The sequence below is a fragment of the Uloborus diversus genome, chromosome 2 (genome assembly GCF_026930045.1).
Source record: "Uloborus diversus isolate 005 chromosome 2, Udiv.v.3.1, whole genome shotgun sequence".
Classification (NCBI taxonomy): domain Eukaryota; kingdom Metazoa; phylum Arthropoda; class Arachnida; order Araneae; family Uloboridae; genus Uloborus; species Uloborus diversus.
In genome coordinates, this window is record NC_072732.1 from 99,354,298 (window position 1) to 99,642,655 (window position 288,358).

The 288,358-nt window shown below is 33.8% G+C and overlaps 5 protein-coding genes across 10 annotated transcripts; 3 read left to right on the forward strand and 2 right to left on the reverse strand.

Annotated features, from left to right (window-relative positions):
* The first annotated feature begins 78,795 nt into the window (after positions 1-78,795).
* LOC129235303 (signal-induced proliferation-associated 1-like protein 1) lies at positions 78,796-135,446 on the forward strand. The gene is made up of 25 exons (XM_054869032.1): positions 78,796-79,043; positions 80,138-81,618; positions 99,610-99,767; positions 101,410-101,598; positions 102,178-102,253; positions 102,722-102,820; positions 103,020-103,123; positions 104,697-104,854; positions 112,373-112,479; positions 113,028-113,162; positions 115,507-115,601; positions 115,949-116,094; positions 116,187-116,301; positions 119,365-119,502; positions 119,732-119,847; positions 121,483-121,629; positions 122,152-122,224; positions 122,309-122,900; positions 123,950-124,034; positions 125,271-125,475; positions 126,434-126,627; positions 128,083-128,234; positions 129,694-129,757; positions 130,414-130,486; positions 131,698-135,446. The coding sequence occupies exons 2-25, from the start codon at positions 80,262-80,264 to the stop codon at positions 131,842-131,844; spliced, it is 4,725 nt and encodes a 1,574-aa protein (XP_054725007.1). The 5' UTR covers positions 78,796-79,043; positions 80,138-80,261; the 3' UTR covers positions 131,845-135,446.
* A 7,054-nt stretch (positions 135,447-142,500) lies between these two features.
* Positions 142,501-213,148, reverse strand: LOC129217194 (histidine protein methyltransferase 1 homolog). Of its 3 annotated transcripts, none has more exons than XM_054851457.1 (9): positions 212,851-213,148; positions 207,394-207,544; positions 186,042-186,130; positions 158,700-158,796; positions 158,406-158,473; positions 155,501-155,652; positions 147,584-147,682; positions 143,721-143,836; positions 142,501-142,613 (listed from the first exon to the last, which is right to left on the reverse strand). In XM_054851457.1, exons 1-9 carry the CDS (start codon positions 213,007-213,009, stop codon positions 142,570-142,572), a joined length of 975 nt encoding a protein of 324 aa, XP_054707432.1. In that variant the 5' UTR covers positions 213,010-213,148; the 3' UTR covers positions 142,501-142,569. The 3 variants fall into 3 exon arrangements, with proteins under 3 accessions (XP_054707432.1, XP_054707434.1, XP_054707433.1); XM_054851459.1 differs by lacking the exon at positions 212,851-213,148 and adding an exon at positions 212,591-212,837; XM_054851458.1 differs by lacking the exon at positions 158,700-158,796 and having other exon boundaries at positions 158,406-158,477.
* Positions 213,149-213,398: 250 nt separating this feature from the next.
* On the forward strand, positions 213,399-215,543 carry LOC129217195 (la-related protein 1B-like). The gene has a single exon (XM_054851460.1). It carries the CDS (start codon positions 213,565-213,567, stop codon positions 214,657-214,659), a length of 1,095 nt encoding a protein of 364 aa, XP_054707435.1. The 5' UTR covers positions 213,399-213,564; the 3' UTR covers positions 214,660-215,543.
* An 11,040-nt stretch (positions 215,544-226,583) lies between these two features.
* Positions 226,584-269,393, reverse strand: LOC129217196 (serine/threonine-protein kinase RIO3-like). 4 transcript variants are annotated; one of them, XM_054851462.1, is made up of 12 exons: positions 269,260-269,352; positions 267,986-268,029; positions 263,824-264,041; positions 251,724-251,869; positions 249,252-249,490; positions 238,534-238,677; positions 237,133-237,260; positions 232,843-233,025; positions 231,627-231,786; positions 231,235-231,405; positions 229,664-229,795; positions 226,584-226,707 (listed from the first exon to the last, which is right to left on the reverse strand). In XM_054851462.1, the coding sequence occupies exons 3-11, from the start codon at positions 264,036-264,038 to the stop codon at positions 229,664-229,666; spliced, it is 1,518 nt and encodes a 505-aa protein (XP_054707437.1). In that variant the 5' UTR covers positions 264,039-264,041; positions 267,986-268,029; positions 269,260-269,352; the 3' UTR covers positions 226,584-226,707. The 4 variants fall into 4 exon arrangements, with proteins under 4 accessions (XP_054707437.1, XP_054707436.1, XP_054707439.1 ...); XM_054851461.1 differs by lacking the exon at positions 267,986-268,029 and having other exon boundaries at positions 269,260-269,393; XM_054851464.1 differs by lacking the exon at positions 267,986-268,029 and having other exon boundaries at positions 269,333-269,350.
* A 207-nt stretch (positions 269,394-269,600) lies between these two features.
* LOC129217197 (60S ribosomal protein L30-like) lies at positions 269,601-283,419 on the forward strand. Its single transcript, XM_054851465.1, has 4 exons — positions 269,601-269,734; positions 272,359-272,504; positions 276,922-277,052; positions 283,189-283,419. The coding sequence occupies exons 1-4, from the start codon at positions 269,714-269,716 to the stop codon at positions 283,230-283,232; spliced, it is 342 nt and encodes a 113-aa protein (XP_054707440.1). The 5' UTR covers positions 269,601-269,713; the 3' UTR covers positions 283,233-283,419.
* The last annotated feature ends 4,939 nt before the right edge of the window (positions 283,420-288,358 follow it).

Consider the following 288,358-nt stretch of genomic DNA (forward strand, 5'->3'; position numbering starts at 1 on the left):
GGATTACGAAATAGCTTAATTTAATTTTCCTTTTTTTAATTTTTTTTTCATTTTAATGTAACTTTTTATGCTACTTAATGGCTTTTTTTTTAAATTTGATCTTTAACAAATAATTTAAAAATTTGTGGAACTTTTCATGTTTTTTTGTGCAATAATGTATTTATGTGGCGTAGTTTCTCCCCTTTAAATTTCCTCACAATGCGTAAACATTGGAATACCGTTTACCTTTTTAACAGGCTTGTTTTTATTTTTTTAACTGTTATTATTATTTTTATTTCTTTATTTTTTTCAACAAACAAAAGTTTTGTTCAAGGGGAAAAAAAAAAAAAAGGAATTTTTATTATTATTTTTTTAAAGGCTGGAATGTATAGGTTTATAAAAATCTTAGAATGAAAGCTGCCATGTTTTCCCTTTTTGAAATTTTTATTGGAATGTTTTTCCGGGTGAATTCATTATTGTTTCAATGTACTTTAAATGATTTAAATTTCTTGTTTTTCAACATACAACGTAATCCTTTATGATATAAATTGTAATTTATAATGATCGATACTAACGATCAGTTTTATGGCAAAATTTTTATTTGATATGTTTTCTACTCACTTTTCTTAAGAAAAATTGTATCTCTATGCATTTTTTGTGCATTTTAATAGTTCTTATTATAAAAAAACTAAAGATATCAAATTGAGCTATTCACCATTTTCAGAATATGTTTTTAAAAAATAACTAATTTTGAATTAAACTCTAAAGTATAAGAAAAAAAATACTAAAAGCTCTTTGAATGTTTCCATATATATATTTTATCAACTAAAAAAAATATCCGGCGTTACCTGGGTTAATAATAATTATGAGTAATAATCGCTACTTTCATTTGTTTTCTGTTTTAACTGATAAATATATTTATCAGTTGTGCTTGATGAAGCATATGTAATTAATTTTTGCATAATAAAACCAAAAAAAATACTTTTTCTTGATACAAATTATTTAGCATTGTTCATACGTTTAATAGACAGTGTGGTTTCGTCCATAAGATGTAATGTTTAATTATATAATATTACGCATTATTTCATTCAGAGCCAAATTTCCAATGTTTGTTTTTTATTAATTGGAAGCAAAAATTACCCCCCCCCCCCCCCCGCCCCAAAAAGAGAAAAAATAACATTATTTCTGAAACATTTATTCACATACGTTTTCGAACAGAAAACTTCTTTTTAAGCTCGTTTCAAATTGTTATTCTATGTATAAATTGCAATAAATGCTCACTCCTATTTATATTTATTGAAGGTTTGCAGTTATATACTCAAAAAATTTTGAAAATGCTTATTGCGAAAAGTTGGAATAATTAATCACAACATTTTTCATACACGGAATTTACATTGATTTGTCTTCCTCAGCTTATATTCATCTGATTTTGTTTCCAAACTTAATTTTTCTTGAAAACGAAGCTTCATATTTTTTTTACTTTTTGCCTAAAATATCTTTTCAAACACTTTTCCTCAGGAAGAAAAAAACCGCTTTTAAATTAACTCAAATACTTTTGAACTCAATTTTGAATAACTATTCTCTTTAAGAATAATCTTATCTGTTGTTTATATAGTTAAAAGTTGCCACAAAATCCACCAGATGTCACTGGAGTCTGACCAGGTTTTTTGTTTGATTGATTGGTTTCATACTACAACTTTTATTGAAATGACTGAGCCTTATAAGACGCGTATCAAGTGAAGCCTTGGTTTTACTAACAAGAAAAGGTTTTTTGACAAAATTCAGTACAGTTGAGGCAAATATTTAAAGAAAATACCATAAAGTATTACTGCAACTGACGGTAGGAGCAAATTATTCTTAGAACAAAAAAAACTCGAAATTAACTATCACAAAAGTGAAAGTGAGTGATCAGGGAAATAGAAAAAATAAAAACGTGGTGCACAAAACTGCGATTCATCTCACCATCTCGTAATGAAAGTATCATTTTTCAATCTTTCCGCTACTTTTGTTGTATGTTATTCTAATAGTTCGTGACTTTGAAGCCATTTTTTTACATCAATAGATTGATTTTGGTTCTGTATCATATAAAAAGAAATATACATTTAAAATATGAGTAGCTATTTAAAAAGGTAAATTGAAAATTCTTTAATTAAAACTATTTATTATTTTCATCTAATACCGAAAATACCGGTATTTTACCTCAGCAAATACCGGTATTTTGAAATTGCAAAATTGCTCGAAATACCGGTATTGCAATCATCAAGTGTTACCTATTGTTTATCCTTGCAGACTAATTGGGGGAAAAATGTCAGATTTTAAAGATAAGATGTTTTTGTCAATTAAAGATGCAGCGCTTTTTTTAAATTTTTGAAAAAAATTGAATGTTTGTTTTATAATAAGTGGAGGCAATTGTGGATCCGAGAGATATTGACACCAGCTTACCTCAAATAGGCTTAAATTCGCAATTTTTCCCGTGGTAGTACCCTCCCTATTTCATCAACTGTTACATCATTTATAACCCGCCCCCTCCCGATTTGTGTTTGGTCATATTTTAGTTATGATTCTATTCGAAACCAGTAGCTAATTCCACCCTTTGGTATGGGACTACCGACCCCTTCTCGCTATCGCTCACCGGGCTCACCATCCCTGGAAACTGCAAGCAGCCACTCGAAAATTAAAACTCACCTAAAAAACTTAAATTATTGTGCTGTTTACCCTCATTCTTTGAAATTTTCATTAGGGAACAGGATCCAGTTTTTCGTTTACGATTTTCTAAGAAATTAAACTCCCTGCAATTTACAAGTGGGATACTTGACTTCGTTTGCATCGTAAATTGCTCTGGACTTCTAGAAATATAAGCTGCTCTCTCTCTCCTTTTTCACCCGACTGCGCGTGCGCGACGCAAAGGAGAGTAATGTAGTCTCTGTATGTATGTCTGTTCCTATGTGGCGTTCTACAGACTAAACGCCTTGGCCAATTTTGGTAATTTTTACGTCAATCGATTTGTCTTAACCTTGGGAGTGTCACTAAATACATGACAGTAACCAAAAGTACCATTTCAAAAACCAGTTGCCATTTTGTCAGTTTAGGATCGGCGCACGCTGGGTGTCGCACGCTACCTGCGTGAGACAAATGCGGGTAGTTTTCGCTGCCTGAATTTTTTACACGACTGCGCGTGCGCGACGCAAAGGAGGGTAATGTTTTTTTTTTTTTTTATCAGTCTATGTATGTATATTTGTTCCTATGTGGCGCTCTAGAGGCTTAACGCCTTGACCAATTTTGATAATTCTTACGTCAATCGATTTGTCTTAACCTTGGGAGTGCCACTAAACACATGACAGTAATCAAAATTCACCATATCAACAACTTGTTGCCATTTTGTCAGTTCGGGATCGGCGCACGCTGGGTGTTGCACGCTACCTGCGTGTGACAAATGCAGGTAGTTTTCACTGCCTGAATTTTTTGTTCACTAAGTCTACTAATTGGGGTTGCAGTGGCCGAGTGGTCTAAGCAATTGCTTCTCCCACTTGAGGCGGTGGGTCAAGACACCCTCGCTCCGGGTGTACTTTCCCCTCTTTCTGGTGTAAATTCTTTCATGTGTTCTTTATATGAATTCTGTACTGTAATAAAAAATATATGATGCGTAACGAAGGCAAGACACTCAGATTGTAGTCCTCATCAAAATAAACCCGTGCAATAACCACCAAAAGAAAAAAAGTCTACTAATTCGATTTTCATCTCTAACATGTTGCATTTGTTTTTGCCTTGATTCAAGGGACTGAGTTTCGCGACGTTTACTTTCTTGACAGGCCGTTTTAGTTTTTCGAGAAAGATTTGACTGACGGGGGGGGGGGGGGCTCAGTGGCCGAGTGGTCTGAGTGACTGCTTGACATTGGTACACTTGAGACGGTGGGTTCAATTCCCACCCTCGCTCCAGTTGTACCTTCCCTTCTTTGTGATGTAAATTCTTTCATGTGTTGTTTATATGTGTAATAAATATATATATATATATCATGCGTAAGCAGGCAAGGCACACAGATTGTACACTGTAACAAATTTCGGAAACGTTTCTGGATATATCGGAAACGTTTCCGAAATAGTAGGAATCCTTCATCCAATAGCGAACTCCTCAATATTCAGAAAGCTTTTTGTTATTTCAAGATATCTAGAAGCGGAAGTGATGACGCAACGCTTCGAAACCTTTTTCATCCTTCCAACACAGGCGCCAATGAGTCGGAAATAACGAGAACATCTTTTTTTCTTATCTATGGTTGCTGCAGTCAGCAACTGTTAAGCATTGGATTGCTTGTTATTTCATGTCTAGAGAGTAGTAAAATGTGTCGAAACTAATTTTACGCCTTTCCATTTTGGACTGCCCTTGATTTTTTAGACGATGTACGCAGCTATTAAGTTAGTTAATAACCATTTGCTTCTTTACAATTTCCAATGCGACCATAATTAGATATATATTGTTTGTTCAAGCGTGAATAGTTTCAACACCCGTGTTTATACTTAATGAAACGAAACCCTTTGGATTACTTATTCAGTTGTAATGGAGGTACTTAGATTTTCTTCCGCTCATGTTCACTTGTAAGTATTAATGAATATTTTAAAACATGTTGTTATATACATTTATATTTTTGTTGATTTGCATTTGATGAGGCTCCAATTGTAACTGTTTTTGGGTTTATCGAATTAATTTAAAGTTATCCTACATACCTATGTGCGCGGTGTACTATTTGTTGTAACCAACTGAAACTGATTAATTACGCAAAAGAAGTAAGATTTATATTTGAGAAGCAATCACAGAAAAGTTATTTCGAAATACTTGGATGTACATACATTTTGGTTCAAAAAGAAAAAAAAAATCAATTGTTTAATTCATTAGAAATATGGTAATGCAAATATTTTCTAGTATTGTAATATGCTTCACAAAAAATGTGCCGGTATAATTTATCTTTTTTTATTATAATTTATTCATTCATTTAAAAATATTTATACCATTAGAAAATGACCATGTTATATATTAGTAAGAACATAGTTATGAAATTAATTCATCTGCTTATTCATTTTGTTAAATGTGGTTAACAATAAAAAAAATTCCTTGACATTAGTTCCGAAAATAACATTTCCTTCGTGGATATACTAGTTTAATGTAGGACAGTCAGGAGAAATGAGTCAGTGGCAAAAATGGAACAGCTGCATTTACATGCTGAAATAAAAAGTAATATTATTTCATGTCATCGTTTTAAAAGTAATCAGTTTTTAAATACTATGTTATTAATATGCAATGCACATATGGTGAGAAGACGAGGGGCGTTCACCACGCAGACTGTGCCATTGACATTTTCAAGGGGTTGCTTTTTTTTAAGGTGGGGGGCGCTTTATATCATTTTATGGGTGCACCATCACTCTTATGGTGTGGGGGGGGGGGGAACTCTCGTATGTATGAAATGGAATAATCATGTAATAGAGTTCAATGTTTTAATAAATAAAATATATAATGCATTTTGCGCACACTCTAAATCAGTAACCTATTTTGATTAAGTATCTATATTTGTGATAAACTGGAAAAGGGCAAGAACAGAGGAATAAACCCGAATGGTTCCAGCAGTGGGACTTTGGTGTCATATTTAAATTCATCATTTTCTCTGTTGGTACTTTTCGGTACACTTTGTTCGTCAAAGAAATTGACTTGACGTGAACGAATTTCGGAACGCAAAGTGTAGGTAAGTTCTGTCAAATTTTATCCGAAAATAAAAGCTATCAAGTTTGATACAAGATATGTTTTTAAGTTCTGCATTAAAAATGCAATATGTTGATAATTTTGTCTTGAAAATATTGAGAGAAAAACTGAAGTTTAATATTGTTTAACAAACAATCCCACTTTTGAGAAAGTACTCCCCTTCCCTCCTTCTACGATTTTGTGATTATGAATGAAACTACTATATTATTTCATAAATTTTCAAAAATTTATAACTGTGCATATGTTATGCTGTTAACCATGCTATTTGTCATTAGAAATTCAGAAAAAAAAAAAATCCACGAATGATTCTAAAATTGCTTGTTTCATTGCTCTTAGATATGAAAGAATTGAAACTGATATGGCATGCAATACTATTAAAAAATAATTATTTTTTAGAAAAAATCACGGAAAAAGGATTCCGAAATTCTCAGAAACGTTTTTGAAAATTGTTTGGAGAATTCCGAAATACTCGGAAACGTTTTCGAAACTTTCATGAACCACAGCTGCACGGAATACTCAGAAACATTTCTGGAAATTACGGAAAGAGGATTCCGAAATACTCAGAAACGTTTCTGAAAATTACAGAAAGAGGATTCCAAAATACTCAGAAACATTTCTGGAAATTATAGAAAGAGGATTCCGAAATACTCAGACACGTTTCTGGACATTACAGAAAGAGGATTCCGAAATACTCAGACACGTTTCCGGACATTACAGAAAGAGAATTCCGAAATACTCAGAAACGTTTTTGAAAATTTCATGAACCGCAGCTGCACGATATACTCAGAAACGTTTCCGAATTTTTTTTACAGTGTAGTCCTCATCAAAATAGAAGTGTTCAATTTAGCACCAAAAGAAAGAAAAGATTTGACTGACGACATTTCCGATTTCGCGTCTTCATGACAGGCTGTTTATATAGCTGTGTTGTGATTGACTTAAGTTCGTACATTTTTGCCGAAGGTGAACCACATGTAGCTTTAAGCCGAGTTAGGTCCCTAGAGGGATTAATTATCTGTAGTTTAGACTTTGTATCTGTAGTTTTTTTGTACAAAAACAAATATAAAATTGTAAAAAAGACTCTGGCTGCTTCACCTGATATTTAGCTGAACCTCGCGGGCTAAAACATATATAAAATTTGAATGTAGATACATTTTTTTCTCGATAACATGAAAACATGGAAAACGAAAGATAACCACTGCAGCGTACTAAGTTTTGCTTGTCACAAAAGCAGAATCAAGAGGGAATAAAATTGAAAATCGTTTCAAAAGCTTTTCTCAGTAAAAACCAATTACAGATATTTTCTTCGTTAAATATACATATATTGGCATCAGATAAAATTTTAAATCACTAAGCTGGGAGACTGCTTCCAAACCTGTTCACCTACTCGAGTAAGCCTACTATTAAAACATTTGATGCAATGCTCGGAAAAGCTTAGAAGCGTTTTTTTAAGAATCAGCTACTAGTACTGCATAGGCACTGTCTATATAAATGTCATACTTTTTTTCAACAAATTTGACCCAACCCGTTCCTTTTGTCACATTTCAGGCTGTCTTTCATAAGTGTATTTGCTGTGAAAAAACGTGTTATTTCACACTGCTAGTTATCCTCTCCCTCCTCCTTGTTTTACAATTTCTCAACCCTATCTCCTCCCGCCCTCAAAGTATTACATCCTTTGTGAACAACCCCATTGTGCGCATTCTTACTTTGACAATAGATGATTTTTTTTTAATGGTCACCCATTGAACACTTGCTCTAAAATCATTATTGCAAATCCTAGAATCAGTGGCGGATACAAGGGGTCCCCCCCCCCCCTAAACTATCGGCAATAGTATCCGTCCACAATTTGCTCAAACATGTACATGAATAAAATGCTAACGATTTTAGTGATTATTTTTAAAGTAAATATTTGAAATATTACTTCTTTTCATTGCTTATGACTTTAGTTTGCAACATTTATCGCTTATTACACACATTATTCCTTGCCGATTTCGTGCTTTTTATTGACACCCAAATAGTTGCAGAAATTTTTCGTACCCAAAACCGTAGGTTCGTTCTTGCAGGGGTGCCCACTTAGGCGGGGTCATGGCGCAGACTGTGCCTTGAAATTTTTAGGAAAGGGGGGGGGGGGTAATTTTCTCTTTTTTTGGAGGGAGGTCGTGTTTCTAGGGGGGTCTGCGCGAGATTTAGGAGGGGTGCGCACCCCTGATTCTTCAGGGGGGTCATTCTTCCACGTGACCCTCCTAAAATGGACTCCCTAAATGGACCACCTCAAGTTACTTAATAAACCTCACGATACAAACAAACTTTCTAAATGAAATGACAAGATTGCGAGATATAGCGTCTCATAATCATAATAACTAAACTAACTAGTATGTTGTGGCCATCACGAAACTTTCTTCTATATTTTTCTTTTTCTTTTTTTTTTTTTCTGATCCCTCCCCATGCTTGACGAGGAAGCAATATTCCCAACAAAAACAAAATTACACATGCAAAAACTTGACCCAATGTCTGAATTATTGCAAAAGCAAAGCAAAGAGCGAAAATTGAAAGTTATTTTAAAAGCCTTGCTTGAATGAATTACAAATATTTTATTTGTTAACAAACATAAGATGGCAACAGTTAAAAATTTTAAATCATTGAGATAATATTTCCTATCATTTCCATACAATTAAAATCACGAGAAATACGCAGACGACAATCTATTACGATTTATCTTTCTTATTGTTGCATTAATAAAAATATTTTTATTCGCAAAAAAAAAAAAAAAAAATCAACACCTCTTGGAGCGATCGGCGTCAAAATAGAACCAAAGCCTGTTTACATATGGATTCACTTATATTCCAAATTTCAACCAGAACGTAGCATTACTTCTTGAGATAGGGCACTCAAAATGGAAAAAAAGAACGGGTGATTGCGCTACCCCCTTTTTAGCTGTTGACACAAAAATAAAATCAGTTCTTATACCCACTAAGGGCTGCTTGCCGATAAATTTTTCTTTCATTCCGTTCATTATTTCTTGAGATACAGCAGTCACAATTGACGACAAAAAACGTTCTATAGCTCAACCCCCGTTTGAGTTATTGACACCAAAATTGAATCAGCACCTGTTCCTGTTAATACCAACATATGGACCAAATTTTGTTTGATTCCGCCAGTAACTTCCTGAGGAATAGCAAGCACGCGTAACTCGAAAAACGTCCCATTGCTCCACCCCCCTTAAAGGAATTCGCGCCAAAAACTAATGGGCACAAGTTCACATAGGGGCACATATGTGTACTAAATTTCGTTCGATTTCATGCGGTAGTTTTTGTTGTAGAGCGGCCACAAAAAACTGGTCACACACAGACGTGACACACATACATACACACACACATACATACATACACACACACACATACACACACACACACAGACAGACAGACATTTTCCAAAAATGGTCGAAATGGACTCAGCACACCTCAAAACGTTCGAATCCGTCAAAATTCGAAATTCGAAAATTTGCACGAATCCAATACTTTCTTCTATATATTAGATATAGAAGAAAGTAAAAAGAAAAATGTATAAGCCCCAGTAATTTAGACTGTTATTACTACTGAATAACAACACCGTTGAAATAGTTTCATAACCGTACACAGATAAGACAAGTCATAAATTCAAAAGCAGAATAGAAGGATCAACAGTCGGGACCCATTTATATATTTTTCTTTCTTTTTTTTTTGGTTTTTACGCAGTCGGGTTTTTTGTTTTTATTTAATAATTTTTTATTTTATAAACGAATAAAAAAATAATTTTGTAACGTAATATTTCATAGCATAGTGGTGTCGCTACGGGGGTCGGAGGGAGGGAGGGGGCGGTCCGCCCCGGGTGTCACACGTCCGGGGATTGACACCCTAAGTGGAATTGCAAGTTTTTGAAGGATATGAATCTAAAATGCATTTCTAAGACTACAAATTTGAATTTTTTTTTCGGGAGGGGGGGGGGGGGGTGGACACCACAAATTACTATCCATTGTGTGACTCAAGCTAGGTACGCCAGTGCATAGTAAACGAAGCGTGATAAAACAAAATTTTTCAAAGATATTGTCGCTAAACCCACCCATGGTTGACAACAAATTCTTCAGTTCTGAAAATAACTAAATTGTTTCTCAGTACACATTTCCATTGACAGTTATATTAGTGTGTGCTCTCCAATATAATGTCTCAAAATTCACCTAATTGCTGTCATAACGCTGACACCAGTTAGAAATCTTGATTCCATGTACCTATGTCTTCCAGTTCTGAACTAAGTATGCAATGAGATGCATGAACTTTCTTTGTTTCTTTGTAGAGGACACGCCCCCAATGAAGCATGGCCTGTCCCACCCCCCGTTTTTTGTTTTTTTATTTTATCGCTCTACCTACACAGAAACACGTCGCTGATTGTTGTTAGGCGGCAAGAAGAAAACCCGGGCCTGAATGAAATAAACAAGTAAACGAGTGGTAGCAGGATACTGGCATGACTGCTCAGCGAGACAGGTACCCTGTTGAATAGAGGCGATCTTTTACCAGCAGTTGCGTGACTCAAAAACCCAAACTCCACCCTTTCCTTGCGCTTTTTTACACAAACCTTTTTTTCTCTGCATTTGACCATGATATGCCGATGGGATATCCCGCTTTGATTATTGTTTTTCTTTTTAAAAATGGTTACTCTATTCTTGTGGTGTTCTTCGTTTGGAAGTAGGTTACTACGTATTTCGACGTCAGTGCAGGCGTCAACGTAAAAGTGAGAGTTAGTGATACAGGGTGATTCAAAACAAAGTCTGCAAAATGACATGGCAGATCAGTCATACAATAAGAATTAAAATTCACTTGGGAGCAGAACAGGGGCGGATTCAGAAATTTTTGTAAAGGGGGGGGGTAAGGTTTCACTGACCTGCGTTACATTAAAAAAAGTATCAGTAAAACATGAGTGTTCATCCCCAAGAAAACGCTCAAAATAGCAATAGCCCAGAAAACGAACCCAGCCAATTCTTCGAATTATGACGCCCTGAGATTTTTGTAAGGGCTTTTCTGTAAGGTATTTCTCTAGAAATTGAAGTTTAAAAATATTAATAATAAAATTCATGCCACAGAGGGGTCAGTTTGCCGTTTGACCGTCCCCTTAATCCGCCCTTGGAGCAGAAAGTCACAAATTCAGTTCTTGCGCGCCATATGCACACAAAGGCAGACACTGTCGAATGCACAAAATATCATACGTATCACCCACAGACGATTCAGCACAACATTTTAGTTTTTAAGAAAAGCCCTCTCCGAGAAAATTTCAAGAATAGTTAAAATCCCCTTTTTTGAGCAAAAATGCAAAAAATTTCCCTTATAATACATATAAAGTCTAACAATAAGAAAAACAATGAGAGGGGGGGGGGGGGGCATATGGCAATTGGAAAAGCGTTATTTTTGAGATATTGTTATATTAATGAAAAATCAGATGTTCTTGTCACTAATTTGCCCATAACGGCTAAAGCTCACTTAGTAGAAGAGTCGTCACTTAGTAGAAGGTTAGTAGAAGTATGGTCATTCCAGACCCATACGGCATAGATTAAAGCAATTTCCAGCTTTCCACGAATTACTTCCGTATTCAACTACCCAACCACTGGGCTAATTGCTGTAGTTGGGGGGAAATATTTACAGGAACACACTTTTGTTATATGGTAGATGTCACAGTAGCCGGATTTTTATGAAGCCACAAAAAGATTAGTTTAGATTGCTTATTATTAGTCAGCTGTAATTAAAAAAGCAATTTTTTTTTTTTTTTTTTGATGCGGTTTGAAAATAATTTACAGTACGTTCGCATCATTTTTGCAATGTCAAATTACATATTTAGAGGAACGATCCCCCCCCCCTCTCTACCCACAGCTACAACACTTACATTTTGAGTTGAGAACAATAACCTTCTATAGAAACATGACCTAGATTTCGTTAATTTCCCTTATCGGTAATTATTTTTTTGTGTGCTTTAATAAGTAACTTCCGTAATTGATGATGTTATCTTAGTAAGTGACAATTTATATTGCACAATAACTTTATTGTTCTATATTAAGTAGGTTGACAGCTTTACAGTCAACATTTGAGCGAAACAGATCTCTTTGCGTACATGTGTCGAACTTTCTTCTATCAAGTGTGCGACGCTCCACTGCTAATTCGACATCAGCACGAGATATTGCGTGCACTCAAAAAACTCGTGCATTTTCTGTTTGAACTTTATTGAAAAATTGAGTCCAGTTTGCCATATAGTACGGCAGGAAATGACCTTCGGGTGCTATTGATTGGATTGAAATTCGATAAGTTCGAAGTTGTTGCATGTGGTGCTGCAGAGTACGATATTCAATTCCAGTACATATTTTTCAAATCAGCTTTTCCTAAACTATTGTCGTGGTCCACCTCTGATAAATGGTTAGTGACATGCTTAGAAAATGATTTTGCAACTTTGGGGCCCAATGTTTTATAAAATAAAAATAATTTGAATCTAGTCCCAAATTTAGTTTTTGACGTCAGGAAATTTCAACATACGCTCAAAATGAACACTATTTCGAAAAAAAGGTTTCCTCTTTGCTTTCCAGAAAAACATTTTTTTAACCAACCAACGTTTTGTCGTATTCAGCACCAGGAGACTGCAAAAATTACACTTCTTTTACGTGCAATAATGGTTGTCTTCGTCTTACTCTTCTCGTTTGAGCTTTAAAAATTTATTTAATGTGGTCTCAACTTAAAAAACTGAATGAAGTAAATGTTCCATGCTATAAATGAGATCTGCAGCAGAAATTTTCGGTACACGTTTGTATCTATGTGTTGAAGTGACTAGCTTAATCAGTAGAACCTTGGGGGGGGGGGGGGGGTACCATCCCCATTCGAAAAAAAGGGATGGAAAATCGGTAGCATTCTGCTTTGGATTTGCGCCGTAACCCCCCTCCCTCAAACCGTCTCCGGTTGATGAATTTCTGTGCAGAGACGGTTTTAGGGAGGAGTTATAACGTCAGTTCGAAGTGGAATGAATGCTACAAATATTTTTCTGGAATATGGGCCCATTTTTGGATTGGCAATTTCAATTGAAACTAAAGGTTTCTGAGTTGGTTTGACATACCCCAATGGACGCCCACATTGGGGGGGGGGGGGTGCAAGCGGGAGCCCGTTTGGGGTTTACCCAAGCGGACCCAGTCCGGGTTTTTTCGGTGGGCCCATTTTCTTGGAAAAGTGGGTTTTTCAAAATTCACAGCATATTGAAAACATTTTAAGGGCGCCAATATGGGGGAGCAAATGGGGACTCAAGCCCCCCCACCCTTAAAATTAGAACTTCCTTGTTTTTAGTACTTGTTTCTTTGCAAAAATGTAAAAACATTTCTTCTCCAGCCATTAATAAAAAAGTTATTAAAAATGCCAAACTTTCATTAATGCGTACTGAAATCGGTTTCCATGGGGAAAATATACTGCTAAACCATGGGGAAAATATCTGAGTCGCCTCCCCCTCCTTAAAATTTCACATATGGGCGCCCATACCCATTCCTCCGGCCCTGGTTGAAGTCAAATGTAGTCAGTTTTAGGTCTGTTCGCAGGGGCTGATACAGACTACCACTGTAGGGGAGGAGGCGATCATGCTGAGGAATATAAGGTTTTGGGTACGGAAAATTTCTGAAACTGCTTGAATAAAAAAAAAAAAAAAAACTCTAAATCGGCCAGGAATATGGCACTAATAGAAAACATAAACAGTACTATTAATTTCATTAGCAATGAAAGGAAGTAGTATTTTTTCACTATTTATTTCTTTATCTTTACTAATAATAAAGCTGAAAGTCTCTCTGTCCGGAAGATGTCTGGATGTCTGTGACGCGCATAGCGCCTAGACCCAGGGTTCGTACGGGTCATGGAAATCCTGGAAAGTCATGGAAAAAAAAATAAGCAAATTTCAGACCTGGAAAAGTCATGGAAAATTGAAATTTTCATTGAAAGTCATGGAAATTTATTTCAAGTCATGGAAAAATGTCCTGGACAAAGAGAAAGTAACAGTAACTAAAAGAGCATTAGAAATCTTAAGTGATTTAACACTGTAGCGCATAAAAACTATTAAAAGTGGAAAACTGAACGATCCCAAAATCATATCTGAATTTTAAAATCTCATTGCATCCACTTCTGTCGCAGCCGCTTGCCTTTTTTTGAGATGTGATTTTTCTGCTTGGACATCACTGATTTCGAATAAATTGTTATTTTCAACACTTCTTATGTTTCATATTCTGTAGTAGCGAACTCGCACGTTCTTGGTTTTGCCACGCCCAGTCAAAAAAGGCAATTTAATTGCATCTGAGTTAGGTTCCATCACTTGTAAGAACTTTATTATTAAATTTATCAGAGTTGATCTTGATTTATTGAAGATTTTAGAAAATAAAGAACTTTAGTCAGGCGATAGAATACAGAAAAAGAGGAATTCTAATACTCGAAAAGAGTAGTGCCCAACATACGGCCCGCAAAACTAATCTATTCAACCCACTGCTACGCTCAATGTCAGGAATCTAACTTGTTCTGGAATTTCTGAACCTATTAATTTATATGCATTTGAAAATGTGCAAATAAGTAAACAAAACAAGTATACTTTTAAATGAGAAGATTGAAAAAACCATTCAGTAATGAATAAAAAAAATCTGGTTTAGAAACTTAAGGAACTAAACTATGCGGCTTTATTTTAAAGAAGCAAAATACTGTCAAGTTACGTGGATGATTAAATGTTCTGTTGACACTAAAAGGCAACTTATGAAGCAAATTTATTGAAACTTAGTGATGACTCACTCATTCAACCTTTGTCGCATTCAATATCATTCTGCCTGTTTATATAAAAAAAAGTTACATATTTAAGCATCATCATATTCGTTTCACTGTATTTTTACGTTACTTAAATTTATATCATGAAGACAAATAAGAATAGTTTTTTAATTGCACACTTATATTTTTTCCATTACAAGTAAGTGCTTCAATGAGGCTGTGGCATTCATGTAGACGTTTTGTTAATGCTCATTTCCAAAAATTAGTAAGTTTGAGATTAAATAGTGCTATTCTCTCCGTGTAACAAGGTCATGAAAACTTTCATTGAAGTCATGAAAAAGTCTTGGAAAAGTCAGGGAATTCTTTCATCCAAATAGAGTATGAACCCTGTACCGTTCGGCCGATTTTCATGAAATTTGGCACAAAGTTAGTTTGTACCATGGGGATGTGCACCTCGAAGCGATTTTTCGAAAATTCGATGTGATTCTTTTTCTATTCCAATTTTAAGAACAAAAATATCATAAGATGGACGAGTAAATTACGAAATTATCATAACGTGGAACCGTAACATGGGTACAAGCCAATTAGCGAGAAAATTCACCATACATTATTTGTAAGTATGCAGGCGAACCAAATTTTTCTGTTACGTGCAAAGCCGTGCGGGTATCATTAGTAGTAAATAAAAGTAAGCTTTCAAAGAAATTCTGGAAGGAAGTCTGTGGCGGCCCTACGTCCAGGAGACCCCATAGCACCTACAGCCTTGAAATTTTGTACAAAATTACTTAGAGCCCCGGGGGTGTGCACCTGGGGTTTTATTTTTTTTAAATTCGAATTAGTTTTTTTAATTAATGTTTTAAGCTCAAATTTTGCGTAAATTGCCTATTATTACCTATCAAAGGGGTGAAAAATTACTTGCACATACTAATCTTATATATCATTGGAATGGGTAGAATTTTCCGCGTTCTATGCAATTTATTTCGAAGCTCTAACCTAAATACGGCGGGAGTTATTTGCATTTTTAGCTCGAACTTTTTTAGGCTTAGCTAAAATTTAGGCACTACTTTCTTCATTAAATCTATATATATTATGGTGACGGTGTTTCTTTGTTTGTACCCGATGGCTAGAAGACCCCATAGCGCCTACAGCCTTGAAACTTGGCACAAAAATTCGAACGTACTCCGGGCCCGTGCACCTCGAACCCGAAATTCTAAATTTTGAATTAACTAATTAAGCTAAATTTCGGCTAATTAGGAGGTAAAAAATCCCCCGCCCCCAAACATTATATATCATTGGAAAGGGTTTTCCTTCCCAAACAAGATGATGTTTGTTCCATTTTTCTCAATTTATTAGAACAGGAAACATAAGCAATTCTAATTGAGCCAATTTTCAAGGCTTCTCTTTCGAGAAATTGCTATAACACTAGGTTCACTTTCCAGACAATTTTCAACTATAACACTAGGTCCATTTTCCAGACAATTTTTCAATTACTTTCTTTTTAAACATTTTGGAGGAAGTTGCCTTTGTTGCTTATGAATATTTTACTGGTATTACTTTATTTTAAATTCATTGTGGGTATGTTAATTAATTTTCTTTTTAATTAGAAAGTCGCTTCTCGAATTTGGCGATGAATTATGGAGTTTTTTACATTTGAAAGCTACTGCAAATGTAATTTGTTTTCCCTTAATTCAACGGATTTTCTTTAAATTTTTAGCACAGGCATCGCTGTGCGGGTACTGCTAGTCTATCAATAAAAAGCGAAGGGATTGTCCCACAGTTTTCTTTCTGACACCACTGGAAAGAGCGGCTTTTTTTACTCCAGATCTAACTCGACCTATGGTCGAAAAAATAAGCTATCTCCAAAGGAAAAAAAAGTTACAAGCCGTTAAAAATCATTTTCGAATATTCTCATCTCCATTAAAATTATTGATGTTTTACTTGGCGTTGCCATAGTTACGTCTTTTCGATTCGCTTTTTTTTTCTTTCTTTTTCACAAACTTTAAGGATTTCGATTTTAGCGGAAAATCTTAGGCTCAACTCGATTCAAGCCTCGAGCTAAAGAGCAAAATATATTACTAGAGACCACGAATATGAAAGCGACTTTTCAAACGTGCAAAACTGCAGTTTTGCAATGCTCAGGAGCCTCTTAGCCTTACGGCTCTGCAAGTTGGTACAAGTTGTATTGAAACCCGGGGAAGGGGAGTTTTTTGTTCCAAAGGAGCTCATAATGAGTTTTAAATTTGTTTATTTTTAATTGACAATTTAAATTTTTGGCGAATCAAATAAGATAAGTTTTATAAATAATTGAAAAGAGTACTGCAATCGTTTGTATTTTATCCATAAAGTATTTTAACACTGTGGATGGGTAACAATGTCGGCGGTATTTTTTGGTCATGATCCCATGACCCTCACCAAGTATTCGCCTTTGTCTGTACGCTCGACGTATTTGTACCCGTTTGACGCTGTAACTATATGTTATTTAACTAATCGGAAATGGTTTAGATTTGTTTTTGTTTTTTGGTTTTTCTTTTTCGTTTCAAGGTTTGGTTAAAATTTTTTGAACAATTATTAGGATTTTTTTTTGTCACCTTATGAAATAGAGCGGCGTTTTTTCTTGGAAGATCTGAAATAAAACAAAAAGAGATTTAATGGTGGAGTTTTTTTATGGAAGAAAAACGAGTCCCTGGATAACATAGCCGAAATAATTACTGTAATCTTATGTCAACTGAGCTCTCTCTCCAGCTGGTTTCTCGTTCCCCATACTTCACCGGTATTCGAGTGATTCAACAGTGTCGCGTTCTGACTGGATTCACTCCGCGGGTCCTTCCTACTGGGTGTGAGGACCCTCGGAATGCGTCGCTCGTCTTGCTTCGGGGGCAGAAAAACTCTTGTTCTTTCCAATGCGTGCTGGAATTCCTTTCTGCTGCACGTTACGGCTCCTCGCCCCAGAAGGTCATTATGCCGATTTCGAATTCATATTTCTTGTGCGGTTTTGGCGGAGAGTTTCCGTCAGGTTTCTACCTGTGACTGCAATAAAGCTGTTCTGTTTATAGAACGTTTTGTAGCCTCAAAGCTATTTCTCTTGTTCGTGTTAGTGATTTTTAATAAGCTAGGGGGCTGTCGCCCCCTGCTCGCTAACGCTCGCCAACCCCCGGAACTGCTTACGCAGTTCCTTCGGATCGCTACGCTTTCCGAGCTCGCTACGCTCGCTCACCGGTCACCAAATATTGGTCTAGCTTTATCTGTATCAAAAAGAAGTAGTTTTTCTTTTCTTAATATGAATATCATAACACTTATGATTTTCATACATTTAAAAGGGGACAATTACTTTGACATGCAACTCGTGCATTGGATTATTATAAAGCAAAAGTTTGCAATACCATTATCTTTTGAGAGAAGTATGCAAAGGAACATTTTTGTACTAAAATTACAAACATAATATAATCTTTCTTTCCTTCATTTACTGAATGCAAAAGAAATTGCAGCGAAAAAAACCCCCACAATGTTAACACACTTAAAAACATTTCATAGTCATTAACTATACTATGTTCAGTGTCAAAATATGTGTATATATATGTTTCAAAATGTCTAACAGTTGCAAAGAGCAAGCAACTTCTGACATTCTCTGAAAGCAGTGATTTTGTAAAAAAAAATGTTAGAATGAGTGTTTTAAAAGTCAAGAAACCAAATCCAGTGGCACGACAGCTTATGAGGGCCAAAGCCTACTGTACCCATCTCACTCCTTCTAACCAAGGGCTCTGGGGTAGGTAGATGTTCCGATTAAGAGGTCAGCCTAATGCAGAACCCCCGGTGTTTAGTTCCCAAGCATACTTGGAACTTATTTTATCGACCCACTGAAGGAATGAACAGCTGAATCAATCATGCCCAATCCGGAGATCGAACCCGGACCTGCAGTGTGGAAGGGTTACCACTGAGCCTCTGGAATTCAGAGCACTTGAATATAATTTACGAAGAAGAGAGCAGTGGGCTACGGAGTCTTTAGATGAAAGATCTGAACGCAGATTGGTCAGAAATGCTGCCGATATGTTAAGGTGCACAAATTTATACCGTCTTCAAATCGAGAGAATTTTGCAAGTGTTTCCGAATACATTTACGGACTAATCATGCACTTTACTGGAGGAAAAGGGTTGACCTAAGACTGATAATTATAAAACTGCAGAAAAATATTATTGTAGCAAAAAAAAAAAAAAATTATATAACGCTAATATTTCTCATACCTCGGATACTTTTTATTTCATTCGATAGCAATATGCCTTTTAAATTCAAACATAAACAATTTCCTGTTAGATTAGCACTTCCTAATGACTATAAATAAAGCAGATGGTCAGAATGATTTTGTGAAAACATATTAGCAGTAAAATCAGGTTTCCAAATTTGTTGCTTTACTTTGCCACTGTGGCTCAGTTCTTAACATCAATGCCATTGCAAAAGTATGTGAAATGTTTCGCTCTTCAGGTCTTCACGATTCAATTTGTTGCTTTACTTTGTCATTGTTGTTCAGTTCTTAACTTCAATGCATTGCAAAACTAAGTGACATGTTTTGCAATGAGAATTGTCCAATAAATTCATTTAGTCTATGTGGAATAGCATAATACAGTGAAGCACGGTTTATACGTTTCTCTTCTATTCGTTTATCAATTATACGTTTTTTAAATTGTCCCTGGAGGGTCTAATATACATTTTCTTTACAAATTATACATTTTTTCATCTGTACGCTTTTTTCATAGTCCCTTTAAAAACGTATAAGCGGTACTTCACTGTATATAAAAAAAATGTGGTTGAAAAAAAAAAATCAGTATTTACAGGTTGCAGTTAGTTAAGCTTGACCACGAAAAGAAGGCGGATGACCTTGAAGGGAAACATCATTTGTCATAGGTAGAATCTTCCAGAAAGCACCAAATAGTTAGAGGCATGGTCTCGCTAATCCTATCTATTCCAAAATAATAACAAACAACCTATTACAAATGATGTTTTTGCATTAAGGTCATCCACCTTCTTTTTGTGGTAAGCTATAGCAGGGCTGTGGAGTCGGACTGGTTTTATGGTAAAGGAGTCAGAGTCGAAGGTTTAAAATTTCAAGAGACGGAGTCAGTAATTTTCTCTCAAAATTCGCAGCTCTCCCAATATTTGAGGAGTCACAGCCAGAGTGGGACTAATTTTGGGTAAAGGAGTCGTAGTCTCTAAAAATTCTGTAGTCAGAGTAAGACATTTTTCCTCCGACTCTGCAGCTCTCGTAAGCAGGGAACTTTAATTTTTGTAAGCACTATAATTAAGGGAAAACCTTTCGACATCAAGATTAACTTTGCAAAGGATTTCAAAAAAAAAAAAGAGAAGAAAATCATAATTCTTCTCTGCATACACGATAGAAAATTTCTGGGTTTTCAGATACTATGACTCTTGAATGCCTTACATATCTGTCATTTGCCTTACATATAATCTTGAAAAGTGGTTTTGTCAAATCTAAAAACTTTTTATCAAAAGTTTGACTCTGTGCGTTATTTATAGTTATTAGGGGAAGGCTAATCTAACAGGAAATTGTTCACGTTTGAATTTAAAAGTTACGTTACTATCGGATAAAATAAGTGGCATTCGAAGATAAGTATCAGTGCTATTATTAGCATTTTTTTAAAAATAAAATAATATTTTTCTCCGGTTTCATTACTATCACTGTCATTTCTACTCTATTCACCGGTAAAGAGCATGATTATACTGGAAATATGTTTGATAACACTTACAGAACTCACTCGATTTGCAATTCGCGGTTCACGGCGTGCGTTTGCGCGCCTAATCCTATCGGCAGCATTTCTTACCGATCAGCGTTTAAATCTTTCATCTAAAGACTCCCAAGCACACTGCTCTTTTCTTTTTAAATTATATTCAAGTGATCGAAAACACTCATTCAAAAATCGAAATTCTAACGCTAGACATCTAACGCTAGAAGCGAGTCTGCAGCACTTGTAAACAGGGATCGTAAACAAAGCGGATCGTTGCCAACGGAGAGAAAGAAATAAAGGCTCGTTTTGCGCCACGCATAAGCGTTTTATATATATAGATTGGAATCAGAGGCTCCCCGAACTCAGATATTTGGGAGGGAGAAAATCCTCTATTTACCGCATAAAGGTCTGAATTTTACCAAATGATAAAATAGAATCATGCACACATACCTGCATCTAATGAGAAGCCAAATCATCATTTTTAAAAAATGTAATGTTGCAATTTCTAATTTGCCGAATTGTCAGACAAAATTTGCCGAGTGAGGAAACTGTTGGGAGGTCACAGTGACCTCCCATCAGGGCTGCCGACAGCCAAAGCGGGCCCTTTGTTAGTTAGGTCGTCGGGCACCTTCTCCCCGTAAAACTTGACAAATGTATACTGCTCCGATTCCGAGGCGGGCCCCCACAAGGCTCGAGCCCCTAGTTTCCAGTTAGGCTGACATGGCCTCTCGTCGGGTCTGCTTCCCATCAAGGTCTGACTGGAATTGAAAAGATTTTAGGAATTGGTCGGTCACCAATGTCACTCTAGCAAAAACAGATCTTTAAATGCCTCAAATTGTTATTAGTTTTATACAGTTCTTGACTTTTGTTGGTCTAAATGTTTTTCTGTATTTGGAATTTCAAGTTCTGTATTTTGTACAAAAACAAATATAAAATTGTAAAAAAGACTCTGGCTGCTTCACCTGATATTTAACTGAACCTCGCGGGCTAAAACACATATAAAATTTGAATGTAGATACATTTTTTTCTCGATAACATGAAAACATGGAAAACGAAAGATAACCACTGCTGCGTACTAAGTTTTGCTTGTCACAAAAGCAGAATCAAGAGGGAATAAAATTGAAAATCGTTTCAAAAGCTTTTCTCAGTAAAAACCAATTACAGATATTTTCTTCGTTAAATATACATATATTGGCATCAGATAAAATTTTAAATCACTAAGCTGGGAGACTGCTTCCAAACCTGTTCACCTACTCGAGTAAGCCTACTATTAAAACATTTGATGCAATGCTCGGAAAAGCTTAGAAGCGTTTTTTTAAGAATCAGCTACCAGTACTGCATAGGCACTGTCTATATAAATGTCATACTTTTTTTCAACAAATTTGACCCAACCCGTTCCTCTTGTCACATTTCAGGCTGTCTTTCATAAGTGTATTTGCTGTGAAAAAACGTGTTTTTTCACACTGCTAGTTATCCTCTCCCTCCTCCTTGTTACAATTTCTCAACCCTATCTCCTCCCGCCCTCAAAGTATTACATCCTTTGTGGACAACCCCATTGTGCGCATTCTTACTTAGACTATCGATGATTTTTTTTTATGGTCACCCATTGAACACTTGCTCTAAAATCATTATTGCAAATCCTAGAATCAGTGGCGGATACAAGGGGTCCCCCAGTGGCGTAGCTAGACCCGACTTTCGGGGGGGGGGGTTACTTCTTTTATATATATATATATATATATATATATATATATATATATATATATATATATATATATATATATATATATATATATATATATATATATATACGTATATATATATATATATATATATATATATGTGTGTGTGTGTGTGTGTAATCGCTTGGAATTTTTTCCTTTCTCTTCTCTCTTCTTTTTCTCTTTTTTTTTTGAGACTAACTTTTCGGGGGGGGGGGGGTTTTGTCCCCAAAACCCCCCCCTTAGCTACGCCCCTGGGGTCCCCCCCCCCTAAATTATCGGCAATAGTATCCGTCCACAATTTGCTCAAACATGTTCATGAATAAAATGCCAACGATTTTAGTGATTATTTTTAAAGTAAATATTTCAGATATTACTTCTTTTCATTGCTTATGACTTTAGTTTGCAACATTTATTGCTTATTACACACATTATTCCTTGCCGATTTCGTGCTTTTTATTAACACCCAAGTAGTTGCAGAAATTTTTCGTACCCAAAGCCGTAGGTTCGTTCTTGCAGGGGTGCCCACTTAGGCGGGGTCATGGCGCAGACTGTGCCTTGAAATTTTTAGGAAAGGGGGGGGGGGGGAGGTAATTTTCTTTTTTTTTTGGAGGGAGGTCGTGTTTCTAGGGGGGTCTGCGCGAGATTTAGGAGGGGTGCGCACCCTTGATTCTTCAGGGGGGTCATTCTTCCACGTGACCCTCCTAAAATGGACTGTTATGAATCCCTTCCCCCTCCCTCCCTGCAAGGGAAAAAAAAGTTCTTGTAGGGGAGTAATATCCTTTATAAAGTCGCATCCCGAAGTCAAGTTCCTGCTTTTAGAGGATTTCAATTCGAAATTTTTGCCATTTCTTTGTGCAACGATATAATCAGCAAGCCTTGCTTAACTGAATCAAGCCATACTGATCCACCGCAGTGAGAGGCAACGTTAACTGATCGTCATTGGTGGCCATATGACGGCATGCTCGACAGCCCGCGGAACGGAATGGGTTGGTGATTGTCATGGGATACAGTTGGGTCATCATCTTCAGGGACCCGCTGTTGCATAGCTTCTTATGATGCTTCACTCATGGAATGTTCCGGTTATTGATTTTTTCGATAGTGAGGACTTGCTAAATCTTTCTAGGTCTTTGAACTCTTACGTTGGAGCTTAAACCTTAAAGTGATGCATCTTGATTAATTGTTGTCAGCCAGTGCACTTGACATGCAGATCTACGATATATTTAGATTGCATGTTCAATTCCGCGTTAGGTACATCGATGTGCCCATTGGACTTGAGGAAAAGTTCTCTCAAAATGTTATATTATTTTCCCCCCATCGAGAGCTGGCGATGCCTGTTATTTTGTGACAGGATAAGCAGCATTTATTTATTTATTTATTTTACAAGTTCCACGTGAATGATTTGTCGAATCATGAACATTTATCCAGCGGAATGGTTCACATTCTGTTCGTTGTTTATTGTATAAAGTTTTCCCTTTTACCCACAAGGGTACCTAGAATTTTCTCTTGGTATTACCTCTTTTCAGTATTTAACACTTTCGGTCTCTTATTCCGTGCCATGCGGTGCCACCCCATCCTTGGGTGTCATGATAAAAGGTAGGGAATGGTGGGGAAAACAGCTTTGTTTTTAGGTTGAGATTTTCAATCACCTTTTCACTCACACGCACGGTGGTGTGATTGATAAAGCGTTCCGTTTCTACAATAAGTTCTTACAGAGATCAGACTTTGATAACATAAATTTATGAGTTCAAAAAATGACTAAAGCTATATGACCTCGTTGGCCAGTTCGGGTCACCATTGCATATTAGGACTAGAAATGGTGAAAAGCTTGCTACGTAGGATCTTCCTATCCCTTGCCATGCGGGGACATCTCCATGGTAATCCTAAGGCGAGTCGTCATGCTAAAAAAGTAGGGAATAGTGAAGAAAAGTACTTAGCACTTAGGGTAAGATTTTCTATCACCTTTCCACACTACACACATCGATGTGATCGATAAAGCGCTCCGATTCTGCAATAAATAACTTACATTGATCAGACTTTAAAGTTTTAATTTCAAATAAGGGCTAAAGCCACACGACTTTGTTGGCCAGTTCTAGTCACCATTGCGAGTGAAGACTCCTAATGATGACAGGACGTGTCTAAGAAAAACCAGCACCACAAAACTAGTTTCGTAGAGTCAAACGTGGCAATCTTACATCAGTAAATTTAACCATTGTAATGATGTAAAAAATATTAGGTATTGTGTATTTATATAGTAAGGTTGAAGAAAATCTGAAAGGAAGTCTGTGGCGCGCCTGCGTCCAGAAGATTCCATAGCACCTACAGCCTTGAAATTTTGTACAAAATTACTTTGAGCCCTACGGTAGTTTGCACCTGGGGTTTTGTTTTTTAAATTTTGAATTAGTTTTTTTTTAAATTATTTTTTAGGCTCAAATTTCGCGTAAATTGCCTATTAAAGGGGTGAAAATTACTTGCACATATTAATATTACATAACGTGGAGAAACAAAAAATAAACCAGCCTAAATATATCCCCAGCAAAAGACTATATTAGAATGGAATTTTGAAAATTTTTTGAATTCCAATCAACTCAAGCGAGCGATTTCATTGAAAAATTTTCCTAATCTGAGAATTCCCCGTCGCTTCGTCCGTTATACGTGACTTGTCATAATAGGTAGCCACAGACTTGATTTGCCGATTTTATAGGTCAATGGCATGAACAAGCTTTTGTATTGTTAAATTTGCTTTCTGTCACTAGAATAAAATTTGATTCAGTTTTTTGTTGGTGATTCTTGGGGTGTGTAATCTGGCTCCCTTATGCATAGCTTGTACGTACTTGTCTTTTCGACTACGACCTGGTTTCGGAGACTCCGGTTTTATGAACTGATTCTCCGAGCGTCTTTTTTTTTCTATATCCAGGAATTAGCAATATTATTTAATAATCGATTTTTTTCCTTTTTTTCAACGACATACTATCCCAATAGTGTTTACGTCAGAGGAAGATCTTATGCAGCGAAAAATTTCTAGAGCGCAGAGAGAAATAAAATATGAATGGGCTGGATAAAAGTAAAATTTTACACAAAGTTAAATTGTCAAAAAAAAAAAAAAAAAAAAATCAGAAGCTGAATTAAAATGGTGACAGAAAAAACTTGAAACATTTTAATTTTCTACAGCATTTTTTCATGAGTGACTATTTTATTTTTCGTTTTTGAGTATTCTTTATCTTTATCGTTTCTTTACTAATAATAAAGCTGAAAGTCTCTCTGTCCTGATCTCTCTCTCTCTGTCTGTCAGGATATCTGTGATGCGCATAGCGCCTAGACCGTTCGGCCGATTTTCATGAAATTTGGCACAAAGTTAGTTTGTAGCATGGGGGTGTGCACCTCGAAGCGATTTTTCGAAAATCCGATGTGATTCTTTTTCTAATCTAATTTTAAGAACATTTTCCCGAGCAAAATTATCATAAGATGGATGAGTAAATTACGAAATTATCATAACGTGGAACCGTACCATGGGAACAAGCCAATTGGCGAGAAAATTCACCATACTGTTACAAATTCTGTAAATAGTAATTATTGTAGTAACGTAACCTGTAAATAGTTTCCAGTAATGAACATACAGCCCCTATACATTCGGCTGAAGTATACGATCCCCCTATTTCTTTTTTGTTCATTGATAAAATTCGATAACGGTCTACTATTTTCGAGAAGCGTTTGGAATCTTGTGGAATATTTGAGAGATTTCTTTCGATGTTTATAAAAGCGTCCCTCGTGATAAAAAGTGAGTTTCGATTGAGAATTCGAACTGAGAGTGTATTAGCTCTGTTTATTGCGAGGCATTTCGCTGTGTTGTTTTTCGTATTTGGAAGTAAATACGTGTGTAACCATTGAGTTTACGGTGTGGTGTGATATTTGTTTAATTGCTGATGATTAATTTAGCAGTTGTTGACGATCTTTCATGTACATAGTGTAAATAAATTCTCTGTGTTTTTAATCAAGAACTCGGTCGTCCTTTCAAGAAAGTTGGAAATCGCGCCGGATCCGTTACAATTGGCGCCCAACGTGGGGCCACTTCAGGACTTTCTTGGAGTAAGTGTGACTTTGGAAATTTTTTCATAAAAACTTTTTGAATTTGGACTTTATTTTTATGGTGATTACTCGCCCAATGGATGAACAATTAAAACAACTTCTTGACGCAATCAACTCTGTGAAAAATGAATTGGCGACTAACCAGGAACAGTTAAATAGTGATTTAACTGCTAAAATTACTACAAGTCAAGATGAAATAAAAAGTGACCTAACGTTGATGAAAACCATGATGGAGAATCAACTAACCGCCATGGGAGATAAAGTTGATGCTCTGGAAGAAAAATTTGATACTGTGGAAGAGCGCATGGCCAATGTGGAAAATAAGTTGGAAGAAGAAGACAAGAAGTTTACTTCATTTAAGGAAGAAATAATTAAGGACATAGAAAGGAGATTGGCGACCGTAGAAAGCAGCTCTGTACAGTTTGACGCTCCCACATCGGTTGCTCGACCGTCCATGAAACTTGCCACATTCGATGGGAAAACTTCGTGGCAGGTTTACAAAACTCAATTCATGATAGTGGCGGAAGCGAACGGATGGGACTCTGCTACCAAGGCCTGCCATCTTGCAGCATCCCTGAGAGGTGACGCAGCGGACATTCTTCAGACCCTTCCGGACGGCCAGCGCCTGGATTTCGCCTGCAAGAGCTAGCGGCGGACGTCGAGAGACTGTCGCATCTTGCTTTTTGCGACTGTCCTGCGGATGTTCGAGACAACCTGGCACTCAACTACTATATCGACGGGGTTCGAGGTCCGGAAATCCAGAAAGCTCTACGGATGGCGGATGTCAAAGACCTGAATTCTGCTGTTGTGTATGCTATGAAGTTGGATGCCGTCCAGCAAGCAACCCGTGTGGATCGCCATTCCATCCGGACTCTGGAAGCTGATGAGTCTGATTCCAGGTCGTCCCATCTCGCTGAACTTGAGAGACAACTCGGTGACTTGGCAAGACATCTGAACAGCATAACAGCCCAAAAGAAAGCTGGAAATGCGGTAGTGAAGAGCACCTGCGAAGGAGTTGTCCGGCTCGCCAAGCTACGCGAGGGAAAGAAATCACCTCCACCAAAGTTCTGCAGATTTCCTCTACTAGTAGTGGCAGAGTGATGGACTTTTCATTTACGCACATGTAAATGGGAATCCTTGCAAACTGATTGTCGACACTGAAGCCAATGTGACAATCGTTAGGACAGATGTGGCTCGTGAATTTGGATTGAAACTGTTGTGGACATCGCCACGCGTAAGTCTCCAGACTGTGACAGGTGACAAAATGAAGATTGAGGGTAAAGTGGACTTGGAAATAGTGTTTGGGAATGCCACCTACCATCATACGGCATTCGTTGCTGATATCACGGACCCCTTCATTCTTGGATTGGACTTTTTGAAGAAATACGACTTCACCCTTGACTTCAAGACTAATGAACTGCACTCGATGAGAGAAGACATAGCCGTTTTCCCCAGCAGAAAGTGATGTAAAATCCGCTCATCAAATAATAGCCTAAACAGATTTATCGATTCCCTCAAGGTCAGAATCATTAATACCTGACCCCATTGAAAAAAGCAATAGTTTTCGATTTGGACTCATTGAATACCCTAACCTAAGCAATAGCCTAAAAGGAGTGCTGGTAGCATCCACGCTTGTGGACCTTTCTAAGGATGTAATTCCTGTGAGAGTGGCCAACGTGAGTGAAAGGCCAAGGAATATCCGGAAAGGTGAAGTGTTAGCAACTTGTACTCCAGTAAACTGCATCATTAGAAGAATCAATTCTCCCGAGACTGTGTCTTCTGAGTACTTGACATCGAAGTTAATTGGGAGTGCTCCATTATCGAAAGATCAAAGAACTGCTGCGGAACAATTGGTGGACGACTTCAAGCATCTGTTTTCATCTACATCGGAGGATGTTGGCCGTACGAATTTAACGCAGCATAGGATTTACACTGGAGAACACACCCCTATTAAACAGCATCCAAGACGACTACCGTTCGCCAAGAAGGAAGAGATTGAGACCCTCCTGAATGAGATGAAGGAGAATGATGTAATCGAACCGTCGTCCAGTCCTTGGGTCTCTCCCATCGTCTTGGTCCGAAAGAAAGATGGCTCCACCAGATTTTGTGTCGATTACCGATGGCTGAATGAAATCACCAAGAAAGACAGTTACCCTCTTCCACGGATAGACGACACCTTAGACACTCTTTCCGGACACAAGTGGTTTTCGACCCTGGACTTGAAGAGCGGCTACTGGCAGGTTGAGAGACACCCTGATGACCGCGAGAAGACAGCGTTTACAACTGGACAAGGTTTATGGCAGTTTAAAGTGATGCCCTTCGGCCTCTGCAATGCACCAGCTACGTTCGAGCGTCTTATGGAGACAGTGTTAAGAGGACTTTCCTACGAATCCTGTCTGGTCTACTTAGACGATATCATCATCGTGGGACGCAGTTTCGAAGAACATCTGGCAAATCTTAGGAAGGTGCTGCAAAAGCTTAAGGTAGCCAATCTGATGTTAAGCCCGTCCAAATGTAATTTGTTCCGCCGGGAAGTGAACTACCTTGGTCACATCATCTCTTCTGAAGGTGTACAAACCGATCCAGAAAAGGTATCTGCGGTCAAGAGTTGGAGTCGTCCCAAAAACATTCATCAGCTGCGAAGTTTCCTGGGGCTCTGCATGTACTACAGGAAGTTTGTAAAGGGTTTTTCCAACATTGCACGACCTTTGCATAAGCTGATGGAGAGCAAGCAGAAGTTTGAATGGTCCAAAGAATGCGAAGATGCATTTCTACGACTGAAGGAGGCTTTAACATCAACGCCTATCCTCGCCTATCGTCAGCCTGAAAAATCCTTCATCCTGGACACTGATGCAAGCAACGAGGGCATCGGAGCTGTTTTATCCCAAGAAATTGACGGCAATGAACATGTCATCGCTTACTGGAGCAAATGCTTATCAAAGTCGGAGCGAAATTACTGCGTCACCAGAAAGGAGTTACTGGCCATAGTGAAAGCTGTAGAACACTTCCATAATTACCTCTACGGCCGAAAATTTCTGCTTCGGGCAGATCATGCCTCGTTAACTTGGCTTTTGAACTTCAAGAATCCAGAAGGCCAGATAGCCAGGTGAATACAGCGGCTCCAGGAATATGACATGGAGATCAAGCACCGAAAAGGGTTGTCTCACGGTAATGCAGACGCTTTATAAAGGAGACCCTGTCCTGAGAACTGCAATTATTGTTCCCGAATCGAGAAACAGTATGGAACGACTAATCCTACTGCCTATCAGGTGACAGTGACTTCAACATCATCAGAACCTGATCCATGGAGTGACGACCAAGTTCGAAAAGATCAACTTGAAGACCCCGACATAAAACCAATTTTGGAGTTCATGGAGAGTGACAGTCGGCGACCTAGCTGGCAGGACGTTTCCATCTTCAGTTCTGCAACAAAAAGATACTGGGCTTTATGGAACTCGCTCCATTTTCGGAACGGCGTGCTACACCGAAAATGGGAATCTGACGACGGCAAAACATCTAGGTGGCAGTTACTACTTCCCCGATCAAGGATTTCAGATATTCTGAAAGAAATACATTGTAGTGCGACTGGAGGACATTTTGGTGTTTTGAAAACCCTCAATAAAGTTCGGGAGCGCTTCTTCTGGAGCAAGGCGAAGGATGACGTGGAGAAGTGGTGCCATTCTTGTGACACCTGTGCTGCTCGTAAAGGACCGAAGAAAAGAAGCAGAGTGATGCTACATCTGTACAACGTTGGAGCTCCTTTCGAACGAATTGGGATCGACATCCTGGGTCCTCTACCAAGAACTGCTGATAGGAACAAATACATTCTTTTGTTTCCATCGACTATTTCACCAGATGGCCCGAAGCGTATCCCATTCCAGATCAAGAAGCTACCACCGTAGCAGAGACTCTAGTCCAACATTGGATCTCGAGATACGGAACACCTTTGCAGATTTATTCCGATCAAGGGAGGAATTTCATCTCTGCTGTGTTTAAGGGCCTATGTCAAATTTTCGGAATTGAGAAAACTAGGACAACACCACTACACCCACAATCGGACGGCAATGTGGAGAGATTTAACCGCACAATCCTGAATAATCACTCGCTTATGGTATCCAGAAATCAACAGGATCAGGACAAGAAGCTACCTTTGTTCCTGCTGGCCTACCGCAGTGCTGTCCACGAGACTACCGGATATGCTCCATCTCAGATGCTCTTCGGACGAGAGCTTCGGCTACCTTGTGTTCTCGTCTTCGGTCGTCCTCCGGATGCGCCTTCATCGCCTGAGGAGTACATCCAGGATCTCCAGGCCCGGTTGGAAGATGTTCATAACTTCGCACGAGAGCGAATCAACATCGCGGCGGAGAAGATGAAGACCCGATACGACACAAGGTCTACTGGACATGAATTCAACGAAGGCGACAGGGTTTGGTTATGGAATTCCATCCGACGGAAAGGTCTTTCACCCAAATTGCAGTCGCATTGGGATGGACCCTACAAAGTCCTTAACCGACTGAATGACGTCGTAGTGAGGATCCAAAAATCACCTAATGCAAAACCTAGGGTTGTACATTATGATCGGTTAGCCCCATATTATGGCCATAGTTCATGAGTATTACGTAAACAACCATGGTTGATAACATAAAAGTTGTAGATAGTTTTTTTTGCTTTTAATTTTTAGTAATATTTCTTGTTATTATTGTGTTTCCTATGCATTATTGGTTATCATTTAATGTGTGTATTTGTGAACTTGTGATAGAAGTTTGGCACCCTTCTGGGGATTGTACTGCCCGGGACGTGTGGTCCTTGGGAAGGGGGCAATGTTACAAATTCTGTAAATAGTAATTACTGTAGTAACGTAACCTGTAAATAGTTTCCTGTAATGAATATACAGCCCCTATACATTCGGCTGAAGTATACGATCCCCTATTTCTTTTTTGTTCATTGATAAAATTTGATAACGGTCTACTATTTTCGAGAAGCGTTTGGAATCTTGTGGAATATTTGTCGATGTTTATAAAAGCGTCCCGCGTGAAAAAAAGTGAGTTTCGATTGAGAATTCGAACTGAAAGTGTATTAGCTCTGTTTATTGCGATGCATTTCGCTGTGTTGTTTTTCGTATTTGGAAGTAAATACGTGTGTTACCGTTGAGTTTACGGTGTGGTGTGATATTTGCTTAATTGCTGATGATTAATTTAGCAGTTGTTGACGATCTTTCATGTACATAGTGTAAATAAATTCTCTGTGTTTTTAATCAAGAACTGTGTCGTCCTTTCAAGAAAGTTGGAAGTCGCGCCGGATCCGTTACAATATATTATTTGTAAATATACAGGCGAACCAAAAGACCTTTTAATTTTCTATTACGTGCAAAGCCGTGCGGGTACCTCTAGTTATATCTATAGTACTCAAACTTTTCTCCTCCTGCCTCATACTTTCATTCACATGACAACAAATATTTTCCCAGGCAGCAGCACTAAAACTAAAAGAAAATATGGGAGTTTATTGGATATTATCGATGAATTCACATCTGCCAAGCGGTTCCTTTCAGAGTAAACTAAACTACAGGATGCTAGGAAAAATGAATAGAAAATGCTCATTTAGGTGTACCCCATAGAGGCCGTACTAAATGTATCGATCAAAGAATAATACTCCTAGTTAGATCTCTTTAGTATGTCTGGTACCCACTCAAAAATTAGTGCATTTGTTTGTTGACTGTTTTTACCGCTAAAACTGAATGAACCTGCTTAAGTATCGCTAGCTCAGAAAAGTTCTGTGATTTTGGCACTGCCCTGGTGTTACCATATTCCCTCATAAAATTCTCCCCACGTTGAATTTGAATTGAATTTAATGCTATAACAACCGCCACTTTCATTTATCGATTTTGATTTTTAATATTCTTTGTGCGAAAAACACGTGTAAGATAAGTTAACTAAAACTAGATTTTGACGACCGATCTTGTCGATGAAGTATATTCTGTAACTTTTGCACTTTGACAAGTTTTAGGAGCAATGGAACCTTGCTATCAATTGGCTTCTATCGCTATTGTTTTTGCATTCTTTTCTGTTACTTTGTTTCTGCTGCTTCCTTTGAATCACACTTTTTATTTTCTCCATAAAGAAATTTCGTTACTCGAAGTCATTTGCGGTACGTACTTTTTTCCTCTGTTTTTAATGAGGAGATACTACAAAAGAGCTTGAAAATAATCCGGTCTTTCTCAATAGCCAAGGCAAGTGCGAAGGCAAGAAATTCATTTCGCCAATGCTATTACGTTAGCGAAAAACAAAGGATTTTTTTCCTTCTGTTTGGTTCAGGAGGAATTGGTTAGGCGCTGCTTCCATCTTATACACTCGGAGACGACTGATTTGAGAAGGTCAACAGCCATGAGTCACGTGTGTCCTCTGTTCTTTTCGTCTTGTTTATTATTATTATTTTTTTATCCTGATGAGGCAACTAATCAGCTTTCATTTGTGTGGAGAATATCAAAAGCGTTATTTAGCTACTCTTTGTAGATAGCGTTTTCTTTTCTTCTGTCTTATACTGATTATTTTTTTTATTTTATTACTTTCTTGGGGAGCTACCGCCCCCTGAACTGCTTTCACAATTTCCGTCTTTCCGTCTAACGTTTTTTGATTCCAGCTTGCTTGTCTTGCTAACCCACTTGTATAAGTACTCCGGACACGAAAAAAAAAAAAAAAATATTTAGTCTTGCTTTATCAGTAACATCTGTATAGTAGGCTTCACCTGAGGCCGTGGTCTCATCGGTTAGACATCGGACTCGTAACTCAGGGGTCCCCACCTAGGGCGGGAGTGGGGGGGGGGAGGCTTCGCGTCTTGTAGGGGTGCGCCCTTGCTCTCAGGGGGGTGAGCACCCCTGAGTAACTGGAGGGTCCCGGGCTCGATGAAAGCCAGTCAAAGATCTTCCGTGTTCGTCAACGGCACTTTAAATATGTTCGTGATCACAAAATCCGCCTAGTTCCCAATCCAAATCAATGCTAGATCAGGGGTTGCTCGGCTCCTGTACTGAATCAAAAAAAAAAAAAAAAAGCTGTTTTGAAGGCCCCATCCAACCGGTTAAACCACGTACTCTGGAATGTGTGTGGAGTGTGAAGTCGCTTCACTTGTTGTTGTCGTCGCTTCACGCATAACGTCACTTCAGAGCAACAGTACGATATATAATTCCAGGAATAGCAGTAAGATGTCCTGAAGTTGCTTTGAGGCTACGATTTAATTAGCTATCTATGTAATCAATTTGCACCCTCTTCCTGCGCTCGGAATCTTTTAAAAATTTGCTTTGCGACCTTATACTTGGTGACAAATTATTGTTATTTAATCAAATTAATTAATTACCATATCTGTATCAGAGCCAGACTACGTAAGTCAGTCACGCAATCGCTACTTTACAGGAGACCAGGAAAATGGTCGCTTGGTGCATACAAAGGATTGGACACGCGCCTTTTAACACTAGTAAATTATTACAAAGGATTTTTTTAAAAGGATTACATTCATACGGTATTCTACATACAATGCACTAATTAACGGAAAACCGCAATTTTGAGATTCCGTTAGTTTGGCTCTGAGAGACATAATAGTTAGTTGATTCCAATTTTAAGCAAACTTTTCACACAAACATTCTCCATGTGGGTGGAAAAATACTCATACATATTAATATTATACATCAATAGGAAGCCCTAATTTTTCTGCATGAGATGACATTTGTTCGAACTTTACGATGTAATTCGAAAGTTACTTGTCATTTTTTCTAACAAATTTCAAGCTAAAATGTATGAACCTTCAATTACAAACAGCGGTGGTTATTAAACAATATCTTTACTATACGCCATGACAATCATCGATTTCATTGGCTGCTGCGACACGCTTATTAAATTTTAACTAGTGTTCTCCCAGTGGTCGAAATTCGACCGTATTCATAAATGAAAATTTGAGAAAAACTTGTATGAATTTAACTATTTCCAAAATTTTTATTTCTACTCTTACTCATGTTTACTGCATATCTGAAAACATACAATTTTTATACGGGCACACAATACCAGAGTAATAATTTATTCCAATTTTGCTTTTTATCTGCTAATCTCAAAATAAATGGATGAAAGCGGATATTTTGGTAATGGGGTCGTTTCCGAAATTTTCAAAGTATTTTTTACATGTTTTAAAACAAAGGTTTTAACCATTTTTTAAATAATTTGAAACAAATTAATATTTTTTAACAACTATTTTAATTGGTGCACATATTGAAATTAATTTTTTGGCATCAAAAGTGATAAAATGCCACTCATTGATGCAATTGGCGCACAGCGCAATTATCATAACCCGAAACCGCGGTTGAGAGCAAACCGTAAATATTTAGCGGGGCAATGGAATCGTGCGCATCACTTACACACCATAGTACATCACTTATCTTCTATCTATATATATAAAAATGGAGTTTGGTAAATTTGTTCCCTAAGATCTCAGAAACTACCCGGCAGATTTGGCTGAAACTTTCACCGTTTGTTCAGTTTGGTACTAGGAAAGTTTATAGACCAGTTCAAAAAAAATCCGATTGATAGTTCCCTTTTTATTCCAATTTTAGTCCACATTTTCGCATAAATGCCTCACTATGACGGTGAAAAAATACGAGCACATATTAAAATTATGTGTCCATCGAAAGCGCTTATTTTTCTGCTGAAGATGGCATCTGTTAGAAAGTTCTAAGTTGTATAAAAAACGAGTTATGAGCTTTTTTTGTTCCATGTTCGAAGGCTTTCCTCAACCCAATTCATTATTTAGTGTATCATCTCAACTCCCAGCTCATAGCTAGAATTGTTGAATATTTTTGTGTTTCGTCTGACTGTTTGAGGCTTTTCTCAAATCAAATCTCAAAGTAACGTTTTTTCCCCAAGATTGGCTAATAATAACTAGATTTGGCTAATTATTTTCCATTTAAACGGAACTTTAGTGTAATTAATGTTTTTTTTTTTTATTATTTGTGCTGATTGGACACTTAATCATTATCCAATCTAACAGCAGAAACTTCGCCAAAATTTATGCAGAAAAATTTCAGTAGCGGATGCATTTGGCAGTTTTTTCAACTGTCGCGGTTTTTGAAGTCAAAGACTACGTAATAATGTTTGTCAGCTTTCACCATGTACACAAAATATCGCCAATCAAAGAATCTTTAAAAACTTTTTTTACTGTAAAATAATCCAGCAACTAAATTAGGCAAATCCATAAACATCACAAAAACTTCCATTAATGTGACTTTGTGCACAAATTCAAACCATCGCCAAATGTTACTACTTATTTTGGAAACATTTCGGATGAAATTATTTAGCGTCATTTTGTGGTGACCAAAAGTATCTCAGCATCTGGCGACAATATCTCTTTAACAAAAATTAGTAACATGCCGTTTTACAAAGTAAGGAGCGGGAGCATTATCCAAGGTATTCCAAAATGATTCCCGCAAATTCGGTACCATTTTAAATCGCACCAAGACCCACAATAATTGAAATTTTAAAAAATAACTAAAGCAAGGTTAAGGGGATTACGGGCGCGCAGCTACATTTTTTTAAACAGTTTCACACTTCAATAGACATACAAAGAAGATAAGACTCCGTGTAAAAAAAAATAAGTATTAACTGATAAATCATTTTAAACATGTGAAGTTTAATTTCATATTTCTGAAATTCTTCAAATTTGTATATGGTTAAATTTCGTGTTTTCGTTTCTAAATGAATACTATTTTGCTCTTTTTTCTTACTTCTACTTTAGTTTTATGAGTAAGAAAGAAGTTAGATTTTAAATCACGTCAAAAAGGTGTGTTTTAAATTCTTTCACTTAAAACAGAAAACAAATGCAAATAACGATTGTTTCTCACAATTGCTAATCCAGGCAACGCCGGGTATTTTTGCTAGTAATATATAAAAATCTATGTCCTGAGATAACATATATATCAACGCACAGCCAATACCGCTGAAGCCTCGGACTTGAAATTTGGCAGGCATGTCCACATGATTATGAAAATATCCACTAAGAAAGGATTTTTCGAAATATCAATTAGTTCAGGAGAAATTAATTAAAACCCCTTAATTTTTGTGAAATTAAAACCTGTCATTGAAAATCAAATTCCTTATTTTTGGAGGCTTTCCTCCATTCAAATCATTATTCAGTACTTCTTCTCAACTTTTGCTCGATAGTGAATTTTAAATTTGATATTGTTTTTGTTTCTCACGTGATTCTCGAGGCTTTTCTCAAGTCAAATAATAATGTTTCTGTCTTTTGCTTTCATTTTTTCAAAACTAGAAACGAAGTTTTTAAGAACATCATCACATGTGGACTATCCTTTTGAATTTATAAGAGTGCAGTTTCCTGTACAGTTTGCTTTGCACAATAACCGTTAATAAGTCACAAGGACAGACATTAAAAGTAGCAGGGATCGATTTAAGAGAGGACTTTTTTTTCTCACGACCAATTTTATGTAGCTTGCTCGAAAGTCAGTTCATCAAGCAGCTTAATAATTTTAGCACCAGAAAAAAAAACTAAATATGTTGTATACAAAGAAGTTCTTGCTTAAACATAGGTATAACAATAAAATGTGGATGGCCTGTGTTTGCAAAGATAATCAATACTTTAAAAGGATCTTTAATAACAGTTAAAGATCGGTAAGGACAAGGGCATATATATAAGGAGTTCAGGGGCCCCGGGATCCTCCCAAAATTAGAAAAAATTATAGGTAATAAGTAATTATTATAGGGGATTTTCAAAACTAGGTGCACCAAGCACTGTTAACCCTGCTAATTCCATTACCCGAGCAATGCCGGGTACGGGAATGCTAGTAACGTCATAAAGACCTCGCCTTATTTCCAAAATCGGACATTCAAAAAAGTTTTAAAAAAACAACTGTTGAAAAAACAAAAGTTTTTTCTGGCTCAACATTTTTTTCCCGCTTATTCTACTATTTCAGTGACTAAAAGTAGTACTTTTGATCGAAGGAAACAACCCCATTGAGAATTTGGTGTGGTCGACAAATTGCTAGCTTGAATAATTTGATTTTGGATATCATGTTGCTTTGTGCTAACCCTATGTAAATAAATGTTTCCCTACTCTTTGTTTACGTATGCAAAGGAAAAACATTTTTCGCGCTGGCATTGGAAAAGAAAAAAAAAATGACGCCAATGGATAAAAACCACCAATTATCCAATTTTCGAAATTTTCCCATATGAAATGAAGCATCAAAACTCAATTTATACGTAAAACTTCTGTGTGAACAATGTTACTTGCAAAACGTCATACTCCATTAAAACGTCCATTCAAAAACACTGGGCGTCGTAATAATAGTACAATTTTTTAAAAAAAAGGTCGACTTTGTGATTTGTTTATGGTTAAGGGCGGTGCATAACTGATGTCACACTTTTCAACATTTTCGACCCTCTCCCACCTTTGTCACAATGTTTTGCACTTCACTATACCCCCTCTTCCCTTTGTCACATGTCGCACTGTTTTTCATAAACGTTCCTATCATAAAAAGGCTTGTTGTCACGTTCTCCCCATTGTATGCCCCTCCTGTCATGACTTTCCTCTCCCTTGTCACAAACTGTTACTATTTCGTGAACCCCACCCTAAAGCGGGACTTCATTCGTGGACAGCTCCTATTTTGTGGCAACCGTATGCAAATATACATTTCCCTACTCTTTGTTTTCGTATGCAAAGTAAAACCATTTCTCGAGCTGCATTGGTGCCAAAAATTTGACGCTAATAGATGAAAAGCGCCCGCCAATTTAACAATTATCGAAATCTTCCCGAATGAAATGATCCTGTGGAACTCAGATTATACGTAAAACTCCTGCCTGAACAATACCTCTTTCAATAAGATTAATATTATTGAGTAAATTTCCTTGATCTCTGACTTTAGAATTATAAAATTTTAAACAGTCAAATGAAGGAATCCTACTTGCTACATTAAAAATTGTCCATTCAAAAACACTGAACGTCACAATAATAGTGCAATTTTTAAAAAAATCGTGTTTTTGATTTGTTTACGGTTTACGGGAAAACTGCACTTTCCAAAATTTTTTATCTCTCTTCCCTTTGTCGCAGAGTTTCTCATTTCACCATAACCACTCTTGCCTTTGCCACATAGTTATATAGTATACATAAGTATACATAAGTATATTTTATAGTTTGATATACATATTTATATATCACACTGTTTTTCAAAAACGTTCTTATCAAGAAAAAAAAAAAAAAAGCTTGATGTCCCATTCTCCCCATTGTATGTTCCTCTTGTCATTTATTTCCTCCGCCTTGTCACGAACGGTTACAATTTAATGAACCCAACCTTAAAGAGGGACTTCATTCGTAGTCAGTTCCTTGCAAATAGACATTTCTGTACTCGTTTTTTACGAAAGCCAAAGAAAAATATTTCTCGTCCTGGCATTGGTGCCAAAATGTATAAAGTTCGCCAATTTCACAATTATGGAAGTCGTTCTGAATGAAATGATGCCACAAAACTCCCTTAATACGTAAAACTTCTGTACAAACAATATTTTTTGTAAAAGTAGGCATGGTCTTGCCGTTAAATATAAAATTTTCAACAGTCAAATGAACGAACTCTACTCACGGCAACATATAAATTGTCCATGCGAAAGCAATGGACAAATTTTATCACAAGTTTCACCTTGACATCTGTTTGTAGTGATAGCAAATGCAGGTATTATTGGGAGCTGGAACTGAAAGTCGTCCCTCACTCCGTAAAATAATTTATTTAAGTATTAAAATCGCGAAAACATAATCAAAATGAAAATATTTTAAATGCCCGTAGTTACCCAAAAAGCCTCAATATTAAAAACAAATGCAAGTACATATTTCATTTCTTTATGCTCAAGTGAGAATTGGCAACACCACAATATTATCCAGCAATTTCTTCACGCTATGTCGCGTGAAAAAGCAAATAAAAATGAATTTTCACTAACTTTTAATTGCTTCTATCGCTGTTTCTAGCCAACATAGCGGGTTTCGATTTTCGTGCGATAAACCGGGTAGAACGTGTTTTAAAGCATTTTTCGCGGGCTTTCCAACCATACCAAGCTCGAAGCATTAAAATGCATTTTTCGTGTAGAAAAAGCGGTTTAAAAAATGAATTAAAACTTAATGTTTCACGCTTCCAACAATGAATTCCAACAATGAAAAAAAGATACAATTAAAATTTTTGAGTTTCGCTAACTAAAAAATGCTTATAACTTTTTTTCTAGTGGATTTAGGTTATTGGGCCTTGGGCGCCCTGACAATTTTTTCATTAGGAGTGTTTTTTAAAAACCTTTCCAACCATATCAAATTCGAAAAAATTGGACCATCCGTACGTGTATAAAGAGCAATTTAGTTCGAAAATGCGTTTTTTATTAATATCTCCGTTAATTAGCGTTCGATTTCAGAAATTTTTATTGATGACACTAAAACTCGGCAATAGCTACCGAACAAAAAAAGAATGAAGGAATCGGTTCACAAACAGAGGAGAAATCGGTACCGAAAGGAAACGGCTTGCCTATTAATATATAAAGATACTATGGTAAAATAAATAGGGAGCAGAAGCCACCTGCCCTAGGACGGATCCAGCTTCTGGCTTTAGAGGGGCTTAATATTAAAATTTAAGCACAAAAATCGGAAAAGAGGGGTCACAAGTCTAATATTGAGACACAAACTGCTGTAGCAGAGAAAAAGTGTTTGTGGCAACACACCTTTTGACTCACCAAAAAGTAAACGTAGTTTGAAAACTATTTCCCATGCTTAGCTGGAAAAGAGAAACACCTAAAATTTTTAACTAAAAAAAAATAAATAAAAAATCTCAGAGAACAAAGATTTGTACCGTATTTCCTAGGATCTAATCCACATGCAGGATAGATATACTTGCAGTTTTTGAGTGTGTTAAAACATCTTATCTTTAAGTAAGTCTCGAAGCAGATCTAGATTTTGAGATCAGTTTGATGTCAGATTATCTCGCAGGCTGTTTTTGGATTTCTCTTCTCCGTTGCAAACTGTTGAAAAAACTTGTGCTGCCGAGCGTAATGAATAAATAATACTATTATTTTCGTTTTAGGTGATGATCATTTTGCTACTATTTCTCCATTAGCTTTTTAGGTGTTTTAATTAACTGAAAATGTGAAAAAAGCGTTTGCTTTAGACAGTGCTTTCTTCTAAGCAAGGGGTGGGGGTAGAGAAAGGGCACCTGTTGGGCCGGGCCCGAGATTTTAAAATGAGGGGTGAAATATATTTGGGACTTAGGAGTAAACAATATGAAGGAAAGGGGGGCGTAAAAGTCATTTGTGACGGGCCCCAACATTTCTGTGCACGCCCCTGAATGCCCTCCACCCAAAGAGCAAGGGCGCACTCCCTAAATATCGCGAAGACCCCCCAAAAATTGGCAAATGCCCCTCAAAATATACCCTTAAAAATTTCAATGGCACAATCTGCGACATGACCCTTCCTATATGGGCACCCCAGCTTCTAAGTTTTGGTAACTTTTCACACTTAATGCACCAATGGGCAGGAATCTTATCAAAGGCAGAGACGACTCCGAAGACGACTAGTTGTAGCTAAAAATAAATCATTTGTAATTAACAGATAACGGAGAGTATCCATAAATAAGCTGGTTTAACTTATTTATGAGCTTCGCATTCTGGAAGTACACCGCACCCGCGGATTCACGGAATGAAAGAAACTTTGAATAGCGAGTCGTCCATGCGGAGCTGTGTTGATTGTTGTTTCTGTTCTATCGAACGTGTTTTCATTTAATTGATTGATGAAGCATGGTTTGGCATCTGCTTTTGCAACTTGTAAGAAAACTCGGTTAATCTCAAAGTGGCATCTTCAGCTCGTTTCTCGCCTCGCTGATCTTTTGTTTGCTCTCCACGGAACGTTTTGTGTTGTGGAGAGCACTCGTCTTTAATTGCTCTCCGCTATGTGTACATAGATCTTAAAATAGAACAATTCAAATTGCTCCTTCATTCGTGGGGTTATTGAAGGGCAGACATTAACTTCATTTTTGTACCAGAATCTGGCTCATTGTGAAGCGTAGCTTTGATTTATGACTTGGTAGTTGAATGGTTTTTAATTTAACGAGGACACTTTCATTTGAACAAATTCTCTTGCTTGGGACTTCGTTTTCAAAATATCTACTAACTCCGCTTTAGAAATTCCGGAATCTGTTCAGAAAAGCGCAATCCTAATTTTATTCCAATGCTCGAATTGTTTTGCTCAATCTATTGTTGCGGATGTGACATTTGCACGTATGTACTCGCACTTGAATCCAAGAATTTTAATCTTTGGCTTTTTATTTTTGTATATCCTCATATGTATAATAGCGAATTCACTGATCGAGTAACGCTATGACGTCATCAACAATGAAACTCGCGCTATAGCGTGATAATTCGATAATGTTTTTTGGTTATGTTTGACATGCAGGGAAGTGTTTTATTTTGGCAAAGCTGAACTGTATCAGTTAACTGTTTTACTGGTAAGACACATTTTAGGAGAGTGAAGAAACGAGAAAGTAGTCAACAATGAACACTGTCTACTGTATCTACTGGAGTTTAGGGCTAATCCACTGGAGTTTGGGTTAAAATTTCAACTATCAAAATATCACCAAATAAGCAGTTGCTTCTTTGAAATGTAGAAGCAATTTCACCCGTCATACCTCGACGGGCGATTTTCTAGTTTGAATGTAAGTAACATTAAGTCTACTTACTCTTTGTTAGTAAGAAACAATTTGAATTAGTTTAGTTCTATGGTGCTTTATTATAACTTTTATTCATTGCGCGAAAACACACAATGTTTGTTTTCCAATTGTCGAGCATTTAAATTTATTTTCTATTTGATTGCCGCACATCAAATATTTAGCTGAAAACTAATATTTGGTTTCTTTGCCGAATAGGTAAGAATAGATAGTATACCGCATATCAACTGAATTAAATATTCGGTACATCCCTAATCTATCTCTAATCATTGCTTTAAAATTTTGTTTGCAATTTGCTCAGAGCGAAATTTAATTTCTTCTGTTTTGTGAATTCATGTTTAAAGCGGGGTAAAATATTCGATCAAATTGAACTGTGTTTTAAATTATATTTGAAATGTATTTAGAACTTTCTTTTCCCTAATTAATTCATCTTGAAGCAGAATTTGGTCGTGATGTAGTATTTTAACATTTTGTTGGTTAATTTTAAAACAAAAGATAGTATTACTTTTAATCTCTCGACTAATCTAAAGAAGCAAAGAAGGCCTATGTTTTCCTAGATTATAATAAATTTGGGTTCTTAGTTTTGTAATTTTAAAAGCCTAATTTTTTAGTTTTTATTTATTTATACTTTAAAAGGCGAAAAGCATCAATCCCTGAAAGAAATTCCTGGTTGATTGCTTATCCTGACTGAAACGAAATTTACAGGGATCGCTCCACTTCCGCCGAACATCTAAATGAGTAAACTTTCTTATTATTCTGAGCTTTGTTTTCCGTATTTTTCTTCATGATTCTGAAGAATTTGGGATCCCAGCTTATTTATTTTATGTCTCTTTTTTATTTGATTGTTTTGATAGGTAGAAAATGTCGTTACTTATTTAAATTCAATGAATTTATGTGCATTTTTTTTTTTGTTACTGCTTGACAATGTTTAAAATACAAATCGCATTTCGGGTCTTCCGAACATATTTTGGGCCACCAATGAATTATTTATTCAGAAGTGTTTTTTTTTTTTTTTTTTTTTTTTTTTTGTTTTGGTTTTTCAGATTCGAAAAATTAAAGTAGAGTGCAGATAGATGTGTAACTTTGGTTTGTTGGTCATGTATTCCGAAAAGCTTGCATTAACTCAAGGATTGGAAGCTTATAAATTCAAGTTTGAGAAAAAAAAATAAATATTTGAAGATGATATTATATAAAATTTAAATTAAAAACATGATAATATTAAAAGCTAATCCATTAGATATTTTCGAGTTCTGAATATTATTTGAAAATGCGAAAAGATTTTATTTTTCCTTGAAAAAAACATTCGTTTATTGAAGTGTTCCAATAAAGATTTCCGACTGACTTGTGAATACAACAGCCAGCTGTTCCCCACAGGATGCTTGCACGTGTTTGCCGGAATGGTGGAAGGAAAGTATCCGGATATCCGGAGGGTGCGGAGGTCCCTTTTTCTGTCGCCGTCGTGAGGACTTGCCGAAATGTTGCTTTTAACAAAACTGAGTTTGATCTTGAATGTGCGGATTTTCGTCGAACATGACTGAAGTTTAAAAACCCAGTTCACACCTCAGTTTTTGTGTTTCCTCAAGCTATCACGTCGTTGCTATAAATTATTTGAATGAGTTATCGATGTCAAGATGAAAACACTTAAATTTTTATGGGGAAGGGAGAGAAATCAGTGTTACGAACTCCAAAATGCCGAATTCTGTAAAATAAATGAAACATCTTATAATGCACATGGAGAGCATGGCTCTTGGCTCTCGCGAACATGGTGTACCTTTAAACACATAAGTTGTTCATTAATAGATGGGTCATTCCGTGCGAAATCAGCAAAATTCGCAAAAAAGTGGTGGCCGCATGGTAACAGATTTTTATGAAATTTGGTACACAGGTTCCTTTTATGCCTATATAAAAATATCTAAAATATTTTTGCTTAAAATGTTTTGTTTAAATAGTTACATGCGATTGAAAATTGGTCAAATTGAACAGCATTCTCATAAATGCTAAATGTTGCACTTTTGAAGGCTTGTATCTTATTAACTATTTAATGAAAACATAAAAGTTATATGTTTTTGCAATCTATGGAGTAGGGTAATCAATCTGATATCAGTAAAATTTTCAAAGTTATTATAGTTAACTTTTAACCGTGTCTCAAAAACTGAAAATATTTCAATTTTCTCATAATTAAGCATTTTATTTTTAATCTCAATCTTTAAGAAATGCATTAGCTTTGATGAAATTAATACCCAATAATGTGCTAAGTATCATAAAAGAAATCCCTTACTTTTGAAGTTGTATTTTAACTCATTTGTCTTCAAAATCAGTTTTAAACTTAGTGACATTTTGTAAAATGATGATTTTTCCCTTCACGTACACACAAAAATTCAAATGAGGGAAAATTCTGTCAACTTTAAAATTTTTCAAGAATATAGAGCTCTGTTTCTACTATTTGCTTGAAGAAACTCGAAATTGGTTTTTGATTTCCAAATGTAAAATAAAATTCAGAAAAATAGCATTTTCTTTCTGTTTTATGGGTCAATCCATACAGGTTCGACGGATGGTTGCGCTCGACCATTTTTAATTTTTTTGAAATTCATATCCCTAAAAGCTGCATATGAAAGATGTTTAAAACCTCTTTTATTTTTTCTCTCAACTTTGATTTTTTGGAGGTCATCAAAAGTGATTTTCGTAGTCAAAAATGGGACTTTTAGACCTTTGCATTTTGGCCAAAATCTATTTGAATTACATTTATGACAATTAATTTAACGCTTTGATGTTAAAGTGCATAAGTTGATAGTCTTACATGCTGAGTTACGTAGCTGTACGTTAATAATTAAAATAATGGCAACAGGTTAAAGTTCAAGACCAAATGTAAAAATTTTACTCATTTCAAAGGGGGATAACTCACGTAGGGGACGGAAACACAAAATGAAATACGGCAGAAACTAATCACTGGAACCACGCTAAAAAGAGTATATAACTGTTGCTGTGTGTTTGTGCCCTTTATAGATTACAGCCCCTCAAAATTAGGAAAAATGACAAAAATGACATTTTTAGACCCCTATAAACCAAAACAGGATTGAATTAAAAATAAAATTTCCTGGCCAATCAGAGTTGGCAGGTTTCTGCCGAGGCGGTAAAAACCACTGGTAGAAACCGGTTAAAACCGGCATGGCAAAAACCCCTTTCTGCCACATTTATGGCAGAAACTCAAAAAGTGACATAAATACAATCCCTGACATACAATAGAAAATGTATTAGAAAAATAATTAAATATTAACCCAAATACAATTTATTTACAACACTATCACCATTCAAAATCAAATTTTACATTGTTTTCACACTGCAGCAGCCTGTAACAAAATAAAAGTTTTGACGCTGTTTCTAAACCTAACCAATTTCCCAATTTGTTGTGCACAACGGAGAAATTTGAGAAGATTCTTTCAATCCCAGCAGAACTAGCTGGCATTATCCTCAAAGAACAAGCAAGATTCACAAAACTTTCATCTATAGCACATTTTTTCAAACTGGACCACCATGCGGTATTTAGAGCCCAGTGGCAGAAAGTTTTTTAGCTGTCTGCGACAAGCTTTTAGAACTTCATAATCTGTCTGCAAAATTTCGGGCGCGGTTTTAATAAAAAATTAGTCTTTTTTTTTTTTTTGAACAATTGTTTTTGAAATAAGGCAGGAGGTGCCCCCACCTCCAAACTGAGACCAAAATCTTTCTCAAATTACCTCCTCCCAAAAGTTTCAATTGTGCAATCTGATAACCCCCCACCTCCGTGTCCTTGGTGGGCACCTGGCATTTGCAAACACAGAGGCGTAGCTAGACCCGACTTTCGGGGGGGGGGGGGAGGGTTTCATATATATATATATATATATATATATATATATATATATATATATATATATATATATATATATATATGTGTGTGTGTGTGTGTGTGTAAATTTTTTTAGTATTAAAATAAAATAAGAGGGAGGTGAATCTTACATACTTTGGAATGGGGTACCCCAATTCCGATACTTGTGTCAAACGAAACAAAAGCAAATAATTTTTTAATTTTTTTAATGTTATGGAAAATTCAACTTTTTTTTCTTTTCCCTCCATTTAATTTAAAGTGAAATTTTCTAGCAACGTCTTGTCAAAACCAGTCTATCCAAATCAGGGGGAAATCAAATATTTGATGAGCGTGTTTCGTTCATTTCAGTGTGACTGCTTGATTTAGAGGCTAACACACATCTACAAAAGCTGGCATCCCTGAAAGCTAATAGATATTTCCATTTCCGCCTGTAAACTGGATGTTTGACTTTCAATCTAATCGGTGGTCAGACTATAAAGATATTATATTTATAAAGATATATCTATAAAGATATTTATTTTTAATTTTATTATCTGCTTTAGAATTTACATAAATACAGTAAAACCTGTAAAGTTGACTACCTTTATAAGTTGACCACCTGTCTATGTTGACCGCTTTTGTCAGGAACGGAATTAGTCCTATGTTATATAATGAAAGAAAACCTGTGTAACTTGACCACCTCTCTATCTTGACCACCTGTCTATCTTGACCACTAATGAACACCAAATTTGGTTTGGATTATTGTAAAAAACCCTTTGTAAGTTGACCACTTGGTTTATTTTTGAAATTTTACTTAGCAAATCATTTTATTTTTTTATAGCTTTCCAAGAATATTTTTGATACCAGACCAGCATTTTACTAACTAAATGAAGCAGCAGCATAACTGAACCTCCTTTTGAGCTTAACCACATGGGAAAACTGCTGAGAACCCTATAGAAAAGTACAAAGTATTTTTTTCCAGTTGCAATATTTTGTGGCAACAAGGGAATTATGCTAAAGAGTCAAGTTACATTTTCATTTTCAACTGCTTTTTTGAACTATGAGTTTCCAACTTGTTGCTCTTTGTGTTATAGTTTTACATAAAATGGCTTCAAAAAGAAAGTTAGTTGAACTTGAGATTGATAAAAGGTATGAAATATTAAAATTAATTGAAAAGGGAGAAATCCAGAGAAAAATAGCTGACACATATGGATCTTATAAAACTAGTGTCTAATAAGTGCGCCAACTTCAATCAGGAGTTATTTTGTTGAAAAGTAGATCATCATGGGGTTATAAATGTGTAAAAAATTTGTAATTTTTGAGAAGCAATGAATTTTTAGGAACTATTAATATCAAATGAGTAACTTTTCTTAATTTTTACTTTCTTCTATATCTAATATATAGAAGAAAGTATTGGATTCGTGCAAATTTTCGAATTTCGAATTTTGACGGATTCGAACGTTTTGAGGTGTGCTGAGTCCATTTCGACTATTTTTGGAAAATGTCTGTCTGTCTGTGTGTGTGTGTGTGTGTCACGTCTGTGTGTGACCAGTTTTTTGTGGCCGCTCTACAGCAAAAACTATCTCATGAAATCGAACGAAATTTGGTACACATATGTGACCCTATGTGAACTTGTGCCCATTGGTTTTTGGCGCGAATTCCTCCAAGGGGGGTGGAGCAATGGGACGTTTTTTGAGTTACGCGTGATTGCTATTCCTCAGGAAGTAACTGTCGGAATCAAACAAAATTTGGTCCATATGTTGCCATTAACAGGAACAGGAGCTGATTCAATTTTGGTGTCAATAATTCAAACGGGGGTTGAGCTATAGAACGTTTTTTGTCGTCAATTGTGACTGCTGTATCTCAAGAAATAATGAACGGAATGAAAGAAAAATTTATCGGCAAGTAGCCCTTAGTGGGTATAAGAGCTGATTTCATTTTGGCGTCAACAGGTGAAAAGGGGGTAGTGCAATCGCCCGTTCTTTTTTTCCATTGTGAGTGCCCTATCTCAAGAAGTAATGCTACGTTCTGGTTGAAATTTGGAATATATGTGAATCCATATGTAAACAGGCTTTGGTTCAATTTTGACGCCAATCGCTCCAAGAGGTGTTTTTTTTTTTTTTTTTTGCGAATAAAAATAGCTATTAATGCAACAATAAGAAAGATAAATCGTAATAGATTGTCGTCTGCGTATTTCTCGAGATTTTAATTGTATGGAAAGGATCGGAAATATTATCTCAATGATTTAAAATTTTTAACTGTTGCCATCTTATGTTTGTTAACAAATAAAATATTTGTAATTAATTCAAGCAAGGCTTTTAAAATAACTTTCAATTTTCGCTCTTTGCTTCGCTTTTGCAATAATTCAGACATCGGGAGGGTCGTCAAGTTTTTGCATGTGTCATTTTGTTTTTGTTGGGAATATTGCTTCCTCGTCAAGCATGGGGAGGGATCAGAAAAAGGAAAAATATAGAAGAAAGTTTCGTGATGGCCACAACATACTAGTTTTTTTTGGATCAATTTACTGAAATTTTAAATTTGCATGGCACATTATGCGTCATGCCGGGAAAATAATCTTTAAAAATATTTGAATAACATTTAAAATTAATGTTTCAAAGTAATGCCAAACAATGAAAGTGAGTTGAACAGAAAGAGTAAGTGTCAATCAATCAAAAAATGAATACATGGTGCAAGAAATGACAAAAAAAAAATCATTACCCCCTTTATAAGTTGACCACCAAAGTACTGCATCGCAAGTGGTCAACTTACACAGGTTTCACTGTATCTATTTGAGAGAGCAACAGCAATTTTCGGGTATTATAAACAGAAGTCTTTTTATTTTCTACTTTTTAATCTGAACCAAGCTAATAAAAATAATCTAGATTCATCTCGTTTTTAAACATTTTATTCATGTAATGCTATGCAGTTTTTCTTTTGAATTAAAATAAAATTACCTTCAGAAGGGTCCGATGGGACTAACGCTGCTTTGCAGACTGTACTTCGTTTTCTTCAGACGAAGTTAACTTTCTCTTTTTAGAGCAATCCTTTTCGTCATTTTAATTTTTTTCTTTGAGTTGAAAAAAGCTTGTTATCGGTCTTGTTCGTTTCATTATGCAACAACTTTCACTTAGAATGTACTACTTTAAACAGACTGTACGTTTCCAAAAGAATACGCAGTAAATACTGGTTGAAGAATCAATGTGATTGCAATGGATACTCTGGTTAGCAAAGGTAGTTTTGACTATGACCTATGACACACGCGAGACCAGACCAACAAAAACCTCTCTCGTCTCGAATTCCGGTTATGCTATCATTTTCGGATTCGAAGCCCAGTTATCTTCAAAGCAGCAAACAAAAACATTTTCTTCAACTCAGAAACAGAGGAATTGTCTTCAAGAGCTGAGGAGGCAGTAAATGCGTTCCACGAATAGACTTTCCAGGAAGATTAACCAAAGGACAGTCGTTTCGCGCACTTTCTTGGAAGAAGAGTTAAGGGGTGAAATTTACAGGTTTGGCATGTTAAGATGAACATTAAAATTCATGGTTAAAGGTCATTCAAGTTAAAAGCCATTTCGCTCTGTTATCTGGATTAGTACTGTTCTTTGGTTGCTCTCTTTCTTAAAATTGTGATTCCTTAGAAAACCGAAATGATAGGAGGGAAAAAAAGTATAAGTTTTTTTTTTTTTAAGTGAAAAAAGGAAAATCGTAGACTACTGGCCAAGTTAGATTTGCTGCAATTGCTAACCTCAAGAGGATAGATAATGAATCCAAAAAAAAAAAAAAAAAAAATCAGGGACCAAAAAGCAATAAAAGACTTTTTCTTGAAAAAGATATGCTTAAAGTTTCTTTTACTGTCAAAATGATTCCTTAAACTGACAATAAAGCACTTAATAATGTAATAATAGAATAAATACCTAACAAAACTAATAAAGAGGAATTTTAATCAAGAGCCCATATTGTCTTTAGTATCGATTTCAAATTTTCACCATCATATTTCAAATTTCTATAAAAAGTTTCTTAAAGCCTCCGTAATTCAAAACCTCTCTATCTCGATTTTTTTATGTGAAATTTGAAATATACAGATTCGACTGTATGCAATATTCCCACTGCACGACTCATAAATTAAACATATTTAACAATTTGCAGAATCTATGACAAAGAAAGGCTGCCTATACGTGGATTTAACAAACAATCTCATTTCTAAAACGAAGTGTCAAATTTCACTCAATTATCAAAAAATTGTCGCAGCAGAGGGAGGCATCTTTATACTTGAGGGTCACTCATGGAGCAGATTTTCAATGGCATTGGGGGGGGGGTTGGGGAGCGAAGTGAATTTTTGACCTTTGTTACACAGAAAAAAGTCATAGTGATTTTTTTTTCTTTTTCTTTTTTTCTTTCTCTTCCCTCTTCTTTTTTTTTCTTTTTTTTTTTGAGACTAACGTTTCGGGGGGGGGGGGGTTGTCCCCAACCCCCCCCCCTAGCTACGCCCCTGTGCAAACATGCGTTGGCTATTGAACAGGGGTCTGTCCAGAATGTTTCACAGGGTGCATTTTATTTGTGAAAAATCAACTCATTTTGTGAAAAATCTAATAATTTTGCGTTAAAGGGGGAGTGGTTGTAAAACGAAATTTCATAGTTGGTGTTTTTGTGACATTTTTTCTTTTTTCCGTTAATAATATTAATTTCCGTTTTATAATTGAAACAAAAAAATAAAATTCAAGCAGTGGTTGAGAATTTAATACTTTGAAACTCTAAATCTCAGAATTTCGTTTAAAACTTCTAAATTTTGTGATTTCAATAAAAATAAGAGGAGAATTTATTTGTTTACCCTACTCTTAACAAAACGTACTATACATCAAATATTCGGAAAATTTGGTTTTCAAAGCGAAGGCAAAGACAAAGTGAAGGCTTCAAATGTATAAAAACGGCTAATAAAAGAATTAATTTTTAAAAAATTATTTTAGAATTGCACTTTAGAAGCCCATCATAAACCGATCATTAATATCTATCGACTCAATTGTAGCAAAACTAAATTTAAACTAGCTATTCAGCATTTTAAGTTTTTGACTCAAACAAAAACGGAATTTCGTTTTACAATCTTGAAATGATGGTTTTAATAGACTTTTCATTTATTTGCCTTTATATAAAGCGAAGTTAGTTTGCAAAAAAAGAGTAAAAATTCGATTCATATATCGGATGCAATCAGATTGCATTTTTCAAAATGAAAGCACTAAAAGTATAAAAACGGCAAACAAAAAAGTTTATTAAAGTAAAATAATTTTTGAATTACCATTTAACAGGTCTGCATGATGAATTTTATTAATATCACTGACATATTCACCGAAAATTCGGAGTCTTGAAAAAAAAAGGGGGGGGGGATGAGTAAAGGTTTAACACCAGAACCAGATACTAAATGGCGATAATTTATAAGCTGGTAACCCTATTTGAAGCGATCGCATTTCAATGCGCTGATTAGCGAGAAGAAAAAGTTCTTACTCTGCATTTTTAGAGAACTTTATAACAACATCACTGCTAAGGATATGATAAAACAAACAAGCAAAATTATTCACTGTGTTAGTTATTTATCGCTTGCATCAAATTTGAAAAAGATCGCTTTGTTTTGGTTTATGTTTTGTTTTGGTTTATAAGTGCGGCAGGCAGGCTAATAAGAACAATCACGTGTGCAATCATTCTCTCTTTGCATCAGCAGTGTCCCTGTCCGACAGTTGCAGACAGCTTTTTTTTTTTTTTTTTCATTTTTTTTTTCTGCGGACAACTTTTTTTGCAAACAACTTTTATTATTTTTTATTTTTTATTTTATTTGTTTTATTTATTTATTTTTTTTTTTTTTAGCGCGGACAGAACTGTCCGCGATAGGGGTTCGTTGTCCGCGACATCGTCGCCATGTCGCGGCTTTTCCGCCACTGGGATTTGGAGTATTTGTTACAACGTGATTGGAAAAATAGGTTTTGGGAAAAGGGGTCGATTTGTTTTGTAAAGCAATGGTATAAGGTACATAATCCGGGTTAATATTTGTGAGTAAAGTGCGGGCACTTTCTTCTTGTTACATGATAAATTTACTCCCAATACTTTGGATGGAGCATATAGACGAGTAAATGATTATCAGTAACTGCTTGATTAAGCTCTTTGAAAATAGCTTTATTCAGTTATATTAAGTGTAAAATGACAAGTTCTTGTATTTTAGAGTTTAATGAAATAAATCTGTATTTATTTAAATATTTGATCGATGTATTACACTTTATATTAAACGCAAACAAAATAATTATAAACAACAAACTGAAAAATTTGTTACTTACAACATTACAAGGCTAAAATTTCTAACACATAGCAATTTCAACTATGATAAATTTTACTTTGCTTTGGAAATGTCAGTCTTGTTATTTAACATATTTTTACACTAATTATTAAATAACTATTATATTAAGTTTTTGCAATGACGAAATGGAGTTATATTTTTCATTTTACTTAATTGCCTGTCATTAAGTAATTACTAGAGCTATTAAAAACGTTTTCTAGTTTTTGCCAGTTTCTACCAGTTTCTGCCGGTTTTTACCGGTTATAACCAGTTTCTGCCACTGGCAGGGCAAAAACCCGTTTCTGCCGGCAAAAAGCCAACCCTGTAGCCAATTGAATATTCCATTCAAGTACTATACATGTTATACATATTGTTTTTTTTTATTTGGTTTGTAAAAAAGATACAGGTCTTTGAAATTAAGCAATTTCGCTAGTCAATTCACACACTAAAACAGAAATAAAAAGTGTAAAAACTTTATGGCACCTTCTTAAATTACGTATATTGTGCCCTATATAATACCTTATACTGAAAAAACATATTGTAATTTTCAAAATAATTATTTTAATTTGATAACTTAGAAATATTTGGACATGAGTGAGAAGTTTATACTGTGTGGAACCTGTATGGATTGACCCTTATGTGAAATAACGAGAATTCAAAGAACTTGATAAACGACTAAATGATACAAAAGCAAGTAAAATTGACATTTATTTCAATTAAAAAAAATGTACATTTCAGCATGTACTTCATAAACATACTTTTGAGAAAATGAAACACGAAAAAAATGGTTAGTTTTGCTAAACTTACAAAATAAAAAGAAATAACTAATGAAATTTTACCTTAGTTCAAGTTACTCTAGTAACAAAAATACGCTGATACCAATGATTAAAATTTAGTAGCATCTAAAAGACACTTCGATATATTATGTTTAAAAAAATGAGCAAATTTAGAGCATTCCCTCATTTTCAAAAAAACATCTGAAATAGAGGAAAAAATGAAATTTTTGGAAATTTTCGATTTTTTTAAGTACAATTTCGTCACCAAGAAATTCATAAACAGTTACTAAATTAGAGCAGATAGTTACTTATAGATAGTTTTTCAATCTGAATCTTTTTTACTGTTATTTTTTCATAAAAAGAGCTAGAAGAGTGATTTGAAATCTGAAGTAAATTGGCAAAATTTCAATCTTTGTTAATATCTCAGATTCAAAAAAAGATCCGAGTAAATTTTACTTTGCTCTTTCTCAATAGAGATTTGTTTATAGAATGCGGAAATATTTGTTTTTTAAGTGTACGTTTATAACTTATGGAGTTATTGATTCACAAACTGGCAGCAATGAACTCTGAAAATTTAGTCTTAGCGTAAGCATCAACTTCTAATTTCAATAACAAAGCAACTAACAGTTTTTTAACTTCCATACTTTGCAATCCCTCAGATGTGCATGGTTTACCTAAATAAAAATTTTCATTGAAATCTGTGACCTGTCAGCCACAGCTGATTTGCTCATTTCGCATGGAATGACCCAGATGAGAAAATATAATGAGTATTTGTCATGGCCTTCCGAAGAGGGGAGTGAGCGGGGTGATCACCCCGAGAACAACGATATGAAGGGGAGCACAGCTTTATTGCCACAATTCTTAATGGAGAAAGTTTGCCTCCAGTTGTGCCCCCATAAAATTGAAGTGATTATTTTAAAATATGAATTAAAATTTAATCTTAAAAAAAAAACACCTCTGATATCACATTTAAGATAATTGAGTTCTTTTCGTAACTCTTCCTCTCCTCTGAGAGAGGGGAGAGGGGGAGGGGGGGAGAAAGAAAAGAAAACTCTTGCGGACAGGCACATGGGTGCTGATAAACTCAGTTACTTATGGCCAATATTTTCAAAGGATCTTAGTACGTAGAAAATTCAATTATCTGCTTTTGACTTGTATAGTCACAAATTTTTTTTCTATGCGCCGCTAGCTAGTGCAGCTAGATTTGACTTACGGGGTGGACAGGGTCGAATTTAGCTCCATGCCGCCCCTAAGCAGATTTGAAATCTGCCGCCCTCCCCCCCCCCCCCAAAAAAAAAAAGAAGCAAAAACTCAAAAACACTCAAAAAAGTGTTCCCGAAATTTAAACTGTTAAGCTTATGAAGAAATGATGACGTTTCATATTCAGGAGAGCCCCGATAGGAGATCACAGCAATCTCCCAAAAAACTCCTTATTCGGTAAATTTTGCTGACGATTCAAAAAATTTAGAGATTACATTGCAACATATTCTTTTCTCTTTTTTTTTTAAATTTTAAAAATTGTTTTTTAATGATACCTAATGTTCCTTCTCATTAGATGTTATGTATACTTATGTATGATATGCGTGTAAGCTTGTGTTTTATCGTTCGGTACAATTAGAATTTTCCTCCCACCAAAAATTTTAGTTCGATGCTCCTCTGTTTATATTATTTAATTTTTTACATCGGGGGGGGGGGGGGGTTCATGGCTCAAGTACTGCTCACTGCATCAAGCGATTCACTGTATATTTATTTGCAATTATCAATTAATAGAGCATGGTTAGGTTTTTTTTTCATGGCCCCATAGTTTTATAAAACATGTTCTCTTTCATTCTTTGAAGTTTGAAAACATTTCCTTGTAATGGCAACCTAGATGAATTACCGAAAAAGATTTAGACTTCAGATAAGGGAAAATATAATGATAGAAAATGGGGAGACAGAGTAACGAAGATTTTTTTGGATTGTATGTTTCACATAAGACAGCATCTTGATTTTCAAAAAAGAAAAAAAACTAACTTCATTGTTTTTTCATTATTTGTTATCGTTTGCTCAAAAAGACATTTTGGATTTAGGAAAAAAAAAAAAAAACTCGATTACATTCCGAATGCATTCTGTAACTTTTGATTTTTTTTATTAGTGCTCTTTTTGATCAAAACTGTTTTGAAATCAAACCTAGCTTAATTATTTAATATCTATGACGCTGAATCTTTGATGAGCACTGAACTTTAATGTCTTGTGCATTAACCATTTTAAATCAGTTGTCATCTTTATTTATAGCAGCAACTTTATCCCGTTATTTTTATTTTTTCATCTACGAATCAACGATTTGAATAATTTCCTCTGTTATTACGTTCACTCGCTTATGTTCTTACCACTCCTCACTGTTCAATGGTATTTCATTAGTAAATTGTAACTGGATTATTTTGGAAAGAGTTCAAAGTTTCCGCTTTTGAAAAACTGCCCATTTGAAAAAAAAAAAAAAAAAAAAAAAACTTATGTTAAAAAAATGTTGGATGATTCTTTTTTGTTCTTCGGTTTTTAATTTAACATGTTTCCTTTATTTACAATCATTCATCCTTTTACGCTCGCTACTCATTTTTATGAGACTTAATATTAACAGAAAACAATTTTTAAACATTAATAATGTAAAAAAGAAAATACACGCAATCACTCAAGAAACCAGTATTGAATAAACACTAGTATAGCACTAAAATATTAGTCAAACTCCAATCTTGTTGCTACTTCTGGATAAACGCAACGACACTTTCTGAAATTGACACCCTCTTTTCGTTTTCATTTGCTATTTTACGCTGATGAATTACCATGATTGAAAAACATTTGATTTTCATAAGATGTGTGAAAGTAATCAATATTAAATGACAAGAAAAAATTGTATCTGTGAAAAATGAAAGAATGCTAATATTTTACTTTCAAAAAAAAAAATTAATTTAAAAAATGTGTGGTTGAAGTAAAATTTGCCGCCCTAGGCAACTGCCTACTCTGCCTATTGGGGGTTTGGGCCCTGGGAGTGGGGGGTCGCGCCCCCTCCCTTGTTGCGCCACTACCGCCGCTCTATAGTAACCGTAACTTTATTACTAAATTACTCCCTCCTACCCTCGCTTGCTCAAAAAAAAAAAAAAAAAAAAAATTGAAAATAGTCTCTCTTTTTTTTTTCTAAACAGAATGACATAAAAAGTTTTTCAGCTTCAAAATCTCAATTTTTCTAAAACAGTATTCAGAGGTACCAGTTATAGACATGGGGGAGGCGGGGAAGGGGGTTGATCCCCCAAATCAGCCCCTTCGCCACTGTGCTGCCACTCTGTATAAACGTAACTTTATTACTAAATTGACCTCCTTACCGCCGCTTTTTTCCAAAAGAAAGAAAATACAGAAAGAAAGGAGGAAAACGGTAATTTTTAAATTTTTCTCGAACATCGACAAAAAACGACGTTTTTTTCCCCTTGAAAATTTGATAACGTACACTTACGGGGTTTACGTCTGGGGCTTTAGTTGTTTTTAAAAAAACTCTCCATTCGTTCATTCTCACACATTTTATATACATTTTAAAGGAATTGAAAAAAAAAAAAAATATTCTAGCGCTTCATGAAATGCAGGAAAACACCTGTGTGTAGAGACATCGGAACATTACGTCCTTGTCGAGTTCTTCTCTGCTGAAGTAGGTCAGTGTCGCCTAATATGAGCAATGCTATCTACGACGGAACCACAATGAAAACTCAATAACTTACTGATTAAAGACGTTCCTTGTTTGTCGTTGCATCCATTCTTTTCCCTCTCCTCTGCCCTTGTTTCATCATTTTCCTATTGTTCATTCAGTTTGTTCGGTGGTTATCCTCATCATTCCGATTCGCATTCCGTGATGCTCTATAATTGGTAGGAAGCAGAAAATTTAGTCCACTTATTAAAAGACGACCTTCTGTAGTACCTGATCGAATTTTAATGAGCTATGATTGAGTGTGCCGTGTTACTATTCCACGCAGTGTTAGACATGAGAATTAATACCTAAGAGTCATGAAAAATCGAAATGAAAAATCTATGTGTCATTTTTGATGAATTAAACATGTTTGAGACTACAAAAAAAAAAAAAAAAAAGAAAAGAAAGAAAGAAAGAAAGAAAAGAGAATCAACTCTCATTTAGTAGAAGTAATACACGCGTGTTTAAAATATGTTGAAATTGAAGATGTTTTTTTTTTCTTTTTTCTTTTCCGTTCATGCCAATTAATTGTTTGTGATCGCAATGAATCGGGGAAGAAAAGTTTCGATGCGTTACAAAATTTTCTCATTAAATTCGGTGCCTAAGATCAGAAATCTGGACGTAAAAAAATTTTGGCCACAAAATGCGTATAACGAGCCGCTTGTTTCTGACTTCGATTCCAGGGCAAATGAATTTGCGTGTTATAAAAAATCCTTTTCCCTAAATTGGTAGAAGTTCGAACATTTTCGTTATATAGTGTAACGAAAGTATTTTATACCGATATAAGGTGAAACCCCGATTTTACGTTTCTCAAGGGGCTGGGTTGAAAACCCGTAAAATGCGGGAAAACGTAAAATACGGAAAGTACATAGAAAACAAAAGTCAAATAGAAAAAAAAAAAGAAAAAAAAACGAAGAGGAGTAAAGATGAAAAAGCATTACGAGAAGTACATTTTCATAGAACATTATTTTTCAGAAGAACTTGCTTTAGCAATTAGGAAAAATTCCGCACAATTAAAAACTTTTCGAAATCTGGGCCCAATCAAGCCAAAATGATGCCCAAGTCCTAGTAGAAGTTGGTACTCCTTCACAAAAGAATCCGTATGTAAAGGGAGTCCCAAAATTAACGCAAGATTTGAATTTGCCGCCATTTTTGCAATAAATTGTGGGCAATCTTGAAAAAAGAACAATTTGGCAGCTGGGTGTCTAGGGTTATTACAAATGGAGCGTTTTCGATTCTATAATGCGTTTTCATTATCGAACAATTATTTGAAAAATAATGAAAGTTTGGGCGGGTCAAGCAGTTTACTGTTATTGGCGCTCGATATCGCAATTAGGTAATGCGCAGGTGGTTGTGGGATTGCTGACATAGACGTTTGACTTCAAATAACCCCATAGGGAGAAGTCTAATGATGTAAAATCACAAGATATAGGGTACAATTCATATCACCTAAACGAGAGAGTACACGAACAGGAAATTACTTATGCAGTGATTGAATTGTTTCGCTGGCTGTATAATAGCATAACACTCCATTTTTACTAACCCCAAACTCCCAGCTGTCAAATTGTTCTTTTTCCGTGGCTGCCAACAATTCACAGCAAAAATTGTAGCAAATTCAAATCTTGCGTTAATTTTGGGACACCCTTTATTTCAAGTAGTTGTGTACTTACTTCATACCTATATATTGTACATTAATACTACTAAATTGTACACAATGATTTAGGTAATGTGAGGTGTGCAAAAAAAAGTGCGTCACGGTACGCTTGGCAGAAGTGATAACTTTCATAGGATTAAATTGTTATCATTATTTAATCCTATGAAAGTAACAATTGGCTTACAGTAGCTAAAATAAGCAACATTTTATGTTATCTAAAAATCTTGCAAAGACTGCATCAAGTACATTTCCGTGACTTGTAGTGGCTTCTTCTGGCTTATTAATCATTTCTAATGGCTTCTTCTGGCTTATTAATCATTTGTAATTGTAATTTGGATTGTAGAAATGATACTGAATTTTTAGCTCGATCAGAAGCAAAATTAACATTAAAATCTCCGGTTAAAATTAAAGGAATTGTATAATAATCTTCATTAACTAAAGCAGAACCTTCTTGTGCATAACTTAAAAGCTGTTTATGAATCAATTGAGTAATACTTGAAATACTTTTGTTTGGAGATATATATATGTTGGCAATAATTTGTTGCTTTGCTTCATTGAGACATTTCGCTATACACATTTCACCAACATCGTTTTGTGTAGCCGTATTAAGGTTTGTAGCATTATCAACATGTAATCCTATATTTGGAGTGACAATATTTATGCAATCAAGATCATTCTGATAAACTGCTACGTCTCCTGCTCTTATATTTTGACGCTTTAATTGCACAATACGTTTAAAAGATGGCTCGAAAATGATGATACTAAAATTATTCCATGTTTCACACAATAAACAGCGTTGAGAGACCGAATCAATAAGATCGAGACTATGAGCATTAAGGCTTTGACAATTAATTGAAAAAAGTGATATTCCTCTTTTATTTGAAATGAACTCAACGATAATTTGATCAATAGTTATTATTGCGTTTAGAGATAATCTTTGAAATTCTTCTCGTAATACTGTTAATGAGGTATCGTTTCTTTTTCCATGGTAGAAAGTGAAATCATTATTCGGCGTAGTAATGAAGATACTCGAGATAAAGCAACATAATGTAATTGTTGTTGGTGTGATTTTTCATATTCATAAACAATTTCACTAAAAGTTCCACCTTGCGATTTATGAAAAGTCATTGCGCTCGCTGACACTAGAGAAAAGTGAGCGACTTCAAAATTGCTCTAAATGAAAAATAATTTTATTCTTCGTTCACCATTCAGACTACTTTTAAACATAAGTTTTGATGTCGGCGCAAAAACAATAGATTAAATGACGCGTCGTTTCTAAATATTTCGTTTATCAGAAAAAATACTCAAATTTACGAAACATTTTAGATTTTACTCTGTGATGAACAAATTAAATGTTTATTTATTATTTTTGTTTTCTCGGCCGTCCCCCCCCCCCCCCCCGTTGCGGAGTTTGCGGGGATGAAGTTCGTTTGAAATATGTACACTTTATCACCTTAGGGTTCAGTTCAAAACCCTAAATGAAGCGAGATATTTTTAGTATAACTAATCGCAAAAATATTTTTGTTTTGAAAATAAATTTAAAGATTAAATGCTGTTTTGAATATGTATTGTTTACAATGTTATTGGCATTATATTGTATTATTACTCACCTTTCGTCAGGAGATGGCGTTATGTTGCGACGATCATTCATCTTCTGTTAGTTTCATTACTTTTTCTACTATCACATAACGCTTAAAGCTGACCCAAAGGGTAAAGAAACAAAATTTCCAAGGCCATGCGCGCTTCTGTCGTATGCGCGAACGAAAGGAATGCCAGACGAAAGTTGCGCCGTTACGCGAGTTATGTCACAAATCGGTGTACCCTCCCATAAGAAGTTATCACTTCAAAAAGGAGGGAGGGTGGAGGATGAAGAAATTTACGCTATTTTGGTGACCCTAAAATAATGGTGTCCGGGTTCCACGAACCAGCACATTACTGTGCGTTAGTCCTGTAGCAGAAGCTAGATTTTTCAGGCAATTTTTATATCATACTTCATATAGCTGCCTTAAAAGGTGCTTTTACAATAATTGTTGATCGAAAAAAGTTTGAGTCATTTCAACCCTGCTGCCGATTTCATTTGCAATAAGGGACCCAATGCAGTGACATAATAATCGTTCGAGCCGACCGATGCTTGTATAATTTATTCTCAAAGAATGGGCAAGATCTTCCATCTCTGTGTCTAGGTTCATTCTTGTGACCTTATCACCTGTTCTATCCAGTTGCTCCAGGCGAAGATAGAAATTCTGGATATGAACCTGATGGTGGTGCGGTCATTGCTCCAGTAACGAGTGAGCTGCTTGCCACCTATTTATCTCGACGACTGTCTCTTTTGTTTGGAGACAGTCTCAAAACAAGACGCGGTTGCTTGTTATCTGCGTGCTCTGCCGTCTGTTGAATTTGTAGGAGCGATGAAAATGGGTGGCGTGTCGATTTGCTCTCTAGATTTCAATCGTAATGTAACTTTAAGTCTGATTTCATTGCAAGAAGAGGAAAAACAAGTATTTTGTTTAAAAAAAAAACATTAAGTCAATGGGGATCGTTTCCAAAATTTTAAAAGTTTTTTTCTGAAAGAGCATGTTTAAAAACATAGGACTTAACCATTTTTTAAACAGTTTGACCAAGTTTAATGTTTTTAAAAAAATTCTTTAATCGGTGCGCTTTCATTGTTTACGCTTCTGCCCATGACATCCCAAAAGATGAACTTTGCCATTAGCAGAGAGCAATATTTAATTCGCATCTTTACTCACGTGTACTGGCAACGATATGGTTGAAAGCAAGCGTAGAGCGCAATATTTAATTCGCTTCTTGATTATCATAACGTAGAAACGCGGTAGACAGATGCGCCAAAGTCCATCATTTGTGACGTCATAAAGACCATGACTTATTTTCAAAGTAGAACACTTTGAAAAATTAATTAAAAATTAAGCTTTGGGAAAATGAAAGTTTTTTCTCGCTCCATGTTATTATTATTATTATTATTTTGCTTATTCTATCAATTTCAGTCACTGAAAGTAGTACTTTTGACTGAAAGAAAGGACCCCATTCTTACTTCTATCAAGTTTGCCCCGTGTGCCGTATGTGAAAACCATATTTGTATTGCTTTAAACGTTAAATACATTTTAATAAAAGTATTGTTAGTTATTTTCGGTAACAAGTTGTCAGTAGCCAAACATTCCATGTAGTTAAAAAATTTATCGATTGTACAGCAAGTTTGAAAAAACTTTTCGCACAAACACACACACACACATACACAAAAAAAAAAAAAAAAAAGACGAAGAAGCATATGAGTGAGCTGTCCTGGCCGAGTTATTTCAAAGATTCGAAGAATAACATGTTAAATTCGAAAGGGATTATTGGTCTGTAGTTAAACATATTATGGGGGAAGAGGGGGTGCTGAAAGACAGCACCCCCCTCCTCACATTTCCCAATCTCAAAAACCTTGTGTTATTGTTTTTAATTTTTCAACATTTATTAAATTAATATTTAACTTTTTTATTTTTGCTGTAATTTTTAATGTGTTGAACCTTTTATCGTTTTATTTGTTTATTTAGTTTTACGGTAAAGTGGAGGAAAATTGGCAAGCTGTCTATAAAATCTTTTAAATTAGTTATTGAATGTAATAATTAATCAGATCCATATAGGTAACGGAAAAGGTTTTCATTAGGAAAAAAATTTTGACTTATATTTAGACTTATTGAGCTTTTCCTTCTAATTAATTTTCATTTGGGAGTTTGTTAGGTAATGAATTTTATTTACTATGAATGATAGTTCAGTTAATTTTTACTTTCTTCTATATCTAATATATAGAAGAAAGTATTGGATTCGTGCAAATTTTCGAATTTCGAATTTTGACGGATTCGAACGTTTTGAGGTGTGCTGAGTCCATTTCGACCATTTTTGGAAAATGCGTGTGTGTGTAACCAGTTTTTTTGTGGCCGCTCTACAGCAAAAACTACCGCATGAAATCGAACGAAATTTGGTACACATATGTGCCGCTGTGTGAACTTGTGCCCATTGGTTTTTGGGGTGAATTCCTCCAAGGGGATGGAGCAATTGGACGTTTCTTGAGTTATGCGTGCCTGCTATTCCCCCAGGAAGTAACTCAAACAAAATTTGGTCCATATGTTGCCCTAAACAGGTACAGGTGCTGATTCAATTTTGGTGTCAATAGCTCAAAGAGGTGTTGAACTATAGAACATTTTTTGTCGTTAATTGTGGCTGCAGTATCTCAAGAAATAATGAAAGGAATCAAGCAAAAATTTATCGACAAGTAGCCCTTAGAGAGTATTAGAGCTGATTCTATTTTGACGTCATCAGCTGAAAAGGGGGTAGCGCAATCGAACGTTCTTTTTTTTCCCATTGGTACCATTTCTCAAGAAGTAATGCTACGTTCTAGATGAAATTTGAAATAAATGTGAATCCATGTGTAAACAAGCGTTAGTTCAATTTTGGCGCCAAACGTTCCTTGGGAGGTTGATTTTTTGTAAATAAAAATAGCTTTATAATTGCAACAATAAGAAAGATAAATCGTAATAGACTGTCGTCTGCGTATTTCGCGTGATTTTAACTGTCGGAAGATAACCAGAAAATCGCGATGATTCATAGACTAATACAGCAAACTCCCGATTATCCGCGGATTAGGGTGGCACGGTAACCACGGATAAGTGAAACCGCAGATAATCCGAATTATAGGTAAAAAACGATACTGGTGTATACAATAGTTGAAAAATAGGAATAAAGCTCACACATACAGAAGAGTTTTAGCTAAAAACAATAACATTGATTGTAAAAAACATATGAAAAAGCTAAAAACAAACAATAACATAGTCATGGGTAACCACCGTTGAAGAAAAAAAAATTTTAAAAGACCCGCGGATAGTCCGAACCGCGGATAATCTGACCGCCGATAATCGGGAGTTTACTGTAATAAGAATAGACCGAGCTTTCCGAGACTTGCTGATGAAAAAATTGGTTCATGGATGATACATCATGTGACTGGTGGGAGGCTTGGCGAAAACTTTGGCAGCATAGTTTGGCAATCGACATGTATTTTAAGACGTAATGTGTTTTCATTATAATTTTTTTCCAGGTGCAGAGATTGAACTGTTTTTCTTTTAGTTATGCATCATTTTGACATTAGTAATTAGTTTTTGATCACAGTTTTCAATAACTTTTATTTCATTTGAAACTGTTACGTCAGCGTTGGCCTGAACGTAATGGCGTAAACGTTTTGCGTTAACGCAAAAATGTACTAATCGGTATCTTAAATTGAAATTGTAGGTAAAAATCTTACCGTTTGCCGATACTTTTTGAGCGCTTGCATCTTTAATTGCTTAGGGAGTTATTGAAATTGACTAAAGAAAATGCACAGTACTATCTAAACGAAAAACTCACTATATTAACAAAATATTTACAACTTAGAATAACAAATTTACAAATCGGACTCCATAAAAGATCATTCTTCCGTGTTCCGTCAATTATTGAGCAATCACAATTGCTTATTGTTCTCACTTGACTGTTTTTGACGTTCCTTTGATTTTTCCCACCGCCACTCTCCGCACCATCACCGTCGACGTGCTCCTCACGATGCTGCACCTATAGCGAAAGTCGTCTCCAATTTGCATCCATGTCCTACACACACGCGCATACATACACAACTACACACACACGCACACAAAAACATACACATACACACATGCAAACACTTACACACACACGTATACATACAGACACCCACACATACACACACAAAAACATACACACACATACACAACTACCCACACATTCATGCATGCACACAGACACAAATACATATGCCTACACACACATACACATACCCCCCCACACACACATTCATACACACACATACACATAACCCGTACACACAAACACATACCCCCACACACAAACACACACGCCTACATACACACACTCGTGATTGCGGAAAACATAATTTGAATTCAAGATGTCAAAATTCAAATTAATTTTTTATTTATTTTATTCTTGATCGTCTGCTACGATCAATGCCCGCTGTTGCTAGGATATCCACCAGTCACATGGTTTGGTTTATGAGCAGCAAAAGGGTTGCCATAGCTCGGTCTAAGACCGAGAACCCTTGATCGTAGCAGACGATCAACGCCCGCGAGAAAAAAAAAAAAAAAAAAAAAATTGATAGAACAAACGGAAGAATGATCTTTTATGGAGTCCGATTTGTTAATTTGTTATTCTAAGCTGTAAATATTTTGTTAATATAGTGAGTTTAGACCGTATTGTGCATTTTCTTTAGTCAACTTGAATAACTCTCTAAGCAAATAAAGATGCAAGCGCCCAAAAAGAATTGGCAATAAGACAAGGCGGCCAAAAGAATCGACCAAAAAGAATCGGTAAGAGTTTTACCTACAATTTCAATTTAAGATACCGATTAGTACATTTTTGCGTAAACGCAAAACGTTTATGCCATTACGTTTACACCAACGTTGACGTAGCAGTTCCAAATGAAATAAAAGTTACTGAAAACTGTGATCAAAAACTAATTACTAATGTCAAAATAATGCATAACTTAAAGAAAAACAGTTCAATCTCTGCACCTGGAAAAAAATTATTATGAAAACACATTACGTCTTAAAATACATGTCGAGTGCCAAACTATAGATAATGTTGCCATCTAGCAACCATGCTGCCAAAGTTTTCACCAAGCCTTCCACCAGTCACATGATGTGTCCATGAACCAATTTTTTCATCAGCAAGTCTGGGAAAGCTCGGTCTACTCTTATTCGGAACTCCAGCGCTCGAATACGCTACCTTGCGGTGATTTACAAAACTGCCGATGAAACTAAAACATTGCCACGTTGCGTTCCACATGTGTCTGTTGACGTAAACACAGGCAGTTTGTTCTGAGTATTTATTAACGCAATCGATGAGTCTTAGTTTGCTTTCAGCTACAGAAATTAATTCGTCCCTTAGTAGTATTCTCGAGCTTCTCAAAATAATGTTAGTTTTCTTTATTTCCTTCTAAAATATGAGTTGATTGAAAATGGTGAAAGCGAAAACTGGATTAACAAACTTGGATAACGTTATACAAGGTAAAAATTTTTTATTGTTTTGTATGAATTTGTAAGAATATGAGTTTTTTGAATCTTAAATTAATTTAACTAACCATCTTTTACAGCAGCATTTAGTTGAAATGGACGGTACGCAAAATATATGCAAAATATTTTCTTGAATATATTATCGTAGAACAAAATGAAAAATGTTTCACCGAGAAAGAATTTACTTTATTCCTTTTATTCTTAGCTGAAAGGTTTCGCCAAATTTGTTTAGGGTTATAGTTTTAGTATTGTGCGAGCAAAGTAGCCTTGGCGAGATTTCGCATTTTTAGTTAAACCATTTTTAATTTTTATCATGAGTGGAATAAAATGGTAGTAAGATTACAGAATTCGATAAGTAAAAAGAAATAATGGTCAATCAACTGAAAATAAAACTACCACCATATATCCGTAAGAATTCTGTAGATGATTTGCATAACTTGACAAAATTAAATCGTAACTCAGAAATTAGAAAAATCGAAACAGAAAATTTTTAAATTAACCGATTCGGGAATTCGAGAGAAATAACTCAGCAACAAATGCAAAACAATAAGCGCTAGCCAAGCAAGGCAAAGAAGTATCATCTTCTTTCAATAATAATTTGTAATGTCATATTGAATTTTCTAGCATTAATTGTTGTTCTTGTCAGGTCACAATTATTATTTAGTTTTATCAAGAATTGATAAATATCGAATTCAACATTGTGGAAATAGCTGCTTAGAACTACGAACTACGTAGTTTGCATTAATCTTTGACGTTTAGTAATGCTTCTTGAATTCTCATTTCTTTCTACGTGGGCCAGAATATCCACAAGACTTTGAAAATTAATTTAAAAAGAATAAAGCGAAAAATATCATACATACGAACAAAAATCACAAACTTTTAGCATTTTCTTCGTTACCACATGCGTTTGTTTTAGTTTTTAAGTCGGCCATTAGACAGTGACTGCAGTGCCCCCTATAGTTCGTTGGAGTTGCGAATTATTAGTCTATGATGCGATGATTTAAACTTTTTAACTGTTGACATCTTGTGTTGCGAATGTTTGTAATCATTTTAATCAAGGCTTTTAAAGTAATTTTCAATTTTCATTCCTTGCTTTGCCGTTGAGATAAGTCGGGAATTGGGATGGTCGTCAAGTTTTCGGCTTGTGTAATTTTGTTTTTGTTGGGAATATTGTTTCCTCGTCAAGCATGGGGTGGGATCAGAATTATAAGAAAGATAGAGAGGAAACTTTCGTGATGGCCACAACATACTAGTTATTTATTGATTGATTTATTGTTGTTGTTATTACACAGGCTTGGTTCCCTTGTTGGGAGAAAACATGCTCTAAAATTTTCAAACAGAGGAGCTGCACCTTCCTCAATGAATCAGTGAAAGCACAGTTCCTCTCGAAACCCCTCTCTTTGACCTAAAGTCACAACTTAGAATTGTCAAAGCTAAGTATATTTATTCTTCTTATTTACGAAATTTGTGATATTGAGGTTCACTTAGGGCCGAATTCAGTTTCATGCCGCCCATAGGTTGACCTGAATCTCCCGCCCCCTTCCACTCAAAGAACCAAACCTGCCTTGACCCCCCCCTTCAATCTTGTTTGAAGACTCAACTTCAACCGGCGTGCCTTCTTCAGATAGCTTTATATATTTTTTTTTATACTTTTGCGACACCTCTTCGACTAATTTGAACTACATATGAGGCAGTGAGAAGCATGGGCGCCCATATAGGGGACAAGGGGGGGGGGCTAGAGCCCCCCCCCTTAGAAATTAGTACTTCCTTGCTGTTACTACTTTTTTGTTTTTAAAAATATTAAAACATTTCTTCTCCAGTCATTAATGAATAAGTTATTAAAAATTTCAAATTTTAATGACTCTAATCTGTCCTGAAATCGATATCCTTGGGGAAAATACCCAGCTAAACCATGAAGAAAATATCTGAGCCCCCCCCCCCCCCCTTTCAATTCTGCATATGGGCGCCCTTGGTGAGAAGCGAAGAGATGTAAGTGGACACTTTCAAGTTTTGAGTAAAATTCGTTTAAAGATAACGTCCTAGGTATTCTTTCATTGATTTTTTTAAATAAATCATGCTGTATAGCAGCAACTACCAAGGCTATTAGTACCATCTCTTGCCCCAAGACAGAGGAGAGTTTCTCCTATTATTTGTACTGGTTATCTCCAAATTTTTAATTTTGCCACTGACATCCCTTTGCTTCTCACTGCCTCATATATGCTTAGGAAACATTTTATTTCGTGTGATTTTGAAGGCAAATCGCCACCTGCCAACGCAAGTGACACTACTGAAAAATCATGCATTCCTAAAAATCGACAAATACACATCTCATGAATTTTGAATTTGAATTGTTCTTGTCAGAATTTCGGCTCTGAACTTAAATTTTTGGGCAGGAGGAAATTCTCAATTTGTCGAATGGAAATCCATATTTTGTAGAATAATCACAATTGTGCCGAATCTAGAGACAAAATTTGCCGAATAAAGAAATTTTTTCAAGGTCACGGTGACCTTCTGTGACCTCCCATCAGGGCGCCCCTGGCTCTGAGTTCAGTTGATTTGCCAACCTTCTTCTTGTCAAAAAAGTAAAAATAATGTGCAATTTACAAAGAATCAAATCACTGTGTTATCACACCTTCTCCTTTTACTTTGTTATTTTCTCTTCTTTCTTTCCCTCTCTCTCTCTCTCTCTTTTTTTTTTTTTTTTTTGTTGAAAATACTGAACGAAAAGGTGGACTATCTTTTCTGTCAATATCCAAAACGTGAGTGAAAGATACAAGTGAATAAATATATTTAGATCAATATAATGAGTAAGCCATTTGTGCATTAGTTTGAAGCTACATGGAATTTAAAGGAATTTAGATCAACATCTATGTGCATGTGTCGTTAGTGCAAAAGTTGAAAACTACGGGAAATGTAGCCTCTTTCAGCAGTCATACATTGTTGACTTGCTTCATGCTGGTACCTAGAACAGCTGGGTTAGATGGCGAGTAGCTCTTCACATCTTGTTTCTTCTCTCTTTTTTTATTCACTTGAACTTGGCCCTGTGCACTTTAGATAACAGGTACCGCAACTCGGCAGTAACGGGGATAAAAAAAAAAAAATGAATAAATAAATGGAGGGATTGTGAACGGGAGTGAATTAGCAAGCAGGTTTTGTTCCTTTCCAGCCGCGGTTTTTTAAAGAAATGGTTTACAGCTGAAAATCTTGCTTGGAGATATTATTTTTCATGGTTTTTGCGGTTTACACAAAAGAGCCAACACTTCCGGTCCGCTAGTGTGTTTGAAAAAGTCCCATTGTATCTGAATTGAAATATAATCATCTCCTTTAAAATTCATATGCCTTTTATGAATCTGTACATAGAAATTGAGTATTTTGAAGTAGTTTGGTTTCTCGTTCACTTGATGCGATTGCGCTGCGTTAGAACCACCATTGTTTAGAACTAATTCGCGTTTAGTGGAATACTAAACGATCTACGATATTTCACATGCTGACGCAAGGGCCTGTTCACTTGATGTGATTGCATTGCGACATTCCAAATCGCTGCACTGCAGTTGCTCTGACGCTGCGTTGAAATCAGGTCTGCCAAAACTTGAGTGTTTCCCCAAGATCTTGGGTTTTTAATAATCTTAGGTTCTTCGGATTTTGTTTTAAATTCTTGGGGTTAAAAACTTTATTGATGAAAAATATGCATTTATTTAATATTCGAACTATAATCATTCATTTTTTACTAAAATATCTATCTTTTTCCCTCGTAAGCAATCTAGAAAGGAAAAAACTGAAAGAAAAGCTTCTCCGCTCTAAGCTATGGATGCAACTTCTCTCTTTTTATGTCCTAAATCTGCTCTTTATGTCCTAAAGCTACTTATTTGTCTTTTACTATATGTTTGGTATATCCACATGCAAGGACGGATACAAGGGACGATGAGGGCGATCGCCCCTCCCTTGAGGGATACTACGTTGGCAATGTTTTACAGTTGAAGATCCAAAACGTAAGCGCATGCTATCTTTGACGACATTAAGGGAAGGAATGGGGTTTGGATATTCCTTCCGGAACTTTTTTGGAATTGAAGTTTCAAAAGGGCTATTTCAGACGATCTTTGATGATACTAGGAGGACGAGTTTGGGGGCTTACCCCGGGTATTTTGCAAAATTTAAGTCTTTATGACGCGATTGTAGATATCAGGTAGTGTTAATAGAAGAAATGGGTTCAGTGACTTTCCACCGGTACCCGTAATTTTTGAAACTGAAGTTCCATAAAAGGGTAATTTTAGACGACCTTCGGAATTACTACGAAATTGAAGTTCTAAAACGCAATTTTGGAATAACTCTTTCAAGCAACGGACTATGTTTGGGGACCTTCTTGGATAGATCTCGAAATCCCCCCCCCCCCTCCCAAGAATGTGTAAATTAGATACGTAGCAGAGGTAAACTAAACAATCAACCGCCTCCTCCTTGAAAAGTTTCTGGATCAGTCCATGTCCGCATGCACAGGGGCGGCAAATAGGGGGGTCAAGAGGGGGCGGTTGCACCCCCAAATCTTTTGAGCATAATGTTAGAAAGTATGTGAATTTAATTTATTTAAGTCGGAAATCCATGTTCATTAAAAAAAAGTCTCGCTGGTTCTCAGTAGCTATTTGATGAAATTCGACACATTCCTTGACTAGAAAAAGTGTTTTTCGTTATTGGGATGATGACTTAGAAATTCATGAAATATTTTCCGGCCTTTTCTGAACATAAAAAATTGATAGAGAATCATTGTTAATTTTAACTGAAGAAGACATTTCTTCAAATAGGCTAAATATTTCATACTTGTGTGCCCAGTGTAACGATGGTATGTCCAATATGAGAGGCTCGTGCAAAGTGGTGTTGCTGCATGATTTTCAGAAGAAAATTCTTTGATATTTTACAATCACTTTTACGCTCATTTTTTAAGTGTATATTTATTTAATGAGTGTTCATCGCTTTCTTCTGCTAGAAACACGTTTCAGCTGCTCAATACATTATATGTTTTCATAGAACCTTATTAAAAATGCATGTGATTATTGAATTAAAAAAAACATATCAACAAATACCTTTTTTGGGGCTCTATAATTATGCAAACTCGGAGTGACACAAGTTGGTCTTCAAAAGTTAAAACCATAAATACATTTCTCTATAACTTCAAAGCAGCAATTTGACGACTGGAAGAATTATTGCAGAACAATTATTTCATTGGTGAAAAAGCTCATGCCCTTTAGTATGTTTGACTTCGTTTGAATTTTTATTCAATTTTTTTTGTACTGAGGAAAGTTTTTGAAAAATACTTTACTCTATTAAAACATCTTCAATCCGTTACCCTTAATTTTCGGACTATTCAAGTCACAGTTCAATCTAACAATTAAGCTGTGCACCATACTACCATACTTCAATCGACAATTGAAACTGAAAATAAGATTTTACATATAGATATATATTTCAACCAAGCGTGAAACTTTTCAAAAATTCTTCCTCCGAGAAGGTGAAAAAAAAAAAAAAAAAAAATCCACATGATGATGTCAAGTCAAACATTGATTTTTTAATATTTTGTATGAAGTAATAGATTCAGTTTCGAATGAAATTAACACAAGATTTGACGATAATTATTTTTCTGTATGGTTGTCTCTATATTATCTGGATTGGATTTTGAAGACGAAAAAAAAAAATTTTTAAATAATGAGTATTCGATTTTTAGCATAAGGCAAGAAAAATTACAAGCACTATACCGACAGATCGGTTATCACATCCAGAGACTGCAGTTTGGTCCTTGTTATGAACTCATCATTCTGGAATAGTGAATAACAGAGCTGGAGGCAGATGACATCTCCTTGAAGCTGAGAGCGCCGATGAGACTAGATTATTCAATGATGAAAAATTAAGCCCCTTACAATTTTTGAAGTTGCCTGGGTGGTTTTGAAGAGCTAGATGTAAAAAATGTTTTCATAAATAACTTTGTTACTTCAATTATTTTTTAACTATTCCTATCAGCTCAGCCAGTGGAGAAAGATTTTTTTTTTAATCTCTCAGGAGGTTAGAGAATTATTTTCGAAGCATAATGGGCAAAAAATTCAAGCGAAGTCATATATGCTAAAAGGCATGAGCTTTTTCACCATCTTTTCTATTTAGCTGTACTGGCAAAACAGCACGACACTGGGCACTGATTAGTAACACGATTCCCTATTCTTCTGAATTTCAAAAATCATACATTGAAACTTTTCCAAAAGGTATAAAAACTTTAGTATCGAGATGTTTTGTATGATAACTTATTAGAAAGTTAATCAAAATTTTTAATAGTTTCTAAACACTAATTTTTATTCATATTAAACCGATTTTATGACCACTTCCTGTTAGCTAATTTGCGTTTGGGACCGCACTGTGGTAATACCTATTTAAGAAACTCGACCCCCAAATGAAATGCTAAAATGCCGCCCCTGCGCATGCATGCAGCATGTCCCCGTTTAACCTACGAGACCTTTATTTTCGCAACCGTAATTCATAGATAAATACTTGCAATTGCAAAAATTGTTCGAACTTCGATGCAGAGTTAAGTTATGAAACGTTGGAAGCGAAAAAACTGTGAAAGAAAAATACGAAAGCTTCCTTTTTGTATGGATTCCAAGGTCCTTGCATTGCATTTAGTGGGGAAAAAACATTTAAAAATAGAGTGAGAGAGAAAGCCGATGGGTCTGATACATTTTTTATTCAACAATCTGAAGTCTTGTTGAATTGTATGTTCTTCTCTCCTTTCTTTAAAATCCATTTTAATTTTGTTCAGTGGGTAAAACAAAATGTATGAGTGAGGGTAGGAACAAAAAACTCGTTGTTAAGCGTTTATTATTAAAAAAGAAAAACGAAAGTAGTTAATAAAAACCAAAAATATCAAATTCTAGCTGCATATTCGTCAGAGGTACCCCTCCCCCCCCCCCAAGAAATATGGCGCGCCTCCTCCCCAATATCATGAACCCTCCTCCAAACAAGAGCCCCCTAAAATAAGAAAATACCCCTTTAAAATTTCAATTCCGCACCCCCCACTCTCCCCAGTACGGCTCTCAGTCTCTACATTCTTTCGCTTTAATGATGATGATGGATCTTCAATGTAATTTTTTATCATGAGCAAAAATTCGTGTGAACACCGTTTGAGTTGCTCATTTGATGTGAATTTTTGTGAGAGTGTCCCGTAACTTTATGAAGCTGGCTGGATTTTCCGAAATTATTAGGAAAAATACTAGTTTTGTGAAACTAATAGACTCTCAACTATAGCTATGATAGACTCTGGCTCTGAACTACAAGCTAATTGGGAAATAAAAGACTTTTTAAAAAGTCTGGAAAGCTGACTGTTTGCATTGAAAAATAACACTGAATCTCGTACTGACTTTTCAGATTTATGTTAAAAAAGAAATTACTTTTGTTTAAATTAATATGATCTTGATAATTTCTTCTCATATTCTAAGTCCTTTGAATATAATATATGCCAGCACAAAGAACGAAATATAGTAAGCCTATCTGAAGAGACCACCCACTGGGATCAATTAAAAAGCTTTTTCCCACCAACCCACCCAACCCTAAGACAAAGAAAGTATTAAATAAAGGCTTTATAAAACGGTATTGACAGAAGGTAGGAGAGAGTAGTTCTGCCAGATTTTTCTTCCACATTCCGTTCCACTTCACGACCGAAAATTAGAGCTCTATTCTGTAATTTTTGCAGAATCTGCATGCTCATTGATATTATACAAATTTACTATCATTTTTTGGCCGTACATTTATTTTTTTGATTTGAGTCTTTTATTTTTAAAATGTAAATTATTCCTTTTTGCGCTTACCGTTATTTTCGTGACCAACAACTATTCAAGGTATCTCTGAATGCCGTGTAGAAACTTAGATTGGAGGTAGCTACAAGTTGCTTGTTTGTAGAATAAAAGGGCTATTAATTTATAAATAGTAGTATTTAAAAAATAATGGGGTCGTTTCCAAAATTTTAAAAGTATTTTTTTCTGAAAAGAGCATGCTTAAAAACATAGGATCTATCCAGTAGATCTCACCATTTTTTAAATAATTTGTTTAAGTTTAATATTTTTAAAAAATTACTTAAATCGGCGCCTTTCATTATTTACATTTCTTGCCGATGACATCACAAATGATGAAATGCCATTCTGTATTGCCATTCACAGATCAAAATATTTAATTCGCATCTTTTCTCACGTGTATTGGCAACGATATGGTTGATAGCAAGCGTAGAGCGCAATTTTAATTCGCTGCTTGATTATCATAACGTGGGAACGCGGTACAAAATGCGCCAAAGAGCATCATTTGTGACGTCATCAAGACCACGCCTTGTTTGCAAAATCGGACATTTTAAAAAATCAATTAAAAAAATAATTGTTGGTAAAATGAAAGAATTTTCTGGGTCCTTGTCATTTTCTTTGCTTATTTTATCAATTTCAGTGACTTAAAGTAGTACTTTTGACTGAAAGAAACGACCTCATAAAAAAGAAAATATACTACATCTTTAGTGAACATTTATTTATTATATTTAATCCCATTCTAAATCTTTTTTCCCCTCAAGCATGTGATAACACAATTCCAGATTTGAAGCTTTTTGTACTCAGAGTTAATTTCTAAGGTTGAAATGGTCAATCCATATGTGGAGAAAATCAGCTCAATTTATTCTGAAATACGTGAGCTATATTGGTTCTTCTAAAACCTTTCCACCATACGTTTGCTGAGATATCCAGATTTAAATTCACAAGTTATTAGAAACTGTAATGAATTTGGTCGTTTCAGGCAAATATTAGCTTATTTATGAACAAAGAATATTTATATTAATTTAAAGGAAAAAAGAAATTTCAAAAGAAAAAACTACTGTCATCAAATATATTTAGAAAATTTATAATTAATCATTGAATACTACTGATCAACGTACTTTCACTTTTATTCAAATGAAAAAAAAAGAAACATATAAATTATGACATAGAAAGAATTTTAAATTGATAAAATAATTGTAACTAATTGTTTGTTATTTTAAAAAAATTAAACAGAACAACTTAGAAACCAGATTGAACAGTTTTAATATCCCTTCTATTTTCGCAGCATTACAAATTAATCCAAGGGAACATTTATAAATATTTTTAAAATAATTTTCAATATGAGGAAATCTTATGACTGCATAAAAATGTCAATAATGACTATATTTATAAAAATACGAAATACATTATTAATTTTATGAATGACATCAATGAGAATATTTCTGGTAGCATGAATTGTTTTGCTGATGATGTAAAAGTTATGGGGATTGTAAAAAATGAAGAACAGGTGAAACAGCTTCAAGAGGATTTAGATTATACTACTAAGTGGGCAGATAAGTGGGGGATGGCAGTTATTAATGTAGGGAAATGTCAAGTGCTACACTTAGATCATTTAAAAAAGCGTACGAGTTATCGTTTACAGGGTTCAATAATTAGTCAGGCAGAAAATGTTATTGATCTGGGTACAGGACTTCATGTTTAGTCAACAGTGCAGCATTGCAAGTAACAAAGCCAACAGAATGCTTGGGTTTATCAATAGATCTGTTTCAAAAAAATCTAAGAAGGTTCTTCTGCCTCTATATAGGAGTTTAGTAAGACCCCATTTTTGGATTATGCTGTGCAGTTTTGGTCGCTTTATCTGAGGAAAGATATTTGTGTATTGGAAAGGATTCAAAGAAAAGTAACTAGACTTTAATAAAGGGACTTTCAGATTTAGATTATGATACCAGACTTAATAGGCTTAACGTGTATAGCCTGGAGCAATGGAGAGTCAGATGGGACATGATTCAGTTATTTAAATTTATCAAAATTAAAGATGTTAATGGATTAAATTTTTGCACGGAAAGAGTACGAGTGGTCATTGTTTTAAGCTATTCAAATCTCAGGCTAACCTGGAAATAAGGAAAAACTACTACTTTAGTAGGGTTGTGGGCACTTGAAACAACTTGAGGTGGTAATGAGCAAGGTGGTGAATAGCTTTAACAGGCCCATTGATCTTCATTAAGGACTAATAAATTCAATTTAATTGACTAGGTCCAGTCTAGCTGGGCCAGGAGCCTATTGCTGGTCGTCACATTTGTATTTGTGGTCATTAATCTCCCTAGGTTTCCCTAAAAAAGATTTGTGTAGCCCTGTTGTTGTGGTTGTTGCATGCCCCCATGGTCAGCAGAGCTAGACCAGGTCCATGAGTTTGTTTATCCTCAAGAAATCCAGCACCGTCTCTGTATCTTCAGTCGAATCCCTCCTGGAGAGCCCCAGGCACGACAGTATATGGTCAGGCGAGGCCTGCTCAACCGAACACTTGGAACAAGTCTGAAAGGTCTTCGACCCCTCCAAAAAATTTAAGGTTTTAAGATGTCCACTACGAAAACGGGCAAGAGTTGTTTGTTCCTGTCTGTTAAACCCAGGGGTCAGGGAGCCACCAGGTCGTGAACATCTGTACCAATGGTGCTCTGGCTGGATAATCCAAGTGATATTATCCCTGGTTTTAATTTTTGAGTGGATCTCCTGAAAGGTGAGTGATGCCGTTGGCTCTGAGACCTCAGCAGCACCAGCTTTCGCCAAGGTATCCGCGATCTTATTACCTTCTCTTTCTACATGGGAAGGGATCCACTGCATGTGAATTTGATGAGAGACGGAAAGTTGTTTTAGTTTGTTGAGTATTGAAACTCCTACACTATCTCTCACACTTTGCCATCTGGTCAGGTGCTGTATTGCACTTCTGCTATCGGATAGAATCCAAATTTCGGTTCCGTGGGGGAGAAGCTCCAGAGAGTCTAGGGCTTCATCAATGGCTATTAGCTCACTACGGAACACAGAGCAGTAATTAGGATTTCTCCTCTGAATCCTCAAGTCAAGATTTTGCGATTTGATGTAAATTCCACTACCAGATTGGTTATTATCGTCTCTACTGCCATCCGTGTAGACTCGGATAGCGTCAATTGGAATCTCTCCAATTCTCTCTAGAGCTACTTGTCTTAAATAGGCTGGAAGATCTGTTTGTTTATTCACTTGAACCGGTAAGTCAGGATGGGAAAAGACGCCGTCAAGATCATCCGCTGGGTCTAGACATTGTATCAGATGATGTGATTCCACGGTATTATCGATTATATTAAGAGAGGCTAATTGACTAAAGGGACTGTTCCTTCTGAGCCTTTGATTATTACGCCAATTTTCGAAGTAAATAGAGGTACGATTTTGTGTACCAAGAGCTCTGAGCTTGTTGTAATATTTTGTTAGGTATGCTCGTCTCCTAAGACTTAGCGGCTGAAGGTTTGCCTCGTAAAGCACAATATCACTAGGACAAGTGTTTCTCAGCCCGGTAATAATCCGGGCAGCACTGAGCTGGACCTTTTCGAGTTTTTGCAGATTTGTAGCAGAGGCAGAGCAATAAATTGGGATGCCATACTCTAAGATTGGTCTGATTAGTGAGATATACGTGTTTCTGATTGTTCCAGCATCAGACCCCCAATCACGCCCAGAGATGTACCTCAAGATTTTTAGTCTCTTTCTAGCGTTAAGCACAAGATGATCAATATGACTGTTTCCCAGTATTTCAGGGTCCAACACAAATCCTAAATATTTTGGATGTTTATCCACATTCAGCAATTGACTATTCAGTAAAATATTGGGATGGTAATTAAAGATCCTTCTGTTAGTAGTAAAGAAGGCTACCACAGATTTAGTTGGATTAAAACATAGTTTGTGATCATCAGAGAAATTCCAAATGTCTTCTAAGACTTGGTTAATGACACTCTCCAAGCTCTTCACGTCAGAATCGGACTTCCAGAGGACAATGTCGTCTGCGAAAACGCCAACTTCACATTTTTCCTTAATAATTCTTTCAATGCCTGATAAGTAAAGTGAGAACAGAGTTGGGCTCAGCACTGACCCTTGAGGTACCCCTTGAGAGATCCTTAAACTCCTGGAGAAGGAATTGTTATACTTCACTTTGATAAATCTATTTCTCAAGAAATCGTATATCCAGGGAAGAGCTTTACCACCAATTCCAAATTTTTAGATAGTTTTATAATTAGTAAATTATTCCAGAATCTGTCGAAAGCTTTTGACAAGTCCAGGAAGACTGCGATTGTATGATTAGTCGGTTTCCTGTTTTGGGCATCTCTAATCCCCTGACACAAGTAAAGTAATTGGTCAGTAGTGCAATGTCCCTCTCTGAAGCCGTACTACTCCTCTGGGAAAAGATTATGCGAATGTAGGTGAAAGGTGAGTCTTCTCAGAACCATTTTCTCCATGACTTTGCATGCAATACTGGTTAGGGCTATAGGTCGATAGCTCTCCGGGGAGCTGTCGGTTTTGCCAGGTTTCTTAATAGGTATGACTGTCGCTCTCCTCCAGTCCTTAGGAAGATGTCCCTTATTCCAGGAACAATTAATAATATCCAGGAACCTTTGCCTTCCAAATTCACTAAGATGATCTAACATTTCACCTTGAATGCTGTCAGGTCCAGGTGATTTATTCAGGCTAGTTTCTCTAACCGCAGCCTTGAGTTCACTCATGCCAAAATCTTTACTGAAAATGTTGTTTTGACTATGGTTATTGCTGCGGCAGCCATGTACAATATCTCTTGCCTTGATTTTGACTTTTATGTCTTTGTCAGTAAAGTTCAGTTTACTTATTCATTGGTAATGTAAACCTAACAGGTTGGCAGCTTGTTCATCGTTCTCGGCCATATCACCACTGTCACTCTGGATTGTGTTACTCTGCTCTACCTGTGGTTGTTCTTTGCTAATATTTTTAACCAGTTTCCATAGTTTTCCATTATCTGTTCTTGAGTCGAGTCTCGAGCACAATTCGTTCCATTTGTCACGTTTAATTTGAGCATATAGTCTTTTAATTTTTGCGTTGATTTTATTCAATTCAGTTCTTGCGAGATTACCGTTGTCCGAGCCCTTAGATTCAAGGACCCTTTTACGTTTTTCCAATAGTGGTTGTAGTAAGGGTGATTTTCAAAGTTGGGGGGGGGGGGGGGGTGAAAAGAAACCTAAAATGACGGGTCTGTTTTACTTCACTAAATGCAGTCCAAAATGCATCATGCATCGGAGAGGGTCATAGCAGTCCTTTTATTCTTCTAAATTACCATATTAGGAGTGGCCATGATGTGGAAACTAAGGATTCTGTGGGTCGACCCCCCCCCCCCGCCCGCCATACTGCGCTTCTGCTTGTAATTATTTTTCTAGTGCTGGGATGGGGTTGGGGGAGGGGGTAATATTGCGTATGCAATACTAATCTGAAAGAAATGCATGAAACGAATTAATTCTATTGCTGTTCGAATTGTGAAACTGTGTTTAAGTCACTTTCAAATAATTGATTCGAAGGTTTACGCGTATATGATACGTGCTAGTTGGTATTATGCTTTCTTTTTGCGAGTGATGCGCAACGTCATCAGGTAACAACATCCTGCGTTTTGTGTTCCTCGCTCACCCATCCTCCGTGAATTCCTTCTCCCGTGCGGCGGTAGACGCGTTTTCTAAGACCGGTTTTTCTCTGTGTTGAAAAGATAGCATCACGTGACCGGAAACTTTACCGGATGCGCTTAGTAACGCAGGTTTATCCTCTCTCAAATGTAGGTGTGTGTGAGGCGCTCTCTTGAGATTTTGCGAAGATTTTTCATTCACATACCTTTCGTGCCGTTATTTTGTTTACTACGTCTGACAGTACACAGTTCCATGCTTCCGTATCATCCGATTTCTTGATTCAATACTGTTGAGAGACAACGCGATACTGGTGAAGCGCTCTTTGTTTCTGTTGTCTGCCAGGAACGCATTTTGCAGTTGCTTGTTTGGGTTCGAGTTTTCATTTAAAAGACTATGAAGTCAGTCTTACAGGTTTTCGAAGTAAGTGTCGCAATTTGTGTCTTGCTTAAATGTGATTTTTATTTATGTGCGAGTTCTGTTCTCACCCCTCTCTTGTAAAAATTAATTTGACTTTGCTTATAAACGCGAATCAATAGATTATCGGATGCTGTCATATCCTTTATTTATGGTCTCTACTCGCACTGTTCGCTACTTTTCATAATGAGGGAGGAGAAAATGTTACCGATTTTCGCGAGCAATAGATTGTCTGGTGTAATGTTGGTTTTATGAAGTCTTTTTTATTCATTATTTTTTAATCATTTTTGTTTTATTTTTGATTCGTTTATGATTTTCTGCAAATTACTCCTTTTTTGCAATTACTGAAAAATTAATTGTTTTTTTAATGTAATTTCCCTTGTTTTCTAAACCTTCAATAAATGGCAGACAATACATTCTTTTAAATAATAATTCAAACCGATACTTACTTTTGTAGTAAAAATCATGATCAAACTAAATCTCCTTACGGAACTTGAAACAAAAAGGTAGTATGGAAGTATATGAGTTCTTGAATGAAATATCAACCAGGGTTACCCCCCCCCCCCCACACACACAGAGGTAGGGTGCATCAACTTCAAATACCTGGAAGACACCCCCAGAGCAAGAACCTCCCCTCCCAAAATAGTAAAATCTGCTCATAGCACCCTCCCCCCTAGAAATTTCATTTCCTAGTTTACACCTTGCTCCCCCCCCCCCTTAAGTGGGCAGGCACTTGTTTATTAACAGCATAAACTAGAAAAGCATGATATCGTGTTTGTGATTGTTTCTGCTAATTTGATTGTAAAGGATTGGATTTTTTCATTTAGAAAATCTGGCTGTGAGAAGACGGGCATCTTAGGTAGTCCCTGAATGGAGGGAACGCTATCATTTTTTATGGGGGTATGGAATTATATTCCGTAAAATTTAAATCATTTGGAGAAGTGGTCGGTTGGAGAAGGTTCACTTTAATTAGTTACCATTATTTTCAAAAAGATGTGAGACATATCATTTATAAGTTTTAGCACTTGAAATTAGGAATCCTTCATTTGCATTCCTTGCTTGATCTTAATATATATATATATTTATTTTTTTTTTTTCAGATTATGACTGAAGATAGACTGCATTGGATATGTTTTTTTCAGAGAGAATGTTTGTAAGGATTGCAATGTGCTTTATAAGAAGCTCCTACCATGTGTGCCAGAGGTAGGACATGTGTGCAGCAGTATGGATACGGCAGACAAAGTTCGACCATCTGATAGCATTGGTGGTTCTGTTATTGGAAATGGTCTGACTTCGGATATTTTGAGGGCCCGGGCAATACAGTATTACAACAATTGCCATCCCCATGTGCAGAGGGCTACTTTTCAGAATAATGCAATTCAGAAAAGTGGTAGCATGACCCAGATTAATGGTTTTGTGAATGGAGTGAAAACAAATCTGAAGGTAGATCAAAGTCCTTGTCATAACGCAAACCGTCCACCTCTTCATCGGTATCGAAACGACCGTCCACATCGCACACATAGTGAGAGATCGAACAAATCTCCTGTTGTTAGTACTAATCTTAACCACATGGTGGTAAACAATGGCATATCATCATCAAAGCTTGGGCTTTACAGGAGTAATAGCAGCTTGGATTTGGATCATAGTGGTGATACATTTGATGATCATTCTGGAGTTCTGAGAAGAGATTACGGCAGTGCCTCTTCCCTTGACATAATTAGTACTACTGGAGAAAGCTTCTTTGCCATGCTAAGAGAATTTCGAAGAGAGAACTTTGATCAGAGAAGTCCTGGCCCTGCCAAAATTCATGAATATTTGAAAGGGAAAATTGACCCTACTCCGTCCACGCAGAATGCTTCCAATACTTTGGCCAACGGACCTGATTCTTTTGAAGAATCAAATAGTCCAAAAATTAAAACAAAGTTTCATAAACTGTGGGATATAAAAGATAAAAGCAAAATGAGAAGTAAAATGCTTAATAGTGAACCATCTATTTTTAAAAAGTTACGAGGAAATAAATCTGATGTAGCCGATTGCACGGGGAAAGGTTCCGATAACTCCCTTGATGCAGAAGCAAGAATTGAAGACAAGTTGAGGAAAAAAGCATTTGCCCATTATGACTGTCAAAGTGTGATAGCTAATCTCAGTTATGCATCACGACTGAGGAGTTTACTAAGCAAGAGACGTAATACAACAACTGGTGCATCTGCTGCATCTATGTTGAATCGTACTCCTGCTAATAGTACAGAAAATTTAAATCCTGAAGATTCCGATCCTGGTGATGGTAGAAGTAGTGAACTGCTGTTGAGTTGTCCTTTCTTCCGAAATGAGCTTGGTGGTGAGGAGGAAAGGATTATTAGTTTGAATAGAATGACATGTAGAAAACAAAAAATTCCGGAGGATGCATTTGGTGTTTTGCCGACAGTTCACAAACCCAATATGGCTTATGGTGTTTCTGTGCTTGAAAAGGGCTCCTCTTCAAAATGGAGTCATAAGTTTTGCCCCTATCAGCGTCAACCACTTCAAATGGAAAGAGTTGGTACAGGTGCCTTGTACTACAGGAATTTTTTCCACACACAAGGTAAGCGTGATATAAGATTTTTTGTGTAAGATATTCAAAATTTTTGTTTTAAAATGTTATTCAAGAAGACATTATCTTGTACCTGCACTTTGTCTAAAACAATTTAGTAATTTGTAACATTAATAGTTTTTTAAGGGGGGGGGGCTTTTACAATTAAAGTCGCTTCCTTTGAGTTTATTGTTGGGGGAAGTTCTTTGCTCTGGAAGTTGTCCTCTGGTGTGATTGTTTGCTCCATCTTAATTCAAGCTTTTTAGGCAAGATAGACAAGCATGGGGTGAAAGTACCTATCATTGAAAATATTATTTCTAATTTTTTACTCTTAGCTCCTCCCACTCACTTAATGTATTGTAATCTGAAGTTCCGTTTTATAATCATCTGGATTTACATCATTTGTCATTGAAAAAAAAACTAAGTGCTGAAAAAGAAGTGCCTTGCAAAAAAAAATTTGAGACAAGAAGACATAATTCCCTCAGATGTTGCTTGTATGCAGGTCCAGATCTACATACTCCCAGATCCCGCAAAGGGCCCACCACCCAAGAAACCAAAGACCTATACTTCAATTTTAAAAGTTCTAAATATTTTTGTGTTTTAGCGAACATTTGAAGAAAAAAGACTGTACAGAAAGCATTAAAAAAATCCTTAAAGTTTTAAAATAGGATCTTAATCTATCTCAAAATTTTTGAATTGTAACTGGTTCAAAGTACTACTCACAAAATTAAACAGAAATGCCGTGAAAACTGTTCAAAGCATTTTTCGAATAAATGTTGCATTTTTTTCTTTTTTACTTGAATTGAATTGAAAGATAAAATAAATTTTAAGTCTGTAAAGTCTGGAGAAACTTGTTTACTTGCTGACATAACTTTGAAATAAGTATCCAAAAATCAGTATTAAAAGACCAACATAACTGCTCAAAATTTTAAAATAATAAATAATCCTCAAATAAAAAGATTTAAGGAAATGAATTCAGAGTTCAAGTACAGTAACCCTTCGTTATATCATCCCCCGGTATATCGCTCATTCGGATATATCGCTCCTCTCTTCTGTTTCTCAAAATATTAAAACCTGAAAAAAAAACTTGCTTTAAGCTTGAAAACCATTCATGAAAACAAATGATGTATTACTCAGAAAAGGTCTTTATCTTCTTTATTTTGTCAATGAACAAAACGAAGATTCTCCTATTCTTCTGAATTCGCTTGAAAAACAGCAGCAACTCCTGCCATCCAAATGTACATACATGCAGTCTATTTTAGTTTAAGATATAGTTTGGAAATTACTTGATGTTTTCTTTTGTATTGATACTAAGACCTTTACAATGAGTGAGAGACAGCAGGCAGGTGTCATACTGGTCCAAGTAGAAGAGAACATATGCCCTCTCTGACTACCTGTTGCCACAAAAAAGATTTGTACTTGGTTGCACAAATCAGGATTTGCATCAAAGAAAGAAAGAATGCTCTGGACTGGCGAAATTTTTAAACAATCTGGTTACTTTCACTTTTCACATCCTTTCTACTGCAAATTGAAGGGATTAGAAAGTCTACTGGGAAAAAGATTGTTATTGGAATGCTCACTCTTATCATGCTGTAGCTAATGATGATCATCTTTATTCGCCATTTCATATTGACGCTGAAAATTTACTTAGATTTAAATCTTGTATAAGTTTCAATACGTGTGATGGTAAATTCATGAACTATATTGAAACCATTTGAATATCATGTCAAAAAGAGTGACTGCTAATTTACTTGTATGTGTTGGATGGATAATTATTTTTAATGACCTCGGTTACATTGCGCTTTTTCTTTGTCCCCCGAAAAGCACAATATAACGAGGGGTTACTGTACATTAATTGAAGCAGAACTTTTTTCTAGGGGGACTCAAAATTTATTGATCTGAGCCTGCTTGTAGGCTTGTTTAAATTTCAAAAAAAAATAAATGTTTGTGATTTTTCAGTATTTTTTGAGAGAGCAAAATACTGTATGCAGAAAAATAGAAGGGCATTGGAAGTTAAATTCAACATGTTCAAGTTAATTTCATGCATCCAATTAAAATAGTCTGCTATATAGGTACAAAAATACATAGGAGAGCTTTCAGTTGTAGTAAAATATACTTACAGTGTTGTATTAGTTCACACAACCAAGCAATTTCAGTATTTTTCATCCTGTTTGGGTAACATGTCTGATTCAGTTATTCAATTAAGGTCTTTGTCTTATGGTTATCCAGTGTCACCATTGATCTAAAGAGAACTTAGAATAACTGCTTCCAATTCCCCCGTGTTAACACGGTGAGCCAGTTTTGAAACTGGTTCTGAGCGGTTGACAGAAGCCTGGACATCAAAAGCATGAAATCTTCCGTACTAGAAACATACAAACTATCAATCTTTTCCATCAGAATAAATTTTAAGTAATGATGCTAATGTAAGATTTTTTCAAGCAAAGGTCCACCTAACATTTTATTTTTATCCTCATCATCAACTTATTGGTACCTGCCAACTTAACTATTTAATGTTCCATATGCTTTTAGAGAAATCCGTTGAAAGGTTGGTGAACAAATATTTAATGGATTTTTTTCTTTTTTTTTAGAATAAGAATTTGAAGGAATGGAACAATGCTCTGTTTCGTTTTTGGTTGCATAATTTTATGTTTTATTTTTACTTGCAAAAGACTTGGATTCTTATTGGAAATACATGATGGGTTAGGGGCTGTTCCCTAATTACTTAGGGTCCCAAGGGGGAGGGAGGATTACAAAAATCTCAACATGCCCTTACTTTGGGGTGGGGAAGGGGGGGGGGGCTCAAACCTATTCTTACGTAATATTTTCCAAGTTGATATTTTAATCAGAAATAGAGCGGTCAAGTGGTTTGGAAGAGATCATATTTCATTTGCTTGTGGAAGGTAAACAACATATTAGGATAAGCTGTTTTTTACTTGTTTTACAAAGGATGAATAGTATAATTTAAAAATTGCACTATTCATGGCATGCTTTTTAAAATTAAATTATTATCGTATCTAGTGATGTGGATCGATAAATACCCAGTGGGTAGGTAAATATTTTTTGGGTATTTACCCAAGGCCTGGCTAAATACCCAAAAACTGGGTATTTTACAAAAAAATGCAAAAAATGGGTCTGAAATTTTTTATTAAATCTTAAGTATGAAATAATTGGTAAAACTGAAAAACTCTTGCCAAAAGTGGCAAGAAGCTTGTTGAATTGGCCCCTGGCAAGTTCTACAATTTTTTTTTTGTAATTTTTTAAAAAATCTATTTATTATTCAATTTTACAATTTTTAAGTTTAAATACTGGCCGATTTTAAGGCTATTTTTGGTATCATCTTCACAAAAATTCGACTAGCAAAATTGGTAGATTCACATAAATAAAATGTAATAGAAATGGTGCCTTCACAAAAAAGGGAAATTAATTGCTCTGCTTTTGAATCCATTTTGACCCCTTGCTACTACTGTTTACAAATCCGAAAGTGAAAAGATAAGTTTCAAAAGATTCAATCTAAACTATCTCATTAGACATATTTGTGTACCAAAGCTAGAGCAGAAGTTATATTGTGGAGTTACATCAAGCTACAAATACATCGCAACATTAAGTTTGCATTTTTATGATTTGATATACCCCCTCCCCCCAAGTGGCCCTCAAACTACTCAGTTCTCGTCTTTGTGGCCAGCTGTCTCAAGAAGGTTGTGCATGCCTGCTTTTCTCAATGCAAATGTAATGAAGATTTAAACTTCTAACGCTTGTCCTATAAAATTTCATTTTCTCGAATTGTGGTTCTCTTCTTTCAAATGAGCGATATGTATATTTTTTTACATTTAATTAGTGATGTGGATCGGGTAAATACGCAGTGAGTAGGTAAATATTTTTTGGGTATTTACCCAAGGTCTGGCTAAATACCCAAAAGCTGGGTATTTTACAAAAAAATGCAAAAAGTGAGTCTGAATTTTTTTTAAACATCTAAATATGAAATAATTGGTAAAACTGATACATAAATTTTGTATTACACAGTTTATAATATTTTTTATTGGAAGACTTGATGAAATTATGAAAGAAACATATCGTGAACCAAAGAATCTTTCTTTTCAATGTCATAATTGGACAAGTATAAGCAATTCAATGATGAACTTCAGGATTTCAAAATCACAATCTACGTTAGTCATATCCAAAATGAAAAAAAAAAAAGAAGCATGAGGGATACTTGGAAGAATTTACTGAGAAGTTATTAAGACTATGATGTTATTTATTTATTTTATTGCTGTTTAAATGATAACCTGGCAAATATAGAAACAGTTTTCACATTAATAAGCAAAAAAAAAAAATTGTTTTCTGTTGCCTTGCTCATTTGAATTTGCTCCCCGGTACTTCATGATGAAAATGTATTCGAACTATTTTTAATACACGCAATTAATGATGTTGGGTGGGAAGGTAAATATTTTTTTGGGTATTTATCAGAAGGCAGGGTAAATCCCTTAGTAATTGCGAGTTCTGCCAAAAAATAACTTTAGGTGGTATCAAAAGGTGATGATTTTCTTTATAAAACATTAACTGTAAACTGAAAATTTAAAAATATAAAAATTTATATATCATAATTTATTTAATTAAAGGGGTAATGAAATCTTATCAAAAAAACTGACAGAATTTAGAATGAACTCTTCTAAAACTTAAATAGGATGGCAGGATAATTTAATTTTTTATGGGGTAAAGCAAAGGAATATAAGTTTAATTTTGTCACACAGATAGCGCATGGCGCTAGCACAACTTTTCATCTTTGATTTTTCATAATCATGCTACTAGTTAGTTTTGGCTCTGAGTTATAATCAGTTTGTCCAAAGCCTCCTAAATACTAAATGCCTATCACATTTGTTTAAAGGTGTTCCTCCGCCAGGACACAAACAACTCTACTACCTGACAACAATACATAAATGGTGTTGCTTTGACAATGGATCCAAACAATTCAAATCAAATCGTTAATTGATTAATTTTAAAATTTAAATTTAGAAGTTAACCAATTGTTTTTTCCACTTTTATTTTCTAATGCTTTCGACCTTCGATAGTTGGCAGTAGCCAGAACTCCGAAAATATGCTTACTGGGATCTTTTTGCTCTATGTTAAAAGGGAGAACGCAATAGGCATTTAGTATTTATGAGGCGTTAGTTTGTCACTCACTTTGTATTTGTACTGGTAAAACTTAAAATTTTGCTTTGAAAAGTGAAAAACAAAAAAGAAAGATGGGGACATTGATTAGACATATACAACACATTTAATGTGAATATCATATTAGATTGCTAAGTTGTTTCACACAATGATTCTTTAAATATGTGATCAAAATACAATTTTGGGGCAAAAATTTATTGTTTTGTATATAGTTGGTTATATATATATACAAATACAAATACAAATGTGACGACCAGCAACAGGCTCTGGGCCCAGCTAGGCTGGTCCTAGTCAATTAATTAGTCCCCAATGAAGATCAATGGCCCTCTTAAAGCTATCCACTCCCTTGCTCATTACCGCCTCTTCCGGTAAGCTATTCCAAGTGCCCACGACCCTGCTAAAGTAGTAGTTTTTCCTGATTTCCAAGTTAGCCTGAGATTTAAATAGCTTAAAACAATGACCCCTTATTCTGCTTTTCCCGCAAAAATTTAATCCATTTACATCTTTCATTTTGATAAATTTAAATAACTGAATCATGTCCCCTCTGACTCTCCTTTGCTCCAGGCTGTACATGTTAAGCCTATTAAGTCTGGTATCATAATCTAAATCTGAGAGTCCCCTTACTAATTTAGTTACCCTTCTTTGAACCCTTTCCAATACAAAAATATCTTTCTTCAGATAAGGCGACCAAAACTGAACAGCATACTCCAAATGAGGTCTTACTAAACTCCTATATAAAGGCAGAAGAACTTTCTTAGATTTGTTTGAAATAGATCTATTGATGAACCCAAGCATTTTGTTGGCTTTGTTACTAGCAATACTGCACTGTTGACTAAACTTGAAGTCCTGATTTATAAAGACACCCAGATCCATAACATTTTCTGCCTGATTTATGACTGAACCCTGTAAACGATATCTCATACGCTTATTTCCATGACCTAAGTGTAGCACTTGACATTTCCCTACATTAACTGCCATACCCCATTTATCTGCCCACTTAGTAATATGATCTAAATCCTCTTGCAGCTGTTTTACTTGTTCTTCATTTTCGACAATCCCCATAACTTTTACATCGTCAGCAAAACAATTCATGCTTCCAGAAATATTTTCATTGATGTCATTCATAAATATAATAAACAAAAGAGGCCCTAAAACTGATCCCTGAGGAACCCCACTTAAAACATCACTCCAATTAGAATGATTTCCTCTCACAACTACTCTTTGCTTCCTACCAGTAAGCCAATTTCTAACCCAAAGTAAAGTTTTTCCTCCTATTCCAATGTCAGCTAACTTGCTGAGAAGAGCAACATGCGGTACCTTGTCAAAAGCTTTTTGAAAATCAATATAAACAACATCCACACATTTTTTGTTATCTAAAGCTGAGGTAACCTTGTCGTAGAAATGCAATAAATTAGTAGTACAGGATTTACCTTTCCTGAAACCATACTGCAAACTAGTCAACAGACTATTAGTCTCTAAGAACATCATGATCTTAATTTTGATCAAAGTTTCGAAAATCTTACAAATCACCGAAATCAAACTTACAGGTCTATAATTCCCAGCAATACATTTAGACCCCTTCTTGAAGAGTGGCGTTATGTTAGCCAGCTTCCAGTCCTCTGGCACCATCCCCGAGTTATAAGAAGCATTGAAAATATTCAAAACATCTGCTAATTCCTCTGCACATTCAACTAAAATTTTTGGATAAATATTATGTGGTCCCGGAGCTTTAGTTGCTTTAATCTTTTTCAAATGAAATAAACCTCCTCCCTGGAAAATACCAAATCCTCAAGCTGTATAATAGCTTGTGTCTTGTTAGTGTCAACTGTTGAGATACAGTTATCGTTAAACACACTGGAAAAAAAGTTATTTAGAACATTTGCAATATCCCTATCGTTTTGGATTAAATTTCCATACTCATCAACCAAAGGCCCAATTTGACTGTTTCGAGCTTTCCCAGAATTAGCGTAAGCAAAAAACCTCTTAGGGTTCCCATCAATGTCATCTGCCAGCCTTTGCTCCAATTCCCTTTTCTGAATCCGTACCAAATACTTAAAATTTCGCCTTGCCTTACCATACTGGAGCCTCCCCGCACTCTGACCAGTTTCTTTAAACTTACGAAAAGTGGCTTGCTTATAATTAAGAGCTTCTTTAGTCTCCCTGGAGAACCACATGGGCCAAATTTTGGTAGTAACACCTTTTCTCCTAAATGGAACATAGTCCCCAACGGTTTTAGCAAGTTTATCCTTAAATTCCGTCCACTGCTGATCTACGTCGCTATTTTCCAACCCTGACAAAAAAACCTCTTTCAAGCTCTGCCTAAGTGCAACAAAATCAGTGTTTCTGAAATTGGGCACAAACCTAAAATTATCATCTTTGCACACTTCAAATTTAACCCGGAACCTAATGCTGTTATGATCACTATCTCCAATATGCTCCCCTACACTCAACCCCTGAACAAAACTACCTATGTCACAAAAAACTAGATCCAAAATCGCCTCCTCTCGAGTTCCCTGAGTTACAACTTGATCTAAGAAACAGTCACCAATTACTTTTAAAAATTCCTCTTCTTTGCCATTACCAGGGTAAAAATTATTCCAATCAATACCCGGAAAATTGAAATCCCCCATTATGATAACGGATCCCTTACTGGACATGTCACTAATAATACGGTACATCTGTTCATCTTGTCCCTGGTTTGAATTAGGTGGCCTATAAATGTTTCCAAAGCGTAGCTTTTTGCCCTTACTGCTCATCAACTCCAGCCAAACCATATCAATATCAGTAGGCTTATCATTTATGACCAATTCATTGCAAATAAAATTGTCTCTAACATAAAATAAAACCCCACCACCTCTTTTACCTACTCTATCCTGTCTGAACAAATTATACCCAGCAATATGTAATAACTCTGCATCAGATAATGAATGGTCCCTTAATGTATCACATTTTAAACTATATGCTATGCATGAAATACACCGCCAGCTCAGTCAATTCCAGCCGAGGACTGCAGTTTCGTACTTATTAGCACTCATCAGCCCGGCATAGGACTAACTGAGCTGGAGGTGGAAAACCTCTTAAGGAAGCCAAGATGGAAGCCAGATATATATGCTATGACATATATATTTTTTATAGCTTGCTAATAAAAGCAAATAAGTTTGTTATTCCACTAAAATTATTTAAAACTCTAAATTTATCAAGCCTAAACTGAATACTTATCTCGATTATAAATATTTTCTTAACTAAAAAAACATAATTTGTTTTGCAAATAATCTATTTAGTTTTACTTAACTATCTTTTGAAATTATTTTCTGTTGATTCTTCCTTTCAAGGTTTCTGAACAGTTGTTGAGTCGTTTTTTGACAAACTCATTCAGTATTTAAGTACTCAAGATTTAAAAGGAAGGACTTCATATCGAAAAAGCTTTATTAAGCAATAGCAGCAATTGGAGCTTATGAGGGGATGGGGGGGGGCAAAAAAAAAAAAAAAAAAAGCCACAGCAGCAAAAATTGAAAAAAAAAAAAAAAAAAAAAAAGGAAAAAGGTACAAAATTGTGTTAGGGCTGGTTTTGATTATATTGAAGCAGATAAGTGGAAATTGATGTAATAATTACTTAACTCAAGTTTTTCTTAAGATTTTGATGAATTTCGTACAAAATAACTTTCCCCGAAAAAACTCTTAGACATGAATTCGACTTCTATAACTCTCCTCGAAGTATTTTGAGCTGTCACCAACTCTTGTGAATAATTTTATCAAAGTATGGCTTGTTTAAGTAAAACAATCAATTTACAATATCTATGAACAACAAATTCAAACTAAAAGTTATTGCTTGTGCTAAATAATGTCTTGTAACCAACCATACAAGGTGAAAACAAATAATTATGTTCTTAAAGTTTTGACATTTTTGCTTTTTTTAAAAATAATTGCAAGCTTTAGTTCCTAAATTGGAAAATAAAATAAATAAGCCATAAAAAGTAGGGAGCCGTTGCCTGTCTCCCTTTGCATGAATTGCCGCCACTGTTATTAAGCTTCTTATATTGCTATTGTTTATTTAAACAATTTAATTAAAGACATGACAGGAAAGCTGTACAAATCTAGAATTTTTGCCCTCAGAAGTCATTCCCATAATAAGATTAAGGTATAAATTACAGTGAAATATACGTTTTACATGAAAACACTTAACATGAAAAATCGGATACCAGGAAGTGATATATTGGTCTGTATTTTAACATGAAATATTTATTTGGTCACTTCAGTTACGTGTCAAACTACGCACATAGCTCAACTATCTGCAGGAATGAAAATCCTGCAGTGGCTAGTTAAAATTTTTAGAAGGAAAATGCCTTTTGTTTTCAATCACGTATTCGTGAAAGCAATAATGAAAATTTTTCCTTAATTTATCTTCAAACTTTGAAAATAATCAGTTTTTAATATGGATATTATTAACAATTTTCAGTCAATGCACATATCTACAGCAAATGTAACTGCACAGCATTAACTGTATCCGTGTACGGCATGCATATGTGTGTCTCTTATTATTATCTACCTTTGGTCATTCCATCTTCCCTTTCGTTCAGTTGTTTCCTAAGACTGATTTCTCTGCAGTATTAAGTATAAGTTAGCTCATTTTATTTTTATGTTTCTGTTTATAGTGACCAGACATTATACAACCCAAAGCCATTTAACTCTAATCCACCGGTTTCCAAACTTTTTATACCTGTGCCCCCCCCCCCTACAACAAAGATTTTACTGTCATCCTTTGAAGCTATCCCAGTTGCAATTTATGTAATGAAGTTAGAAAAATCAACATATTTTATATAATTAAAGTAGTTTTTCTGCATCAAACTTAAATTGTGACTTACAATCTTACATTGTGTTGAGTATACAGATAAGTTTTACTTCATTTAACAATTGCGCAAAAGTACAGTAAAAAAGAACATTTTGTAAAATATCAAAATGAAATGAATAAATTTATTTTTAGAGGTTAAATTTTAACGAACCAAGTTGTCATTGAAAAGATATTGCTGTTCTTTGGTTCAAGTTACTCAAACTTGAATAACAAAACGATGTTGTTGATTTTGTTAAGAGTTATACTTGTCCCCTTACAATGCCTCCCTAGTTTGATGCTCCTCACAGATGAGGAACCACTGGTCTAATCATTTAAATATCTAAAGGACCATTCCATAGAAATGTCAGACCAAACTTAGATAAAATGAAAAGCTTTCTGCGAACACAAATCCTAACTGGAAAATTTTCTGCAAATAATTATATTGCCTAACTCACCCTTGAATAAAAAATTAAATTTATATTCAAATATGAAAGAAACAAAGAAAAAAAAGTGCTTATTTTTTTTTTTTGCAGTAACATATAGTTTGCTTATTTTTCACCAACTGAAGAAAACTGCCAAAACCATTATCGTTTTTTTACACATGTGCTTTAAAAGGCTTTTGGAGAAAGGCTTTAACAGAAATAAGCTCTGAGATTTTCTTAAAATCAACGTTAACAGTTTGAAAAAAAAAAATTCTGCAGAGCCAAAAATTTTCTGCGAACGGCGTTCGGGCGTTCATCTATATTATGCAAGACTTTGTCAGATGCAGTAACAGGAGAATAAATTTAAATCACAAAGCATTACCTATCATTTTATTAAGCATACTTTCTGATACAGAAATGTAGTAACAGTTAAGAAAAATTCCTTTTGGTGTTTTTGTTCTAGCTCAATAAGTGCATGATTGTTGATGAAAAGGCAAAAGGCCTATGCAAAAAACATAGGGACACATTTTTCTTGTATAATGTTGAAAGGGTTTTAAATTTTTGAAAAAACTATGTTTATAATGTAATTCCAGATCTAGGTTCAACAGAATTGGCTCATGTTTTCACACAATTTATAAGATGAGCATTTTAATTAACTCAGTTAATTTCATTGTTTTAACTGTGTTCCGTCTCGTCGTCATTTAGTCACAAAAATGCACTGTTTTCTAATTCGAAACCAAACTAAAATTTACAGTTAAATTTTTTATTTTCTTATACAGTCAAACCTGTCTATAACGATACCCTGGGGACCTAGAAAAAATATCGTTATGGACAGATTATCGTCGTAGACAGTTTGAATTTAAAAAATTTCAAATTCAAAAAAAGTTTTATAGCCTTACATAGAACTTAAAATAAAAGTTTTGCCAAGTAAAAGGTATAAAACTGTGTATCAAAGATATTATGAAAATAAGTTTATTTCGTAAGAAATTTACAGATTTTTTTTTTTTTTTTTCAAAAAAAAAAGTGTTGATTAATTTTTTTTATGCTTTTTTTAATGCAAATCATGCCAAAAACGAATTTCACTTAAAACATCGTCTTTCCAAATCACGTGGAATCTGTCCTCTACAAACCAAAAATGATTCGAAAATCAGGTTCTTCAATGAGCATACTAGAGAGAAAAAAATATCCTTGTAGACAGGTTTTGTTAGAAAATGATTATCGTTGTATGCAGGTTTAAAATGCATTAAATAAATAGGAAATTCGCAGGGACCAAACGAAAATGGAAATACCGTTTTAGGCAGGTTTATCGTAATAGACAGTATATCATTATGCACAGGTTTTACTGTATCTGTTTCATGGCAACTAATATTTATTTTAAATATAGTAGACATAAAAAATTAATGTGATCAACATTCATTACAGTTTAAATGTGACTATCAATTTTAAAATTATTGTTATTATTTAAAACTTAATTGATTTGATGCTCAATGCTCATTTTCATTTAAAACTTTGAACAAATAAAAAAATTTTTTAGTGTTAAGTTTTTTTTTTCAAGATGTTTGATATAAACCCAAAGAAAAATAAATAACAGATCTCTACCTGATTTCCAAAAAAAAAAAAAAAACCCTCTATCTTTCTGTTTTTATAACCTGTTATTATTTTCATTTTAAGTGTTTTTTCTCTTTTACATGTTTTGTCAGCAATTAAGGCCTGTGATTTAAAATTATAAGATAGTTTTGGAATATGAACCTGATATGATGAGACTATTGCACCTTTGGTTACAATTTATTTATATATTTTTAGAAAGCATTTTTTTAATGTAAAGAGTCTCTCCTTTTTGCACTATTATTCTTACACTTGATGTGTTTTTTGGAAATTTAAATATTTAACAATTCTAGAGAAGGGTAGGGCCAAAAAAGAAAAAAAAAATCACGCTCTATTATACCCTAGATCATAAAAGTCTTGTAGGGTCATGTGGGGTAAAATGGGTAGTCAAAAAAATGGTTAAAAAACAAATTATTTTTAATTAAATTTGTATTTTTTCTTTTTTTTTTTTTGAGTTGCTACCAATTTCTCTAATGTACCTTTAAATTGTCGGAGCACGGAACACATCCTCGTTTCAATCCGAAAAGTATACATCACTAAGCATGATTTCGTCACCTCATAAAGATTTGAAAAGTGCAATATTGTCAGCAATTTCAACAAGAACTTCAGATTCAACAACCACCTGCATGAGTTATTTAAAACAACAACTTAAACATGTGCTGTGGCAAATACAGGAAGTATTGACAAAGATGTTTTAGAAAGGCTAAGAATTGAAAGTGAAAAAAAAGAATTAAAAAGCAAGAAAATAAAAAATAGAGGAAAAAGAAAGTTCATTCAGAGGAAGTATCTGCAATAGAAACTGCTAAAAATATGCTTAAAAAAAAGAAGAGGAGAATTTTTAAGAAAGAATTTATTGGCAAATATATAACTGTTTGTGGGAAATATGAGATGAAAAGGTGAAGTATTTTTAGAAAATCCGAAAAGATTTTTTTTTTTTCCTGGTGTAGACGAAATAGATTTCATTGAAGAACATCAAATAATAAAAAATATTAACAAGCCACAAATTGACAATAGAGGCCATTACTTTTTTTAAAGAATGACAAGTATGGATATCATGCGTTGAAAGAAACCTTATTAATATTTTGTCAAATGGTCATGAACACTCCTTTCAAAAATAAATTTGTATCAAATTATGTGTGAAAATCATTTAATTATACTCTCAGCATATGTAATGTATACAAAAAAAAAAAAAAAATAGAAACAAAATATTTTGACAAAAATACTTGAGTGAAAATCCAAAAGTATGCTATTTTATACCCATTTTACCCCACCTAACCCTACCTATATAAAGTAGCAGTAGAGATGCACAGATAAGCAAATTGGCAGATGACAATTAATGGCTGCCAATTTGTTATAATGATAATTTCACTACTACTATTTCTCCATAAATTTTCATTATATTACGATCAATTAACAGTTTATTTCTGTGAACAATGGTTATTTTTCTTGAAAATGTTACAAAATTGTGTTTAAATTTAATAATTGCAAACTATTTTTTCTTATTGTTTAAAAATTATATTCCATATCTATAGAATATGCATCAAGTATCAATATATTTTCATTATCTATATTTATTTATTGTGTTGGCTGGGAAGGATATTGGTCTAGAACAGGATGTTAAACCATTGATTTAAGTTTGTGTTTTTACAATGAAATGAGCCAGGTCTTTATGGCAAAATATTAATTGGAAAATGAGCAGTAGGGTGGATCGAAAAAAATGAAATTTCGAACCTAAATTTGGAATACCTACCAAAAGCTGTGCATGTGTAAGAACAATGCACATGTAAAATATTATCGAGTTTGAACAACTCCTTGAGGGTCCTACCAAGGTTTGAATTTCTTCAAAAATAGGGAAAAAGGTCAATTTTCCAAAATTTTTATCAAAATAACTAGGTTCAAAATTTTTGTTCTCATACCATTAAAATGGTTCCTTTTAACACTCTTTTCATGTATCTTCAAAATTATTTACATTCTTTGCAGTATTAGGTTCGCACACAAGTTCCTAAAATTTTGTCAAGTTTCCAAAAACTGACTTTTTTCAAGCTTTTTTGCACATAGCAACATTTTTTCTCTTAAAGTCCATTTCTTTCTTTTTTTTTGCAATGACTGTGCAGACTGCAGTTTTAAATGGAAATGAAATTATACTTCATTACATTAACAGCCCAGCACTACGACGAGGAGCGTAATTGCTTCAAACTGAACCAGTGGTAAATTGTCGCACTTGTCTAGCAATTTACCTATTGGTCCTGCGAAACCTCACATGGACCAGCAGTTTCACCATCAAGTAATGTGAACAGGTGACGCAAAGGCTGCTTGCTTGCAGTTAGCAGATTAACCATGGGACAGGATGTCCAATTTTATTCTCTATGGCCGCAATTGCACCGTTGTTTTTTCTGGTATTCGTGGCCGTGCCATCACAGCTAAAAGATCCTTAAGGCTTAAACAAATTTTCAGTTCAAAAATCATCATGTTGCTGTCGCGACATGTTTTCCAGTTTTAGAAGTTGCCGTCACATGACCCAAATAAAGATAATTGGATTTTTCAACTATGGATTCCTCGCTTATTGTTCTTCTACAGTATCTGTTTCCAACCATTTCTTTTTGTCATAGTTTTGTCTTTTTGGCTATCGAAAAATGTACTTTTCAAACCCTTTCACTTCTAGTTTGCAGATTTTGAAGAGAAGCACTTACTTCGTCTGTGACACCTGTGACACTTCTTTCGCTGTCTTTGAATTTTATTCCTATCAACGACTTTAGAGCAATAATTATTTGACACAGTACCAAAATCCTGTAATGTTTCTGAAGCAATTGCTGCAGCATATCGCACATCTGTCAGAAATGCAATACTGGTAGCACACTGTTGATAGCGTTAGCAGAGAAAGCCTCATTTGTTCCACTTTTGAAGTGACATCAATACCAAAAGATGTTCATGGCTCTGGTGGCGGGAGTATAGCCGTTGCAAATTTTTCTTCTTCTGGAATTGAAAGAAAACTTTGCTGTTCCTCATCAGTGTTATTACAGCATTTCGTTACGTAAGTGAAAATCTGAAAACATCATTGATCCTGTCATTCAACGAAATTCCTATTTTTGCCAACCAGAAAAAATTCTCTTAACAGTGATCACTGATGAACGAAAGTACATCAGAGAACTGGGTTTGCGAAGATTTTGAAGGCTATACAGGTGGCTTCTGTTCTTGAAGAAATAAGAGAATTTTATAATTCAAAGATTAACTTTAATGGATCAGACTACTATGATGTTATCAACCGGCAAGAATGTGCAATAACTGCCACCCCTCTCCTATTTTAGCTAGCATATCTAATTAAAATATTCAACAGTAGATTAAAAACACCAACGCTGATTTTGCGTTCGTTTAGTTGCCCTGTCACACGCAGGTGGTGGAACGCTGTGCTAATATGGCCACAGAAGCTTCTTTGTTTGTGATTAGTCAATCGGCAAAAGATGGCTTCATATGAGCAAAAATCAAACCTCGAAGTATCATGTCATCGTTTGAATCAAAAAATGATTTCAAAGAGGTTTCATGAATGGATGTGACAAACTGACTATTTTATGTATCTTTAACTAACTGATACTTTTCAAGTCCCTCATTTTGTGAAATATTGATGTTTATATGTCAGAGTGACTGTGTGTGAGTAAATGTACATTCTTTGTAACCAATGCACTTCTCTCTATGTTTTTTTAGTTAATACAACTAAATCATTTTGATAGTTTACTTCTAATGTAAAATGAATAATACATTTATACTTAATACATGTGGCTCGACAGATGGAAAAGGTAGAATGGTAGAACTCGAAATGCAGCCAGTTCTTTTTATTGGATTCTGGGCTGTTAATGTAATAAAGTTTAACTTCACTTCCGTTTAAAACTGCATTCAGTACAGGTGTTGTAATAAAGAAAACTGGACTTTAAAAGAAGAAATATTGCAATGTGCAAAAAAGCTTTAAAAAAGTCAGTTTTTGGTTAATTTCGCGAAACTTTACGACTTATGTGCAAACTTAACGGTGTAAAGACTGTAAATAATTGGGAAGATACATGAAAAGAGTGTTCAAAGGAAGCATTTTAACCGTATTATAACAAAAATTTTAAACACTAGTATTTTCATAAAAATTTTGGAAAAATGACCTTTTTTTTCTATTTTTGGAGAAATTCAAGCCTTGGTAGGACCCTCAAAGAGTTGTTCAAACCTGATAATATTTTTACATGTGTGTTGTACTTACACATGCACAGCTTTTGGCAGGTATTCCAAATTAAGATTCAAAATTTTGTTTTTTTTTTCGATCCACCCTAATGAGCAGTGACCATAGCAAGAAGCTATCTTGAGGTATTTTCAAAATACTGCTTATACAGTTGACTCTCACTACAACGTGATTCGATTTGCACGAAATGGCTATAACGCAAATTTTTCACTAGTAACGAATTTTAGAGCTAACGTGAGTTTTTTGTCCACAACACGAAATTTTTGGAAGGAAATATCGGCTTCGTCATAAGCTACTAAATATTGATTTTGTGAATGTTATTACATTCCTTTAAGCATCACCGACAGTGAAGGTTCCTACAGCAGACTTGTCTACGCATCGCGTTAATGCATCAATTAACTACTCAACAACTTTCATTTATTCATTTTTTCATTCTAAATATTAAAGTTGATGAAATATAATGGCACCTTAGTCGCACCTTCATCGTAAGTTTGAAGATGGGAAGAAAAAAAAGTTTGATTTAAAGAAAAAAAAAGGCTAAGATTCTTGATATGCTTGAACAATTACAAAACTCCGACAGTAGCACGACAATAAGTATGAATGAATCTTCCATACATAATTAAAAGTCAAAACAAAAAGATATCCATAAAAGTTCTGAACTTAGTTTCAATATTGAAGTTTGCATTGCAGTCTTGTAAAGTAAATATTATGAAAATGGAAACTGCTCTTGTATTCTTGAAAAAAGAGATCAGCAAGAGGGGCTGTTGCCACAAATTGAAACGTTAAAAAAGAAACTGCGAAGCAACCATATTTAAAAATGTATCAGGTAAGAATAACTATATCTGAGCATGGAGAATCATCATTATCTTCAACTTTTAACTCACAAATATTGTTGGTGTATCTACTGTAAAGCACTATATTATAATGCAGCATTTTATTATTACTTCATACTATACGAACCGTGTTACGTTTTTCCCCCCTTCCATTGATCATTTACTTTATGCATCTTTAGTATTTAATGTAGAATAAAAGTTTTGTATTTTTTAAAATACAGTAAAAGTTCAAATATTTATGTAAGAAAATGTAGTGTGTAGTTGAGAGGAATACTTTAAAGCAGTTTGAGGGGTATTCATAAGTGTCTGAATGAATTTGCTATGCTTCTAAAAAATTTGTATACACATATTTATCCACAACTCGAAATTTAGACTTACGCGAGGAGTCTTGTAACGCATCCCTCTTGTAAGTTGGAACTCAACTGTATAGGTGTTATATTTAATTTTTTGAGTTTTATGATATTTAATCATGATTTTTTGTAGTCAACTGGATTGCTGCAAAAACACCAACCATTTTAATTTTTTTAATTTCCTACAAAATTAGTTTAAAATGTCTGACATCTTACTAGGTGTCTTATTTGTTCTAATTTGGTGCTTTTTGAAGGATGTTGACATCCGAACTGTTCCAGAAAATTTTCATACTTAATACGTGTATTTTTGAGCATGATCTCCCTCCCCCCATTTTAGTGTGTATCCACCCTTGAATCTAGCAATATTATGGTGCTTCATGCTGTCTAAAAGCACAGCCAGCCACACTGCCTCATTGTTTCTGCAGTATATCATCTACTACCACCTTCACCTGGCATGCATTGTACTGTGGTTGCTTTTATATCTGTCCCCTCTGATTCCTTTAAAACTTTGTCCAGACTTTTTCTGATCAGTCCTGCATATTTTGCAATAACTTGTTTTTCGATACATGGTTTATTTCATTTTCAGAGCATCAAAATTGGTTTGGCATCGATGAAAGCCTTGGGCCAGTAGCAATTAGCATTAAAAGAGAGAAGATAGACATGAGTGACAGTTGTTCTAAAAACAACAATAGTAGTAGTGCATTACCTCATTACCAGTACAGGATTATTATCCGCACTAGTGAAGTAAGTATCTCTCTATATATTATAATCACTCTTATACTCGATACACACATATGTTTATTTATTTATTATAATTATTATGATGCATGTGCAGGGATGTCATTGCTGCTAGAAAGTGCAATATAACATACTTTTATGATATTTAGTGACAAAACCACAAATTTTACTCATTTTTGCAACATGCTTTAATGCACAAAACTGTAAGAATATAGAAAGAAATTGAAACTGTCGTATCCTCCCACCTTTCACTGATGATATTTGGTGGATGTGACCTCAGACTGTCTGAGCGATATTCCCCCTCCCTCTTATTTTTTTTTTTTTTTCAACAATGCATGGTTAATTGAGGGAGGAGTAAATAATCTTTCTTATAGTTACCTTTTAAAATATTCTTGGAGTTAGGAACTTTTCTGATTGGAAAGGAGACTATAGTTTTTAGCCGATTCTCCTGCTCTACAATTTAAGGTTTGAGCAGAAGCTTGAACCTACATTGTTTTGTTCAATACAAAATATGCTGCTACTGTGTATAAATGTTCTTCAACTATACAGCACTTAAAAACAGTATTGGGTCTGACCAGGGAGGGATACAGACTAGCATTTTAGAGGGGGTCATGCTGAAAAGTATAGAGCCTTGTGCACAAACACTTCTGCATCTGTTTGAGGGTCAATACAAAGCACTAAATCTGCCTGGAATAAGGCTCCTTCTGCAGAATAAACTTCCTTAATTTTGGAAGCAATGAAAAGAAATATTATTTCAAATGTTTACTTAAGCAAATAATTAATAAATAGAAAAGATTATGGTAAACACTTGCATTTTATTCGAAAAATAATTGAAAGTCTGAAAATGAAAATCATCAACTAGGTTCCAGGTGCACACTCTTGTTCTAGTTGTGTGCCAACTTGCGTAAAAATCCATCCAACGTCTTGGCACTAATTAAAGTGCATAGAGGATGTAAATACATTTAGAAAAACTGGAAAGTTTTGCTTTTTACATTGCTTAGAGTCTAGAAGTAACCCCATACACTTAGACACAGTTATCTACAACTCCTGAGTCATAAATGAATATAACAGACTTATTGATGCCCCCGCAAAAATAATTGTATTTGAAAATAAAAGCACTTGACAAGGATTTTACATTCATTTACCCTTTGTGAATATTAATGTAATTGCAGAAAAATTTCCTATTTATTCATAAGTACCTTTTGGACTTCAAACCTTGCGTTCGACAAACCTCACCGGTCGACCGGTGAGTAACTGGTTACTAACCGCAGCGTTCTATGATCAACCTGTTACCGCATCGGTTACCATTCTTAGCTGTTGATTGGAGCATGTGATCATTAGCTGTCACGTGATTAACTAACCGGTCGCTACCGGTCGTGCTTGTCGAACGTAAGAAATATGTGAAGGTTAATTTTATGTAATTTTTAGATCATTCCAATAGTGTAGTAGTAATTTTATTGAAAATGTTTTTTTTTTCTTTTTTTTATGTTTCTAACATACTTTACTTTCCTTTAAAAGGATCTTTCAGCAAATTTTGATTTTGCTTCTAGTTTTTCAATTGAAATTGAGGATCATCATCCATAATGATTGAAACTGTTTATATACTACAAATGCCATGATTAAACTGGGTTTGTTTATTTATTTTTAGCTTTTGGTTATGAGAGGTACAGTATTGGAAGAAGCTGTTCCAAATATTGCAAGGTCCAGCCAGCCAAGACAGTGCCATGCTAAAGAAGTAGTAGAATATATTGCTCCTGAGCTTCACCTCCCTTGTCTTCGTCTTGCTGTTCCTGGTCTTCAAACAGAAGAACATTTGCTGAGGCTAGATGAACAAGGAGTAAGTTATTGCTAAGTTACCGAGCTAGATATTTTGTGAGGCCCTGAGAGCAGTGTTATTTCCTTGTTTCCTTGGCAAATGTTGATTATTGTCAGTGTGTGTGTGAGAGTGCTTTAAAACTAGGAATATTTATATTATTTTTTTTTTTGTTATTTACCTATTTATTTATCATTTTTGAAAAATATTTGTTGAAAATTTAAACTAGGAAGGTAAATATAAGAGTTATGTTTCCATCTCGTTTGAAAACACCACTTGAACAAATTATTAAAATTAGAAACTTAAAAGTAAGAAATCTGATCCAAAAAAAAAAAAAAACATAGATGAAGATTGCCAAAACCTTATTGATGCATAATGGTTCCTTTTAAATTATTGCATTTTTATTCATTCTTCCCTAGAAAGCAAGAGTTTGCAAAGTGCTAACTTGTTATATTATTTTCATTCCTTTGTTAAATGCTATTCAACATTTGAGTTTTGAATATATTTTTTAAATGTGTTTATGTGCATGCTGTGATAGTGGTGCATAAATGTTTATGCTTTGATGGTTAGGAAAGTTTTCCTAAGATCTTTTTTGTTTTACAGATAACCAAAAATTTTAAAGTTGGTGTAATGTACTGTAAAGCTGGACAATCCACCGAAGAAGAAATGTATAATAATGGTAAGAAATTGGATCAATCAAACTAGCTTCATTTGTATGCTGTTATCAAATTGAAATTTAGCAGACAACAAAAGCATTCAAATAATATTCAAACTAAAACTTATTTTAATTGGTTTTTCGACTGCAGCATAAAATTATAAACAAGGGCGCCCATATAGGGGGGACCCCCTTATTTGCAATGATAACTTCCTTGCTTTAAGTGCTTTTTTCATAGCAAAAATGTATAAAAATTTCTTTTCCACCCATTAATGAATAAGTTATTAAAAATGTCAAATTTTAACATCTCTAATCTGTACTGAAATCAGTTTCCATGGGGAAAATATTCTGCTAAACCATGGGGAAATTTTTTCAGCCCCCCCCCCCCCCTTAAAATTTTGCATATGGACGCCCTTGATTATACATATTTTTTGTAACAATCTTTGACCAGTAGTCTGTTTTTAGTACCAGAAATAATTTTGAATATTATAGAATTTGCTGGTCCTGCATTTGAAGAATTTTTAGACATGCTTGGGCAGCGCATACGTTTGAAAGGATTTGACAGATATCGAGGTGGATTAGACACGAAAAGTAAGATATTTTTTTGTTTGTTGATTTATTGTGATGATGTCCTTTTGTCATTGTTGTTCAGTTTGTTATGTTCAACTTTTGATCTAAATTATTTGTATTGAACTAACACATGTAACCAATAAGTAATAATAATGTAAGTCCAGATTCTGGTTTTTTTATTATTATTATTTTGAAGTACTTTTATTTATTTTTATTTTAGCTGATACTACTGGCCTTTATTCTATATTTACTACTCATCAAGATTGTGAAGTCATGTTTCATGTTTCAACTCTATTACCATACACCCCAAATAATAAACAGCAAGTAAGTTTTACTTTAAATTTGCTATTTTCTGACACTTTTTTTATAGTAAAAACAAAAATGGTATATTAACAGTATTTGTATGGGGCTTTAATTAATATTATTTCTTATCTGTGGTAAAATATAAATTTTCGCAATTGATACCCAACATGAAATCAACTGTTGGTTTCATAATTAATTCTGACACCATTTCCAGTATTATTATCTCATATTTGTTCATTAAATATCAAAAATGTGACTAACATGTTTATTTACTTCAATTTTTAATTGCAAGATTTAGTTTGTGTTTTTGAAACCTTTTGAAGGGGGAAAATTTGTTATTAAGTTTTTCTAAGTTTCTTCAAAACATTCAATTAAAAAGAATAAATAAATAAAGAATAAATTTCTTAAATAAGTGAACAGACAATTTTTTATCTATAAATTGTCGTTGATTATTATTCATTTGGTTTTCATTTTACTTTTAGGGGTTCTTCTGAGCAATAATATTTTTGCATCCATTTTCAGTTATTTTTTTTAAAGAAAATAATTAAACTTGAACTAATAGAAAATCCTGATTCCTACCTTCATACCATGATTTAAAAAGCAATAATTTAAATTAAAAAAAAGAGCATTTGATAATTTTTTGCATACTCATTCAAGCATGCTTAAATAAAATTTTTAAGGGTTTCAAGTAAGTTGCTTAAAGCTTAATTAGTGTAAGACATTCTGATTATGTTAGCAAAAAGACAATCTGTTTGATCAGTATTCCTTCATATGTTAATAACTTCATAAATGGCTTAACAGTTCAAGTAATATTGAGTGCATAAAACCCAACTTTTTTTTATTTTTATGTTAGTTCCATTTTTTTCATCCCTGTCAAAATCAAGCTCTGAAGTTTTCTTGAGAAATGCCACATTTTCCCAACAATTTTGAAAAAATTCCAAACAATTCTTTTTATAGCAAGTGATATTATTATGACATTGTATTAATTGTTTATATATGATAATAAAAAAAACTTGTAAAAAGTGTTAAATAGTTTTTCTTCCTTTTTCAGATAATTTTATCTAGATAAATGTTTAAATTTTGACATTGGAAGTGCATAAAACCACTTTTTAGACAACAGGCAATTTCAAATTTTATAGCTGCAAATGGCAATTCTAAAATACTTACCTAAAAACATACTTGTATGTAGTAAATAAGAAACTGTCTTACATGTGCTATTGCTGCTAATGCAAAACTAGACAAGTTGAGGAAAATTTCAATTGATGAGAACATGGAATCATTTTACTTGTATCAATGTTGGTAAAAATAAAAAAATGAAATCCAAGTAATCAATGTGAAACATAAGATCAGAAATTGATTCAAAAATTTTACATTAGTGTGTAGATTTTTTCCCTTTGCAGGATACTTTTATTATTTCATAAATGGAACAAAATTGATAGGTTTTTAATACATTATCTGTCACTGTAAATCTGTAGATCATATGGCAAAATATAGTTTAACGCTTATAAATATACTGAAGTTTTTTATAGTGTGTCTCAAATGTCACAAGCATTGTATTCAAAACAACCATCTAATATGAATATTTATTTCACAGCTTCTTCGCAAAAGGCATATTGGGAATGACATTGTCACAATCGTCTTCCAAGAACCAGATGCACAGCCATTCACTCCAAAAAATATTAGATCACAATTTCAACATGTTTTTATAATTGTAAGAGTTGTCAACCCATGTTCGGATAACACTTGTTATAGGTATGTATGAATTTCTTATATTTTCTTTTTGATCCATCTTATCTTTTCTTATTCATTTGTAACAACATGACATTGTTGCTGATGTCATTTGCTGAGACGTTTTGTTTTTTTGTTGCTTTTTAAAAGTTATGAACTACATGATAATAGTGGCAAGACTTAATCATTATGTGAAAAGTGTCATAGATTGGAGAGAGGGAGGCTGTTGAATTTGAGAGAAACAGTTGGAATCACAACCATACACAAATCTGTCAATACACCTATATTTGTCAAAGCAACTGACAAAAGTAAACTAGTGTTATTCATTAAGTTTTTATTGAAAATAGCAATTGAGGCAGTGAGAAGCAAAGTGATGTAAGTGAACTTTGTAAAGTTTTAAGGAAAACTCATTTACAGTTCAGATTCTAGGTAGGCTTTCATTGTTTTTTTTTTCTTCTAAATCATGATGTATATCAGCACCTATCAGGGCAACTAGTACCTTCTCTTGCCCCAAAACAGAAAAGAGCTTCTCTTACTTCTTGCACTGGTTATCTCAATTTTTTTAATTTTAGGATTTACTTCTCTTTGCTTCTCAATGCCTCAGTTATCAACTGATAATTTGAAATGAATCTTACAAAAATCAACTAAAGTTACTTTATAAAAATATTTCACTTCTAATTTTAATGAAAAAAGTCTTAATTGTATATTTAAACTAAGGTTACGTGAGTATGTTATCCTTCATAAGTTGTTGATTGTCTAGTTAGTAGTGATGGGCATAATCGAGATCTTTTGATAATCGAGATCTCGGGAATCGAGTACTTCTGATAATCGAGTGATTGATAATCGAGATCTTTTTAAGTCGATCACTCGAGTGATTGATAATCGAGATCTTTTGAAATCGAGAACTCGAGCGATTGACTTCTCGAGATCTTCCGAATCGAGTAATCGAGCGATTGACTTCTCGAGATCTTTGAAATCGAGTACTCGAGCGATTGACTTCTCGAGATCTTTTGAATCGAGTACTCGAGTGATTGACTTCTCGAGATCTTTTGAATCGAGTACTCGAGTGATTGACTTCTCGAGATCTTTTGAATCGAGATCTCGAGATGTTTTAAATCGAGATCTCGAGATGTTTCAAATCGAGATCTCGAGATGTTTCGAATCGAGATCTCGAGACGTTTGAATCGAGTACTCAAGTAGTTCATTTTCTGAGCTTTTCCAAAACTGAGTTGACTGCTACGGGGGTGCCCACTAAAAGGGGGTGGGGCATGGCGCAGCCTGTGCAACTAAAATTTTTAGAGCCGGTTTTTTGAGAGGGTTTTTTTAATCTCATTTTCGGAAGGGGGGAGGGGGTCCATGGCGCAGCCTGCGAAACCGAAATTTTTAGAAGCGGTTTTTTGAGATTTTTTTTAAATCTCATTTCTGGAGGGGGGGGAGAGCTCTTTCTAGATGGATGCTCCGTAACATTTGAGAGGGTGCGCCATCGCCCTGCGAAAGGGGGGAGGTGGACTCTCTTGACTTCAGTTGAATTTCCGAGTTGTTTTGGCAGGGGTGCGCTCGAGATAGGAATGTGACATTTAGCCTAACATTTAGGAGTATAATAAGGGGTGAACCCTAATGGCATTTAGAAGTTTTAGGTTAAGTTGGGGGGGGGGGTATTGACACCCCCTTTTAGAAGGGGGATCAATACCACTCCCCTTAAATTCCATGAAAAATTCTAGTTTTTACATTTAAGTGGGTCTAGTTTTTTGTTGTTTTCCGATAAAATGAGCAGATACACCTTTTGTCCCCTTACCCTCCGGTAAAGTTCGAAATGCAAGCTTGTTTTAGGGGGTCGATTCGATAGATTTTAGTCTTTATTTTGGGGTCGCAATCCTTGGGGGATGCAGGTTCGACTAGATTCCGTGTTAGCTTGTCAGAAAATAGGAGCTCGGCATTTGGGCGACTGAGTGATTTATTCGAACGGTTATGCATTTAAACTGATGATTTTCAGTTATCACGTGATTATTTCGAATGGTTTCGGGCTCCCAAACACGAAGTTAATAATGTAAACAAGTAGGGGAATAGTTGCTCTGCGCAAAAGTACTCATTCTTTCCTAGTTTATAGCTTTGCTTTTTTTTTTTTTTTTGATGTTCTTGTTAAGAATAGTTAACTATATTTATCTGAGTAATACATGAGGAGGGAGGGTAAAATATTTCTGATTGCGTTTTCCAGAGGATTGGGATTCCCGGCGCATTGAAAAGTGTACAAGTGTGGCTTGAAGTGCATTGAAGTTCATGATTATTTTTTTTCTTTCTTGATCCGCTCTTTTTTTATTTTTGTTTCTCATTCGTCGACTTTAGGAATATGCAATAACAGTAAAAGTGTTGGGAGTGAAGTTGAAATGTTTCTGAGTGCATTAAAAAAAATATTGAAGTTTGTCGTGTGGGATTAATTTTAGCTTCCACACATTTTTAAATAAAAATTACATTTTATACAGATTTTTTTTTTTTTTTTTGAAATTCCATACGCAATATATTTGTTACTTCTTGTGTGCGTAGCATTTATTTTCGCGTGGGTAGTTAAATTTAAGTATTTTGCTTGTTTTACTCGCTTCTGTTTATGTCATATTCCTTATAGTTTCGTAAATGTTGATTAGTATATTATTTACTCAACTTAAAAATTTTCAGTCAATTAATTTTATGGTTTTTTTTTTTTTTTGTAAAGTTGAGGCAAAACTGCTGAAAATGCTTAGGCTCGCAACGGTCCATTTCGGAACTTAAGGTTCCGTAGCTACGTTTCATTTTCCGTGCGCTGGTCCTCAAAAAGGTTAAAATTGATTGTCAAGTTTCTCTGAAAAGCAGATTACGTATTCGGTTTTCAAATCATCCGAGATGCTCGATAACCGAGCATTCCACAACAAACAATATATTACACAAGAGAGAGCGCGGGGGAGGGGGGTAAATGGCGCAGACCGCGCCATTGAAGTTTTGAAGAGGAGAGGGTAACTTAAGCGGGCTTTACTTTATTTTAGGGGGTTCAATGTCGCATTTGAGGGATGAGTGTCATCGCCATGGGGGGGAGGGGGCACCACTGCATTATAAACACCTTGCGTTTAAACATTTCATAAACGTTTTAACATGGCTGCCACAGCGTTAACAATCGCTTTAAGACGTTTACTCAACGAAGTGTGCTCTCTGAGTAATCCCATTCGAAAAAAAGCAGAAGCAATTATTTGATTTAATAACCTTATAGAATGACAGGGGTGACACATTTGAGAAGTAATTATTTGATTCTAAAACCTTATAGAATGACAGGGGTGTCCGTCCGTCCCTGTGAGCAATGGCGCGCTTTTTATTACAATCCCCCCTCCCCCAAGAAACGATAATCCGAAAAAGGGCTAAGACTACATTGAATTTTCAATTACACGGTTTGTACCATACCGGTCAAGGGCGCCCATATGCAAAATTTTAAGGGGGGGGGGGGGGCTCAGATATTTTCCCCATGGTTTAATAGGATATTTTCCCCATAGAAACCGATTTCAGTACAGATTAGAGTTATTAAAATGTGACATTTTTAATAACTTATTAAATAATTGCTGGAGAAGAAATAATTTTACATTTTTGCAAAAAAAAAAAAAAGTACTAAAAGCAAGAATGTCCTAATTTCAAAGAAGGGGGAGGGGGCTTGATCCCTCACTTGCCCCCCCCCCTATATGGAAGCCCTTGATACCGGTTTAATATATTTTTAAGTTTAACAACTCTCAATTTTAAACCTGCTAGAGTCGCCCAACGACTTGCCCATAATATCATTATCCCTCACTTTTTAATAAAAATTGTACATACATACATATTTAATCTTAATAACTGTCAAGTTCAAAACAGTATGGAAAGCGTTTCTCTATCCTTTGTTTCAAGATTTCACCACCGGATCACACCAGGGGCGGATACAGAAAACCATTTGAAGGGGGGTGGGGGTCATGCTGAAGAAAGCCCTCCCCCATGAACGAAATTCCCGTTTTAAGTACGAAAAAAATCTGAAACTTTTTTGGGGGTCAATAAAAAGCCCCAAATCGGTCAGGAATCAGGCACATAATTGGGGATAAACGTTGCAAATTAATTTCATAAGTAATAAAACAAAGTAGTAGTTCAAATATTTTCTTTGAAAAATAATTGATGTATTGAAAAGATAAGACACTGTCATCGTTTGCATTTTATGCATAAATTATTTGAACACAATGTGTACGGATACTATTCTCGAGAGTTCAGGGGGGGGGTCATAACCCCCACGACCCTCCATTGTATCCGCCACTCACACAACCCATGCCCCTCCATAAATCCGCTCGTATGATAATTAACAATTTTCGTTCTTAAAATATCGTTCGATTATTAAGGAATCTCTCAATTATCGAAAACTCGAAGCCAAACATTCAACTATTACCCCATTAGAATAAAGCAAGAGAAAAGCAATCATTCGATTTTAAAAATCATTCCAAATCTATCCATTCCAAGAGTAAAGGGCACCACCTATGAAGCTCTTCCCCCAAGAGCAATACCCCCGAAATAGACAAAATCCCCTAAAAATTACAATCCCGCAGTTTACGTCAAAACTCCCCCCCCCCCCTCCCCCCTTTTTTGCACCCATAGGAATGAATTACACGAGAAGTTAACCAACTGTTTTATTAAGAAATAACTAAGTACCTTTGTGCCGAGAAGTAACATGAAATGACAAACGTTTTGTATCCCAAACATACAGAGTACGGCAGAAACGTGTTTTGGAGTTTTAAGGTACCCTTTTTTCAACAAAATAGTAAGCTTTTACATATGAGGGGCCATTCCTTTGTTACGTATGGATGATTTTGGCCATTTTTGACCCCTTTCCCCCATGTAAGGGTACGTAAGGTTTTTCAAACCCCTCCCCCTATTCTTACGTAAGATTCCGTTTCGTTTTTCGAAATAATGAAATAACTAATCTAATATCACTGGAATCGAAATTTAATTCACTATTATTAAATTAAACCTTTTTGTGTGAAGAAATATTTACTGAAAAGTTGGAATCTAGACTGAATGTGTTTTCGACAGTTTTTTGTATATGATGCGATAGTAGTTAAAAATGAAACATGCCATACAATAGTGCAATTCTTTTATTATGTTTTACATAATTAATTCTTCGTAAAACAAATAAAAAACAGTCATCCTAATACGTTTTTATTTTCCAGACGCAAATGAAACATCGGCTTGGAAAGTACTGCGTAAGAATGCGTTTGAACCCCTCTCCCCCCCCCCCCAAGTATGTAAACATTTTTCCAACCCCACCCCCTCGGGACCCTTACGTAATTAATGAATGGTCCACAAAGACATCCAGTAATGTCCTTACATCCACAATCTCACTATTTTGCGTAGAAAAAAGGGTTCCTTGAAACCCTGAAACACGTGTCTGCAGTGATCTGTATATTTGGGTTCTAAAACGTTTGTTATTGCCTATTACACTTGTATCATTACCCAATCGTTTTGTCGAAGGTGAACGTAAGGGGAAAACGTCCCCTCAGGTTTTCAACTTAAGTATTCTCCCTTTTTACCTGAACTATAATTTTAATGCCTCTCAAGTTAGAACGTTATAAGCGCCTCCAACCTTTACTTCCACCATCGGGACACACAACACATGTCTCCCACAGACCCGTCCATGTGTTCATTCATTAACACCTTTCGCTCAAAATATATCATTAGACTACCAAGCATCCCCAAAGAATCATTTGATAATCAAGCATTCAACAGCATACATTCAATTATAACACTATTCGAATGAAACATTCGAAAGGCAATTATTTGATTGTAATACCATTTAGATCGCAAGGGTATCTATTCCTCAAGTGTGCTGGCACACTTTTTAAAATTATGGATCCTCTCTCCCCCTCAAGAAGGACACTCCCTAAAAAAGTCTAACGTCCATTAGAAATTTCAATGGCGCAGTCTGCGCAATGACCCACCTCCCCTGTGGGCTCCTCAGCGCAGCCCGTCTTTCTGGGGGGAAGGGTTAAAAGGTTTCAATGCAAATTTTTTCGGAAGACAGAAAAAAATCATGCTCATTCATAAGTAAAATCATTAACTTTTCAAAGCCAGCCCTTTGACCGACTAAATGACGGATCCGCCCCTGCAACTAAAACACTTCAGAAGCAAGGGTGCCCACCCGCCCTGAGGTCAAGCCCACCCCCACCCTCAATATCGCAGAGACCTCCCCCCAACAAATGAGAAAAATATCCCTTAAAACACCCCCCCCCCCCAAATGTCAATAGCACAGTCTGCGCCATGACCCCCCCCCCCCCCTCCATAGGTGGGCACCCTTGTCAGAAGTCAACTATATTGAGAGGTTCATTCGATTATCAAATCGATCGAAGAATACACTGTTCGAGTGATTGACATCTCGAGAACTCAATATCTCGAGAACTCAACATCTTGAGAACTCGAGCAGTTGATCGCTCGAGCACTCGGAAAGTGACAATCGAGAACTCGAGCAGTTGATCGCTCGAGTTCTCAGAAAGTGATAATCGAGAACTCGAGAAGTTCATCGCTCGAGAACTCGAAAAGTGATAATCGAGTACTCGAGAAGTTCATCGCTCGAGAACTCGAGAAGTGATAATCGAGAACTCGAGATACGATAATCGAGAACTCGTGGTAATCGAGTTCTCGAATGATCTTGAATAATCGAGTGATTCGATTATGAGAACTCGATTATGCCCATCACTACTAGTTAGCACTTTTTTGGTAAGGTGTTCGTAGCCAAGGGCGCCCATATAGGGGGGCAAGAGGGGCTCGAATCCCCCTTAGAAATTAGAACTTCCTTGCTTTTAGTACTTTTTTCTTTGCAAAAATGTAAAAACATTTCTTTTCCAGCCATTAATGAATAAGTAATTAAAAATGTCAAATTTTAATGACTCGAATCTGTCCTGAAATCTGCTTCCATGGGGAAAATATCTGAGCCCCCCCCCCCCCTACAATTTTGCATATGGGCGCCCATGGTTCATACTTGTATTAGGTTTTTTGGATCATATACTGACATTCATTTTTAAACTCTTACTGGGCAACTGTAAAAAGTTTTGATTTAGATTTCCTACTGAGCCATCAGAGCCGCGTGTTTTCTTATACATAAGCAGCCTTAAATCTATTATGAAGGTAGCAACTGTAATATTTTCATGCCTTTTATAATTGTGGTCACATTTACATAAATTTGATAATGACTTGATTGACCCCGCACAAAATTTCATTTCTTAAAAAGCAATTTTTAACAAAATTTTAATTAATAGATAATAGTAACCTATGCATAGAAAGCCATTACATTGGATCTGTGCGTAGGAAATTTGAGAGAATGATTAAACTCATTGATAACATTAATTGTCACAGTAAGTGGATTCTACTGTATTTTGTCCAAACATCAGATAGCTTAAAACATTGAGAACTAAATAACTACTCCAATGTATATTAAATGGTTGAAATTATAGTTAATAGTGTTCAGTGCTGTTGTTATTTTTCATTCATATTTTCTTTCGCTCACTCTTAAATATATAGGATTGCTGTCAGTCGCTCGAAAGAAGTTGCTTCATTTGGTCCTCCCATTTCTGAAGGAGCCATCTTTCCCAAATCTAAAAAATTTGCAGATTTCCTCTTATCAAAAGGTAAGTTCATATGTTTTATAAGTTGGCGTAACCCCTAGTTTATCTGAAGCCCTCTTAACCGAAGTTGGTTTCTTTCTTCTGTTTTTTACTCCATAAAACAATTCCACTTTAAGATCACAAGGTGATAAGTTCTGCTATAGACACAAAGTTATCTCTGCATTTCTATCATTTATGTTATTATTTTTTCTATTACCCACCAGTAAATTTTTGGAACATTTTGCATCTAATCTAGCTTTTGAAATTCTTTTAAATTCAAAAGCGATCAAATAAAAAAGTTTTGTATAAAAACTTTTTAAACTTGTGTGCTAGTTCAAAATTAATTGTATTATTAATAATACTATTAAGGTAAAGTTTACTACACTGTTACCACTGTCCTTCAGTTTTATGTACAGTGAACTTTTGTTTTATTTATTTTAACTATGTATATTTTTGTGCTGAATTTTATGTATAATACTTTTTATATTGCATGTTCTTTCATTAGCACTCATTGCTTCGATAATGAAGCATGGATAAAATGCTTAATAAAACATTAATTCTCCTTTAAACAGTTATTAATGCTGAAAATGCTGCTCATAGATCAGAAAAATTTGTCACTATGGCTCAGCGGACAAGGCAAGAGTATTTGAAGGAACTTGCATCAAATCATTGTACAAATACAACCATTGATTCAGGACCTAAATTTTGTAAGTTTGTCTTATGTATTTTATTCTTATGTGTTTAGTTAGTAAAGATGGTGATACAGTTAAGGAAAAAAGAAATCAAGAGTTTTCTAGAGCTTAAAAGGATTTTAAAGCATTTTACATTAGTTGCTTTTCAGAAATCTCTCTAAATATTAACCTAATTTTCTTTGTCTTGTTTATTACGGTCGCCTTTAGGTTTAAACTTGCTGTTCTGAGGAGTAACATATCTATATTTTGCATAAATTTAGCCTTATTTTGTAAAATATGTTTTCTTTCTGTTACATAAAGATAATAAAATCCATCTCATTTTAACATATTTAAGTAATTACGTTAATTTGACCTTTCGCATGCATTAGAATTCATTTTATTTCTTCTTAGCATTTATATTTTTTTATTAAAAAAAATCAAGTCCTATTTTCTTCATCATTATACACATCTCTAAAAATCTAAAAATTCACCTTAACCACGCTGACTTTTGTATTTTAGTTACAAATTGTTTATTTTTAATATTGATGTATTGTTTCGAAGAAATGTGTTTTATGGATGCTCAGCTTCAAACCTTGGAACCAAGAATAGGAAAGGAATTTTATTTACTGTGGAAAAGTCATGGAATTTTTATGACATCTAAAAAGTATTTATATTTTAAGTTGGCATTCTAGTTGTAATGAATAGTTTATATTTGAAACTATTAAACCTCTGTCTGCAATCCTGCTTTGGTTGTACAGATTGTAAGACTCCCAAATTTCAAGCAATTTTTCAAATATAAAAAAAAAAATTTTGTCTTCAGAGTTCATTTAAGTTTTTAGTAGAAAAAAAGTAAAAATATAGCCATTGTCCTAGGTTTAACAATCATTAAAGAAGAAACAAAACAAACATTTTGCTTAATACTTGCTCAATATTTTAATGCCAATGTTATTCCTACAGTCGACGCTCATTATAACGACCACACATTATAAAGAACATTCCATTATAACGACCAGTGGTAAAAGCCCGAACTTAGTCCCTATGAACTTAAGGTTAATTTGCTTTCGGTATAATGACCGTTGTGTATCTTCTAATCCAATACAACGACCGAACTCAGCGGACACTATTTCCGGTGTTTTTTTTCCAGTAAAGCAAATTTGTAACTTGAAATGACTTTGATTATTGTTTACGGACAGCTGCATGTAATCTTCAGTGTTCAATCCAACTTTAAGAGGGGGTGGGAGTGGAGGGGGATTATTACTCAAAACAGTACAGAAAAAATAAAGGGGGGGGGGGGAATAAAGTGAAATTTCCGGATTCCGAAGTAAAAGGGGTTGACACATTTTATGTTAGTTTGGTGTTTGATCACGTGGTTTTTAAGATATTTAGTTTTGCATCTCTCTGAAGCAGCATGGAATGAAGCCTCAAAAAAGACCATCAAGAATTGCTTTCATCATGTTGATTTTGAAAAGCAAAAGGAAATGGAATCTACTGCTGAAGTGCAAAAGCAACTTGCTGAAGTCAGGGCAATCCAAGATGAAAATTTCGATGAAGAAGATGAAATGCTGTTAAATGTTTTTAAGAAAATAAAACTGGATGAAGCGTTAAACTTAAACAATTATGCTAACATCGATTCTGATTTGGAATGTGTCGAGCATCTTTCAGGAGATGAACTATTTCTCGATACTGTGCACAAAAATAAATTGATGTATCATGATCAGATGAAGAAATTGTGACCAAAGTTGCTAGTGTGAAAAGTTTCGAATGTTCAAGGGACTTTTAAATGTTCTTTCAAAGGCAAAAAAAAAAAAAAAAAAAAAAACACTTCTTATCACATCTATAACTGAAATGAAAAATTGTGTTTTGCAAAAATCACGTGCACTAAAAAGGCAAACAAGTGTGTCTGATTTTATCTTCAGAAAATAAATGATTTTTAAGTATGATTTTTAAGTAAATGATTTTTAAGTATGTAATCAGTCTTTCCCCATATTTTCTACTTTAAAATCTGTCATAATATTTTTCACCCATTATTTTTTTTTAAATCTCTATGATAAAAAATACTTTAGGCATTTAACTGGAATCTTTGAAAAAGTGACAATTTTATTGGAGCAACGTAACATGCATGATGCATTCATATATGTTTTTTAACTTCCACCTCTTATAGCGACCACTCATTATAAAGACCTTTTCCACTGGGACGGAGATGGTCGTTATATCGAGCGTCGACTAGTATCATTCCTGTAATTGAATATATTACTTTTAGAATTGTTAACTTTTATTTATTTATTTATTTTTTATCATTTAATCAATGTTCTACTGGAGATTTTAATTAATATTTGTAGCATTTTTAATTGGTTTGCTTACCTCATTTTAATGATTTTAGCTATACTTTCATTTGCTGGAAGAAAAAAAGAGAGAATGAGGCCTCGATTCATCCCGGACAACTATATTTTAGGTGCAATATCATGGCAAGTGCAGGTATGTTTTTTTACTCTTGTGTAATCTTTTAAATTATTGAAGGGTTTGAATTAATGTTATTACATACATTATGTTTTAAGTTTACATTAGTTCTGTAAGTCTCCTTTTTTCTACAAATGGATAAGTTTTCTTTCATAAACTAAAATGCTTGAAAAATTTAAACATACATTTAGGCTATATGCTGTGCTATTAATTATGATATCAGAGGGTTTTTTTTCTTTGAATGTGCACATGAGCCCCCTAAGGAAAAGGAAGCAATAGTTTTATTAAAAACAAAACCAAAAGATGATAAAATACACTACCGTAAGTACCATGTTTATTTACAAAGTTTCTTTGCTGTAATTTAGGCTGAGGATTTTGGAAAGTCAACTGTTGTGGATTGCTTACTTGCCATTTCTGTAGATACTTTAGTTGTAATGGATGAAACAACTCAAGAAGTAATTTTTGTTTGTCCTTGTGCTTCTATTCTTGGCTGGACGTCACAAACGACAAGGTAAATAAAAGTGCTTGAGATTCTCAAAATCTTTACATTGCGTGTAAGTGTATCTTCAATCAAAGATGTTACAATTTGCTTTTTCATTTCAGCCTTAAAATTTTTTATCATCAAGGAGAATGTCTTGTGATTCGTTCCAAAGACCCTGATATTGATGAAATACAGGAAATTGTCAGTAGACTCTCAGCAGTTACAGATGGAGCTGAAGTAAGGAGGATATTTTCTGCCTTTTGATTTCAATTTCATTGCAAAAATTTATAGGTTTTGAATATGCTCTCTAATTTATACATAGTTTTTCTCGCTATTCTTATTTTTATTTAGAAACCGTAATGTGTACAAGGCCTTATTACTGAAGAGGCCGACTAACAAGGAGAGGTTACGGTCTCGGAAATTCAGATCGGGATAAGATTTGGTAGATTAGTAGTATCCTTTAAGGGTACTTTCAGGGTAAAGTAATAAAGCGCACTAGCCATAAAATTCCGAGAAAACAGCCTTTAAAGATTTACGCGCAACTTATAAGCTAGTAGAGATTGTTCGTAAACAAGCGCCCGGTGGTCATGTGGGCAGCGCTCTGGGGTTCCATGCGGCCGATCCGAGTTCAAATCCACTGCAAGTTTCTTTTTTGTTCATTTATAAAGTGACTTTGTAGGTAATACTTAATTTAAAAAATATGATGTATTTTTAATGTGTGATAGTACATTAAATTTCTATTTACTATTCTCACAAACAAGTGATTACAAATTTTTAGATATTATAAACTTTGACGAAGTAAATGATTTTTGCAATAAATGCATAATCAGTTTCTTTGTGGATGAGTAAGAAGAGTTATATTAGTTATTGCACATAAGCAAGTAGTCAAATTTTAAAAACCCTAACCGCACTTATCGAGCAATGGTTTTGCTCCTTTATTCTGTTATTTGTAAATTTTTCGTCTGCTGTATTTTACATTGAATATTCAACTCTTTATTTTCCATCTATTATCGTCTGCAATGTTCATGTTTGTTTTCATCATTAAATTTATTTATCGTCTGTGCTGTATATTAGACTGGAAAATTCTATACCGTGAAAAAGGATTTGAGTTTTTTAAATATTGTGAATCGAAATGGTCGGTTATTGAAGTAACCCTGAAACGAATAAAATCTGTTAACAAAATGGATAAAAATTCATTGCACAGTGAAATGTTGAAGCAGAGATTAAAAGATGCTGTCGTTTATTACGAGAGCTTGCTTACTGAAAATCATTTGATTGCATCAGAATCATATCAAGTTCAATTTCTCGCGTCCATTTTTATAGACAGGTAAAGAATTTAATAAAACGTATGCAAAATTGCGCGTATCTCGTTGAAAATAATAGAGAAATGAATACCCGTGAAGATTGCATAAAATACAAGCAATTGTCCATCATCAACTGTCATCGCCAATTTTTGATAAAATGATTCGATATATGCCTGGTATACTTCTAAACTTTCTGACAAAAGAGAAATTTTCCTGAATGTAAATGAAGTATGTTCCAACGACTCTTTTACAAAGAAGTTGCTCCTGTAAGCAATCTTCCTTTATAAATTGTGCGAGATGTCAAAACAGTTTTTGTTTTCCATGTTTTTATGATAAATATCATTCTGGTGTATGTATATAAATAACAACTATATTGTTAAAAATCATCTATAAATTAAGCTCTACAGTGATTTTGTAGCCGTTGTAATTCAAATTTTAACTTGTATCGATTTAATTTATCTCCATTTTCTCTATTAAAGTGCTTTACGTGTTCAAAAATTTCGCATTATCTTCAATTCAAATTCCACAAAGCTGTAACAGTCACTTGATAAATGAATAAAAAAGAAACTTGCAGTGGATTTGAACTCGGATCGGCCGCATGGAACCCCAGAGCGCTGCCCACATGACCACCGGGCGCTTGTTTACGAACAATCTCTACTAGTTTATAAGTTGCGCGTAAATCTTTAAAGGTTGTTTTCTCGGAATTTTATGGCTAGTGCGCTTTATTACTTTACCCTGAGAGTACCCTTAAAGGATACTACTAATCTACCAAATCTTATCCCGATCTGAATTTCCGAGACCGTAACCTCTCCTTGTAAGCCATGGCCTAGGGCCCCCCAAAGGGCAAAAATTGTTTTGGCCAATGGCCAATTTGTTTAAATTCAGTTGCTAAAATTGTAAAGCTTGAATACAGGGGCCCCCACAATATTATTTGACCTTCGACCCCAAATATCTTAATCGGGCCCTGAATATGCATACTTTTCTGCTTTGTCCTCAATAGTTGTGTTTTTTGCTATGCCGCAATGAAAAGCTTGTGGTAATGTAACTTAAACAATTTGATATTGTTGAAGTGTGAGAAACCGAACTCTTAACGTCATTTGGGGAATCTAATTCATACTGTTTCATGCTGTGTAATAGCTGGATCTGGAGAATCTCATGATTTCTGTATCACTAGTGTAAAAACTATGACTGGCACATCTACAGTTATTCTGGTTTGAGAACTTTGGCAGAGGTTATTCACAGAACAGATCTGCACATTCAACCTGGCTGTTCTTAAACTGTTTTAGTTTATTGCTGTGAAATTCTTGACAAACATGTTCAAATACTTCTGGCAATCATAATTTATACTTAGTGGGTTTTTTTAGTTTTGTTTCTTGGATGAAAATTCATCAGTACACAAAACTCCTACTGATGAATTTTTCTTAGAAATTTGTTAGTGCACTGCTCTTGAAAGGTGAAATGCTGAGCGAAATGGTCATTGCAAATTTAAAACTTAGCTATTGTAGTGGAGTGGAGTATGCATAAATACTGCATAGTGCTATTGACAATGTTGTTTCAAAAATAAATTGTCTGACCTGCGTTTTTGTTGAAAATTTAAAAAGATCCATTTTTCTTAAAAATAAATAAATCCCCTTTTCTTTCGGGGATTTTCCATTATAATGCAGTATACTGTAATTTTACAGGCAAGGTAGTATTCATTACGGTTTTATTTGTTTCTTGCCTTTTTTTATTTTTATTTACATATTTATTTTTATTTTTTTTGAGAGAGAGGCAGAGAAAGAGAGAAAAGCAGTGGTACTGAACTTCAGACATTTGGAATTAAGGGGGACGGGGGGGGGGGGGGGATAATTTACCTAATAAAATTTTCAATCAAGAACTCTTTGCATAGTTTAAAATATGAATCTTTGATTTTGTGAATAGTAACATGATACTTACTACTATTACTGCCATTTTAAAATATCATTTTTTTAAAAATATTTTTCTTCCTAAATTACAGACACAAGAACTTATTTTAAGGAGGAATAGCCTTGGACAACTGGGATTTCATGTGCAATTTGAAGGTGTTATCACAGAAGTGGAAAATTATGGTTTTGCTTGGCAAGCAGGATTACGCCAAGGAAGTCGTCTAGTTGAGGTATTTTATAATGTTTTCTAGTCCTGATAAATCATCTAGTATTAGTTTTGAGAGTCAATTATTTTAAATAATAAATTTTTTTCTAAAGGGAAATTTCTACAATTTTTTAAAATATTGGATTGATATATTAAGGATTTTACAAATGCTATTTTTTATTTCAAGGTTAATACAATGTAAATTCTTCTGTCTTTTGAAGAACTGATCTGTATTCATTTATTTTAAAATTTAGATATGTAAAGTAGCAGTGGCAACTTTAACTTATGATCAAATGGTTGATTTACTGAAAACATCAATGACTGTATCTGTAACTGTCATCCCTCCTCTCGCTACATCTTTGCCTCGCAAGTAAGAATATTTTGTAGTGTGAAAGATTATATTGCAAAAGGGATATTTTGTATTAATTGTTAGCTAATCATTTTATTATGTTTTATTACCATAATTTGTTAAGCAAAAAATCTTGATTTTGAAAATTGTTTCTAGTATTTTCTTTTCTTTGTTTTTAAATTAAATATATGTACAAAAGACTCATGTTGATTGCAAAGCAAAAATATTTTTAAGTGACCCTAAAAGCATGTTTCATGCATTGAAATGGAAAATTTAGTCAAGTATTTGTATTTTAAATAAAAATTTTAACACTGTAAAATGGGAGGGGGGAAGCAAGTTAAATTTTTAAAATATTACATTTGAGAGTTTTATGCATTTTAAAATTCATAATGTCTATAACAGTTAAAAATTCAAAATAATAAATATCTTTTCTCTCCTATCTTCCATGTCATCCTTGTAAAATTAGGTTTTTTAATTTTATATTTTTTTATCTTAATGGAATTGGTCACTATTATGGTCTTAGCTGTTTTTGTGCGTTTCACTCCTCTGAAAGTTGTCTAGGAGTATTTTCACACTTTGGGAAAAACTTGTGCCATATTTTTGTTGTTAAGTGTCACTTTTCAATATGAAAAATACCCAAGCTTATGTAATTTCAATAATATCTTTGACATTGCATGCTTCAAAAACAACCTTAAGTTTTCGAGTCCTAAACATCCTATTCTTAAAACTTTTTTTTGGACTAAAAGCAAAATATGCACATTTTGTAATTCTCACTAAATATGAATTTTTTCTCATTTTCATCCCATAATTTTCAATTGTAATATGATGAATGTTGTACATAAATTTGAAACATTTCACAATTGTACAAAAACAAGATTTTATTATTGACAGTTTACAAGAATGGGACTCTATTTAAAAGAATCTAAGTTAGTGGGGTTGATTTTATTTTCAAGTAATATGAGTATATTTTCCTTTTTCAAATTTTTTTTTAAAAGCTGGACGTTGTTTGAAAAGGCTAGACAATTTCATACAGTCCGAAGTTATCTTAAATATTTATGTGCAATTTTGATATGGAATTAACAACATAACTGTTTGCATACTCTCCAACTGCTGTAGAATTTCCGCAGTTGCTGCAAAAAGTACACACTTTCAAAACAAATGATTTTGAATTTTTTTAGATGTTTGTCATGTTTATGGTCTGTCATAGTTCAACATATAAGTCATACTGATGACTGCAGAAACTGTTGGTAGAAACTTATTTGTATAAAATGTTATGGTACATATTTAATGTGTAAGTAGTATATTTTCCAATGCAATTTTTTAATGAAAACATTGACCTGGAATTTTGCTTTAATTTACATGGAAAAATCTGAGAAATTCTGTTGGCTATTTGAGTATGAACCCTGTTTGAAAGAAAAAAAAAGGCTATGACTATTTTGTTTCTTCATATTTTAGTGGGGAGGAAGAATTGCTTTTGCATGTATATTTTGCCCATGAAAAATACTCTCGCTTAATAATCTCGTTTTTTAAATCTTTCATACTTTTCTAAACATTTTGCTGAAAACTTTGGATCTTAATTATTATGAACTTTTAAATGAAAAATCTTTAAAAAAATATATATGCAATTAATATATAAATGATCTTTTTTGTTCATAGAGGCTGCAATCTTCATAACTGTAGCTACTTATCTGGGGGTGGCATGGGTGACTATGAAAACATTGGAATCTGTGATCATGGTGAAAGTCATCATAAAACAACTCCCAGGCAACAGTCTGCATTTCATTCGCAACGTATTAGTTCAAGGTGCTTAGAAGTATTCATTTTATTTGGTATATTTACTGCAACAAACCAGTCATAAAATTTTTAAAAAAATCATTAAATCACACAAATTACAGTAATGTTTTCTTTTCCTTTTTTGCACAAAGTTATTTAGTCATAAAATTGCTTGTAAAGAATTGTTTTAGACTTTAAACTAGGTTGAATAATTTTGGAAAGATAGAATGCTATGTAGTAATTTTTATTTAAGTTAAATCAGTTATAAAAAGCTGGTAACGTACAATCTCTCCCTCTCTTTTTTTTCTTTGCCTTTATAATGAACTTACTTCTGTTGTCTTTGTTGTTGCTTGTCCTAACTGATGTAGCCATTAGATTAGATCAGCTCCGTCAGAACTCATAAATGAAAAATAGAGAAATTTAAGTATTTTACAATATAGTAATTGATTGAATGTGGCTGGTTTGTCTTATTGCTTTTGCCTAGCTGAAGGGTCAAAAGGCAAAATTCTACTGAAGTCTTAGTTGTATATGTAACTTTTTTTTTATTTTTAGGAAAGAAAATAATTCAAGCAATCAGCATCCTAATAGAAGCCCTTCTATGGATCGAATTCTTTCTAAAACTGATGTAAGCTTAATTTGTGGTTCAGATTATCACTGAATTTTAAGCTTTGTTGGTCTTCCATAACAGTTTATATTTTAATTTTTGTAGGTAAGAAATATTTTTGGTGATTCATCACGCAGAGACCATCTTCAACATCATTCCATAATTTCCTTAAGAAGCATTCAAGACTCATCTCAAGGTATACTGCCATCTCGACTCACGACCTATGCTGGTATCGGCAGCCTTGCTTCTGTGGACAAGGAGTCGAGTCCCAAGGCCTCCACTGCATATCCCACTCCCCGGTCTTCTCCAAATTCACATGATCATGGTTTGCCTGCATATGGAAATATTCAAAGTCACTTGCATCGGAGCTTTCACGACAGAAACCGCAATGGCATCAGCCAGCGCCTCACCCACATTGGAGGCATGGTGTCGGCTCGAAGTGAACTTTCTCTGGCTGAAATAATGCCGTTTCATTCCAGATCTCATTCACATCATGTTGTTTTGTGTCCACACTCAGTCAAAAGCCATCCATCTACGGACAGCCCTACTGTGCAGTCTCGATCTCATCAGAATTCATCTCCTCATTCTCCAAACTCGAATCAGGAACTACCTTTTGCTAAGCGATCTCCTTCCAGTGTGCATTCTGATTACCATTCAGATAGTTCCAGTGATTGGCCTCAGGGAACCAGCAGTGCAGGTATGTTTTTATAAGATCCTCAACGCATTAAAATCCTTCATACCCCATACATAAATTGTTGTCGGAGTTCCAGAATTGTGATGGATCTATGATTTTCTCGAAACTTTTACATTAAACTTCAACAAAATATATTTTGTTCAGCTTTTAAATGAAATATAAGTAATAAAAGAAAAGGTTCTGAGACATAAAAATTTTCAATTGGCAGAATAAAAATGTGTCCTTTACTGAGCCAAAAAGTATTATTTAAAAATATTTTTTCTGGAAATCTGCAAGCATTATTCAAACATGTAATGAAACAAAGATTTAAAGGGTTTCGAGTCTTTGTAGGGTCTTATGTGAAACAATTGATATGTCTATTTACCAGACATTTGTTTTCATTTGTTATCAGTTGTCATGTCGTCGCATCAGAACAGCAGTAGGATATCTTACTGTTATTCCTGGGATTAGATGTCTTACGGTTGCTCTGAGGCAATGATGTAAGCAAATGCTGTACTTTTTCCTTAAAATTAGAACTTGAAATTTTTTAAAAAATTTTGAAAAGATGGAAACACTGGTTCGTGGAAATCAGCTTAGATCTATGTGTATTCTGTTCTCCTTGTTTTTTTTTTCTTTTTCATTTTCAAGCGCATACATTTTATAAATATACATATGATATTCGTAAAATAGCATATGGTTTGAATGTGTTTAATAACTATTTTGTAAATTTATTTACAGTTGGTTCTCTTTTTAACGACGCTCTATTTAACAACTTTCTCTATTTAAAGACTACTTTTCACGGTCCCAGATGCTCCACTTTAGTTTAAGAAGCATTCTATTTTAAGAATGCATCCTACTCAACGACAATTTTTTGTGGTCCCTTAAAAGTCGTTAAATAGAGAACCAACTGTATTTGTTTGAAAACTTCAAAAAAGTTTTTTAAACTTTTCGTTGGTGAAAAACCAATTTTTAAATTTCAGTTATTTACCTATCCTTATTGTGTATTTTCAGTACTAAGTAAACAAAATTTTACTATTGTTGATCAATCTGATACAAAGGTTTTTTTTTCCTAGATGAATTGTGTGAGACTAGAAAGAGCAATAGCCCTCATAGACATTCTTCAGAATCGAAATCAAATTCTGCATTTCATCAATCCAGGTAATTTTAGATTTTCCCAAATAAAACTTGGTTATATTTTTCTTTGCTCCCCCCCCCCTTCTGTTTTACGTATTTTATTCATGCTGCACCCTACAGTGTTCCAGACAGAATAAAAGAAATTTTTTTTATAGTCTTTATAGATGAAAGTAAAGAATAACACAGATACCTTATAAATGTAATAAGATATACTCATGGTTCATTCATTTAAACGAATCTTTAGCGCTTAAAATTTGGTGGTTTGTTCAAAAAAGGGTAAAAAAATTTGCCACTGTTTTTTGTCTAGTTAGTAGAAGTTTATAAGTTGCTACAAAATCCTATACTTAACTGAATTTTCCCATTTAATAACTCATTTTCAAAACCATTTTGAAAACTTACCAATATCAAGGTCATGCCCGCTAAAAATTGTTTACAGTGTTTGAAATTTTGATCCTTTTGCATATTGTAAAGTTTTCAATTACTTAATAAGTTGGGAGCTATTATAACATATATTACCTTAAATTTACTTACTATATTTTTTATTTTAACAGTTTATTTAATTTTTAAACTTAGGTTTAAGTTGTTAAAATAATTGACTACAGCATTCAGCAGTGTTCTTTGCAGAATCTGCAGCTTTAAATATGGGTAATCTTAAATCGTATGTGACTAAAAACAATGTATTACATGCCAGTTGTTTGTGGACATAAAATACCTAATACAAAGTGAACAAACATTGAGTAAATATTTCATTATATGTTTACTAATAGCACCATGGCAGCAGAATTTTAAAACTGAGTTTTGAAATTTTATGAATTACTGATTATTCTTCACTAGTCTTCATTCTTATATATATTGCTCTTTTATTATTATTTTAGGTCACTGGTAGTGAATCTGATCCTTACTGTCCAAACTATTAATGATTAATTTTGTAGCTTTTATAGTGTGGTGTAAACATGGGGTTTGTCTAGTGCAGAAACTTTTATATGAGCTGGAACCAAACCAGCACTTATAAGTTCACTTTTAAATAGTCTTAATTAGTCATTGAATATTTCTTGAAAAAAAAAAAAAAATCAAATTTTGTATTCATATCATGACACTAGTATATTAGCTCAATTGTAATTTTTAAAAGCAAAAAGTACTGTTAAAAATTGTAATATATGAAAATGTCTTTCTTGCTTATTATGGTGCTTCACTGTATATAATTTCAGTTTTTGTTTTCTTCAGTCAAATCTAAAGTATCAACATTATATACTTATTTAGAAAACTACCTGAATCTACCCAATCAAAATTAAGCAGATTGAGACCTGGAGTAACTTCTTGCAGCACACGTCCAACCAAACCAACAGTTAATTTTGTGGCTATTGCGAGCAGTGGCAGTAGCTGTAGTGGCAGCACCAGTACTTTGCAGGAAGATTTATTCAAACTTATCAATCCAGAGTACTTGGACAGTGATAGCAATAGTGAAGTAAGATAATATCAAATTTTGTATTTGAGTATTCAAAAAATGCTTCTAAAACGAGTCCCTTTTTTTCGTGCATATTCTATGTTCGTAAATTTTTCTAATTAAAAATTCAAAATTGGGAATGAGGAACCTTAACGAAGATCAATAAGACAAAATAAAGTCTGTAGAGTGGAGTATTCTCTCAAAAGTATGATAGGTACACCCTTACTTTCAAAAGTTTCTTTTTTCTTTTAATTTACTTGATTATTTTACTTATTTTTGACTTTTTATAAATTTGTGTCTACTGCTGTAAAATTTCGGCAAAGACTATATCCCATCAGTCAGTGAATAAGAAGTTGTCACCAAATATACAACAATATTTTTAAAAACCTTCTTTGAATTTTTCTTTTTTTAAGTTAACTTTCACCTGTATGTTTAAACTTAATGATTAAAATCCAAATTTCATCAAAACTATACATTTTTATTTCATGAGCATTTGAGATGTGTTTCTAGTTTCAATAAAGTAAGCTGTAGAGTGTAGACAAATTAGTATCAATTTTGATTTGTATCCATTTTTGCTTATTAATTATATTTCGTATGTAATGTTACTAAAATAGCAGCTATTTTTTGGTTTTACAAATGCCTAGTTGGTAGTATGTAGCCTTGTCCTGTTTAATGACAAATTGCAGCTACGTATTTTTTGATCACATTTTGGAGGGCTCTCATACTGGAGAGATGCTCCATTTCATTTGAGGGGAGTGTGTCATTGCTCTTGGAAGTGGCAACCCCTGCTAATAAAAAATAAAATTAACAAAATTTTGTTAATGAGCCTATATTTGATAAAAAATTCTGTATTGATTATATTTGCATGCTTTATTTTAACATTGTAAAAGAAATTATAGAGGTGTCATTGCATTTGATTGGCAAGTATACAAACATTTGATGAAAATTTTAAATTGTTTTTTTTTTTTTTAATGGCCAGGACCCACCATCTTCTCACCTAGATTCAGATACAGGATCTAGGACACATATGTCAACACCTTCTTCTTCACTTGAGCGAAGCAATGGCAATACTCCAGATCCAGCTTTAGATGTAATACTTACAAAAGCACAGCCAGCTCATGTCATTTGTTCGGAGCCATCTTCTCCTGCTGCTAGTGATGTTCGATTAGACAGGTAAAAATAACCAAACAATGTTTAAAAGTTTTTTTTAAAAGAAAAGTTGTCCTGATGTGGCCAAATATGACTACTTTCCATTAAAAAGATGAAGACCCAATAAATTTGACTGATATTTTTTTTTTTTTTTTTTAATTCATAAAAAAGACTTGATTGCCATTTTATAAAAAAAAAATTGGTATTAGCTTAATTTGGTGTTAAAGATACAATTTTCATTTTTTTCAATTGCAATGTTAAATACCCTTGTTCATTGCACAATTTGCTAGTCCATCCATAAGTAATGAATTTACAGTGGACTCTCTCAATCTGAACACCTAATGTGAACACCCCTATAGTCTGAACATATTTTGGTGGTCTCTGTGAAGACATAATGCATTATCCAATCTCCCGCTGTTAAGAACAGCTCCATAATCGGAATAATTTGGTTTGGTCCCATGATTGTTCAGAATAGAGAAAATCTACTAGTTTGTTGTCCTTCTACTGTTTTAGGAATGAGAATGTCTCATTTTATTGGCAGTCAAAAGTGGTAAAAAACAAATTTTTCCATTTTCAATATGCATACAATATGATTTTTTTTTCTATAAAAGATAAAGATTTTGTTTTTGGGATTAAAGCACGACTTGCTGGTCCATCCACAAGTAATGAATTTACAGTGGACTCGCTCAATCTCTCTCTATTACGAACACCTCCATAATCTGAACAATTTTGTTCGGTCCCATGATTGTTCAGAATAGAAAGAATCTACTATTCAGTGTTTGTTATCCTTCTACTGTTTTAGGAAATAGGATTTCTTATTTTGGCAGTCAAAAGTGGTAAAAAAAAAAAAAAAATCCAGTTTTAAAATACATACATTATGAACATTTCTTTTGTATAAAAAATAAAGATCTTGTTTTTGGGATTATCTTCTTGTATCCTATATGTATTTAACCTTTTGAAGTCTAGTGGCTTTGTTTGAGTCCACCTAGTTTGGTTTTTTTTTCCCTCCAGGTAACTGACACAGTCTCCCAACAGTAGACTCGCTAAATCCAATGCGGATCCAGTTTGGACGGAATAATACTTGTTTTTTCATGCACAAATGAGGGCTTAAAGCAAATTTTTTTGAAATGCAAGACCCCCAAAATGCATCTTCAGGCTATTTTTTGGTCACTTAAAAGGGATCATGACACCTCCCCCCCCCCCCCACCCTCTGGATCTGCTCCTAAATGAATCCACCTGCTCTCAGTTCAGTAATTTGATGTTCTGCACTTCAAAGGGTTTAAGGGATTTTAAAAGCATACATTATGATATGGCCCGTTACAGAAATATCACTCAGTTCCTTGCCATTCTGTCTATATTTTGTTATCTTTTTACTTTATATGTTGAATTAATTTTTTGAATTGCTGAAAGTATTAACTGTCAGTTCAAACTTAAAAAAAAAAACTCCAGGTTCTAAGTGCAGTTTTATTTTAATTGAAGGTTGTCTCCTCGTGCAACTCAAGACCGTGTACAAAATAAATTCAAGCCTCTTCCGAGGCCACCATCATCCCCTTCTTCTCTAGTTCCTCTAAATGATGATCATAATATTGATTGGACAAGTCTGGTTTCTTCAACAACTAAAGGCATTGAAAGTAAGCTGCTATTTTTAGTCATAGAATTATTGAAGCTGCATTCATAAAAATGTTAATATGGTGTTTTAAATCGGTTTCAGTGTAATATGGCACTCTTTAAATGTATTTGGTACTTAACAAGGATATCAGTATTAATGCATTTTTGCAATCAGATTTGACTGATTTTGTATGCCTTTGGTTTAGCAGTGTACTACTAACAATTATTCCTTTTGAAAGTGACATGGCTGTGTTAGTTTCCACTACAGGCAACATTTGCCAGAACTTGAAAATTCAAAATTTTGAGAGTTGTTTAACTTTTGATCTGGTTACAAAAACTAGACATAGAATGCTGAAAGTTAAAATGTATTTATAATGATGAAAATGCATGGAATAAATGAATATTAATAAACAGTAATAACAATAATAAATTAAAATATGTTCAAATCAAGATATGTTAAACCCCATGACTCTAGTTATGTAATTAAAGCTAACTGAATTTATTATTTGAGAAAGGGTGCAAGGTGAAAAAAATGACTTACAAGATTCCACTCTGTAGATCTGTCTCTTTTTTAAAAAAAATAATTTCCTATGATTTTTTTAAAAAAAATTTTCCAAATTTGCTGCCTTTTTTTGTACATTAGAGATATTTTTTATTGAAATATATTCAGCGAACATACTTCACAAAATGAAATTCAAATCAAGTATTTGAGAAAACAAGAGTTTGAAATTGAGTGTGAGTCATTTAAAATCCAACCGCAGTACCTTTTCTGAACAAATGTTGCTGTAATAGTTTTTTAACTAAAATTCGAAAAGTTTGGCTGTAAAGGATAGTGTAAGAGATAAATTTTTAAGAGACAAAAAATCTTGCAATGGTGTTTGAGTCAATGACATAAAATTCTTGTTGCTGCTCAGTTAAATTTTACGCTATAATCATGAAACGTAGGTGGTGATGAACTAAAACTACAGTCAAAACAATTTGACTATCACATACTGATGAGAACAAATCTACAGAGTAGTAATTCTATTTGATATATTGCTCACAAAATCTTTTAAAAAATGTATCATTTCTTTAATATTTGTTATAGTTCTTAAAATCAGTTTTTTCAAAAGTATTTTGCGGTTAGGCATAGAAAAAAAAGCTTCTGGTGCCAGACATATTTATTTCTATGACTGTTGAAAATGTGTAAAATGTATTAGTTAATATATTACAGTGGGCTCTCTGTTTAACGTTGCTTTATTTAACGACAGCTTTTTGTAGTCGCAGATGGACCACTATAGTGTTAAAAGCATTCTATTTAAGGATGATTTTTGTGGTCCCTTAAAAGTCGGTAAACAGAGAACCAACTGTATTACATATGAATTTTCATCTACGAGCTATGAATCAAATTACGAAAAATTTTCTTGATCTGTAGAAATTAAGACACATATTTGTCATTGCTTTTTAAAAAATAGCTCAAACCACTTTTTATCATTATATTAGGTTTTCCAAATGGTTCAACATCTTGGTTAGAAGAAGCAGAAAAACACTTACTATTTGATGGAAAGTAAGTATGAAAAGTTTTTTTTTATCCAGCCTTTGATTTAAAATCATTGATTAATGAGTATAAAAAGAAAAGTTGATAAACAAAACGCACAGAATCTGTTTGGTATGTCTTTAAGCAAAATTACTAATTTTTGAACTTTTGGAAAGTTAATGTAAAAACAATATCCTCAAGAGAGAGAGAAAGAAAAATTTAAACATGTGGGCAAATTACAACCCTAATTTTCACACATTAAAATGCAACAAATATATAAATAAAGTATAATATTTTTTTTTTGAAAGATAATTACTTTTAATAAATCATTATTGAAAGCAGTGAGCCTATCGCCCATTATAATTTCTTAAATAGCGCTGCTCAATTCATATTCATATGTAGTCAGTACAGACATGTATGCTAATTCTTTGAAAAAGGAAACAAATAATAAAGCCATTTGAGTCTAACCATGGTCTAGACGTCAAAAAAAAAAAAAAAATGTTTGGACCTCATCTCACCAATCAGATTAATAATGGGAAATAAGATTTAAGTGAATCTGAATATTAGGTTTACAATTAATGTCTCATTATGAGCAGGTTTTAAGTCTTCTACTTCTAAAAACATTTTAATTTCTTTATTTAAAGATAAAATTCTTATTTCATTATAATTCCTTATTTATCTTGTAGCAGTTTGGAACCAAAGCCAAAGGTGCATGATCTTGAATCAAGGTTAATGAAGATGCAGCAAGAACTGTTGAAAGTAATGATTTCTAGTTTTTGATTTTAAAACATTCCACTCGTACTTACTGATTGTACTCAAGGTAGCTTAATTTTTTTAGTGGAACTTTGAAATGATTAACTTTCTAAAATATGCATTCAGAAACAATAGGCAATTCTAAGCAGTTCTGTTAAGAGCTTTGAGTTTGACTATGTAAAAGGTCTCAAAAAACACCTTTTAAAACATTTTGAAAAGTAATCTAAATGAACTTAAATATTTTTAAAAGGCTCTTGCAATAAAATAGGAAAGCCAGTTTAATACAAAAGTTGTTTCCTAAAATTGTAATAGTGTTATAAAGGTGGTACTTAAGAAATCACCCGTGAAGCTGATCCGTGTAGGCTGCATTGTTAAAAGTTACGTATAAAAAATTACTATTAGTTACTATATTACAAATTTGTAGTCGGATATTCAGAAACTGGTTTCTGTAAAACAAATGCAATTAATAAAATAAGGATCAAGTAATAAAAACAAAAGTTTGGGTTCTTTCTTTTTATTTTCTCATGTTTAGAAAAATTTAAATTTTATGTGTTCTGGCCAGTGAGAATCATTTCCATATGAGGTGCAGCCCTTGGGTAAAAGAAGGTTGGACACCAATGTATTAAGGTATATTACAAAAAATTGATGCAATACATTTTCCTTCGACTTTGAAATAAATGTTAAATGCTAAAATAACAAGAAACTGGAAATAAATGACACATAACGATTTACTTCATAAATTTTAATGTATTCCTAAATACTTCTATTTTAAAATTTTACAAGGCTTCTAAATTACATTGGATTTTAAAATGCTTATTTTTTAAAGTTTAAAAAATCAACTCTCACCTCTAAGATATTGTATTTATTTATTTACATTTATTTGGGAAACTTTTTTTCATCATGTACAGATGTGAATGGTGCATATTGAGGGAGATGGGGGCGACTAGATTACAGACAATCAAGTTTGAGCAAATTGCCTTCAGTGTGGTAGGATCTGAACAGCGAAAGAATTGTGACAACCAATATTGGTGACTGTCTAAAAGAGTTTTTCTGAATAGAAAATTATTGTTAATTGCTGGAGTCAGAAATGCTGTTATGTGGTGTTCAGCTTATAGTTTATTTCTGTGGGAAAATCAATATTTTCTTCAGGTATGTCAAAGGATAAGGCAGTGTTAACTATGTGAATATGAAATATTGATTTTTTTCTTTTCTTTTAGGAACAGCACCAAAAGGCAAACTTAGAACATGAAGTTCTTCAGCTGAGAGAACAAAACCAAAGGCTTGTAGAAGAATCCCAGAGTGCTGCTGTTCAAATTCGAAAGTACAGAGAATGGTTGTTGCATACTCGAGAAGCACAATCTTAAGTCCCATCACTTCACCGTGCCATCATTCCAAAGTTGTGAATTTTATCAAAGCATCTTTTGCTTATGTGATTTTATTTCAATACATACCCAAACATTAAGTGTATAGTATTTTCATCTCATTTTCCTAAAATTAATCATGTTTTCATGATCAAAGATAAAATTAATGTGCACTTTATGAATACTCCAGTCCTCCGTAGATTAATTAACTATTGCCTAGCTTTACAACAGATACTATTAATATTATTTTAATTGTGCTTTAAGAATATAGTGAGTTCAATTCAAGTTAAGTAATTTTACTTATTAGTTTAAGGAATGTTCATTATTAGCGTAAAAATATAGCTAAATTGTCCTTTCTGTGGTTATGCAAAATCTGTGTAATGTACAACTTTATGACACATTAATTTTTTCCTCCAGCAAGGGAGAGTTTTGGGGTGTTTAGTCCCTCCATAACCCTTTTATTTTCAAGCCATATTGCCAATCCTTTTATCTTAAAATGTATGTAAGAATCGTTGTGACCAAACTCCTTCCCCCTCACAAAGATAAAATTCTAGTTAGTTACGGTTCTTCCAAGGATAAAATTCTGGCTGCACATTACATAAGAACAGACCTTTATATAATCATATGTGACTTATATGCATATTCAGTCTAACCATAATCATGTGAATTTGAGGTATAATAATAAACCTTCCTTGTACAAAATGGTTTCCATTGCATGTGTACCAATACTGTAAAACTATAAAGCATTTGTAAGTGTATTATTTTATAAAATTTGCCATTAGTCATTCCATTTTTTCTTTATCTTAATATTTAGAGGAAAATAGTTTGCTTTAAATCTTTACTAATAAAAAAGCTGAAAGTATCTCTGGATCTCTGTGACGCGCATAGCGCCTAGATCGTTCGGCCGATTTTCATGAAATATGGCACAAAATTAGTTTGTAGCATGGGAGTGTGCACCTCGAAGCAATTTTCGAAAATTCGATTTTGTTCTTTTTCTATTCCAATTTTAAGAACATTTTAACGAGCAAAATTATCATAAGATGGACGAGTAAAGTTATCAAGTTATATTACCAAGTTATCATAAGGTGGGGAACCGTAACATGGGCTAGCCAATTGGCAAGAAATTCAACATACATTTTTTGTAAATATACAGGCGAACAAAAAGACCTTTTTATTTTCTACTACAGGCAAAGCCGTGCCGGTACCACTGGTATAATATAAAACTGAAATAATTCAAAAAAAAAAAAAAAAGAAGAGTTGAACTGTGTTAGAATTATTCCAAACTAAATGTTTTTGATTTATCTAAAATGTAGATTACGAAGTTATTATGTAATATTATGCTTTGCAATCAGTATCAGTTTTTTGTGCGTGTTTAGCTTTACTTGTGCTGAACTACAAAAAAGAAAAAAATATGATTCTATCACTTCTTTCAAATTCAGTAAAATCCTTATTTAATAAAAACACAGAAAAGTGTTCATCAAGTCCAGCCACTCACCAAATCCATGTAGAATATCAGAGCTTAGATTTAAAAATTTGAGTGAATAAGAAGTAATTTTTGCGAATCGCTGCTACATAGTCGTAGTTGCAAAGTTGAAACTATTCAAATTATTCTCTGTTAAAAAGGTTATATGAAGCTTCTAAAAAAAAGACTTAATATTTTGAGTTAAATCAACTCAAATTTCATCTTAAAATATACATTTTTAGAAAGTTTTTGTTCCTAATATGTCTTGACTTTTCTGACAGGGACCTATTTTAAGAAAACTAAAAATCTGCTCAAAATTCTATTGAAATGAAATCAGTGTTAAATCAGTTTCTTTAAGCCAAGGACATAGTTTTAAGAAAATATGAAATTTTATGAATTTATCACATTAAATTGAAAAGTATTGTACAAAAAGATGAAATTATTTAATAATGCCAATATTTGCATATTTCTTGTACATTTATGAATATAAGTTTCTGAGAATACTGTATTCAAGATCATTTTAGCTTTGAAAAGCACAGGGAAGAAAATTTTTTTTTTGCAATGCAACAGTGCTTGTAGAGTTGAATTTGTTCCTCTATTTAACTAAGTAATAAAGGTAATGAATCCAGTGGACAATCACCTAAAAGGTTACAATGAAGAAAGGCTTAGGTTTTGAACTTTCAATGGTGATTTTGTCAACCGCTAGAAAGATTGACATCTCGCCTTTCTTCCCTGTACTCTTCATTTGTTTTTTAAGAACTTATAACTTTAAAAGTATTGGATAAGTTGTTTAACACTAATATTAATGGGGAATCACTGGAACAATGTACTGTTATTACCAGTAAATGTAAAAATTTCAGTAACTTGGCTGCTTTCTGACAGGAGACTGATAAAGTGTAACATTGATTATGCTCCCATTAGATCTAATAAGGAAAGTTGTGAATTGAGTCGAAAAGCAAAGGGATGTAAGTGGCAAAATTAAAAATTTGGAGATAAGCAGTACAAATGTTAGGGGTACCTATCCTCTGTCTTGGGGCAAGAGATAGTACTAGTAGCCCTAATAAGTGCTGCTGTATAGCATGATTTAGAAAAAAAATTCGATGAAAGCCTACCTGGGACATTATCTTTAAATGCGTTTTACTCAAAACTTGAATCTGTTCATTTACATCCCTTTGCTTCTCACAGCATCAAATGTGAATGAGATAGGAAAGTTTTTCACAGAAAGAATTTTATGAAGGGTCTATTTTCATGACATGTTTTATGAGAAGTTTGCTCATGCAATGAATTACTTTTGAAGGATCAGTTAACAGACCTAAGGTTCTCCTAAAAAGATCCCAGCAAACCTAATGGTTATGATGTCAATTATCTAAAACTCGTGTTTACTGATTTTGAAATCGAGTGGAAACACTTATCTATGCAAGTAAGATTTTGTTATGCCTAAAAATACTTGGAATGCTGAAAATTAACAAGTAATTTATATGCATAGAATATTACCAGAATTGTAATTAAATTTTGATACATATTTGTGTACATAAATACTTTTTATATACTTATTATTTTTAGAAGTAGCACTTGGCTAATAAATATGAACAATTTTATACCAAAGTATTTTTATACATATTTATTTATTAGTCTATGCTTCATAAATGTGCAATGGATGTTTTACTATAAGTTTAATAGTTACATACTAGAATTCTGAGTTTCTTTTACCTGTTTGATAAAATTTTATGAAGTATGAGATAGTGTGCATTTAAAAAAAAGATTAACTTCTACAGAAGCTATTAATACCCTTTCAATCCCCCTTCCATTAGTGGGGGAAAAAAAAAAAAAACTTAAAAAATATCAATCATTTATAGGGCCGACAAAAAATTGTTTCTGTATTTAAATTTTAAAATTGTTTTCTATTCGGTTTGTGATCGTTGTTGAAACAATCAAAATATATCAATTTTTTATATAAATCCTATATTTATTAATCATTTGTAAAACTTTTTTTAATCCCTTTAATTCTGGGGAACTAGTTTTGTACATGAAACTATATTTTTGTAGATTTTTTGCTCTGTGTGTGTTGTTTTTGTTAACCTAGTCACTGCTGAGTCAGTTTTATGTATATATTGTTACATTTGTGTAAATAAATTCGTATAGAATTGCCTTCATTTCTGTTTCCTCCTTGAAGATCTTGGCTCAAACCATGCTTACAGTTCACATAATTTCAAATACTACTACTTTGTGTTGTTGATTACGATAATTTATAACAATTTTCATATCATAGAGAGAGAGAGAAATGTTGAACACAAACTTGAGAGGACTGATATTCTTATGTTAAATGATGATCAGGGCCGTTCGAAGAGCCGACGGCGCCCGGGGCGAAAGTTTCCTGGCGCCCCCCCCCCCTATGCACACAGAAAAATCAAGTTATTTATAACATCAATGCATTATACATACTTATTTTTTTACATATTAATAAACAGAACAATTAGACGGCTCTGCATAATACAAATTAAAGCACAAGCAATAAATCTGTTTCGAATATTTGTAAAACATTAATGGCCAAAAATGTTTCGAAAAATGGAAATGTTGGAAATCCAAATATTTATCTAATAAAATGTTATCCCACTAAATAAAAAACAAACAATTAAGACTGAGTTGGTTTTTTATATTGATCAAACTAATAACGAGAATAAATAATTTGCTGATTATAAATAGAAAATGTATTTATCGAAGTAAATTACATCAAAATTAAATTTCAATCTGGACTCATCCAATGATACTTTTCAAGAGTTTTGTTTTGTTTTACTTGTACGAACATAACACTAGCTTTCCAATATGTTATTTACAAAGGAATAGCGTTTTTGGAGCTCGAATTTCGAAAAATCACTGGCCCTAATATTACAAAATATGGCCTTACAAATTGCATTTGTAAGACTTGAGTTTAAGAAAATATTCGTAGAAGAGTCCCCATGCCGCCTTTCTTTAATACCACAAGCAATGGGTTTTTTAAACTACACTTACAAAACGTTAAGTTGAATAGCCCCTGAACATAAAACATTGTTTAAATTTTTTGAACCATAATTTTGAACAATTTGGGGGACCAGGGAAATGCTCCAGATCCTCCTATTCATAAAATCTTCAAAGTTTGTCTAAAGTTGCGTTTCTGAAACTTCAATTTCGAGAATTCACTGGGAGAGAAGGAATTAATTTCAATCTATTTAAAAAAAATAATCTATTGGAAACGGTCTCTGAGCTCCCTCCCTTACCGTAACGTCAATAAACATGGCCTATAATCGCGTTTTTAAGGCTAAAATTGCGTTTTTAAAACTAAAAGTTTCAAAATTTTAACCAGACAGCTTTTGACCTTTTTTCCTATCCGATCAATTTTGTTTGTTTTGTTTTTTGAATGTGCTCCCTTGAACTTGAAACTTTTTTATGGTACGTCATTGCACGAAGGAGCAGAATTCAAGCAAATTTGGTGAGAACTAGACAAAGGAAAAGCACCTTTTGTTTGATTTTAAACACTTAAATTCTTAGAAATGGTATCTGCTTCATTGATACAAAGGAAACGAATGTTTTGGAGACTCCGAGAGAGGAATATTGTCGTGCTCTAGGAAAAAATAGAGAATCATTGCAATGATTGTGTATCTATGATACACAAAATGAAGAAGCGCCTTGCGGCGCCCCTAATTTTATGCAATTGGGGCTGTTTCGTTGAAATGAGGGGTGCCTTGCGGCGCCTCCTCATTTCGTGGCGCCCGGGGCGGGGACGGCCCTGATGATGATGCATGTTATTAGAAAATTCGATGTGTTGACATAGACGTGCACTGTTAAATCTTCCAATGCTGGAGGCTTTTTTTTTTTGGTGTTGAAACACTCGGGGAGAATAGGCTTCGTTTCTGCATGTGGCAGTAATATGATATAATAAAAAAAAGTTACTTTTACTTGCTTTCTCTAGTCTGACAACTGATGCATTTTGTAAAAATGTACATAAAGGCATAAGCTAAATAAAAACTGAAAAGGAAATTAGTTTTCAAGGAGGTATGATTCAGAACCAGTGCATAGGGCATAAAACTGGTCAGTACAAGTCAGTGTTCTTAATCTTGGTCAGTTTTTTCAAAATTTTGTCAGTAAAGTCGGTATTTTTTTGCAAATTTTCCCAAGAATTCATTTTAAGAAAATATCCTCAGTGGTATTTTTCCAATTTTTCTTATAAACTTTTTAAAATTTTAAGAAAGTGAGACATTGCCAACACTGCAACCTAATTTTATTGATAGAACCAGGTAAAGCTTGCATTATTTTAATAAGAATAATTTGCTGTTAGCTTCTTTTCATTCTATTTACAACAAATACTTTTAAGAAAGAACAAATATATGCTTAGTCTATAGTAAAAAAATTCTTAAAAAGAAATAATTGTCAAATAAATAAGTTAATGAGTACTGCAAAATAAATTTTTTGAAAGTAAGGTTTGAGGAAAAAACCTTTCTTGTTCAAAAAATGTTAGAGAAGGGGAATGTCTCCCCCCCCCCCCCTGATGATATGATGAAAGGGGAATGTCATCATTCCCTTTTTTCCCAATGGTTCTAAAAGTACCTGTGCAAAAATTGAAATAAAGATATAAATCTTGAACTAACGAGGAGATTTTTCTTGAACAAACTTATTTGAAGATAGCTTGATGTATGAAAAATATTTCTCAAATTTTCTGTTTTTAGTTTTTTTTTTTTTTTTTTTTTTTGAGAAATTAAAAATGTTTTAAATCCTTTATTTAAGAAATTAACCATGCTAAAAGTAATTTTTTGTTGCAAATATTTACAGAGAGAAGGGGTGTTTTTTTTAATTAAATTAATTTTTATTATTTTTAATTTTTGAGAAATATACAAAAAGCTTTATATTTTTTAATTGAAATGGCTTCTTGTAGATGTAACAGCAGTAACAAAAGTCGATGATTGGTTGATAGAATAAAAATGAAGGGAATTCAAAGCATGAGGAAGCTGTAAAGCTTTTTTTTTCTTTTCGTTTTAACAAATGATGATATTTATGTATCTTTATTTACGCAATAAATATTTAAATTGCTATGAAATTCATTTTTGTTTTGGCAATGATTAAAATGAATAATCAAGAATTCTATTGGAAAAAAAAGTTTTCAGGAAAAATAATTTTATTTTAAAGTTATCTGCTTAAAATTGCTTCTAATACCTACGAAATAAAACAAATATCATTGTAAGACAAAAATTGCTTTATTTTATTTATTTATATATGTTTTAAATATTTTTTTTTGTTAACTTTGAGAAACCTCCCTTTCTCCCACTATACTTTAAATTTCATAGTAAAATAAATATTATGTTACAAATCATGTAGTACTTGCCTCTATTAAAATAATCAATTATCACTGCATAAGATCATGGTGTGTATATTTTATTTTTTAATGTGTACAAAACCATTAATCATGCAGTACATGGAAAATCAGGTGTGATTTCTCAAAAAAATGATTCATCTGTTAGATTTTTAATTTAAACTTTCACAAAAAGTGAAAGAATCACTTAATTTGAAAGAAAAAAAAAACATTAAAAATACGTTTTTGCATCATGCAGAATCAATCCCTTTTCGATGTAAACATTGCATCACGTTGTGACGTCATGTGTGCGATCGGTTGCAATGACTCAGTCAAGAGAATGAACTTTTGGGTGAACCGAGTCACCAGTTCATTGTATCTTATAACCGTGAGAATTTTTTTGTAGATTGAGTTACTTTTTGATTGGCAACATATCTTTAACTTTCTTGCATTGGCAACACATCTTGTATTTTGCATATTCTTAATTTGAAAGCCATGTGAAGACCTTTAAATACTTCGAGCGATCTTTTTCGCTCTCTCTCTCTCTCACCTCACATAGCCGCAAAATGTGTTGTACGTGATTTCGTGATGTCTGCCAGTGCTCTTTACTCCTGGCAGGGCGTAATACAACGTGATGTCAATTTTAAAGTCATAAAACGCCTTTAGGCCTATTTTTGTATGTTACGGTAATGCCTTATATTCCTTGGAATCAGCATGTTCGTAAACGGAATGTTTCGTTGTAAAATAGCGGCTAATCTTTGTCTATTCTTCTAAATGTTTTTAAATATCAATGAAGATGTTGTTCGTCAACTTTAGGAATCCTTTGAGGATAATAAATACAGATTTTCCATGAGGAAAAATGCTTCACGTGTTTTTCTTTCCAACTTCAGGCTGTGGACATTTTTTTTTGCAAGTTCACTTCTACTAGCGGTGTAGTAAGTCTAAATTTCACTACACTTAATGCTCACATTGATTTTTTCCAGTTATTTTTGTCCCAAATGTAACAAAGAAAGATGTGACAGCATTTTTTTGTGTACTATTCTTAAGAAAGACGAAATGTACTTTTATGCTTCTTTTGAATATGTCGTAACTTATGTAATTCATTTATTGTGATATAAGGGAATTCAGTTTCTACCCAATACTTCTTATTTGCAATTAAAAGTCTTCTGAACATGAGATGTTCACGGTTTTACTAAAAAGTTGTCAGACTTTTTTTTTATACTGTTTCTCTCTCTCCCTCTTGATCTCTCTTCATAATCTTCTTTATCAAACATAAATGATTAATGAACAATTATTTTCACTCTAACAATATATCCTGTTTTTTTTTAGTTAAAAAATGAACAGCGCTGAATGTACAGTACAATTTATAGATACTTTACCTTCTGTCTCTTGTTCTTGAATTCAGAATTTTTACAACAGTTTTAAAAGAAAAGGTAATGTGATTAATCAGGGTGGCGACAGATCAGGGAAAAGTCAGGGAACTTTATTAATCAGGGAAATATCAGGGAATTTTGAAAAAATATCAAAAAATCAGGGAAAATTGATTTTATGAAGTTTTTTTTTTTTTTTTTTGCATTACAAAATTAAGTATTCTAATTCCCTACGCATTTTCCGCCAATTATCTGTTAAAAAAAAAGTAAAATTAATGAGGTGCGATTATACACTGCTGCATATATTGGTGCATCTTTTTTTTTCTCAACGTCAAAGTATTGAATCTTACTTATTAACCACAGGATGATGCTACGTAAAATAAACAACCATACAGGCAAAGAGGAAACCTTCGTTAATGCCTTAGCTCCTTTGCCTTTATTCCATTGTCTTAAAGTAATTATCCTACTGTAATTATGATTTCAAGAAGAAATCTTTGGTTTTTGAATGATTACTGATAAAAGCTTAAAAGTTATTACTTCTTCGCAATTTTAATTTAATTGCTAAAATTGAACTTTCAGTAAAAAAAACTTTTTTGCCATTATACTATTTGTTGCCGCCGCAGATTATAAAGGTTTTCTTTCCTTCAGACTTTAATGATTCTTTTAATTTATAACCAAGTTGTAGTCTTCTTTTATATGTTTTGAAATTAACAAATTGCTTTTTTTTTTCTGTTTTCTTTTTTTCCCTTTCATTTCAAAGTTGTTTGTTACAAAAGCAATCTAAGAGTTTTTTTCGTTACATACTAAAATCATTTGAAATAGAGTTAACTTGTGTACTTAAGTAAATATCTTTATTTTGTATTGTTAAAATGCTGTATTCATTCATTAAAACCTATGTTCTTGATTAGAGAAAAGCTCCCTTTGAATGGATGTCAAATGGTTTCATCTGTTTTGCATAAATATGTCAATTAGTTATATAAGAATAACTACATTACTTCTATGCTTTCACTATTACTTTTTATTCTTGCAACAATTATTATACTGTTTGAAAATTTAGTTCAAAATAAATTCAATTACATTTTAGTTCTATCAGAAATGCACACATGTTTTTAAGAGTGATTTTAATAGTTTCTTAAAATTCTTATGCTAAGTGGTTCCTGGAAGTAAAATATTTTTTAAAAAAATTTCTATAATCTTTCCATGTAGAAAAATTTAATATACTGTTTTGTAGGGGTTTTTTTTCCAAAAACTTAACTTGATATGTTTTTTTAACCATTTTATTAAAAAAGTAGCATCTTTTTAAAATATATCTTTAGTTCAACAACTTTACACAACTTAAAACGTTTAAAATACTGCATTTTATACAAACATACAATGGATTTCAAGTAAAACAAAGAAAGAAAACCATTATCATTGGTAACGTAAATCAGGGAAATTTGGTGAACTTAATCAGGGAAATCAGGGAAAAGTCAGGGAACTTTTTTTCACAATTCCTGTCGCCACTCTGTTAATGATGAAAAACTTTTCTCAATTATTTAGTGAACATTTGAACAAACTTTTAAATTAATGTATTTTCCCGATTGCAGTAAAAATTCATATTCTTATGATCAGGATCTGACAAATTCGGGGTTCCACTCGGGTCCAGACAACCGTACCCTAGCAGACAGTTTTTTTTTTTCTGCAGAAGCCATGTTGCACTTAATATTTATTTAAACTTAATAATAGTTTGTCATCTACAAACATTTTCCGACTCCTAACTTTAAAAAAAAATTTTGTAGGTTCATCATCATATAGAAAGTATGAAAACTAAACCTAAAGCTTTTTGTCAAAATTCTATTCTTGGTTTACATTACAAAAGAGGTGCATTACAATTAAAATAAACATCCTTTTTATAATGCATATATCATCACTGAAAGAATCTCTCGGACAAAAATTTTCCTATTTTTTTCCAAAGTGTAAGGTAAGATGAAGATAATATCAGAGCAAGAAGGTATCATGATAACCACATTGTGTAAAATTTTGAGATGAGAAAAAATTTGTTATGCTTAAATTGTTATCTTTATTTTCTGTCTTTAACTTTTATCGTAAGCTCTCAGCATAAGTGAACTTAGTTTCTGTACATACAAAAATATTTGCTAATTAGTAATTAAAACAATCTTCTAAACATGCTCTGTGTTTTACTAAAATCTTTTTTCAAACTAAAAATTAACAAGGTTGAGTCCATAATTAATAGATTTTTTTTTACTTTGTATTTCCTGATATCCGAGTTTTCTTGACATTGTGTTTTCTGGTGAGTTTTCAAAGAAAAAAATTGCAAATGAAATACTGCTCTTAATCATTTAATAATATTTTGACCAGTTTCTAAACTTATCCTTTTTTGAAGGAAAGATTTAACCACAATGAATATAAAATGCTAATAAATGAGAGAAGGTGCAAAAGTGGAAGCGCACAGTGGCAAAGGACAGTTGTACCCGTATGACAACTGAGTAGTAAATTAAAAAAACAGCTCTTTTTAAAATGAATTTAATACAACGCTTCAAATGAGTGCAAGTAATTTGTAATTTACAAGACACAAATTAACTTCCTTTAAATTTCAATTTCAGTATTTGTCTTTCAACACCTATAGAAAAATGAACCAGCATATAAACAAAACTGCATCAATAGATAAACAAGTAAGCAATAAATGACACAACATATTTTCAAACACATTTTGAACATCACAATTTTCATTTCGCATAACCCATTACAGGAAGCCACAAAGGGGTTTCAATATTTAATAGCTATTTTCATTTTGAAAAATTATTTATGCTTTATTTCAGATTTACATTCTTTTGTTACGAGGACCGGCATTTCCACGTTGAAAAATACTTCCTGAATAAATTGAGAAATTGTTTAATCGAAACCTATAAACGATTTCATGCACATATGTTGGATATTACTGTTGCTGTACTCGTAGGCGGCTGATAAGGGGAGCAACTGTCCCCTCACTTCGCAAGGTAAAGGGGTTTTGCCCCTCACTTTTCAGAGTTTGAAATTAATGATAGATTGAAAAGTTAATTTTTACAGCATGGATTGATTTATGACAATTGATTACAAAAAAAAAAGTCTTTTTTCATGTTATTTCAGAAAAAAAGAACTTTGAATTAGAAAGGGGGAGTTTACGGCGGCTATCCTTTCTCATTTTTGTGGATATACCTCATATTTTTAGTTGTTGCTTTTTTTAAAATCAGTAATGTTAAAATTCAATAGTATAGCCTAATTTTACTAAAGAAAATCAATTTGAGTGACTTGGGGGGGGGGGGGGGGGAGGGGTTGCTTTGAGCCTCTCCTACAAAAATAATTTATTTTTAAGATGAAGTCTTAAAACATTTAGGATGTGTTTCTTGAGGTAAAAGTAAGATTCTTCGTTGATAATTTCCGAAATTGGTATGTTAAAACACAAATTTAGAACATCTAAGCATGAACTTTAGAGAGAGAGTTCGGAGGCTCATTCTCAATAATTTTTGGGACTGAAGTATTTAAAATATTTTTTTAGGCTATCAGGTGAATTTAGGCTGAAGGGATTCAGGGACTTCTCCGTAATTTTTAAGCTATGAGATTTTATCTGACTCTGCAGGTGTGTCTCTTCTCATGGGCAGTTTATAAACAATAAAGTTTTTTTTTTTTGGCATTTTGAATCTAACAATTTATTATTATTATAAATTTTAACAATGTATTTAAAAAATACCTGCTTTAATCTTGTGAACATCAGATATCTCAAAAGTTCCATCAGCCATTAGGAGGTCTTCAAAATCAATAATGCCGCCTCCTACACCAAAATAATGAGTTTTTGCTGCAAGATAACTGATAACAATTAAGAAAATATTTCTTTTGCATCAAAAAATTTCCTTTTTTTATGTCACTTAAGGATTCCTTTATACTCACTAGTATTAATATCAACAAAGTAAGTGTTCAGGGGCATTTTCCCAACATTGAAAAGGTAATATAAAAATAAATTTTAAAAGTAAGAAGCTGATATTACTCAATACAACAGAATACTGAAGGCTATTATGCTGGTAAACATCAGCATAAAATGAAAATAAACATTAAAAATTAAAAAAAAATCATCTGACTATTATTCTGCATATTTATTTATGTAACAACTAAAGAGTATTGAACTAAACATTAAATTACATCTTTTTTCTTTTTTTCTATTAGAGATTTTTTTGTAATATGAATGATTTTTTCCTATTTAATTGATTTCACTCTTGATATAAAAATATGCATCACATGGGGAAAACAACTCACACAAAATTCAATTTTTGTCATTTGTTTACGTATTTTTTATGTCATGAAATCATTTTTTTCAAGGAATATCAAAATGTTTTAATTGATATTTGCTTCAAATGAAAAATTTGAAAAAGGATTGAAACAAAGCATTCATGAACGTTTATTTATGATAAATGCCTGCCAGTGGCGGCTCGTGGGAGGGGCCAGAGGGGGCCTGGGTCCCCTCACTTTTTTCAGACAATAAGTTATAACTTTTTATTTAATTTCCTTTTTTTTCTTTTTTCTCTGTGCGTGCATGCTTGAAATTAAAAAAAAAAGGATTGTATGTGTGGGAGGGGAAAGGATCAGGAAATATTTTTAAAATTTTATTTTGTTGCATTTTCTCTCTGAAATGTGTAGATTAATATTCTTAACTTTTCCTTCAAGAAAGATCGGCCCAAAACTGGTCGTAACACATGACATTTGTCCCATGGCTGGTACATTTTCCCTTTTTCTCCAGAGCTTTGTTAGGAAGTATTCTCCCAACAGAACTTCCTCGGTAGATCGAAGACGATATTGGATTTTAATTTGAAAAAAAAAAAAAATAATAATGTAATGGTAAATAATTTCTTTCAAAAAGAAATCTTTGAATTAAAAATATTCAATAGTTATAGCTAGTTGGTTAGCTATTTGTCCCCGCCCTATTTCTTAGCTTCTGTTTTCAAGTTCGTCTGAAAATAAAAGAGTCTTTTCTCCAAATCCCCCCCACCAAAAACATTACGGAAAATCTTAACTTTCATTTCCAGGTCTTCAATTTCGCAAAATTTCCAGGGAAATACCTACATAAAAATCCTACATACAAAGAATTTAAGTGGAATATTCTCTGAACCCCCTTTTAATATCATAAAATATTGTGCTTTAGTTTTCAGGACTTCAAGTTAGAAAAACATTCCAGGGGAAGCAATTCGCAAGAACCCATTCTCGTAAAAATCTTCAAAGTTTGTACAATTGCGTTTTTGGGACTACAATTTCGAAAAAATGGAGAGGGGAGAAGGAATTGGTTTCTATTTATTTTTCAAAAAAAGAAAAAAAAATGATCGGGGAGAGTCCCAGAGCTCCATTTCTGAAACTAACGTCAATAATTATGGCCTATACAGTAGAAGACCGTTATAACGCACACCTTGGGACCAGAGCTTTTGCGTTATACAGGTTTTTGCATTATATAGGTCATTTCACAAATTTTGAAACTAATATTCAAAATATATCTATATATTAGCACTTCAGAATAAGTTTTATCTGCAATGAGTATTAAAGCACCAATATTACAATTAGTTGTTCACAAATCAATATGTTACACAATCAAAATCCTGCACTTCTGCTAGCTTCATGGTTTGCATAACAGCTGCATTTTCAAGAGCCATCTGGTATTTTCTATTTACTGTAAGTACTAATTTTCCTTTAAAAAGCTTTGAATTAAGATGGAAAGATGAGAAACTATTTCAAAATTTGATTTGCCTTACAATTTTAATGCTTGCAAAGCAAAACAGAGGGATTTTTTTTAAACTTCAAAACCTATTGTTTACTTCTGAAAAGTTGTGTGTTTTATAAAGAATTGTGTTATATAGGTAGGCGTTATAACGGTCTTCTACTGTAATCGCGTTTTAAGGTTTCAATTTCTACAAATTTCCCCGGAGTCCCCTGTACCGTTCTTTCCCCTAACATCACCAAAGATCGCCTGAAATTGCGTTTTTAATACTAAATGTTTCAAAATTGAGAGATCTGATGAGCTAATCAAATCGATGAGATTTTTTTCCTATTGTGCCCCCCCCCTCTCCTTAAAAATTATTTTCTAGTTGCGCCACTGTTGTATGTATGTGTGTGCATGTATCGTTACAAGATCTTTTTTTTTTTTTTTTCAAAAAATGTCTTCCCATTCTTACACAGAAATTATTATTTGTTTTAAATTACTGCCCATGTAGTTTTAAAGAGAATGTGCCAAGTAATCAATAATCAGAAGAACATCAAAAGAGTTTGATTTTATTTTATTATTAGCATAAAAGTTCTGAATCCGGACCATGGGAGCTAGCAAATTCATACGCAGAAGGGAGCACCCGCATGTAAATAACTAAGAATTTTGTTAACTAGTTTTTTCATGTATCATTTTTTTTTAACTTAGTTTATTTATTTTTATGTTATTTATTTTAAAGCGAATACTGAGGTGTATTTTCATCTTTGTTACAGCTATTTAGTTTATAATTTTTACATATTTCCCTGATTACAATATTTTTGCATTTTTGTAATTTGGCCTTGCTTAAAATAAAATTAATTTTACTCTTTCAAAATGACTAGGTATTGAGAAAAAAATAAAAATAATATTACTATTGAAAATATTATATTAATATTGCTTTTCAAAATTCATTTATTTATTTTGAAAAGCCAGGGGCTAAAAGTGCCTCCCTCGCAGCCCCTTACCGGTGATGCAAGGGAGGCGTAATGCAGTGCCGGAAAACGCACTGGATATAAATGAGATTAATAATTTTCGTGAAATATTTTGCACTTTTTCCCTTTCTGATTAGATAAATCTTATTTTTGAAACTTAAGGTTGAAACTGCACCACACTGCCGGCAATCATGGACATAAACATGAGATTGTATCTTTCGTGATTTACCTAGCAGTTTAAGTATTTTGTAGCTTGTCTTTTGTTTGGAAGGAATTTAATTTTATTTAATCAACAAAAATAGTTATTTTAAAAAGTTTAAACATTAAAAAACCTTTTTTTTCTTTTTCAAAAGCCGATTTGGGGGCGGGGGAGGAGTGCGAGTGCACCCATGATCTGGCCCCCTCACTTTTTCAAGGTACAAGCCGCCACTGATGCTTGCTATTAGTATTATAATGTACCATACTGTAGAGGATCTTAAAAGTGGAGCATTTTGAGAGAAAAAAAAGTTAATGCAAAATTTTTCATCAATAATTGAAAGAAATCTTTAAAACTTCGCTAGAACCAATTGAAGTTGCAACAAAAACTCTCATACTTAATTGGTGTAATCCAATAACTAACACTTCACTAAATTTTATAGGACTGGGGTAGGTTTAGTTTTCGACCCAAGACTCACTTGGGCTCAGTTTTTTGACACAAGAATGAGAATCAGTCGGGTTTGAAAATTCAAAAATAATCATAAAGTCATCGCTAGTACATATCTACTGTAGTTATTTTAACCTTAACTTGAAAGGGCCCCCTTTTTTTATATTATCTAGTCATATTACACACAAATTATAAATAAATACTACTGCATTAACTAAAAATATTATGAGTATGAAACAAGTTACTTAATTAAAGGATACACAATACCTGTCGCCTTCAAAGAGCTTTTGATAAGGTCCAATAGTTTCTTCATGGATGCTTTGTCATATATGGTCTCGGAGGTAAGTATTACATCATACCTCGTCAAAGCATGCATAAAGAGATTAATATTTATAAGAAAACAAAAAATATTTTTAATTAACTAAAAACAGCAGTTATAGATCGCAGGGAATTCTTTCACTTTTGCTATAGATTCTAGTCAATATGGACTAATCAGAAGCATAGAAGGCTGAAAACAGTCTAAACGTTAAAAAAAGAGGAAAACTTATGTAAGTTCCACATTCAACGATCTTTGAATAAAATATAAGAGAGAAAAGCAGACAGACTACAAATCTTAATACAAGAAAAATTATTTAAAAAAAAACTATTTGCAATAACATTGAATGCAAGACTCTTAAAAAATAATAGTATTCCTTAACGTAAAAGCAATTTTCTAAAATGCATACATTTTGTTGTTACCGTATTTTCGGGATTAAGCGCCGCGGCGCATACAAGAAAAAAAGTTTCAAAAATGTGGATGCGGCGCATATAATGGGAGCGGCGGGTATAGTGTTTTTTTTTTTTTCCCCGATCAAGTTTTAAAAAAAATCCGAGTTTGCAAAAAAGTTGAACATTTTACCAATAGATGGCGCCACACTTTTCCCTTTCGTTTTGCGAAATGAGCGACAAGCAAAGCAAAGAGGGGTAGCCATGAGGGGAGGTGAGTCAGCGATTGCTGGTGTTGCACCATAGAGAGAAACGCTAAACCACGTGAGCGCTGAATGACGTGAGCGGCGAGGAAGCCTCATCGAAGCGAAGGGGGACGGAGGGTCAAGGAAAGGAGCTTGTTAGCAAGACTAGCAGGGGAGGGGGGTGGAACTTCCAGTTTTCTAAAGGGGAATCACCCCTTTCAACAAAGTGGGTTGCTCGGGGTGGTCAAGTGACCTACTAATTGAAAACTTGTTTCTCCGTCTCCCATCCCCAATTTTATTCACTCACATCGTCGCTTTTGCTGTCGTTCGTGCGTTCTTTTCTTTCTTAAAGTTTTTACATCGAGTTTCATCTGAAATGGCTCCTACTAAACGACTTAAGAGTTACACTGCAGCTTTCAAGTTGGAAGTTATCGCTAAGGCTGAAGCGATCGGAAATCGTCCTGCTGCCCGGGAATTCGGAATTGATGAAAGATGTGTTCGGCGTTGGAGGTCCGAAAAATCAACGATCGAAGCGATGCCGAAGACAAAACGTGCCCGACGAGGAAGATCAGCTCACTGGCCGGATTTAGAACGGGACCTGAAGAAGTGGGTAGTGGAGCAGAGAGCTAAAGGAATTTCCGTTTCGACTGTCCGGATTCGAATAGAAGCCAGGTGCATCGCTGCTAATTTGAATATTTCCAACTTCAAAGGCAACGCGAATTGGTGCTTCAGATTCATGAAGCGGAATCATTTGTCCGTCAGGCAGCGAACAACTGTGGGGCAGAGTCTTCCAGCTGATTGGATGGAGCAGAAAAAAAAGTTTTTAGACTACGTCGAGAAGCTGAAGAAAGAAAACAACTTTCAGCCTCATCAGCTTATCAACATGGACGAAGTCCCTTTGACTTTCGACTGCCCTCCCAACAGGACTGTCACATCTACCGGTGAGAAGAGCGTCGCCATTACAACCACGGGGCATGAAAAAACATCATTCACGTGTGTTTTGGCTTGCACGGCTAGCGGAGAGAAGCTGAAGCCTATGCTGATTTTTAAGCGGAAAACGGTCCCGAAGGAGTCTTTCCCGTCCACCGTTGTCATCCGCTGCAACGAGAAGGGGTGGATGAATGAGGCCCTGATGTCAGACTGGTTTAACGAAGTTTGGAGAAAAAGGAAAGGCGCTTTTTTCCAACCAAGTGGAATGTTGATTATGGACTCCATGGCGGCGCACAAGACCGACCCTGTGAAGGAAGCGGCGCGGCAATGTTTGGCGTCCCTGGCCATCATACCAGGTGGGCTTACAAAAAAGTTGCAGCCCTTGGATTTGGCCCCCAATCACAGTTTTAAGAGCCACATGCGTCAACAATGGGAGTCCTGGATGGTGAACGGACTGCACGAATACACGAAAGGCGGCAACCTGAAGAAAGCGTCGTTCGCGGAAGTGGCGAAGTGGGTAGCTGCAGCTTGGAATGCGGTAAAGCCGAGCACCATAATTTCCGGCTTCACCGAGGCGGAGATCATTCCCCGAGTCCCGGATGTTGCTGCGGAGGACGATGGCTCCGATGACGAGGAAAACAGCCCGGAGCTCGATGCAGACTTTCTAGGACTATTTGCGTCCGACAGCGAGGACAGCGATTTCGAAGGATTTTGAATCGCCGATCCATAGTGGATGCGACCCACTGAAAAAAGCGTGCTTATAGTGGCGCCGACCACTTAAAAAAACGTGGAGCGCCATGAGGAGAAGGGTCCGCGTCCCGCGCTCTGGATAACCAACCAATGTCTCCTCCCAAAGTACGAAAATTTTAATTATAGTAATAATAATATAGTTATGTTAATTATATTCTTTTAAATTTTATTTTCATTTTATTGCAAGTTTCTGAACGTCTAAATTGCGCTTTTAAGTTGCGTTAAGTTGGATGCGGCGCTTATAGCGGGCGCGGCGCTTATAATGGGTGCGGCGCGTACATTAATTTTTTTTTTCCGGCGACGATAATTTTCGATGCGGCGCTTATACTGGGTGCGGCGCTTAATCCCGAAAATACGGTATACCTTTCACTTGTCATTGCTATTTTTAGCAATAATATGGCAAAATTTTCCATCTCACAACATAACAAATTTATTTATAAACAAAAACCTATAACCTATGCCCAAAAAGGTGGAAAAATAACTTAATATGGAACTTTGCACACATGTATAGTGCTTACAGGCTAAGCACATATATGACTCAGTTGGGGGAAAGAAATGTTTAAAACATAAAAAAACAAGAAACATATCAATAGTGTGCCACTGTATTTAAATGTTTAAAGGATGAATTGCTTTCCATTTACTCAGGTTGTAAATCATTGTGAACGAGTAAACATTTTATTGCATAAGAATAGCTAAGTTGTAAAAAATGAGGTTTGGTAGACAAATCATTTTTGACAGCAATTTATATGTTAAAGGTTCAAATAAGAATAAAAAATACTGTCAGAAATAAAATAAATTTTTAAAAGAATCTGTCTGATACAGATTCATGTAATAAATAACTGAAATGTCTCACAACACATGCATGTGCCATAAAAAAAAAGCTTTTGAAAAAACTTATTTAAAGAAAAAAAAAGTATTGTAAAGAACTTGAATTAAAACATCAAAAATCAAAACTTAATTTGCGCCATACTTTTCTAACATTTCCGAAATGGCATTGCATTCCAATTCGCTCAACTAAAATCAAGTCAATGCAAGTCGGAGTTCAAGATGTTGTGGGAGTCAAAGAATCATCATATAAAGGTAACTAAGTATTTACATTTGGTTTGTTTGAGTTGTAGCGTTGTTCTAGCCACGGCCGGATTTGGAAGTGTGGAGGCCCCGGGATAACGAAGGAGTGGAGGCCCCTAATCAGGGTTCGAAAAGATCAACATATTTTTGAAAATATCCAATAGTGTGATATGTATCCAAATATTTTGATATATATGCATATATCCGATATTTTCTATCAGCATTTTAATAGTAAATACATCCTGAAGTTACTGCTATTTATTTTTTTATATTATTATTTTTATAATTTATAGGGGAGAAAAAACGTAAAATTTGCTGACCCGTGAAAGTTAGGATATTTTGTAAAAATTTCATTGTGGGGGTCCCTTTGTTGTGGAGGCCCCGGGGCAGTAGCCCCGCCTGCCCTCCCCTAAATCCGGCCCTGGTTCTAACTCCAAGAAAACTATGTCAGGTAACAAGCAGCCACATCAATAGCTTCTCTTGCATTTTTGTACTCAATCCCTTCTGAGTAGAGGATGTTAATTTCTTCTCTTGATCTACAGATTATTTTTGAATGACAGAAGATTGAAAAGAATGGGATTAAGAAAAATAATAGAATTGGTGTAAAAATTACGACCCCTTAGATGTTGGCACTAGAGGGTACAACAGCAATAAAGCTTGGAATAAGACTGGGAGGAAAGAATGAGATAAAGCCTTATTTTTGTATCCTTTTTAAAAAAAGGGTTTGGGGGGGGGGGGCAGTAACATATTTCCACAAGAGGACTGCACAATCAATGCAAGAGAAACAATAACTAGTATGTTGTGGCCATCACGAAACTTTCTTCTATATCTTTCTTATAATTCTGATCTCTCCCCATATTTGACGAGGAAGCAATATTCCCCCCTAATAAAAACAATATTAAACACGCCAAAATCTGACGACCATGCCAATTCCCCATTTATCTCAAAAGCAAAGAAGTTAAATTGAAAATTATTTTAAAAGCTTTGCTTAAAATAATTACAAACATTTATTTGTTAACAAACACAAGATGGCAACAGTTAAAAATTTTAAATCATCACGATTTTCTGGTTATTTTCCAACAGTTAAAATCACGCAAAATAAGCAGATGACAGTGTATTACAATTTATCTTTCTTATTGCTGCATTTATAAAGCTATTTTTATTCACACACACACACACAAAAAAAAAAGCCCCTATGGAGCAATTGGCGCCAAAATTGAACCAACGCCTATTTACAAATGTATCCACATTTATTCCAAATTTCATCCAGAATGTAGCATTACTTCTTGAGATATAGCACTCACAATAGAAAAAAAGAACGTTCCATTGCGCCACCCCCTTTTCAGCTATTGACACCAAAATAGAATCAGCTCTTATACCCTCTAGGGACTACTCGTTGATAAATTTTTGTTTGATTACGTTCATTATTTCTTGAGATACAGCAGTCACAATTAACAACAAAAAATGTTCTATAGCTCAACCCCCGTTTGAGCTATTGACACCAAAATTGATTCAGCACCTGTACCTGTTAAGGGCAACATATGGACGAAATTTTGTTTGATTCCACCAGTTACTTGCTGGGGAATAGCAGGCACTTATAACTCAAAAAACGTCCCATTGCTCCATCCCCCTTGGAGGAATTCGCGCCAAAAACCAATGGGCACAAGTTCACATAGCGGCACATGTGTGTACCAAATTTCATTCGATTTCATGTGGTAGTTTTTGCTGTAGAGTGGCCACAAAAAACAGGTCACACACAGACGTGACACACACACACGGACACACATACACACAGACACATTTTCCAAACATGATCAAAATGGACTCAGCACACCTCAAAACGTTCGAATCCATCAAAATTCGAAAATTTGCACGAATCCAATACTTTCTTCTATATATTAGATATAGAAGAAAGTAAATATATTAATAATGCGTAACTATATGATGTTCTGAGTGAGTGATGCATAAATGAAAGTGAAGTGGGGGAGAATGTCGTAGCTTGGGACTCTGCTCACTTCTAAGAATCTATTTTTCGCAGACTTTTTTTTTTGTAATCTCTTATTGTAACCTTCGCTACTAAATGGGGTCATAGTAACAATCAGCATCAAAAGAGTTAAATTGATATTGATAATTTTGTGAGAGAAAAAACATTTCATGCTTCCAAAGTAAATATTTTCTTCATTTTTATTTCATTTTCTGTCTTTGTACTTGTAAAACTAATCAACTGAATTTTATTTTCTTATGTACTTTAAATTTTTTGGTTACGAGAAAATAATGATAGTGCGTCTAGATTGGCCACCACTTTGGTTTTTCTTAAACTACATGGTGATTGTACCTCGTGACAGTCAAACATATTGTACCTCAGGACACATCCCAAGGTGCAACATATGCATGGTTTTTAATAATTAAGATATGTTTAGGAACATGGAACAATGGTCCAATCTGATTTAGTCTTTTAATACTAGAAAAACGGCGTTTTCTGTATACCTAGAAAGACTAGCAGCGGTCATTTTAACGGTCATACTTAAAACATTGGAAGTTTTTTCTTTTTGGGATTTTTAATCATAGAAAAGATTGTTTCAATATGCCAGAACTTGATTTAACATTTTAATCATAATAAAGTCTTTAAATCAGACTTGAGCTGGTTTTTTTTTTTTTTTTTTTTCAGTTTTATGTTTGATCAAGTGAAATACTCAATTTGCATAATTGATATTGAGAAAGAATAAACTTATGCAAAAACAATGAACTTTTCTTATCATGTAATAACTAACAAGTATTTTCAACCATGCATGTGTTTGCTTTCAAAATTACTTAAATATTGCAATATATTGTACATTACTATCTTTTACAGTATTTAAAAATACTCATCGTTGTTACTTTGCCTGAGCCATAAACAGTTTTTTTTTTTTTGCAATCAGAATCAAATGTTCATTGATTTATTTCTGCATTGTTCCATTTGACACTGTTTTAACCTTTTTCTTGAGGTAGAGACTTTATTATATGTAGCAAAATTGATAAGTGGAGGTGAATTGGAGGAAATAGGAGAAAATAAAAAGTTGATTTTTAATTTTTCTCTTTTTTTTCAGCGTCTGACCCTTTTCCCTTTTTCTTTTACTGGTTTCTGTATCCTGTGCATCAGTTTTTATTAGCAAGGTTTCTTTTGATTCTGAAGAACAGTCTTTTTCTGCAAATCTAGGTTCCGAAAAATGTTCGCAACAATCTGAGGGAAGCAAGTTATTTTCATCGCTAGGAATATGTTCCTCTTCAGATAAGTCAGACTGTTCTTCCGAACCAGAATATGTTTTAGATATATATATGATTCCTGAATCTGCAACAGTTTCAGGAATTCATGTACTGATAAGCTTGTCAATGAATCCTATATTCAAGCACTAATGCTAAAAAATGTTTGTGTGAATATCAAGGAACTGAGTTCTTCAATGTCACTGAAGGAAAAAAAAAAGGTCAATGTTTCAAGCAAATCACATGTTTTGGTGCACAAAAGAATTCCAGCAAATTTTTGGAATTCACCTGTTTATATTTACTTCTTTTCATGTGTCCAGTCACATGCTCTTCCCCCCTGTGCAGATAGCAGAAAAATGAAACCATGCCACAGCAGGTGTTTTGCATTTTCCTAACAGTGCAAAGAATTAAACCTGACTAGCAGGTGCTACTCAAGCCCAAAGGAACATTACTCACCCTGAAAAATAACAATAGTCCATAGTACACACAACTGATAAGAGAAAAAAGAAGAAAACTGATGCATAAAGAAAGGTTCATTTAGCGGTTAAAATGACAGTAGTGAGTCTTTCTAGGTATAAACATTTATAGCGACTATAATAATAATCCTAAAGAAAAATTTTTTTACTGTTTCAGATCTTAATAAATAGTTAGGAATAGTCAATGAAGGAAAAAGAGTTTGAAAATGAAACGCAGCAAATATGAGCATTTGAAAATCGTTTGCGATGAAAATAACCGTTTCCGTCTTTCTAGTGTTAAACACATTTAATGTTAGAAAATAATTATCTATTCATTATTCATAATTTAATTCATTACAATGATTTTTTTTTTTTTTTGGTTCGAAATTGAATTAAGTATATGGCTGTTTCCTGAATTATGAAGGGTTCCCATGGTACAACAGGTTGTGTTTGAAGGTACAATAATACGATGATGTACCTTGGGACAGTTTGGAACTCTTACTTTAAATGGCTGGCAATATTTTATTTTCAAACTATTTGAATTTTAAAAAAAATATAGCAGCAAGAAGTATATTGGGGTATTTTAATGTGACTTTTAGATTTTAAATTTGATTTAAATAATTGATGTTAAAGATTAAAATATTAAAATTGTCCCAAGGTACAACACACTCCCCTACATTTATTTTTTGATACTATTGAAATTCAATGTACTACTGGAATTGAACCATAAAAAAAGCAATCTATATTATATTTTACATTATTTTTATTAAACTGTGATACTTACTTCATGATTTCATCATGGCAGCCAGAAAAATATTTTTCCTTTATGCAAGTCCAATCTCCGTATAAAAACTGACATTGAGATTCATAGGAAGACAGATTGGGGTTATTTAGCAAAACATTGGTCATTGTTAATAATTCCAATACTTCAGCATTCTGAAAGAAGAAATAAAAACATATTATTTCAGCAGTGGTGGTTCTAACACTGTAAGGCCTTATGAGCTTGTGGGACCCTTGTATACTTGGGTGCATCGAAAAATCGTAGTTTGGAAAGTCAAAATTTTGAGTTGATAAAACGTTGCTTCTATAGACCCACATATACCTCAAAATTTTTTATTTAAATCTTAACTAATAAAAAAGCTGAAAGTCTCTCTGTCTGGGTATCTGTCCTGATCTCTGTCTGTCAGGATCTCTGTGACGTGAATAGTGCCTAGACAGTTCAGGCGATTTTCATGAAATTTGGCACAGAATTAGTTTGTAGCATGGAAGTGTGTGCCTCGAAGTGATTTTTCAAAAATTGGATTTTGCTCTTTTTCTATTCCAATTTTAAGAACATTTTCCCGAGCAAAATTATCATAAGATGGACGAGTAAATTACCAAGTTATCATAACTTGGAACCGTAACATGGGCAAGCCAATTGGCGAGAAATTTCACATACACTATTTGTAAATATACAGGCAAACCAAAAGACCTTTTAATTTTCTACTATGGGCAAAGCCGTGCGGGTGCTACAAGTAAAAAAATATTTAGGTACGCTTCACAATGCTTAAAAGTTTATAATTTTCTACAAAAAAAAAATCACCTTTATATTTATACCTATATATTTATAACTTTAAGTTAAGGAAATTTAAATTAAAAAAACACAAAGTTGACTCATGAAAAGAATGAAACTGAACATTATTGATTTTACAAAAGAAAGTTTCCGCTTACGCTATTTAGGTCTCTGGCATAGGACTCAAAAAAGGATTTTTTAAAGTTTAAGTTTTTCATTATGAGCCTTGAGAGGCATGAAAAATGTTTCTGACACAATTCCTGCTGGTTCTTATGTAAAATGACCTCCTAAGCCTAAATATGACCACCATTTTTCCCCAACATCTATCACTTTTTGGAAATAGCCCCTTTACCTTTTTATTTTCCTCCAGTTTTCCACAATTTTATTGCCATTGTTTTGATTTGAAGGGAAACAGAGCATTACATTAACCATTAACAATTTTCTGGAGGGCAAACGAGTTGAAAAGTTCAAAAGCATGAACATTGTTGCATGTTGGGAGACTCATTGGGTTATTTTTGAGCACTATGCAGAAAACCTAAATATTGTATAAAAGCCAAAGTTTTTGTTAAAGCAATAATGAGAGCATTTTCTACCCCGTGAAAAAGGAACCTGGTTTAAATGGAATGAATGGAATAGTAATTATAAAATGCACTTCTTCGTCAAATTTAAATTCTTTATTTTTCTCAGCACTTTTTTTAAATATAAATAGTCGATTTAGTCATTAGTTACAAAACGTTTTGAATCAACAATAGTCAAAAGAGCAAGTTAGGTTTTGAAATTTCTCATTAAATACAATTTTAGTACAATTTTAGGCAAAATAATTTTTATAATTACAGTATTCAGCTCAGGTACTACTTATATTTGGGCAAGCACGATTCAAAAGTTAAAGCATATGGAGATAGAATCAGGTGTGCAATGAGGGTTTTGGGAGTTGAACTCCCCAAAACCCTTGGTATTAAAACATATTGCTAGTCATAATTTAGTAATTTATATGCATGTTTGTAGTTCATGTATTGATGTAAAGACTGTTACTAATCCTCCCCCCTCCCCTCCAAAAAAAAGGGAAATTTTGGTTGCAATAGTGAATAGCACTAAAAAAGTCTATGTGTATTTCAGTTCTTTCCTAGTCTTACAGCATATGGACTAAGTTCTTTACAACAGCTCAGGATCGGACTACCAAATAGACAACTTAGGCGGTTGCCTATGGGCTCCGAGGTTTTAAAGGGGCCCCGAGCAATCTTCGAGTTGAAAAAAGTTCTTAAATTCCAACAAATAAAATTTTAAGCCTCAATTTGTTTTTTCCCCTTCTTTTTTTCCAGCCCTCTTTCTCCATTGCTATTGCTGCTGAAAAGCTTAACACCCGCGAGTCATCTTTCTGAGCATACCTAAAGTTATTCCACTGATTTGTGGGTTCATATTTCATTAATGATCCCCCATATGAAATACATATGTGAGGGGGCCCCATCACTGTCAACGCCTATGAGCGTCCAAATCCTTAATCCGTCCCTGCAACAGCTGTAGATTTATTTTGTAAAGGAATTACAAACATGATATTTTGTTACATTCATAAAGTTAAACATTAAAATACTACAAAAATATATGTTTGAGTAGTTAAATTACAGCAAAATGTAAATGAGTAAATCCAGTTAACTGCGGTCTGATTTGTAGCAAAGTAGTAATAACCCACTAATAGAAGGTATGGTTTTCTAATTCTAGTATTGTACTCATTTTGAGAAATGAGTAGGTAAGGTGATTGTTTAAACAAGATGTCTATCACTTAGAGTAACTTTTGGAGGCAGTGAAATTCTTGTGGGTGTGCGCGCCCACAAGGAATATTTTTTCTGGAAAATGAAAATATGTGGTTTTCCAATATATTGAAATACTGTTTATGCCTTTTTGTTTCAAACTTCCTTTATTTTTTTCTGAAAATTGCTCCATATTACACTTTTATAACATTTATTGCTTTTATGAATGATGCCATCCTCAAAGGGGCCTAAATTTAGTTGGCATAAGTTAATTTAGTAATCAATACTCTCCTGTACCATGTTTTATTCACTCGTTCAGACAGTTAACTTCTTAATCACGAACAACCTAATTTTAATAATAGAAATTTTGATAAGAAAGAAATGAAACTTACAAAATCTTGAAATGTAACAGTTGCACCTTTCAGGAGAGCAATGATTCCAGGAAAACCAGCTCCACAACCTAACTGAAGACAAATTTACTTTAGTTATGCAAACTATTGTACCAAAGCTGTCAATGCCATATTTTTTAAAAAAAAAGTCAATCCAATGAACTTAAATTAGCAAATTCAGATGAGTCTAGCTAAAAAAAAAAAATACAGCATTCAAACCCCTGGCAAGCATTTGTATTTCGATGTCTTGAATTCAAATTGTGTTTTTCGCAAATCACGAAAAAAATGGGACCCTACTTGTTTGGTTTCTTGTTTCTACAAATGGAATGGAAATAGAGAAGAAAGTCACACCCGCCGTATTGGGACTGGTAATTTTCGAGGTTATGCAGAACATCTATGAAAGAGGAAATAACAATCAAAATGAGATAATAAAGGTACGGTTATTGTGGATCATTTATACTCAAACACTTATCATAAAGATTATATTTAGTGTGTTTACCGTTATAGTACTTTTATTTCTTATCAATCTTAAATGAAGGAAAGTAGTTAATCTGGAAGTTATGAAATTAGATAAAGTTTTGTTATTTCAATTTATCTACATGGGTGTCTTTCCTGAAAGAAACGTGATTTTACACACACACAAAATAAAAGTTTTTCAATGTGAAATTTGCTTGAGTTAAGCCTTGAATGAACCATGTCGATGAAAATTCTGAAAATTCGTCTCTCTAAATAAATATTAAAAATAACGAACTAGACTTATTCTTGTCATCGCATTAATCTGAAAAATCAAAGTAACAACAACTGCAGCAAAGTAAAAATGATATGCAATTTGAAATTGCTCAAAAAAAAAAAAAAAGTGGGATGAATTAATAAAATGCAACATAATAACAAAAATATAGACATTTTTTTAAGTGTAAATCATTGCTTTGAAGGAAAGACAGACTTTTATGGGGAAAACATACAGAAAACCTGGAGGGGGGGGGGGTCATTAAGAAAATTCCCCTGACAAAATTGTCAAAATTTCAGTTAAAAACCGCAATTTCACAGACAAATATAGCTTTATATTTCTTCAAACAAAGCATGTGAATTGAAACTGAGCAAACAGAATGTTTCTCCAGTTGTCGGTCGTATTACAATGTATAATTAATTATCCCATCTACTCACTCAGAATCATAACTGGTACTTGTTAACTCAAAAACAAGTGTGGTAAAAAAAAAAATCATACACATTTAGCAGTAAATTACCGTCCATAACCCAGGGCTAAGGAAGAACTACTTGCAATTGACCAGACGGCCGGGTTATCACAGCTAGAGACTGCAGTTCTGTTTTTATTAGAACTCTTCAATCTAGCATAGTGAGTAACCAAACCGAAGGCAGATATTGTGATTAGCAGAGATAACTGGGCTGTCTGGTATATTGCAAATATCCTACACATTGTTTAATTTCCGTCCAACAGCATACTTTTGTTAGAAATTGGAACGTACTTTCCGCTTTTGAAGCACAAAATGTAAAAGAAAAAAAAGAGAGATGCAGGATGCTGAACATTAGTGCTTGTCCATTTTATACAAATACAAAAGTGACGACCAGCAACAGGCTCTGGGCCCAGCTAGACTGGTTCTAAGTCAATTTACAATCCCCAGTGAAGATCAATGGCCCTCTTAAAACTATCTACTCCCTTGCTCATTACCACCTCTTCCAGTAAGCTGTTCCAAGGTTCCACTAAACTGCAGGGGTGTCCATCCCCCCCAAGCTCAATGGCTCAAATATCCCCCCCCCCCCCAATTTTCTCGCTTTCGAATCGGGTTAAGGCTGTTCCGGTAGAAAAACATGCTAAACTTGACTCTTTGGGAACAGCGACAAAAAAAAATCTAATCGCCGGATTGCAATGAAACTTTTTACTATATCAGATGAATGTGTAAAAAACAACGTGCATGAAGTAAATTGCTGCTGAGTTACCTACATTTATCACAAAATGATATTAAAAAGTACTTTTTGTCAAATATGAAATATTTCTCTTGAACACATTCATGAAAAATCATCTAAACACAGAGATTCGAGATTTTTTTCTCTGAACCATAGAAACAATGTAGACGCATTGCAATTGAAATATTTTGTAAATATCATTAAAGAAATTTTCAATGCTCACGTGTTCTGAAACTTACTCGATTCTGTCCACTAATCTTATAGTTGCCTAAAGTGCCAATAGATGGCGTCAAAAACTCGAATAAGTAAGGATACGTGAAATTAAGGTCTATTTTATTAATAGCTCGGCTTTTTTCTCATTTTTATGCTAATAAATGATTCCATATGGACCATAAACTTTCTGTAACAAGTTTCATTCCTTCATATTCTTCATAAATCAGTCTAGATTTTTTCTTCTCTCTAAAACCAATTGTTCGTGATCGCGTGGGGATCCCGCCGGACAAATATCGCCATCAGTGAGTTTTGCAGATGAACTAGATTTTTGCGAAAAAGTGAGGCTTTCCATGTGTGTGCCTGAAGTGATGGCCAGTGGTATCGGATGTCAGTGCTTGTAGCTTATGCTTGAGGCGGCAGTGATTGTAGTCGAGGAAAGAGAAAGGGGGGAGGGAGGACATCCCCATGTGTATTTTCCGTGTTGTTAGAAACAGGTGGGTGAACAAGAAGTGGAGGATTGGCCTACAAGTGCTCGCCACAGAATCTTTCCTAATCCGCAATGAATGTCTTTCTAAATTGACGCAACAGAGATCATTAAAATTTCGTGATATTTTATTTCAACAACGATTTTAACTATTTTTCAAGAAGTAATTAATATTTTCTAATGTTAACGAAGGACAAAGATGATCTGAAAATAGTTCTTATTTAATAAAAAACCTTGCTCAATCCATTTGCGCAGGTGTGACATCTTTGTGCATATATTTGCCCTTTATAACAAAGAGCAAAGTATTATGTATGATAATATATGAACTTTCAAAAAAAAAAAAAAATTGAACTTGAAAAGTAAAGATTTTTACATATTGTGTGCGTACGCGTAATAGGCTCAAATCATTACCTTGTAGACACGAAACTTTTTTAGAAAGTAGGTACTTCGTATATTATGTAACGTTTAATGGTTTTTATATTTGAATGTATCAAAATTTTAAGACAAAGCTTAAAATTCTGGGAATAAATTGCAAATACAAGCATAAAAATGTCAAATTTGTGCAAATGGATTAAGTAAATCTTCATCTCAATTTTATACTTTAAAGTTTTAGACTTGGAAAAGCAACAGATTAAGTAAACATTATATTGATAAGCGTTTATTTAAATTGCACAGGAAGTATTATAGTGTGATCCGCGAGTTACTGACCATCAGCCAGTAAGTTGAACTAACTTATAACAAAGGTTTTGATTAGACCATTATGAAGATTACGTACGATATACTTACAGAGACATCTAGAAGTTTTCAAGGAAGTCACTTTTCTTACTGGTGCAAATTGTTATCAGATAAAATGTTGAATCGCCTTTTTCTAGGTTAAATTTAATTTTACAGGTTCATTTACTGAGATATGCTGATCAATGCTTATTCTCAGTGAAGGAAAAAAAATGCATTTAATAACTATCCATTTATGCTGTTTGTTATTGAAGGTTGGTCGATTACATGCATTGATCTAAAATGCCTTCAACGCCAGTAATTGACAAACACGATCTACCTGTAGTAATGACAATGACATAGTTAAATGGTAGTTTTAAAGCTTTTTTCTTTATACCAAAGTAATTACAAACATTTTTATGCTAAAGATATGAATGTGTATAGTACAACTTTTATTGAGAAAAAAAATATTTTAACCATTAATTGACTAGCTTGGTTAATTACTAATGCTCCAGATCAGCGGTTCCCAACCAGCATGTTGTGACTTCCAAGGGAGTCGAAGAATTTCTTATAAGAGAACACATTCAAAAACATATCATTAATAAGTTTAAAAACTAAAATATGTAGAGGAAAAAAATCATTTTAGAGAAGCATCAATATTTGAGCATAGTGGCGAATTTAAAGAGCCTGATAATCCCTCAGCATTATTACATTTTGGTTTACGGACTTGCATCCCTACAAATTGCCGCGAATGAGTCGAAAAAAACCTCCCTATAACATTATCTAAAACTGTCTGAAAGTTCGTTTTTGGAACTTCAATATCGAATTTTTTTGTGAGACAGTCTCTTAACCCCAACCCTCATCCTGAAAGATGTCATGTAATTGCGTTTTTGGGACTTAATTTTGGAAATATTTCGAGAAGTTTCTAGAACCCTATCCCATTCCCTAAAAATAGCAAAGAAATGGATTTTTAAGCTTTCAATTTCGGAAAAATTTCACAGGAGTGCCTTCTATTCCTTTTGCATAATTAAAGACCGTACAAACATTCCTTTTCAGGATTTAAATTTTAAAAAAAATTCCGGGTGAGGGTCTCCGATCGTTTTGCCTTGCCATCTAAGATAATCTACTATTCTATTTCTGAAACTTAAATTTCCAAAGTTTCCTTCATATTACCCCCAATCATTTCTCTCCCCCCCCCCCCCAATCACTAAAACTTGATTAAAATACGTTTTGGAGACTTCAATTCCGGAAAAATTCCGGGGGAGAGGCTACCTATCCAAACATTTGCCTAATATTTAAAGGAACAAACAAAAAATACGAACAAAAAGACTATTTTTTTAAAAAATATTTCTAAAATCCAGGAGGTTCCAATGGCCCCTCCTCACCCTGATTTCCCAAATGACGGACCTGAAATAAACTTTGAAACGAAATCCAGGAAGGATAGATCATTTTATTGATTTTTAAAATATTTTTGGGGGAATACCCCATTGGATCTCCCTTTTTGCTACATATTTTCCTGGTTTTCACCTCTCTAGCCCTTCCGAAGAATGCTCGTAGTCATAGTATATATTCCATTCTCCTCCAAATAAAAATGATGACAATCAAATGACTACTCATCATCGAAGGGGGGGGGGGGGAGTTCACTAATCTTGCTAAAACAAAAGGAAAAAAAACAGTATTTAGTTAAAATTTCATCACGTTTGGGAAGCAGAGAAGTGCTTGAACTAAATCGAATAAGTAACTTTTCTAACTTGGTTGTCTGTTTTCTGCTCAAGTCATTGTGGCAAAACAAGACGCATGTTTTATTCTGATCAACGTTTTGAATACAATCAACTTTAAACTATAATACTCAAAAATATACTGTCGTGAAATGTATGAAAAATTTACATTTTCCCCAATCAAAATTGAACGTTTATATCTCTCATATACAGTCGGCTTCCGCTCCAAAGCGATTCAACTTACGCCAAATGCCTATAACACGAGTTTTTCTCGAGTAACGAATGTTAGAGCTAACGCTAATTTCTCACCCACAACACGAAAACTTTTAGAAAGGAATCGTGGCGCAAAATGACGGCTTCGCTATTTACTACTAAATATTAGTTTCGTGAATATACTTTCATCCTTTTAGCATCACTAATGCTCTAGTTCCCACCCAGCGCTAGTCAAAACATCGCTTTGTTAGTGTGTATAAATAACAACTCCACAATTTTCTTTTAATATTTTAAATTCTAAATATGAAAGGTGATGAAACATTCTGCACCAAAGCACGCTGTTTCATGCTATGTTTGTGAAGATAGAAGGAAAAAGTGAAAATTTGTGACAAGATAACGAATTCTTGAACGCTTGAAACTCTAAAAAATGGTTCGAAGGCAGTGGCGAATTTACCAGGGGGGTGGTGGAGACGACCGCCCCCTCCGTAACTGTCATTTTCGAAAACCAATAATATAGAATTAAAGGAATTACTAGCTTTCGCTATTAATTTCAATCAAGTACATTCCACAAATTTGCTTTAAATTAAGTTGAGACAGTGTAGTCGAAGATGGACAGCATTACCCACTTTTTAATTTGAAACCGAAGCTCGCCCCTCCCTTCTTTTTTGAACATTAATAATTTTTATATTTCTATATGTATCTTCCAACCTTTTTCTTCCATGGACTACACTATACTGGTATGATGATACATTTTGCTATGATTTAGAACAGTGGTTTCTAACCCTGGGGGTGATAGCCCCCAAAAGGGAGATTTAACTCTTGAGGCGGGCGATAAGTTTGTGAGGGGTGATAGGGGGTGATTAAAATTTAAAATACAGGCTAAAAGGGGGTAATTGATTCCCTCCCCCCTACGTAGTGGGTTGAGGGGAGGAATATGGCTTTCACGTTTTTCAACCGCCACCCCCTTGAAAAGAATGTAAATCCGCCACTGATCGAAGATAGCACAGCAATACTGTATAGTACTATTACAGTGTAGTGCTTTATTATTACTGCATACTGTATATGTACCGTACTGTTTTTTTTTTCATGTCTCTCTCTCCCATTGATAATTGATATTGTGCATCGTTTGAATACTGCTGTTTTTTTAAAAATACGGTAAAAATTCAGCTGTTTATGCAAGAAACGGTAATATATTGTTAAGAAATGGTCTGGAACAGTTTAAAGGGTGTTTAAAAATGTCTTAAATAATTGGATAAGTTAATACAAAATTCGTATATTGTACACGTATATTTGTATATAACACACACACAAAATCAACTCCTTCAAAGTTTCAGTAAAGATACTAAAGTTAGTTGAAATCTATGATCTAATAAACTTTAATTTTAAAAGCACCAGCTTTGATACGGTGCTCCAAAACTTGAATTTGTTTATGTATATATATGTTTTTTTTTTTTTTTAATTATAAAATGAGAAAAAGCTTACTGATGATCAATTGGGTGACAGAGGATTAAAAACAGCAACAATAGTGATAATAATAATGAACAGAAATTTAAAATTAACTTTAAATTTCTTTCTATTAGAATTATGTTGTCTGAAAATTAATTTTTTTCTCTCTTTTTTCTTCAAGTCCTTATTCTATTATACCCTTCTCAAATAGTTTCAATTATGCGTGCTCAGTCATTTAAAACGAGGGGCATCATGACCGGATAATTGGACAGTTCGGGCAATTAGAGTTTGGATAACTGGAATCCTACTTTGATATAACACAAATGTAATGTATCTTCAAATTCAGAAACCTGTAATTCTGTTATGGGGGAAAAATTCACTTCAGAGAACTCATAATTTAAAAATATTGATTTTATTTTTAAAAAACCATTTTTTGTGAAGTTATTTCTGAAATTAGATTTTTTTGGAGTTTTAAATAATAAAAAATGTAATAAACATCCATGGAATGACACAACCAATGATTAAAAAAATTATAATAACGAAAATTTAAAAGAATCGCCGTTTTTGGTTCTGGACCAAAAATGGCCGCCAGGGGGGGGGATTTTGGAATGCCTCCCCTTTGTAAAATTTTTGTTTATACAATGTCTACAAGCATGCCGAGTTTCATAATTTTATCACAATTTGCAGTTTCTTCCCCGTAGCCCCCCGACTATTTCCAAGTTAGGCGAAAACTAAGATCGATCTCGGGGGGGGGGGGGGAGCTGTTCCTCCCCCTCTTTGCACGACTGGGCCCTGTTAAATGCCGTAAAAAACTATGTTTTCTTCTTCAAAATTTTAAAAGATTCGTACCACCAAGTTTTCTCTGTAATTCCATGGTAATTTTTGTGGACCTTTGTCATGAACAAAAGGTAAAATTCCTCGTAAAGATTAAAAAAATGTGACCTTTCAAAGACAATTTTCTTTTAAACTGTCCAAGTCTGATTTAACAAACTTTCCAGTCTTTTCTATTACTATTTAGCAATTTCTATAAATTCAGCATGAAGGAAACAAAGCTTCTAAAGATTAATATTTAAAAAAAAAAAAACTACATTAGATTGACAACTTTTATTAGTAGATTTAATAGCCAAAAAGAAGACATTTCTAAAATATGTTGCGATAAATTTACCGAAGTTTCCGCGGTTAAAAAGATGAACCCTTGTTATAACGAAATCATTTCTGATCTAAACTTCAAATCGAAGCAAAAATGCTCTCATCTCATTTCTCTGCAGCGGTTTTGTTTGCTTTTCCGATTCCTTCGCGCTGTCAATGCCTGAAGGCACTTGAGGGGTGTCTTTCGAACAATGAAAGACATTCCTCACTGACTCCTCTGAAGAACAATATCTCCTCCACACAAATTCCGGTTTAGAGATCCCCTTTTCTGGATGTCGCGTAAATCCTGTCAGTTGTAAAACTAGTTTGCGGCTAAAACGTACAACGAGCATGATGCTTTCGTCACAACCAGGGTGCAACATTTTGCGCCATCTATTGGGTAAAGGAAGTTTTTTTCATAAAATGGGACACTCTTAAATATAACAATTTTTAGAGTGTGTAATTTCCAGTCAAATTCATCGGGGGAGGGGGTGGGTGTAGCGCTAACAAATAGCATTTTGAATTGAAATATTGTTGGATTGTTGACTCGCCTTGCCTTCCCAAATGTTACAACGTGCACCTTGAGTAATCAAGTTTTGGGTACCCCTGAATTCTGCTACACCTTTCTTTTTTTTTTCAAAAGCATGAACAATTACAGGAAGAGTGGATTCCACTTTCTGGCTTGGAATGGAGTCATCACTAAATGCACACAATATGAATCTATGCAATATGAATCTTATTTTAATGTCCCTTAGATAGGGGGTCCCGGGGTTTCTCCCCCGAAATTTTTTTGAAATTGTAGTTTTAAAACCAGTTTTAGGCGATCTCTGGTGATGTTAGGGGTATAAAAGGTTTGCTGTGCCCTTCCCGGTAATTTTTCAATATTGAAACTTTTTTAGACTATCTGTGATAACGTTAGGGAAAGAAGAGATCGTAGGGTTCATCCCAGGAAAATTTTCAAAATTAAAGTCTTAAAAATGCTATCTATGGTTGGGGGAAAAGCAGTTTGCTAAAATTGAAGCTCTAAAATTGCAATTATAGCCGACCTTTGTGACGTTAAGAAAAAGAGTTTTCGGAAGCTCTCCCGGAATTTTCTCGAAAATGAAGCCCTAAAAACTAAATTTAACATGATTTTTTTACTTTCTTCTATATCTAATATATATTAGATATAGAAGAAAGTAGTGGATTCGTGCAAATTTTCCAATTTCGAATCTTGATGGATTCGAACGTTTTGAGGTGTGCTGAGTTCATTTCGACTCAGAAGGCGCCGACTTGCAAAAATTATTGAGGGGGCTACACATCACCGGGGGTTTAGGTGGTTATGCAATCCCACGGAGGTTCCCCCCCCCCCCCAATAAAGGTCAGATTTTTGTACCTTGAAAATGCCAATTTACATATTTTCTGGTGTTTAATTTAAACAGACAAATGTGACATGGCGTTCTTACCGTAAAACAATCTAAAAAATGGTATACAAATTTTCTAGTTCAACTGGATCACGTCACTTGTCTTAGAAAGAGACAGTTTTTTGTTCTTTTCTACGGGGAGCCGTGCAGTGCCGTAGCGAGGCATTGAAAAAGGTAGGGTACTTGACTTGCATGGAAGGGCACTCCTAGAGATGTTGACTTTAAAAAAAAATATTGTGAAGGGCGGGGGGGGGGGGGGGGGAGGGGGTCTTGCCTTGGGAAATTTTCTAAATTTGAGATCAAAAATAGTGAGCTTCAAAGTCTTTTTTAAAGCATTTTAAAGTCATTTAATCAACATTAGAACCCCGAAAACTCGACAAGCCTGACACATATTTTTTGGCTTTGAAAAAAGGAAACAATAATTACAAACACGCACAGTATTTTTGTAAAAAGGTAATTTAATTAACGCATGTTTTTAAGACCAGTTGTTTTTTCATAAGTGATATCGGCTGACATATTCAAGTGTAAATGCAGTTTCTCAATGTCTAGGTCATTTTTGAAGAACTCACTTGATTTTTCAAAATTTGTTTCACTTTTGTTTAATAAAAGCAAGCACTCTTGTTCAACTGCAATGACCTATGTGAGTCCAGTTGATGTAAACCGCCCAATAATGCAAGATTGTACCATTTCACAAACCTCAATGTATTGCCTTGTAGTACTTCGGGATTTTGAAAGTGTGTGGTGAGCTGGCTTTGTTATTTTCATACTTCTTTGGTATACCTCGATTCCGAAGAAGCGAAAGGATCATCATTTTGTGATGGTTTTCCTTTTAAACACAATTTCTAAAAGCATTCAAAACTATCACGCCTCCCATTTAATATACAAAATCAAAGTCTCATATATTTTTTCCAGATCAGCATAGATGAGCGCGCCGCAGCGCTGCCCACTAGCAACAGACTTGACCCGTAAGTTCGCGCACTGGGACAAATTCTTAGCGTGCTTGCAGCACCGTAACACCATCATTATTCACACCACTCGTTTTCAGTTAACCTGCTTACTACCATAATAATTATTTGTTTTAACTCATTACTGAATGTATTCTACAAGGTAAACTATCTTTAAACAAGGAAAATAAAAGATAAATTTATGAGTTTAGAAAGCATAAAATGACTAATAATTTTCTTGATTTATTGGGGGGGGCTCTGCCCCCTCAAAAATATTTTTGAGGGGGCTCGGGCCCCCTCAGGCCCCATGGAGTCGGCGCCACTGTTTCGACTATTTTTGGAAAATGTCTGTCTGTCTGTGTGTGTGACATCTGTGTGTGACCAGTTTTTTGTGGTCCCTCTACAGCAAAAACTACCGCGTGAAATTGAACGAAATTTGGTACACATATGTGCCCCTATGTGAACTTGTGCCCATTGGTTTTTGGCGCGAATTCCTTCAAGGGGGGTGGAGCAATGGGACCTTTTTTGAGTTACGCGTGCTTGCTATTCCTCAGGAAGTAACTGGCGGAATCAAACAAAATTTGGTCCATATGTTGCCATCAACAGGAACAGGTGCAGATTCAATTTTGGTGTCAATAACTCAAACGGGGGTTGAGCTATAGAACGTTTTTTGTCGTCAATTGTGACTGCTGTATCTCAAGAAATAATGAACGGAATGAAAGAAAAATTTATCAACAAGTAGCCCTTAGTGGGTATAAGAGCTGATTTTTATTTTGGTGTCAACAGCTAGAAAGGGAGTAGCGCAATCGCCCGTTCTTTTTTTCCATTGTGAGTGCCCTATCTCAAGAAGTAATACTATGTTCTGGTTGAAATTTGGAATATATGTTAATCCATATGTAAACAGGCTTTGGTTCAATTTTGACGCCAATCGCTCAGAGAGGTGTTGATCTTTTTTCTTTTTTTGCGAATAAAAATAGCTTTATTAATGCAACAATAAGAAAGATAAATCGTAATAGATTGTCGTCTGCGTATTTCTCGTGATTTTAATTGTATGGAAATGATCGGAAATATTATCTCAATGATTTAAAATTTTTAACTGTTGCCATCTTATGTTTGTTAACAAATAAAATATTTGTAATTAATTCAAGCAAGGCTTTTAAAATAACTTTCGCTCTTTGCTTTGCTTTTGCAATAATTCAGACATTGGGATGGTCGTCTAGCTTTTGCATGTGTAATTTTGTTTTTGTTGGGAATATTGCATACTGTCAAGCATGGGGAGGGATCAGAAAAAAAAAAAGAAAAATATAGAAGAAAGTTTCGTGATGGCCACAACATACTAGTTAATAATGTTGACGAGAATGGGGGGGGGGGGCGCTCCACTTCAATTTTCGAACTTGTAGCTTTAAAAATGCAGTTTTGATAGATCTTGATATTGTTAATGGAAATTGAATTTCTGTGCCATTATCCCGGCAATTGTTTGAAATTGATACTCCAAAAACTCAATTCTAGGCTTGTCTTTTATAGTGTTAAGGAAAGAGGGTGGAATCAGGGGCTCTCTCCTATAAAATTTTTCAAAATTGCAGTACTACACTCTGTGGTATAAAGAGGGTGTTATTGTGGTGCTACAGTGGGGGCGCTCTCGTGGAAGTTTTCCAAAATTGAAGTTGCATATCCAAAAAAGATGGATCAGACACATCCTGACATATGTTTCGAAAATTCTCAAAGATTGATTCAGCTATTCAGCACACATCCAATATCAGAACTCGAGAATTTTCATGAATCGGATATCCTTCTATACATATCAGATGTAGAAGAAAGTAAATATGATGTACGAAAAATAATTTAAACACCTTAAGAACAGACTGTTCTACCTCCATCAGCGAAAACCAACATCACTGAAAGTTTTAATAAAAACCATCTAATGATAAATTGAAACAATCAGTTTAAAAATGGTAGAGAAGATGAGAGTAAATTGAAATGAGAAAAATTCGTCATAAGCTTAAACTCGTTAATAAAAAAAATATATTAATTGTCGATTAGAAGGATAAAAAATATGTTATTTGCAAAATTCAAAACTAGTTCTTAACGATTGTCGAGGTGCAAATGAATTAATGGAAGACTACAGTATACTGATCAGAATTATTACAAAGAATAAAGCATTTTTAATCTCTCTCCCTCTCATCATTTTTGACACATGCATTCATCATGCAAAATTGTGCTACTAAAAATGAAAAGAAATCAAATCGTCTGATCCAGCTTTGAAAGGAACACCAACTCCACGCCGTCTGTGATGTTCCCTTCATTGAAAAAGAGACACGGTCATTAAATTTTGGAAAGAGTACCCAGTGGCGGATCATGGGATTGTGAGGCCCCAGGCGCAGCCTTATCCGGAGGCCCTCTATTGACACAACAAAAACGATATAGTTTATTAATATTAAAAATACAGAAAATCATAAATGTATATATATATATATATATATATATATATATATATATATATATATATATATATATATATATATGATAAAAAACAAGTTTTGGAAGAGGTGGGGGCGCAGTTACATTCTTATTTAAAAGGGAAAAAACGACATTTCTGACAAAAAAAACTACATTTTTTCGTAACTTAGTCAGTGCAAGGGGAGATTTCCACCGAGCCCCCGATTTCTGGCATTTAGCAAAATCCCAGCTTTACCCAGTTTTCCAATGCAAGTGTAATTTAGTGGCGCAACCAGAAAAAAGTCTTTGGAGGGAGGGACACTTAACAAAAAAAAGAAAAGAGAAAACCTGTGATCTGAGAAGTGAAGGGGGGTCCAGGTGTTCTCCCCCCGGAAAAATGTTGAAACTTGAAGTTTTAAAAACGTAATTTTAGACTTTCTTTGCTGATGTTTGGGAACAAAAAGGTGCAGGTGTTTCAGCGGAAAGTAGTAGAAATTGAAGCCATACAAACGCGATTATAGGCCATATTTATCAACGTTAGGGTAAGGGATGGAGCCAATGGAGTGCCCCCAATCAATCTTTTTTTTAAAATAGATCGAAATCAATTTATCTCTCTCTCCCCCCCCCCTCCCTATTTTCGAAATTGAAGTTTCAAAAACGCAATTGTAGACAAACTTTACATGATAAACAATTTTTCAAGAAAGAGGTGCTGAATCTCTTCCGTGAAAATTTGTTCAAAAATTATGGTCCTAAACTTCAGCATTTTTTTTTTTTACTCAGGGGCTATTCCAATTAAGTTTTTTTAAGTGTAGTTTAAAAAAACTTGATTTTTTTATAATATTAAAGGAGTTCGGGGACCCTTGCTCGAATATTTCCTGAAATTTAAGTCTTAAAAAGGCGATTCTTAAGACCATATTTTGTAACCAGTACATTTTTCGAGGGTCATTTAATAAGTCATCAATGAAGCCCTTTTATATTCGTTCCTTTATTTATTTATTTATTTTTCGACTTCAGTTGGATGATGAATTTCTTTTGTAGTACGTTTACAGAATGAAGAAAATATGAAAGAAACATCAGAATTCCTGAGTATCCAGATTTTTTAACAGTATTTTACTGGAATTGTTTATTTTCTTCTGAAATTCAAAATTCGAAAATCCTTATTCTTCAGAAGTTTTCAAGTAAATCTAAAAGCCTATGTTTTTAAAATAAAATTTTTAAACCATTACCATCATTTTTTTTCGAAGCATTAAAACACGCTCTTTGCCTGTGTAGAATATGGCATATGTACACTCCTGAAAATGAAACTTAAACACTTCTATAGTTGGGGAAAACCTAACCTGGCAGCATTGTGAAAGTTACGCAGGTCTAATTCTTAATTATAGCATTGCGACGCTGTCAGGTTAGGTTTGCCCCAACTACAGTTTATAAAACTTTTGCCTTTAATGAGTAAATCAATCTTTATGATGTAGAAATTGTAATATGTATTACAAACAAATGGCACCAGTGTAGTCCAAAAAACTTGATTTTCTTATAATATTAAAGGAAGGCAGTTCGGGGAACCTTGTTCGAATGTTTCCTGAAATTTAAGTCTTAAAAAGGCGATTCTTAAGATCATATTTTGTAACATTAGGGTCAGTAATTTTTCGAGGGTCATTTAATAAGTCATCAATAAAGCCCTTTTATTTTCGTTCCTTTATTTATTTATTTATTTTTTGACTTCAGTTGGATGATGAATTTCTTTCGTAGTACTTTTACAGAATGAAAAAAATATAAAAGAAACATCAGAATTTTTGAGTATCCAGATTTTTTGACAGTATTTTCCTGGAATTATTTTCTTCTGAAATTCAAAGTTCGAAAATCCTTATTCTTCAGAAGTTTTCAAGTAAATCTAAAAGCCTATGTTTTTAAAATAAAATTTTTAAACCATTACCATCATTTTTTTTTGCGAAGCATTAAAACACGCTCTTTGCCTGTGTAGAATATGGCATATTTACACTCCTGAAAATAAAACTGAAACACTTCTATAGTTAGGGAAAACCTAACCTGGCAGCATTGTGAAAGTTATGCAGGTCTAATTCTTAATTATTGCATTACGACGCTGTCAGGCTAGGTTTGCCCCAACTACAGTTTATATATAAAACGTTTACCTTTAATGAGTAAATCAATCTTTATGAAGTGGAAATTGTAAAATATATTACAAACAAATGGCACCAATGAAAGAAGGAGAACACTCAAAATCAACTACTTTCGCAGCAGAGGCATTTAAAATTTTTATAGTAATTTTATAAAGCGTTTTTGCAATGAATCAACAGATGTTCCTTTTCTCTGTAATGGAAATATAATTTAAAGAAGAATGAACAGTATATTTTTTTCCAAAAGCTATACCTTTGTACCATTAAACCTATTTGTTCAAAACACCATATCATCATTTAACACCATGATAGCAGCATTATTCTAAAAATTAAAGTTGTTAAAACATATCATTAAACTTATCTCAAAAAAGAATGGTCTTGTCGTTGATTGAAGACAGAGCAAAAGCACGTTCACGAGCACGAGTGAATCAAAACAGCGAATGACGAACGTTCTTCGTTCTTCCTCCAAAAAAAGAAAAAATTCCTGCGTTTTCCAAATTAATTATTTAACTAAATATGTCATAAAGCTATTTTGTTACGGGTTGGTTACTGGTGGGAAAGCGGGAAACTTTCCAAAAAGTAAAGAAAGAAAACACAGCTGTGCCATTGTGCCGATGGCTTCGATCTGGACCCCCCACAGATCTGTCTGATCCCTTAGGCTCCCTTCTAGATAAGGAAGGGCAATATAATTGTTCGTCAAGAAAAGTGACCATTCGAAGAGGTCGAATTACGTCGAGTTACATCCCATTTAATAAAAGTTCCTACTTGCCTTAAAAACACCGACTCGGGCATAATCTCACAAATGACGACTGGGATATTTTGAGGACTGATATAATGCTGCGACAAATAACGACTGGTTATCGTTTGTTTGGGGGGGGGGGGGGGGTCTAACCCCCCTCTAGACACGTTCTTGGCCAGGCCCTGAGCTATAAATTTTGGCCCCCCCCCTGCATCAAAATCTGTAGGGTCCTTCTCTAGAGGTCAGCAGTGTATATTTGTAATGTTAATAAATCTTAGTGCTAGTTTTTTTTTTTCTTTTTTTAAAATTTTTCCTTCAATTTCTTGGGCCGTTGGGCCCCTTACGGAGGTGGGCCCCCCCGCACTGCGGGATCTGCGGGGCAGATCCGGGCCTGTCCTTGGCTATTCCAATTAAAGCAAATATCTTCGTGATCAATAGTGTTTTTTTTTTTTTTTTGAACAAGATGAATATTCTTTATTCAGCCGAGTAGTAAGTGGTCGAGTGTACGGAGTACTCGGCCAAAAAACTGCTTGGAACGGGAAAAATCATTCTAGCAAGACTAACTGCATTTTATCGGAAAGTACTAAATAGTTTTGCGGAGTATTTAAAAACATACTATTTTGTACTGAAATTCTGGGAAGAATGAGGAAAATCCAAACTCCTGGGGAAATCTAAACAGAGGCACCTGAAGCCTGTTGCCCCTTAAGACTCAGGGGGCCCTATCTCTATTGGGAGCAATGAGCAATCATCCCGCGCCTAAAATCCATGATTATCTATCAATTTCCATGAGTTTTGAGGATTTATCATGGAAAACCATAATTTTGAGGATGTGACACTTGGCAGCTCCGAGGCCCCCTGCTTTGCTGGAGGCCCCAGCTATCGCCTCATGCGCCTATGCGTGATCCGCCCCTGAGAGTACCAGGGTCGTCGCTAGGTCAGAAAACTGGGGAGGGGGGTACGCTTTTGGAGGCCCGTTAATTGTTTCAAACACATGTTCCAATATGCAGAGAGCGAGAGAATGTCTCAGTTTGAAACTCATTGTTTATAGGAATTTTGCTGATATAAAGCAGTAAGATTAGTCAGTTATTATTTGAGTTGTGAGTAAGTACTTTTATAAAATACAAATAAATTCATTCTGGTCTGAATAAAAGTTTTGTAATAAGTGACCTATTAAAGCAACTTCTGAAACAAATAATGCTACCCCCGAAAATGAGCAATTAATTTTCCACCATTTCAGACATCTCTTTTCTTACTCTTGTTCTAACTTTCCTCACAAAATATTTGTTTTTTATTTTTAATAAGGTGGTTTCCAAGTAACTTTCTTAAAATCAAGTGCTAACTTCAAATTATAACAAAAAGTTTTTTTGAGCAATCACGATTCGCAACTCCAACAAACTATAGGGGGCGCTGCAGCCACTGTCTAATGGCCGACGCAAAAACTAAAACAAACGCACGCTGTAACGTGACACCCGCTTTGACCTGATTCAAAATAGAACTTCTTCCATACCCATAAAAGTCAAATAGCAATAAGTATAAAGAACGAAATAGTATTCAGTTAGAAACGAAAGCTCGATATTTGAGCATATAAAAATTGGAAGAATTTCCAAAATTTGAATTAACTAAAACAAAGATCACTAAAAAAACCGTGCGATTTATTTATTTAATTAAATAATACACACACACACACAAAGTTCTACTATGTTACCCAAAGAGTGCAAAAAAATAGAGTTTACAAGTATTTAAATAACTGTAGATTTATTTTTGCTTCTTAGAAGCCTTGATTCAAAATTTTCATATTACTGTTGTAATTACTATTCGCAACTCCAACAAACTATAGGGGGCGCTGCAGTCACTGTTAAATGGCGGAGGAAAAAACTAAAACAAACGCACGCTGTAACGTATAAATTGCTTCTAAACTTAGGAAATGATATTTTTGTTCGCATGTATGATTTTTTGTTCTTTATTCATTAGAAAAGATTTTTCAAAGTCTTTTGGTTATTCTGATCCATGTAGAAAGAGATTAGAAATCAAAAAGTATTACGAAAGTAAAAAATTATGCAGAACACACAGTAAGTTGTTCTGAAGCAGCCATTCTCACGATGTTGAATTCGGAATTCATAAATTTTTGGTTCGCTTCGAACGGCATTTTCATTCTGTACCGTTTTTTCTATACATTAGTACATATTAAGTTTAGTTTCGTGACATTTCCGGCATTTGTTGACATTTTTGTCACATAGTGCACATACGTGGCAGACTGTCAAGAGTAACGTTTAATACTAGATAATTTATTTCTATGACTATATGATTGGATATCAAAAGAAATCATGCATTTAGTTCATTCGTCATGGAAATGATTTACCTGATATGCGAAATCTTGTCAAGATACATTATTCTTTCACACAATTTTAAAACCATAACCCTATAAACAGAGTTTTGGCGAACTTTTATTTTTTATTGTTCAAATTCTTAACATTCTTTCTGGATTTTTCAATCTGTTCTGCGATAAATATTTTCAAGAAAATTTATTTGCATACTATCTATTTCAGTAGGATACTGTAGTAACAAAGGTTATTTAAATCATTTATGTCGAATTAGGTTAAGGAAAAGTGTCCAGTCAATGCTGTTAAGTTCGTTTTTTTTTCATCGAATTAAAAAGCTGATATTTATTCAAATTCACTCAGAACAAGATAAATAAAATGTGTACTCACAGTTTATATCAGATATTTTTGATGTTACGCTGTTGCGGATGATGATTCCAAATGATGAATTACGCAAATAAAAAAAATACACATAACAAACTATTTGTTTTGCCCAAAATGAACACATGGAACGCAATGTTTTAGTTTTGTCGGCAGTTTTGTAAATCTCCGCAAGGTAGCGTATTCGAGCGCTGGAGTTGCGAATTGCTTATTGTTCTCATTTGACTGTTTTTGATGTTCCGTGCCTTTTTCAGCTTGCACCAGAAGCCTCTGCAGCACCACCGCCCACCGTCCTCTGCCGGCAGCGCGGGGCGGCTGCTCCAGTCCTGAGCTATCCGCTTCTCCTGGTCGGAGGCACTCATGTCCAACACTCACGCACGCTCAAACACTCACACATATACACACACACATGCCTACGTGCACACACACAGGTTTACGCACACACACAAGCCTACACACTTACACACACAACTATGCACACGTAACCGCTAGTGTTCCCGCTAGGCCGTTTTTGAAGGGTGCAGCGCCCTGCCCTTTTCCATATCAGCAGAATGCGCCCTGCCCTTCTTTTAGATCGCGAAATGCGCCCCGCCCTTTTCAAAAATAAGAAATTGCACCTTGTGTTTTTAAAAAGATGCCTCAACCATCGTTTCGACCTGCCACGATATCGGGGCAATTTTATTTGTCCAGCAATCATCTGTAAAAATGCCCATGTCTTATCCTTGTTCCCAGAATTTCACCCTGAAAACGGCCCCATAAACAAAAGGGGAAGCAAACACCCAGGCAAAGAGGGGATGAGATTCTCAGAATTCAAACAGGCTTATCAGTAGGAAACAAAGGCATGTTCTTCCCCTCTACTGAAGGTTGGTTTTTGAAAGGTTGTGGGAAGGAGTGGGGGTCTTCTGGGAAGGGAGAGATCTTTGCTTCATTCCTTCCCATCCTTGATCTTCTGAGAATCAACAATGAGAGAGGGAATAGGACCATTTCCTAACATTTCAGCCCTTTGTGTCCGTTTTTCGTCTGCACGTGGAAATTAGGCTTAGCTAATTACAGCGCATTGCTAGTGATTCTGTAGCAATCTTTTCATATCTGTTTCTGGAAAGTTAACTTTCTGATTGTTTCCTAAGAAGAACATAGTACAAAGCTTACTGGGCTAAAATGCAAGGGTATTTTTTAAATATCTTGGATTTTTAACCCCCATCCCCAGCCCCCTCTAAAAAGCCGTTTGAAATGGAAACATCGCATTGACAGGGCGTTCATTCAATTCTTTCCTTTTTGCTAAGCATTTTTCTTATCTTTGTATATGTGTGTTGTGTGTGTGTGTGTGATTCATATAACAGATTATTTAAAACACTTATTGACATAATAAAAAGCATACTTTTGACATACTTGTGCTTTTTTCTAACAAAAATAATCTTGCACTGTTTCTTTTTCTTTTATAAATATTATACAATTGATTTTTTTTTAAAAATCACACAATTAAAATGCCAAAATATTAAATTTTCACAAAAATTATCTAAGATAAAAAATCTTAGCTTGGCCCAAGCTGCTTATTCATTGCATTTAGGAACTCATACATCTGCCAACACATTTGTGTTATGAATTTGAACTCCAAGACTAGGAAATAAAGCTGAAATAAAGTCTTTTTAGTTTTGCAACTTGCTATCACTGCATTTTTGAAGCACTGGCACACAGTATTTTAAGTTAATTATTCTATTTGAAGTGTAATATATTTAAAAAAGGAGAATTCACACTCATCAAAATTTTGATGTCTACTAAAATACTTAATGGCACAATGCACATTACTAGGTAGTTTCTTGGTTAGGATGGGGAGATCAGTAATTAAATACTGTTCTTCTTAAATTGAAATTCAAAGGCTTTTGAAATGCCTAGAATTTTTTTTACTCTTATAGGTAGTTAAAATTATGGCCTGAAAAGTGTTGAAAAACATCCAAAGCCAAGTTTCAGCATTTGTGTGTGTGGGGGGGGGGGGGGTAAGTTAACCCTATTGTGAAGACAAGTGCGTTTTCTGGATGAAATCATATTTAATACTAAAGTCAGTGGTGATGGCGATCAAGGGGGGGGGGGGGGGGGTCATGGTACAGACTAGACTGTTTGAATTTTTGCAAGGTGTTTTAAGTGTTATTTCTCTTAATTTTTTTTGTAGGGGGGGGGGCACTCAGTACTTTTTGAGTGGTGCATCATTGGTCTTGGGTGGGGGGACACCGCGTGGAAATAGTGCCCTTTTTAAAAAAGATGCACCTTTCAAAGGCCAGCACCCTGCCCTTTTTTTTTCTAGAGTGAACACTAGTAACCGCCCAGGAGGAGAGGCAGGCTTTGGGGGAGGGGGGGGATAGGAGCTGTTTCTAGAAATAATAACTCCAATGAGTAGGGTCCTGTCTCAGTTCGTGATTGCGAAAAACATAATTTGAATTCAAAATTTCAGAATTCAAATTAATTTTAATTTTTAATTTTTTTTTTTTTTGCATCCAGTAATTGATCAAAAGCATGATTTCCCTATTGGGAAACGTTGAATTTTTTTCACATCAAGACCATGAAATAGGGAAGTATTCGATTTTCTAATTTTATTTTTATATGATAGAGTAACATACATGAACATCATCTGCGAAAAAATTTTTACGATACGACTAATACTTTTTTTTAAAATAATTTTTTAAAGTTCACGCGTGAGTGACGTCATTTGCTTGTAAGTCCTTTGACTGACGTCACTGCCGCGCTTCGAGGCGCCGGGGTTGGCTCGGACAAAGAAGTGCTTGGCGATCTTTGGGGGAAGGCGCCGGAAAACAAGAGCCTTCTAACAGCAGCGCGCATAAAAGGCTAGTGAAAATCCTTTGCTGTCTGTAGGGTTTAATGCATTTTGCGATTGTTTTTAATTTGATTTTCTTTGTCATGGCTAGTAGAATCAATTACAAGTATTGCTTCGTTCCTGGATGCGTATCTACATCTAAAAAAACTCCTCACAAGCGATTTGTTATTGTTCCGTCCCAGCAGGATCTTCGAAAGAAGTGTTTTCAAGTGTGTTTATTAATTAAAATTTGAAAATGAAAATTTGCACTTCATTTTAATTAAAAACTATGTCAAGTGAGAAATACAGTTTGAAATATATGTTCAAAACTGTTCATAAATAAATGTTTAATAAGCATATGAGATATTTTTAAAAAAATGCAAGTAAACAAAGGAATTTAAACCCTGCACAATAAACTTAAATAGAAAGTAATAGATGCATTACTATTTCCATTTTAACAACAATGCAAAAACTATTAATACTTTCTCTTTAACATTCAAACTATCTTCAAATGTTAACTATTACAAATTGATAATTTAAAAATACATTTTCAGTTTATCACCTGAAGCGTTTCTATATATACAAGACCTTTCTCACCTGCAAAAAGGTACTTATTTTATGAAATGAACACCATTTTCAAATTTATTATTTTTATCAAAAGAGCAAAAAAATATATTTTTCCTTTTTTTTGCTAAGTTGCACAAAAACTCAAGGATAATTAACATGTATTAATGGATTTAAAACAATTTTCCACAAAAAAAAAAGCAGATCAACTTTTATTGCCAACAAAGCGAAAAATTTTCATGCAAAAACTGCTCTAAAACTTAGTACTGGAATCACTTGCAGTAGGGTTGTTACAAAATGCGCGCCTCATTAAAAGCCGCCAAGTAAGAACTGGAATAGCGCTCTTACATTGTAATTTATATATTCAGATAAAAAAAACCATCGACACACAAATGGAAATGATCAATCTTGATAAGGGAAACTAATGCGAATAATATGAATTGCAAACATAGACGGATATGTACGTACAATTTTAAAGAATAACAATGGTGAAACTTTGTTGTTTCACTCCCCGTACTTCTAGGACATTAAATCTCTCGTCCTTTCGAAAAAAGTCAAACACCATGAATGACTTTACTTGAGGAAGGTTATTGGATTGACCTTTCGTGAATCCTAGCTCCATGATGGAAAAAATGCTGGTTAAAGGCTTTAAAAAGGCTGAAAAAGACAGTGCTATTCACCTCCTGGTAGGCGCAACACGGCATGGAAATGCAGCTCTGATCGGAACAGGGAAATGACGTCAGCTGCTGACGTTTTAGGCCACACCTCTTTTTTGCGCATCGCTCTTTAAAAAATTCATAAAAAATCAATCGTTGGTTTTAAAAATCCGGCCATGGTGAATTTTTGTGTTTTGTAAGCCTGTCAACATTGTGCAATAGTTAAAATTGGAATATTTGATAGGTTGATACTTCCCTATTGCCGCCCCCAAGCAAAGTGCCGCCCGGGACAGACCACGCTCTTCGCCCCACCCTAGATACGCCACTGATGGTGATATCAAAGGGAAGAGAGATGCGCCCCCCCCCCCCCCCCGAATTTTTTTTTAATTTTGAAACCTTGAAAACGCGATTGTAGATTTTTTTTTTAATTTAGTGCACCGCCAGTTTTTAAAATTAAAGCTCTGAAAACGTAATTTAAGCCAACCATCGATGAAAGGGGGAAGGGGGAGGGGGCTCAAGACCAGAACTGTTTCGTAATTGAAGCACTAAAAGCAAGATTTAAGACATTTTTCGATGATGTCGGCGAAAGAGGGGGGGGGGGGGGGGTCATTCTCCCAAAAAAATTCCGATCTGTTGAAACCACAGTTTTAGAAGATTTTTGAAAATGTTAATAGGTGGAGAGATTCGGAGTCCTCCCCTGGCAAATTTTTAAAAAATGGAAATTCAATTAACACAATCGTAGACAATTTTAAATACTGTTAGAGGAATAGAAGGCATTAGAGATCTCCCCCGAAAAATTTTCTGAATTAAAGCCTTAACAATGAAATTTTTGAGGGTCTTCGGTAATATTTGGAGAACGACAGTTTCGGAGGGAGGGAGTTTTTTTTAAATTAAAGTCCAAAAGACAAAATTTATTCGGCCTTGAATGATGATGAATGATTAATTAGAGGGGTTTCTCGGAGGTTACGTTGGGAGCACTCTCACGGTTTTTCGAAATTGCAGTCCTAAATACTTAGATGTAGGCCATCTTTAATGACGTTAGGGTAAGGGAAGAGATTTGAGAATGTTTTCCCGGGATTTTTCAAAACCTAAGTTTTAAAAACTCACTTCGAGGCCAACTTTGGGGACATAAAAAGAAGGGTTTGGAGTTCCTCACTCTTCCTTTTAGTTTGGCTACGTCCTTCCTATCTTCATTGTAAATTTCAATGATTGATAAACATATTGTGGTAATATTTTTTTTCTCCAATTTTCCTTTGGCAAACACGATTATTTGCTTAGATTTTCCATAGTAAAGTTTTCAATTTCCCGTCTGATATTTTTGTTTTCTTGCAATACAAGTGTTTGCGGCCTTAGAAAAAGGACTTTTAACATTTTGAACGGATGTGGTAATTTTCTGCGATACCTTAGGTCTCTACACCACTTCATTTTATTTTAAATATGCCACTTGCATCTCTTGATCAAGCTTTGATTTACTTACGGTTTTTACATTCAAACGTTTAGACCACTTGGTGTGAGTATTCATTATATAATACTTTGATTCTCTCTTGGTATTTAACTGTTGTTCTTTCTTTCCCTTTATCTCTCTATTTCAAATTTATTTCGACGACCCGCACATTTTTCTCCACTTGGCAATTATTTTCAGGACAATATTTTTCATCCAAAATAAAAAACATGGGAATGTTTTGGCGACCCCTATCCTATTTATTTATTTATTTATTTTTTTAACTGCAGAACCATGAAGCATGGTTTTGTATAACCAGGGCCGCCGAGAGACAAGGCGTGCAACATGTTAGTTTGGTCGCCTGTCCTCCCTCCCATTATTCAAATTTCACTCTATGCACAATACTTCAATTTGAGCCGGAGCCCATAGTTTCCGACTAGGCAGACAAACACACTCTGCAGCCTAATGAAGAGTGTACTGTAATGAATACCTTTTTCTTGCGTTAATAAAAATGTTTGAAGTGTACTTTTCCGCGGCTCTTACTTAGATACTTTTGGTAGAAGAGAATCATGGATGTTCCTAAATTCTATTTTAAGATTACATTTTCTGTTTCAATTTTACAGAAAAAATACTTTTTGTCACTATTATTTCACTTGTTCATTTATAATTACTATTTTAATTTTTTAAAACAATGAAAAGTTTTCCTTTCTTTTTTGTTAGTTGCATTGATAAAATGAAATTGTCGGCCGCACTTCTGAAAAACGGGGAGGGGGTTGCTACAGCAACAGCCCTGAAGAGTATGCGGAAAAAGTATTATTAATGCATCTATTTCTTGTTGAATAAGTTTAAATATTTTTTCTTTCCAAAATTAAAAAATTTCATCTTTAAAAAAAAAAACCTTCTGGAAAAAAAATCCCCCTCCAAAAATTTTGATGGCGCAACAAGCGCCATAATCCCCCTTGTGGGAACCCCTGCGACCCTGCTAAAATAATAATTTTTCCTAATATTTATGTTAGCCTGAGATTTAAATGGCTTAAAACAATGACCCCTTGTCCTGTTATAATACATATTTTTTTCATTCTCAGTCCAGGGTTCATACTCTATTTGGATCGAAAAATTCCATGACTTTTCCAAGACTTTTTCATGACTTCAATGAAAATTTTCATGACTTCGTTACACGAAGAGAATAGCACTATTTAATCTCAAACTTGGTATTATTTGGAAATGAGCATTAGCAAAAGGTCTATATGAATGCCACAGCCTCATTGAAGCACTTACTCGTAATGGAAAAAATGTAAGTGCACACTTAAAAAAACGAAACTATTCTTATTTATCTTCATCATATAAACTTAAGTAAAGTAAAAATGCAGTGTAGCGAATATGATGCTTAAATGTCTGATATTTTTTAAAAAAACAGGCAGAATGATATAGAATGGGACAAAGGTTGAATGAGTCAGCACTAAGTTTCAATAAATTTGCTTCAAAAGTTGCCTTTTAGTGCAACAGTGCCTTAAATCATCCAGGTAACTTGACAGTATTTTGGTTCTTTAAAGTAAAGCAACATAGTTTAGTTCTTTATGTTTCTAAACCACATCTTTTTTGAAAAACCATTTAGTAATGAATCAATCTTCTTATTCAAAAGTATATTTGTTTTGTTTACAAATTTGCATATTTTCAATTGCATATAAATTAATAGGTTCAGAAATTCCAGAACACGTTTAATTCCCGACATTGAACGTAGCAGTGGGTCGCATGGATTAGTTTTGCTTGCCGTATGTTGGGCACTACTGTTTTAGAGCATTATAATTCCTCTTTTTCTGTATTCTATCGCCTGACTTAAGATCTTTATTTTCTAAAACATTCAAAAAATTAAGATAAACTCTGATAAATTTAATAATGATGCAATCGAACTCGCATGCAACTGAATTGCTTTTTTTTTTGAGTGGGCGTGGCAAAACTATGAACGTGAAATTTTGCTGCTACAAAATATGAAACATAAGAAGTGTTGAAAATAACAGAAAATTCAAAATAAGGGATGTCCAGGCAGTAAAATCACATCGCAAAAAATGGCAAGCGGCTGCGACACAAGTGGATGCAATGAGATTTCAAAATTCAGATTTGATTTTTGAATCGTTCAATTTTCCACTTTTAATAGCTCTTATGTGTCATACTGTTAAATAATTCAAGATTTCTAATGCTCCTTTAGCTACTGTTCCTTTCTCTTTGTCCAAGACATTTTTCCATGACTTGAAATAAATTTCCATGACTTTCAATGAAAATTTCAATTTTCCATGACTTTTCCAGGTCTGAAATTCTGTTATTTTTTTTCCATGACTTTCCAGCATTTCCATGACCCGTACGAACCCTGTCAGTCTCTACATTTGATTTTGTATCCTTTATCATAATTTTTAACTTAAAATTTGCATAAATACCAATTTTTTGGTTAACATTTTAAGTGCCTAGGGGCAGGGCTGGATTTGGAAGTGTGGAGGCCCCTAATCAGGGTTCGAAAAGATCATCATATTTCCGAAAATATCCAATACTTTGATATATATCCAAATATTTTGACATGTATGTATATATCCAATATTTTCGATCAGCACTTTAATAGTAAATACATCCTAAAGTTACTGCTATTCATTTTTTTATATTATTATTATTACAATTTAAAGGGGAAAAAACGTAAAATTTGCTGACTCTTGAAAGTTAGGATATTTTGTAAAAATTTTATCATGGGGGTCTTTTTTTGTGGAGGTCTGAGGGCAGTAGCCCCACCTCCCCTCCCATAAATCTGGCCCTGCCTAGGGGCACCAGAAGATATTACTTGAAAGTGAAAAAAATTTGCATGTGTGATAGTAAAGTATGAAGGCCTTGACTAACTAAAATTGAGGTAACAGACCCAAAATAATTTGGAGGCCCTCAGAAGACTCTAAAGCGGAATGCAGTGGTTGATTTACTGATTTGGGGCCCACAGGATACATTTTGGGGTCCTCTTTGTCTATCACAGAGCTATGTAAATCATTTATGTGCATTCATGAATCCCCTTTGGGGAACCTCATAATTTTTGTCATGATGAATTCGTTACTGGCAGAATTAAAAATAATAATAATAATTTGAATTTTGACATCTTGAATTCAAATTATGTTTTTCGCAATCACGAGTGTGTGTTGTGTGTGTATGTGTTTAGGCCTGTGTGTGTCTGTGTGCAGGCATGAGTGTGTATATGTGTGTAGGAGTGTGTGTTTGTGTCTGTGTGCAAGCATGAGTGTGTGTGTGTGTAGGTGTGTGTATGCATATATGTGTCAGTGTAGGTGTGTGTGTATGTGTCAATGTCTGTGTGTATGCGTGTGTGTTTAGGTGTGTGTGTATGTGTCAATGTCTGTATGTATGCGTGTGTGTTTAGGTGTATGTGTAAAGATAGGTAAATAAGTGACCCAACCTGGAGACTTGTTTTCTCTGTAGGAGCAGCATCTTGAGGCGGCTGGCCGACGGTGGTGCTGCAGAGGGAGGCGGGGGGAAAATAAATTCAAAGGACGCCAAAACAGTCAAATGAGAACAATAAGCAATCGTGATTGCTAAAAAAAAATCTCCTTGGAGAAACTTTTTTTGCAGTTACCAAGTCATTAGTTTAAAAATACATACATTTTTTACATAGTTGTAATGTTGTGCATAATTCTTTAAATAATTTGGTGCCCCTCAGGATAATAGAGCCCCAAGCCCAGGCCCAGTCGGCCTGTGCGGCAATTAGGCCCTGAAAATAGGTTCAAAAGACAACTTTTGCACCCTGGCCGATTCATTTTCCAAGTTTTGATTTTTCCTTCCACCCTAATAGTTATGGATCAATGATTATCATTTCTGACAAATCCTGTAAAAAATTTTCAGCTAATTTTAAATGAAATTTTATTGCATTCTTAAAAAAAAAGTAACAATAATAAATAAATAAAAATTTCAAACATGTTCACAAAGTTAATATTACATATTACCTCTAATACTTTATCAGATGGTTTGATAACATTTTCATCCACAAGAAATTGAGAAAGATCAAGGCAACTTTCCCAGACTTTGAATCCTCCTAATAAAATATTGAAAACATTGAAACAATTTACTTTATCTTGTAAGAAATACATTTTAATTATTTGTTAAAAACGTAAGACTAGAAAACAAATTCAGAATGAAAACACCGTATTACCTCGTATTATCCGGCATGCCGGAAAAAAGCGAGGTTGACCAGAATGCCGGGAAAATCGAATTTTCCGGCATGTCGGATAATTCGAGGTTTATTCTGCAACAAAACAAAAGTAGATTTCCCAATTCAGTTTCCAATCAGAAAGCAAATTACTGTAAGGAAAAAAAAATAAATCCCAAAAGTAACCTCCTTTTAACAAAAATTTGTATTGCATATAATATGCACTTGTTATTTATGTAAGGTCATTATTAATTGATTTAATTATATGCCAATAAAGTAATCAATTCAGAAACAATCATTGTTACTGCAATTTGTTCATAATTTTTTTAAATAAATTATTTTAGGTTCCTTTTAGAAAGGTAAGTTTAATTTTTATTTATTGAATAGCTATGGTAAATTCATTAGCGCTGGTTTAGGGCCAGTAACTTATTGCTTAAATATTTGCTTACTTAGTTTTAATTTAATTTTCATAAAATTATTCGTTATTAAACAATAATTATCTTAGTAAAATAACAAATGACATTGTTAGTAAATATTTTTACAAAATTAAACTGTTTATTAATACTAATAGGATATGTATAGAACTTGTATTCATATTTAAGATGAACATATATTTTTATAGTATTTTTTTCCTAACCTCGATTTTTCTGGCATGTCAGAAAAAACCAGGCAAGTGTTATTAAAAATCTGCTGACCCCCGAATTTTGCAGCATGCCGGATAATGCGGGGTAATAGGGTACATGGGCGTCGCGGCCGGGGGGGGGTCCAAGGGGTCTGGACCCCCCCCCAATATTTGAAGACCAGAACCCACAATATTTGAAAATCGGACCCCTCGATAATTGTCAGGATGAAATTCATTATTTTTGCTTTGAAGACTTTAAACAGTTGCATATTACATAATTTACCATATTTAATTCATATCAAATAAAACGAAATGAACATTGAAAATAAAAATGAACTAAAAAAGCAAAATAATTGATGTGTATAGTGAACGGAAAGTCGGAAAGTGAACTTCAATGACAAACCATTGCTCTGCTCTCTGTACACACTAGCTTCAGTGGAGGATGCTAGAAAGGGCCCCCAGCTTGAAAGTCATTCCAGCGCATTTGTTACTATTTAGGGGGAAACGGGACAACTTGTGAGATACTGAAACTAGATGGACAACCCCCCCCCCCTTTTTTACGACTCTCGTGCTAATAAGGGGGATCCTTTCTTTCTCATCTCGTTTCTCGGTGCTTCCAGGTTTCTGTTTCAAGTTCTGCAGTGTTTGTTACTCCAATTCAATTTATAGCGACCTCAATGTTACCCAAACAAAATGAGACACCAGACCTCTTTGGCGGTTTTTTGCAGATGGCAACAACACCCTGTCCAAAGGATGCACAAAAATTTAGAAGACCACTTAGCTGGTCAAAGGTTAAGTTTGGGGTAGAAAGGGAAAGGACGTATCATGTGTTTGACATTATTCAACAGGCGGCTTCAAAGTACCTTACCGAAGCGCGGATTCTCAAATGTGTTTGCTGCATCTCAAATTGGACCAAAAAAGCGTTACTTTACAAAAAAAAAAGAGAGGAGGAGTCTAAAAATTAACGTGCAATTTCAAAAGCAAATCGTAAGCCAGCATAATGATGGATATTGTGATGTCACTTCCGATAGACCAACGAAAAAAGAAGCACAAGATGACCAGAAAAAAAAAGACATAAATAAAAGGAGCTTTCCTATTGGGAAACGTTCCGACAAAAATAAAGATAATTTCATGTGGTCTTTTGGTCTCCTTGAGAGTAGGTGACCTGAAGAGCGCTCCTATTTTGGTAAAAATACTTTTTCAACATATTCAATTACGGCTATGAAGAGGTGACTTGAAACGGGAAAATGTAGCAAACCTTCTACATCAAATGAACCTGAGCAATTTTTAACTACTAAATCATCATCAACATCCACGAAACCATCTTCAAAAAGTCAAAAAACTGTGATAGGTAAGTACCATTCTGTTTAGTGTAATACATGCATGGGCTCCCCGATTTTATACTATTTAGATGGGGTTACTTCTCGATTTTTCCAAATGAAATTCCTAATTACCCACATCACTACATCTAATGAGAATATCTTTTTAATGCAATATTTCACAAAAAAATACTCGAAATTTGAAAAATCGTCAGACAAAATTTTCTGGGAAAGAAAAGTTTATGAAAGTTCACAGTGACCTCCTTCGAGTAGCCCCTGAATGCCTGCTAATCAGGTATGCTTTACAGTCAATATTTTGACATTATGAGTCCTATCGGAGCTAATGCCTTCAACTTTCTCTCTCTCTCTCTCTTTTCCTTTTTATTTTTATTTTGAAATGTTTCATCTTTAATAAATTTTAATGGAAAAAATACTACTCATTTTAGTTATTAAAGCTTAAGAGAAAATTATCCATTAATAATCCTGCTTTACTGAACAAATTTTATTGAAATAACCATTTTAAAACTTATTGTCACGTGTCAGAAAAAAGCAGTTAATTTCTCTATCTCTTTCCATCGTTCGCTGATCAGAATTCAATTATACACCAAATGCTGTTTGTTCTCTGTGTACGCCAGTACTTTCAATCTGTGGGGTGTGCCTCTCAAGGCAGGCCTGTCACTTAAAGAGGATCAGGAGGGGCACTTTACCTGCTGACTTTGAGAAATCAGAAATTAATGTATTTACATGAGCATGGTTTTTGCTGTTTTTTGGCTTCACATGCATTGAATGTATGGAGGATTCAACAAAAAAGCAATAGTTTGGTGCATTTGTTACAAAAAACCTGAAAAAAATAAGAAAATACTTTAAAAGGTTGCATTATTAAAATATGATATTATGAGAGCTTAATTATTTGTGTCTTATTTTATTTTTGTAGTTGTGTTTTTCGTAGGTTCGTGAATGTCATAACGGTGAATTATATACTTTAATTTTTAATTAAAAAACATCAAATTAAACTCCTTCGAATCCAACTTGTGCCAAGAACTTAGAGCTGCAGGGTTTATAACTATGTAATATAAAAATTTAATAATACAGTTGCCCCGGCTTATGGGAGTAACATTTTGTTCTAAACAGCTTTGATTCCATAAAGCGGCTGATTCAATAAAGCTGGATTTTCTTTTTGATGATTTCATTCATTAAGAATGGTTAATTCAATTGTCTACTGTTTCAAAATGTTGAAAACTTGGTGCGGCTACTCTTGGTGTGCCGCCCTTCGTCGTATAAAGCTGAAAGAAGCTTCAGTGCGCTGAGAAAGCTGAAATTGTATCTAAGGTCGAACTATGACACAAAAGCGGTTGAATCAATGTTGCTTTATGTTACGTTCACAAAAACATCTTGGACGAAATTGATCACAAACAAATAGCACGAATATTCGTATCCCATGTTCAGTCTAGAAAAAATGTATTTGTTGGTATTTAATTTTTTTTTCTTACTGTGTAATTATGTAAATCAAGATGTACTCGTTTAAAAGTATTGTATTAAATGTAAACCCATTTCTATTTGATGTCAAGTTTTTGTCTTATATATATATATATATATATATATATATATATATATATATATATATATATATATAATGCACGAATTTTTCTTAATGCAACTTGAAAATGACAGAGTCAGAATGGTCCCCCCCAATAAATTTCAGCTGATGACGCCAATGATAGGGTAAGTAAAAATGAAACACGTTAAGTCCCTCTAATAAGAAAGAGAGAAAATGTGATGCTCTTCAGAGTACCAAAACTATTCATTGTGGTACATTTCTTTGGTAAGGGAAGGATGCATTTTCTCTTTTCCTGCTATAGAAAATACATGGGTTAACAGTAGTGATGTTCCTATCAAATTTTCTGAGGGTACACTCCCAGTAATCCATTATGAACAATATGTGTATGGGATCATCTACATAATATGTCTAAAAAATGTTTGAGAATATAAAGGGGTATATGGAGTATACACTATGGGAACACCCTTGGTTAACAGTAACTTCACTATTGTCTTCCAGCAATCAAGGGAGGTCAGTTTTTTTCCCTTAGATAAATTCATTTGTTCCTATGCTTATTAAACCATGTGCATTTCTTCATGCAATATACCAACAGACCGCTTATACAACCCAGAGACTGCAGTTTTGTCCTTATTATGGACTTATCAGTCTGGAATAGACAATAATCGGTTAGAAGTCATTTCTCATTATTTTTTCATAAAAATATTGCAGGGGTCTGTCCATGATTTTTCACAGGGTCCGTTTTTTGTGAAAAATCAAATAATTTTGTGAAAAATGAATTAATTTTGTGAAAAATCAAAAAATTTCGCAAAAAAAAAAGAAAAAAAAAATTGTTTTGTTAAAACGAAATTTTAGAATTTAGAGATGACACAAACTGCATCAATTAAACTTAAAGTTGAGTGTTTTCCTCTTCTATGACGAGAAAATCATTCTGGATTTTTTTTGATATTTGGCGGGGGGGGGGGGGGGGGGGGGGGATCGCTCTTTCAAGTATCAATATTTATCTACCATTCTGCATTACGTTAAATTATACTAGATATATTTCTGTACAATATTTAAAATAATTGTCACAAAAATATAAATAAATAAAACAAAATTCAGAATAGGGTTCAGCATTCAACTTTTTGACCCAAGACACTCTTAAAAAGCACAGATATTTCGTTTAAAACTTATAAATTCCGTGATTTTAACAAAAATAAAAAGATATTTCAATTGTTTACCTCTTAACAAAGCGTAATAATCATCAAAAATTCGAAAAATCGGATTAGCACAGCAGATGCAAAGAGATTGCAATTCTCAAAGTGAAGGCATTAAAAGTATAAAAACGGCTTGTAAAAGAAATATTTTTGATAAAATTATTTTAAAATTGCATTTTAGAGTCCTATGATAACATATCATTAATATCTGTGGACACAGTTGACCCCCCCTCCCAAAAAAAAAAAAATAATAATAATAATAAAATAAAGTAATCCATCTATTCAGCATTTTAACTTTTGACTCATAACAGAAAATGGAATTTTGCTTTAAAAACTTGAAATGAGAGTTCTAACAAAAATAAAGAGACTTTTCATTTATTTGAATCTTAATAAAGCGAAGTTAGCTTGAAAAAAGAACAAAATATGATTCTCATATCGGATGTTAAAAGATTGCATTTTTCAAAATGTAGACAGCTAAAGAAAAAAAAACGGTAATTAAAAGAGTTTATTTAAAGTTAATCATTCTTGTTAGCATCAAAAAATCAAAACCCATATAATTTTCTCCCAAAATAACAATTAAACATCGCACCATAAAAACGCAAATATTGACAAGCCGACAAAATGATGAGAATATTTTCTAATCAAGTCATTATTAAAGGTTCAACGCCAGATGCTAAGTGGTGATAGTTTTGAAGTTGGTAACCCTATCTGAAGCGATCATATTTTTTCCTCACCCTTACTATCCCTTTGCAGTTCTAAGTTCATTTCGCAGATATATATTATTATTGTTTATTAAATCATGAGTGGAGAAAAGTGCTTACCAATGCCTTTTCAGAAAAGTTTACAACAACACCGCTACTAATTAGCTGTAATAAAACAAACAACCATTATATTTATTTGGCAGTAGCAATTATTTATCGCTTGCAGGAGCATCGCAAGAGTGCCGATTTTTTCTTTTTTTTTTTTTTTTTCTCAAAATTAGCCGGTTTTATATAAGCTGATCAATCTAATTTGACTTAAAAAAAGGTTCCAAAAATTATCGGTTTATACACAGAAATATGCGTTATATTTCTTTCAGATTTGCTCTTTCAATAAAGAATTTGTGACAGATCCGATCTTGTTTATCAGAATTTTGTGAAGGGTCCGTTTTGTTTGATCGGGATTTTGTGAAAGGTCCGTTTTGTTTGATCGGGATTTTGTGAAAGGTCCGTTTTGGTTGATCAGATTTTTGTGAAGGGTCCGTTAACGGACCCAAATATCCTCTGGCCAGACCCCTGTATTGTTACTGTATTTTCCTGTGTATAATCCGTGAATTATCTACTAAAAAATTGTAAAATTAATGAGGTGAGGATTATACGCTGCTATGGATCATCAGTGCTTTTTTTTCTCAATGATAGACCTCAAGATTCAGAAAATTTTCAAGTGGCCAATGGCCACTGGACTCAAAAAACTTGGTGGCCACCAGTTTTACCGGGCTTCGAAAACAGCGCTCTAGTACAAGAATGGGGGGGGGGGGGGGGATTTCAATTTGCATTTTTGAATCAAATATTATGAAAGTGGTGCTAAAAGAATTCAAACAAGAAATATAAATTATATTAATCATAGAAATATAAGAAGCATTGGGTGAAGGTTGGGAGCTCCTGAAGCAAATGATTCATTCCATCCATTTAAAGTTTCATAAGAAAAAAAAAATCATTAAACCGAAAATAAAGTAGTGTACACAGTACCATGGTCCCACAGTGAAAAAAAAAAAGGAATTTCCCACTAAAAACAACAACAAATTCCTTTAAAATCCTTTTGTAAATCATTGCAAACACCATGGCAGTAAGAATCAACATGCACTTTTCAGGTAACTATTTTAATGAAAAAAATTAAATGCAAGAAAATTAGCCCGAAGGGAATAGAAAAAATATTAGATAAACATATGATTTGAATTTTTTCAAATAATTAAGTTTTTTTTTTTTTTTTTTTGGCATAAAAATAATTAACTACAAACCTCCTCCAGTAATATACAAATTGGCATTTACCAAGAATATATTTCCAAAAAAAAAACATTCTTTTTGCATTATTTGAACTAAGAGTATGACCAAACATGGCGACTACGTTCCATATGCAGCGTCTCCATGTTAGGATGACTATGAAGGGAAAACGATCAAAGGCTTATTTGGCTTATATTTTAATCTGATGCGAATGAAGATTAAAAAATTACAACAATTATTCGAATAAATAGAAACTAGCCCCCGTTGTTTAAACGAATTTCAATGGAACATATTCCTAATTGATCGCGAGTATTAGCGTCCACATCACAGCAGAAATATAAGATATAGTTTATAGAAATATTTTTTTTTTCTTTCTACAGGGTGGCCACAGGAATGGCGAAAAAAAAGTTCCCTGACTTTTCCCTGATTAGCATTACCATGGTAAATGGTTTTCTTCCTTTACCCTACCTGAAAACCATTGCATATTAAATAAAATGCAGTGTTTAAAACGTTTTAAGCTGTTAATTAAAAATATATTTTGAAAATAAGCTTTTTTTTTAGTAAACATAGTATATTAAAATATCTACAAAGGAATATTATAGGAAATCTAAAACAAATTCTCTTTACTTCCAGTAACCTGTTAACATAAGAATTCTGAGAAATTATTAAAACCACTCTTAAAGACATATCTATTCAGTTGTTGCAGAAGATTTTTTTTTTTTTTTTGACTAATAATGAAATTATTTGAAATTGACTTGTGTACATGTAAATATTTTTACTATTTTTTAATAGTTAAAATGCTGTATTCCTTCATTAAAACCTAAGTTCTTCATTAGAGAATAGCTCAATATGACTGGTTGTTTAAAAAGGTTCCAATTTGTTTTATAATAATTTTGTTCCAATTTGTTTTATAATTATGATAAAACTAAAAAAGTTTATTTGGAAATAATTTTGAACTGGATTTTCAAGCAGCATAATTGTTGCTGCGAGAATAACAAGTAATTGTGAAAGTATAGAAGTAATGCAGTTTTACTTACATAAATAATGGACATATTTATGTAATTATACAAATTGGATTATAAAACAAATTGGAACAAAATTATTATAAAACAAATTGGAACCTTTTTAAACAACCAGTCATATTGAGCTATTCTCTAATGAAGAACTTAGGCTTTAATGAAGGAATACAGCATTTTAACTATTAAAAAATAGTAAAAATATTTACATGTACACAAGTCAATTTCAAATAATTTCATTATTAGTCAAAAAAAAAAAAAAATCTTCTGCAACAACATTGAAATGCAAAAAAAAAAATAATTAATTTCAAATTTTATAGTGTATAACTTGGTTTTAAAATAAAAGAATTTTAAAGTCTGAAAAAAAAACAAAAAAAACCTTTTGGATAATCTAAAGCGACAGCAAATAATAAAATGGCAAAAAACAAAGTTGATTTTCATTTGACATTCAATTTTAGCAATTAAATCGAAACATCCAAGTAAAATACCTTTAGAGCTCTTAGCAGTATCAATTTTTTAAAAAAAAAAAGAAAAAGATTTTTTCTTAAAATTGTGATTACAGTATGCTAGCTACTTCAAGACAATGAGTAAAGGAAATGGAGCTAAGTCTAATGGCGGCTTCCTCTTTGCCTGTAGGGTTGTTTATTTTATGTAGCATGGAACGCCTGGCAGAAAAATTCAAACTACGTAAAATAAACAACTTTACAGACACAGAAGCTTAGGAAGTTTATCCTGTGGATAATAACTTGAGATTCAATACTTTGACCTTAAGGAAAAAAATTGCACAAACATGAGTCAATGTATAATAGCACCTCAATAATTTTACTTTTTTTTAAACAAATAATTGGTGGAAAATGCATAGGAAATAAATGTATTTAATTTTGCAAAGCAAAAAAAATTTTTTTGTCTTCATTTGATCAATTTTCCCTGAATTTTTATTATTTTTTCGAAATTCCCTGATATTTCCCTGATTAATAAAGTTCCCTGACTTTTCCCTGATCTCCCTGATCTGTCGCCACCCTGTTCTATTTTTAATGATGTATAGGATTTTTAATGAAATACAGGATTTATGGGACAACATGGAACACTGATTATGGCAAAGGAATGATAAAACGGGGTGCGGGAGGGGGGGGGGGGGCTTTGTGCGGTCAAAAACAAGTTGCCTTTTCAAGTTTTAAATTAATTAATTTGTCTTCCTATTTTGACGGTTTTCAGAATAAAGGCTGTTTGAGTTATTTTTGAATTAAATAGGATCGGAACGACCTTCGAGGTTTTATGTAAAAAAACATATAATATGGTGTTTTTTTTTTAAATTTGCATAATATTTTCATACTTTCAGAACACGATTTAAAGCAAAACATAAAACTGTTTGGAAAAAGAATTTGAAAAAAGTAATACAGGGTTCATACACTTTTGGTTAAAAAAAAATTCCCTGACTTTTCCAGGTTATTTTTTAGAAAATTCCAGGTTACTTGCTTCATTCAAAATTAAGTTTAAGTAACAATGTTTTCAAAATAGTCAAAATTGTTCAAAGTAGCAATGCGTAAGAACTCAAACTTTTCCACTTGTAAAATAGAAAAAAAAAAACTTAGATTTTTTTAAAAAAATTTCTGTCACAATTAAAGTTTTTTTTAAACATTTTGCTCAAAATTGTTTTCATTTGTTTACTATTTGTTAAAAACAAAGTACTTTCAACATATATTAGCATTTCTTTGCTGCCACATGTCATGAATATTAGCGTTTTGCTGTAATCGGTAGCTATCTTTCTCCGCTTTTGGTTTACGATTCTTTTTTTTATTTTCTTATTAGAATGTAACACAAAACGTATTGAGCAAAGTACAAAGCTATTTTTCAGTATAAATATGATTAACTTGTTGCATCGATGGGTATACCACATAATGCATTCTAACAAAAGTCAACATCCGTCGATCATAGGCCAATGCCAATAATCAGTTTTTTTTTTCTTTTGCATATAAAGGATGCTTGCATTAAAATTAAAAATTTTCTTTTTTGCACATTTACTTTCAATAGACGTTGTTTTCAATAGACACTGAGATAAACAACTAATTATGTTTTTGTTGAATTTTTGTCTACTTCCATCTCGCAAACGACCAAATATGTCGACTAAGTAAAAAATTTAAGATAATGAGTAGATTTTTGAATTTGTAGCATAAAAGTAGTTATAAATAATAATTAATCCTTAAAAACTATAATTAAGACAAAATAGTCAGTTTTTAGCACATAAGCGTCTAAATCAATTAGAATTTAAAAAAATGTTCTGGAGATAAAATTTTGATTTTTTCCAGCAAATAATTACGAATTATCCAGAAAAAAAGGGCACATTTTGCGTTGTTATCAGTAGTTTGCATTGCAATAAACATCCAATGCCATTTTCGGAAATTTAGGCACTTAAAAAGTCTTGTGTACTGCATCTTGGGAATGACCAAATATGGCGACTACGACAAAAATTAAGAAATAATTTTTTGAATTTGTAGCATGAAAGCAATTTAAAAATAATAAATCTTCGTGAAACTACAGTTCAGTTGAAAAGTTTTTAGCACATTTGTGTAAAAAGCAATGAGGATAAGACTAAGTTTTAAGGACAAAATTTGTTCATTTCTCAAGAAAATTACATATTTAAAATAAAATTAAATTAAAAAGTTGTAGCGTATTTTGCGTTGTTTTCATTAGTTTGCTGTTAAAGAAAACATCCAATTCTGCTTTGCTTTTGGAAACTTAGGCATTTAAGCATCGTGTCTATTTCCATCTTATGAGTGACCAAAAATGGCGACTATGTTTCATTCGTAGCTGAAAAGACTTTTCGATTAAAAAACGATTTTCCCAAGTGACTCTACCATCCGCAGGCTTGTGCTTTAGATGCAGGAAAATGTGCTTCTCCAGTTAAATTTGTGCATAATTCCTGTTCACCCTAGGATTTGTTTTCTTTGGAGCTATTGAGGGGCAAAAATAGTGTCCGCTGAAGTTTTTTTTTTTTGGTCGCTTTTTAAATTTTATTGCCAGCATCATTTTGCCTCAAAATGTTTACTTTTTTTTTCAGGAAACGTCGATAAAAACGAAGATTAGAACTCAACGTACGAAATTCCCTGGGGAAAAATTGGAAAAAAATTTTTTGGGGGCAAAATTTGAAATTTCCCAGACATTTTAAACTATGTCATTTTCCCTGACAATTCCAGGTTTTCCCGGAGCGAACGAACCCTGTTTAATAACCGTATTTTCCTGCGTATTATCCGCGGCCGGCCTATAATCTGCAAGTTCTAAAATGGACTTGAAGAAAAAAAAAGCTTCGTATAATCCGAGGCCGTTTATAATACAATGTAAAAATAAAAAAGTTTGAATTTAATATACCATTTGAGCAACTAAACTAAAAATGTGAAAAGGTAACTTCTTTGAAGGTATAATCAAAATTCATCTGGAATATAATCTAAAATATAATGATTTCTTCTTGTGAATCATGATTATAGTACACTAATTACTTGAAAAACAAAGAGTCAAGACAAAAGAGCCAAGGCTCTAGTCTTGTGCAAATGGCTTCCTAATTCACTGCATTCTTGCTTATTTTACATGCCCTGAATCGCGTAAGAGGAACATTCAAGCAACGTAAAATAACCAACATACAGGCAGGCAGTGAGAAAGAACATGGAAGCTGTGTAAAATAAACAACATTCAGTCGGAGTAAGGTCTCTATCGGTGAATCCTTATTGTACTGATACATCTGTGGAGTGGTGTGGAATTCTTTTCTTTGGATCTAAAATAAAAATAACCCCCAAAAAAAGTTGGCGACTGTAGAAATTTTTTGGGGTCGCCAATTCTGAAAACTAAGTTGCCACGTGGCAAGTGGCGACCGTAAATCTTGACCTTTACTCAATACCAACACATTGAACCTCCATTTTTGCAGCAGGAATCCCCAAAAGAGACACTTACACTGCCTGTACGTTGATTATTTTGCATAGCTTGAACATTCATCTTACTTGATTTAGGCTATGTAACATAAAAAACTATACATTAAAGGAAGAAGCTTTCATTTGCACCAGATAAGACCATTTGCTCCTTTCTTTATTTTATGCCATCAAGTAATTAGCATACTATAATGACAATTTTGATAAGAAATCATTATTTTTTAGATTATTTTTTATATTAATTTTGATTATACCTTCAAAGTTATTGTTTCTTCACATTTTTAATTTAGTTGCTAAAATTGTATGTTAAATCAAAACTTCGTTTTTTTTTTTTTGTTTGTATTGTATTATGCGAAGATTTTTCTTTTCTTCAGGCCAATTCTAGGACCTGCAGTAGAGGTGCGACATTGACGGGAAAACCTCGATGGTTCAAAACATCGATGTAAGAAATTAAAACATCGATGGTATTGATACATCAACCAAAAAACATTGATGTTTTAAAATATCAATCTTTTTATCAATATATAACATACATTTTTGAATATACTACACTACAGACTTACATGTATGATAATCTCTAGCGAATCTTTCTTAGTGGATCAGTGAATTCTTTTTTGGTATTGCGTCAATTCATTAAATTATAGCTATTATTTCAGAAATTTCTAAGTAAAGTAAACAATAAGTTATATATACATCAATTTTTATATGTATATATATATATATATATATATATATATATATATATGCATAGCAATACAAAAGAATACATACCCAATTAATGTATTGAAAATACTGAGCCTCAAATCATGAATACAATTTAATAGGAATAATTTTAATTTTTCGGTACATGGAACTATAATAGGACACAAAACGATAAGAAGACATGCAACGATTAATACGAACTAGTTACAGTAATAAGAAAATATATTCAAACTGAATGACACTAAAAGTAAATCTACATCAAAAAAGAATCTGAAAAAAAAAATGTATCACAGCACTTGCCGTCAGTTGAATGATGAGAAAGGGTTGTGTAAATTATATTAAAAATAAAAAATTAATTCTAACAATTATTATTAAGAGCAAGAAATATGTGTTGTAATGTTAGTGCAACATAATTAAACACAAATTGTATGTAAGAGGAACGATTTGTTGGGGAAAGTCGATAAGTAACCCCAAATATTTGGTGTTGACAATTAGGAGAAAAATAAGTTTGTTTACTTGTACTATGTTTGTTTGTGTACCCCAGAAGTGCATTCCTCTTTTCGCTGACTATCCCACCAGTCAGAGAAAAAATTCCAATAGGACAGAAGTTGCCATCACGGTCAAATAATTTAATGCATCTTTTACCAGTTCTGAATTTTTGAAGTTAGGGGAGGGTGGGCCGCAATGAGATGAAAAAAACATATTTTTCTTTCTTCGTATATTAGTGAGTTCTTGATTAGATCAAAGGAATCAAATTATAGTTTATTGCACCAAATTTAGCTCATTTAATGAAAGAAAAAAAAATTATGGGGCTTTATATATTCGATGAAAAGTGTCTCATTGTGCCCGGGTGATGGGCCACTATGAGACATTAAGTAGGGCTACAATGGGGCAGCTGAATAATCACTGTATTTTTACATAAAGTTTGCAAAATAAGTACCTTTAGCCAGCTTATTAAAGAAACTTAATTCAGTATAGAGTTATTAAAAAATTACAATACCACATGACACAGGCTGATTTTTTCCACAATTCCAACAAAAATTTTTTAATTACAGTAAGCAAAAAAAAATAATCATTAGGATTTAAAAAAAAAACAGGAAAAGAATAAAACAATAAATGCCAAATATTAATTGATAATTAACTTATACAATTATTTTATACAACTATTAATCTAAATATATAAAACTCAAAGGTGACTGATTGACTGACATAGTGATCTATCAACACACAGGACGGATCGGGCTGAAATTTGGCATGCAGGTAGATGTTATGATGTAGTCATCCGCTAAGAAAGGATTTTGATAAATTCTACCCCCAAGGGGATAAAATAGGGGATGAAAGTTTGTATGAAACTTTGTCAATTTTAAACCAATCAAAAGGAGATTTTGCATGCATATTCTTTGTTGGGTCATAATAATCCGTTAATCAGGTGGGGCATATATCTTTTTGTTAAGGTTACTTGCCCTACCTCCCAAGTGATCAAAGAGAAAGTCCATGTTTCGGTAATTTTCCAATTACCGAAACACCCATGCAAAGACAGAGTCACAGGGCAAATCAAAAATCACCGTGAAAGCCCTGCTTGAATTAGCTACTCAAGTTATATTCATTAGCGAATTGAAAATGGCAACAGATAAAATTTTAACTCATTAAAAGTTTTCTTTACTCAAGTTTTATTTATAAGCGAATTGAACGCTTTTCGTCCCAGATATACTGTGTTTTTTAATTAAGTTGTTTTTCTGCGGGATAATTTCCGTTTAAACATTTTCCGCTAAAAATAGTGGATTGCTTAACGTTCGGAGTTCGCTTCGCTCGCTAATTGGGTGGGTTACTGTAGCGCGGTCACTTGCCGAGTTTGGCGATAAACAATATAGTTGCGGGATTATTTTTATTTGAATTGCAAATAACTGTTTTGAGGTATTTAATAGGTGTTTAAGAATTTTAGTAAATTAAATTAATTATTTTACATCAGGGGGGGAGGGAGGATTCCTTTTAATCAAGGAACTTTTTTTCTTTGATCGGATTGCTCATCGATCGAAGCTCGCATCCCTCGCTAATCTGCTGGGTTACGGCAGCGGGGTCACTTGGCGGTAAACAATAGATTTGTGGATTTTTTTACGTTTGAAAGCTACTGTTAATGTAATTTAACGCCTTTTATTTTGTTTGTTTATTTGGCGAAACATTTTTAATTTCAAAAAAAAAAAAATCACTCGCAAAAGCACTGGGTTCCGGTAGCGTGGTCGCTTGGCGAGCAGGGCCGCGCCGTCCCTATGTGCAAGGTCGTGCGGCGCACGACGGCGCCAGAGTCAGAAAGGCGCCGAGCTCTACCAATAAAAAAATGCTCCAAATGAAAGGAAAAATCTCCAACCAAAAAAAATAATAAAATTGAACTTTTCATTATTTCTATAAAAGTAGCGGTGAAATTATACTGCTCATTAAAACAAGCAATCCTCCTTGCTGCTCATCTATAAGGAAAAATTATTGCCTTGTTGTGTCTAAATATGCTATTTTCACTGAAAACACATGATGCTAATTAATGCCTACATTAGCATTATTCTTCATGTGTGGAGCCATGAACGTTATTTCGGTATGTATATAATTTCACAAGGTTGAGCATACGAAGCAGCGCAAAAAATTTGTTGTTCCCCATTTTGATTCTTGCGGAGAAATGGTATATTATAATTTGTGCAATATGTCTTTTTGTGATTGTTAGCTATTGTTCTTGGTATTTCCAATATACTTGGTATATACATATATTGTACAGTAATTTAGATTAATTTTTAGTTCCGAAAAGTAACAACTTGACCATAATTACTCAATTCCACCACTCCCCCACCCCCTTTTTTTTCAACTATTTGTACATTAAATTAAAGAAAGAGCTTTGGACAATGTGTTTGTTTTAGATATTGAATTTAATGCCGATTAACGATTGTAAGTTTTAGAATTATTCGTTTCACCGGCAAGTTTCAGTTTCAGATTTTGAAGTGATATATCCTCTACAATATTATCCTTCAATTTAGGAATATAATCAGTACCCTCCTGTTCCGTGGCGCAACCTGAAGGGGTAGGGGTCCACAAGGCACCCCTCTGGTTGCACTGCCCCATGCCCCCTCTTGTCCAGAATGCTTAGTTGAATACTTTTCAAAAATATTTACTATTGAAGGAGGAGGGGGGACGCGTCTTTGGAAAACAAAGAGATTTCAATAAGAAAAAATTAATGATGTTGGGGTAAAACTTTTTTTTAAAAAAAAACTTTATACTTTTAAAATGAAATCTTTGAGTTAAAAATTCTCAATAGTTTCAGCTTATTGGCAAGCTACTCCTCCTCCGTCCTATTTCTTTTTTCTAATTTCTTTTTCTTATTTTCTATTGATCACGTGAAAATAAGAAAGTTTTCAAAATGCAACTCCCCCGAATCCCATCCCCGCTAAAAGCATTACGGAGCATCTCAAGTTTCGTTTCCTGATCCTCAATTTTGGAAAGCTCACGAATACGAAACAACATCGCTTGAAAATCACTTCAAATTGCGTTTTTGGAGCTTCAATTTCGAAATATTACCGGTCCTAATGTTACCAAATATGGTCTTACAATCACGTTTTTAAGACTTGAATTTCAGAAAATATTCAGGCAAGGGCCTCCGAACCTCCTTCTCTTAAAAAATAAAAAATTAGGTTTTTCAAACATGACTTACGAAAACTTTAAGTTAGAATAGCCTCTGAACCATTCTCTTAATATCATAGAATACTGCTTAGATTTTTAGGACTTTAATTTTGAAAAATTTGGCAGGGAGAGCTCCAAAATTCCCTTATTGTAAAAATCTTCAAAGTTGTCTGCAACTGCGTTTTTGGAAGTTCAATTTCGAAAAATTGAAGGGGAGAAAAGAATCGATTTCTATCTATAAAAAAAAAGGATCTGGTAGAATCCCAGAGTTCCATCACTTATTCTAACGTCAATAAATATGGCCTATAATCACGTTTTAAATCTTCAACTTCTATAAATTAGCGCGGGGCCCCTTGCATCATCCCCCCCTCCATAACACCAGAAAAGACCGTCTAAAATGGCGTTTTTCAAACTACAAGTTTCAAAGTTTTTCCGGGAAGAACCCTCGGACCCCTCTTCTTAAAAGAGATATTTTTTTTCAATTTGTACCCCCTCCCCCCTAAAACTATTTTCTAGTTGCGCACACAGCTCCTGTTGTCATGTTTTGACAGGCACAAAAGTTTATTAATTGTTCATCGCTTAGAGATTAGATAGATATTCAAGTGACTTTAACTTAAGATATTAAAGTATTTTCTTCCTCCAAAACACATTTAGCAAATCAGAGGAGTTTCTGAACTCGGAATAATTCCGAGATATGAAGTAAAAACGTACACCATATTGCGAAATTAAATATTCACACATTTATTTTGTATCAACTAAATGCCAAACTTTTTTTTTTTTTTTCATTTTATATTTGTCTACAAAACCTCCCTTCAGGTGTTAACTATATTTTCCTCGAACGAAAGAGCATAAAGGCGCTCAAAAGACATTTGCACGACGGCGCCGATCAGGCTTGGCGCGGCCCTGTTGGCGAGTTAAGCTATAACAATAGTTGGAGGATTATTTTAAGTTTTAAGGCAACTGTAAATGTAATTCAATGTTTTAGTGAATTGTTTTGAACTCCAAAGAATTTTTTGATTTGTTTTTAACTGAATGAAGTATACGAATTCTAGTTTTTCTTTTTCCTCACAACGATTTTTGAATGTCCCACGGGATTTTTTTTTCCTTTTTTTTTGTTAGACAGATGGGATAGATAATCAATTGGACTTCGCTCGCTAAGAGCTGGGTTACGGTAGCATGGTTGCTTGGCGAGTTTGGCGACAAACAATAGAGTTGCGAATTATTTTACATTTCAAAGATAGTATTTGATATCTTTTTTAGTTATTTGTTGAAACATATCAAATTGCAGATAGAAAACTGTTTTATTCGCTAAAGGACAGGGTTACGATTGCGTGATTGCTTGGCGCATTAAGCGATGAACTCTACAGTTTGAGGATTATTTTGAGTTTTATAAAGCTATTGTAAATCTTTTAAAATGTTTTGGCGCATAGTTTTAAACTCCAAAGAGACTTTAAAAGGTTTTTTTTCTGAAAAATGATCATTTCACATCAGGAGGGGGGGCGTGGATTTTGTTATTCAACGGACTTCCTTTAAATTCTTAGCACGGGCATTGTCGTGCGGGTACTGCTAGTTATAATTATAAAGTGCTTTGAAATAAGTACCATGTTTCGCAACATTATCAACAGCTAACCAGTTTCTAGTTTTGTTTTGTACAAAGCTGTGTAGTAAAATAAAAAGGTCACTTGTAATAATTAGCTAAAATATAAATAATTTTAAATCAAGCCTATTTTTATTGTTAAATTTCTTTTTTGTAAACTAAAACAAGAAGTAGATAAGTACTCTACACTTTCTTACTGCTGCTTGGGTCACAATGAGACATCTCATTGTGGCCTAAACAACAAAATAAAGATTTTTGCTTCAAATCATTAAAATAAACCATGAGTGAAAAATAATATAGCTGAATAATAGAAAATTAAAGTGTCAGTAACAACATAAACTACAACACTTATCTTAACTGTTGAAGTTTTTCAAGATTATGACAGATGAATGAAATTATCCAAATAACTTTCAGTGTGTCCAAACAGTAAATAATTTTTTTCTACAAAACAAAAAGCATAGAACAGCATGGAACTAGGAATTCTTGGAAGCATTTTGGTTATGTTTACTCCTCCTAGGTGGTGGTAGCAGTCAAAATTGTATTTTATTTTTGAATTTACAATGTCTTATTGTTGCTCATGTCTCCTTGTGGCCCACCCTCTATAATTTCCACCATAGTAATGTACAGAATTTTTCTTTAGTTTAGGAACCGGAGCCTTGAAATAGACTGCAAGTTCTGGAACCAGACTTCCTGTGACAAGTTTTTCCAATAGCTTTAACCTCTTCCTTATACTCTAGTTATCTTCCACCATCTTGCAGTGACCTTCCCGAAAATCATCACTTTCACAGAAAAATTAATCTTATAAAATGTGTGCAAATAAATGAATTTTTTTGAACAAGTAAATTTAATTCCTTTATGAGAAATTTGGAGCCAATTTTTGTATAATTAAAAAAACAAAACAAAAAAACTCAACATAAAAAGAAAAACATTGAAACCAAAACGTCAATATTCCAAAAACATCAATAATAAAACATCGACGCTAAAAAAGTTGCTATTGTAACAAAAATATCAATGTTTCCAAAACATCGACGTCGCACCCCTAACCTGCTTATTATTCACAGCTGTGGATAATACACAGGAAAATATGGTACATCATTAGTTACTACTGAAAATAGCACAGTACACAGCCGGGCTAAATCACTACTAAAATAAAAACTGATTACAAATATGAGATGCCTTATTTATGTTTCAGACATAACAACAAATCTGATTACACAAGAATACTCAATTTAAAAATAAATAAATAAAGTTATCTATCAGGTTTGCATTATCATCAAGTTTTGGCAACGTTTAATGAGTTTATGCCAACTTGGACCAAAAATTAGTTGTCTAATATGATGCCAGCTTGTTAGTTTCTTATCCAGGGATGTCCACATAGCAGGGGTCATGGCACATACTGCACCAATGAAATTTTTAGGAGAGGGGGGGGGGTGTTAAGAAGTGCTTTTTTTTAAGGTACACCCTTGCTCTTGGGGGGATGGGCAGACGGGCACCTCTGTTATCCTAGGGTCCCACCTATAGGACAAACCAAAAGAAAGATATAATAGAGGAATATAGAAAAAAAAGAGGGGGGGGGGATAATGCCTGCCTCCTTTTTCTGTAAGAAAATTATCTTTCATTTTACACTAGTATTCCCCTTTCCACTTTTTAAAAATGTTATATAAATTATCATTGTGTCTCCTCCCCCCCCCCCCCCCACTTTTTTCTACGAATACCTCTTCCTACGAATACATCACTGCACAAAACAATATGATAATTAGTTGCAGAGCAAACTGATATTTAAAAAGTGACTGAATTTTGATTGGAAAATAATAGATGTGCCAGATTTAGCAAGATTACAACAGATTAAATACATAAAAATTCAAATATAACATCTCACTACAAAATTTACAACATTATTTATTGATACAATGAAACAGTTTTTTCGGAGGTAATTTGAATATTTCAAATTCATGTTACAATTCAGTGCCCAACCTTTTTTAACTCGAGGACCACACCTGATTCTAAGATGAATCTTAAAGAACACACCAAATGAAAATATATTTAAAACATTTTCATAGATAACATGGGAAAATGCAGAAAAAAAAAATAAAACTACACACCAGGAATAGCTGTTATCATGATTACCGTATTTTCGAGAATAAGCGCCACGGCCCATACAAGAAAAAAAGTAAAGAAATTGCCGGTGCGGACCATATAACAGGTGCAGCGGATACAGTGTCTTTTTTTTTCAAATTAAAAAAAAAAGTTCTAAGTTAAAAAAAAAAGTTGAAAATGCTGCTAATAGATGGCACCACATCGTTTCCTTTCATTTTGCGAAATCCTTTGACCTTGGGCAACAAATAAAGCAAAGAGGGGAGAGGGAAGGTGAGTCTGCGATTGCAAGTGTTTCACTGAGGAGAGAAACGCTGATCCACGCGAGCGAGCGAGCAAGCCTTATCGCATCAGAGCGATGGGGTCAGGAAATTCTTCGATCTTGGGCAACAAGCAAAGCAAAGAGGGGGGGGGGGGCAAAGGTGAGTCAGCAATTCACGTGTTTCACTGAGGGAAGAAACGCTGATCCACATGGGCAAGGTGTTTCACTGAGGAAAGAATTGCTGATCCACGTGGGCGAGCAAGCCAAGCCTTATCGCGTCGGAGCGAAGGGGTCAGGGAGAAGAGCATTGTAAGCAAAAGTACTAGCAAGGGAGAAGGATGGATGTCCAGTTTCGTAAAGGGAATTTACCCCCCCCCCCCCCATAAAAGGAGGTTGATCGGGGTAGTCAAGCAAACTAATCCTTTGTATGTTCTTGGCTTATCTTTTTTTACGGAACTTTTTCATAAAGTTGCTTTTGAAATGGTTCCAAAGCTATTGAAAAGTTATACCGCAGCCTTTAAGTTTAAAGTAATAAAGGCAGAAGCAATTGGAAATTGATTTGCTGCCAGAGAGTTAGGCATTGATGAGAGATGCGTTTACTGTTGGAAATCGGATAAATTAACCATCGAAAGTGGTGGCCAATCGAGGGATGCCAAAGGCAAAAAGTGCAAAATTGGAATTTAAAAAATATTTCATTATTGTTAATTAAAAATACTAACAAGAAATAAAAAATATTTTTTTATTTACATTTAATCCAGCTTTCTTTACTACTGAATGTGCTTTTAAGTTGTTTAATGTTGAGTTGATTACTGATATGAAGTTACTGTCTGATTTCTAGAAGCAAATTTTGACGTATATGGCTTTAACTTTGCAACAATCATTCATAATATCGAATGAAAACTGAGTTGCTTTGAAAGGTTCCAGAAACTAATCTTTAATTTATAACATTGAAAATAGCAACGGACCACATCTGGTCCAGCCCATGGAGGAGGCTGTTGCTTGATTACCACTTTTAATTACATATTTCTAGTGATTGTGATCCCTTTCACACTATAAAAAAATCAAATTATTCCTGTCCCTTACAGTTATTTTTTTAAAGAGACCAATATCACCCAAAAGCAAAATCAAATATTTTTTAAATTAGTGTAATAGATTAAAAAAAATTATGGTTCAGTTAATTGAGTCAATAACTGGAAGAACTACAGCTTTAAGTAATAAAAAGTTCAAAAATACCTTCATATTTTCCAGGAATTAGATCAGACTGCAGCTTTTCAGCACACAATAAGTCCTCATTTTCTGTTTTTTCTTTCAAAGATTTTAAGCAGACATACTTCACACTTACAGCTCCAAATTTCACTTCATTGGCATCTTTTGATATACTGTTCTAGATTTAAACACAATAGTTATTACCATGCTTCAAAGTATTAAATATTGTATTTATTTATTACCATGCTTTAAACTTTTACCCTACATTGTATAAATTTTTCCACATGAAATTTAAAATTGAGCACAACAGAGCATTTGTGGTTCAGAAAAGATACCAACAAGGAATTTATGTATTGATTAGTGACATTAATAATAAAACTTAATATGAAAAGGGTGCATAGGAAGCTCTCTTTTGATGCCAAAACAAATCTGAATTTTCCAATACAAGTAGCACAGTCAAAATGAATTGTTCCAAGCTCAAGAAAGTCATTTTGATCAGGGCTTGATCTTTATCTTGGTTCATGGAAAGAACCAGCGCCGTGTCCAAGGGGAGGGTTTTAGGGGTTAAACCCCTCCCTTGGGGAAAAAATAAGCAAAATGAAGAAAATGTATATTTGGCTTAAATTTACTTTAATAAGAAAGTTTGCGTTCAGCGTTTTTATTTTATTTTAATTTTCTCTCTGAAGTTTTTTGCGATTTACAACTGCTAAAGCCTTACAAACTGATGTAATATTTCGGAAAAGTACGGCGGACGAACCGCTGAATGATCTACCAATGCAAAGAAAGAATATTGCTTATTGTAAGGAGCTTATGGTGAATTTGGCATATGTTACATCTATAAAGATGCATTAGTGATTGTGCTTGGCTATGTAATTTGCATCTGCAAAGAGCTCCTTCTTGTTTAGTTTATTAAGCATTATTTCAGAACATAACAACCTGATATACATTCTACATTATAAAAGAATTTGTGAAGAGTTTTTAATACTCATTGCAATATGCTACATAGTAAACAGATTTAATTAAAAAGAAGCAAGCAAAGTTTGATTAAAGCGAATCTGTGAAACGAAGGAATACTTGGGTAACTTGTACAGCTAGAGGTATCCTTCAAGAATACAGCAGTCCTTACATGTGAATAAACGCCATACTGGGATCGGCAATTTGTCGTAAAACTAAAAGCTGTAAGGGGGTTGAATTCTCCCCCCCCCCTACTGGTAAGATTAAAACCCCTCCCTTTATGAAAATCTGGACACGGGCCTGGAAAGAACCCAGTAGTGCAGCCAGAAATTGTCTTTCTGTGGGGGTTTTGCTAATAACTGTCCTTAAATGCATATAAACAAACGTTTTATGATTGGCAATATGAGTAAAAAAAAAGAGAAATTACCTCTTTTCCAAAAGCCCTTCATTTCAAATGTTTTCAGGGAGGGGGAGGGATGGTGTTAAAGAGCTATTTATTTCAAATTTGCAAACATAAATTTGCAAAACCAACACCCACACATACAGAAATACATACTTCTCAAAGCCAGGGAGTAAAATGCCTATACTGACCCCCCTCCCTCCCCTCCCCATAGAATCAACACTTGTAGTTTTCGAATGTAATAGGGTAGCACTTGAATGTTCTTGAAAAAAAAGTTGAGAAAAGGTCTTAAAGAGGACATCATTCTTTGGACAGGTTTCTTGTATAATTAGCATAGTAATACAGCAAAATTCCTAGTACAACTGTAATACTATACTTTCAAAAAAAGAGCAATAAAATAGCTTTAGGCCATTTCACAGTATTTTATCCAAATTTAGAGTCCCCAACATGGTAGGACTCTCAAAATAACTTTTCGTGCTAAAAAACAGTAAATTAAATAGTTATAATAAAAAAGATGTCATGTAGCCCAGTGCTTCTCAACCTTTTTTACTAAACTGCACACTTGATAGTTTACTCGATTCTTGTGGCACACTGAGCCAAATTTCATATGTCAATACGGACAATACTCTCGTCATTCACTAGTTAAAGCAAGGAAAATAAAATACCAACCTTTTCCATTAATGTTTTAATTATTTCAGTTTCCTCAGAAACTGATTTAAAGTTCATTACAAATTTTAATGCTTATTAAGATCAACAAGTACCAAACTTTAACATAACAAAGCTGAGACACTTGTGCCAGTCTCAAGAGAGTGACACGCTTTTTTTTTTCAGCTCCATGTCGGGAAGAGCTACATGAAGTTTTTAAAACAAGGATCTAGGCATGATTATTTGTTGTTCTTCAAAATTGATGATGTTAAGAATCCCATGTCAGAAATATATGTTCTTTAAACTGGTAACAGTAACAGCCCGTGAGCAGCTTGATCCGATACTTTTACATTTTTTTATTACTTAGAGTCAATACATGTCCAAGGTACTTCGCTGAAATCAAGTTTTAAGGACGCTCCTGATGTTTATAAATGTATTCATCATATACCCTTCAACATTTCCCGTCGTTGCAACTGCTCCATCACTGCAAGAACATATGCAATTGTAACACTGGATTCCGTTGCTTTTTATTTATTTAGCCATAACTATAATTAGCAGTATGTTTCATGTCAAGTTCTAAGCTGAAAAAGTTCTTTTCAGAAAATATATTCATCTTGAATGCCGTTCCCCCACCTCTTATGTGTTAATTCATAATCTTAAAATAATATTTTTCATACTATTTCCAACAACAAATATTTTTTTAATGTCAGTCATCGTATCATTAATTCCTTGCCTGATAACATCCTTTGGATTTGGCACTCTGACCACCTCATTCATTGCATCGAAACCTATCATTCCATGTCAGGGCTGCAATAAAAAAGGCCTTTTCTAAAAAAGGCCAGGCCGGACGGCTTTTATTAAAAAAGCCGGTCTTTTTTGGCTTTTAAAAATCATGCACTATATTCTTCATTATAATGTTCATCTCTATACATTTTAATAAGTTAACAAATGTTAATTTAAGTATAAAACAATACATTTGCTGAAAGTAAAATGATAAGAGGAATATATACACAAACACTGCAAATAATTTCTGACAAAACCCTTATGCTTTTGTTGGATAATCCTCCATGAAAGCTGATGTCTTTGACACTGAAAATAGCTCCCTAGTACAGTCGTCTCTTGCTACTTCGCACTTTGACTTTCGCGGTTTCATTACATCATGGTATTTTCTTTCTTTCCTTTTCCAATTATAGCAATGAGCCCGGGGCCGGATTTGGAAGTGTGGAGGCTCTGGGGCAACGAAAGAGTGGTGGCCCCTAATCAAGGTTTGAAAAGATCATCATATTTTCGAAAATATCCGATACTTTGATATATATCTAAATATTTTTATATATATGTATATATCCGATATTTTCGATCCATGAAAGTTAGGATATTTTGCAAAAATGTTATTGTGGGGGCCCCTTTGTTGTGGAGGCCCTGGGGCAGTAGCCCCACCTGCCCTCCCTTAAATCCGGCCCTGAATGAGCCTTTTTTATGCTCTCGTGTAAACTTTTTCTTACAAGAGAATTGCTAATTATGTCTTTTAAGTAAGGTAAGCTCTTCTTACGGACTGTAGTTGTACTAATTGAGGGAGTGGAGGTTTAAAATCGCCAAAGTTTATCTCAATTGAACCTTAAATGCTAACTGCAAAGTATAAATCACTGTATTATTACTAGGGGATAAATACATCTCTAATGGTGTTTAACAACATACTTGCTTTTTAAGCTGTATGCATAATACCTTTGATGAGGACAAATGTAGAGGAAGAAAGGGGGCACATACGGTCACTAACTGGAAATTAATTCATCATAGAACAAGTTGAAGTTGAGCTTTTTTCATAGGTTAGTAGTAGTGTGTAAGAACTGCATGTGTGTGTGTGTACTTTATTTCCCAATAATTAATGTGATATCAATTCCGTCTAATATATCTCGTTTTCTCATATTTCGTGCAATATATTAAGTAATACAAATGTAATGTTGGATAAGGGTGCTGTTTCAAGTCTATGGGGCTCTAACTATGTTAAAAACCCATTTAAACTGTCGTCAGCAAGTTTTATGCCCTCTAATTAGGAAAATATTTCGTCTATAAATACAGAATCCTACTTCGCAGAAATTCAGTTATCTCAGTGAAGTCTGGAACGAATTAACTGCTATAAACGAAGGTTAACTGTAACCTTAAAACACTTTTATGCAATAATTTGTCACTTTTCAGGCCTTATTGATGTTGTTTTTTTAATATTAATCTTGATGTGCATTAGTAAAACAAAACAAAATTCTGCATTCATAAAACATCATATTTTATATTTCTGCTGCTGTAGATTAGTACCTTAATATATGTGAAAACAAAATCTAAATGACATAATGAGTGGTTTAAACCACAAAATCTGATTTTTTTTTCTCCAGATCAAAATCAGACAAACCTGCTTCAAGTAATTCCTTCTTCCCATAAACAAGTACTTCCAAAACCCAAAAAATATTAAACTACCAGTTCATGCTACTATACTGCCTGAAGTAAAAAATTTTAAGACCTAGTGCAGTGATCAGTTGGCTCAGTTTTTAGCACAGAGGCAACTATTTATGTTATGTAATAAACAATTGTAGATCGATAGCATTCCAGCAGAATTTAAATTAATTCACCAATATGATCTTGTTGATTTTCTTATATATTCTTATTAGGACACTATTTTTTCTAAAAATGTTTTTCACTGAGCATAAGTGAATTGTTTTTTAAAGTCTGATCCAAATAACTGGTATGACAGCAGCAGTTTCAAGTGAGCTTTTGAATTCAACTGAAATTTATTTATATCTATTGAACTAGACTAATATCATAATATTAGAGCATTTTTTTTTTTTTTTTTTTTTGTACTGAATGACGTTATTTAACAACTACCAAATTTTTATTTTTGTTTCAGGGAATTTGATTTAATGCAGTTGAAATTGCATTAAGAATGCAAAGATAATTTTCCTTTTGATTAAATTTCAATAAAAAAAACCCCGAAAATTATTTTTCTAAAAAAACCGGCTTTTTTAAAGCGGTTTAAACCAAAAAGAGCCGGCCAGCCTTTTTTGGCCGGGCTAAAATCGAACGTACAATTTCTTTACACACTGGTAAAATAATTGTTTCACCGAGCCGATGCAGTTTTTAACGCAATTAAGCAATTAATTAAACAAGTAACATTAAGTAACATTTTATCTGAACTCTTGCGCAGGTAATAAGCATCTCTATTAGGCAGTAAGTTACCACCCGGGCTAAGGCAGAACTACATGGAGATGACATCTGCATTCAGTTCGATTATTTCCTATTCCAGGCTGATAAGTCCATAAAAAGGACGAAACTGCTGTCACTGAATGGAATGACCGGGCGGTTGATATATTGCATGTACAATTTACATCTATGTTTTTCCATTTTCCATAGCTCCGAAAATATCGCGACAAACCAGGGACCTTGTCGCGGCACATTAGTGTGCCACACCAGTTGAGAAGCACTGAATGTAGCGGACTCACCTCTAATGTATTACTTTTCATGCTCATAAATCCACACGATAAGGAAAAGCTATTGTCCCGCTCCATTCGGAAAACGTCTTGTTCACATGCATTGGAAATACTTTCTATATTTTTTTCTTCTGCACAGGTAGGATTAGGAAAATTGAAACAAAAAGACATTTTTGAACTGTTATAAAATTAAATTGATCATTATAATAGAATTTCTTATTGCTGTTTTTCAAAATTTCAATGTAAGTTTTAATAACCAATTTAAATGTGCAAATCCCACGTGTAGTCTGCTAAAATAATAAACAATGTCATAATCGTAGTCATTTCCAGATTCACTACATGAATACAAAAAAAAGCAAGCTGCATAAAGCAATTTTATACCTTTAGAAAAGAAATTCTGAAAGTTTTATTTGAAACAATATTGATATTTTCTAATGAAAATAAATTTTTTTTGGATTTAATAATCAACCTTTCATAATTTGTAGCCAAAAGTTACATCTCAACTCAATTTTTAGTTTTTCTTTTTAAAAATATCTTTTTAGCTGAGCTGCGTGGCAAATTCTGTTCTCTTAGAACATGTGCACAGCATGGCGTGGCGGTATTGGAATTCCACGAGGCGTTTGAAGTAAAGTTAATTTATCTATAATTCTTTTGTGCAGTGTGCTTTTTGTCTAACTTAATATACTTATTCGGAAAAGTGAATTTAGATTTCTGCAGCTCTCCACAATGACAAGTAAATTACAATCAAATATGAACACCAATATTGCTGAGACTGATGACAAATCACTTTCAGAATGGCCGACTTTAAGTGATGTGTGTAGTAACATGAAACACAGCTCTCCAAATGGTAATTCATCAAAGAATGCTAAAACAGAATCCAAAAGGACTAATTCGCCGACTGAAAAGACTGAAGGTGAGGATTCTGCCAAAGAGAATGAAGATACAGTATCTCACACTAATGGCCGCGGAGCCAGGAAAAAAGGAACAAGGCAGAAGTGGGTGCCTGTACCCATTGCGCCTCCTCCATATCGAAAGCGTTTTGAGCGTTTTAATGGTAAAGCTTCCTTTGAGAATGATCGCAAAAGTGATAAGATATCGGATAAAAAAAGTGAAAATTATGAATCTTCAACAGGACTAGAAAACAGCAGAGGCATCTCTCGGAGTTTCGGTCGGTTTCGAGGCAAAAGAGGCCGAATATCTACACAATCGTGGCGTCAAAGACGAGAAGAAATTTCAGCTGATGATGTAGACGCAAAAGTCATTGAAGGCAAGAGTGAAACAGATGAATTATCATCTGGAATGTTCTATGATCCTTACGTTCACAATTGCTATGCTGCCGCGGCGATGGAAAAAGAGTTAAAAAAGGCCATCCGCAATCAGATTGAGTATTACTTCAGCGAAGAAAACCTTGTAAATGACATTTTTATGCGAAGGAAAATGGATGATTTAGGTTATGTGCCATTAAGTCTAATTGCGGAATTTCGCCGTGTTAAAAACCTGACGAAAAACAAAAAAACAATTGTGGAAGCCCTCAACGAAAGTGATAAACTCGAAGTGCTGGATAACATGAAAGTGAGACCTGTTGTTGATCCACTAAAGTGGCCACTTTTTGATTACGACAGTCACATATTTGAATTTCGGTATGATGTCCCTGAATTCGTACCAGGTCAACCATACATATCTTCGCTTATTGATGGTATAGAGGGCCTAAATTTTTATGAAGATGTGTATCCCGACTATATATCTGATGGATATGTGAATGGTCCTGAAAATCACTTTGACATGATTACGCAAAATACGGCTGTACAAGCCACAGGTTAATTTGATCTCCGTGGTTTCAATCAATGTTTGGATTTTTCACCTCGAGACAGCTTATAACAATGCAGGTGTTTGAGTGTTCAAGTTGATTTTGTTTCTATGTTTTGTAGTATGTGATATTTTGATTAGTTCGACTTGGTTGATTGTTTCTCTATTTACTTGTAAGATGTTTAGTTATTTCCGTTATTGGTTTTGTAATTATCAAGTAATTGATCACTTAAAGTAATACATTAATCATTTGAGTTTTTTTATAACCTTATTCGAGTGCATTGTCATGTGTATATATTATGCGTCGACTTGATGATTTATTATATATGGTGTGTATATTTTATGTACTGATGTTTGTTACGAACTTTTATTGAGGGTAGTTTATCCATTATGTTGTATCAACATTTTGTCCAAATAGGAGATATCTATAATTATAGGAGGTATATATATTTGTAATGAAATTTGGTCACTTTTTATATTGCTCTTGTGCATAATTTTGAACACATTTTTTCTGTACTTAGAATGCATTTTACTTGATTGTTTCATCTGATGCTTGTAATGATGCAGATTTCTTTCAAAATGAGTTATGAGTTAATTATTGGTACATGAGAACTCTTTTCGTACCTTTACTAAAGATAACCCTTTTGGACTGCTACATAGTTTAATTTTATTTTGATTTTGTTTCATAAATTTCAATCTTGAAAGTTATCTAACATTCGGATGTTATTAGTTTTGTTTCTTTGATGCATTTGAGTATGAATTCTAATTGGTTTTGTATAGTTAATATTGGCTTTTTACTCCATTCTAATATTAATTGGTTATTTCACATAAGATATTGGCAAAATATTAAAATTTATATACAGAATTGATTGATAATTAAAATAAAATTTCAAATTTAATTCTTTGTTTAATTTTTTACAAAAAAAAAAAAACTTAGTGTATCTGTTATTGATTGCTTGCTTTTATCCACGCTGTGTACATTAATGTATTTTTTACTACAGTTGATGATAAATTTCTAATATTTTAGATTAGACTAATCTGCAAAAAAAACTTACTGTTAAATGGAGGAAAGCACCTAATCTTAGTAAAATGATGCACTGAATTCAGACATGTGAAGACAGGGTTGCCACGCCACAGGGAAACCTGAAGAAACAAGGATAGGAAATACAAAAAATTTGAAAATAAAAAAAACACAGGGAAAATCCAATGAATTTTGAAAAATTCTTAGAAAACCTGGAAAATGCAGGGAATTTATTTAATCAAGCCAAAATATGTAAATTAAGAGATAACAATAATTTTAAAAAAATCATAAAACAAATGGTGGTTTTACTTTAAGCTTTTTTTGGAAACAAATATTAAAATGTATCATGAAAGTAAAAATTGGTTTCAATTAGACATAATTATTGAATTTTGTGCTGATTTAATTTAAAGGGCATGAAATTAGTGATCAATATTGTTCTGTTTACCTATGAATGGCAAAGAAGTTTTTTTTTCTTGAATGATAAGTTTAATCTCATGCTGTTATTTCAGTTACATTAAATTCTTTATTCCCTGATATTTTAACCTATTTAATTTATTTTTACCCTGTGATGAAACGATCAGGATATTAACTTTTTTTAAAGTATCGATGTTAGCTCATTTATAATGCTGCATATTTACACAGGAAAAATGCAGGTATCCCCCCCTCCCCAGAATAGAGTGGCAACCCTGGAAGAGTTCTCCATCACTCACAGATTTTTTGTAACATTAGTCTGAAGTATTTTCTGCATTGGGAATAAAGAATATCCCTCTTTGGAAAATGGTCCGTTGAGCTATCCAGCTAAAACGTTGAATATAATTGAGATTGAAGGACGAGTAAAAATATTTTAATTCAAAAAGAAAGCATTTATGAGGAGTAAAAAGCACGTGCGGAATGCAGCAGCCCCCCCCCCCCCCTCTGGAACTCTCGGAAGTAAATACGATACACATTAATTCATTTTGTAGACATGACAAAGTTTATACTGTTTCAAAACTGTTAAGTAAAATGTAATCATGGAGGCACATTTTTTACAGCTGGAATATTAAACTTGAAAAAAAAAAAAATTTTGCTCAAATTTTCAAGATCAAATTCCTTGAAACACATACATTTTAACTAGGCTAACAGTGTTTTGTTCACTAACTTCTTTTATTAGTAAACTTTTCGTAGAAATTTGGGGATAACATTTTTTTTTCCTAATTGAATTTTACTTCCATAATTCAAAACAATGTAAGAAATGAAAACCAGACAAGAGCTCTAAAAAATATACAGGACAATGACGAAATAAATTTGAAGGAAAAAATCGCAAAAATATATCGGGGGGGGAAAAATCGATTTAATTCTGTCAGATATTTTTTTGCAAGGGAGGGGGCTTCACGGAGCTCTGGAGTTTGGAAACCTCTGACTCTTGGACTATAGAGCCCCCCCCCCCTGTCCCCAAAGTTTTTTTAGTTTCACAACAATACGTGGAAATTCTGGAGTTAAGCATTCAAATTCAGCACATAAAACCAGAAAATGATTGCCACTAAGACTGACCATAATGTAATCACTACAGTACCAGCTAACCTGACTCATCTCCACTTATCTTAATAGGGTTATTCCATGTCAACTCAACCAAAAAAATGCCATATTGACACCCACTGACACGGATTTTGATAAAACTTGGTGAGTTTAGTCCTTTAATGTAGAAAAGTATCTCGTTAAAAACAACCCTGTTGTAAAAATTTCCCCACCAAGAAAAACCTTTAACTTTTCCGCGCAAAAAAGAAAACTTGCATCCTAAACCCAAAAACCCTCAGCCATAAAAAGTTATATCTAGTTTGCCCGCCAAGTATCTGCCAAACTATCATCCTCCCTCTTCTCCTTTTTCATCACAGCTACTTCCATTAGAACCTCCTCCCACCTTCAACTCCTCCGAAATATGGATAGATCTTTTAAATTTATCTTGTTTGGCGGGAAACCTTTTTGCTCACCAAGCAACCACTTCACTTTGAAAAGCTTCCCGCCAAACAAGATAAAATATTTAAAAGATCTATCCATATTTCTGAGGAGTTGAAGGTGGGAGGAGGTTCTAATGGAAGTAGCTGTGATGAAAAAGGAGAAGAGGGAGGATGATAGTTTGGCAGATACTTGGCGGGCAAACTAGATATAACTTTTTACGGCTGAGGGTTTTTGGGTTTAGGATGCAAGTTTTCTTTTTTGTGCGGAATAGTTAAAGGTTTTTCTTGGCGGGGAAATTTTTACAACAGGGTTGTTTTTGATGAGATATCACATCTTTTTGCATTGATATTATTACTTTGTCTGTATTTTTAGAATTGAGAACATCAAGTCAAAAAATTTTCAATTGAAACAACGCTGTTTTGTGTTTTTAAGGAACAATAATGGCTAGTAGTAGTGTTTCCGCTAGACCGTTTTTGAAGGGCGCAGCGCCCTGCCCTTTTCCATATCAGCAGAATGCGCCCTGCCCTTCTTTTAGATCGCGAAATGCGCCCCGCCCTTTTCAAAAATAAGAAATTGCACCTTGTGTTTTTAAAAAGATGCCTCAACCATCGTTTCGACCTGCCACGATATCGGGGCAATTTTATTTGTCCAGCAATCATCTGTAAAAATGCCCATGTCTTATCCTTGTTCCCAGAATTTCACCCTGAAAACGGCCCCATAAACAAAAGGGGAAGCAAATACCTAGGGGAAGAAGGGATGAGATTCTCAGAATTCAAAGAGGCTTATCAGTAGGAAACAAAGGCATGTTCTTCCCCTCTACTGAAGGTTGGTTTTTGAAAGGTTGTGGGAAGGAGTGGGGGTCTTCTGGGAAGGGAGAGATCTTTGCTTCATTCCTTCCCATCCTTGATCTTCTGAGAATCAACAATGAGAGAGGGAATAGGACCATTTCCTAACATTTCAGCCCTTTGTGTCCGTTTTTCGTCTGCACGTGGAAATTAGGCTTAGCTAATTACAGCGCATTGCTAGTGATTGTGTAGCAATCTTTTCACATCTGTTTCTGGAAAGTTAACTTTCTGATTGTTTCCTAAAGAACATAGTACAAAGCTTACTGGGCTAAAATGCAAAGGTATTTTTTAAATATCTTGGATTTTTAACCCCCATCCCCAGCCCCCCTCTAAAAAGCCGTTTGAAATGGAAACATCGCATTGACAGGGCGTTCATTCAATTCTTTCCTTTTTGCTAAGTAATTTTATTATCTTTGTATATGTGTGTGTGTGACTCATATAACAGATTATTTAAAACACTTATTGACAAAAAGCATACTTTTGACTTACGTGTGCTTTTTTTCTAACTGAAATAATCTTGCACTGTTTCTTATTCATTCATAAATATTATACAATTGATTTTTAAAAAAATCATAAAATTAAAATGGCGAAATATTAAATTTTCACAAAAATTGTCTGAGATAAAAATCTTAGCTTGGCCCAAGCTGCTTATGCATTGCATTTAGAAGCGCATACATCTGCGAACACATTTGTATTATGAATTTGAACAACTCCAAGACTAGGAAATAAAACTCAAATAAAATCTTTTTAGTTTTGCAACTTGCTACCACTGCATTTTTTGAAGAACTGCACACAGTATTTTAAGTTAATTATTCTATTTGAAGTGTACTATATTTAAAAAAGGAGAATTTACACTCATCACAATTTTGATGTCTACTAAAATACTTAATGGCACAATGCACATTACTAGGCAGTTTCTTTGGTAGGAAGGGGGGATCAGTTATTAAATACTGTTCTTCTTAAATTAAAATTCAAAGGGTTTTGAAATGCCTAGAACTTTTTTTTTACTCTTATAGGTAGTTAAAATTATGGCCTGAAAAGTGTTGAAAAACACCCAAAGCCAAGTTATAGCATTAGCTAAATGTTCCTATGGAGTGTGGAAAATGTGCTTAGCTTAGTTGGCATTTGTGTGTGAGGGGGGAGCTAACCCTATTCTGAACACAAGTGCGTTTTCAGGATCAAATCATATTTAATACTAAAATCAGTGGTGACGGCGATCAAGGGAGGGGGGAGGTCATGGTGCAGACTAGACTGTTTGAATTTTTGCAAAGTGTTTTAAGTGTTATTTCTCCTCTTAATTTTTTTTGGGGGGGGGGGGCGCTCAGTACTTTTTGAGTGGCGCATAATTTGTCTTGGAGGGGGGGGGGAGACGCCGCGTTGAAATCGTGCCCTTTTTTTAAAAAAGTGCCCCTTTCAAAGGCCAGCACCCTGCCCTTTTTTTTCCTAGAGTGAACACTAATGGCTAGCCTAATTTTATGTCAAGTTATTTTCTGACTATTAAGATTCTATGTTCATTTTGCGAGAATTGGGCGGTTTAAATTTTATTACAATTGCAAAGAAAATTTCTTGGATAATAAAATACTATATTTTAAATTATATTGCTTTCGAGTATTTTACAACTTCGCAATAAAATCTATTACAGTTTCTTTATTTGACAGATTATTCAACATTTTCATGAAGGTTTCTTTAAATGTTTTACAGCTTGAGGGCTATTTTAATCTATCTTTTCACTTTTTGTTTAATTACATTTTTTATTTAATCGTGGATTATTTTACGTTTTATGGGATAATTTTAATTGTTTGGTGATTTATCTTTTTCTTGATAGAAGTCTTTGTCTTGTTTAATACCTAGTTTTGTTCAAAAGTTCATTTAAAAAACGAAATAATGCATGTTATCACCAAACGCACACAAAAAAAAAGAAGCCATTAAATATTTTTTATTTGAATGTGTCAGAAGATCTATTCAACTTTACTCGATGTCAAATCGCGGATATCCCAAATTTGCCATAGCGAATGCGCGCGGACTAAGCTCATTAAAAGTCTTGCTTAAATTAATTACAAAAAAATTTTCAGCTAACAAATTACTGCAAAGCACGGATATCTACACACGCATTTCATATATTTTCAATTCATTATGTATTGTTTGAAAAATCCATTAATTTAGAAATTAAGCAAACCAATAATAAAAAGTGCGATTTTTCGCTTTCAATTAAAAAGTTATATGTGCCGTATTCATATGCGTACAGTTTCATATAATTTGTCACGTAAAATATTGTAATGGTTTAACCCCAGTTTCGCGCCGACATTTAAAATTTCTTCCCTCCATAAATATATCAAAACTGAAAAACAGGAAGAAAAGAAATTTTGTATTGGCGAAACTGGGGGGGGGGGGGGGGGGGAGGACAGCATTCTAATCTCATTCATTAATTTGTTTCTCTGCTTAAGTATAAACAAACAACATAGAATCCGAAAACAGAAAGCCCAATGAGCTAAGTCTGCGAGCATGCGCAGTCGCAAATTTGTGATATCCGCGATTTAAGTTCTAGTTTCAACTGTTGGATATGTTTTAGTCTTGATTGAATTTCATTTCCTAAGACAACTTTGGAATAACTGTTAGATCTGTTCTAACCTTGCAATTGCAGTCCGAGATAAACAAACCCTATGAGCTGAGAGTAAGTACATAATAATTTAGGGAAAATTAGTGATTTTCAAACTTTAATTACTCCGGCCCATGATGTCCTTGGGAGTTGACTTTTTGTATATGTACTCAATGGCCCCCCAAGAATATGTATACAAAAAATCATTATCGTAGCCCCCCGGGGGGCTGTGATAGAACCCTGGGAAGATACATTTTGGGGGGTAAAACGAAGGGGAGGGGGGGTCAAATGGCACATCAGTAGGGCACAAGGAATGTGTGTGCAAAACTTCAGCTTGATTCCTTTTTTCGTCCGGGCTGTAGCCCTGTCAAAGAAAGCGAAAACTTTTTGGAACAGCGATTTTATAACTTTAATACCTCCTCCCCCTGATGGTCTAGGGGATTGTATTTTGGTTTACGGCGTCAGGGGCCACTAGAAATTGAGTGTACCAAAAATCAACTCCAGGGGTCTTCATGGGGCTGAGATACAGAGGGGTGAAAAACCCCAATTCGTTCTGTCGCGTAAGTTGATTATTATATAATCTTGTACTGTGAGTAAGTGCGCTTGAAAGTGGATGACGTGCATGATCAAGTATAACCAGGGGCGGATACAGGATTTCATTTTGGGGGGGGGGAGCTCATGAAAAGAACATACGACAATTTTACTTACCATGGTAACTTGGGTGTCGACAAAATCTGCCATCGGTAAGCACAACAGAAAATAACCTACTAAGACTTCCCATTACAACAACTACTACCGATGGGGTGGCAGACACTTTTCTTACTTTCCATTATACTGGCGCCTGAAGACAGCGCCATGAAGAGACTTGTCTAATGCAATACTATTTTACTGTAACATAAGTGACATGTATTATCCCCCAAAAAATTATATTCTTTTCTTTCTTTTTCAAGCAGTCATTTTCACTACTCATGCAATGTTGAAAAAGTACTGTCGCAGATTGAGGAGGGGGGGGGGGGTCACGAGTTGCATGATCCCCCACCTGTATAATATTACTGTGGATTCGGGAATGGGGAGGCATGAATTCTTAAAGGAAATCCATGCCTGCCAACCTTATGTAATGAAAAAAACAGGAGATTGTGTCAAAGTTTCAAGGGACATTTTAAATAACGTTATTGGAGGAAAAAATATGGTTTTATCATGCATTTTTAGTTCTAAATACACAAATTTAATAACATCTCAGAGTTCTAAAAGATTCCTTGTAAAATAGCATGCAAATAACAGAAGCTTTATCAAAAATTAATTTATTTTTAAAAAACTAGAATTAATCCCAGTGTCATTAGTCCTAAGATAATTATATCACCTTAGAGCCACAATTTTAACTACATTAATGAGTTGCGGAAAATATGTAATACAAGTTGTAAAATAAATTATATGCACTGAAAATACAAAAAACAGTTCCCGTTTTCAAACGCATTTTTTGAAAGGGGAGGGTGGGGGGGGGGGGAGGCAAGAGATATACTCAAAGCACCTAAAATTTTAGCTCAATAGGCAGAAAATAATGAGAAGGACCTATCCAATCTTCAGAAATTGCCCATGCCAAAGCCTCTTTCCCACGTGTATACGATATTACTGTACAGAACAGAGGTAGCATCTGGTCTTGGAAAGGTCGAGAAGCTATGGCAGTGTCCTTTAATTAGGATTAGAACATTTTTCTTTCTCAAACAAAAATCTTGATAAAATAAAAAAATCTGAGGAAAAATGAGAAATACTAAAACTTAAAACCGAGAGAAATAGGCAAAAAATGGGAGAGTTGACAGGTATGGAAATATATACTAATATAGTTTTTATATTAGAGGGAAGATCTTGTGACTTGATACTGTAATTGGCATTATAACCAAAGAAAATTTAATCCAAGTAGGATTTTTTTTTCTGCATCCGCTCCATTAGCCGCAGGGGTGAACATTTTCAGAAAGAAATTCATAACTGAGTGAGTCGAAAAAAGTAGAGTGTAACAAAAATCAATTATTCAAATAAATAATACAGTGTGATAAAAGTTAACCTTCCAGTTTAACACACCTTTTAAGTTTTTTTTTATTGAATTTAATTTGATAATAATTTAAAGAACAAAATGATTCAGAAATAGTGATAAAATTATTTTTCATAAAAAATCATAATTTTTCATTTGTGTTTTTTATTAACATTGAAAATAAATTAATTTTAGTTTTTAAAGTATAAAATGCTGTATTCTACATTTTAACTTTACTTTAATACTTAATTTGGAACATGCCTATCTGTCTTAACTTCACTCGTGAGAATTTTTGCAACTTTCACCCTCTGATATGCTGGCCATTGCTCCTGATTACTGGTTTTGATGGATGCAGCACAATTTGACAGGTAACCGTTAATGGTTAATTCCACAAAAATAAAAAAACTAGTTCCTAACTTGGGTCGCCACAAAAGAAGAGACATGTTGGAGATGGAATTGGGAGATTAATTAGTCTCATAAAAAAATTCCATGAAAAACCCATGCTGGTTGAACAAGCAGATCAAATTTCAAATTTTTTGTAGGAAGGGGTCTTCTGCTCATATTACTTTTGAGGAGGGGGTCTGAAATATTTAAGTGAACAAACCATCCTGAATAAAGAGTGCAAAACCTTGCCTCTTGCGGAGACGGACAATAAGGCAGAACATAAATTGGATCACATTTCTTCAATTTTTCCAGAGTTATGGCAGAGCTTCCCCTCCATTGACATTACCAAAGAGAGTGAAAAGAACTTTAGTTTTCTAAACTTTAAAAAAATGACTGAACCCCAAACCTTCTTTTAATATTTATCAAAGGTCAACTACAGTTCCATCCTTGAACTTATATTTCGAAAAATTTCTCTCGGGAGCAGAGCAGAGTTCAGCTATACGCCACCTGTAGGCAGACTTGAAATAGTAGAGCCTCTCAATAAGGGACCAGACATTTTGTCCCTTAAATAGAGGTGTCCCTTTGGAGGTATTTTAGTTTATGCATGCAATGTGTTAACTCAATATATATTTTTTTTTTATAAACTTGGACTATTAACAGTTAAGATTAAATACTATACATTTTTCATACACAACTAAAAAAAATTCACACTTGATAATTTTTTAAATTATAATTAAGTCAAAAATTTGGTAAGTCCAAAATTTTGCAGCATAAAGCAATTATTTTGAAGTAATTCATTTCATGAATATGCTTCATATCATGTAATTTACAATGCAAGACATTGTGAATTACAATTAGTGTTCTCATTTCAATTATTGCATGAAAATCTAGTCAGCTAGCCCTCTCCTTTGGCCCTGAGCCAACTTGAATAAATATCCTGATGGGCAAATCGTGCGTGTAACTTTCAGCAAGAGACTTTTTACAATATATACTTGTTTCTTTAACATATGTTAATGTTAAACTCTCCCCAATTAATTTTTAGAGGAAAAGTGAAATTCGAGTTCCAGTAAATTCACTTTCTTATGCATTTGTACATATTTGTTTTCTCTGTGACTGTCCCTTAATTAGAGGCAAATACATGGAGGTCCCTATTTAAAGGAACTGGTACCAGAAAAAATGTCCCTTAAATAGAGGTGTCCCTTAAGGGAGGTTCTACTGTATCACTCCTTCTCCCAAAATTAAAAGCAACTTTTCTTGACTTTAAAATCCTAACTAAAGCTTCTTTGAATAGCGACTTCAAGATTACTGGTTTTGGCAGGTTATTAAAAGATTCCCATGACGACATTTTAAATAATACATATTTAAATTAATAGGTTTTGAATATTTTTTCGTTGCTCTACAGCTTTCTGACGTTTTTTTTATTCTTTAAAGCTTTAAAACCTTTTTTTTATGGCAATGAAGTGGAATTGTAAAATATATGCAGAAAAACATGAATTAAACCTTCAGACCAGTATCCAAGGCTTAATTTCTGCCTTGGTCTATCATTCCCTAATATTGGAGATATTAAGATGACCTTACTGCTCGGTTTTTAGGTTTTCTAATTTGAAGCATTTTCAGCGAAGGCCCCAAACCGGCTTCAGTTTAAAATGATGTTTATAGAACTAATTTCGAAAAATTACCCCCTCCCCCATTTCTGCTTTAACCCTATATTCAAGACTATACTCTGCTGAAAGTAAAATTAAAACAAACCCGCATTTCCGCACAAATTAACTTTTTTTTATGGCATGCATGGGGAAGGAGGGGGCTGAAATACTTTCAGTATTGAAAGCACCACTTAACATGCAGCCAGAATTGGATCCAACTTCTGGTTTTGCAGGGATTCTGGGGAGAATTTTTCAAAAATTTTATGTTTAAGTGCTGGCTAAAAGTTGATATTCATAGACAAATCCACTTTCTCTGAGGAGCAACATGGAAATAAAGGGAAAAGGTATGGGTAGAAAATAAGGATGGGCAAATTGGCTGATTACTGATTCATTAGCTGTTGATAATCAGCAGAGGCGATTAATGATCGAATTGATTTAGTCTTACCAATTTTTCTTTTTTGTATCAACTTTAGAAATAGTTAATCGTGTATTTCTGAGAGACGATTTATTTTTCTTCTCGGAATGTTTCCAAAACATAAGTTTTTCCTAATACAAGGCGAAAATTTCAAAAATTGAGTTCAAGTAGTAGAGATCTTTAAAAATTCATGAAAATTATTTCAATCTTCTAAATAATCTCCTAAAAATGTTAGAAGGAGAAACAATTTCTAGTAAAGAGCATGTCTTAACTCATTGAAACTGCTTTGGAATGCATTAGTTCAATATTTATTCTATTACTAGAAGGTATAAATCACAACGGGAACACGCAAATGCAAATCAAAGGAGAATCTTTCGAGATGCAAATCCTGCTTAATGATGGAATTTCATACGTCATTATCTTAGAAGGGCGGATCCATTCTAGTTTTGAAGGGGATCATTTCTAAAAGCAATGGGGGGGGGGGGGGGAGAGCATACATGTCATTTTTGTGCCAAAATAAGAGTATACGACGATTTTTTCAACTTCAAGTCCCAAAAAATAACTATTTTTGGTCACTTTAAGAAAGGGGGGCGGGGTCACCCCGCCCCCTCCCTACTCTAGATTCGCACCTGTCAACTTACATAGTAAAATACTGCAAGAAACCATGGCAGAGCAACAACTGTTGCCAAAAATGTAATTGTACTATCAAAACATTGAAGCTCATTTTTAAAAAGTTTTTTTTTTTTTTTTTTGTAATTCTTCTACTTATTTGTTCCTTTTGGCTTTCAATGGGAAAACTGAATGTAATGCTATTTATTTTCTTTTAACACAATAGCAGTTGGTCATTTTAAATTAGAATGTATCAGAATTGGTGCAGAATTTCCATTCTTTGAAGTATTACCCATGGAAAGGAAGACAAAAGTACACATTTAAAATAACATATCACAACCATTCCATGACTTATTTTTTCTTTTAGCAGGGTGGAATAAGCAAGTCTAGTAGTTTTACAAAAAGGGTCAAGGGTTTTGTTGATTTGCTGCCAGAAATTTCAGTAGTAAAAAGAATTTACACAAATACATATTAACATTATTTATTGAGAAGTGGAAAGTTACAGAAAGTTGACATTTTCCACCTAAATCAAAGCTTTTTACTTCATCACTCCAAAAGATAACACTGATTTTGAAGAAAATAAATACACCTACAAAAGGAAAAGTACAGTACTTATTAATATGATTGTAATAAAGTAATTATAATTGGAACAAAGACAACAATTCAGGATAGAGTCAAAGTTACAACTCTCTTAATTTACATTTTAATAGTGTTATTGCATCTATCAGTATAAAACTGGGAAAGAAAGGGGGGAAAATCCTCATTAACACAATGAACTATTAACTAGGTTCAAGGTTAATCTGCACACTAAGAGTCACTGGATCCAACTCCATGCCCCTCCCCCCCAATAATTTGTGCTTGTGTGTGTCATTTTTTAGAGGGAGTGGTGAGTGCTTCTGTTAGAGAAGTGCTTTATGCAGACCCCGAAGAGTTCCTATTTTTCCTACTTTTTCCTATTTTTTAGAGCTCTCTCCTTATTTTCCTACTTTTTCCTTCTTTAGTATAGCACTTCTAATTGTGCAATGATTCTTATTTTTAAATTGCCGCACCGATAATTTTATGCATATTTCAATTTTGAAAAACAAAAGAAACAAGCGGATCCTGAACTTTTTATTGACAGACTACAGTAATTTCTGGAAGGAACGCCGAAGGGTCTGCATGCTTAAAAGTTAAATTTTCGTAAGTGATTTTTTTTACCGTTTCTGCGTTTATCTCTTATCTCTGCGACTTTTCTTTTTATCGCCACGACTTCAGTCCTACTGTTTTAACGAAACAATAAAGAAGTGGATAGACCTTTTTTAGGTGATTTTTTTTCCTAATTTTCCTACTTTTTTAATTTTTGATTCCTTATTTTCTACCCTTTTCCCTTCGAAAACCACTTTGGGGTCTGTTTATGTGAAGACAAGTTTCTTTTTGCTTAATGAGTGTCAATGATAATTGTGAAATTTGAGAAATTTGCAGGCTTTTACGAAACTCTTCAATATTAATATACAGCATTTAGAAGGGAAAAAAATCATTAAAACCCTACCAGGATTTAAACTTTAAATGTTTTACTCAAAACTTTAAAACATTCACTTACATCCCTTTCCTTCCCACTACCTTAACTCTAAACCAATTTAATGATGTAGTGTATACTGATTTTTAGTGATGCACTGATGGCCAGCCCTATTCTATCTATATATATAATTCTCTTACGTGCCGGCAAATGAAGGGGTGAATTTCTAAACCTCTGTTGGCAACACTTCGCCGATAAATCATGTAAACAAACTTCTACGTTGTTTTGAAATCTTGAATCACAGAATACTCAACGAACTTTTTTTTTTTTTGAGATGAGTTTGAGTCGGGCTGTGGCCCATTTCAACCTTAATCAGCAAAGAAAAGCTCAAAGAAGGCAGGAAACCGTTCTTGAATCCAATTTAAGACGAGCCATTTCCAGAGTTGTATTCTCTGATTCGCTGCCGATAATTTTTAGCGGCTGGGGAATTTTCAGTCAGCAGTTCCTTCAACAGATCAGGTGCGTCACACAATGCCGGTAACCGCACCTTTCCGTCATGGCAACATTTAGTATATTTATTTGCAGTATTACGCTCTTTCTGCCAATAAAGAGCACCACAAATTTCGCATTCTTCACACATTGCTCCACAATCATGTTCATCGGCAATGTTGTTTTGAACGCGTAGGCGCTTTGAGCGTCGTCTATTCTCTGCTTCAGTACGACAGTTCAGTTCAAAATGAATAACCGAGAAAGAATTTACTTTATTCCTTTTATTCTCAGCTGAAAGGTTTCGCCAAATTTGTTTAGGGTTATAGTAGTTTTAGTATTGTGCAAGCAAAGTAGCCTTGGCGAGTTTTCGCGTTTTTAGTTAAACCATTTTTTGTTCGTGACGTGGCAAGGATTCAGAATAACAACAAGAAGGACAAACGTTTGAGAAAATATGTTTGGTGCTCTCTGAGCCTGTTTTTAGTCATGGCCAGCTCTATGTGGCATTATCAAGAACAAGATCTTTTGAAGCAGTGTCAGTTGTGGCTCCCAAACGGGACATTTTTAATTGTGTATATGAGGAAGTTTTCTCAGATTAGAATATATAAGAGTGTAAATATGTAAATATATAAGAGTGTAAATAATGTAAATACATCCCTCGGGGGAGCCTGTAACCCCTAGAGGGCGCGTCCCCAGGTGGCGGATAGGGGAATGCCTTCATTGGTTTTCCAATGGGTGGTAGAAGGGAAATAAAATACCTTCCGCGGACCAACAGGTAGAAGTGCAATCTCTCCAAAGCAATGACAGACACTTTTGTATCTATAATGGTAAAGTTGTGCACATTGCCAAGGCAGTCATCTTACATACAGCAAAGTTAAACTGTCGAAAATCTGGCTAAAGCAGACAAATTAACATTATGAACGTAATTTTCATATTGGTTAAATGGATGGTGACCTAAATGCAATTACCAACTTTAATTTTTACGGAAAATTTTAGCTAGGCTAATGTATTGGCATACAGCGAGCGAGCGAAGCGAGCATGGATCGCGAAGCGATCCACAGGGAACTGCGTAAGCAGTTCCGGGGGTTGGCGAGCGATAGCGAGCAGGGGGGCGATAGCCCCCTAGTACTGTCAAATTATATTTCAGAATCCAGAGGAGAGAGGATTTTATTCTCCTGCAACTCCCCCACCCTCCACCCTTTTTTTCAGTCTACAACTTGAACATAAGAGAAAAGTCCATTACTATGGTTACATTAGGGCACAAACAAAGCATTGAAAATATTAATTGTATCACTCCAACTATTTCTACTGATCGAGTCTCTAGCTTTTTTTTTTCTTTTTAGTTTGTCACTGTAAGTCACCTCTCTATTCTACTCTCTTTTGGAAAACAGGATATTTTGGCCTTCAGAAACTTTCCCCGGGACAACAATACAGACTATTTAAAACAGGATTTCCCATTGAAAACCAGAACTTATGGTCATTTTATATTTAATGCATTCAAAAAACATCAAATTGAAAAACTAAAAAAAAAAAAACATTTTTTAAAATGGTAAGAAATACAAACCTAGTTTTCAGAAGGCACAGTTTGGGATACTTTGGCATCAGATGTCCCATATACTTTTGGTGGATGGCCACATACTTCAGAAAATAAACTTTCAGCTGAATGGACATTCAATACACCTTTTTTTTCAAAGAACTAAAAGGAAAACTTTTCATGTTATTCATCTTAAATAAAATAGTTTTCTAGCAATAGCTTTAGATAAATATTTTGAGTTATACATTAAAAGTTTGTTCATCACTTTCGAATGATTCAGTTCATTAAAATGTTTTCACTCAACTAAAGTTAAATACAGTAAAATCTATCGAACATGATCATTCAGTTTTTCCTAAAAATGACATCTTAAGGATAGACAGGGCTGGATTTAGGGCAGGGCAGGAGGGGCTACTGCCCCGGGGCCTCCACAACAAATGGGTCCCCACAATAAAAATTTTTTCAACAAAATATCCTAACTTTCACGGGTCGAAAATATTGGATATATACATATATATCAAAATATTCGGATATATATCAAAGTATTGGATATCTTTGAAAATATGATGCTCTTTTCAAACCCTGATTAGGGCCTCCACTCCTTCGTTGCCCCGGAGCCTCCACACTTCCAAATCCGGCCCTGAGGATAGACTATACTTCTGTGGTAAGCATGCTTGCCCATATGCAAAATTTTAAGTGAGGGAAGGGGGGGGGGGAGGCTCAGATATTTTCCCCATGGTAACCAATTTCAATACAGATTAGTTATTTATGTTTGACATTTTTAATAACTTCTTCTTTTATGGCTGGTGAAGAAATGTTGCTACATTTTTGCAAAGAAAAAGTACTAAAGGCAAGGCTGTTCTAATTTCTGGGGGGGGGGGGGCTTGAGCCTGTGTTTACCCCCCTATATGGGTGCCAATGTTGCTAAGCACAAAAGTCATATTTGCACTTTTTATCAAAATTTAGTTATGGTCACCATGTGGTACTTTGTTACATATTTCACCTAACTATAATGTTTTCTCGTTTTGAACTCAGCTGCAGATACGACTTTTGCGTTAAGCACTGCAGTATAGCTATGGTGTCTGGCTAGATTTGGTGTTTAAGTTTTCATTGCAGTAAATGATCTATTCAGGATGCAAGAATCCTGAACGCTACAATCAGAACTTTCTTCTGTTTTGCCAGTCCCTTAAAAAAAAAGGGGGGGGGGAGGAAAGCCTCATTAGGTTTTACAAATTTTATGCCCTTATAGACAGCCTAATATTGAAATGATACATTTTAAAAGGGGTCTGATTTTTTGCGTAATTTTTCTTGTTCCTTTTGAAAAAAGAAGTTCACTAATTTTTAATAAAAAATAATCGTGATATTGCATGTTTCAGACTAAGCTAATTGGCCTTTGAGTGTGTAATAAAACTTTTAGTCACACTGTTGATAAATTCTTAAGCTGAAACACTTTTCAGTTTAAAAAAGAAAAAAAAATTGCAAAAATTATTTTATTTCATTTATTAACATAGAATTTCACCACAATTGAAATTTATTACAGTGAAAAGAAAAGAAAAAATTATTTAAAATGCATAATATAAAAATATTTTTAAAAATTTGCTTACTGATGTAATATTTGTACAATCTCTCAGTAGAAATTCCTGAGCAAGGGGATGAGTGATTTCAACAGCTTGGCTAACATCAATTACCCACACTTTGTCATCATGCCACAATAAATTATATTCACTCAAATCAGCATGAATCAGTTTGCACTTGGTATATAAATTGCACATAATCTAAAAAATAAATGTTTTGTTTTATAACAGGATAAAAACTTTAATGTTCAAAATAAATGCATGACTTTAGACAATACATCAAAATTACAGTTGACTTGAAGCACTTCTGGTACTGAAATTTTTTTTTTTACAATAACTGAAGTTCTAGATATTAAAACCTGCAGTTTTACGTACTAAATGAAAAGTTGTTTGCAGTTTAACTTAGAAGAAACTACACTTACTTCCAAAGTCTGCTCATACAAAATGGTCATGTCAGCAAAAGGCAAATCAACATCTTTCAGTTTAGGAGCTGGTAACCTTTCCTTCCCAATAAAAGACATGACTAAAACATGCTTTTTCAAAGCAATAACTTCAGGACAAGGAAGATCAGCTTGTCTCATCCTAGTGATAAGGTAGATAAAAATTACATTCGATTTTATATTAGCAAAATAATTACTTTGTTTTTCATTTTGATTGAATCTACAACTATTTAAAAAAAGAACTACAACCAAATTCATAACAAAAATTTAAAGAAAAAGAAAAGTGATTATCTAGAATCAAGTTTACATCTAAATTTTTGCTTTTATGTGATCCTTAGGAAGGATATTCATGTTTCTTTTGTTTAGTTAAAGAAAAATAAAAAGTTGTTCTGGGCTATTGGATTAAAATCGAAGAAATAAATCATTGATATGATATTGATGCATTTTAGCTTTACAGTAAAAATATTCTGAAAATTTACAGCTACTAATCTAAAAATTTCAAATCTCACTAATTAATAAAAGTGAAAAATAACTTGAAACAGGGTTTTCCTTATGAAAGCAATCAAAGCTTTCTACGAAGCAATTCACAGGACAAAATAATATTTGAGATAAAGGCATTTTTATAAAGTTATATACAAGGTACCTGCTACATTTTGAGTGTTCAAAACCATAACTTAAGTGGTACAATTTTCAAGGGATGCAAGACACATATTTTTCACTAAGTGTGTTTTGCATCCTGTGAAAATTGTGGTGTTTTGTAAAAACGAAATTGCAACAATCTGATCTATGCTTTGCCCATATATGTCTAAAACTTCCAATTAAAGTGAAATGTAACAATATGCTGCTATTTAAAAAACAATAAATGTAACAATGATGAGCGATACACATGATTTTATTAGAGTTTCAATGTAATACTTTGCTACCAAGGACATACATTTATGCATTCAAAATTTATCAAAAAATTTTTTAGTTTCCAACAAATCATACAAAATATGAAATAGGTAAGAATTTACAAGTAAAGAAATTAATATTTTTTCTGAAAAATCTGATATGAAACATCTATGAGTTTTTGAAGGGACTGCATGCAAAAACTGTATTAAATGAAAAAAAAACATACATTAGGTATACGTTATTATGTATTACTCTACAGGAACCAATTGTGATACATATAGAACAAATGAAAAAGAAATCAATATACCTTTGCAAGTTTCTCATTTCTTTTTCAGCCCACATGTGAATTACTTTTCTTGGGTTTTGCTTTCCAAAACGATATCTAAAACGATGATCATCTCTGATGTATTGGTCCCGGTTCTGGAATTCATTCAGTGTCGTTTTAAAAACTTTTATGGCAAATTCTGTTGAGACTGATTCTTCTTCTGGCCTGAAACAAAATATGAAATACTTTCACAAATTAGGCACACACAAATTTTAGTTAGACTCCTTTTTAAAGTTAATACATTAAAATTTTTCAATGTTTGCATTATTTTGTTGTAAATGCAGTGTCTAATGAACTTAGCATCAAATTAGACCACTGTTTCCCAGCCTTTTTGATTGTGCGGCCCACCAGTTTTGTAGAAAACACGATTGAGGTCCACTATACTATAGATTACTTGAACAGCCAAAATTTTACTTTTTGGGGGTGGGGGCTGTTCATAACTATCGTTAAGTCTAAATAATATACGGTATTAGGACAGAAAGTGAGTTAAAAACTAAAGTTCTGGAGATGTTAATTCCATTCTCCCCTTATGTTGCATCACGAATCTAAATATACTGTACAAAAAAAAATTTCAAAATAATTTTTAAGGAAGAAAATAACTTTATTGCATTCACTTAGCTGGCATAGTAGCAAGGAAACTCAAAAATAAGTCACCAAAGGTAAAGTTCCATGGGATTTTTGGCATTGCTTTTCCTCAACGAGGAAGTTGATATCTGGAGTGAAACTGGATACTTTTAGTCTCAAATAATTCGCAACCTTTAATGCATTTCTATATATATATATATATATATATATATATATATATATATATATATATATATATATATATATATATATATATATATATATATATATATATATATTTAACTGCAAAGAAAAGTCTCATTCAAATAAGTTGGTAGTCGAAAAGCACTTCAAGTGCCTCAATTCATAGGCGGATTGAGGCACTTGAAGTTGAACAACCAAAAATATTTTCAATATTTTTGGTTGTATTTTCAAGATAAATAAATTAATTAATTAAAAAAATTATTTGAAAAAAACATATAGTTTTCATCAGGAAGTTAGTGAAACAACTTATACTTTTTCTGCAGCTACAATGCAAGTAAATTTACTTGTAAACAAACCCAAAAATACAATAATAATATGCAGTTTATTATGTGACCCGGCCACCACACATCGCCAGTGCGAGAGAAATTGTGCTACGTATTAAAAAGTATTTTTATCCATTTTTAAAAAAAAAGAAAAAAATAATAATATTATGCATTAAATTAACACATTTCTTAAATTAATTATTATTCAGTGCTGTATTTGAGAATGATTGTGTACTTTGTAATTGAGTATTTTTTGGTATATCATTACAATTTCTTTTTCTTTGAAACCATGGCACATAATACACTTCCTCATAAACGATAAAAACTGTTTTAAGTCCTTACACATCATTCCAGTAAACAGTGCTATAAAATCGTTCTTAAATCAAAAAAGATCATTTTTACTGTAAATTTTCAAAAATTTCCAAAGGAAGGTGGTCCTCCAGTTTATCGTCGGGACTACCCACCCCCCTAGGGTTGCCACTGTGTTCTGCTACTAAAAATAGTTGCTTTATACGCCTTTAATAAGAAAAATAGTCACCAAAATAGTTACCAGATGCAGAAAATAGTTTCTAAAATAGTCCCCCATTTTTTTTAAAAATAGCATTTATGTCATATAAATGCAATGATACTTCAATGAATAGACACCACTAACAGCAGTGGAATATACCTGTACGTGAAGCAAATTTTTTCTAAACAACCCTTGAAAAAGAAAACTTTAAAAAACATTTTCCAAACTTTAGCCCAACCCTTTTGAATAAACACTAGAGAAACGAGTACTGATACTGACACATTCTGACATAATTTCTCGTTGTCGGACTGGTAATTAAATATAACAGTAAAAGACTGTATAAAAAGAGCTAGAAGCACCGCATTTGTGATATTTCCAATTGAGTGAAAATTAGCTTTTGTTTTCAATTAGTAAATGTGTTATACGGATACAAGAAATTACCCCCCCCCCCCCCCAAAAAAAAAAAGTTGGAAAAGAAGTAGCAGTGGGAACAAACTTTTTTGAGAAATCGCGTTTGCAAAAACTAAGCCTTTACAAAAATCGCACTCATAAAACGATACCTTTGAAAAAATCGCAATCGTGAAAACAAAACTTTTTGTATAGAAATATGAACATGACATTCCTGGTCATTACTGTGTGCGACATTTCATTTACCCTCTTTTTTAAATGATTGTTTTAAAAAATTAAACGCTGCAAAACTTTCTCTTTTTTTCCTCTGGTGACTAAGGAGTAAACTTATATAAGCGACTTTTCATCTTTTTTTATTAAACAATTTTTTTCTCCTAGGGGAAAAAAAAAAGAAAAATTCCCAGTGTTTTTACATATTTTAGTTATATTTACTGAAATAGTTGCCATTTTTTATATACAATTGAATGCAAAATATTAGTTTATGCCCATATTTTGACTAAAATAACCACCCTAGTAGCCTTTTGGTCAAATTAATAGCTCTAGTCACCATTGGCAGCCCTGTCCCCCCTCCCCCAATTTTGTTGCACCCCCAGAATTCAGAGCCCAAATTTGCCTATGCCTCAATTCACTAGTTAGTCATGCCAGTTCAGCAAAGAAGGAGCATTTTTAATCTGGAGCTTGAAGCTAATACTAGTTTCTTTGGCAATATACATTAAAGATGCTTGTGATTCATTATATTTCATCTTCAATCATAAGGGAAAGTTCCAAAGAAATACGAAAAATCTCAGTCTTAAAGTTCTTTATTGGCGATAAGCAAGAGAGTTTTTGAGTGATGGTATATCTAATAAGTGAATTTTTGCAAAAAACGGAAGTTAATACTCCAAAATTTAGCTTGGTTCAGATTCTTGACCAGTGTCCACGGCCCAATAACAGGCTTTTCGCGGCCCACGGCCCATGGGTTGGGAATCGCTGAATTAAACCAATGAAAAATAAACGAAAAAAAAGTTTATTATGCATAAAAAAATATTTTAGCTAATAAGGCAGGTTTTTGTTGACTGATGCATTGTCGTTGCGACACATGTATTACGCAACTTACAACATTTTTTAAAAATTAAAATTTTTGGGGGAAATTATCTTTATATAATGATGAATAGTTAGAAGAGGATGCACAATTTAAGAACAAAATACTAATTTTTCCGCATAAAATGTACCACAAAAAAAAAAAAAAAAAAAGAGAAGATTAATTTCTAATAGCACATGATACATCAACACTAATTTTACAATTTATAAAACAACTTTTTTCACAGGTCGTAATAAAATCAAATTTTTAATTGTAGAAAAAATTAGTCCTGGAGTTATTCATAATTATCATTAAAACATGTTTTATTAAAGTATAACATAAATATCAGAACAAAATAAGTAAGAAAAATATGTTTTGATTTCAACTATGAAGACATCTTGTCATTCATAAGCTCATTTCTTTTGCATTGCAAAAAAGGCGTTCCTCGTAACTATTAAACACATCTCTGCAGTAATCTGCAATTGTGCTTTTTGTAGTTGATATTTCTTATTTTACTTTTTAGCACAAAGGTATTTATTTACATCCTACCTTTAGATGTATTAACTAAACTTTATGTTAGTGTAGTGATTAACTTACGAAAATCAGCATGCTTAAGCTTTTAAAGAAACTGTTCAATACATTGTCTTGCTTGTCAGTACAGTTCTACATGTCTTGGTTGAGATTTAATAAATATCATGATGATAAATGTTTATAGTTATGATGAACCTAATGTATCATTATTGTTAATTGAAAAGGGCAAGATTTTTTTTTTTTTGTGTAACGAAAATATTTTTTTTAACGAATTTTATATAAAATATATTCTTTTATTCGAAAAAGTTTCACATGTTAACTAACATGCATGTAAAATTCACATTTTTAAAGCAGAGTATGTTGCAATGCACTTTATATTATCAGTGGAGTTTTTCCCTTTGCAAATGTCTTTTAAATGCCTTTTCCACATTCGTACATCAGTAGTAATACCCCAGAGGCGGGGGGGGGGGGGGGTTAAAGTTTTAGTATTCCTCACCATAAATAAACAAACTGCTCCAAAAGAGAAAGTATATGAAACAATCAATCAATGAGTTTACAAAACATCTTCAATGGTTTTAAATTATAACAGGAAAAAATTGGTAAAATAAATATCATCACACAAAACACTTTAATTATATTTAACCAATGTACAAATTGATTTAAAACAAACTTACAGACCACTCCATGCATGATAAACACAAGCTTCTTTTCCAACACTGATGCAGCCACTGAGCGAATCCAAAGTTTGATTATTAACAAGTTTGTATAGAATGAGGTGTGTTTTCTCGTCCAAAGCTTTTTCCTTTGCAGAAAAAGAAAGTAGAAACATATTATATACAAAAATAATTTTATAAAATGAATTTAAAATCTTTTTTTTATAAATTAAATATTCAATATATGAAAAACTTATTCATACTTTAGGAAACTAAGTAAATCAAGAAATTTTTAGCATTGAAAAATGGTAGCTTGTGATTTGTGGTTGCCAGTCAGCAATGGACTACCATTTTATTGAAAATGGCTACCAGAAAATAAAGCTCCAGGAGCCATAAGTGGCGGGCATATGTTACATCATTTGCTCAAAATAATATTGCACTATGACAAGACGCTTCAAACCGCAGATAGCCATCTAGGCTATTTGGTTACTAATTTGGGACAATCTCCCTTGCAAAACAGTCGCAGCTAAAGAACTGGTGCCATCATTATATGACAAGTGTGTGGTGGCAATCTCTTGAATCTCTATTAAGTGTTATCCTGCTTTAGTACAAAAAAAAAAAAAATTCGGCCTTCATTTTGGATTGAATATTTTCAACTATTAGGACCTGGTTCCATGAAATTAGTCAGGAGTATGTTTAAAAGTTAATATCCTCTATGTGGGAACATTGCAAAATTTAATTGGCAGCATGCTGAGAAGGAGTTCCGTATGAGTGTATACACTTTTAACTACATACATATGATGGTAGGTATTTAAACTCACATTAACTACAAAACTTGTGAACTAATTGCTCTATTCTATTTTCTTTAATAATGCACTTATCTTTTTTTAATTTTTTGAAGAAATTAAAAGTAATAATTTATTAGTCCCAACAACATGTGATTGAGATCCTACAATTGAATTTTATTAAATCAACACTATTACTGCATAAGACATACCAAAAGTACAGCCAGAAATTCCTTCCCGATGTGGTCTTTTGGTCAAAGTAGTTTTTACCATGGCTGCAGAGTCAGAGGGAAAAAAGCCGACTCTGACTCAGGGATTTTGAGGGAAAATGACCAACTTCGACTCTTGGAACATTAAATCTTTGACTCTCAACTCCGAATCCACAGCCCTGGTATATGCTACTGTAATAGGATCAATTATAATGTAAAACAAAGGCCTCTGGGGGGCGTTTTTACCTTCCTCGCGCCTTTGAAACATACACATCAAAATCAATAGGAGAGGGGAGTTATGGGTTAAAAAAGAACCCATGACCTTGAAACATGACTGACAATCCTCACACATATATATATACATCTAAATATTTGTTTTGAATAAAAAATAAACCCCTTAATAGAATTTTTTTAGCATATTTACTTACTGCAGTTGATTTATCTTTCTTCTCATGAATTTTGTTTCTCCTTTTTTCTTCTGTTGTTGAATGAACTTTTAAAGTATTATACACATTATTAGAAAGCTTCATGTCAAACATTCCACCATCACCTGTAGATATTTCAGGACACAGCTAAAAAATTCATAAGAAAAAGCTTAATATTGCAATTATCTTAACACAGCTACAAACAAATATGGATGAAACATAACAACACACATGAAGTATACTTCTTGCATTAAGAAACGTGGAACATTAAGCTAGAGAGTATACATATAAACACAAGGCATGCTCGTGCCATTAATATGTGCAAGGTTGAAATGGCGGTTTCTTATGCGTATGAGCAGAACATGTAAACCCCCAAAGACAAAGATTTTTTTTAGTACACGTTTTTTCCCCAAGGAAGAAATGAATCTATTGAATGGACGTTAAGTACACGGTCAGATTTCTGCTAGTTTTTTTAGAATAAGCATTTTTGTGTCCTGTTTAAAGACAGTAATACTTAGCAATGAATCATATATACAGTATTATTAGTTACTATATTATGCTTTATTTGAACCTCTGATTGAAATATTTTACCTATGATTGAAAAATTTCTCTGAAAAGCAGCTTCTGAGGACACAAGCAGGGAGTTTGCTTAGTTTGTAGTTCTCATCAGAATTTCCGAGTTTCTTGTCAAAATATTCTTTTTCATTCTTACTTTATTTTAAAGTAGCTGTACCCGTAAGGCGATGCCCGTGCTAAGAATCTAAAGGAAGTCCATTGAATAAAGAAATCCACTCTTCTCCCCTCTGTTTTTACACCAAGTTTGACGCCTATGGTGGCTGTTTAAATAAATTTGGCAGCAGTATTAATTAATCAATATCTATCTTTTTCGAATTTTCTATACCTATTTCCAGTTGCGTTTTGTGTCATTCACCTTTTTACGCCCAGGGATGAGAGTGGTCAGAGAGCAAAAAGGAGGAAATCCAAAAAAATTTCATAAGAGGGATGATATCCAAAACCGCATCAAAATTCAACAAAAAATGGCTAAGTTACCAGTTTTAAAGGTAATACGTATTTAATTAAGTATGAGTAATAATTCTGTACAATTTGCTGCATTGTACCTTTTCTTGCAAGGATGTTTATTCCTAAATAAATCTAAATTTTGAAAAAGAGGCAACAATTTATAATCCCCGAGTCCTTGAACAAAGCATAGCTGCCAACCTCAAGATAAAAAAAATAGGAGCACTTAAGGGAAAAAATAGGAGCAATGAGGGTTAAAATAGGAGCACCAAATCATGGCCTGTGCTAAACCTTCCTTCTGTACCGTAAGCTTCTATAAGTTCTAAGCACCCTTACAATGCGTTTCTGAATTTTCATGTTAGATTTTCAACAAAACTACAACCAAGTATAAGATAAAAATATTTTACATTAAAAAAGCATCATTACGTAGGTACATATTGAAAATTAAAAAAAAAAAAAACATGATTACTGTTTGATTTAATAAAACTGCAACCCTTTTTAAAAATATTCCTTTATACATATCCTACATGTATTGAAAATGCATTGCATAAAAACATATTGATTATTAAAAAAAAAAAAAACACACGATTACTTCTTATACTTGGAAGTAAAGCAACTTCATAGTAAAGGTCAAGACTTGGAAATCTTCTAAGTGGCCAGTGGCCACTAGACTCCAAAAACTTAGTAACCACAACTGTCACCAAGTTTTGAAACACAAACTGGAGGGGAGATGGGGCAGTTTTTACAACTTTCATGAAAAAAATAGATGAATAGGACTTCACATATTTTAAAATAGATCATTCAATACTTTTTTTGTACATGGAAAATTCAAGTTAAAAAAGATTTCTGATTCATTTAAAAAATAAATAAATAAATGAGAAGTCAGCAGGAACCTTCATTTTAGATGAAATGGTTTCAGCTTATAACAAAGCCTCCGAAGCAATAAGGATCAAATACAGATAAAATTTCTCTTTCAAAAAAATAATAAAAAAAAAAAAAACCATAACTTTTTGCCATTTGTTATTTTTAATAGTTTGCATTGAGACAAACAACCAATTCTGTTTTCGGAAACTTAGGCTATTAATAGTCTTGTCTACTTCCATGTTGCAAATGACCAAACATGGCAACAATGCAAAAAATTTAAGATGATAGATTTTTGAATTTGTTGCATTAAAAGTAATTATAAATAATTAATAATCCTTAAAAAAAAACTAAAATTTAGATGAAATAGACAGTTTTTAGCACATTAGCATCCAAACCAATCAGGATAACATAATATTCTGAAGAAATTTTTTTTTTCATTTTTCAAGAAAAAAATTAAGAATTTTCCGAAAAAAAAAAAAGCCCATTTTGCATTATTTTCAATAGTTTGCATTGCAATAAACATCTAATTCCGATTTTGAAAACGTGGCCACTTTAAGAGTTTTGTGTACTTAGATCTCGCAAATGACCAAATATGGCGACTAAGTCAAAAATTCAGATATAAAATTTTGAATTTGTTGCATGAAAATAATTTGAAAATAAAAAATCTCCATGAAACTACAATTTAATTGAGAATCTTTAGCACATTCGTGTTCAAAGCAATAGGGATAAGATGAAATTTTAAATAGTATACTTGTTTTCATTTCTCAATAAAATTACTTAAAATAACCAAAAAAAAAACATTTTGCAGCACATTTTGCTGATTTTCATTAGTTTGCAGTTAAAAGAAACCCCCAATTCTGCTTTGTCTTTGAAAATAAAAGCACTTAAGCGTCGTCTACTTCCATCTTCTGAATGACCAAACATGGCGGCTATGTTTTGCACGTAGCTGAAATGCTCAATGAAAAAACGATGTTCTCTGATCGATTAGCGCTCCCACTCAGTGTTTATCTTGACACTAATGCTTCCAGGCATTAAATTGCCTCCTCTTTTGTTGAGTTTGTGCACAATTCCTACCTTCCAGGATAGGGAAATTTCTTCTTTTTCCTCAGAAATCGAAAAGTGTACAAGCAAAGTCAAAAAAACGGAGTTTTTTGGAATAAATCGGATTTTCGGAGTACGCAATAAAAATCGGAGAAACTCCGGGAAAAACGGAGCACTTGGCAGCTATGACAAAGGGTTGGGGGAGCCAGAGGTCAATCTTGGCTGCATCACACAATAGTGTCAATTTTTCATATTTGTTAGAGAAAAATACATTTTTTTCATTAAAAAACATTTGAGTTTATAGTGTTAAACGAGTGAGACCATAAATTTTAAAATTAGGTCTGCTTGTAAAGTAAAAATTTACAGCAGAGAAAAATCTAAAATTTCTTTATATGGTAGAACATACTTTTCATAGTAAGAACTGAAAATAAATAAATATATATGAATATAAATGAGTGGTTATCTTTTTCCTTGCATTGGAACCCAAAATTTGTTTTTAAAAACTTCTAATACGATTTCGGAATCAAAAGAACAACTTGCAGCTGCCTAAATCTCAAAACTTTTAACAGGTTGTAAAGCCTAAACCATTTGAGATTCACCATAAATATTTTTTACTCTTTCTTAAATACACAAAAAAAGTAATCATGCCAAGTTACAAAAAAATTCGAGACTGTGGGTGCTAAACCACATTTTTTGATACAGTTTTGCATTTCTTCTAAAATAAATTAAAGAAATAAAAATATTATTGAAATGATGAATAAAATAAGCAGATAGAAGGTAGCACATAGAAAAAAACCAACCAATATAAAAAATAACTGAAATACTTGCAGGATGCAAAAAGACTGAAATCTCAAACGAGGAATGCAACTTTCGGCGCAGCACGTGTTTGACGTCGTTGGCATGGTTCTAAAACGTACGTTTTTGGCATATATCGCAGAGGATGAAGATTCAAGGGGAAAAAATAGAATAAATAAGAAATCAAAAACCGAAAATTTTAAAAAATCTTATTTTTTTCCCGATTCTTGAGAAAAATAAGGCCTGAAAGAGGCAAAAAAAGGAGGAAAAAGAGGAAACGTTTAAAAAGCCAACAGAAAAAGCCGGAATTCCGGCAAAAGCGGGAAAAATCTCATCCCTGTTCGCCAATTAAATTAAGTACGCAAATATTTAATATAAAATAGATACAGCGAAACGTCCTGCGAAAGTGACAGCCTTGCAGAAACCTATCCAATTAGCGAGCGAAACAAACTCTGGCCTATAAGCAATTATGATTAAAAATCACGGTACATTTAGGACAAAAAGGAAATTCTGTATTCCGTACGAAAAAGGATTCAAATCTAAAGCTGAAAAAACAACACAATTAAAAAACTCGGCACATGTAGGACAAAAAGGAAATCTCGCACCTCGTAAGAAAAATTTAACTATAGAAAAGCTATCGTCTGAGAAAAGGAAAAAAAACCTCTAGAATAAAAAAACAATAACTCCCCCCCCCTATCTGATGTCAAATAATCAGTAATCCTATTTTTTAACTGAAATGCATGAACACCCTCTGAAAACCTAAATGCAATCCTTTGAAATCTAAAATATTTTGCAAAATTAACAAATAATCCGTAACTAAATTGTTTTATCGCCAAATGACTTCAAATTTAAAAAATAATTAACATTCGCACAATGAATTTAACAAAAATGAAAACTGCGCAATAACCAAATCAAGAATTCACCGGTTCTACTATCCGAACGCAACCATATACCGAAGATGCTACCACTGCAGAAACAAAAATCAAATTTAGCCTTGAAAATTGGCTCAATTAAGATTGAAATTAGAATCGCTTATATCTCCTGTTCTAATTAATTGAGAGAAATGGAACAAACATCATCTTGTTCGGAAAGAAAAGCTTTTCCAACGACATATAATGTTAGGGGGTGGGGGGGATTTTTTACCCCCTAACTAGGCAAAAAAACGTGAAATTTCAGCATAATTAGTTAGTTATGAAAACTAATTAGAAATTTAGAATTTGGGCTTTGAAGTGCAGACCGCAGGGGTACGTTCGAATTTTGTGCCAAGTTTCAGGGCTGTAGGTGCTATGGGGTATTCTGGCCATCGGGTACAAACAAAGAAACACCCTCACCTTTATATATTTAGATATGCATATACAGTCGGATCCCGCTACAACACGATCCGACTTACGCGAAACGGCTATAACGCGAGTTTTTCATGAATAATTTTTTCTTTTTTGTGACGTAAATTGTTTGCTTGCAATACGACTTTTTTTGGGAAGGAGTCGTGGAGCCTTAGAATGGGTTTCATTGAAACTAAATATTGGTTTCATGAATGGACTTACTTTCCTTTAGCATTACAGAAAGCTGAAGTTCACACACTGTGCTGGTCTATAATGTTTCGCTTTGAATTAGTGTACTCGGACACATAACCGCTTCAATTCTTTACTTTTTTTCATTCTACATATGAACGTTGATGAGATAGAATGGCTCCCAAGCGTTATTACGGCAACGTTATTAAGTCCTTTATACAAGGTAGTGCGGGCCTCCAAAATCTTGTGCAAGCAATGAACAGTGTTGAAAATTTCAACCTAAAAGAGTACTGGAAATAGTACGTAATAACACAATTGCCTCTGCACTGAAAAACATAGACACATCATTAGCAGCCATGAAAACACAAACAACCAATGCAAGTTGAAAGAAACTTTGGCCGAATATCGTGCATGATTGTGAAGGCTTTGCTCCTGAAAACATTCACTGTAAAGCAGTTCAAAAAGCAATGGCATTTGTTTTGGCGAAGGAAAAACTAAGGCAACCGAAGATAACATCCTTTCTGATAAAAGTGAGTGATCCACCGAAAAAGCACGGGATGATACTAAAAATGCCGAAGATGAATCATCACTTCTTTCTTCCTCTTCTTCTGACGAGTTTCTTGACTTGCATGCACTGTCAGAAAACTGATAATAGTCTGATCGCACTGCATAAATTATCATCTTCTTCATTTTTAAAATTGTAATTAAGTTTATCATATCTACTGTTTAGTACTAATATAATACTGTAATGTGCATAATGCAAGTACCGTACTGTTTTATTTCATGTCTCTCTGCTATTGATCATTGGTTTTTGTGCTTCATAACCATAATGTATGTTACATAATTACTCTTTTTCTAAAATACAGTAAAAAGCCAGTTCTTTACGAAAGATACGGTACTATATAGTTAAGAAATGGTTGGAAACAATTCAGGGGGTGTTTACAAAGGTCTAAAATAATTGTGTATGCTTATAAAAAATTTTTGAACATACGTTCTTCCACAACGCGAAATTTCGACTTACGCGAGGGGTCATAGAACGCATCCCTCACGTAAGTCGGGATCCGACTGTATTGTTTGCAAAATGAGTAAACAGTTAGGATGGCATTTAGTGAAACCAGTACTTTTGAATAAAAACAATTACAAATTTCAACATTGTCTTAAAAACAATGCATGGTATTACATAAAAATTGTACTTTACTATTTTATATAAACACACAAAAAGTTAGTATTAGTTACTTTATGGCTTTTTTTTATCCTATTGTAAAAAATAAAAGATCATTTTCTTTGCCTTCGGGACTTTCAACTTTTGAAAACATTTATGCATTTTAAGTTTTACTGTACTTTCATTTCATTTTGGAAATTTATTTTGTGAACCTCTATTTAAAACTCTACGAGCCACCACTGAAATGTTTTGCAGCACAGGAGAGCAAAAGGCTGTAAAAAGGGATTTTTAAAAATTTATACAATGTTTGCTTTCAAACGCAAAAAAAAATAATTAATTTTCATTTTCACAACCCTGGCACCAGGGTTGCCAACGTCCCGGCTTTAAAGGGACAGTTCTGTACTTTGAAATATTGAACTGCGTCCTGCAAGGCCATAATGATTTTTCAGCAATGTTAATTACTTCAGAATAATTGTTTCAGTTGCTTATCTTATTCTTAATATTTAAATATTTATCGTAAGTTATTTAACGATAATTTAAGTTATTATTTACATATTTATTAATTCATCTGTTATCATTATTAAATTTTGTAAAAAAAAAAGAAACTCAGTCATAGACAATTTTTTTGCACAAGTGTTTAATGGTCCTCAAGTTGATTTTAACCCTATCCCACAACAAGGAAAAAAGAAAAAAATTAATTTGAATTCTGAAATTTTGAATACAAATTATGTTTTTCGCAATCACAAACTGCGACAGGACCCTACTCATTGGAGTTATTGTTTCTAGAAACGGCTACTGGCCCCTCAAGCCAGCCCCCTTTTCTGGGCGGTTACGTGTGCATAGTTGTGTGTGTGTATGTAGACTTGTGTGTGTGCGTAGACCTGTGTGTATGTGTGTGAAGTCGTGTATGTAAGCGTGCGTGTGTGTAGGACATGGACGCCTCCGATCAGGAGAAGCGGATAGCTCAGGACCGGGGGAAAGCCGCACTTGCAGAGACTGGTGGTGCTGGTGTGCCTGGTCCAAGCTGGAAAAGGAACCAAACGCCAAGAACGGTCAAGTGAGGAAAATGAGCAATCGTGATTGCTCAAAAAGGAAATGACCTCGCCAGTTCGTAAAAAAACACACGTTTTTAACAATGCAAGAGGTTGAGGGGGGGGGGGGAGAAATGAGAAAAAGATTAAGAAAAAGGACATTACCGGTCCACAATTTTTTTTCAGAAACCATTTCTGGTACCTGGGGTCAAAAAAGGTTGAGAAATGTTACCCTAAAATACACTGCAGAAGGCGGTTTACATCAACTCGCCACAAACAGCAAGAAGGGCATGAAGCCCCCAAACTACACCACCAAAGGTGTAAACTAAGGGTAAAGGGCCAAAGGGTAAACTAACCCGCTTCGGGCAGGTTACACCTGCCCAAGGCGGCTAGTTAACAATCAAAATAAGAAATTGTTCAGTATTTTTTTATTGTATGCCTACTATAGGTATTTAGACTTTAAAAGGAGGCCAATGTTTATTTTACTGTGCACTGAAGTGTTTTATAACCAGCTTCCTTTCGGTGTGTGTGGAGAGGGGGGAGAGAGACTGAAAGTACTCACCCGGGGACGCTGTCGTGTCTTAGAAGGGCCCTGGGTGAGTGCATTTACACATTACACTAAATGAGTCAGTGAGAAGCAAAGGAATGCTTAAGGGGTATTCTAGTCTAGAAGCTTGATTTTAAGAAGATTTTACTGGCATCATAGGAAAAAAAAACCCAAAAATTGTTGGGTCTCATGACGATATAAAAGCTGGCCCAAGATTGCATATTTTAGATTGTTTATTTTCGAAAAATTTCTGGGAGTGGGCCCCCGGATCTTTCCTTCTCTGAACATCTTCTAAGATCGTCTAAAACAGTTTTTGAACTACAATTTTGAAAAATGTTCAGGGAAAACTTCTTAATGTAATTAGAGAAAAAATATGACGATAGTGTTTTTTAAGTTTCAATCACGAAAAAAATCACGTTTTTAAATCAGTGTTGATTTCAAAACAAACTCAAGTGATATTATGAACGGTGAACACTTAGCGATAGGGGAAAAACAAGTAGCTATTTCCCCTATCCATTTTTATCAGTTTTTTAATTGATACTTTAAAAGTATAAAACTACATAATAGTTTTTAAAAAAAAAAATCAAAATTATAGTTGGTGGAGGATGGCAAAGTGGGGACTCTAAAAAAAAGTGGATCTCCTGGTTTACGTGATTCCAATCCTCCAAGTGATCTAAAACATAAAGTTAAGATTAATTCTTGTTGAACAAGGACATAGAACTGTCTGGTCGTAGCCGATTTGAAAATAATTTTTTTTTTTCTCAAAATAGCGTCTTTTTTGAAAAAAAGTTTGCCTTTTGTCTCCTCTTTTGAACTTTGGTATTTTTTTGAAAGTAATAAAAATAAAAAATTTCAAACCCCTATAAGTGGAGACAATCTTCATAGTACTAAGAAAGTCTGCACCAAATTTCAAGTAAATTGGTGCATTAGAACTTGAGATATCTTGTCGACCTTACCGAAAAAAAAAAATAGTTTCGAGAAAAACGCGTTAAATGTTTGCAGTCTCATTTCAGCGAAAGAGTTTATTTTAAAAAAATGAACTGTAACTCCAAAAATAATTTGACTTTACATAAATCCTCTTAGAAACTTATTCTTAAAGCTCTAAACTTTGAAAATACGAATGGAGGAAAAAATTGATTTTTTAGAATTTCTAGACTAGAAACCTTTTAAAAACTAGACCCTTAATTAAAAATTTGGAGATAACCAGTACAAATGGTAGGTGAAGCTCTCTTCTGTTTTGGGGCAAGAGACAGCACTTATAGCCCTGGTAGGTGCTGATATACAGTATGATTAAATAAAAAAAATCAATGGAAGCCTACCTAGGACTATATTTTTAAACATGTTTTACTCAAAAATTTAAACAGGTCCACTCACATACCTTTGCTTCTCACTGCCTCAAATGTAGATTCGCTTTTCAGTTCAGAAAAGTAATAATTTAAACACAGTTATATTTTTGAAACGTGTGTTCTCACTGTTGTATTAGCTGTTTGTTTATTGAACGAAAATGAACTTGGAAAAATATATTTAAGTTATTATCATAACCTGTCTTTTTACTTCCTTTTACATAGGAAAGGAAGTATTGTATTCACAAAAAAATTTTCACTCAAATTATCAGCCTAAATTTCTATTTTGTTCATCTACCAAGTGTCGAGTTGTTTTTTCGATCTGACTGCAAGTGCATATGTACCTAAGAATGTATTAACACTTGAAATATCCATTCTGTTGATCCCCAAGCTAATTACCACGAGATTTGTCATGACGTCTGTATGTGCGTTAGGTATCTTGATGCCCAGCTAAGGTCTGCAGGTATCGGAGCAAAGTCAGACTTCTACCTTTTGGTGCTCCTGTCATTTCTTTGACAACAGAAGCTGCTCCTATCCTCCAGCTATGATTTTGTCGCTCTCTGCAATTGGTACCAGGCGAAGTGCCCGGGAGGTGCATTATCTCTCAAGTGTGGTAGGCGAGATCAGACGACCATCACTAGGCTCATTAGTGGGCACTTAAAATCATTGACTTATTGCAATGGAAAAAAGACTTTTCCAACCTGTGTGAAGTGTGCCGACCATCAGGCCACCCCCAAACATATACTGAATTGTCTGGGACTTTCAAGATTGGATCTTTTGGCTGATCCAATGTTGGTGTTGGATTTTTTGAGAGTGACGAATTTCATAGACCTGGTTTAGCGCTGCTAAACACCGGAGATTTGCAACAACAACAACAGGTATCTTGTATAATTCAAAAATGGAATGCAGTAGGAAGTTAAAATTTGGTATGTAGATGGTTTGTTGAGTCTAGTTGTGCAGCTCCTCTTTTGGTTGCATTTGGATGTTCCAAAAAGGTTTTTTTTTCACCCATTTGGGGAAAATCAGTGTTGATTTCAAAACAAACTCAAGTGATATTATGAACGGTGAACACTTAGCGATATATCACCAAGTTGGCAAATTTTTTTTCTTTGAATCTGGTTTCAATTTAGCGCTATTTAAAGTGTTATTCATTGAATCACGTTAAAATTGTGGACATTGCAAAAAATAATCTCTGTAAAACTTTTTTGCATCGGTTCGAGATAAACTATGGGAGTGAAAATGAAATCAATATTTGTCTTTTACTAATTTTTGGCTATGCTGGAAATTGGAAGAAAAAATTTAAACATGTAAAAATGTTGATGATAATCTGAATAAGAAAACTTTTTATTTTCAATTTTAGAAATATTCTACTAATTCAATCATTATTTAGAAATGACCTATAAAAACTACCTCCATTAATTTTCCAGCATTTCTTCTGCCGGAAAGGGTAGGATCATGTTTTGTAGTAGTTGTATTTCCTTGCCTCGACACACCACTTTTACCCACAGCTTGTAAAGCTTTCTCAGCTTGCTCAAAGTTCTGCCAATGTTTTTTTGCACTTTGCTCTAAGAAATATTCTTTATCCTCCTCTTCATCTGATGAAACACTATCTTGTGAGCATCGTCGATATTTACCATACGAAATTTTTACTGGAAAATATATACTAAAAATTATTACAGATAATGAAATAGTTTTCAATATCCCTGCTAAAAAATATTACTGTGCTACATTGTACAATAATATTCCTTATTAAATTTTCACAATCAGCTTGAAAGTTCTTAATCATTTTATTTATAAAGAAATCTAAAAACAAAGCATTCAAAATATATTTAAACAGTAGAAATATTTATAAAACAAGTAACCAATAAGTACTGAGGCAACACATCCAAAACTGTTTCTACAGTTTACAGAACCGGAGGTATTGTTTCTAAAGATTTCTGAAAGCAATAGATATAAAAATTAACTAATGCTAAAGTTGCTAACAGAATCGGAGATAATATACCGTACTACCCCGCATGCCACAAAATTTGGGGATCACCAGAATTTCAACAACCCTTGCCTGGTCCTTTCACCAGAAAAATCGTAGTTAGGAAAAAAATGAACTTAATGCTACAATAAATACATGTTTAACTCAAGTTCTATATATCATCTTACTAGAGTAAATAGAATGTTAATATCAAAAAAATATTAATTAACAGTACCATTTTTGTTATACTGATGAGAAAAATCTTTTTCTAATGAATAATTTTATAAAAATTAAACTGTTGCATTGGTGATATTAAAATCTTCATTTCAGGCTCTTTTCTGCCAAAAATCAATACAAAAGAAAACACTTATGTATAAAAAGACCAGATACCGTAAACCTGAGCTACTTTGGCCCTAGGGTCCTTCTTTGGCCAAAATGGAGAAAAAGATACAACGTCCTGTGGTAACTTTAACGGCACAATTTTTTCAACATATTTTGTCAGATTCCACTAGGGAGCATCCCCAAGCACTCAAATATGTAAACCAAGCAGTTCTATAGCTTTGTTTAAGTAGCAACCCTAGTGGTTCTGCATTCCTTGCGCTAACATGTCTGCCTTCATAACCTCTCAAACTTCTCCATGTAGAAGCAGTTCTATATCAGCTAAGATTTTTTAAAGTGCCTATTTATGAGCACTATTACTCTATGCCGTAATATGGTTGTACTTCTCTTTTCTGTTTAAGTTTGTTTTTGAAATCTGACAATAACATATCTCTTAACCTAAAACTTAAGACCTACTTTGGTCCAGCACTAAAACTTGAAAAAATCCACCAGGAGATTTGGAAAAAAAAAGAAAGAAAAACTAAAAAATTAAGACTCTAAAAAAAAAAAAAAAAAAACACACACAAGAAAAAACCTAGAATTCTCGGCAATGGATAAAGAGAGAGACTGCACTCAATTCATCAGGGCTTTCATTATTGAAGATGAAGAGGAGTTAAAAGTTGCAAGAGGTTTAGAAAAAAGTTTACCCAGTTGCATCTACTTCTTACAAAGAATGTTAAATTTGAGCGAATGTTGAGAGCATGGAACGCACCAAAAAGTTTGTAAGTGACCGAAAATTTAGGATCCTTTGTTTTGCGAATGGTGTAATCTTAATAACATTTTTCAACTTCCAAAACTGATGTAAAAATGACTGGTCTTTGTCGGTAATTTCTGAGACAATAACTAGGTATGCACACACATTTAAAAAAATGTGTATTAAAAAAAAAATATGTGTGACTCTAAAATGTATTTTTCTCTTTCAAATAAATATTTTTCCCAATGAGCACACATCTTTTCACAAGGGTAACATTAGACTAAATAAAAAAAAATAATAGAGGGCAATTGTTTGCAAAATTCTGCATTTCATTTGGAATGCCAAAAAAGAACCAACTGGGGGGGGGGGGGGGTAGATATTCCAACTGGCGACATCTCTTTCACCCTGACCTCATCTGAAAAAAATCTATCCAAAACAAAAAAAAAAGCACGTCGCTTCAGTGCTGGTGATACCGAGGTCTACCGCTAAAAGTCAAAATGCAGTAAATAAATAAAATAAAACAAAATTCTTGATTTTCCCTGCAAAACTATGTGGGGTGCCAAATATATTTTGTAAGCAAAATGTAATGATTTCTTTTTCAAACAATTGCAAACATGATCAACGTTGCATTAGTTAAGATTTGCAATAAATTCCAGACTAGTTAGAAAATCCAAAGAGTTCCAAGTACCTTGGAAACAGATCCCCCCCCCCCCCATCCCAAGTAGTTTTCCAAGAATCTGTATGCACACTGATTTCCTAATGTAAAATCCTACAAAGTGTCACAGGAAATGAAATTTTCCGAAATCATGTTAGGCTTAAGGAGAACATAAAATGACTCATTTACCTTTTCTTTTTTGATTAAACTTCATTTCTTCTTGTTTTAAAATAGAATCAAGTTCTTTATCGTATTCTTGTTGGAGCATTTTTGCGAGAAGAAAATCATCACTGCAATCAGTTATTTCAGCACAGCAATTCAAATCTTCAGTAAAGCTAAAAATATCATTTGAAAACACTTTAAATTCAAAGCTATCATGCAAACACTTAGCAATTACATTACTGGGAGAAAAAACAAGGTAGTCAGCTGGTGAATCGACAGCTTTTTCTTTTTGTAAAGTTGTTCAAAAATTTGCTTGGAGGAATTGCCAACAGTTAACTTTCTACTATACAATTCCAAAAAAAAAAAAAAAAAAGAGACTAGAACATTTTTTGGTATTCCACTTGTTGGACTACGCGTTTCCCCTAGATCGAAAAGGGGGCAGGATGCTTCCAGATGAAGGGGCACTTTGATTCAATTAAAAAGGAACATTTGAATAGAAATTTCGTAACAGAAAAGGTGCTTTTTTTCTTTTATGATGAATACAAAATCCAAGTATTTCATAGTGATAATTACATTTTATAGTTACTATTGTAATTACAGGGGTCTGGCCAGAGGATATTTGGGTCCGTTAACGGACCCTTCACAAAAATCCGATCAACCAAAACGGACCTTTCACAAAATCCCGGTCAAACAAAACAGACCTTTCACAAAATCCCGATCAAACAAAACGGACCCTTCACAAAATTCTGATGAACAAGATCGGATCTTTCACAAATTGTTTATTGAAAGAGCAAATGAAATCTGAAAGCAAAATAACGCATATTTCTGTGTATAAACCGCATACTTCTGTGTATAAACCGATAGTTTTTGGAACCTTTTTTAAAGTCAAATTAGAGGGATCAGCTTTTACAAAATCGGCTAATTTTGAAAAAAAAAAAAAAAAAAAAAACGGCACTCTTGCGATGCTCCTGCAAGCGATAAATAAATGCTACTGCCAAATAAATATAATAGTTGTTTGTTTTGTCACAGCTAATTAGCAGCGGTGTTGCTGTAAACTTTTCTGAAAAGGCATTGGTAAGCACTTTTCTCCCTGCTCATGATTTAATAAACAATAATAATATATATCTGCGAAATGAACTTAGAACTGCAAAGGGATAGTAAGGGTGGGGGAAAAATATGATCGCTTCAGATAGGGTTACCAACTTCAAAATTATCAACACCGTCTGGCGTTGAACCTTTATAATGACTTGACTCGAAAATATTCTCATCATTTTACCAGCTTGTCAATATTTGCGTTTTTACGAGTGCAATGTTTAATTGTTATTTTGGGAGAAAATTATATGGGTTTTGATTTTTCGATGCTAACAAGGATGATTAACTTTAAATAAACTCTTTTAATTACAGTTTTTTTTTCTTTAGATGTCTACATTTTGAAAAATGCAATTTTTTAACATCCGATATGAGAATCATATTTTGTTCTTTTTTCAAACTAACTTCGCTTTATTAGGATGCAAATAAATGAAAAGTCTCTTTATTTCTGTTAGAACTCTCATTTCAAGTTTTTAAAGCAAAATGCCATTTTCTGTTATGAGTCAAAAATTAAAATGCTGAATAGATGGTTTATTTTATTTATTTATATATATATATATATATATATATATTTTTGGCGTCAACTGTGTCCACAGATATTAATGAAATGTTTATCATAGGACTCTAAAATGCAATTTTAAAATAATTTTATCAAAAATATTTTTTTTACAAGCCGTTTTTATACTTTTGATGCCTTCACTTTGAGAAAGGCGATCTCTTTGCATCCGCTATGGGAATCCGATTTTTCGAAATTTTGATGATTATTACGCTTTGTTAAGAGGTAAACAATTAAAATATCCTTTTATTTTTGTCAAAATCTCGGAATTTATAAGTTTTAAACGAAATTCTGTGCATTTTAAGAGTGTCTTGGGTCAAAAAGTTAAATGCTGAACTCCCTATTCTGAATTTTAAGTTATTTATTTTTTTGTTAATTATTTTAAATGTTGTACAGAAATATTTCTAGTATAATTTAACATAATGTAGAAGGGTAGATAAATATTGATACTTGAGAGGGCGATGCCCCCCCCCCCCCCCCGGGCCAAATATCGGAAAAACACTCAACTTTAAGTTAAATTGATGCAGTTCGTGCCATCTCTAAATTCTAAAATTTCGTTTTAACAATTTTTTTTTTTTTTTTTTGCGAAGTTATTTGATTTTTCACAAAATTAATTCATTTTTCACAAAATTATTTGAGTTTTCACAAAAAACGGACCCTGTGAAAAATCCTGGACAGACCCCTGAATTATTGTTTATAGTTACTATTAAACCTTTGCCTTAATATTTAAAGTTTCAGAAAGTTTGCAAATTTCTCAATAATGTCACAATTTTCATTGACACTTGTTAAGCAAAAGAAACTTCTCTTTGCATAAAGCACTCCTCAAGAAAAAGCACTCGTCACACCTTCTAAACTAGTATGTTGTGGCCATCACGAAACTTTCTTCTATACTTTTCTTTTTTTTTTTTCTGATCCCTCCCCATGCTTGACGAGGAAGCAATATTCCCAACAAAAACAAAATTACACATGCAAAAACTTGACGACTATCCCAATGTCTGAATTATTGCAAAAGCAAAGCAAAGAGCGAAAATTGAAAGTTATTTTAAAAGCCTTGCTTGAATTAATTACAAATATTTTATTTGTTAACAAACATAAGATGGCAACAGTTAAAAATTTTAAATCATTGAGATAATATTTCCTATCATTTCCATACAATTAAAGTCACGAGAAATACGCAGACGACAATCTATTACGATTTATCTTTCTTATTGTTGCATTAATAAAAATATTTTGTTTCGCAAAAAAAAAATCAACACCTCTTGGAGCGATCGGCGTCAAAATTGAACCAAAGCCTGTTTACATATGGATTCACATATATTCCAAATTTCAACCAGAACGTAGCATTACTTCTTGAGATAGGGCACTCAAAATGGAAAAAAAAGAACGGGTGATTGCGCTACCCCCTTTTTAGCTGTTGACACAAAAATAAAATCAGTTCTTATACCCACTAAGGGCTACTTGCCGATAAATTTTTCTTTCATTCCGTTCATTATTTCTTGAGATACAGCAGTCGCAATTGACGACAAAAAACGTTCTATAGCTCAACCCCCGTTTGAGTTATTGACACCAAAATTGAATCAGCACCTGTTCCTGTTAATACCAACATATGGACCAAATTTTGTTTGATTCCGCCAGTTACTTCCTGAGGAATAGCAAGCACGCGTAACTCGAAAAACGTCCCATTGCTCCACCCCCCTTGGAGGAATTCGCGCCAAAAACTAATGGGCACAAGTTCACATAGGGGCACATATGTGTACTAAATTTCGTTCGATTTCATGCGGTAGTTTTTGTTGTAGAGCGGCCACAAAAAACTGGTCACACACAGACGTGACACACATACATACACACACACAGACAGACAGACATTTTCCAAAAATGGTCGAAATGTACTCAGCACACCTCAAAACGTTCGAATCCGTCAAAATTCGAAAATTTGCACGAATCCAATACTTTCTTCTATATATTAGATATAGAAGAAAGTAAAAATGACACACACAAGCAAATTATTGGAGGGGGGGCAGCAACCCAAGTCCCATGCTGCTGATTCAGGGTTGCCCAAGTAGGAGGAGGGGTGGGATATTTGAAAGGGAGGCTGCACTGCTCTTGAGGGGAATGTGCTGGGAGGTAAGACGTGTTCTTCTGCTGTCTCAGGCAGCAAGAAGCAGGCAGGTTACATGAACTGCCAAAGGAAGTGAGATTCAGATAGCTGCTGGAGGCTAACTTCATTTTAAAAAGGAGCATGAAACCAATTTATCTTAGATTTGCATTTTTGGAAACAACTTTCCTCCCCTCCCCCTCTCTTTCCCAACAACAGCACTGGTTGCAGCAATATTTTGTATTTATAACTAAAAATATATACTTTAATCAATTAATCAAGATGACATATGGAAACAATCTTAATTTTTGTGATTTATGAATATAATATTTCTTTCTTTTTTGAAATAAACAGAACATGGAACATTAAACAATCAATAAAAGTTTCGCATGTTCTAAAAAATAAGAAATTATCAACAATTTAATGTTAAAACTGAATTGGGAAATAATTTAAATGAATTATGAAATTAAACAATAATAAGTAGCATGTGTTAAAATGTCTTCCAACTTCCAAAACAGTTGAAATATTTTACAGATGTAAAAGGATTGAAATCCGGGATATAACATGCATTTTTCAGGGAAGCATTTGTTTGATATTAACATGTTTCTAAAGCTATTAGTACAGTAAAAATAGGGGTCGGACCCAAACATCCAAAAAAAAGAAAAAAAAAAAAAGCTAAACCTGGTGCAAATTGTTTATTATCCTCCCAATAAGAACAGGTAAAAAGTCCCACCCCATTGTGCGTCGGGTTTCGGAATGGGGGGCATCTAAAAATTGTTTTTGAGCATTTTTTCGGAATTTTTAGACTAAATTTAAAAGCATCAAAATAAAGGCGTTTACCCCCAAGAGGGATGACACAACCCACCTAGAACCCCCCTATCCCTGTAAAACGAAGCACTACCCCCGTTCCCCCCCTCCATACATTTCAAGTGGAAATATTTTATGCAAAGTTAAAGTTATTTATTTATTTAAACCCCACCAATCACCACCGTACCAACCCCGGTGAGAGTAAAGTTAAAGTTAGTAATCAAGTATGTCCATCCTCCAAGTGCGATGGTGCCCCTCTTTCCAAAGCTACAGCACCCCCTCTCCCGAAAAAAAAAATACACCAATCCCCCCCCCCTTCTTTCCATTTCAAGATGAAGTATTATTGGATGTAAATTTAAAATGCATTAAATCAGGACTGTCCACCTCACAAGAACAGTAGCTCACCTCCCAAAACAAAATATTATACTGAAAGATTACCCCCCCTCCCCCATTGATGGCCCATTTGATTAAATAGTCAGAAAAACTATGCTGAAATGGTTTTTTTCCCCTTTTACTATATTGCTTTCTTGCAGTACTTAAATGCAAAATTTTTAGTTTGCGTTATAACATGCATGCCTCAAATACGTCATCAGATTGAGATAAAAGCTCCAACAGAACTGGAGTTTTCAAATGATTTCTCCTAAGCTTGTAACAAAAAGTCTTCGTTATCAAGATCTTTTTTGGAATCTAGATTCTCGGCAAAATCGTTATTGTTGCAGCTATGTCTGACACTGTTTGCACATATAGTTGAGCACTTCAGTACACTTTCAGACTTATCAAACCATTCATTTTTCCAATGAACCCCTCAGAGCAAGCACAAGATATGAGGCGAAGAAAGTCTTCTAGAGCGGAAGGCTTGCTGTTGTAATAGTATGCAGATATTTCTGTGGTGCTTTCTCATTCTTTGTACCCATTAAAAATGACACTAGCTTTCCCATACTTACAAGTGACATATACACTGCATTGCTGGCATATTTCCTTGAGGCTTGCAGATCATCACAAAAAAAGAAAAAACATGATCGAGAAGATATCTTCCATCTATAACATATATGACACCAACTGTTTATTTTGTGATGGTGGCGTGGATGGATCTTTTGCTTCAGATAACAACACTTAACCATACAAGTTTTCTTTACTTCTGAACCCTTCATCGAATACTGATGGAGGATCAGCGCACAACTCGTACTAGAAGATTTTAGCAATTTGTTGTTCCATCTTTTTTACTGTCCATACTATTCGGTGTAAAAGATGGTTTGGGCTTACACATCTCTACAGATAGTAACTACTCTCGTAACAGAAGCTAGAGACATAATTGCATACCTCCTTTACAAAGAAATGCCACTAATTTTTTTGCCTTTCCATATCCTTTTATGTTACTACCCCTAATCACATTTCACCTTATTATCAGCGACCGACCAGTATCGGCGAGCAACACCACTACCAACTTGAGTCAATACCCGTAGGGGGGGGGGGGGGAAGAGCAGTATTTAGCATTCTACTGTTGTATTGCTATGAGTTGTGCTCTGATCCTCCATCAGTATTCAATGAATCTGGTTTCAGAAGTAAAGAAAACTTGTATGGTTAAGTGTTGTTTATCTGAAGCAAAAGATCCATCCACGCCACCATCACAAAATAAACAGTTGGTGTCATATATGTTATAGATTGAAGACACCTTCTCGATCGTGCTCTCATCAAGACTTCTACCATTGTTGAATCACTACAGGTTCTGAAACACCTAAATTTGTCACTGCGTTGGATCGTTGGGTAGCTGATTTGACATATTCATCATTTTTTTAAAAAATTGCATAATGTACTTGAAAGTTTCAGATAGTGTTGCAAGTATATGTTTGCATATTTAGCATAAATCACATAACCGACTGCGTAAAAGAGGGGCGGGCTAGGTGTTTGCAAACGAGAACACCCACAGACTTGGAGGCTGCAGAATGGCAACATTGCCCGTCTCACTGTTGGCAATTTCGATTTATCCCCCCTTACGGTAATGGCAAAAGATTAAAGAAAGGTTTGAAGTAAATTAATTAAGAAGAAGGAGATAAACTGCAGTCAATTTGGACTATTTTTTATGCTATACAGGGATTTTGGTTTAGATATCACCCAAGCGCTCTAAACAGTTTGATAACTCCAGTCACAACTAAATTGGTTACTGAGCTCGCTTAGATCTTTTAGAATTATCCTTCTGACATTACTATATCATTGTGTGGCATTTTGTACTTCGGAAAAGTTTTAAATCAGTGAAATTTTCTCCTGAACTTCACTGCAATCGTCGATTTTCAGTGGTGCCGACTCCATGGGGCCTGAAGGGGCCCGAGCCCCCTCAAAATATTTTTGAGGGGGCAGAGCCCTCCCAATAAATCAAGAAAATTATTTGCCATATTATGCTTTCTAAACTCATAAATTTATCTTTTATTTTCCTTGTTTGAAGATAGTTTACCTTGTAAAATACATTCAGTAATGAGTTAAAACAAATAATTATTATGGTAGTAAGCACAGGGGTCTGGCCAGAGGAAATATGGGTCCTTAACAGACCCTTCACAAAAATCTGATCAACCAAAACGGACCTTTCACAAAATCCCGACCAACCAAAACGGACCCTTCACAAAATTCTAATAAACAAAAACGGATCTTTCACAAATTATTTATTGGAAGAGCAAATCTCAAATCAAAATAATGCAGCATGTATGGAACCTATTTTAAAGTTATATTAGAGGTGTCCAGTTATACTAATTTTGCAAAAGAAAAAAAAAGGCGCTCTTGTGATGCTCCTGCAAGCGATAAATAACTACTAAGGCCTTATAATTGCTTATTGTTGGTTTCTATAAAAGAAATTAACAGCTGAAAGTCAGTTTGGTTTATAATTTTGCTTGTTTGTTTTATGAAGCGGTGTTGTTGCAAACTTCTCTGAAAAAGTCAGTCGTAAGCACTTTTCTCCCAGCTCATGATTTAATAAACAATAACATACAGCGAAATGAACTTAGGACTGCAAAGGATAGTAGCGATGGGGGAGGGGGGGGGGGTGAATGTGATCGCTTTAGATAGGGTTTCCAACTTTAAACTTATCGCCTACTACTTAGCATCTGGCGGGTGCGATCATGGGTGCAAGTTTGGTGATGTGTTCAAGACGGAAAATATTTTGAGCCCCCCCCCCCCACATGCATGCTTAAGGAAAAATTTACGATCATAAATGTTGTAGATTTTGAGTATGATAGTTTTGGAATCTGTGTTTACTTTGAACTTTTCACTTTTCTAACAATATGGACCTAGTAGTTTTAATTGTAATATTTAAGTTTTGATATTGTAGTTCCAAAAACCACCAATAATTGGGGGTCTGGGCTCTGGGGGCTCTCCTTGAATTCAAAAACTTCAGTTTTTTTAAATTGAAGTCTAAAAAGCGCAATGATAGGCCATTTTGGTAAAGTTCAGGGAAAGGAGAGGTTCAGGGTCCCAAAATCACAATATTGGGAGATCTTCAAAAATATTATAGAAAAAGGAAGGGGGCGCTGGCTCTCCCCGAAATCGAAGCTTTAAAAACGAAATTGTACTCCCTCTTTCATAACATTTACACGCTTTTTCAATGCATTATCGAAGGGACGGAGTTCAAGAACTCTCCTTTGGCAATGTTTCGAAATTGAAGTTCCAAAAACGCAATTTTAGGCGATGTTGGATGATGTTAGGAGTAAAAGCAATCGGGGCTCCAAGCCATTAGTTTTTTTGCCAATCTTTAATCTTTTTTTTTTTGCAGCAATATAATCGCATGGGACATAAGATTCACTTTTGCAACATAAACCAGTTTTGATCGGAAAGTCTCCCCAAGATAGCGCGAACAAACCAGAAAAGAAAGAAAGGTGGGGGAAGGGTATGGGCGATTAATGAACTGGCAAATGAAAAAAAAAACCGAAAGGACACACACCTCCAAAAGCACGTTGTAAACAAAACAAGCCCATGGCGGAAAATTAAGAGAATGCCCATCTAAATTCGTGGTTATGGAAAGGTCCTGCAATTAAAGCATATTTTTCGAATACTCAATTTTTCTTTTTTTTAGTAAAAACTGAAGGAAAGTAATCGAATTTCTTTCCGTCCCGACCTCCGTCTCGGAAATTTTGTCCAAGACGGAAATCCGTCCTGAGACGGAAGGTCTTGCACCCATGGGTGCGATGTTTAACTGTTATTTTGGGAGAAAGTTATATGGATTTGATTTTTCGATGTTAAAAAGGATAATTAATTTTAAATAAACTCTTTTATTTATTGTTTTTTTTTTTCTTTAGATGCCTACATTTTGAAAAGCGCAATCTTTTTACATTCGATATAAGAATCATACTTTATTCTTTTTTCAAGCTAACTTCGCTTTATTAGGATGCAAATAAATGAAAAGCCTTTTTATTTTTGTAACAACACTTATTTAAGTTTTTAAAGAGGAATTCCATTTTCTTTTATGAGTCAAAAAATGAAATGCTGAATCGATGGTTTATTTTTTATTTATTTTGATTCAACTGTGTCCAGACATTAATGAAATGTTTATCATAGGACTCTAAAGGGCAATTCTAAAATAATTTTATCAGAAATATTTATTTTACAAGCCCTTTTTATACTTTTGATGCTTTCACTTTGAGAATTGCGACCTCTTTGCATCCGCTTTGGGAATCTGATTTTTCGAATTTTCGATGTTTAGTTAAGAGGTAAACAAATAAAATATTTTTTATTTTTGTAAAAATCATGGAGTTTATAAGTTTTTAAACGAAATTCTATGCTTTTTAACGTCTTGGTTCAAAAAGTTAAATTCTGAACCCCTGCCTGAATTTCTTTATTACAATTATTTTAAATACTATACATATAACATTTCTAATATAATTTAACATAATGTAGAATGGTAAATAAATATTGATACTTGAGGGGTGCCCATCTCCCAGAGTGTATGCCGCCCTCCCGTACTCCAATACTCGAAACACACTCAAGAATGATATTCTCAACAGAAAAGAGGAAAAACACTCAACATTAAATGTCAATGCAGTTTGCGTCACCTCAAAATTCAAAAATTTCGTTTTTACAAAAAAAAAAAAAAAAATTTTTTTTTTTGCAAAATTTGATTTTTTACAAAATTAATTGATTTTTCACAAAAATAATTGATTATTCACAAAAAATGGACCCTGTGAAAAATCCTGGACAGACCCCTGAAGCAGGTTAACTTAAAACGAGTGGTGTGAATAATGGTAGTGTTATGGTGCTGCAAGTACACTAAGAATTTGTCCCAGTGCGCGAACTTACGGGTCAAGTCTGTTGCTAGTGGGCAGTAGGGATGAGACGGGATCAGCCCGGGCCCGAAGCGGGATCGGGCTCTAGAACCGGAAATAGGTTTCAGGCTCGGGCGGACTCGGGCTCAAGCACAGATATTCAATTGCCAACTTCCATACAAATTCAAAGCAAATAAACATTTTCCTACTGTGAGAAACTGAAAGGAACATTTAAATCAGTTCAATGTCAAATTTACCCCCCCCCCCCCCCCTCCCCAAAACAAATTAACAGAGAGATCATGTCAGACTGGAGAAGGCTCAGTTTTTGATACAAGAAAGTTTCCTTCAGGCTCGGATTTTAGTCCGAGACAATATCACTCGGGCTCGAGCGGACTCGGTTACAAATTTTCAGGCTTGGGCAGACCCGGGCTCTCAAAAATGAGCCCAAACTCATCTCTAGAGGGCAGCGCTGCGGCGTGCTCTTCTAAGTGTTGCTGATCTGGAAAAAATATATAAGGGTTTGATTTGTATATTAAATGGGAGGCGTGATAGTTTTGAATGCTTTTGGGAATTGTGTTTAAAAGGATAGTCTTCACAAAATGATGATCCTTCGCTTCCTCGGAATCGACGTATACCAAAGAAGTATGAAAACACAACAAAGCCAGCTCACTGCACACTTTCAAAATCCCGAAGTACTACAAGGCAATACATTGAGGTTTGTGAAATGGTACAATCTTGAATTATTGGGCGGTTTACATCAACTGGACTCACATAGGTCATTGCAGTTGAACAAGAGTGCTTGATTTTATTAAAGAAAAGTGAAATAAATTTTGAAAAATCATGTGAGTTTTTCAAAAATGACCTAGACATTGAGAAAATGCGTTTACACTTGAATATGTCAGCTGATATCACTTATGGAAAAACAACTAGTCTTAAAAAACATGCGTTATTAAATTACCTTTTTACAAAAATACTGTGTGTGTGTATTTATTATTTCCTTTTTCAAAACCAAAAAATATGTGTCAGGCTTGTCGAGTTTTCGGGGTTCTAATGCTGATTAAATAACTTTAAAATGCTTAAAAAAAACTTTGAAGCTCACTATTTTTGATCTCAAATTTAGAAAATTTCCTGCGGCAAGCCCCCATCCCCCCTTCACAATATTTTTTTTTTTAAGTCAACATCTCTAGGAGTGCCCTTCCATGCAAGTCAAGTGCCCTACCTTTTTCAATGCCTCGCTACGGCACTGCAGGGCTCCCCGTAGAAAAGAACAAAAAACTGTTGCTTTCTAAGACAAGTGACATAATCTAGTTGAACTAGAAAATTTGTGTACCATTTTTTAGATTGTTTTACGGTAAAAACGCCATGTCACATTTGTTTGTTTAAATTAAACACCAGAAAATATGTAAATTGACACTTTCAAGGTACAAAAATCTGACCTTTATTTGGGAGGGGAGGGGGGGGGGGGAACCTCCGTGGGATTGCATAACCACCTAACCCCCCCCCCCCCCGGTGATATCTAGCCCCCTCAATAATTTTTGCAAATCGGCGCCTCTGTTGATTTTAGAATGCAAATTCATGGTCCCCCTCCCCCCCCCCCAAAGCGATGGTGCACCCCTGAAGTGTGACGGAGTACCCATCCAGAGTAAAAGCCCTCAAAAAAGAAAGAAATACCCCTTGAAAAAATGGAAAAAACTGCCTTAAAAATTCCAATGACGCAATCTGCGCCATGACCCCCCCCCTCCCCGTCCCGTCCCCCACCTGTGCACCCCGGTTAATTAGCATTTTTTCCTATGAGAGTTTATTATTTTACTATTATAGAGTGTGATTTCTGTGACTTTTGAGTATTTTTTTTAAGTAATAGAAATTATTTTTACTTAAAAAGATGATTATTTCGCCCCCCCCCCTTTCCCCCAAAACCCGACGCGCAAAGTGCTGGGACTTTTTACCCCTTCTTGCTGGAAGGATAAGAAGTAATTTGCAACAGGTTTCAACTTTTTTTTTTGGATGTTTGGGTTTGGCCATTTTTTGGCCTAATTTTACTGTACTATATGAATTGGAAATAATGAACACTCAATTAAAGTTATTGACATTTTCTTAAAAATTTCATGAATAATATTCCAATACCAAAATTCTAGCTTTAAAAAAACTGAACATTTTTCCAAAAAAGGAAATATTTTTCTTTTTCAGAAAATTTAAAAATCCAAAAATGATAAATATCTTCAATTTTTCCATTTTTTTTTTTTTGGATGAACTTCCAGATTGACAGAGGGAAAAAAGGCACAATACAAAGTAAGAGAGTACAATAATTAGTAAAAATGATAACTTATGACAACGTACACACAATCTTCTTGAATATGTGGAATTTCATCTTCTTTTATGAGTGACTTTGCAAGCTGTTCACTCATTACATCATTCAAAGAGATTGTTTCGATCACTTTCACTTGACCCCAAGGGCAAGGTGAGGATCCAATTTCAACTAGGATATTAGATGTGGTAGATTCTGGTACTGGTTTCAATAATGATGAAGGAATAATAACTTCTGTAGCTTCCATGATCTGAAATTTAAAGGAAAAAATGCAGAATTTCATAAAATCAATAAGAGGTAAATTCTGTACAAGAGCTAGAACAACATAAGTCACATAATCAATAGTTTACAGAAAAGAGGGAAAACATTTGTCTGGAGCATGCAAAGAATGGGACGCGCACTCTTAACACTGGTAAAAAATTACAAAGGATTTTTTATTTTATAATTATGTTCACATGACTTGTTGTGGAATAGCATTTTATATACAATGGACGAATAAATCACAATTGTTGGACTAAAGGCCAGTTTTGCTCTAAGGCATAAAATCGTTAATAAATTTCAAACACACAACATAGGAAAATTTCTTTAATGAATTAAATCCGCAAGAATGTTAGAAATTTTTTTAACCTATAATCAGAACTCGTAGTGACACATTTGAAAAATATATTATGGAATATTGTAATGTTTCAAAGTATAGGAAATAAACAAATATGAATCCAAAGTTCCAAAGTTTCCTTCCAAGGTCATTGCAAACCAAAATGTCTCTCCTGATGATTTTCAGTGTCATTTCTTCTGTTTTTCAGGTTTTCAGATCAAACGTGTAAAATTCTCCGACTTTCCCTGGTATTTTACAGAAAAATTTATTGCCCTGACAACACCAGGCTCTCAATTACACATACAAACCCTGTCAAAAGTCATATCAATTTTAATATAATAAAGAGAAAGGGCGGATTTTTGTGTGTTTATATGTTCGAGGTAATCTCCGGAACCACTGCACCCAGGGCTGGTAAAAAAAAAAACGTTTTTTTTTCAAAAAAAACAAAAAAAAAAACATTTTTTTTGGTTTAAATACTATTTGCGAGAAAAACAATTTTCGGAAGGTAATTAAGGTTCCATGTAATTAACAGTTATTCAATAGTCGCATTATACCTAATTTCTTGATTAATTAAAGAGATAAGAACAAAATCTTGTAACTAAATTAAATAATTAAAATAGCTTTCTGCGGGGAAATATTGATTAAAATGTTTGACTTGATTAACATATTAGTATGCATGTATATATAGACCCTTTATGATACGAAATACTTCAAGAAGTGGTTGTGATGCGGGTTAAGATAAAATATAATGAAGATCCAAGAAAAAAACTTTATAAAACCAACATAATATGAATAATTATCGAATAAAGGTAAAAGTTATATTTTTAAGCATAATCTTTTCAAAAGATCAATTTTCATATTTTTCCTTTCTGATCTTACATAATGCTGATTTTTATATACACAATGTCACAAATATTGAAGTAAAGCAAAATGTACAACAGTACATGATTGAACAGTCGCAAAATCGATTGCTGTTGTACTGACAAAGTTTTGAAAAAAAGTGCTGCTCTATATTCGACTCCGTTCTTATTTTGGAAAGTTTTGGAAAAGATATCGACTATCGCTAAAACAAAGAACCAAATCAAAAATACAAAAATTGGTGTAACATGGCTTAAATTACAGCTTATTTACTGGCATACATGTTGCATCCAGCACTGAAGTTTAAAAAATATTAAATGCAAACTCTTTAGAACAAGTAAATGTATAGCAAATTCTATTTCAAAATTTTTTTTTGCCAAAAACGTTATATACGTGAAGTATAAACTTTTTTTAAAAATTTGATTCAAAAAATATTATTTGTGTTCACCTGCAGAACAAATCTTAATTTTTAGGTGCAAACAATTAAGTTAGACTGTTGATTACCTTACAAGTCAATGCTAAAATTCCAGGAAAGTACAAATAAATGGGCAAAAATGTCACACCCCTGTAACAGGAGTGAGCAATATAATGGATTGCATCTACAATAAAAGATTCAATCCTTAGTAAATCTTAACTAATCATGCAAATTAAGCATACTGATGGAAGTTGACTGAAATCTGCTTTATGGCACATATATGAAATAAAAAATATATTAATATTTTATTTTTCGATTAAAGCTTATAATACATTTTGAAGAAGCAACTTTGCAATTTTAGTATTTATCTCTGCAACTTAGCTAAGAACTTAGCATAAATGGAATTTTACATTTTTCAATATGTGTGGGAAAATCAATGTAAACCTGTAAAATGGATTTTTTTTTGGCTTTAAAAAAAAAAAAAAAAAAAAAAAAAAAACGCCTGGTTTTTTTTAAAAAACCAATTGGTTTAAACCAAACAACCCTGCATTATACAACCTTTAAGATTTGAACTATGAATAATTAAAAGTTTAAACCATGTGTACATTACATACAGAATTAATTTTTGCCGAAAGTTTGTCTCTTTCGAAAAAATCTGTCGAAATAAAACAATATTTTAATGTTTCATTTTATATATAGCAGAATTCCTAAATTAAAATATAGAGGCTCTAAAAAAGTACATTTGAATGTACTTAACATGTTTTAAAAGAAATGATATATGGAACAAGTTTGATTGGTACAGATGTGATATACCCCCCCATTTGGCGAAATCCGATTTTTTGCACAAAATTGAAATATTTTTCGCGCCAATGAGGCGATAACTTTTTAAGCATGGCATCCCTGGCGAAATTAACCCGTGTTTCGCAACCCGAAGGCAATCTTGTTCAAACTTGTTTACTTGGTTTGTTTACTCGGTTTCATGCAGGAGAGATAGGTGTTGTTTCGTGCAATATAACTTACAGGAAAGCTTATTTTGTGTTAGTTTAAATTCACTAGTTGTGTTTTGAAGTAAAAACATTAGAAAATGAGTTTCTTCAAACTTTAACGTTAATTAAAAGTTAACTCCAACGTGGTGTGTATCTGTAACGTGCCAATGTCATATAATGTATTGTTTTAGACTGAGTGTGAGGATTTATACCATAAAAAGGTAAGTTCTTAATTTTAGAATTAAAAAAAAACTCTGACTTTCGAAATTCTTTGTTTTTACAAATCCTTGAGGGGTTCTTTTAGTTTTTAACTTTATTTTTACTGTATGTAACTTAATTTTACAAAAATAGTACGGTTATTTTGTTCTAAAAGTTAATTCTTATCGATGCCACGAATTATTTAGACATTGTATGAACGTGCCTCCTTTAGGTAACACTGAATTTCTGAAAATAAGTTGACAGCATTTTTTAATAATATAAAGGTGTTATTTTATGTAAAATGTAATAGGTATTTTGAAAACATGTCTGGATAACAAATAAATGTATGGTATTTTTGTATTGTTTATGTTTAGGATGGTTCTGTTGAGACATTTTTACTTTTCATACATCGTACATTTGAGTAGCTAAGCGCTTTTTTGGCTGAAATAGTTATTGATTTTGGGGATGTTTTCCGCTTTAAACATCGCAATTTGAATCGTTTTGCTCTTTTTTAGCAGAGTATGAGAAAAGTTTTTGTTCGATGAAATGCATGTTGGAAAATAGCTTTTATTCATTGGTGAGCTGTTATAGTTATTTGTCAATTTAAGCATTTTAAATACTTTCTAGTAATTGTTCTTTGTGTACAAAAACTTTTTAGTTTCTGGTATTTTTGAAGCGTATATTCGTGATGTTTTTTGCTGTTGTTTTTATATATATTGTGTTCTGAAGTGCTTTGATCATGTTTTTTTAATCTGATTTCTTCCTGTTGGCGCTAAAAAAGCATCGCTAAGAACGATGTATGACATATGTCGTCATACATCGTTTTCTTGGCACCAACAGGAAAAAGTCGCCAAGGGTGGGGTATATCACATCAGTTCCGTTTGATTTATTGTTTTGAAACGGCGTTGTAGAAAAATATGCGAACATGCAATGCAATCGAAATGCCGGATATCCGAATCCGGCAGGTAAGGGGGCATCGGATATTCGATATCCGGCAAAATCACTATCCATTGCATCCCTAAAAGTAAGTTACAATACCTTAATCAACAAATAAGCCAACATTAAAAGGAAATAAGCATTGATCAACTTGGTCAAAAATCAAAATATAAGTTATAATACGAGACACAGCAGTATATAATTACCCTTTAATAAAGAGATGATTGAGACAATTTAGACATGCAGTTTGCTGGAATCAGAATATTGAAGCTTTTAAAAAGTTGACACAGTGACTGAAAAATTGTACTGCAACATTAGAAAAAAAAAACAGACACACACACACAACTGGACTTGGCCCTTGTAAAGATTAAAAACCTGGAAAGAGAGGGTAATTTAACTACAGTAGACCCTTGTATTACATGGGAGTTACACTTCACGAAGTTGCCTCGTAAATCAAAACCGCATAACTAGAGACTTAATAGTAGTGTTAAAATAGGGGGTTAGGTTCAATAGATGAAAAAAGTACTACATTCTAGTGACAGGTAAATATATATAATAAATTTGATGCGTACTTATTACGGAACATATGCACAAAGAAAACATGAATTTACTTAGAGTGCTTAAGAGCTGGTTACGATATTGATTTGCACTCATTATTTTTCTTCATAGTTCTTTGTGGGGCCTTAACGCTTCCGGAATCACTTGCGTCACTTCCATGACAAGATTTTTCTTGATTAACAAATCAGAAAGATCATCTTCCATTGTCAAGGAATTGCTCAAAATTTTCAGGGTGAAAGCTTTTGGTCGCACGTCATTGATGTCTGCACTAAAAAGCAGTTTATTACGGGTTATCTGCAATCTCAGGAATTTGGATTTGGAAATAGAGAAAATTTTTGTGTTCACAATGCTGCATCCATGTAAAATGAAAATTTATGTACGTAACATAAAATAAAGGAGTCAAATATTTAACCATGTATAACGAAGGTCTGCTGTATATTTTAGTCAGATCAGTACAGGGTTGGGGTTTTCGACAGCATGGGTAGTTTTTACGGTCCAAAATTCCGAAAGCATCCAAAAATAAGCTAAAATCAAAGAGGTGTTATCGAATCAATTCATAATTATTTAGTAATGAATAAATATATACTGTATTTGACAAGAATGAAATGTTTTATAAATTTAGTTTCTGATATTTTTTCTCAAATTACAATTTCAGAATAAAGTTTTGGGCAGTTTCGGACACTTTTGGACAGGATAAGAAAAGTAGTGTCCAAAACCTTTCCAACCAGCTCGGTGATGATCTAGTTTTAATAGTTGCTTTCAAAAACCACTATGCTTTAGATCACATTTTTAATTTTATTTTCACTAAGTATTCGGAAAAAATAAATAAAATAGATAAATTTTTCATGCTTATGAGCGTAATAGCAATAAATATCAAATCAAAACTTTGACAATACCAAAGTTTCGTTACTTTTTTAAATACCTCTTTGTGTTCTGTTAATACTTTTTTTTATGAGAGTTTAGAAATAAACAGAATATTAATTTAAAATATTTACAAAATTTTAAGTACTTTCCCTATGCAGTACCTGCGCCTTGCGCACGGAGGCGCACAATGACAATGACATCACGATCACAACGCATCTTCTTCATTCGAGAATACATTATACATTTATTTAAATTTAGTAATATTATTGTTATTATTACAAAAAATAGTTTTCTAATTTTTTTAAAAGGCAAACCGTGCATACAGGAAAATTTTTTACTTTTTAAAGGCGAAGAAATTCTGCGATTTGTTTTTTTAGCAGTCCGCTGGCAGCCGCAATACAACTCAATTCTGTATGGTACAGCAAGACAGGACGAAAACGTGGTGACAAAATTGTTATATTCTTAATATTTATTAATTAGTTTTATCCGTGTACATTTAAAAAGAAACCAAAATGGTTGCACAAAAAAAACAGGTAATTCTGATATTTCTGTCATATTAGTTCACGATAGTTTTATTTTATACAGTTGATTCTTAGGCTTAACGTTAAAAATACAGCAACGCTTCAAAGACTCGCTAACTTCAGCCTGCATTTCTTTCATACTATATTAGTTGGGTTTAAAAGGGTTTCGTTTTATTCCTCAATAGTGGGTACATATTCATTGTACTGAAAGCATGAATGATTGGCTGTCCGGCAAGTCATATAAGAAAAATATTCATATTAGGGATGCAACGAATAGTAATTTGGGTGATTATTCAGACACAGTCAAGGCCCTATATTCGGCTATTCGGCCGCCGAATACTTAACTTGTTTTTGTTTAAAAACAAAGCACAGATTGCATTTAAAGCACATTTCTGTGCTTTTGGTTCGCCTGTATATTTACATAATTTATAATGAATTTCTCGCCAATTGGCTTGCCCATGTTACGGTTCCACGTTATGATAACTTGTTAATTTACTCCTCCATCTTCTGATAAATTTGCTTGGGAATTGTTCTTAAAATTTGAATAGAAAAGGAACAAAATCGGATTTTTGAAAAATCGCTTCGAGGTGCACAAGGTACATATACAACCTCAGACATTACAAAGAAGATTTTTGAAAATGTTGTAAAAGAAATCTTAAAAGTTATATATGGACAGAATTTTGTATTTTAAAGTATAACAAAAATAAGTTTTTTGATAGATAATTTTATTAAGTTATTCATTAAGTATGGTTTACGAGTGTATTATACTTACAGTGAAGCACTGTTTATACGTTACTCTTTTATAAGTTTTTATCAATTACACGTTTTTAAAATTGGTCCCTGCAAAGTCTAATACACATTAAACTATACTTATTATACGTTTTTTCGTTTGTACACTTTTTTCACAGTCCCTTCAAAAACGTATATAAACGGTGCTTCACTGAACTTGAATAAGATAAAATAAATATCAACTCTTCCTAATATGTCAGGGGAAAACTATTTTGTATGGTTTTTTTTCTGAGGTAATTTTGTAACCATTCATTAATGTACACCATTAAAAATGACAATGTACTGGATAATGAACCTGACAATGTGTTATAGGCTGACTTCATTAAAAATATTCAATAAACATGATGAATACAAATTTAAACATGTGAAACTCAGCACAAAGTGACAAGCAAGCTTTTTTTTTTACCAGTATTCGGCGATGGCCGAATAGTAGGCTAGGTATTCGTCCCCCGCTGAATATTCGTTGCATCACGAATTCATATAAAGTACTTAATCACGGAAGAATAGAACGGCTTTTACAAAACTACTTCTTATAAATTACCTAGTAAAAATAGTTTCGGAGACCTAGTGAGTAGTTTCATTTGAAAAAAAACTCCGTATTTAATTTGATTACAATGTGTAAACTTCATTTTAATAATAAAAATGCAGTGGTTGGAGCTCCGACCAATGGGAGCGGATTCGGTGTCCGACCTATAGATTTGCGCATGTGCAAAGCATTCAACGATCGACAAGCTTACTTTCACCCTTTCATTTTTCTCGTCATTCGGATTGATTATAATATTAGATTCGAATTATAATATTAGTGAAGTAATTTACATTATTATTACAGTAGTGAACCAATTTTAACTTTCTTCAAAATTAATAACTGAAAATTTTATCCCAGCAGGTTTTAAACGTTTTTATCCATGGTTAAAACCACCTCTGGCCAAAACTCTTACAATCCTGGAAGAGCCTGTAAATACTCCTACTTATGCACGAATATTAAACAGCTCAATCAACAAACAAATCCATAGCTATCTTCAAATTTTATTCACAAAGGCAATTTTTGTATTTATGTTCAGAACGAAAACTGGTTAAAAGAAATTCCATCTTCATACTGTACCCTTTCTTTTATGAGGAAAAAGTACAATTCAGGGCTTGAATGGCTATTAAAAATTCTTCATGAGATTTCAAACGAATCAGAGGTTGAAGAGTTAAATTGGGATAGTAAATCCAAAATATTAATTAAAAATTCTTTTTTTTTTACAAGTTTTTATTTTTGGTACTCAATACTTTTAACTTTCATTCAAACTCTTTGAATCATATACATTGTTCGGAAAAAAAAGCCCATCATACTTCAGTTTTTAAACTATTTCAAAATTTGTTTTTCAATAAGCCCTCCCCCCCCCCCTTCTAAAATGCATTACACATTCGCTCCTCCCAGAAGGGTCGCCTAGATCTGACACTGTGTCGGAGTCACTAAGCAAAAGCTAGACCACTATGCCGCTGGACAAATCCCCTGGCCTTGTACTAGCAGCCTCGATCTCTTCAAGTACGGAGCCAGGCGGCTTGGTGGCTATTTTCCGCCACAGTCTGCAAGAAAGGGAGAAGCCCCTGAAGTACGTTACCAGAAGGTGGTGTATATCAGTCCTCCACAAACAAGTTGCACAATCCGCCATGGGCAGCTGTAGAAGACTAAAATGTTTTTCAAATGTCTCTTTTGTGAAAAGAAATCAAGTTACAATTAATATTGTCGGTAAATTTTTATTGTTTATCTATATTTTATAGAAACCTATAATTTAAAATTTTTTTAACCCTACAGGGTCATTTGTTTTGCATCAGTACAACTTTTCAATCTTTTATTTTAGAAAAAGGCTATGGAAAGCATCAACTCCAGGCTTGCCTTGGTTATGAAATCTGGAAAATATGTGTTGGGTAACAAGCAGACTCTAAAGGCATTAAGGCAAGGAAAAGCAAAGTTAGTTATAATTGCTAACAACACTCCACCATTGAAGTAAGATTTTTAATTTTTGTAAAATTGAATAAACAATTATTAAAATTCAAAATTTTTACTGTATGAACTTATTTAAGTATAAGATAAAGTCGAACACTTTTTTGGAGATAAATCATCAGTTTACTTAAGTTTAGGGTTGGTATGTAGTATAGTCTGGTCTAACATTTTATTATCCTAGGGTGCGAATCTCAGAGTATAAATGCGAAGCCTGAAACATTCCAGATAGCAAACATATACGATGGAGTCCGCTTAATGGAAAAGTAGCCAATTTTCCACAAAAAGTTATAATAGGCAGATTATCCGCTATCAAAACAACAAATCACGTTGATTTGGTATGACACTGAAAATTTATTACATTAAGTGTGATAGTCTTTTAATCGATGTTTCAATTAGAGTGCTCAACTGTATGTTTTGTTCAAAAACTTCAGTTTAAAATTCATGTTAAAAAGTGTTAATACAGCATTCCAAATCAGTGGTAGTTTGCTAGTTTGAGATCAGTGGTTAAACTCTCAATAAAGAAATTTACTATTTTTATTTTAAATTTTTTTATTTTTGCATCACAAAATTTTGTTTAAATAGATTATTTTCATGGGAATTTTCAGTTAAAGCTATATAATGATGATTTTGTAAAAAATAAGATGTAAATAATATATGGGTATAAATTTATGTGGATAAATTACATTTTGTTATAATTGGACCAATATATTTTCCTGCTTACTGGTCCATAAGATTGGTTGGGATTTTTTTAAGAATGATTTCTAATGCTGTAATAGCACTTGAGTGAAGTCAAGAAATCAATAAAATGTGATGATTGACATTGCTTTCCTGTTAGAATTTATCAGTGTGTTTATGGAAGTTCATAAATCGCCGTTTTTAGGAAGTGCTGCTGGGATAAACTTGGTACTTTATTTAAATTTGTATTTCTTTATCACCTAAAGGTTTAATACTAATATCCTTTTTTTTTTTTTTTAATTTTTTTCCTACAAGAAGGGCAAGTGCCCCCAATAGTTTGTAAACGTAATTTGCATTCTAATGTTAAATTCATGTTCTAAACAGCAGAGCTTATGCTCGTGTATTTGATTTTTAAATGTTTTGATTATGTCCTTGTTTTTAAAATAACATATTAATCCTACTTTTTTTATAAAAACTTCCTTTGTTTTTTTTTTTTTTTTTTTTTGGACACTGGAAATGCTGTGGCCCCTGTGAATGTAAAAAAAATTAGTTAATACAGTAATTCCGTTATAACGAATACCAATGCAACGAAATGAATTTTTAGTCTCAATGTAATTGCTGTTAATTTGCTTGAATTCCGTTGCAACGAAATTCCCATTACAGCAAAGAAAATTTGCGACCCCTTGAAGTTTGTTCTAATGTGAAGAAACTTTTCACTGTTATGAAGCAATAATCAGGGACCAAAAGATTTACATAATTTAAATGGCTAAAATTATTTAGATCTATTTTCCTTGTGCAAATGAAAAACAGATAAAATTAGTTAAGACTAGAGACATACCGAGTAGCACTTTGGCCAAGTATTGAGTTACCGAGTCCTCAGCCTTTCACTACTCTGCCGAGTTGCCAAGTACCAATTACAGGGTGGCGACAGATCAGGGAAAAGTCAGGGAACTTTATTAATCAGGGAAATATCAGGGAATTTTGAAAAAATAACAAAAAATCAGGGAATTTTTTTTTTTTGCTTTACAAAATTAAATACTCTAATTCCCTACGCATTTCGGCCAATTATCTTTTCGAAAAAAGTAAAATTAATGAGGTGCGATTATATACTGCCGCATATTTGTGCATCTTTTTTCCTCAACGTCAAAGTATTGAATCTTACTTATTAACCACAGGATGAACTTATTAACATTGCTTCTGTGTCTGTTAGGTTGTTTATTTTACCTTGCTTGAAATTTCCTTTTACGCTTTCAATGCCACGTTAAATAAACAACCATACAGGCAAAGAGGAAGTCTTCATTAATGCCTTAGCTCCGCTGCCTTTATTCCATTGTCTCGAAGTAATTAAGTACTGTAATCACGATTTCATTAAGAAATCTTTGGTTTTTGAATTAATACTATAAAAGCTTAAAAGTTTTTACTTCTTTGGGTTTTTAATTTAATTGCTAAAATAGAACTTTCAGTTAAAAAAACTTTGTTTTTTGCCGTTAGACTATTTGTTGTCACCACTGATTATAAAGGTTTTCTTTTCTTCAGACTTCAGTAATTTTTTAATATTATAACCAAGTTGTATTCTTTTATATATTTTGATATTAATTAATTGCTTTTTTTTTCATGCATTCAAAGTTGTTTGTTACAAAAGCAATCTAAGTTTTTTTTCGTTACATACTGAAATCATTTGAAATAGAGTTAACTTGTGAACTTAGTAAATATTTTTATTTTTTTATTGTTAAAATACTGTATTCATTCAATAAAACCTATATTCTTGATTACAGAAAAGCTTCCTATGAATGGATGTCAAATGGTTTCATCTGTTTTGCATAAATATGTCAATTAGATAAGAATAACTACACTACTTCTAGTCTTTCACTATTACTTGTTATTCTTGCAACAATTATTATACTGTTTGAAAATTTAGTTCAAAATAATTTCAATTACTTTTTAGTTCTATCATAAATGCACATATGTTTTTAAGAGTAATTCTAATAGTTTCTTAAAATTCTTATGCTAAGTGGTTTCTGGAAGTAAAGTATTTTTTATTTATTTATTTATTTATTTATTTATTTTTTTTATTTTTTTTTTTTTTTGAACTTTCTATAATCTTTCCATGTACAAAAATTTAATATACTGTTTTGTTAATTTTTCTTTCCTTCCAAAAAAATTGTCTTTTTTTTTTTTTTTAACCATTTTATTAAAAAAGTAGCATTTTTTTAAAATACTTTAGTTCAACAACTTTACACAACTTAAAACGTTTAAAATACTGCATTTAATACAAACATACAATGGATTTCAAGTAGAGCAAAGAAAGAAAACCGTTATCATTGGTAATGTAAATCAGGGAAATTTGGTGAACTTAATCAGGGAAAAGTCAGGGAACTTTTTTTCACAGTTCCTGTCGCCACCCTGAATTATGTTTTAAGAAGAACCACCGACACACATGTGATGAATTTTGAACTTATTAGAATAGTAATATAGACCTCCTTGTCTATATAATAGTTTTTAAAACTAAATTACTGCTGAAATTAAATTACACACTATATAAACAATTTTGTTTGTGTCAAAAATTTTACAAAAAAATTATTTTTAAGATTAAAAATAAATAAAAGGTATGATTAATCAAGTTGGAATTAAAACAAATTACAGTAAAATCCCTCTAATGTGGACACTAACAGGACAATTTTTTTGTTTGCAATAGAGAAGTGTCCGCAGGACAGGGGTTTAATAATGTTATTTGTATTGGAACTGGGCAATTAAAAATTGTCCGCGTAAGAGAGGTGTCCGCCTTTAAGGGATGTCCGCTAGGAGGGGTTTCACTGTATACCAATCAATTATAGTTCTAGTCCGCCAAACATAAATAATTTTTAAAAGCAAATAAAACAAATGTGCAGGAACACTACAGACACATGTTTCTGCCCCCCCCCCCCCCCCCGGTTATAAGGGACATCTTTTTCAGTGCATAACATGTGAGCTAAAGAATGTAAAGACATTCGACAAAAAAATCCGACTTATGTCGGATGCCTTTAAATCCACGACCATTTTGTGCATTGAAAAAGGAATTCCTTGTAACGCCAAAACACGTGTCTGCAGTGTTCCTGCATTGTGCTTTTAACGTTGTTTCATTTCCTTTTATTTTTTAAGCAAAGGTATTTTTATATTTTTTATAACTAATTTTTGTTTGTAGCAAAAATCTATACTTTTTTTGCATAATTTTTAATAAATAAGTTTTATTAACTTTGGGGACATTAAAATAAAGATTTATTCCATTGAAGCAGTACAAACTTCATTATTCTCAAAATTTAAATTTGACTTATAAATTTTAATTGTAAATGATTGCAGAATATAATGCTTGCTCTCTTTTTATAAATTTTAGTATCTGTCTAGGACAATATTCAATTTTTTGCAGCTACTCGGTATTGGCCGAGTATCTGATCAGAATTTGGCCGAGTACCGAGTACTCGGTATGTCTCTAGTTAAGATACTGCACACAAAAGAGGGAAATATATTAAAGGAACCCAATTGACTTTAAACAAGGAAAAGTTAATAACAGCTTTAATAAAATTGGACTGAAATGAGGTTGCTAAATTTTCTAATCTCATGGTTTTGGTCCATCATCTGAAAAGTTGACAAGTATGGAGATGTGAAACGTTTCTTCTTTTGTTACAAATCTTTTGTTGTGAATTATTTTTATGAAATCCTGTAAGTATATGTGTGCATATATATATATGTATTTTTTTTTTCTGTTAAGGAAAAGCGAAATAGAATACTATGCCATGCTTGCAAAAACAGGTGTTCATCATTATTCAGGAAGCAATATTGAACTTGGTACAGCATGCGGAAAATATTTTAGAGTGTGTGCACTCAGTATCACTGATCCTGGTAAGTCTTTTGCATTAATTTCCTTTCACGATTTTCATCCTTTAGGCTGTAAACCTAGGTAAGGGTTTCAAAAATCATAAATATTGGTGTTAAAAGAGAATATTTTTAAAAAGTTACTTTATTTATTTATTTATTTTGTAAATTTGTGCACGTGTTTGTATTATTAAAAAAAGTATTTTGCTGTTGCAATCGCATCCATCGTTTTGGAAATAGATCCACTCTATTTCCTTCAGTTTTTGGCACTTTTATAAACCTCTTTATTTGGAGAAGGATGCAGTATATTTATCGTTAACATTCTTCCGACTAATTACGGTGCACGACTTTGAGGATCGCGGATCTGGACGAAATTCTGGATTTAAGTTGATTCCCACTAGATATGAACCCAGGTAAAGCAGTTTGACTGCATAGACCCTGGTTCGGCTGTAAAGGGGGTACAAAGTTTCTAGTTAGGTTGCAGAAGAATAACGTATGTAATGCTTCGGTAAAACCTAGAATTGTAAGGGAAAATGGCGTACAGTAGACCCTTGTGTTATGCAGGTTTATTTTAGGCGGTTTCAGATTTGCCACCTTTATTTTATGAGGATGAGTTTCGGTTTTACTCAGATGCGGCAATGCAAATAGATAAAATCCCCCCCTCCCTTTTCAAAATCCAAACTCCTAAAGATTGTAGATTACAGGTAATAAACTGTATTTTTGCATGCCAATAACTTAGCTGCCAACTTGTAAGATTTAGCCTTACATTGTAAGATTTTTGGAGGTATTGTAAGTTTGTAAGATCTTATGGCATAATTGTAAGATAATTAGGTTTGAGATCTCTGGTATTGCTTTTTTTGAGTTTCCTGTTATGTTGCTTTAGAAAAATAGAGAAACTGCAGATGAAGAGCCTAAGATAAGCTCCAAAGTGAATTTCGCTCTGTACAAATAGATGATTTACCCGATGTTGTGCTAAAAAGGGAGAGGATGTATAAAAAATAGGCTGCTTTGAAGAAACTAGTTGATGTCAATGGTTCATTGAAGTATGAAGGGCTCTTCTTTTCTATGCTTTTCATTCTAGCCATACGTCACAGCAATGCAGAGTGTGAAAGAATATTCAGTAGCGTCAGAAAGGCGAGAACATAGCTGTGCAGTTCCGTCTGATAATAACCTGGATAACATTTTAATCATTAAGAACTTACAAAAAAAAAAATATTGTTTTGCATAAGTTATTGAAATAAAATTTTTGAATGTTGCTAAGTCAGCAAGAAAGTAGTTTCAGCAAAAGCAGCTGACTTCATTAATTTACGAAAAAAAAAGTAAGATAATATGGCAAGTTATTAGTTTCTTCCAAAAGGATATTTTTAAAGATTAATATTAAAAGTGCACACTTGTATTCTTAAATTTTTAAATGCACAGGCTTGCCTTTTTGAAACTAACTGCTTGTCGTAATCCTATGTTTCTCTTTTGTGAATCCAAGTTTTTTTTTTTTTTTTTTTTCTGCTGACTAATTACTAGTAAAGATATGAAAATATAATGCTTTTAGTTTTAATAGTTTGTTGTGTGTTGGCTAAAAATTGTACAAATACACCCACGGCATTCATTGTAAGATTTTTAAAGTTGATATGTTGGCAGCTATGCAATAATCAAATTGAAAGTAAATGTGCAATTAATTATGAATTTTAAAAAATTATTTTATGGAAAAGAAAATTTTTAATTTATATACAAAGGAAAAAAAAAGATTTGGCATCGGCCTCTGATTGAGATGTTGATTTTTTTTTTTTTTTTTGAATTATATGTTATGCCCATCAATGCAACAAGTTAACCATATTTATTCTGAAAAATAGCTTTGTATTTTGCTCAATATGTTTTATGTTACATACTAATAACAGGGATGAAATTTTTCCGGCTTTTTCTGTTGGCTTTTCAAGTCTTTTCTCCCTTTTTTGCCTCTCTCAGGCCTCATAGCGCTCTTTTATATTTCTCAAAAATCGGAAAAGAATCCGATTTTTCTTACGTTTTAGTCCTTGTTTTCTTATTATTTCTATTTTTACTCTTCAAATCTTTATCCTCCGCGGTATGTAACAAAAACGTGAATTTTGTAACCCTGCCAACAAGGTCGAACACTTGCTGCGCCAAAAAATGAATGCCTCGTTTGAGATTTCAATCTTTTTGCACCCTGCAAATATTTCAATCATTTTTAATGTTGAATGGTTTTTAAAGACTTTTTCTTTACTTGCTTTCTCTGTCATAATTTTCATGGAGCTTCCGGTTGCCGGGTTAAATTTAGCCCGGTGAAACTTAACACACTTCCGCTTTTCAATTGTTGCCAAAATAATAGTTAACATGAAACTAAAGTTTTGCTAATAAATTTCACACATAAGTTTCAAGGCTAAACCTAATCAAGCATACATTTGTGGGTTCTGGCAATTAAAGTATTATATAAGCTAAATATAAGCCTCTAAAATATTTTTACTTATGTGGGATTCTTCGTTTGCTAACAGCACAATGCGTCAGGCCGCTCCTCTGTAAAAACGTTTAGAACCATAGTGTAAAGAAATATACATCAGAAATGAGATTTTTCCAGCTTTTTGTGTTGGTTTTTAAAACCTTTCCTAATTTTTTTTGCCCTTTTCAGGCCTTATTTTTCTCAAAAACAGGAAAAAAATATGATTTTTTTAAATTTTTGATCCTTGATATCTTATTCCTTTCATTTTCCCCCTTCGAATCTTCATCTTCCGCTATATCTGCCAAAAACGTATGTTTTGGAATCATGCCAACGACGTCAAACACGTGCTGCGCCGGAAGTTGCACGCCTCGTTTGAGATTTCAATCATTTTGCATCCTGCAAGTATTTCAATTATTTTTAATGTTGGGTGGTTTTTTACTATATGCTACCTTATATCTGTTTATTTTATTCATCATTTCAATAATATTTTTATTTCTTTAATTTATTTTTAAAAAAATGCAAAAGTCAATCAAAAAACGTGACTTAGCCCCTACTGTCTCGAATTTATTGAAACTTGGCATGGTTACATTTTTGTGTATTTAATTTATGAAAGTGTAAAAAATATTTATGGTGAATCTCAATTGGTTTAGGCTTTAGCCTGTTAAAAGTTTAGATTTCATGATTAAATGAGGCAGCTGCAAGTTGTTCTTTTGATACCGAAATCTATTTGGAAGTTTTTAAAAACAAATTTTGGGTTCCAATGCAAGGAAAAAGATAACCAATCATTTATCTACATATACATTTATTTTCAATTCTTACTATGAAAAGTATGTCCGACCACATAAAGAAATTTTAGATTTTTTCTCTCTGATGTAAATTTCTACTTTACAAACAGACTTAATTTTAAAATTTATGTTCTCGCTTGTTTGACACTATAAACTCAAATTCTTTTAATGAAAAAAAAAGTATTTTTCTCTAAAAAATATGAAATGTTGATACTATTGTGTGATGCAGCCAAGATTGACCTCTGGCCCCCAACACTTAGTTCAAGGACTCCGGGGTTAGAATTTGTTGCTTCTTTTTCAAAATGTAGATTTATTTAGGGATAAACACTTGCAAAAAATGGTACAATGCAGCAAATTGTACAAAATTATTACGTATACTTAAATATTACCTTCAAAACTGGAAAATTTGCCAATTTTTGTTGAATTTTTGAATATGGCTTCCAGGCTCTATTTTGATGGGGTTTTAGGGGGGGGGGATCCCTTTCACGAAATTTTTTTGAATATCATCCCTTTTGTGAAATTTTTTGGATTTCCTCTTTTTGCTCTCTGACCACTCTCATCCCTTGTACATAGACAGTAAAGCTCAAAACTCGCGGTCGCCAGTCGCAAATGCGACCAATTTTCAAATTTTGGCGACCATTATTTTTACTTCAGTCGCCAATGTGGCTACCATTCGCCAATGCAACCTTCCCTGACCTATAGTCTTGACATATGACCTTTCCCCAAATTCTTTTGTCCACTAAAAGTTCGGCTATCGGATCGCCGGGGGTGAAGGAGGGAAGGGGGGGAGTATTGTCCAATTGTGCTATGTGTTCATATTCTGAATAGAAAACAAAAATCGCAATCACGACGGCAAATTTTGATTGCTATTGAACATGCTATTTTGAAAACTCGGCTTTCTTTACACGCGATCGTAAATATACACAAATTTCATACCCCAATTTAGTAAATTATGCTTTTTTGATCTTAAATTCATTTTTCAACTTTATTTCTCCTTAACAAATGGCTATTTCTTCATTTTGCGGTATTTTTAAACTACGCGTTTTCAAAATGGCGTCGCGTTGTTATTGTTTATTTTTACCAGTTAAGACGAAAATGTCCTTTCCAAAATAAAAAGAATTTTAATCTTGTACATTTGATTTACATATGAATAAACAAAAATGGCGCCTTTGAGTCAAAATGCACCGAGACAAGGTAAAAACGATATCGCTAAAAAAAATTTTTTTTTGCAAGATTTTTGATTTTTTGTTTTAATCTTATGGTTTGTTTTTCCTTTTTTTTTTTCTTTTTAAAATATAAAACCTACTGGAGGAGAGGACATATCCGTTTATTTACTTTATTTCTCCTTAAAAAAGTTATTTTTAAGTTTCGCGGTAAATTTTCAAAATGGCGTCCTACACTTTCAAAATGGCGCCGCGTTGTAGATTGTCCTTTTTCACCAGTTAGAAGAGGAAAATGTGTGCTCCAAAATAAATAAAGAGAAGTACAATCGTATTTATAAAACACATAAATAATATTAACAAAAATGGCACCCTTGCGTCTAGAGAAGGTGGAAAGAATACGGCTGAAACCCTTTTTTTCTTCTGCTGGATCTTTTATTTCATTTTTTGTTTTTTTTTTTCGTTTTGTTTTATATTGTTTACCTTTCTTTTATTTATTCATTTTTTGACACTCAGGCTTCGATTTTTATAAAATTCTGCATGCATTTGTAAAAACAAAAAAATATTTTGTAGAATCGCAAATGGTTTAGGTTTTACATTCTGTTCAAGTTTTTGGTATTTTGTTTTCTTTATCAAGGAACTAACTCGTGTTTTGGTTGAAAGCTGTGATGTTTCTAGAAGTTTTGAAAGCTGAAAAAAATTATTAATAATAATAATATTTTTTATTTATTTATTTTTTTATCGTGATGTGTTTTGCTTAAAGATGAATTAATGCAGATTATAGTTTGCAAAAGATGTGTTAAATAATATCTGGGTAGGGGTGCCCGTTCCCCCCAAGTTCGATCCCCCCTCCAAAAATTTTCCTCAATCCTCTTTTCCTTTTTTATTTTTAGCTCGCTTTTTATTTTATTTATTCTTTTATTATTTTTAATTTACTTATTTTTAATTATTATTTTATAAGAAACGTTCTTTGCTACGCCAATGACATATACACACATATTAAATAAATAAACGTAATAAAATAAATAATTTAAACTAAAATATAGTTTGGCTATCATTTTTTGAGATTTGGCTACAATTTTGTGAACATCTGGTAGCCATTGGCTACCAATTCAAAATTTGAGCATTGAGGTATAATAGACAGGCCCCTTCTGTGGTAAAAAGGAGGCCTCAGCTTTATAAATTAATGCTGATTTAAAAAAAAAATGTAATATAGCAACATTGCAAAACTTTATTAATTCAAAATAAAGGCCACAAGTAACGAAAATCGCAGTAGCAAAATCCAACCCATTACAAAAATCACTCACAGAAGTAAGCCTTTTTTGTGCAAAATAATAAATATTGAACGTTCTTCAACATAACAATGTTCATTACATTTCATTTTCCTCCTCTTTATTAGCACATTTATATTCAAAACTCGCAAATGTGCCCTCCCCCCCCCCCCCTTTTTTTTCTCAGAAAGTAGAGACTTGACTTATATGAGGGTTTTCGATTTCCCCCAATTTTCTTCCTAAAATTATGGGTGTCGACTTATTCGCATGTATGTATGGAGGTGTTTGTACTATTTTGTTACAGTACACGTGAAAATAACTAATGTTACAAAATATATTTTGATGGATGAAAAAGGCTGTTCAGTTCTAAATATAAAATTGTTTATAACTGGTTCTTGAAAATGTTTTGTTTAGATCTAAGTTTGTCTATACATTGATGCTTTATTTGACTTTTATGAGTTTATGTTTATATAATTATGCTCTTCTTTCAATTTCCAGGTGATTCTGACATCATCAGAACAATGCCTACTGAGCAACAATAATTCAATAAAAACTTTTCTCTAAATTTGGTTTCCTTTGGTTTTGTGGTTGTGTGATAAATACCTTTTATTCTTTGTATAAAATTATTCTTAACATTGCAACTACTACCCAATTGTAAATGAATAAGTTGTTATGTAAAACCTTTGCATCATGCATCTGTAAATAAATCGGACTGTGTACCCACCTGAACAGCATGGGGTAAGTCTGAAATTTTATCGACCTCTGGAAAACCTGGTAATTCAGCAGAGTTAAAGTTTATCAGTCAGGAAAAATAAATTTGCTCTTTAATTTTAATAATCAAGTCCTGCTTTCATGCAATTACTTTTATCTGCAAAAATTTTTAGTCCCCAGGACAAAACAAATAAATTAAGAAAAGCCGTAAAATTTCGTTGCATAGCCCAGCTCCAAATTCTATTTATTTTCTCACCATTGTGTGTAACGCAATTCAGTGCTAAGTGCTGAACGTTTGAAAAATTTTCTTTTTCTAATTTTCAATTAAGCAAGTACAAAATCCTAGACAGGCACAAAATAGAATAATTGTGATTTTTTTTTTCAGTTTTTCTTGAATAATTTTGTGTGTACTTGAAATAACTCATGAAGGATAGTTTGTTTTGTTATCTTAGGGATGAAAATCTTCTTTGGATCCACGATTGTCCGCTTTTTGTACTCTTCATTTCCGCGGTTTTTAGTATTTGAAAGCGATTTGAAAACCTATTTTCTAAGACGGCATATATTGGTCATGTCATCGGCTAGACGACTTGCAGCAATGTAAGGAGATATCAGAACTGGCGTCTAAATGATGACAGCACGATATCGCACAATACCGCTTAGGCGACATAGGAAGATAACGGTAAAACATTAACGAGGCGATATTATTTACATCATCGTCACTAGAAATGGGCAAAACAGATCCAAAAGGAGATTCGGATTGATAACTTCTCGGATACATATCCGAGAAACAGATCCGGGTTCATAGCACATGCGTGGATCCAGATCAGGCACCTTGAATAGGTTCGATCCATCGAAATTGCGTTGACACTAGGCAGCAGTTTCTCTTTTGTTGTTTATAGTCTCAAACTTGGTAATTTTTCTGCATTGAAAAAAGGTTACGTTATAACTCCCAAACCATGTGTATGCAACTTTTTTACTGATTTACCCTCTACTGAACAGTAGAGACGAATTTGAACCCCCAATGCCACCAATATAAAGCTTTGTTGTAGATAAAGTAATAAGATACAGTCTGTGCCCACGATTGCTATGGTATTGGCAAACGTCCAGTTAGGACGCGAGTAAAGAAATTCAACAAAAACTGGCATCCATGTTTACTAATTGATGCTTCCCATTTTCGCCTGTAAACCGAATGTTGGCCTTTCCGGCCATCGGTGATCAGACTAATTTGCTATTTTTCATCGTTTATAAGTGCACTCGTACTGAGAAATCAAATTGATGAAACGGCTAGGAAGTAATACATGAGAAATATTGTTTTATTCTCAAGAGATACACTTAAAAAATAATTTTTACATAATTACTGTTCATTCTGATCGCACAAAATTTATATAAAAGAAATTGTTGAACAAATCAATGTTTCATTTTTCAAAATGGAAAAAACATTGTGCATTCTTATCACCCTGAAAATCTACAGAAGAGATACAAATAATTCTACAAAAATATTTTTTCACAGAGAAACATTAAAGAGTACATAGATAAGCAAATTAGTTCTGTCGTGTTCAATGGCGCAAGAACCACAATGGGCAAAGCTCTCAGAGCAAAGATAGAACCTTAGACTTGATTTAGATCCTCAAAAGAGTTTCCGACCACAATTATGGGACTATTTAGTAAGCTTTAATTTCCCTTTAATGGTATTTTAATTGAAAATAATTAAAGAGAAAAAGTTACCAAATAGTTTAAAATTTACTTTTCATAGCTAAATCAGGGTTCGTACGCTCCGGGAATTCCGGGAAAACCGGGAATTGTCAGGGAAAATGACACTGTCAAAAATGTCAGGGAAAAGTCAGGGAGTTTTCAAATTTTGTCCTCCAAAAATTTTTTTTCCATTTTTTTCCCAAGGAATTAAGTACTATGAGATCTAGTCTTCGTTTTTATTGTGATTTCACGAAAAAAATTGTAAATTTTTATCTAAACCGACGCTGGCACTTAAAAACTGCAATCGAAAAATGAACGTTTTTTTTTTCACAACGAAAAATGCGCCAAAAGAGCGAAGATTTTCTTGCATGGAGTCAGTGAGGGGAGCGCATTTCTTTCTACTGCCTAAAGTTTTAGATGGGTTGCCACAACATTCTGTTCGGTTCAGGGTTCGTACGCTCCGGGAAAACTTGGAATTATCAGGGAAAATGACTTAGTCAAAAATGTCAAGGAATTTTCCAAATGTGTCCCCAAAATTTCTTTTCCCAATTTTTTCCCAGGGAATTTCGTTTTATAAGATCTAATCTTCATTTTTATCGATGTATTTAAAAAAAAATGTAACAATTTTAATGCAATGGAAAAAGTGGCGACCCAAAAAATCTTCAGCAGCCGCCATTTTTGGCTCTCAGTAGTTCCCAAGGGAAAAAAAATCAGGTGAACAGCAATTATGCACAAAACTCAACAGGAGAGAAGACAATTTACTGCTTCGGAAGCACAACCTGTAGATGGGAGGGTCGATCGGGGAAAATGGTTTTTTTTTTTTGATCGGAAAATCATTTCAGCTACGTGTGAAACGTAGTCGCCATCTTTGGTCATTCACAAGATGGAAGTAGATACGATCCAAAAATGCCTAAGTTTCTAAAAACAAAGCAGAATTGGATGTTTTCTTTAATTGAAAACTGATGAAAAGAACAAAAAATGGTCTGCAAATTGTTTTTCTATTATTATTTGAAATAATTTTCTTGAGAAATGAAAAATTTTGTTCTTAAAACTGAATCTTATCCTCACTGCCTCGGACGCAAATGTGATAAAAACTTTTCAATGAATTGTAGTATCATGAAGATTTATTGTTTTTTGTCTTCATGCAACAAATTAAAAAAAAAAGTTATTTCTTATTTTTGGGCATAGCCGCCATATTTGGTCATTCCCAAGATGGAAGTACACAAGACTTTTTCAAGTGCCTAAGTTCCCGAAAACGGCATTGGATGTTAATTGCAATGCAAACTATTGAAAACAACACAAATTGTGCCCTTTTTTTCCGGATAATTTGTAATTATTTTCTGGAAAAATGCAAAATTTAATCTTCATAACTTTTTTTTTGTTTTAATTGATTTAGACTCTTATGTGCTAAATACTGACTATTTTGCTTTTATTGTAGTGTTTTAAGGATTATTAATTATTTATTACTACTTTTATACTACAAATCCCAAAATCTACTTATTATTTTAAATTTTTCACTTTGTCGCCATATTTGATCGTTTGCACAATGGAAGTAGACTTAAACTTCCAGAAACAGAATTGGACGTTTATATCAATGTGTAATATTGAAAATAACATTAAATGTGCAAAAAGTTATGCATTTTTGAAAATTAACTATTACTTTCTGGAAAAGAAAGTTTGAAATTTTAATGTAAGCGTCCTTTAATATGGGGGGGGGGGGGGGGAAAAAGATTATTGGCATTGGCCTATGATTGGCGGATGTTGATTTTTGTTACTATGAATTACATGGTATGCCGATTGATGCAACAAGTTAATCATATTTATACTGAAATTTAGCATTGCATTTTGCTCAATATGTTTCGTGTAACCTACTTATAAGAAAATAAAAAGTATTGTAAACCAAAAGCGGATGCTAAAAGGTTGCTGCAGGACTACAGCAAAACGCTATAATATTACGCGTGACATCAAAGAAACGCTAAAATAAGTTGAAAGTACTCTGTTTTCAACAAATAGTAAACAAATTAAGACAATTTTGAACAAAATGTTTAAAAAAAACTTAAAATTTTGACAGAGAAAACAAACGGAAAAAAAAAAACAAGTTTTTTTTTTTTTAAATCTAAGGGGAGAAGTTTCAGTTCTTCTGCATCGCTACTTTAAACAATTTTAATTATTTTGAAAATATTACTATTTAAACTTAAATTTTGAATGAAGCGAGTAACCTGGAATTTTCTAAAAAACAACCTGGAAAACCTGGAAAAGTCAGGGAACTTTTTTTAAACAAAAGTGTATGAACCCTGTAAATTCGTAATTTTAATTGATAAAACTTTCAAAACATTAGTGTTTGTTGCACTGTCTTGCTATACAAGAAATTTAATTTCAGCTTGATGGCGATAAAGCAACACCACACCAGAAACTGTATCCAGAGTGGCGTTCTATATAAAGACTCCGAATGAAGATTCCCCCTCTTTTATCCGACACCCGATATTTTGTGTGCAATGAAAGGCGAGTTCTGCATTATTATTGCTCTGAGGCTATGTTGCACCAATTACAGTAGGGAAAATGTTAAGCTAGTCAACACAAATTTTGCTCAATAAAACAATTAGGGAATCATTCTATGATGATCAATTGCGCTGACAGACACATATTTGTGAACTCTGTTTTCCCAAGCATTTTTTTTTTTTTTTTTGCAAAAATGATTTTAGTACTTTACTACTTGAATTACATTTTTATCATACTTAATAAATACAATAACATTTATAAATTCGTTATTGTACACAGAACTGAAACACTTTGAAATTAATCAAACTAAGCTGTCTGGGATCTGTGATTAAGTATAATAGCTTGCTTTGTGCAGAAAGCTATGAATTTCAATGAGTAGACGACAGGGTTGGCCAGATTGGACCCAATTGGGTTGGACCCAATGGGTTTTTTTGAAAAAACCCATTAAAAAAACCCCATTATTTAGCCCACTTTTGGGTTTAAAATTTTCTAAGTTTTCAAAAAAATTAATTAATTTAAATAATTTCACAATTTAAACTTCTTTTTTATTTGTTCTTCACCGCAGACAATGAACATAAAAAATGAACTTCGAACTTTAATAGTATTTCTTAACTCTTAGAAGCATTAAGAAAATACTTCAAATACTTTAAATAAATATATTTAACTTTTTTCTTTCACTGGTCTCAATAAATAACTCAAATTATCTTGACTAAGTCCTGTCACTTCAGATTTTCTCAATTTTTGTAGATTGTACAGAGGAAACTAC

Bases quoted from the DNA above. Each gene is read 5' to 3' on its own strand.
- LOC129235303 (XM_054869032.1), top strand. From the start codon at position 80,262: ATGGATACGGCAGACAAAGTTCGACCATCTGATAGCATTGGTGGTTCT. The intron at 122,901-123,949 runs GTATGTTTTTAT...TTTTTTTCCTAG, and splicing joins TCAGGGAACCAGCAGTGCAG to ATGAATTGTGTGAGACTAGA. The intron at 128,235-129,693 runs GTAAGCTGCTAT...TCATTATATTAG, and splicing joins AACAACTAAAGGCATTGAAA to GTTTTCCAAATGGTTCAACA.
- LOC129217194 (XM_054851457.1), bottom strand. From the start codon at position 213,009: ATGTCTTTTTGTTTCAATTTTCCTAATCCTACCTGTGCAGAAGAAAAA. The intron at 143,837-147,583 runs GTATCCTTTAAT...AATTGTTATCAG, and splicing joins TTGAAGGCGACAGGTATTGT to TTATCTTGCAGCAAAAACTC. The intron at 142,614-143,720 runs GTATTTTTTAAA...ATTTTTCTATAG, and splicing joins TGTTCACAAGATTAAAGCAG to GTGTTGAAAGACAAATACTG.
- LOC129217195 (XM_054851460.1), top strand. From the start codon at position 213,565: ATGACAAGTAAATTACAATCAAATATGAACACCAATATTGCTGAGACT.
- LOC129217196 (XM_054851461.1), bottom strand. From the start codon at position 264,038: ATGGAAGCTACAGAAGTTATTATTCCTTCATCATTATTGAAACCAGTA. The intron at 237,261-238,533 runs GTAAGTAAATAT...TTTTCTGCAAAG, and splicing joins AGAAAGATAAATCAACTGCA to GAAAAAGCTTTGGACGAGAA. The intron at 231,787-232,842 runs GTATATTGATTT...CCTTATCACTAG, and splicing joins GAAATGAGAAACTTGCAAAG to GATGAGACAAGCTGATCTTC.
- LOC129217197 (XM_054851465.1), top strand. From the start codon at position 269,714: ATGGTTGCACAAAAAAAACAG. The intron at 269,735-272,358 runs GTAATTCTGATA...CTTTTATTTTAG, and splicing joins TGGTTGCACAAAAAAAACAG to AAAAAGGCTATGGAAAGCAT. The intron at 277,053-283,188 runs GTAAGTCTTTTG...TTCAATTTCCAG, and splicing joins ACTCAGTATCACTGATCCTG to GTGATTCTGACATCATCAGA.